The sequence below is a fragment of the Bubalus bubalis genome, chromosome X (assembly GCF_019923935.1).
Source record: "Bubalus bubalis isolate 160015118507 breed Murrah chromosome X, NDDB_SH_1, whole genome shotgun sequence".
Lineage (NCBI taxonomy): Eukaryota > Metazoa > Chordata > Mammalia > Artiodactyla > Bovidae > Bubalus > Bubalus bubalis.
In genome coordinates this window covers 40,248,418-40,516,563 of record NC_059181.1, presented here as the reverse complement: position 1 = coordinate 40,516,563, position 268,146 = coordinate 40,248,418, and the positions used below count along the sequence as shown (strand labels likewise).

General features: G+C 39.5%; 2 protein-coding genes, 2 long non-coding RNA genes and 2 pseudogenes across 7 annotated transcripts; 2 read left to right on the top strand and 4 right to left on the bottom strand.

Moving 5' to 3' along the window:
- Nucleotides 1-22,812: 22,812 nt before the first annotated feature.
- Nucleotides 22,813-24,858, top strand: LOC123331835. Of its 2 annotated transcripts, none has more exons than XR_006640638.1 (3): nt 22,813-23,117; nt 23,762-23,845; nt 24,625-24,858. It is a non-coding gene; the product is annotated as an uncharacterized LOC123331835 (long non-coding RNA). The 2 variants fall into 2 exon arrangements; XR_006548628.2 differs by lacking the exon at nt 22,813-23,117 and adding an exon at nt 23,535-23,631.
- Nucleotides 23,956-28,090, bottom strand: LOC123331834. Its single transcript, XR_006548627.2, has 2 exons — nt 27,180-28,090; nt 23,956-25,487 (listed from the first exon to the last, which is right to left on the bottom strand). It is a non-coding gene; the product is annotated as an uncharacterized LOC123331834 (long non-coding RNA).
- A 16,102-nt stretch (nt 28,091-44,192) lies between these two features.
- LOC102396223 lies at nt 44,193-45,410 on the bottom strand (annotated as a pseudogene).
- Nucleotides 45,411-47,030: 1,620 nt separating this feature from the next.
- Nucleotides 47,031-51,841, bottom strand: LOC112582195 (endogenous retrovirus group K member 7 Gag polyprotein-like). Its single transcript, XM_044936953.2, is given in 2 exon segments — nt 47,031-48,352; nt 48,800-51,841. A coding segment is annotated over 1 exon segment (1,572 nt). The 5' UTR covers nt 51,612-51,841; the 3' UTR covers nt 47,031-48,352; nt 48,800-50,039.
- A 23,467-nt stretch (nt 51,842-75,308) lies between these two features.
- USP9X (ubiquitin specific peptidase 9 X-linked) lies at nt 75,309-189,192 on the bottom strand. 3 transcript variants are annotated; one of them, XM_025277246.3, is made up of 45 exons: nt 188,552-189,192; nt 155,304-155,557; nt 151,312-151,457; nt 149,593-149,672; nt 147,779-147,891; nt 146,398-146,616; nt 143,763-143,878; nt 143,315-143,566; nt 143,104-143,242; nt 141,237-141,389; nt 140,042-140,146; nt 137,467-137,673; nt 135,981-136,117; nt 134,693-134,841; nt 129,662-129,749; nt 124,616-124,958; nt 122,313-122,408; nt 121,345-121,556; nt 119,321-119,561; nt 118,827-118,976; nt 117,888-118,008; nt 112,294-112,424; nt 111,824-112,102; nt 108,506-108,631; nt 107,159-107,284; nt 105,817-105,983; nt 102,400-102,508; nt 102,022-102,168; nt 101,294-101,440; nt 100,169-100,391; nt 97,390-97,610; nt 95,005-95,195; nt 91,893-92,066; nt 89,366-89,507; nt 87,436-88,189; nt 86,939-87,062; nt 86,213-86,438; nt 85,670-85,799; nt 82,839-83,024; nt 82,166-82,386; nt 81,885-81,973; nt 79,195-79,351; nt 78,744-79,004; nt 78,352-78,447; nt 75,309-76,896 (listed from the first exon to the last, which is right to left on the bottom strand). In XM_025277246.3, exons 2-45 carry the CDS (start codon nt 155,397-155,399, stop codon nt 76,759-76,761), a joined length of 7,728 nt encoding a protein of 2,575 aa, XP_025133031.2. In that variant the 5' UTR covers nt 155,400-155,557; nt 188,552-189,192; the 3' UTR covers nt 75,309-76,758. The 3 variants fall into 3 exon arrangements, with proteins under 3 accessions (XP_025133031.2, XP_025133032.2, XP_025133033.2); XM_025277247.3 differs by having other exon boundaries at nt 134,693-134,826; XM_025277248.3 differs by having other exon boundaries at nt 78,792-79,004; nt 134,693-134,826; nt 188,552-189,191.
- LOC102389825 lies at nt 127,129-127,717 on the top strand (annotated as a pseudogene).
- Nucleotides 189,193-268,146: the final 78,954 nt, after the last annotated feature.

The window sequence follows — 268,146 nt, the reverse complement described above, 5'->3', positions numbered from 1 at the left end:
ACTCAGTGTGGCCAAAAATAAATAAATAAAATAACCCTATGGACCATAGTCTGCCAGGCTCCTCTATCCATGGGATTCTCCAGGCAAGAATACCAGGGTGAGTTGCCATGCCCTCCTTCGGGGGATCTTCCCAACCCGGGGATCAAACCCTAGTCTCAGGCATCTCCTGCTTTGGCAGGCGGGCTCTTTACCACTAGCCACACAGTTCTGAGGGATGATAAAAAAGGCTCAGCTATGCGGTGCTTCTTTGAGGTTCTGAGTTTGGTTGAAGTCAAATGGTGCGTAAGGCTGGACTTATCTGAATCCTCTTCACTCTTGTCTGGCCCCTGGGTTGGAGTAGCTGGAAAGCAACTGTGGGCTTCCTTACAGCGTGGCAGTCTCCAAGGACTTGGGTTTCTTGAAGCCAGCATGGCAGCCAAAGCATGTGTTCCAAGAGACCCAGGTGGTAGCTGCAAGACTCCTTAGAACCTAGCCTCAGAAGTCACACAGTGACATTCCACACTCTTCTGTTAGCCAAAAAACAAGTTCCAGAGTCAGTCAGGGTCTAGGAGCATGAATACCAGTCCTTTGTAGAACCATGGAGCAGGCATGAGGAGGTTTCAAACACCAGTATTAAAGCAGGACTTATATGTGAGTATGTGAGTGGTGGGATACACATGGTGCCTTGCATGCCTTTCCCAACACCAGGTACAGAACCCAAGCTCTCAAGCCATTCTGCAGGCCAGGACACTGGCAGACCCAAGCCTTCTTTACCTTCACCATTCTTTTTGCTCACCACTGTCTGTCACCATGCTAAGCAAGGTAATTCCACCTCAGACTATCTTTTTTCACTTTTGTACTCCTTCACCTTTTCCCCAGAGCTTCTTTCCAACTAGTACATAGTTAGTTCAATAATCTCTCTCCCTCTTTTAATTCCGTGTACTAGCCCAAGCCCCGCCTAACCATGGCTGATGTTAAACCAGGGAGCTTTTAGGGCTGTGGTTGTATTGAAAAAAGGCCATACATTGTGAACTAAAATTAGACCAAAAGTACCAGTGACTTCAAGTCCTTAAACTCTTTGAAAGTATTCAAAAGTACCTATTTAAATCTTCCTAAAAGTTAATGGCTTCTTTTCTACTGTCTATTAAGTGTGTTTTGGTTTTTTTTTTTTTTAAGTACTAGTGATTTGGATGAATAAAACCTGTCTTATTTTCTGTTCTGAAATTGTTTTTCCTTTGTTTCTTTAAAAATTATTTTTGTAAAATGACAGTTTGTTTCTTACTAAGTTTTAATTATAAGATACGGGTATTTCAGCCATAATATAACATATATAGAATTTTGAGGTCTAGCCTAGAAATCTGACGACCATTTTAAACATTACTGTTTTCCTCTGGGAAAAAGCATTCCAAGCTTGAAACCACAAACTTCGGCATGGCATTTTGTGGACACGCCCCATTTGTTTCTGACTTCTGCCTATTCATTCTCTTCTTTCCATGGAGATATATCATGAACTTGGATTTGGTTGTATTACATTAAGAAACTGAAAAGCAAAGTCGATGGGGGAAGTTTCAAAATATTCTGTGTCTTCATGCCATGCTGTAACCATCTGTGGAAATCTTTAGCCTTACTGTAAAACCAGAGAAATGTAGGCATTTCCCTTTAGGAACAATTTTCCATTTAAACAAACTGCTGGAATCCAGTGGTTAAGACTCTGCGCTTCCACTGCAGGGAGTGTGGGTTCCATTCCACATCCCACATGCCCCACAACGCGGCCAAAAAACACCACCAAAAAACTGATGGTTGACATTGCTGGCCAGTTTTACAACAGTACTGTCTGAGCTGGTAACTCTGGGGTCACTTTCCACATTTATCTGCTTTCCCTCAGCTGTGCCTTTCAAGCTGCTGGTACCAAAAGATTGAGAAGACTGTGGGAACAGTTGTAACAGCAGAACTAAAAGCAAAATCCTTCCAACGGGTCCTAACACAAAGTTCTTCATACATTAGTATTCTGGTAAACAGACTAATGACTTACAGCCCTCTAGCTAGACAAAAATGTGGATTTTCAACAAATGTTATTATTTCATAAAGAGAATCACCCTGGGCAATCCAAGAGAAATTAGAAATAGGATTTCAGCTAGCCACAATTTTCTGGAATCCCAGCATGTCTGTTCCATAAAATAAGAAATGCCTTTATGCAGATGTTTGTTAATTATGGATGGTTTTTTATTTAGACGTGCTCATTTTTTCCCTTGAATTATTAAATTATCGGGGCATGCCAGAGGGACTTTGGGATAAGCCATAATTTGTTTATAATTTAAGTATTGTTGACTTACAATATTGTATTAGTTTCAGGTATACAGCAAATACACAGAACTATACAAAAAAGACCTTCACGACCCAGATAATCACGATGGTGTGATCACTCACCTAGAGCCAGACATCCTGGAATGTGAAGTCAAGTGGGCCTTAGAAAACATCACCACGAACAAAGCTAGTGGAAGTGATGGAATTCCAGTTGAGCTATTTCAAATCCTGAAAGATGATGCTGTGAAAGTGCTGCACTCAATATGCCAGCAAATTTGGAAAACTCATCAGTGGCCACAGGACTGGAAAAGGTCAGTTTTCATTCCAACCCAAAGAAAGGCAATGCCAAAGAATGCTCAAACTACCGCACAATTGCACTCATCTCACACGCTAGTAATGCTCAAAATTCTCCAAGCCAGGCTTCAGCAATACTTGAACCATGAACTCCCAGATGTTCAAGATGGTTTTAGAACAGGCAGAGGAACCAGATATCAAATTGCCAACATCTGCTGGATCATCGAAAAAGCAAGAGAGTTCCAGAAAAAACATCTATTTCTGCTTTATTGACTATGCCAAAGCCTTTGACTGTGTGGATCACAATAAACTGTGGAAAATTCTGAAAGAAATGGGAATATCAGACCACCTTACCTGCCTCCTGAGAAATCTGTATGCAGGTCAGGAAGCAACAGTTAGAACTGGACATGGAACAACAGACTGGTTCCAAATCGGGAAAGGAATACAGCAAGGCTGTATATTGTCACCCTGCTTATTTTAACTTCTATGCAGAGTACATCATGCAAAATGCTGGGCTGGATGAAGCACAAGCTGGAATTAAGATTGCCAGGAGAAATATCAGTAACCTTAGATATGCAGATGACACCACCCTTATGGCAGAAAGTGAAGAGGAACTACAAAGCCTCTTGATGACAGTGAAAGAGCAGAGTGAAAAAGTTGGCTTAAAGCTCAACATTCAGAAAACTAGGATCATGGCATCTGGTCCCATCACTTCATGGGAAATAGATGGGGAAACAGTGGCTGACTTTATTTTTCTGGGCTCCAAAATCACTACAGATGGTGACTGCAGCCATGAAATTAAAAGACGCTTACTCCTTGGAAGGAAAGTTATGACCAACCTAGATAGCATATTGAAAAGCAGAGACATTACTTTGCCAACAAAGGTCCATCTAGTCAAGGCTATGGTTTTTCCAGTGGTCATATAAGGATGTGAGAGTTGGACTGTGAAGAAAGCTGAGCGCCGAAGAATTGATGCTTTTGAACTGTGGTGTTGGAGAAGACTCTTGAGAGTCCCTTGGACTGCAAGGAGATCCAAACAGTCCATTCTGAAGGAGATCAGCCCTGGGATTTCTTTGGAAGGAGTGATGCTAACGCTGAAACTCCAATACTTTGGCCACCTCATGCGAAGAGTTGACTCACTGGAAAAGACTCTGATGCTGGGAGGGATTGGGGGCAGGAGGAGAAGGGGATGACAGAAGATGAGATGGCTGGATGGCATCACTGACTCGATGGACATGAGTCTGAGTGAACTCCGGGAGTTGGTGATGGACAGGGAGGCCTGGCATGCTGCGATTCATGGGGTCGCAAAGAGTCAGATACGACTGAGCAACTGAACTGAACCTATGTGTACGGGTTTATTTCTGGATAAGCCATAATTCTTAAACTTTAACAAGACATAGAAATTTTGACTTAAGCCAGGGATGAGAGGAGGGAATCTTTTTCTTTTATGGCCACACCAAGTGGCATGCGGGATCTTAGTTCCCCGACCAGGGATCAAACTCGTGCACCGTCCATTGGAAACTGAGTCCTAATCCCTGGAGCACCAGGGAGTAAGAGGAGGGAATCTTTTTAAAGAGACACCAAATATTTATTTGTCACCACTCAATCTCATGAACTCTAATCACTGCCTGAAAATTAATCTGTCACCATGTCAGGCCTTGTAAACAGGTAAAGAAAAGCAAAGTCATCTTCTATTGAATAGCACCTGTCAGAGAGTTGCCAAAACTCTGGAAAGACTTCTCAGGCAATGTTAACTGAGCTAGAGCTAGACCAGCTTCCACAAGAGTTGCCAGTATGACCTGAGATGTAATATTTCAAATTGCAAATATCCTCTTACTGTGGAAGAATAAATTGCAGTCAACCTTTCTGGACAGCAATTTTGTCAATATTAAAGTCCTTAAATAAAAGCATTTATACCCTTTTGTTTAGAAATTCCACTTCTAGAATTGCATTAAAATAAATCAAAGATGTATTTTGAAAATGTATGTAAGAAGATGTTTATTACAATATTATTTATAACAGCAAAGACAAGCAAAAGAAACCAATGTGAAAAAATAGGGCACCCAAAGGACTGAGTACTCTGAAGTCATTTAAGTCATTAAAGTTCTAGAAAAATCTTTAATGTCCATAATACTTTAAGTAGAAAGAAGCAGGTCATAAAGGAGCATCTTGTCCAGATTTTGAGGGATGTGTATACATTTTTTTGGCTGTGCTGAGTGGCTTGTGTGATCTTAGTTCCCTGACCAGGGATCGAACTGGGGCTCTTGGCAGTGAGAGCGTGGAGCTCCAATCACTGGACTGTCAGGGAATTCCCAAAAGTAATTTTAGAGTCTTTGTGCCCATCTTATTTTCCAATTTTACAGTGCACATATCAGTTACATATATAATATAATCAGGAATAAACATATTCTAACAAAATAGTGGTTCTGTAAGGCCCCTTTGTTCTCCTTCCCTGAACTTTTCATTTGTGTAACAAATCCCCTTGCAAATCTGAGGAAAATTGTAAATTTTCTCCCCAGAAGTGTAAATACCCATCATCAGACTTCACCGAACATTTCTGGGGATTTACCACCTACAGGTTGATAGGTCCCAAGTTAAGAACTGTCCACCCAGAGTCTGAGTGGCTTCCACCTTGTGGATTTAGTCACTCCAGTGGTGCCAGGGTCTCTTCTGTCACTCCAAGAGCATGGACATGCCCATCAGCCTCTGTGGATTCATGGACCCAAGCAGATCCTTTGAAGGTGCCCTAGGATAGCCTCTCAGGGCAACATCAACAACGGAGAGGTGTGAGTGCAGATCACAGTGTTCAGGATCTCGCCTGTGAAGCCAGGGTGCTAAGAGTACAGCACGCAGGCCACTCGTGTGGCTTCCTAATGAGCCCTGGTCACTTGATGGTCCTAGGCGACTGGGGACTATGTACTCCGATGACTGCTATTTACATGCAGCCAGCATGATCCTGAGTCTCTGAAAATTAATAGCAAGGTGTCATCGTTGAGAAACCTGACTCCATGAAAGAATAAAATGATGAGAGCAGAAAGTTATGACACTGGAAAAGCACAGTCACCGGGTTTCTGTCAGAAGTGAAGAGGGACATAGAGCTTCAAGCCACAATCTCACTGGACTTCAGAGGAAGATCACACACGTGGGCCTCACACACAGGCATAGGCTGAGGCTGAGGAAGCCTGTTAAGGCTGGTTTCTGCAGACTTGGAGTCAGAGCCCTTCGGAAAGCCTCCGAGGTGGCTAGCCTGCAATGATTCCATCCACCAAGACCACAAATACATGAGGCACAGCTAAGTGGGAGGGCATAACGATGATGATGCCCTGCTGTGGGCTTGTTAATCTGAGGAGCCTGCAGGCATCCGAGTGGAAATGACCAGCGGGCATTAGGAAATAGGGAGCGGGAGCCACTGAGTAGCCAGATGACGTGGCTACTAAAACAAACATAGTATTAGGCTGCATTTATAGCTGTGTAGTATTTAGGCAGAGGCTGTTTGCCAGTCAGATCTTAGGTGGAGTGCGCCTCATTGTATCACTAGCAGTGGGGAGGGAGTGGGCATAGTTTCAGACTGACGTTAGTAACCCAGCTCAGAACAGGTCTGGGTGTGGTGGGGGATGGGGGGTGAGCAGGATGGTAGGAGAACTGGAAGTTGTGGTATACACACTATGAAAAACTAGATGTCATTGTTTTCCGGAAAAGGAACTCTAGGTTGAATGCTTAGTGGGGTAACCGATATGAAAATGGAACCCTCTACAGAGACACCAAGCGACAGTAACTGTGAACTTACAGAGTGAGGTTCCAAATTGGCATATGTCATCATATACAGATTTACAAAAGAAATGGTTCCTGGACTCTGGGGGGTCAAGGATAGGAAAGGTCTGAGAGTGGGAAGTAGAAAATAGATGAAGAGATTTGAGGTAGAGGTAGATAGTAGTTGTCATGTCTGAGACCCCACCCACCCCCTAAAAATGAGAGTTTATATGGGGAAGGATGTATGTGGGAGGTGACGCCTTTTAACCCAAAGCCTAATAAGGTGTCCCTCTGAGCCGGTGTCCTCACTCCCTCTTGAAAGCAGAGCCTGAGAAAAGGGCAAGCAGAGCCTGAGAAAAGGGCTTTGCGTAGTTTTTTTTTGTGTGTGTATGTGGAATTGGCCCAAGGGCTTCCTTTGTAGCTCAGGTGGTAAAGAATCTACCTACAATGTAGGAGACCTGGGTTCGATCCCCGGGTCAAGAAAATCCCCTGGAGAAGGGCATGGCAACCCACTCCAGTGTTCTTGCCTGGAGAATCCCATGGACAGAGGAGCCTGGTGGGCTACAGTCCATGGGGTCACAGAGTCAGACACAACTGAGCCACTGACACTTCCCACTGCCCCAAGGAACAGGAATGAAGGACAGGGAAGAGTGAGACAGGGAAGAAGGGAACGCCAATCCAAGTTCATCATTATTGTAGGGAACTGGGGTCTCATATCACTGGGGACTTCCTGAGGAGCCACGTAAAAAGTGCCTCAGGAACGTCTGTCTGAGTGATGGAAAAAGACAGTATTTCTAAAATTTTTATTCAGGCTCCAAGCCTGAATAGATTGAGGGTTGCACTTAGGGTATTTGCACACATATAGAATGTCACATGTAGAATGTTGGGTTCCCCCAGCCTCCACCCAGCCACAAAGAAGCCCAGGCCCCAGTGAGAGGTGCTAGTTCAGCAGGGGGACATGCTGCTGCCGGGGCCCCAGGAACTGTGTCAGCTCCATACCTGAGAAAGCTAAAGCAGGCTGGAGACTGGGGTCTCTTCCCACCCCGGACATCTAAAGGGCAAATGACAGGCTCACTGCCTCAGTGACTAAGACAGGAGAGCACTGCCATGTTGGATCAGCCTCTACTGTGTTGGGAGAGAGGTTGTCTGGGCATTTCCTTGGCCCTGAAAGGAGACAGCGTCCTTACAGGATGTCTCAGACTACCCAAGAGGACTTCTGGGGTGGGGAGTAAGGAGACCTCTACTTGGAGAGAAGCTGGGAGGTACTGCCATTGCAATGCCCATGAACACTCTTGAGGAAGAGAGAATCAGTTCTAGATACCTGCCAGGCCCAGAGAGAGAACCAGATCAAGAGACACCACTCCTCCCCCTACTCCACCCTCCCCCTGAGGAGCTGGAGGTGCGGAAGGGAAGGGGAAGTGCAAGATGGAGAAACAGAAAGGGAAGTCAGTCACACAGACTTGCTGCTGGATGGTTTCAATTGGAAGCAGGCCTGAGTTGGGGGAGGGGAGAAGTTATGAAGAGTATCTTGGGCTGGATATTCTAATTATGGAAAAAGAGAGGCTGTATTTGTTACTTTGAAGGACTCAAAGGCTCTATGTTACCTGAGACTGAGCTGAAAAGTAATGGGGTCCATTGAAATATTTATCTAGTAATGGCATTTATTTATTCAGTGTGTTTGTCCGGATTCTCCAGAGGAACAGAACTGATAGGATGTGGGTATATATATAGAGAGAAAGGGATTTATTACAAGGAATCAGCTCATGCTATTGTGGAGCCTGACAAGTCCCAAGGTCTTGAGTCGACAAGCTGGAGACCCACTGAGCTGATAATGTAGTCCAGGCCAAGTGACAGCAGTCTCAAGACCAAGGAAGAGCGGATATTTCAGTTCCAGTCTGCAGGCAGGAAAAAAATAATGTACCAGTTCAAAGACAGTCAGGTGGGAGGCATTCAGGCCTTCAACTGATTGGAACAGGCCCACCCACATGCAGGAGGGCAATTTGCTTGGTCTACGGATTCAAATGTTAACCTCATTCCAAAACACCCTCACAGGGGAATTCCCTGGTGGTCCAGTGGTTAGGATTTGGTGCTTTCACTCACAGGGCCCAGGTTCGATCCCTGGTTGGGGAACAAGGATCCTAGAAGCTGTGCAGCATGGCTGAAAAAACAAAAAATCCCAAAGCACCCTCAGACACACTCAGAGTAATGTTTGATCAAATATCTGGTCCCCTGTGGTCCAGTCAAGTTGACATATAAAATAAACCATCACATTCAGGAGATACAGTTTAAAATTGTATTTATTTGGCTCCAATAAGTCTTAGTTGCAGCACTCGGGATCTTCAACCTTCTTTGCAGCATGTAGACTCTTAGTTGCAGCATGTGGGATCTAATTCCCAGACCAGGGATATCAAACCCAGGCCCCCTGCATCGGGAGTTTGGAGTCTTAGCCGCTGTGTCAGCAGGGAAGTCCCCACTGAATGGGTTTTTTTAAGTGACTCAATAAAAGTAATGTTTTCATTATATGCAAGTCAAGCATAGACAGCATGCCAGTTACACCCTAGCTCAGGACTTCCTGTGGGGCCTACTGAACCTGACTCTGATCCTTGGCTACCCTGTCCCCTTCCACCTTCCTCCTCTGTCTTGAGACATTGTTAGTAGCTTCCTGGCTTGCAGTTTTGGGCTCCATCCTCTGAACTGCAGGCAGCACCCCATAGTTATAACCCTAAGGAACTCACTGTTACATGTGGTCTTGTGCGTGAGTGCTCAGTCGTGGTGTGTGCTTAGTTGCTTCAGCCTAACTCTTTGCGACTCCATGGACTGTAACCCACCAGGCTCCTCTGTCCGTGGGGATTCTCCAGGCAAGAATACTGGAGTGGGTTGCCATGCCCTCCTCCAGGGGATCTTCCCAACCCAGGGATCGAACCCAGGTCTCCTGCATTGCAGACGGATTCTTTACCATCTGAGCCACCAGGGAAGCCCAAGAATACTGGAGTGGGTAGCCTATCCCTTCTCCAGGGGATATTCTTGACCCAGGAATTGAACCGGGGTCTCTTGCATTGCAAGCAGATTCTTTACCAGCTGAGCTACCAGGGAAGCCCCTCCATTATGAGAGATGGAAGCAAAGTAGAATGGGTTGAGAGGAGCGTGCCTGGGATGGCCCAGAAATGCACATTGTGTCTTGACTCTATTGCCATGAATTGGATTGAATGCTGATGAGGCCACCCTGGGGGTAAGGGGACAGGGCAATACAGTAAATCCCCTACCTTCGAATGAGTTCTGTTTCAAGAGCCAGCTCGTAAGTCCAATTTGTTCATTAAGTCCAACAAAGTTAGCCTAGGCGCCCAACTAACACAATCAGCTATATATAGGACTGTACTGTAATAGGTTTATAATACTTTTCACACAAGTAATACATAAAAAACAAACACAAAAATAAAACATTTTTTTATTCTTACAGTGCAGTACCTTGAAAAGTACCGTAGTATGGTACAACAGCTGGCATATAGGGGCTGGCATCGAGTGAACAGGCAAGAAGAGTTACTGACTGGAGAAGGGAGAGGAGGTGGGAGATGGTAGAGCTGAAGAATCATCAGCAACAGGAGATGGAGGGCAAGATGCAATTTCACTCATGCCTGACATCATTGGACATGCAAATGCACATTGGCATCTTTGAAAGTTTGCAACTTGAAGGTTCGTATGTAGGGGCTTACTGTACCTCCTGGAAACAGTGGCTCTTCTTCAGCCAAGAGCCAGCCTAACTCCCACCCTTCCTTGTGCCTCTTGCTGGCTCGCTTCTCCCTTCTGGTGTGTGTTAGTTGCTCAGTCATATCCGACTCTTTTTAACCCCATGGACTGTACCCCGCCAGGCTCCTCTGTCCATGGGATTTCCCAGGCAAGAATACCAGAGTGGGTTGCCATTTCCTTCTCTAATCTGCAGAATTTTCTTCCTACAACCTCTCCACTCCTCATCATCCCAGCTTCTCTTTTCTTTCTCTCCTTTGCCAAGTAGCTGATAGCCTACCTGCAGTGAACTTGCTGTGGACCATCCTTGATCCATCTCCTCTTCCTGGTGGGTTCCCTGGATTCAGTTCTATGTTAAATGTGGTGCGACAAGGAAGCCAGCTGGACATATCTATGCATATGTTTTCATTTTATTCATTTATTGTTAATACATTATTAGTTTTTATTGAGGTATAGTTGATTTATAATATATTAATTTCAGGTGTACAGCATAGCGATTCAGCATTTTCACAGATTATACTCCCTTGAAAGTTATTACAAGGTAATATTGAAACTTATCATTCTCTGTGCTATACAACATATCCTTGTTGCTTATCTATTTTATACATAGTAGTTTGTATCTCTCTCTTTTGCTGCACAGGGTTTTAGTCACAGCACGTGGGATCTAGTTCCCTGACCAGGGATCCAATCCAGGCCCCTTGCATTGGGAACTCAGAATCTTAGCCACTGGACCACAGAGAAAATTCCCAGTAGTTTGTATCTCTTAATCCCATATCCCTAATTTGTCCCTCCCACCCTTCCTCTCCTCTTTGATAACCACAAGTTTTTGAGTCTGTTTCTCTTTTGTTTTATGTTCATTTGTATTATTTTTAAAAGCTATGTGTAAGTGATATAATATTTGTGTTTCTCTGTATGACTTATTTCACAAAGCATAATATTCTCTAGGTCCATCCATGTTGGTGCAAATGCAGGATTTTATTTTCATTTTATTTTTATTTATTTATTTTTTCATTTTCATTTTAAAAGGCTGAAAATTTTTTTATGAAAAATGTCAACATATACACAAGCAGAGAAAATACTCTAATAAAATCCTTTGTACTCATTCAGTTTCAAAAATTATCAGTTCACAGCCAATCTTATATCTTCCATAGTTTTGCATACTTCCCCACTCCCAGAACACTTTGAAGCAAATACCAGACATCATATCATTTTATCTACAGATTTCTCAATATGTATCTCTAAGATCTAAGCAGTTTTATTTCCCCCAAGCAGTTTTATAAAAGAATATAATTACAATTCAATGAATACTCCCCATAACAATAATTACTCCATTATTATCAATTATCTTATTCACATTTCCCCAATTGTCTTAATACGATTTTAATAGTTTGTTTGAATCAAGATGCAAATAAATCCATACATTTAATTTGGCTAGTATGTTTCTTTTTTTTTTTTTTTTGGCTAGTATGTTTCTTAAGTCTGTTAATCTATAGGTTTACTCTCCACTCTTTTTTTTTCTCGTAATTTTTTGTCATTGTTAAAAAAAAAATAAGAGTTTCCCATAACCTGAACATTGCTTAGTGCATCCTCATGGTATGATTCCACATGTTCCTATGTCCTCTGTATTCCCTGTAAATTGGTAGTTAGAGCTAGGCCAGTGCTGTCCAATAGAATATTTTGCAGCTACAGAAAATTTCTATATCTGCACTATCCAATATGGTTGCCACTAGCCACATGCAAATTTTGAGTTCCTGAGATGTGGCCAGTGTGACTGAGGAACTGGATTTGTAGTTTTATGTAGTTTTATGTTCATTTAAATATAGATGGGGTTGCAGTGAATTGGAAGATTGAGATTGATACATATACATTACTATATATAAAATAGATAACTAATAAGGACTGTATAGCACAGGGAACTCAGTACTCTGTAATGGCCTACATGGGAAAATAAACTAAAAAAGAGTGGATATATGTATATGTATAACTAATTAACTTTGCTGTACACCTGAAACCAACAAGATTGTAAATCAACTATTGTTTTTCAGTTGCTAAGTCATGTCCAACTCTTTGTAACCTCATGGACTGTAGTATACCAGGCTCCTGTCCTCCACTATCTCCTAGAGTTTGCTCAGATTTATATCTATTGAGTCAGTGATGCTATCTAACCATCTTATCCTCTGCCTCCCCTTTCTCCTTTTGCCTTCAATCTTTTTCAGCATCAGGGTCTTTTCCAGTGAGTCAGCTCTTTGCATCATATGACTAAAATATTGGAGCTTCACTAACAGTCCTTCCAATGAATATTCAGGGTTGATTTCCTTAGGATTGACTGGTTTGATCTCCTTGCTATCCAAGGGACTCTCAAGAGTCTTCTTCAGCACTGCAATTTGAAAGCATCAATTCTTTAGCCCAATTAAAATATAGGTAGCCACATGTGGCTATTGACTATTCTAGTGGACAATGCAGATCTAGAGGCTTGATCAGATTCAGTTTTATTATCAAAATTACTTCAAATACTTCCATCATCCACCACTGTATTTAGAACAAATTTATTTCTTTTTGTAGTCAGTCTACCCTAGCTGTGTCTAAGCCTTTTATGCATGTCCCAACAGTCCACAGTGTGGCACTGTGGGTCTGATCTCTTCTGAGGAGCCCACCAGCACCATGGACACAATTGGCTAGGACCCAGCTACACAGCAGTTTTTCCCTTCCTGTTTTGCTTGACTCTATTATGTTTCTTTTACAAAGCTTATAAAATCATGGAATTAGAATATTTCTTCATTTTACAGGTAAAGAAAATAGAACAGGGAGAGGAATAGGCTGCTTCTCAAAGCTGTGCTCCCCTCCTCAGTGAAGAGCCCTTCCTGAGAACCCCTTTGAAAGTGGGAGGGAGGGATGCAAAAGGTTATACAGCTAGTCAATGGCAGAACAGAGATAGCACTTAATTCTGTCTTCTGATGCCCACCCCAAGAGTTCTTTCAACACCAAATTCCATAATAGATTTGCTGATGCTGAACCATCCTTGCATTCCTGCAATAACTCCGCTTGGCCATGTGTTTTAACATCTTATACACTGCTGATGAAAAAGTTGGGAAGTCATAATAACACAAACAAGAGGTATATTATGTGCTAATCTGTAAAAGTGCTGCTGTGGAGAAGAACAGCAGGTGCCATTGGACATGGGGAGAGTTGGACTAGTTGGGAAAGCCAAGTAGGGACTAGTTAGGCATGGGGAACACAGAGATAGTTTCAGGCAAAAGAACCTGGTAAAAAAGATTAAGGATATAGAAGGAGAGAGGGCACAGTTTCTGTATAAAAACTAGGTTGGGGTGAGAGAGAGAATCAATGGTATTAATGATATTCTTTCATGTAAGAATATATTTATATATAAGAATACATTCTTGTGGAAACAACCCAAATACCATCAATGGATAAATGGATAAACAAAAATGTGATATAGTCATACAAGAGAATATCATTTAGCTTGGAACTTCCCTAATGGTCCAGTGGCTGAGACATCCTGCTCCCAATGCAGGGGGCCTGAGTTACATCCCTGGTCAGGGAAGTAGGTCCCACATGCTGCAACCAAAGAACCCATGTGCCACAACTGAGATCTGGTGCAGCCAAATAAAATAAATAAATAAAAATTCTTAAAAAGAATATCATTCAGCCTTAAAAAGGAAGGACATTCATACAACATGCATGAAACTTGAAGATGTCCTACTAAGTGAAATAAGCCAGGCACAAAAGGACAAGTATTGTATGATTCCAATTATATGAGGTATCTAGAGTAGCCAGACTTATAAGACAGAAATTAGAATGGTGGTTGCTAGGGGCTAAGGGAAGGAGGAAGTGGGGAGTTAGTGTTTTAAATGGTATAAAGTTTCAGCTTGGGAAGATGAAAAAGTTCTGGAAATGGATGGTGATGATGGTTGCACGACAATGTGAATGTACTTAATGCCTCTCAACTTTTAATATTTCATCAGTTCAGTTTAGTTCAGTCACTCAGTCATGTCCAGCTCTTTGCGACCCCATGGACTGCAGCATGCCAGGCCTCCCTGTCCATCACCAACTGCCGGAGTTTACTCAAACTCATGTCCATCGAGTCGGTGATGCCATCCAACCATCTCATCCTCTGTTGTCCCCTTCTCCTCTTGCTATTTCATACTTATATTTTAGCACAATAAAAATTAAATAAAAACAAAATACATACATTCTTATATATGAGAATATATGTATATCTCCCGAGGAATATAAACCAGGGTGAGCAGGTATTGTTTCTGGAGGGTGGCATGTGTTTTCAGTTACTCAGTCATGTCTGACTCTGCAATCCCATGGACTGTAATTCGCCAGGCTGCTCTGTCCATAGAATTCTCCAAGCAAGAATACTTGAATGGGTTGCCATTTCCTCTGCCAAAGGATCTTCCTGACCCAGGGATTGAACACGCATCTCCTGCATCTCCTATGTAGTGAATTCTTTACCACTGCTCCACTTGGGAAGCCATCTGGAAGGTGGAAGCACAGAGAATATTCTATATTATATTGGGTTGGCCACAAAGTTCATTTGGATTTTGTCATGCCATCTTATAGAAAAACCCAAATGAACTTTTTGGCTAACACAATATATTTTCATATTGTTTGAATGTCTTCCAAGGAGCATGTAATTTTTAATCACCAGATAATTAAAGATGAAAAAGCTCTAACAGAGGAGGATGTAATATGATGGATGACCATGAAAAGAGCATGTCACGGGACTCTGGCTGAAAGTCATCTCAGGAGAGGGTTTTCCTTTTTTGGAAGAGGGAGGGGTCCGCTTTTGCTTAAATCCCTGTGAATGACTGGGAAAGAGGCAGGCAGACAAAAGGTTAGGGCTCTGGAGGAAGCTGACCCCCAGGAAGCTGTGATGACCCCCAGGAAGTCCTGCTTGAGCAAAAGGGACTTGTCAGCAGAGCAAATGCATACCCCCAACCTGGGCCCTGGCCAGGGGTCTGAGGTGGTTAAGTATATAGGAGCTGAGAGACCCACAAGCAGAGGCCCCAAGACTTGGGCATCTGGCTAGAGAGCCTAGGCCAGGCCTCAGGGGCTGCATAGCAGCCTCTCCACCCAGCAGAGACAGGCTCATACAGACATTCTCTATGGCCAGCCTGCCCTGTGGGAGAAGCTGGCACGATCCAGGGGGCTGGGAGGGAACTGGCACTTGAAATGTTTGTTCCTCCGCTCTGCTCCCAGGTTGCTAGGGTGAAATTCATAAACACACTGACTGGCTTCGTTGCTGATTAATGAGCTTCAGCTTTATGTCTGACAATCCTTGGACTTGAACCAAGTGGCTCCCAGCTCCTTTTAACAGAAATTCCAAGCCTTGTGCTTCTCCCCCAGCCCCATGCTCCCCCAGCACAGTCAAAAGGGATAACTGGTCCTTCCTTCTCCACCGAGGGCCACCAAACCCTCAACTCCTCTCTCCTTATTTGCCTATTCAGTTCAGTCAGTTCAGTCGCTCAGTCGACTCTTTGCGACCCCATGGATTGCAGCACACCAGGCTTCCCTGTTCATCACCGACTCCCAAAGCTTGCTCAAACTCATGTCCATCGACTTGGTGATGCCATCCAACCATCTCATCATCTGTCATCCCCTTCTCCTCCTGCCTTCAATCTTTCCCAGCATCAGGGTCTTTCCCAGTGAGTCAGCTCTTCATATCAGGCGGCCAAAGTACTGGAGCTTCAGCTTCAGCATCAGTCCTTCCAATGAATATTCAGGGTTGATTTCCTTTAGAATTGACTGGCTTGATCTCCTTGCGGTCCAAGGGACTCTTAAGAGTCTTCTCCAACACCACAGTTCAAAAGCATCAATTTGCCTATTAGGTCCCTCCTAATTCAGAGACTGGCTGAGTGGCCGTGCCCCCTCATGCGGCTGACGGAGCACTTGTGCCCTTGAACTCATCCTTCTCATCCATGTCTGAGACCTTTCATGATTTCCCTACTCTTATGTATTCTCTCTTGAACCAGATTTCATCTTCACAGGCTGTTCATGTGATTCATATTTCCCTTGTCCTTGAAAAAATAAAACCCAATTGTGGCTTTTAGCACAGCCTCTGTCCCAGCCCATACCACATCTCTCTCCTCTCCTTCCAGCCCCCAAACCACTGCAAGCCATTGTCTAGGCCCAGGGCACCTCCTGTGTGTTTTGAATTCTTTTTTAAAAGACAGTTTTATTAAAGTATCCTTTACATATAATCAAAGAACCAATTTTAGTGTATATTTTGATGAGTTTACAAATGTATACACATGTGTAACCACTATTACAATCAAGGTATAAAAGATTTTATTACCCTGAAAAGTTCTATTGTGTCCTTCTCAGGCAACTACTGGTCCTCTTTTCTGTAATTCTAGATTAGATTTGTGTTTCTAAACTTCCACATAATAAAAAAAAATAACAAAAAAAAAGAAAAAAAATTAAACAAAAAATAAAAATAAACCAAAAAAAAGAAAAAAAAAGAAGAAAAAAAAATTTCCACATAAGCGGAATTATACAATATGTACCCTTTTGCATCTTGCTCTGTTTGCTCAGCATGTTTTTTAAGAGTCATCCATGTTGTGGCATGTCAGCAGTTAATTTCTTTTAATTGATGAGTAGTATTCCGTTGCATAGAAGTACCATAATTTGTTTATCCATGTAGATGTACCATAATTTGTTTATCCATTTACCTGTTGAAGGATATTTGTGCTAGCTCCAATCTTTTAAAAGATATTATGAATAGAGCTGCCATGAACTTGTATCCAAATCTTCTTTTTTTCTTTTAGTTGCAGCATGTGAAATGTTAGATCTAGTTCCCTGACCAGGGATGGAACCCAGGCCCCCTGCATTGGGAGCTTGGGACCTTAACCACCGGACCACCAGGGACCTCCCTGTTTTCATTTATTTTGGGTAAATATCAAAGAGTAAAATGGCTGAGTCATATGGTAATTTTATGTTTATGTTGATAGTTGTTGTTTAGTAGCTAAGTTGTATCCGACTCTTTTGGGACCCTGTGGACTGTAGCCTGCCAGGCTCCTCTGTCCATGGGATTTCCCAGGCAAGAATACTGGAGTGGGTTGCCATTTCTTTCTCTAGGGGATCTTCCCCACCCAGGGATAGAACTTGTGTCTCCTGTATTGCAGGTGGATTCTTTACCGCTGAGCCACCAGGGAGGCCCCCTTATGTTGATTAGGAAGTATCAAACATTTTCCAGAGTTTCTGTAGCATTTGACATTCCCACCAGCAGTGTATGAGAATTCTAGTTCCTCTACATCTTGGTCAGCACTTGGTATTGTCAATCTTTAATTTTAGCCATTCTAACCATTGTGTGATAGCACTCTGCTTTCTTTTAGATTTTTATCATGAAATATTTTCAGCATTTGAAACATTAAGAGAGATTAATATAATGAATACCATCAACCCAGCACCTAGCTTTGTCAGACGTTAGCATTTTATCATAATTGCCTCTGATCTAATTTCTTTTTATCCAGAGAATCTACTGAGAATTCCATGTACAGCACAATCATAGGTCTACATTATGTTTGAGGAGCGGAGAAGGCAATGGCACCCCACTCCAGTACTTTTGCTTGGAAAATCCCATGGATGGAGGAGCCTGGTAGGCTGCAGTCCATGGGGTCGCTAAGAGTCGGACACGACTGAGCGACTTCACTTTCCCTTTTCACTTTCATGCACTGGAGAAGGAAATGGCAACCCACTCCAGTGTTCTTGCCTGGAGAATCCCAGGGACGGGGGAGCCTGGTGGGCTGCCGTCTATGGGGTCACACAGAGTCGGACACGACTGAAGCGACTTAGCATAGCATAGCATGTTTGAGGAGAGAATTTAGTTTTGACCTTAGAAATAGTTTTATTAAGCCAACCATTGACAACAAATTGCAGTAAATTTAATTGACTATCAATATCAATATTTGTTTTTAAATAATTATTTAATCTTGATAAAAATTTTTTCAAATGAGCACTTTTTTTTAAAATCAGAAAGTTCAGTGTATAAAGCATGAAGTGGTGAAGTATCTTCTTTTTAAACAGCTTCATTAAGATCTAATTTACATACATACCAGTCACCAATTTTTAAAACCATTTTTAATAATTATATTTATTTATTTGGGGCTGTGCTGGGTCTTCATTGCTGCATGGGCTTTTCTCTGGTTGCAGAGAGCGGGGGCTACTCTCTAGATGTGGTGTGTGGGCTTCTCATTGCGGTGACTGCTCTCGCTGTGGAGCAAAGGCTCTAGGCCATGTGGGCTTCACTAGTTGTGGCACATGGGCTCAGTGTTTGCAGCTCCTGGGCTCTGGAGCACAGGCTCAACAGTGGTGGTACACGCTCTTAGTTGCTCCGAGGCATGTGGGATCTTGCTGCAGCAGGGATCGAACTGTATCTCCTGCATTGGCAGGCAGATTCTTTACCACTGGGCCACCAGGGAAGCCCTCATTTTTATTTTTTAACTTTTTTTTTTTTGGCTGCATCACACAGTTTTCGGGATCTTAGTTCCCCAACCAGGGATTGAACCCAGGCCCCTGGCAGTGGAAGCGTGGAATCCTAACCTCTGGGCCACTAGGGAATCGCCTCACCCATTTAAAGTGTACAATTCAATGCTTTTTAGTATATTTACAGATAGGTGTAACTATGATCCCTCTGAGTTCTGAGTTCTTTCTATTTTCATAAATTTGTTGAAAACTGGACACTTTAAATAAATAATATAATATGACAACTATGGAAATCATAGTCTCCCCCATTCCAATGTTAGTTATTGTTGCTGCTGTTTATTCTTATTGTTTCTGAACTAATTCTGTAAAATGTATTCTTTTTTATGAGTGGCCGCTGAAGTCTGCTCATCAGCTTAGTGGTCAGCTAGTGAATGGCCAGAGATGTCCTTAAGTGTCTGGAACCAATAAGTCTCTCAGTCACTGCTGGAGGGCTTTGTGTATATGTTGTTCAGTGCTCAGTCAGGCAGTTGACAACTCTGCCATAGCCTTCACTTCCTATTGGCACAGAGCCTCAAGCTCAGTCAGAACTGAGAGAAGAGGACTTTCTCAGGTCTCTCCTAGGCACGTGCACATCCCTATGCATGCAGGTGGCCTTCCAGATTCCCAGGTGTATGTTGGAACTTTTCAAAGGCCTCCTCTATGGACATCTCCTTCTCAGCTCCTCCTCCTCTGTCATCCCTCTCTGTTGGCAGTATCTCCAGTTTAATTAGGACTTTTTAGATTATAGAAAACAGGTTTTCCTCAGGGAGGTCAACTGTAGGTCCCATGTGTGGAAATCAGGGATACAGGCCACAGGACCTCTTCAGGCCACCAAAGGCAGAAAGGAGCCAGGGCAGCAGAAGCCTGAGACTCTTCTAGGCCACCCTCTCATCACATATCCCAGGCTCTTGGGCAATCTACTGTCTTCTCTCCCTGATGATCACATTCTCTGCTTACTCATTCATCCTTTCTGTTCCCTCATAACCTCTGCTGACTCAGGGCCTACCCACATCATGACCTTTTAGCTTCTGCTCCCACTATTATCCGATGAGTTCCTCAGCATGTCCTAGTTTTAATCACCAAGTGAGAGGAAATCTTGTCTGGGCTTGTGGATTTATTTGTCTCAGGTTAAGTGCTCACGCTCATCTGATTGGCCTTTGAAAGTGGGTGGAGTCAGGTGTTTCATTGAAAAACACCTTCCAGGGGGCCGTGGAACAGTCTCACTCAGAAGATGGTGAGGACTGGCAGACATCACAAATGACATCCCTAGGACTGTCAAGTGCCATGGCAGAGCGTAATGATTAAGAGCACAGTGTCTGAAGCTAAACTGCCTCAATTTGCATTCCAGCTCCTCCACTTACCAGTTATGTGTCCTTCAGCAAGTTAACTTCTTGGAGCCTCAGTTTTCTTACCTGTAAAACGGGAATGGTGGTAATACTCATACCTAGTACAGGAGGATTAAATGAATTAGTGCGTGTAAAACACTTAGAATAATGTCAGATGTATAATATGTACTCAATTAATGCTAGAAATCATTATCCAGCCACTAAATGAAGAAACTGCAGACTCACTTTTCCCTCTCTATCTCCCACTTCCAACATCACATTCTATCTGTTTTATAACCAAGTTCCCTTAAGGTTCCATCTGGACTGCCTCACTGTTTCTCTTTAAGAACCTGGCAGGCACCTCCCAAGTAGTGTCCTTGCTTTCGAATCTTCCCATTCTAGTCCCATCTTCTCACTGCCTCCAGAATTATTTTCTAAAAGACACAACTGGTCATGATACTTTCCTTCTTGAAAAAACTCCAGTAGCCTCTGATGCCTACAAATTAAAATTTAAGTTCCTTAGCATTCCCAGGTTTGTCCCAACTGATCACTCTCAGCAGGATGAAGTACTGAATTAGTCTTTTATATGCTCTTGGGCATGCCAGCCAGGCCTGTGTAGCTCCTTGCCTTAGGGCCTCTGAAGGGTCAAAACTGAGCTGCTCGCACTGTTTACAACAGCCAAGACATGGAAGTAAACTAAATGTTCATTGACTGATGAATGGATAAATAAGATGTGGTGTATATATATACAGTGGAATATTACTCAGCCATCAAAATACTGAAATAATTCTATTTACAACAACATGGATGGACCTAGAGATTAACTAAGTGAACTAAGTCAGACAAAGACAAATATATGATATAATCCATGTGGAATCTAAAAAAATGCTACAAATGAACTTATTTATAAAACAGAAACAGACTCATAGACATAGAAAACAAACTTACGGTTAACCAGAGGGGAAATGTACAGGGAGGGATAAATTAGGAGATTGGGATTAACATATACACACTGCTATATATAAAATACCGGAGATGGCAATGGCAACCCACTCCAGTACTCTTGCCTGGAAAATCCCATGGACGGAGGCGCCTGGTGGGCTGCAGTCCATGGGGTCGCTAGGAGTCGGACACGACTGAGCGACTTCACTTTCACTTTTCACTTTCATGCATTGGAGAAGGAAATGGCAACCCACTCCAGTGTTCTTGCCTGGAGAGTCCCAGGGACGGGGGAGCCTGGTGGGCTGCCGTCTATGGGGTTGCGCAGAGTCGGACACAACTGAAGCGACTTAGCAGCAGCAGCAGCATATATAAAATACACAACAAGGTCCTACTGCATAATACTATATTCAATATCCTGTGATAAACCATAATGGAAAAGAATATGAAAAAGAATATGTATATATATAACTGAATCACTTTGTTATACACCAGAAACTAACACAACATTGTAAACCAACTATACTTCAATCAAAACAAAATGAAGCAAAACAAAACAAAACTGAGCTGTTCAAGGCAAGTCCTCTTTCCAGTCTTTGGAGAAAACCTGGGTTGATGGAAGAGGTCCTTTGGGCTGACAAGAGAGTAACAGGAGGGAGAAGCATTCATCCCAGTGGGCAGGAAGGGGCACTGGCAGCTAATGCTTAAGGAACTCAAACTCCCACATGGCTTTCAGGGAAGGGTTTTTAAAGTAACATTTGGGGTGAGGGTTGTAGCTTGTGAACTTCCTTCTAATTGGTTGGTGGTGAGGTAACAGGGTGGTGTTTCAGGACACTTTAAAAAAATTTTTATTGGATATCATTGATTTACAATGTTGTATTAGTTTCAGGTGTACAGCAAACTGAATCAGTTATGCATATATCCATTCTTTTTTAGATTCTTTCCCCATGAAATTCCCAGGCAATTACAGAGTATCGAGTAGTGTTCAATAACAAGCATACAGGTCCTCGTTAGTTACCTATTTGACATATGGTAGTATGTATATGTCAATCCCAATCTTCCAATTTATCTCTCCCCCAGGTAACCATAAATTTATTTTCTACATCTGTAACTCTATTCGTTTTGTATATAAGTTCTTTTGCACCCTTTTTTTAGATTCCACATATAAGTGATGCCATATATTTGTCTTTTTCTAACTTACTTCACTCAGTATGACCATCTCTAGGTCCATACATGTTGCCGCAATTGGCATTATTTCATTCTTTTTTATGGCTGAGCAATATTCAATTGTATATATGTACCACATCTTCATCCACTCATCTGTTGATGGACATTTAGTTTGCTTCCATGTCTTGGCTATTGTAAATCGTGCTGCTATGAACATGGGGGTGCATGCACCTTTTTGAGTTAGAGTTTTCATCTTTTCCAGATATATGCCCAGGAGTGAGATTGCTGGATCATATGGTAGCTCTATTTTTAGTTTTTTAAGGAACCTCCATACTGTGTCAGGAGAAGGCAATGGCACCCCACTCCAGTACTCTTGCCTGGAAAATCCCATGGATGGAGGAGCCTGGTGGGCTACAGTCCATGGGGTCGCTGAGAATCGGACACGACTGAGCGACTTCACTTTCACTTTTCACTTTCATGCATTGGAGAAGGAAATGGCAACCCACTCCAGTGTTCTTGGCTGGAGAATCCCAGGGACGGGGGAGCCTGGTGGGCTGCCGTCTATGGGGTCGCAGAGAGTCGGACACGACTGAAGCGACTTAGCAGCAGCAGCATACTGTGTCAGGAAATTTAATCTTCTAGTTCCAACCAGTCTGGGGTCTACCTGCTTATGGTTGGCGTGTGGTTGCCATCCTCTACCTGGGTGGGGGTCTTAGTTTCTATAGAACAACGAAAAGGTATGTGTCAGATTGTTATGTCTATTCTGAGAGGAGGAACCAGGACTCCGTTTCATTGCTCAGTTGTTTAAGCTATCATTACTTTTCTTGCTTAACTGCTTTCCCTTTGTTTCTGAGTTCTCTCAGTTCCCTAATTAGTAAGTGATTGAGTCTGCTCTTTGGAACTCACGGAAGGCCTAGGAGATTAAAGCTTTTTCTCTACAAACAAGAAATGGGAAATACGGAGGGGCTTCTGTACCCGGGAGGACCCTACAGGGTTCTGCTTGGTTTTACACCGATGTTTTCCCTGAGACTACCACTCTAGTGAACATGGCTGTGGCCCAGATTTCTTGGCAGAAAGCTCAGACCATTACCTCTTACTCAGAATGGAGGGTGGGGCTGGCTGCAAAAGGTGAGTGTTGATGTCTCGAAGCCCAGAGATCTCCCCTTCACAAAGCTTCCTCTATTGTCTCTGGGATTAGCTCTGCTTCTCAAGCCACACCACCTCGTTAGGGAGCAGCCAGGGCTGAGGTTTGTTCTAGAACCTGGGATCGCCCTGGGGGTGGAAAACTTGCTATGGCAGTAACCATACTTCTCGTCCTCCTTTGTAGCACCAGTGATTTTCAAGGTGAGCTTCCGGGCCCACCAGCAGCAGCAGGACCTGGGAACTTGTTAGAAATGCAAATTCAGAAACTCCGAGGGAGGGGCCCAGCACTCTGTGCTTTAATGAGCTCTCCAGGGTAATGGGATGCAGCTTGAGTGTGAGAACTTGCTAAACTCTTTTAAGTCTTTCTGGGGATTTGATTAGAGTGCATCTTTCCTGCCCACTAAGTAACTCAGCTGGGGTGGGTGTTGACCTGAGCAGCTTCTGCAGAGGCTGGAGGAGCCTCTGGGATCAACTCTTTTTGATTTGGGAGCATTGATGGGTGAGGGACCTTAGGTAACTGGGTAGATGGAGACAGACTTATAAGCACCATAAAAAAATAAAGCTCTCCTGTGGCCCACCTGAATGTGAGATCACAAACACAGCTTTTTTGTTATCTTTTTTAACCTCAGGTGCAGAGGGTCAAATTAATAACATTCCTCTGTGGTACATCAACAACAACGATCGTATAAGACCTGTCGTGTGTGTGTATGTATGTATGTATTTCCTTCCCCACTTCTATCCCCCATAGAAAATCATTTTAATGTATATCTTTTCCTTTATATAGGCTCTCACAAAATGGGTACTGGTGTTTTCCATGAATGTATTTTTGGTTTTAATGTAAATTGTATAGCCATGTAACAGACATATGGAAAACACGCACATCATAAGTGCACAGCTGGATGAATTCCCATAAAATGAGTAGAGCTGTGTAACTAGCTCCCATCCCAAAAAAGACAACATGATGAGTGTTCCAGAAGCTCCTCTCCAAGGGCAATTTGTCCAGACTTCTAACAGCATCAATTAGGGTTCCTGTTTTTGCAATTGAGATGAATGGCACCTGTATGCATATATTTTGAAATTACATCAATGGTATTGTGTTCTATAATTCACCCTGTTTCTTTTTTCACTAAGTTTTTCAGAAGCGTCCCTGGTACTATGTGTACATATAATCCTTTGCTTCTAATCTCTGCATGCTAGCTCTTTGCCGTCACTTCTAGAGCAGGTTTTAGGTTTTTCTGGGGGCATGGTCCTTTTGTTTAGCTCCTCTTCACACCTGTGGTAGCAGCCTCCAAGATGGCCTCCAGTGATCGCTGCTTCCTGGTGCTTTCTGGTGTTCATGCCTTTGTGTAAGCCCTCCTGTTGAGTGTGGGTTGGACTTAATGAGTAGAATAAGGCAGAAATGATGATGGGTGACCAGGAGAGTAGGTCATAAAAGGCAGGGTGGCTCATCTCTCAATCTCTCTCTCTCTTCCCCTCATCCCTCGGGCTGCAGGAACGCTTGTCCGGAGCAGCCCCATAGAGAGGCCCACGTGTCAAGGCACTGAGGCCTCTTGCCAACAGCCACATGAATGAGGTCAGAAGCAGATCCTGTAGGCCCAGTCAAGTCTTGGGAGACTACAGCCCTGGCTGCCAGCTTGACGGTAGCCTTCCCCATAAGCCCTCCTGAGCATCCAGATTCCTGACCCTCAGAAGACATGTGTGATAATTGTTCATTGTTTTAACCTGCCACGTTTTGGAGTAATTTGTTACACATCAATTTATAACCATTATCTTTCCCATCACAGTGTCGTGGTTCACAGCTGAACTCGGAAACTAGGCTGTCTGGACTTAACTCCTGGTTAGGCTACTTTAAGGCTGTGTGACTTTGAGCACGTGACTTAATCTTTCAGTGCCTCAGCTTCCTCAGTTATAAAAATGGGGGACACTACTGTTACCTGCTTCATTGGGTCATGAGGATTAAATACATACATAAAAAGGGCTTAGCCAGGTGCCTGGCATGTAATTAGCAGTCGGTAAATGTTGATTGCTGCTGCTGTTATGATTCTGGCTGATGGGAGAAGGTTGCAGAGACTGTTTGAAGAAGAGGTGAGGGCAATACTACCACAGCATCACGATCATGACTTCCAGAGAAGTAAGGGTGGGATGAGTCTTTGCCAGTCCTCCTGAAACAGGTCCCTGTGGTTTTGCCTCCAGGCAGAGCATGGCCAAGCTCTGTATATTGCAGGTGGGACCATCCTGCCCAGGTGAGGAGAGGCAGCCCTTAGGATGGCTCCATGGATGCCAGGCCTCAGGTCATGCCCATTCTTGGGTGAAGCGGCCATGATTCTGAGCACGCGTCCTTGGGTTTTAAAATCCCTGCTCCGGAAGATGAAGTCAGAGAATGCTTTAGAAAGGTTGGACTTTGACATATACACAGTATTATATATAAAATGGGCATCCCTCGTGGCTCAGTGGTAAAGAATCTGCCTGCCAATGCAGGAGACTCGAGTTCAATCCCTGGGTCGGGAAGATCCCCTGGAGAAGGGAATGGCAACCCACTCCAGTATTCTTGCCTGGAAATCCCATGGACAGAGGAACCTGGCAGGCTACAGTCCATGGGGTCGCAAAGAATCAGACACAACTGAGCTACTGAGCATGCACACACACACACACACACACACACATATATAAAACAGATAATAAGGACCTACTGTATAGCACAGGGAACTCTCCCCAATACTCTGTAATGACCTACATGGGAAAAGAACCTAAAAAAGAGTGGATATATGTATAACTGATTCACTTTGCTGTATACCTGAAACTAATACAATGTTATAAATATAGTCCAATAAAAAATTTTTTTTAAAGTTTGGACTGTGGCTGAAACTGGAAACACTGGGATTTCTAGTTTCCAGTATGCAGGAAGTATGAGTTTTCCTTTTCCCAAAGGAAAAACATTTGTTTCCATTTTATTTGTAAGCCTGACATAAGCTTTTTTTCCTCAACCGGAAGGTATTATGGACTGTGTACTAAAGGAGAGAAGGGTTAGGAAAATGTAAGCAGCAAACTTTTACCACAAAAGTAAGATGAATTACTAAGTGAGAGAAACCAATCCAAAAAGCCATATATACTGCACAATTCCAACTATATGATATTCTGGAAAACACAAAGCTACGGACACAGTGAGAGGATTAGCAGTTGCTGGAGGTGGGGGAGGGATGAGCAGGAGGAGCACAGAGGATTTTTAGGGCAGTGGCACTATCCTTTAGGGCTTTCCCGATGGCTCAAGCGGTAAAGAACTCGCGTGCCAATGCAGGAGACACAGGAGACTCGGGTTTGATCCCTTGGAGTAGGAATGGCAACCCACTTCAGTGTTCTTGCTTGGGAAATGCCACAGACAAAGGAGCCTGGCCGGCTACAGTCCCTGGGGTTGTAAAGAGTCGGACATGACTGAGCACACACTAGAACCCTAAAATGGTGGATACAGGTTATTATACGTTTATCTGAACCCACACAACACCAAGAGTGAACCATAACGTAAACTCTGGACTTCGGGTGACGATGGTGTGTCAGTGTAGGTTCATCAGCTGGAACAAACAGCACTCTAGGAGAGACGTTGATAATGGAGGAGGCTGTGTGGGGGGGGGAGGGCAGGAGTTATATGAGAAATCGCTGCACCTTCCTCTCAATTTTGCTGAAAACCTAAAACTGCTCTAAAAAAAAAAATTTAAGTAAAATGAGAAAGAAAGCTTCAATTTGAGGGCATATTATTTAGAATTCTGAGTACAAGTACCGGAAGTTTCAAGCTTCCTGAACCTCCGAAGGTGATAGGTCATAGGTGTCTGGTGAAACAGAAGACAAGATATTTTTGTTCTGGAAAATGAGAGAAGGCAGCAGTTGGGGCTCGGAAGGCAGCAGGGAGTTCAAGCAGAATTCCTGTGGCCTGTCCCTCTCTACGCCAGCATGTCTTTATATTCTCTCTCTTTTTCTCTCGCCCCGCCTCAGCCTTTTGTTCTTTCACACAGCTCCCCTCCTCAAGCTCACAGCCTCCCACAATCCCCTACTTACACAGAACGCTTTCTGGCTCTTCATAAACACTGTTTTCTTTTTCTCCATCCCAATCCTAAATTCTTGGGCAAGGGGACGCCGGTGGTCCAGTCCCTTGGGGCGGGTGTTTGCTCCCTGCCCCAGAAGCTCGACCCGCGGGCTGGGGGTGGGGGGCACCTTACAAAGGAAGCTGCCTGGAGCCCATCCCTGCAAAACAACAACGAATAAGGGTTCCCGGAGGTGTGCAGGGGCTGCGGACTTTTAGCTGGGCCGAGTTCTGTGACCTGTGACAGTCCAATCCCCAGAAGCAGATCATGTTTGCTGCTGGCAGAACTCTGCCCCACTTTTTCCCTTTTGATTTAAGGCCGGTGCAGGGGCTTGGATTTGGAGCGACTCTTTACCGCCAGCTCGCCTTAATTCGTCCTTCTTATATAACCAAATGGCAACCGAGAGGGTATTTGGATTCCGCTTGCCTTTTCTGTTGTTGTTGCAGTAGTTTATTTATTAGTGTGCAAAAAAAATTAAAAGGAAGAAATGAAATATCCTTGTTTATGTTCTAGTGTGCGGGTCTGTGTGCTTGTGTGTTTGCAGCCTGGCAGGGGGAAGGGGGACGCAGGGCCCCCGGGGAGGGGGCTGGACGGAGGGTGTCAGCATCTTCCGCTGCGGAGGCGACGGGCCAATGCAATTCATTCCTCTTCCTCCCTCCCTCCCCCCACCGACTCTCCACCTTCCTCCCCCCTCCTCCGCGGGTTCCGGGCGTCTTTGGAAGGAAAGGGCTTGCTGAGAGAGTGGTTTCGAGGCTAGAGAACTCGCCATCAGTCATTCTTTAAGGAAGCAGGGACGGGATCAACAGGGCGGTCGCAAGCCGCCCCACCTCCCGGACTGCTGGGCGCCCAGCTGCGCTCCTTCACTTCGGGGCTGCCCGAAGGCCTTACAGTCTAGAATCTGAGCCCGGGGATGCCGGGGTTCCGGGAGAGCGTGACTCAGAGGGGCAGAATCCTGGAGAGCTCCAAAGCGACCTTTAGCCCCAGGGTGGCTCGCCTGTCCCCTTGCAAGGATGGAGGGCTGAAATTCAGGCTGGTCCTCCTTTTCCAGCCGCTTTCAGCCCCACTCTCACCCTCCCCCGGAGCCCGAGCCTGTGCTGTCGAGCAGGGCAGGCGGGCCTGGGTACAGTCTTGACCTGATGCGACAGGAAGGAGGAAAGGAAGGCAGAGCAGGCTGCGGAAAGCCGAACTTCCTCATCGTCTACTCATACTCCGGGCTGCGGGGTTGGGGGGCTCCTGTCCCTCTGAGTCCTGCCTGCTGGGGCCCCCCCAACTGCCTTAGGAGCTGGTTTCTCATCCTTGTTGATCTCATGACACACCCAGAAATTTTATGTAATATCTCTATGACATTCAGGGGTGAACTGGAGAGTATTTGGAGAGTCAAAATGTGGCCTGCTGGGGGAAAAAATGTATTTCATTCTGTGTATTATGTAATCATATAAAAAAAATTAAGTGTGTTGAATATCAAGTATGCATATACATTTTAAGGGACCTCCCTGGCGATCCAGTGGTTAAGACTCACCTCTTCCAAAGCAGGGGTGCTGGGAACTAAGAACCCACATGCCCAGTAGTATAGCCAAAAAACAAAAATAGACATATACATTTAAAAAATATATTTATTTAGCTGCACTGGGTCTTAGTTGCAACATGTGGGATCTTTAGTTGTGGCTTTGGGGGTCTAGTTCCCCCACCAGGGATGGACCCCCGGCCCCCTGAATTGGTAGCATGGAATCTTAGCCACTGGAACACCAGAGAAGAGCCACATTTTTCCAATGAAATCTTTCCAACCCTCCCTTTTATTTTTTACTTTTTACTATGGAAAATTTCAAATATATACAAAAATAGATGAGTAGATAATGAATCCCCAGCTTCAGTAATTACCAAGGTAAGACCAATTTTGTTTCCTCTCTACCCTCACCCACTTCCTCTGCCTATTACGGTTTTTCATTTTATAATAATAAATTGAACTCCAGTTTTAATTACCTTTTCCTGTGTAACAAGCCACCCCAAGGGATAGTGGCCCAAAACAGTAATAGTTTATGATGTGTTATGATTGTGCTGGTTGGTTGGGTACTTCCTCTTGCCAGTTTTGACTGGACTCACTCAAGAGGGAGAATCAGCTGAGCTGGAAGATTCCGGATAGCCTGACTCACATATCTGGCTATGGATTAGGGCTCCTCGGGTCTCCTCCATGGCTTTTTGTGTTCTAGTCGGCTAAGTGGACTCCTTTATATGGCAGCCAGAACTCTCTGAGAGAATCAAGGCAGAAGCCTCAAGCTTCCTGAACTGACTGTGGGAGTCTCAAGTCACTTCCATCCACTGCTATTGCTATAACAAGCAGGTTATAAGGCCAGTCCAGACTCTGGGGTAGGAGGGTGAAGAAATAGACTCACCCTTGGATGGAAGGAATGAAGGGCAGGGATGCATTGCAAAGTGAATACTAGCATGCAAGGGATTGTAGCCGTTAACCAGTCTAGTACACAGTTTTTATCAACATATGAGGTTTTATGCTTGTACTGCATGCATGCTCAGTCACTAAGTCATGTCCGACTCTTTGTGACCCCATGGACTATACCCACCAGGCTCCTCAGTCCATGGGATTCTCCAGGCAAGAATACTGGGGAGGGTAGCCATTTCCTCCTCTAGAAGGAAATTTTCTTCCCCGACCCAGCAATAGAACCCATGTCTCCTGCATCTCCTGCATTGGCAGGTGGATTCTTTGGATTCTTTACCACTGAGTCACCAGAGAAGCCCATAGATGTATATATATACACGTATATAAGTATACGTGACCTTTTCCATTATGGTTTATTACAGGATATTGAATATAGTTCTTCTCCAATTCACCACTGACACTCTCATTCATCACCTGTGGGAATGCAAAATGATACCGCCACTTTGGAAAATCATTTGGTGGTTTCTTAGAAAACTTAACATATACTTACCATATGATCCACTACTTGTGCTTCTTGATATTTACCCAAAGGAACTGAAAACTTATGTCCATGCAAAAACATGCACACAGATGTTTATAGCTGCTTGATTCATACTTGCCAAAATTTGGAAGCAACCAAGATGTCCTTCAATAGGTGAATGGATAAACTCTGGTATATCCCAACAATGGAACTTGATTCAATACGGGAAAGAAGTGAGCTGTCCAGTCAGAAAAAGACATGGAGGAAGCTTAAATGTATATTAGTAAGTGACCGAAGCCCATCTGAAAAGGGTACATACTGTTTGATTCCAACTATAGGACACTCTGGAAAAGGCACAACCATGGAGACAGTAAAAAGGTCAGTGGTTGCCAGGAACTGGGGGAGAGGGGGATGAATACAAAGAGCACAGAGGATTTTTGAGGCAGTAAAAAGAAATGGTCTTGTAATAACTAAAATCCTAAATGAATAAATGGTAGCATTAAAAAAAAGTCTATTAAGAAACAGTGCTGAAAATGGATGTTGTGATGGTTGTACAACATGAATTTTTTTTTTTTTGCCACACCATTCAGCATGTAAGAGTTTAGTTCTCTGAAAGTGAAAGTGTTAGTTGCTCAGTCGTGTCTGACTCTTTGTGACCCCCATGGACTATACCCACCAGGCTCCTCTGTCCATGGGATTTCCCAGGCAAGAATATTGGAGTGAGCTGCCATTCCCTTTTCCAGGGGGTCTTCCAGACCCAGGGATTGAACCCAGGTCTCCTGCATTGCAGGCAGATTCTTTACTATCTGAATCACCAGGGAAGTTCCACAATATGAATGTATTTAATGTCACTGAACTGTACACCCCAAAAGGGCTCAAATGGTCAATTTTATGCTGTGGATATTTTACCAAAATAAATTTTTTCAGTACATCTTTACCCCAATAATTTGAAATGCCATATACTTTGTCATATACTAAATTGACAAATATATTTGAGTCTCTTTCTAGACTTTCTCTAATCTATTCCACTGGTTTCTTTTCTATTCATGTACCAATATTACATTGTTTTCATTCTAGAGGTTTCATAGTATTTTTAATATATGTTGGGAAAAAATCATGAAATTTATGCCAACAAATTTGACAACTTAGGTGAAATGGAAAAAGTCCTTGAAAGACATAAACTATTGAAGCTCAATAAGAAATAGGTAACCTGTTTAGCCTTATATTGATTAAAGATATTGAATTTATTGAAAATATTTCTACAAAGAAAATTCCAGGCCCAACTGGCTTCATGGGAGTATTCCAATAAATATTTAAAAACAAAATGAGTCAATTCTCCACAAACTCTTCTGGGAAATTAAAGAGGAGAGACTATCTTCCAAATCATTCATGAGGTGGTCAGCATTACTCTATACCAAAATCAAACAAAAATTTTATAAGAAAACTATATACCAATGTATTTCAGAAACACTAATGCAAAAGTTCTTAACAAAATTTGAGCAAATCAAATTCAATAATATATAATAAAAATACATCATATCTGAGTGGGTTTTATCCTAGGAATGCAAGATTAGTTCAATATTCAAAAATTAATCAGTGTAATTCACTATATCAATGATGAGAAAAACCATATGATCATGAATATGAGATATATATCTCTCACATCTTCTTTATATATAATAGATTACATCTCAGCCATAAAAAAGATGAAATCTTGCCATTTACAAAAACATGGATGGATCTTGAGGGTATTATGCTAAATGAAATGTCAGAAGAAAGACAAATATTGTATGATTTCACTCATATGTGGAATATTAAAAATAAATGAACACACCAAATGAAACAAAAAACAAATATGTAGATACAGTGCAGAGTAGTGGCTATCTGTATGGCTGGTAGCATAACTGATGCCATCTTGGGCTCTTGCAATTTCTCCCATCTTTTCACTGACCCTACCCAGTCTGTACTATGTAGTGAATCACTTATCTGTCATCAAGGGTTTTGTAGTTAATAGAGATTGTTTCATAATCATCAGGATCTGGTAGGCTCTATGCTTTCTTAGTCCCCAAACAATGATGAAAACCCTTTGTGACATATTCCCAGTGCCCACATGACTAGCTTGCTGCTGCTGCTGCTAAGTTGCTTCAGTCATGTCCGACTCTGTGTGACCCCATAGACGGCAGCCCACCAGGCTCCCCCTTCCCTGGGATTTTCCAGGCAAGAACACTGGAGTGGGTTGCCATTTCCTTCTCCAGTGCATGAAAGTGAAAAGTGAAAGTGAAGTCGCTCAGTCGTATCCCACTCTTAGTGACTCCATGGACTGCAGCCTACCAGGCTCCTCCGCCCATGGGATTTTCCAGGCAAGAGTGGGGTGCCATTGCCTTCTCTGCATGACTAGCTTACCCATTCATAAATCTTAATTTAGGAATGCACAGCCTGTTTTCAAGTATCTGTACCCCTACCCTAGATTAACTATAAAATTGTCCCAATGCCCCTCACTGGTGCAAGGTGCAGCTGCCAACTTGATTATATGGAGCTGCTTGCCTAACGTTTTGGTCTCAAGATGACTTCTCAGTTTCATGGGCACTTTTTGTTCCCTCAGTCCCCCAATATTACCAGAGGAAGGGGGACAAATTGGGTAAAGGGGATCAACTGTATGTTGATGGATGAAAACTAAATTTTTGGTGGTGAGCATGTTCTAGTGTATAAAGAAGTAGAAATACGGGAATTCCCTGGTGGTCCAGTGATTATGACTCCTCGCTTTCACTGTCAAGGGCCCAGGTTCAATCCCTGATAGGGGAACTAGGATCCTGCAAGCTGAAATAGAAATATAATGTTGTACACATGAAACTTATACAAAAGAATGTTACCTCAATTAAAAACATTTTAGAAAAAGAAAAAAATGGCTGCCCTTATTATCTTCTTTGTACTTGCATCCCTTTTCAATGCAGAGTAGCTGCCCCTATCAAGAACTGCAGCCCTTGAACCTGAGCTGGCCTTGGGACTTGCTCTGACCAACTGAATACAAAGTGTTATTCCTGGTCCAGGCCTATCTCAAAAGGCTGTGAGCATTTTTTTGCTGTTTCAGCTAACTCTTTTGCAACTCAGCTACCTCCCTGTGAACAAACCCAGGCTAGCCTTGGGAGATATGAGACCGCACGGAAGAAATACAATCTAACTAGCTGAGGCTATCTCAGACCAGCCTGTCCCCAGCCAACCTGGCAGTTGATGTCACAGACGTGGGCATGAGCCAAGTGCATCAGTGGGACTTAGCCCAGATTGCCAGTCTGCTAAATCCAGAGTTGGTACTTTAAGGTAGGGGTCCCCAACCTCCGGGATCTCATGCCAGATGATCTGAGGTGGAGCTGATGTAATAATAATAGAAATAAAGTGCACAATAAATGTAATGCACTTGAATCATCCTAAAACCACCTCTCCACCCCCTGGTCCATGAAAAAATTATTTTACATGAAACCCATCCCTCATACCATAAAGGCTGAGGACCACTGCCTTAAGGCACCAAGCTTTGTGGTTGGTTGGTTGGTTTGTAGCAAAAGCTCACTGACTCAGTATGACAATGGACTTTTTTGATGAGGAGCCTAACCCTCTTGGATGCTGGCTTCCTTAAAGTTGGAGAGTTTGAGGGACACTGTTTGGTAAAGTAACCAAGCAGGACCCTATGGGGGCCTTCCCAGGACAGACACCTCCCCCCACCCATGTCCTCCACCTGCCTCTTGTCTGTAGGAAAACTTTAGCCTTCTAGCCCGTACCCGGGTTCCAAAGAATGTAATCAGAGTCCGTGAGAAAATGCAGAAAGACAACAGTCAAGCAGGACAAAATATTGATAGTTTAGCCCTTAAACAAAGTCAGGGACCTTTAGTTCCTCCTCAAAGGCTAGAGATAATATTCTGAGCCAAATCCTTTGAGCTGTTTTGCAGAGACCGAAACCCCCACCAGATGGAAGAAGTTAACTGTCTGCTGGCCACAAGCACATAGGCCCCAGACCTTGAGGAACCAGGTGGTTGATGATGTTGACTTTTGATTACCTCATCACCAATCCATCGGAAGAATGTCCACCAGCTGATCACATACCCAGCAACCCTCTCTCTCATCTTTAAAAACCTTCCCCTGAAAGCCATCAGAGAGTTGGGTCTTTTGACCCTTAAGTACTGCCTAGGCTCCTTGCTGGAAGCCCTGAGACAGATGGTGCGCTTTCTTTCCTTACAACCGGGTGTCAGTAGATGGGCTTTACTGTGCGGGAGAGCGGATCCAAGTTTGGTTCAGTAACCCTAAGGGTTAGCGGAAAACTTTTGGACACGGCTGTTCCCTTCAGTAACGCTGAAGAAGTCTTCCCTGGTGGCTCAGGGGTAAAGAATCCTCCTGCCTAATGCAGGAAGCACTGGTTTGATCCCTGAGCCAGGAAGATCCCACATGCTGCGGAGCAACAAAACCCATGCGCCGCAACTACTGAGCCTGTGCTCTGGAGCACGGGAGCTACAACTATTGAGCCCCAATATGCTAAAGCCCGTGCTCCACATCAGTAGAAGCCACTGCAATGAGAAGCCCGCGCAGCAACAAAGACCCAGCACAGTCAAAAATAAAGAAAGAATTATATAAAATAATGCTGAAGAAACCTAGGCTTTATTGGAGGTCATGTTTCCAGCCGTAATTGTTCTTGGACCTCAGACTCCAGTATGAAGGAGATATGGATGAATCAGCACTAGGCTGAGGATTTCAGTGTACTGATGGTGGGGCATGGGGAAAGGAAGGGGTGGAGAGCCACTGGCTCCCCCATGGGCCTCCAGGATCTTTTGCAGCCAGCCCTGCAAAAACAACTCCCTGCCCGTCCCCCTTCGCCCCTCCGCCCCAGGAAGGCTGGCAGGCCCACCCAGCTTCACCTGGTGGGAGGTTCACACAGGCCAAGATTAATGCTAAATCTGGAGATTGTTATTCAGAGCTGGGTTTCACACCTTCTGGCATTCCATGCTAGCCTAGTTTTTAATAAAAACAACACTATTTTGGTGCCTTAAACCTATTTTTCACCATCTGGCATACCCTTGTGCCTCTTATGTTTCTTCTTCTAGTACAGCCTAAAACCAACGTGGGACTAGAAGCTCTCCACCAAAGAGGATACATTGTTGTACATTCGAATGGATAAGGCACCTTTCTGTAAATTATAGCGGCTTAGTTCTGAGCAACAGACTTTTAAAAAAAAAAAAAAATCATCTTTCTACAGATGTCAATAGGACAAGGTGAAAGAAGTTTACCTCATGAAACATTCAGGTAAAACATGAAATTTGTTTGTTTGTTTTGTTTTGCGTAACAGATGATAATCCTAAATACCCAAAAGACTAAGGAGGAAGAAAACTCACCCCTTCTGTCTGAGGGAATGGTGACAGAATGGCCCCAAGCCGTCCTCTGCGTTTCTTTGGGGGATGACACTAAAGGAATGGAAGGCTCTGGGGGAACCAACAGCTAAAAGTAGCTTAATGAGTGAAAGTCATTCTCACTTGATCAAGCTTTTAGTAAGTCTGTGATTTTGTGATTCTCTGAATTTTCTAGAGTCAAAGTCAGCTGTTGGACTTAATGTTCACCAGCACCTTTTTACTGATAAGAGACCTACTTCAAAGCACACAAATGTCTCTAGAAAACAGCTCATGTGCCTCTTTTTACTTAATGAGCCTATAGTTCTTGATTCTCAAGTATGTGATGAATGGTGTTGTGTGGGTGTTCATTTGAGGCAGCTCCAGGTTTTGTGAGTTACTGAAGATTATATAACTTGGGGGGGTAAAAAAGAACAGAAAATTAGGAATATAGAATTACTTAGGAAAAGAATGTTCTTGAGAATCAGAAAGAATACACAATACATAACATTTTAAAAGCTGAGAAATACTTCAAATCTCACACAATTCAGAAAACTGACATAAAGTTTTGTTAACTGCCTGACAAACTCCTATAACACATTTTTTCCCCCCTACAATTTTTGGCCGTAGATGCTTTGCCTGCCTTTTCATATGACAACAATCTTGTAATATCATTTTCTAGCAAGAGGACAGAAAAATAATTCATGCTGATTTTCTTTTAGTTTGGTAGATGGAAATTTGTTTTTCATTATTGATAGTTTAGAAGTTTCAGCTTTGCAATTTGTTATTAATGCTGTGTACATTTTTAGGACTACTGTCAAATTTCGGGAAACCTCTGTCAAGTTTCTTTCCTATAAAAGCTGTACATTTTCTGGGCAAATCAGGGTTTCATATTCAAAGACCCACCTTAAATACTCTGAAGTGACAATACTCAGTCAACTTGATGTCAATGTCTTGTAAAGATCTATTATGAGATTTGTGTTATTTTTGTCAATGTCAGTAATTTGATCAAGTCGGCAAGAAACTTAATTTTCCTCCAGTGTGTTCATATACTTCACTTCTTCTCATTAAGTATATTATTAATCTCCAAACCTATATATTGCCTCTATTCAAATTTTATCTCTTTCTTTTTTGGTATGATCTGAAAAAAAAATTTGTTACAATTTACTTCTCCATGCCAGAATTGTTTCTGTTGGTTACATATGGACATATTTGAAAAAATTTTATAGAGGGAGTTTGCAATTGTCTTCACTGCATTATTGATGATAACTCTCAACAGGAAAAACTTCCGTTTTGAGCCGCTCATAAATTTAGGCATTTGATGATTGGAAGAATTTTCCAAATACCAGCTTCCGGCTCTGTACATTTCAAACCCTGTTTCTCCTCCTCCTCCTCCCACATCCCAGCTGCTCTAGTGCTCAGTGTCATGATGGCAGGTGGGCAGTGGGATTATTCCTGGAAGTCATTCCTACCCCAGGATGGCCAGTAATAACTATCCATGTAAACAGTTCCCATTAAGGCCACAGTAAAATGTACCCCCAACTCAACTTGCTCTCAGGCAGCTTCTAATGCTTCAGGACCCGAGGGGAAGTGTGACAGAGTCAGGGTGAGGAGAGAGCCATCTTTACCTATTACGATTCAATACAGATCTTAACTAATTTGCAGTTCATTCCTGCAAATGGTACCAACACGTAGGACCAGGTGGATCCATTTCTGGCCGCGCCCCCAACCCCCACCCCTACCCCCCGCCAAGAGTCCTCTGCTAATGAGGGGCTCTGCCGCTTAAGCTCTGTGTAGGTACCAGCCTGTGAGGGGTTTTTGTTGTTGCTTTGAATTGACAAAAGCGGCAGCAGAATACCAAAGGGCCGACTCCGGAAGCCTTGGATTTGTGTCTCTCTGTGACCTTGAACGGGTTGTTCCCCTCTCCGTCCGCCTCGGTTCCCCCATTTCCCAGCCTCCCACGCGCGAAGGACCTCCTAGCGCCCACCCGGTCCCGGTCCCCTGCCGTGTCAGCAGGCGGCCGCTAGAGGGCACCATAGGCCCGTCTCAGAGCTGGGGAGGCCAGGCGACTGGGCCGGGTTGCCAAGGCGACGGCGGCAGCCGTCTAGCCCCTGCTGGCTCAGCTCCGCCTTCTTACATGCTTTACGCAACCAATCACGAATCGTGCTCCATGGGAAACGTCGGCTCCCACAGAAAACTGGTAAAGTGGGCAGGGCCTTGCGCAGACTCCGCTTGGCTTTGAATGGCCGCTCGCGATACGACAGGAGCTTTAGAGAGTAGGCGGGTTCCGTGACGGGCAAAGTGCTGTGATCCCTGCCGTGGCCCTCCCTGCCACCAGGGGGCTTTGTCACCCCTCAGGCTCATTTCACTCACAGGACACTCCTTGATTTGAGATGTCTGGGACGGGGAGGGGCTGATCTGTAAGTGATCTGTGACGGACTGGACCACCAATGAGAGAGCAAGGCTCAGGGCCTCCCAGGCGGCTGCTCTTCCGGCTCCGGTCCTGGAGGGCCTGCCCTGGGCTAGGTGGTAGGGTCTGATGGCGTACGCAGAGCCCCCATTTGGGGGTCAGGTCATGCACCCGCAGAGGAGCCCATCCTGCCGTGTGGCCCTCTTGCAGGGTGATGGGCATCGCTCAACGAAAGTTCGCATTAGATTTTGTCTTTCATCCCTGGGCCTGAGGCATGCGAGGGGGCTCTGAGCCCCCCTCCCATGTCTGGGTAGAATGTTTGGGGTGAGGTAGCAGAAGCAAAGGATGTAGGTGAGAAAATCGATCTGCCTAACACAACAGTTGTTTGTCCCCACGAGTGAACCCTGGGATAGCCCTGGTCCATGGCGATGTGGAATTCCTTTGTGGCTTAGTGCAGGGCTCAATTTAAATCGATACTTATTTATCGATTTAATAAAGGGGAGGGGGAGGATAGATGGCAGAAAGGGTCAGCCGAACAAAGAGGGTACAGGAGGTTGTGCAAGGAACTAGTGCATACCCAGCAATGGGAGTAGGGGTGTGTGCAAGAGCTCCTTGTAACCACAAGGGGGTGGAGTGGAGGAGAAGCCTATGTAGTGTGTGTGTGCTAAAATACACATAACATAAAAGTCACCATTTTAACAATTTGGGTGGTTTTTTTTTTTTTTTTTTTTTTTTTTTTTTGCCCACTCTCTATGGCTGCAGGATCTTAGTTCCCTAACTAGGGATTGAACCCTGGCCCTCAGCAGTGAATGTGCAGAGTCTTAACCACTGGACTGCCAGGGAATTCCCAACAATTTTTAAAGTATACAATTCAGTAGCATTTAATACATTCACAGCGCTGTGCAACTATCAACATTGTCTAGTTCCAAACATTTTCATCACCCCAAAAGGAAACCCTCACCCATTAGCAGTCACTCCCTATCCCTTCCCAGCCCCTGGCAAATACTAATCTAATCTGTGAATTTGCCAATGCTGGGCATTTCATGTAGATGGAATCATACAATGTATGGTCTTAGCGTCTGGCTTCTTTGACTCAGCATATTTCCAAAGTTCATCTACGTTATAGCAGGTATTTAGTACTTAATTCCTTTTTATGGCCAAATAATATTCTATTGTGCAGATAGACCACATTTTGTGAATCCATTTAGCTGTTGATGAGCACTTGCAGTTTTTGCCTTTTGGTGACTGGGAACGGAAGCACATGTACAATTACATCTGCGTCTTCCTGTCCTCTGTGGGCCTCTCTGGGTGCAGCTCTCTCTGAATGTTGGGCTGTGAGCAGGTCTTCTGGCATCTACCCCCGTTCCTCCCTGACCCCAGCCCAGGGAAACTGTGTGTGGTCTGGGGGAGCTTGGACTCTTCAGTCACCACCTCAAACAGAGAGGGTTCACTGGAGTTATTTTGTTTCCTCTCAGGGGCTAGGCCTTGACAACTCAGACACCAGAATCGGCTTCTTTTTCTGTTCTCTGCTAATATCAATACATCCATAAAGCAGAGAATAAGACTGGTCTGGTTGCTGACACAATGAAAGGGTGGAAGAGCTAGGGACAAAGGAAAAACACTAAAAGGTGGGAGGACATGGGGTAACAAAGGTGTCAGTTCGAAAATACAACCCTGCATACTTTCAGTTTTACTTACTCTCTTGATAACATGTGCACATGATTGGAGGGTGGGACATGGGGGCCACAGCTCAGGAAAATGCGGATGGGAAGTCAGGAGGGGCTCTCTTCTGCCGCAGCAGGGCCAGTCTGCCCAGACCCTGATATGAAGCAGGAAGAGGGGAGGCTGCATGTGTATGTGGAGCAGGGGGGGCAACCCCACCTGGACAAGTAGAACCAGGGGGTCCTTCTTTGCCAAGTGAGATGGGTAAATTGTGATCACCGGTCCTGGAAAAGGTTGCCAATGGGCCTCTGTAGGGGGACTCTTTCCCCAAATCTACAAAGTACACACACAGAGAATCCTCCCTAGGCTTGTGAATCAGCAAACAAACCGTGTCAATCTAGGATTTTAATGGCCTAGGATCCTTTGATGCATCAAGTCCTCTTTTTTTTTTTTAAAGTTGCTCAGTCTTATCCAACTCTTTTGCCACCCTATGGACTATAGCCACGAGGCTCCTCTGTCCATGGGATTTCCCAGGCAAGAATACCAGAGTGGGTTGCCATGCCCTCCTCCAGGGGATCTTCCTGTCCCAGGGATTAAACCTTATTTGTCAGGTGGGTTCTTTACCACAAGCACCACCTGGGTTTGCTAGATTCTGAATCAGCTGTTCCACTGAACACAAGCAGCCCCACTAACTCACTGCAGTTGGGATTCAGCGTTTACTGAGATGTCCTGGATGAGCTGCTCTCAGATTCCCAGGTTTCACTTATTTTTATTTTAAAGGAGATCAACATCCCATGGACAGAGGAGCCTGGCAGGCTACGGTCCACAGGATCAAAAAGAATTGGACAGGACTTGGCACACAGCACAACAATGGTTTGCCAACTTTGTTTTTTCTTCTTTAGATCCTTTTTTGTTGTTTAAATGGAAGTAAGCACTTCTATGGTGGTCCAGTGGTTAAGATTCCATGTCTCCAATGCAGGAGGCATGTGTTCGATCCCTGGTTGGGGAACTAAGATCCCACATGCTGTGCAGCATGGTAAAATTTTTTTTCAATTAAAATATTTTTTTTTAAAAATAATACAAATTAAAAAAAAATAATACAAATCGAAGTATAGTTGATTAACAGTGTTGTTAGTTTCTGGTATAGTCTTCCCTGGTGGCTCAGATGGTAAAAACCCTGCCTGCAACGCAGGAGACCCAGGGTTCAATCCCTGGGTTGTGAAGATCCCCTGGAGAAGGAAATGGGAACTCACGCCAGTATTCTCGCTTGGAGAATTCTATGGACAGAGGAGCCTGATGGGCTGTAGTCCATGGGGTCGCAAAGAGACACAACTGAGCAACTAACACTTTTCTTTTTGGTATATAGCAAAGTGATTCTGTTACATATATGTGTATATATATATCTTTTTCAGATTCTTTTCCATTATAATTCATTATAAGACACTGTATATAGGTCCCTGTGCTATATAGTAGGACCTTGTTGTTTATTTTATATATAATAGTATGTATATATTAATCCCAAATTTCTAATGTATCCCTCCTTCCTCATTCCCTCTTTGGTAACCATAAGTTTGTTTTCGATGACTGTGGGTAGGTTTCGTAAAAAAGTTCACGTGTATCATTTTTGAGATTCCACATATAAGTGATATATGGTATTTGTCTTTCTCTAACTTCCTTCACTTAGTTTGATCTCTAGGTCCATGCCTGTTGCTGCAAATGGCTTTATTTCATTCCTTTATATGGCTGAGTAATATTCCATTGTATATATGAACCGTATCTTTATCCGTTCATCTGTTGATGGACATTCTGGTTGTTTTCGTGTCTTGGCTTTTGTAAACAGTGCTGTAATGAACATTGGGGTACATGAATCTTTTCAAAGTAGTTTTCTCCAGATATTTGTGCAGGAGTGGGATTGTTGGATCATATGGTAACTCTATTTCTAGTTTTTTAGGGAACCTCTGTGTTTTCCGTAGTACCTGTACCAATTTATATTCCCACCAACAGTGCAGGAGGATTCCCCTTTCTTCAAACCCTCTCCAGCATTTATTATTTCTAGACTTTTTAATGATGGCCATTCTGACCAGTGTGAGGTGATACCTCGTAGTTTTGATCTGCATTTCTCTAATTTGCACTTCTAATTAGAAGTGTTGATTAGCATCTAATAAAAAAGATGGTGAACATCTTTTCATATGCTTATAGGCCATCTGTATGTATTCTTTGGAGAAAGAACGAGCCTTCTGCCCATTTTTTGTTTGAGATGTTTGTTTTTTTGTTATTAAGTTGTATGAGTTATTTGTATATTTTGAAAATTAAGCCCATGTTGCTCAAATTGTTTGCAAATATTTTCTCCTAGTCTGTCGGTTGCCTTTTTGTTTTTCTTATGGTTTCCTTTGCTGTGCAAAAGCTGATGAGTTTATGTAGGTCCCATTTGTTTATTTTTGCTTTTATTTCTATTATCTTGGGAGGAGACTGACCTAAGAAAACATCATTACAATTTATGTCAGGGAATGTTTTACCCATGTTCTCTTATATGAGTTTTACGGTGTCATGTCTTATGTTTAAATCTTTAAGCCGTAAGCTATCTGCATATAATGACAATTTTACTCTTCCCTTTCAATTTAGACAATTTTTATTTCTTTTTCTTATCTGATACTGTGTCTAGGACTTCCGATACTATGTTGAATAGAAGAGGTGAGAGTGGACATCCTTGCCTTGTTCCAGAATTTAACAGAAAGGCCTTTAGCTTTTTACTGTTGAGTATTATGTTGGCTGTAGGTTTGTCATAAATAGCTTTTATTATGTTGAAATATATTCCCTCTATTCCCACTTTGATAAGACTTTTTCTCATGAATGGATGTTGAATTTTATCAAATGCTTTTTCTGCATCATTGAGATGATCATGAGGTTTTTGTCTTTCCTTCTGTTCATATGGTGTTTGACAAGATTGGGTTACATATGTTGAAACATCCTTTTGACCCTGGGATGAATCCAACTTGATCATGGTGTATGATCTTTTCTGTATATTGTTGGATTTGATTTGCTAATATTTTGCTGAGAATTTTTGCATCTATATTTATCAAAGATATTGCCCTGCAGTTTTCTTTTTTGGTAGGGTCTTTGTCTGGTTTTGGTATCAGGGTGATGGTGGCTTCATGGAATAACTGGGAGTACTCCCTCCTCTTCAGTCTTTTGGAAGAATTTGAGAAGAATCAGTGTAAGTTCCTCCTGTGTTTGGTAGAATTCCCTGATGAAGCCATCTGGTCCTGGACTTTGTTTGCAGGGAGGTTTTTTTTTTTTTTAATTATTATTAATACAAATTCTATTTCACTTCTAGGGATCTGTTCAAATTTATCTAATTCTTCTTGATTCATTTTTGGTGGGCTGCCAGTTTCTAGAAACTTGTCCATTTCTCTAGGTTGTTGAATTTGTTGGCATATAATTGTTCATTGTATTCTATGTTTTTAAAAAATTTCTGCAGTATCTGTTATTATTTTGCCTCTTTTCTTATTTTGTTTATTTGGCTCCTCTTTTCTACTTGGTGAGCCTGGCCAGAGATTTGTCAGTTTTGCTTACCCTTTCAAAAAATAGCTGGTAGTTTTATTGATGATCTTTTTCTATTATTTTTGTAATTTCTATTTTATTTATTTTCTCTCTGCTCTTTATTATTTTCTTCCTTCTGCTGACTTTAGGTTTTGTTTGTTCTTTTTTTCCAATTCTTTTAGGTTGTAAGTAGGGAGTTTATCTGAGATTTTTCTTGTTTTTTGAGGAAGGCCTATATTGCTGTGAACCTCCCTCTTAAGACTGCTTTTGCTACATCCCATAGATTTTGTATGATTCTGTTTTCATTGTCATTTGTTTCGAGATATAATTAAATTTTCTCTATGATTTCATTGTTGGCCCATTGTTTTTTAAGAGCATGTTATTTAGTCTTAATGTAATCATTTTTTCCGTCTTTCTGTGGTTGATTTCTACTTTCATACTGTTGTAGGAAGGGGGAGGCCCCCCTACAGGGCCCCAAGAGCGGGCTCTTGTCTAACACTCAGAAAAGAATTGTCCGAGAAGACATGTGCTGACAAAGCAAGAGATTTTATTGGGAAAGGGCACCCGGGTGGAGAGCAGTAGGGTAAGGGAACCCAGGAGAACTGCTCTGCCACGTGGCTCGCAATGTTGGGTTTTATGGTGATGGGATTAGTTTCCGGGTGGTCTTTAGCTAATCATTCTAATTCAGAGTCTTTCCTGGTGGCTCACGCATCGCTCAGCCAAGATGGATACTAGCAAGAGGGATTCTGGGAAGTAGAGGGTCATGCGGTGTCTCCTTTAGACCTTTCCCGAACTCTTCCAGTTGGTGGTGGCTTATTAGTTCCTGTATTCCTTATCAGGATCTCCTGTCATAAAACAACTCATGCAAGTGGTTACTATGGTGCCTGCCCAGGGTGGGCGGTTTCAATCAGTGTGCCTCCCCTAACAATACCATTGTGATCAGAAAAGATCCCTGAAATAATTTCTATTCTCTTAAATTTGTTGATGCTTGTTTTGTGTCCTACTATGCTAAAGAATGTTCCATGTGTAATTGTAAAGAATGTGTATTCTGGTATTTTTTTTTTTTCTGGCTTCCTTCACTTTATTTTTCTCGTATAAAATTATGTGATGGCTACAGCTGCGGCCTGGGTCCTCTGTATAGAGACTCTGGTGTGGGTCTTTACAAGATGGTCAGTGAATTCCTGATACGGAGACTTGGTGAACACTGTCTCTTTCCAGAGATCACGGGTGAGATAACTGTAGGTCTTGGAAATGGCATCAAAAGTAGCCTTGGCGAAAATTCCAGGGCGGTGGTGCAGCCCCTGGCAGAGGTGTAACAATCATCAGTGCCAGCCATCATCAGGAGCTTCTTGGGCACAGGGGCTGAGATGATGCCAATGCCCCTGGGAGCAGGGATGAGGCACACCAGCACAGAGCCACTCCGTCCAGTCACCTTGCAATGGACGATGTGGGACTTGCCAATCTTATTTTCCTAGTACACTCGTCACATGGGGATGATAGCTGGGCCAGGATGATGGTCCCACGGATGGCAGTGGCTACTGCCTTAGAGCACTTGACATCCAAATGGACATGTCCGTTGTAATCCCTGATGGTGACAAACGCCTTGAACCTGGTCTGCTGACCAGCACAGTCTGTTTTTGCATGGGCATAATCTGGAGAAGGCAATGGCACCCCACTCCAGTACTCTTGCCTGGAAAATCCCATGGACGGAGGAGCCTGGTAGGCTGCAGTCCATGGGGTCGCTAAGAGTTGGACACGACTGAGTGACTCCACTTTCACTTTTCCCTTTCATGCATTGGAGAAGGAAATGGCAACCCACTCCAGTGTTCTTGCCTGGAGAATCCCGGGGACGGGGGAGCCTGGTGGGCTGCTGTCTGTGGGGTCGCACAGAGTTGGACACGACTGAAGCGACTTAGCAGCAGCAGCAATCTTTAAAACCTCGTCCTTGAGGGATGCTCCCAGGAAAAAGTCCATGATGTCAAATTCTTTGATGGGCAGAGAGAAGAGATAGATTTCCTCCAGGGACTTGATCTTCATGTCCTTGACCAGGCAGCCCAGCTTGGTAACCGGGAGCCACACCTTGGCCTTGGCCTTGCCTCCATGAGCTCTGTGGTCTCTGCCCTATCCCTGATCCCGGCTGTGACCCAAGCCCAGGACCCCCCTGCTGAAGCCACCTTGGAAACCACCACGGCCTCCCATTCCAGGGCCCCCAGGGCCTCTAGGCCTTCTCAAAGCACCAGTATCATCCGCCATTTGGTGTTCTTATGAAGAACCGTATTCTGGTATTTTGAGGCTGTAATGTCCTGAAAATATCAATTATGTCTCTCTATTTTATTGTGGAATTTAGGATCTCTGTTGCCCTACCGTTTTGTTTTGGTCTGAAAGATCTGTCAATGATATCAGTGGGGTGTTATTTTCTTAGTATTATTGTATTCCTGTCAATTTCTCCGTTTATGTCTATTAGTATGTTTTATGTATTTAGGTGTTCCTATATTGAGTTCTGGTAAAGACTGAGGGCATGAAGAGAAAGGGGTGACAGAGGATGAGATGGCTGGATGGCATCACCGACTCAATGGACATGAGTTTGAGCAAACTCTGGGAGATAGTGAAGGACAGAGAAGCCTGGCGTGCTGCAGTCCATGGGGTCAAAAAGAGTCGGACACGACTGAGCACACGACTGAGCGACTGAACAGCAGCAACAACAAATACTCAGTGCGTATATGTTAATGAGTGTGGCATTCTCTTCTTGTACTGATCTTTTATCATTGTATAGTGTTCTTCTTTATCCTTCTTTATGGCCTTTTTTTAAAAGTCTGTTTTGTCTGATATGAGTGTTGCTACCCCTACTTGCTTGTCATTTCCATTTTCGTGAGATAGCCTTTTTCATCCCCTCACTTTCAATCTATGTGTGCCCTTTGCCCTAAAATGGGTCTCTTGTAGGCAGAATATTGTAGGCTCTTGTTTTCTTATCCAGTCTGCCACTCTGTCTTTTTTAAAATTATTTTTTATTGGAGTATTGTTTTATAGTCTTGTATTAGCTTCTGCTATGCAGCAAAGTGAATCAGTTACATGTACACAGATGAAAGTTTGCTGCTATGAGCCATGAACGACACCAGGATTCGTGGCCTCTGGAGGAGAGGAATTCAATCCAGGGCCAGTGACAAGGCTTGATTGCTCAGAGCTTTTTGTGTAATAAAGTTTTATTGAAGTATAAAAGAGATAGAGAAAGCTGACATAGACATCAAAAGGGGACAGAAAGAGTGCCTCCTTGCTAGTTTTTAGCAAGGAGTTATATACCCATTCAGTTCAGTGGCTCAGTCGTGTCCGACTCTTTCTGAACCCATGAATCGCAGCACGCCAGGCCTCCCTGTCCGTCACCAACTCCCGGAGTTCACTCAAACTCACGTCCATCGAGTCGGTGATGCCATCCTGCCGGTGCCAGCCGGCAAAGTCGATCAGGTCCCAAGAACGTGCACAGTGGGGCTGAGAAAGGAAACTATAGCAAGAGACTACGACAAAGATGGGGCCGAGAGGTTCAGACATGTCTCCACAAAGGGACGCAGTCTGACACTGACTTTATTCAGCATCTTATATTTATACAGGAGAGCGTGAGAAAGACAAGACAGTTGACATTTTTTCTTGGTTGACCTATACATCTTACAAACAGTCACAAGAAATCTTGAGAGCATGGGAATGGCACCCTGTTGTTATTTCTTACACCAGATAACATTTCTCTGTGCGTGAGAAGTTTGCACAGAACTCCAGGTGTCTGCAGTAAATAAGCGCCTAATCTCTGGGGTGGCGGGACAGAGAGCTATGTTTGCAAGCAAACCCTCAAGGACTGAGGCAGCTCCCAGAGCTGTGTCCTTTGGACAAAGGACCCCGTTCTCACGGGCAGCTCCCTGCATCTCCCCCTTTCTTTTTATATAGACGCACACTTATGTTCCTTTAACCTCAGACCATTTCCATAGATGGAAGCCTTTATCATCCATAGATCATCAATCAGTTTTTTAATTAAACAAGGTGCAAGAAATAAAACAGTTAAAATTATTAAGAATAGTCCTCCTATGGCCACTCCCAAGTACCAAATACTATTGACGGTAGGTACATGTCAAAAAAGTTCTTTAACAAAAGACTCAGCTCTTTTTGCAACATCCAAATCAGGTCTAGGCGCATTTTCAATGTTCATTATTTCCTGATGTAGATGCAGCAAATCTAAGGAAATATTTTCATTATGCCAAATACCTTCTAAATGAGCTTTCACCTTATCCCAAGCAGTTATACTACCATTATATTTTTTTGGGGTAACACAGATCCATCGAAAATCAGCATGACATTGTACCCGTAATCTCAACTTTATACTTTGAACCTCTTCACCTAAAAATTTTACAACATCATAAAGGGCATTCAATCGATCCTCTAGCTTTTTGTCAATATATTCTTGAGTCCCCAGGGTAACGGATACATTTTGTGCCAGATTATTAACAAAAGTTGCAGTTTGCCCTGATTGTGCCAGGGTCAGGGCTGCAGTAATCGAGGCAATAAGGGTTACCAAAGCTACAAATCCCAGAATTATTAACCCTATTCCCCTATGATAACGCATTAAAGCACCCTCTACTTCTCTCCAAAGTTCAAGTCCTCTTTCATCATACCAAGACCCATTAATCTTTACAGGAACCATAACAAAAGCAGGCTGTCTTAAGACTAGAACCCTAGTTTGATTAGTAATTCCCCTAATGCAGCTAGTTAAGGTACAATTGTTACAAGTTACATCATAATTTCGTAACCCAGGTTGTATTTTTACAGATCCTACTAGTAAAGCATAAGGGTGAGGCACACATGCATGAGGGTGCCTCATGGTGAGATTCCATAAATAACCATGTCTCACTTTCGATCCCACCTGAAGGTAGGAACCCTCACATACAAGGGCGGCAGCTAGTTTCCAGATTTCTGTTTGGAACACTTTAGAGCCACCCAAGTTCCAAATACGGGATGCAAAGTTCCTATTATCTTGAGCTCCAGGGTTTCGGGCCATCTGGAGACCAGTCCCACAGTGACTCATTTGTCCCAAATATGTTATAAACTATAGCAGTTCCATCTTGACACAGTTTCCATGGTGCAGCAGTGACTCTTCCCCTTGTTCCAAAGTCGCAGAAAGGGATATCTAAAGGACCAGTCCCATTACGACGTTGAGGAGTTCCAGATTCTTTCGTTACTCCAGGAATGTATAGGCTCCAACCATTGTCATGATCAGCATATCCTGACTCCCCAACAAAAAGACATCCTGTTGAATTAAAATATCTAGACAGACGGATAGGTAAACAATCAAACACTCCATAATAGAAATTAACTTGATTAGGAATAATATGTTTATCTGAAAAACCACCCAAAGCTACAGCATCATTAGTGTATATGGAAATGGACCAACCCTCCCAGCCCACCGGTTGGAGAAGGGGAGGATCGGGAAAATAAGCCCAGTAAGCATTTGAATATTCTTTAGAATGTGCAGTATTAATCTGATTTAAGATAATTAATAAGGTTATCAGGAAGCTTAAAGGCAATATCGGATCGCCCTGTACAGCAACACGATTCTATGTCTCTCGCATCAATGCCTGAAGTTGTTTATGAGATGGTAATTCATCATGCTCTTGAATTGTCAGTCTCCTCATCTGGTTTACTAGAGATCGTCTCCGCCGTGCGTACCAACCTTTCCGGCAGCCAGTGCGGCGCTTCGGCATCCTGTGGGAAAACACAAACATGCCCTCGTCCCCAGATTAGTACAGGATTTGGTCCATACCATTTTCCCACAAGTGGGTCTTTCCAAAAGACTTTAGGTCTTATTGTTTGTGCATCAAAGTTCCAAAATTGCTGTGCTGCTGAACGGCCACATATATCCAATTGTAAAAAATTTAGAACAAATAAAGCATGGTTTAGAGAGTTGGAGAGGGTATTAAGATATAATTCCCCCTTCTTTAGTTTTTGCAATTGATGTTTGAGAGTTTGATGTGCCCGTTCAATAATTCCTTGACCTTGAGGATTATAAGGGATACCCGTTTTATGTGAGATAGACAATTGCGTACAAAAGAGTTGAAAATTTTTTCCAGTGTATCCTGGACCATTGTCTGTTTTTATGGTTTTAGAGGTTCCCATAACAGCAAAACATTTAATGTAATGAGCTATACAATGTTTGCTAGCTTCTCTGGATTGTAGAGAGGTGTGTAAAAAAACCGGAGAAGGTGTCAATAGTAACATGAACAAATTTTTGTTTACCAAATTCAGGAATATGGGTAACATCCATTTGCCATATGTCATTTGGCAACAATCCTCAGGGATTAACTCCATAATGGGGGACGCTAAAAAATTGAGGACATGTTTGATATTGCTTAACAATCTGTCTGGCAGCTTCTCGAGTAATGCCAAATTGAAGTCTTAAGCTATTGCTGTTTTGATGATGTAAGCTGTGAGAAGTTTTTGCCATTTGTTCCAATGAAGGAAATATCATACGTGTAGCTTCGTCAGCCCAAGCATTGCCTCGTGCTAAAGGTCCAGGAAGTCCAGAGTGAGCACGAATATGACCAAAATAGCATTTATTAACTCTGGAGCAAATTAAATGTTGTATATCACGAAAAAGAGTTTGGATAGTAGAATTCAGAGTACCAGTAAATGGAACAGTCTCAATAGTGTTTAAGGCTCTTATGATATATTGACTGTCAGAATATAAATTAAATGGAGCAGAAATTTGTAATAGAGCCTGAAAAACGGCAAATAGTTCTACTTCTTGAGCAGACTTATAATTAGTACGCCAGGCGGCGGTATTGTCCTGTATAATCAAACTAGCTATTCCATTAGAAGAGCCATCAGTAAATACAGTTAGGGTGTCAGCAAGGGGCTGAGAAACAACGATTTTTGGGAAGAGAAATTGGTGATAATGAGCAAATTGCAAAATTTTATCCCTTATCTCGCTTTTGTTGTTGATACAGTACTTCTTTGACTGTCTGTCTTTGTAATGCCGCGGCCAAAGTTATGCCTTGAACGTACGAAGGGCCGATATTGGCACAAATCCGTACATAATCGGATAAGCCTCCCTTTTTTCTGTAAGGTCTCAGGGCGGCTTGACAAGCCGAACTGGCATTTTCATAAGCAAGCTGTTTAGCTAACACCATTCCTGCCTGCTCATCCCCTATCATTTTACTAACTGCCTCAAGCAGGCGGGCAACAAAATCCTGATATGGTTCATCTGGCCCCTGGCGAATTTTAGATAAATCTTCAGTCTTTTTATCAGAATTTGGAAGTTTTTTCCATGCTCGTAGAGCCGCAGCACTAATCTGAGGGTAGGCTCCAGGCAAATAATTAAGTTGATTATTAGTGTCTCGATAATCCCCCTCTCCCACTATCATTTCATAAGTGGTATTCAGTCCCTGTTGCCGATTGATATCGGCTGTGATCCCACACTGCTCAGCAAACTCAGATTTCCATAGTAAATAATCTCCTCCAGATAAGCAAGCTCGAGCGACCTGTTTCCAATCATTAGGTGGCAGATTTTGATTTCCTAAAGCCTCTATAATAGCCTGAGTAAATGGCGCAGTCGGGCCGTATTGTGCACAAGCCATTTTTAACTCTCTTAGTTGCTTAAAGGGCAGCAGTTCATAATACCTCTGCTGTTGAGCATTTTCAAATACTGGATAGATTCCTGAAAACCCGGGAATATGTTCTCCTTCTTCATTAGCTCACTTAATCGCTTGTTGAAGAGGAGATAATAATATCTCACTTCTAATTTTTATGTTTTCACCGGGCAAAGAAGCAGGGATAGATATAAGCTCTCATGGTTCTATGAAAGGCAGAGGTGGATCGAGTCCAGCAAGAACCGAGGGAGGATATGCTGGAGGCACAGGCTGGCTGGAGTGGGAGTCTCCCTGTGCATCCTTCTTTACTGCTATAACAATCTTCTGAATTAAATTCTCCAGCTGTTCTTCAGAAAGCCCTGAATGCTTTAATTCCCCTTTTCTTGTGGGGGGTTGCATGCTAACCATCATCTCCCAAGGCATATCCTCTCTATGGTACTGAGCCGCTTGTTCATTTAACTCTTCCTGTTCATCAGAGCTTAACACATCATCATTCCCTCCAGCCTTACAAGCTGTTCCCTCAGGCACAGCATAAAGCGGCTCAGGCGGAGGGGTGGAAGGCTCTGCAACTTCGGGTTCTGTGGAATCCCTGAGAGCCGCTTGAATTTTATGTCCCTCATGTTCAGGATCCAGACAGTCTCTTATGAGAGTCCACAAAGAAAAAGCATCCACAGGAACACGATTGGGACCATGTAAGGAATAATATGTCTGCAATTGTTTTCCTACTTTCTTCCAAGTTTCCAGACTAACTGTTCCTTCCTCTGGAAACCAGGGACAAACCTCTTCTATAAAAAGTAAAAACTTCTCTAGCTGTAACTTATTTACATGAATTCCCCTACCTTTTAACATAGTTTTCAACATATGTACAAATAACTGGCGGCTATTGCCTTGTCCCATGATTTATTACTCTCGACAATAACACTCCCTGCCCTTTTACTTTAATTAATTAGGGGTTCCTCTTTACTTACCTCAATCTTGGCGGGCAGCGGCCATCGTCGCGTTCCGATTCCCAAGTCCCTGTTCGGGCGCCACCTGCCGGTGCCAGCCGGCAAAGTCGATCAGGTCCCGAGAACGTGCACGGCGGGGCTGAGAAAGGAAACTAAAGCAAGAGAAATCTACAACAAAGATGGGGTCGAGAGGTTCAGACACATCTCCACGAAGGGACGCAGTCTGACATCAACTTTATTCAGCATCTCATATTTATACAGAAGAGCGTGAGAAAGACAAGACAGTTAACATTTTCTTTGTTGACCTATACATCTTACAAACAGTCACAAGAAATCTTGAGAGCATGGGAATGGCACCCTGTTATTATTTCTTACACCAGATAACATTTCTCTGTGCGTGAGAAGTTTGCACAGAACTCCAGGTGTCTGCAGTAAATAAGCGCCTAATCTCTGGGGTGGCGGGACAGAGAGCTATGTTTGCAAGCAAACCCTCAAGGACTGAGGCAGCTCCCAGAGCTGTGTCCTTCGGACAAAGGACCCCGTTCTCATGGGCAGCTCCCCGCACCATCCAGCCATCTCATCCTCTGTCGTCCCCTTCTCCTCCTGCCCCCAATCCCTCCCAGCATCAGAGTCTTTTCCAGTGAGTCAACTCTTCGCATGAGGTAGCCAAAGTACTGGAGCTTCAGCTTTAGCAGCATTCCCTCCAAAGAACACCCAGGGCTGATCTCCTTTGGAATGGACTGGTTGGATCTCCTTGCAGTCCAAGGGACTCTCAAGAGTCTTCTCCAACACCACACTTCAAAAGCATCAATTCTTCGGCGCTCAGCCTTCTTCACAGTCCAACTCTCACATCCATACATGACCACTGGAAAAACCATAGCCTTGACTAGACGGACCTTTGTTGGCAAAGTAATGTCTCTGCTTTTCAATATGCTATCTAGGTTGGTCATAACTTTCCTTCCAAGGAGTAAGTGTCTTTTAATTTCATGGCTGCAGTCACCATCTGCAGTGATTTTGGAGCCCCAAAAAATAAAGTCTGACACTGTTTCCACTGTTTCCCCATCTATTTGCCATGAAGTGATGGGACCAGATGCCATGATCCTAGTTTTCTGAATGTTGAGCTTTAAGCCAACTTTTTCACTCTCCTCTTTCACTTTCATCAAGAGGCTTTTTAGTTCCTCTTCACTTTCTGCCATAAGGATGGTGTCATCTGCATATCTGAGGTTATTGAGATTTCTCCCGGCAATCTTGATTTCCAGCTTGTGCTTCTTCCAGCCCAGCGTTTCTCATGATGTACTCTGCATATAAGTTAAATAAGCAGGGTGACAGTATACAGCCTTGACGTACTCCTTTTCCTATTTGGAACCAGTCTGTTGTTCCATGTCCAGTTCTAACTGTTGCTTCCTGACCTGCATAGAGGTTTCTCAAGAGGCAGGTCAGGTGGTCTGGTATTCCCATCTCTTTCAGAATTTTCCACAGTTTATTGTGATCCACACAGTCAAAGGCTTTGGCATAGTCAATAAAGCAGAAATAGATGTTTTTCTGGAACTCTCTTGCTTTTTCCATGATCCAGCTATTAGCAAGCTGCTAATTAGAGAAAGGAAGGGCCTCAAAACAGAGAGAGTTGCACCAGGCCCCTCACCCACAACATGCATCTTGAGATAGCATTGGCACGAGGTGAGTCATCCTGGCCATAAAACAATTGACATGAATCTTGAAGAAAGGCAGATTTCCAAGCAAATACATAGTTCATTAACATATCTTAAGAAAGATATTTCCATAAGAAAAACACAATGGTTAGTTCAAGGTTTGAGATTAGTTAACCAGGTGTCGCCATGACAACATAGGATGGGAAGTGAAAAGAAAAAAGTCTACCATTTGCTGCTTGGGGACCTCTGGCCTCCCTACCGAGGCTATTAACACTCTCACATATATCCACTCATTTTTAGATTTCCTTCCCATTTGCACTGTATGTCTTTTGATTGGTGCATTTAGTTCATTGACATTTAAGGTAATTATTGATAGATAATGTATTTATTGCCATTAAAACCTTTTTTTCCAGTTGACCTTATATTTCTTCTTCCTTTTTGTTTTTCCTTTTGTGGTTTGATGGTCTTCTTGTATAGTTCTTTTTTGCGAATCTATTATGCTTGAGTCATCTTCTTTTTTGGTTTTTGTGTATCTATCATGTTTTTGATTTGTTGTTGTTCAGTCGCTCAGTTGTGTCTGACTCTTTGTGACCCCATGGACGCCAGGCTTCCCTGTCCTTCACCATCTGCTGCAGCTTGCTCAAACTTTATGTCCATCCAGTCGGTGATGCCATCCAACCATCTCATCCTCTGTCATCCCCTTCTCCTCCTGCCTTCAATTTTTCCCAGCATCAGGGTCTTTTGTAATGAGTCGGCTCTTCATATCAGGTGGCCAAGGTGTTAGAGCTTTACCATCAGTCCTTCCAATGAATATTCAGAATAGATTTCATTTAGGATTGACTGGTTTGATCTCCTTGCAATCCAAGAGACTCTCAAGAGTCTTCTCCAATACCACACTTCAAAATCATCAGTTCTTCAGCACTCAACCTTCTTTATGGTCCAACTCTCATATCCATACATGACTACTAGAAAAACCATTCAGTTCAGTTCAATTCAGTCACTCAGTCGTGTCCGACTCTTTGCGACCCCATGAATCGCAGCACACCAGGCCTCCCTGTCCATCACCAACTCCCGGAGTTCACTCAGACTCACGTCCATCGAGTCGGTGATGCCATCCAGCCATTTCATCCTCTGTTGTCCCCTTCTCCTCCTGCCCCCAATCCCTCCCAGCATCAGAGTCTTTTCCAATGAGTCAACTCTTGGCATGAGGTAGCCAAAGTACTGGAGTTTCAGCTTTAGCATTATTCCTTCCAAAGAAATCCCAGGGCTGATCTCCTTTGGAATGGACTGGTTGGATCTCCTTGCAGTCCAAGGGACTCTCAGGAGTCTTCTCCAACACCACACTTCAAAAGCATCAATTCTTCGGCGCTCAGCCTTCTTCACAGTCCAACTCTCACATCCATACATGACCACAGGAAAAACCATAGCCTTGACTGGACAGACCTTTGTTGGCAAAGTAATGTCTCTGCTTTTCAATATGCTATCTAGGTTGGTCATAGCTTTTCTTTCAAGTGTTAGGTAGGTAGAATAGGGAAAAGGAGTCCAAAATGGCAGTGGCTAAAAGACAAGGAAGGTCAAAGGAAGGTCCGAGGACCAGGGTGAAAACTTTAGGCAGAACAAACAGCACTCCTGGCTAAGCCCAATTTGCATAGGGCAGGTCCAGGTGGAGGAAAAAACATATAAAAGGAGGAGCCAAAGTGCTTTCTTTCGGACTCTGTCCCGCGTGCATGCGCTCTATCTCTCTCTCTCTTTCTCTCTCTCACTCTCTCTCTCTCCCTCCCTCCCTCCCTCCCCACGCACTCCTCCACTCTCTTCTCTTCAAGGCTTGGATTCTCCTGCTGTCTTCTAAATAAAATAGAGCTGTAACACTGATTTGCCTAAGAGCTGTAGCACGGTTTGTCCAAGACCCAAGAGCTGTGACGCGCCGAGGGCTTTAATGTCCGTTGCTCCAAATCTTTGTTGTGACAAGACAAAGAACCGAGGAACATACACTCGCGTGACAAAGTGATGGGACCAGATGCCATGATCTTAGTTTTTTGAATATTGAGTTTTAAGCCAGCTTTTTCACTCTTCTCTTTCACCTTCATCAAGAGGCTCTTTAGTTCCTCTTCGATTTCTGCCATGAGGGTGGTGTCATCTGCATATCTGAGGTTATTGATATTTCTCCTGGCAATCTTGATTCCAGCTTGTGCTTCATCCAGCCCCACATTTCCCATGATGTATTCTGCATATAGGTTAAATAAGCAGGGTGACAATATACAGCCTTGACATACTCCTTTTCCTATTTGGAACCAGTCTGTTGTTCCATGTCCAGTTCTAACTGTTGCTTCTTGAACTGCATACAGTTTTCTCAGGAGGCTGGTAATGTTAGGGGATTGAAACCGCCCACCCTGGCCAGGCACCATAGTAACCATCTGCATGAGTTGTTTTAGCACAGGAGGTCCTGGTAAGGAACAGGGAACTAATAAGTCTCTACCAACTGGAACAGTTTGGGAAAGGTCAAAAGGAGACACCACATGTCCTACCACGTCCCAGAATCCTTCTCTCTGGCATCCATCTTGGCTGAACAAGGCGTGCACCACCATGAAGGACTCTGAGTCAGAATGACTGGCTAAAGACAACCCAGGAACTAATCCCATCACCATAAAACCCGAGACTGTGAGCCACATGGCAGAGCTGTTCTCCTGGGTTCCCTTACCCTACTGGTCTCCACCCGGGTGCCCTTTCCCAATAAAATCTCTTGCTTTGTCAGCACATGTGTCTCCTCGAACAATTCATTTCCAAGTGTTATACAAGAGCCCAGTTTCGGGCCCTGGAAGAGGTCCCCCTTCCTGCAACGGTAAGGTGGTCTGGTATTCCTATCTCTTTAAGAATTTTCCATAGTTTGTTGTGATCCACACAGTCATAGGCTTTAACATAGTCAGTGAAGCAGAAGTAGATGTTTTTTCTGAAATTCTCATATTTTTTCTATGATCCAACGGATGTTGCCAATTTGATTTCTGGTTCCTCTGCCTTTTCTAAACCCACCTTGTACATCTGGGAGTTCTTGGTTCACATACTGTTGAAGCCTAGCCTGGAGAATTTTGAGCCTAGCTTGGAGAATTTTGATTTGTGGTTACCCTGATTTTCAAGTATGTTAACCCAGTACTGTATCTACATGCTTTAGACCGGTAGTCATACAGGCTCAAGCACATTCTTCAGAAAAAACTACAGAAGTTGCCTGGTTAAGAATCTGTCTACCAATGCAGGGAACATGGATTCGATCCCTGGTCTGGGAAGATCCCACATGCGGAGGGGCAACAAAGCCTACATGCCACAACTACTGAAAGCCTGTGCTCTGCAACAAGAGAAGGCACTGAAATGGGGATCCTGAGCAGCATAACTAGAGAAAGCCTGTGAACAGCAGCAAAGACCCAGCGCAGCCAAATGAATTAAGTAAAAAAAATCTACAATTTTTTATTCCCCTTCCCCACATTTTATGATTTTGATGTCCTCTTTTACATCTTCATGTTCATCTTTTTGCTGTTCTTTGGAGTTATAATTAAATTCACAAAAAATGTTTGTATTCTGTAGCTTCCCCCACTACCTGCACCACGTGGCTTTAGGGATCTTGGTTAGTGGAAACACTGAGTCCTAACCACTGGACCACCAGGGAATTCCCTGTACTCGCTTATTTAAGTGATTTACTTTCCAATTGTTATTTTCTCTTACAGATTCTTGCTGCTTTTCTGTTTCGAGAAGACCTTTCAATATTTCTTTTAGGATTGGTTTAGTATTGCTGTAGTCTTTTAGTTTTTATTTCTCTGAGAAATTCTTTATCTCTCCTTCTATTTTAAATGATTATCTTGCTGAGTTGAGTATCCTAGGTTGCAGGTTTTTCCCTTTCAGGATTTTGAATATTTCTTGCCACTCTCTTTTGGCTTGCCACTTTTCTGTAGAGAAATCAGCTGATAGCCTTATGGGGGTTCCCTTATAACTAACTTGGTTTTTTTCTTACTGACTTTAGAATCCTCTCTCTAACTTTTGCCATTTTAATTATGTCTTAGTGTAGGTCTGTTTGGGTTCATCTTGTTTGGGATCCTCTGTACTTCCTGTACCTGGGTGTGTATTTTCTTCTTTAGGAAGTTTTCCACCATAATTTCTTCATATACATTTTTGATCCCCATTTCTCTTTCTTTCTGGGAACCCTGTTATGAGTAGGTAAGCTCACTTTATATAATCTGATAGGTCTCATATATTGTTTTCATTTTTCTGTCCACTATTCTGCTTGGGCAGTTTCTAGTATTCTATCTTCCAGATCATTTATTATTTTTCTGCATTATTAAAGTTGCTATTTATTGCCTTTAGCTCAGCTTTTATCTTAGCATGAGTTTTCTAATTTTAATTGCTCATCTTTATAGTTTCTAATTCCTTGTTATAGTGATCTGCACTTCTATTGGTAACCTTTCCTTCAGTATTTTTGTAACTTCTTTTTTGAACTGAAGATCTAGTAGACTGGAGAGGTTGGTTTCATTGTTTGTTCTTTCAGGGGATTTCTCTTACTCTTTTAATTGGGAGTGCTTCCTCTGCTTCTTGATTTTACTTATATTTGTCTGATTATGAATTTAGGAGAAACAGTTATTTAGTGTCATCTTGGAGGTGTTTGTCAACCTTGTGCTATACCATTTAGAGAATGAAACACACATACACACAAAGCCACCTCATCATATAAGGATGGAGATTTAAATTTCAAAAGATCCATCTATATAAAATAGATAACTGACAAGGACCTACTCTGTAACACAGGGGACTATACTCAATATTTTGTAATAACCTATAATGGAAGAGAATGTAAAATATATATATATATATTTCAATAAAAATTTAAAATAAATAATACTAAGAAAAGATCCAAAGATCCTATAATCTTATAGGGCAGTCTTTTATTTTTCATTTACTTATTTTTATAATTTTATTTATTTATTTTTGGCTGTGCTGGGTCTTTGTTGCTACAGAGGCTCTCCTCTGGTTGCGGTGCACAGCTTCTCTTGTTACAGAGCACAGGCCCTAGAATGCACGGGCTTCCGTACTTGTGGTGCACGGATTTAGTTGCCTCATGGCATGTGGGATCTTCCAGACCAGGGATCGAACCTGAGTCTTCTACATGGACAGGCAGATTCTTTACCACTGAGCCACCAGGGAAGCTTATAAGGCAGTCTTTTAAATGAGACTCCAATGTTATGAAAATCTTACTGTGTTGTCCCTATTTCTCTCATTTTTCCTTAATTTGACCAGACAAATGCTCAGAATATGAGATTTGGGGACCAGTCCAGGGTTTAGGGCTTCCCTGGTAGCTCAGATGGTAAAGAATCCACCTGCAGTGTGGGAGACCTGGGTTCAATCCCTGGGTGGGGAAGATCCCCTGGAGAGGGAAATGACAACCCACTCCAGTATTCTTGTCTGGAGAATTTCATGGACAGAGGAGCCTGGCAGGCTGTAGTCCATGTAGTCGCAAAGAGTTGGACACAATTGAGTGACTAAACATTTTCACTAGGGTTTAGAAACTTATTCACTGATCCCCTACCAGGGCCCCTGGAATCTTCTCATCTGGTTATCTTGTTTCCTTCTTCAATTAGTATTCCCAATTTGGTTTTTAAGCTTATTTATTTATTTATTTTCATTTTATTGCCCTGGAGGAGGGCACGGCAACCCACTCCAATATTCTTGCCTGGGAAATCCCATGGACAGAGAAGCCTGGTGGGTTACAGTCCGTGGGCTTGCAAAGAGCCGGACATGACTGAAGTCCATCAGTCCATGGGGTTGCAAAGAGTCAGACATGACTTAGCGACTGAACAACAACTTCATATATATTTATATGAAGTTCATTTATAAACATTTATATGATTAAAAAATCATATATAAACTTCATTTATATATATGTTTCCCGGGTGGCGCTAGTGGTAAAGAACTCGCCTGCCAATGCAGATGCAGATGAGAGTTTGATTCCTGGGTCAGGAAGATCCCCTGGAGGGAGGGCACGGCAACCCACTCCAGTATTCTTGCTTGGAAAATCTCATGGACAGAGGAGCCTGGTGGGCTACAGTCCATGGGCTTGCAAAGAGCCGGACATGACTGAAGCAACTGAGCACAGCACAGCACACAGCTTTATAATGTTGTGTTAGTTTCAGGTATATAGTGAAATGGTTCAGTTGTACATGTATATAATATATATATGTATTCCTTTTCAGATTCTTTTCCCATATAGGTTATTACAGAATATTGAGTAGAGTTCCTTGTGCTCTGTAGTAGGTCCTTGTTGGTTATCTGTTTTATATATAGTAGTGTGTATATGTTAATCCCAGTCTCCTAATTGATGCCATGTTTCCCCTTTGGTTAACCATAAACTTATTTTTGAAGTCTGTAAGTCTGTTTCTGTTTTGTAAATAAGTTCATTTGTATCTTTTTTCTTAGATTCCATATAAGTGATATTATATTTGTCTTTATCTGACTTAGTATGAGAATCTCTAGGTCCATCCATGTTGCTGCAAATTGGCATTAGTTTGTTCATTTTTTTGTAGCTGAATAATATTCTATTGTATATATGTACTATGTCTTTTTTTGTGGGGAGGGCTGCTCCCTTAGCAGTGAGAATGTGTTGTCCTAACCACTTGACCGCCAGGGAATTCCCTGTACCATGTCTTTTTTTTTTTTTAAATCAATTCCTATGTTGATGGATAGCCAAGTTGCTTCCATATCTTGACATTTATTGTAAATAGTGCTGTTATGAACATTGGGGTGCATGTATCTTTTCAGATTAGTTTTTTCTAGATATTTACCCAGGTGTGTGATTGCTGGATCATATGGTAGTTCTTTTTTTTTTTTTTTTAATTTTATTTATTTATTTTTTTGCTGTGCTTGATCCTCATTGCTGTGCAGGCTTTTCTCTAGTCACGGTGAGCTGGGGTTACTCTCCAGTTGCAGTACACAGCCTTTTCATTGCCGTGGCTTCTCTTGTTGCTGAGCACAGGCACTAGGGTGTGAGGTCTTCAGTACTTGTGGCACGAGGGTTCAGTAATTGTGGGTCTTGGGCTCTAGAGCACAGGCTCCATAGCTGTGGTGCACGGGCTTAGTTGCTTCTTGGAATGTGGTGTCTTCCCAGATCAGGGATCAAACCTATGTCTCCTGCATTGGCAGGACGATGCTTTACCACTGAGCCACCAGGGATGGCGCCGGTAGTTCTATTTTTAGTTTTTAAAGGAACCTCCATAGTGTTCTCTATAGTAGCTTTGCCAATTTACATTCCCACCAACAGTGTTGGAGAGTTCCCTTTTCTCCACACCCTCTCCAGCATTTATTGTTTGTAGATTTTTAAAGGATGGTCATTCTGATTGGTTTGAGGTGATACCCCATTACAGTTTTGATTCACGTTTCTCCAATAATTAGTGATGTTAAGCAACTTTTCATGTGTATATTGGCCATCTATATGTCTTCTTGGGAGAAATGTCTATTTAGATTGCCCACTTTTGGGGGTTTTTTTTATATAGAGTTGCATGTTGCTATTTGTCTATATTGGAGATTAATCCCTTGTCAGTTGCTTCATTTACAAATATTTTCTCTCATTTTGTGGGTTGTGTTTTAATTTTTTAAGATTTTCTTTGTTGTGCAAAAGCTTTTAAGTTCAATTAGGTCCCATTTGTTTATTTTCATTACTGTTAGAGGTGGATTCAAAAAGATATTCCTGTGATTTATGTCACAAAGTGTTGTGCCTGTGTTTGCTTCTAAGAGTTTTATAGTATCTGGTCTTACATTTAGGTCTTTAATCCATTTTGACTTTAGTTTTATATATGGTGTTAGCGAATGTTCTAATTTCATTTTTTTACATGTAACTGTCTAGTTTTTCTAGCACCATTTATTGAAGAGACTGTCTTTCCTCCTTTGTATATTCTTGCCTCCTTTGTCATAGATTGACCATGGGTTCATGGGTGTATTTCTGGGCTTTCTATCCTGCTCTGTTGATCTATATTTCTGCTTTTGTTTCAGTACCATAGTCTTTTGATTACTGTAGCTTTGTAATATAGCCTGAAGTCAAGGAGCCTGATTCCTCCAGCTCCATTTTTCTTTCTTAGGATTTCTTCAGCTATTCAAGGTCTTTTGTGTTTCCATACAAATTAAAAAATGTTTTGTTCTCAGTTCAGTTCAGTCGCTCAGTCGTGTCCGACTCTTTGCGACCTCATGAACCGCAGCATGCCAGGCCTCCCTGTCCATCACCAACTCCTGGAGTCCACCCAAACCCATGTCCATTGAGTCGGTGATGCCATCCTCTGTCATCCCCTTCTCCTCCTGCCCTCAATCTTTCCCAACATCAGTGTCTTTTCAAATGAGTCAGCTCTTTGCATCAGGTGGCCAAAGTATTGGAGTTTCAGCTTCAACATCCGTCCTACCAATGAACACCCAGGACTAATCTCCTTTAGGATGGACTGGCTGGATCTCCTTGCAGTCCAGGGGACTCTCAAGAGTCTTTTCCAACACTACAGTTCAAAAGCATCAATTCTTCAGCGCTCAGCTTTCTTTATAGTTCAACTTTCACATCCATACATGACCACTGGAAAAACCATAGCCTTGACTAGATGGACATTTGTTGACAAGGTAATGTCTGCTTTTTAATATGCTGTCTAGGTTGGTCATAACTGTCCTTCCAAGGAGTAAGCGTCTTTTCATTTCATGGCTGCAGTCACCATCTGCAGTGATTTTGGAGCCCAGAAAAATAAAGTCAGCCACTGTTTCCCCATCTATTTGCCATGAAGTGATGGGACCGGATATCATGATCTTAGTTTTGTTCTAGTTCTGTGAAAAATGCCATTGGTAATTTGATAGAGATTGCATTGAATCTGTACATTGCCTTGGTATTTCCAGTTTACTCTTTTTTTCAAATTGAAGTATGGATGATTTCTAGTTTGCTTAAAAAAACTGTATTGAGGAATAATTGCCAAATATAATTGTATGTATTTAAAGTGTACAACGGAGGACTTTCCTGGCAGTCCAGTGGTTAGACTCTGCACTTCCACTGCAGGAGGCATATGTTCCATTCCTTGGTCTAGGAACTAAGATCCTGCAAGCCATGCGATGCAGCCAAAAGTTAAAAATAAAAATAGAATAAAGTGTACAATGTGATTTATTGACATGCATACACATAGAATGATTACCAAGATCAAGATAATTAACACACCCATCACCTGACATAGTTAACATAGTTAACTCTGTGTGTGTGTGTGTGTGTGTGTGTGTGTGTGGAGAGAATGCTTATGATCTATTCTTGCCAATTTTCAAGTATCAAATACCTTTTTATTAACTACCGTCAGCATGCTATTCATTACAGCCTCAGAACTTATTCTTCTTATAGATGCAAATTTGTACCATTTGACCTACAGCACCCCATGCTAATTAGAAAGCATACTGCTCAAATCAGAACCTCTGATAGCTTCTAGAAGTGTATTAGTGGTGAGCAACCTTTATCCGCTCCCCCCAACCTCCCGCAGCCTTCCTCAAGAGACAATTTCAGGGAAAGAAAATGATGCTTATAGGCTGCCTGTATTTGCATTGCAAATGAAAATAGCTTTGACTCCTGTGGGGGAAATATGTGTTTTCTTCCAGGGGAGCTTGCCTGTGCAATCGAGTAGATTTATTCTAATGAGCAACCGATGCCATTTGCCAGTTACTAAAATGTTAATATCGGCAGAATTGAAAACTAGTCACATAGAGGCAGTTTTCTAATTTTTTATCCTAAAATTAGTTGACAGGCTGAAGGTGGAGATAAATAGAAGAGCATAAAACCATTTATTACAAGCAGTAGGCTTCATCTCGCTCTCTTTGATACATCAGACTTGTTTTGATGCACTACAGGAAACCAGCTTATTAAGAATTCTGCTTGTTGGTAATACATTGCAAACTGTACATTTCAGTCAGAACTCAAATGGTTTCCAAGGTGCAGTCATAAAGGCCAGTGCTCAAAATAGCTGCTGCCCCCAGGGAGTGAGGGCTTCCTAAGAGGCCCTTAAGGGAGCCCAGAGCGAATTTACTGGAATCGCTGGTAAATTGGAGGCTTTAAATCGCTGGTAAATTTGGAGGCTTTAAAAAAATATTACAAATATAAGTCCTTATGTGTTACCAGGCAGATTTTGACACACAGGTCCTAACTCAAAGTACTATGTGATTGACACTTGTATTTACTAAATCATTCGCGTCCTAGTTGATTAAAACTATGATAACAAAGAATTTGATTCCTTTGATGCTGAGGCCGCTGAGTTAACATCTGGAGTCGAAGTGCCCAGATTGGAACCCCTGAGAAAGCACTGTTATCTATTTAGCCATCACTCTGTTCTGGCCACTAGTACAGAGGGACTTACAGAAAGGACCAGGGGAGGGTAAGGTGGTTAGCAAGATGGCACATACGGGAACTTACTAATGATACGCAAAGGAGGACCAGACATAGGGTACAAAACTTGGAGAAATCACACGATCCGGGAGACGCTTCAAAATTCACTTCCTTATGTTCGTTGTTTTAGGCGAGAATGTTCCTTACATTCTTACTAAATATATTGTCTGCCAGGCCTTAATTCTCAAATTGGTTTTCATTGTTAAAAAATGACGTAGAAAATGCTGAGTGGCATTCTCTCCGAAGTCTGCAGCATTGCAGAGCCCGTTTATTAGAAGCCATGAAAGCTACAGAAGTTCTCGTCTTATTTTCTGCATTTCTAGTTTTATGCAATTTCATTCGATTTTTCTGCTTTGGTAATAAATTTAGAAAGGAGAAGGAAAAGAACACAATTACATGTAAAATATCATGTATGAAACGAGTTGCCAGTCCAGGTTCGATGCAGGATACTGGATGCTTGGGACTGGTGCACTGGGACGACCCAGAGGGATGGAATGGGGAGGGGGGAGGGAGGAGGGAGGAGGGTTCAGGATGGGGAACACATGTATACCTGTGGCGGATTCTTTTTGATATTTGGCAAAACTAATACAGTTATGTAAAGTTTAAAAATAAAATAAAATTAAAAAAAAAAAAAAAAAAAGAACACAATTACAAATACAACACTTACGGACTTTCCTGGTGGTCTGCTGGTTAAGAATCTGCCTGCCAATGCAGGGGACACAGGTTCGGTCATTGGTCTGATCCCACATGCCACGGAGCGACTAAGCCCAAGCGCCACAACTACTGAAGCTCAGTGCCCTAGAGGCTGTGTTCCACAGCCGGAGAAGGCTGCATGCTGCAACTAGAGAGTGGTCCCCACTCAGCAACAAAGACCCAGCACAGGCAAAAATGAAAACATTAAAAATAGATATATAACACTTCTTACCATTTGAAAGTGAAAGTCACTCAGTCGTGTCTGATTCTTTGTGACCCCATGGGCTGTACAGTCCATGGAATTCTCCAGGCCAGAATACTGGAGTGGGCAGCTGTTCTCTTCTACAGGGATTTTCCCTGTATTTTCCAGGGATGGAACCCAGGTCTCCCTCATTGCAGGCGGATTCAGTTACAATTTGCTCGCCAATAATTAATGATAGCTTTAGTCCCTGCAGTACAGCTTTTCTAATTGAAACACATTTGATGTGCAACATTGTACAAATTTAAAACTCAATTTTTCCTTTGTTTCCTTTGAAGATAGTGTGACTCCTTTCTGGACAAAAACATCTTCAATATTCTCTCCTCTGGGAATGTAACATTAATCACAGGGTGGGGGGTAGAACTGATCAACAGATAGTATCAGGCACAGTCAGGAAGAGGAGAAGGGGCGACAGCGGATGAGATGGTTGGATGGCATCATTGACTCAATGGACATGAGTTTGAGCGAACTCAGGGAGAGATTGAAGGACAGGAAAGCCTGACGTGCTGCAGTCCATGGGGTCGCAAAGAGTTGGACACGACTTGGTGACTGAACAATAACAACAGGAAATGCTAGCTATCGCTTCAAAGAGATAAAACCATGTATTTTGGTCCCCAGTCCCACAGATGAAACATTTCATTATTAAATGCTGATGGAGTCCAGTCAAGTCACGACGCAGGAGCCCCAGCCATCAGCACCACCCATAACTGTGGGGTAGTTTTACAAAGCTACCTCCTGTTTGCTTTATTCATTTGACCAATAGTTTAATACAAAGAAAACTATTTCTCATTTTTCTCTGAGCAACCCCAGAAAAAGTCATTTAAGCTTTTTGAGCTGAAATTTCTTCCCGTGCATGATAACTCATATGATGCTGAGGATTAAGGCTGTCCTGCTTTCTGAGAATGAAATAATCCAATCTTTTCATGTTGTCCTATTCTGTAGAAAAAAGCCAACAAATATAATGTGATCTCGTGATATCACTTAGCACATCAATAAGGAAAAATCCCCACTGGGTTTTTCCAAAGCGAACACAGAGGAAAGCTAACCGCTATTGGTCATTTATGAATATCATCCCCCAAGCATTACCAGGAATCACTTGAACTACATGGGCCAATGTTCCAGAAGATCCTTTGTGCTAATTTCGGCAACAAAGCCAAATTTAAACAGAAAAGTACCCCCTCAACGTTGCCACACCCCTACATTTTCTTGCTTTTCTTTCAAAAGGAGGGGCACCTGAGCAACACCAGAGCACACTACATTTCTTTCTCTGAAGCAAATCACACGTTTCCAAAACATCTTGGCTAAAAATAAATTAAGTTGTGTTTCTTTCTGAGATGGAAATTGCTTTTGGCTGCTCACCCAGCCATACTTTTCTGCTAAACTCTGGGCTTTGTTTTTGATTTTCATGAAAGCAGGTTTGTAAACACCAGAGGCAAAATGCAGCAACTAGAACAGATGGCTAAATTGCTACTTCATTTGTCATTATCGGTTTGGGGAATACTGCAGAGTCAGGCTGCTGGGCTGACAGGCGTTCAGCTAGAGGAATTGTTTTGGGCAGAATCAAAGCCCCTTGTTGCAAAGCTGGGGCTCAGTATTTTCCTTTCCTGAAAGGAGCAGGTGACAAAGAAACCATTCTCTTCTTGCCCATGGGGCTTTTCCCCCAGGTGAAGAAAAATGAGGTGGCTAGAAATCTTGTCTTTTCAAATGAGGGAAGGCAATGTTGATGAAAATAATCAATAAACAGTCTATAATAGGAATAGGAAAGAGTTTTATTTGAGCCAAACTGAAGATTATAGCGTGAGAGACAGCCTCTCAGATGACTCTGAGAAAGTGCTCTAGAGAAGCTTGGTTTTCAGCGCAGTTATATTAATATAGCTCATCAGAATGAAGAACATTAAACAAGTCAGGGATACATTCCTGCAGGGTCTGAAAAAACAGATCAGCACATACAGAGCGAGTCAGTATGGCCTTGGCATCTGAGAAGGGAGTCTTATCATTGAAGGAGTACCACCATTGGTGTCCCAGGAAGGGGAGCCTTTAATCTTTATATTATTATTATGATTATCTTTCTTAATTTTTACTTTTTGTCTGCCACACAGCATGTGGGATCTTGGTTCCCCTACCAGGGATCGAACCCGGGCCCCCTGCATTGGAAGCATGGAGTCTTAACCATTGGACATCCCAGGAAGTCCATAATCTTTATTTTTTTGGGACCTAGAAATTAGGGTCCTTTAAAAAGCTCCCCAGATGTTTCTCATTCAGCCAGTCCAGTGTTGGCCCTTAGACCAGCTTTGAAGCACCACTACCTTGCAAAGGTCATTCAGTTGATACTTATAAGTATTATAATACTTACATGCGTGTGTTAGGTGTTTTCAGCTGTGTCCAACTCTTTGTGACCCTATGGACTGTAGCCCACCAGGCCCCTCTGTTCATAGGGTTCTCCAGGCAAGAATACTGGAGTGGGTTTGCTTGCCCTCCTCCAGGGGATCTTCTGACCCAGGGATCAAACGTGCATCTCTTAGGTCTCCTGCATTGGCAGGAAGGTTCTTTACCGCTAGCGCCACCTGGGAAACCCACAATATTTATAATCCTATGTATAACCCCAAATCGTGTTAACTTACGCTACGGGGTGGTTGTTTTTTAGTGTGTATCTATCATTGGGTCCTTTTAATCTAACTGTAATAACCTAAATTGTTGGTCTTGCTGGAGTGCACAAAAAGGTCTCTTTTTAGTCTCTTTGTGAAAACTAGGTCAAAACTCATTTGACGACACATAGATAGATCCTTGTGCAGTTTTAAAGCCAAACTTTTAAATTTTAATAGGTTAGATTTTAGATTACAACATGGTCTATAAATGGCCTTTCAATATACATGAAATTTCCTTTTCAATCTGGAACTTTAATTCTGCCAGGTTTAGGGCAGTTCAGCTTGACAATAGCATCTTTTCCCCAGTATGATTGGATATTATAGAATTGTATACAAAATTTCTTTTGCTTGTCCTCGTGTTTAGCTTTCAGTTTCTTTTCCCAGGCTCACTCAGAAATTTTTTAGTTTTATTTTATTAATTAATTTTTATTTATTTATCTTTTGGCTGCAGATAGTGAGACCTTAGTTCCCTGACTAGGGATCGAACCCAGGCCTTCAGCCATGGAAGCATGGAATTCTGACCACTGGACCACTAGGGAATTCTGCCATGTTCACTCAAAATGATTGTTTTAAAGGTAATGAGTTTAAGTCCACATATGTGGACTTACATTTACATGTGCACAAAGTAACTCGTTGACACTTTTGCCCCAGTGGCACACGTGACATCCCTCCCTTTCGCTCAGTCTGTGCTCAGCGGCTCAGTCATGTCTGACTTTTGTGACCCTGTGGACTGTAGCCCGCCAGGCTCCTCTGTCCAGGGGGACTCTCCAGGCAAGAATACTGGAGTGGGTTGCCGTTTTCTCTTCCAGGGGATCTTCCCTAAACAAGGATCGAACCCAAGTCTCTTGCGTCTCCTTCATTGGCAGGCAGATTCTTCACTACGCCACCTTCACCACTACCCCCATTCTCCATGAGCAACAAAACAAGGAAGTGAAATTAAATAGCTCTCTTTGCTATTTGGCAGCAGCTTGGTCAAGGTGGCTAAACCTAATAAATCAAAACCAGGACAATTCTATGTGTGGCTTGCTAGCAAGCATATTTTATGGTTTGTTTTCCTCACAACAGCTAAGACTAGGCTGGGTTTTTCTCTTTTCTTTAAAAAATTTAAGATTGATCCTCTAACAGGTGAGAAGCACTTCCATGTTTGAAGGGCCTCCAGCCTTGGCTGTCCAGAATGTGTTTGGGACTGTGAGTGTGAGGCTGGCCCGCTTTGGGCTGGGCAGGTTCTTAGCCCAACCTTGCAGGGATCATCGTGTATTTCTTCGGCACCTGTCATGATTGTGTCCTACATCCATATTCCTGGGATACCTGTCATGTGTCCAACAACATCTTACATACATTTCAGTAGGTAGCGAAAACTGAGAAGATTCCCTTCTTCTCAGTGTAAAATTCTCCTATTCTCTGACTTGTTTGCAACCTCACTGGTGTGGACAGACTTATTATAAGAGCAGAACTGGAGACCTAGTGACCAGCTGTGCTCATGTGAGGTGTCCCTGCTCATTTTGTCTGGCTCCAGACCTTTCCTAGGGGCCACTGCAGCCCTTGCTGGTTCCTTGATTTCATAACATTGGAAAAAGGAAAGCAAGTTCAAGTCTACAGGAACATTAGAACAGCAGCGAGTTTTTGTTTGTTTGACTGTACCGTGTGGCATGTGGGATCTTAGTTCCCCTGCAGTAGATGTGCAGTCTTAACCATTGGACCATCAGGGAAGTCCCTCGATCATTTTCAGTGCAAACTAATTCAAGCAAATACAAAGAAATAAGGGCTTCCCAGGTGGCGCTAGTGGTAAGGAACCTGCCTGCCAATGCAGGAGATCTAAGAGATGCGGGTTTGATCCCTGGGTTGGGAAGAGCCCCTGGAGGAGGGCATGGCAGCCCACTCCAGTTTTCTTGCCTGGAGAATCACCATGGACGGGGGGCCTGGCGGGCTACAGTCCATGGGGTCACAAAGAGTCAAACAGGACTGAAGTGACTTAGCAGGCAGTCACAAAGAAAGTGGCCAGAGTTGGACAACATAATATTCCTTAAATGTGTATATGTTCAAAATCTGAATATTAAAGGAAAAGTAAATATAAACAAGCAACTCAAAAGCCAACAATGTAAACAAACCACTTTGGGCTGTGTCCACCTATCCAGGTAACCAAGCTCAACATAGGATTTTATTTACAGGAATCCTAAACTTAGTTTTTCGATTTTAATTCAAAACTGAAAGGTTTGACTGGTTGCCTTTCTTTAAACTTGAAGGTTGCAATGACTATAAAGAAAGCTGGCTTTTCTTATAAAAGGCACAAGCAAGTACATCTGAAAACCCCAGCAAGGACATGCTGACCCTAGCATTTCTCTGGAGAGAATGAAAATGACTTTATACTCAGGATTAATGACTGCATTTGATGACCAGAGACCACAGCTTATGAGGGATATAAGGCTTATCAAAGTATAAGGTTTTTCAACACTCACTACATTCTACTCTGGCCTGCACTCCTTCCAAAACAGTATATTGGAAGCTTTTCCCTGTAAGAATGGAGTGTCTGCTAATCTCAGTGTAAGAAGCCTACTTCAAGTGTCTGATGCTGAGTGGATCAGTGCTAAACAAAAACCCAACATCTGATTCATCTACCACTTATATTACTAGTTACAGGTAACTAATCCAAGCTTCAGTAAATTAGAAAGGCCAATCTGTTCATATTTTACTGCAAATTGAAGTTTTTTTTTTTTTTTAATGGATTTGGCTGTGCTGGGTCTCTTGCTCCGCGGGCTTTGTTCTAGTTGCCGCGAGTGGGGGCTACTCTCTATTGCGGTGTGTGGGGCTCTCATCGTGCTGGCTTCTCTTCTCGTTGAGGAGTAGGGGCTCTAGAGCACAGGTTCAGTAGTTGTGCCGCATGGACTTTTTTTGGTCTCCAGGCATGTGGAATCTTCCTGGACCAGGGATCAAACCCATGTCTGCTACACAGGCAGGCAGGTTCTCTTACCAGTGAGCCACCAGGGAAGCCCGCCAATCTCAATTTTTGGTTTTTGGCTTTTAATTAAAAATCTCAACCTTGGGGCAATAGAGAAGGCTAACTACAACCCAAGAGCTTGGGATTTAAATCTGACTCAGTAACTTTAGCTTTTAAATCTCTGTAGTGTAATACATTCATGGTCTTAGCCTCTGACCTAGTCAGACTTCCTAAGGAAGATATGGTTAACAGCCTTGTAGGAATCCACATTAGGCCCATTTTGCTAAGAAAGGATTTATACTAAGTACTTAAGACATTCTGAAAGTAGATGACTGGAAGAACTAGACTACTGATGAATAGTTTCAGTAGTAATAACCTTCTAGATTTTTGACTTTAAACACGCAGCCTGAAAAAGCTGTTTCCCTATTCACCCAACAGAACACACTAATTTACATCAAGAACCCTTCAGGGGCACATCCTATACATAGAGACCTTTAGGAAAAGGATTACAAAGGGTTAACCTATATTTCCTTGGTGCCCTGAGACTCTATTCCTTGCGCATAGTAAGACATTGCCAGCCTTCACAATGTTAACACTTTCTTCTCAGTCCCACTTAAGAGCACCAGATTATCTACTTCTGGATTCCAAAGAAGATGCACCCAGTGTTTTAATGGGTGGGAAAGAACTAGATGGCAACTCAAAGAATACACATCAAATCCTCATGTGAGCCCCCCGCCCCCAGGACTTGCGGAAAAACATTCCAGTGTCCAAAGCATCTGTTTTGAATAGTTTTACATCTATACAATTGAAAAGAAATAGGAAATGAGTAGACTTCAATTTTGTAGGGTGGTCCCCACTGGGCTCCCTCTGGGGCAGGAGGTGGTGAAGGGAAGGTGAGGCTGGGGCAGCTGGTGTTTGAACTGTCATTTACGTGAAAAAAGCCCACCACAATGAAAAACTATTTTTAGATAAATGCTGATGGAGCAAAATGAGACGACCTTCTGTTTTCAGATGACAACTAAAAGCATTCCCATTTTACTCTTGAGCTGTGTACATTTCAGTGGAATGTCTTTAAAAATCAACTGATTTTATGTGGGTCTGTAATTTGTTTTGTGGAGAAAAGTTTTTAGTATAGTTTAAGAACATTTCCCTTGAGAATTTAGGTCCTAAAGCAAATGAATTATTAATAAAGCCTTTGCTATCACCCTAACTTTAAACTTTGAGGTAGAAATACTATCCATTTTCTACCTACCTGTAAATCATCAGATTATAATGAAGCAGTTCAAAATATTGGTGGCCATATACATTTTCATTGTTAGATGTGTTCATGTGTCTAAAAATACTTAAAAGTCAAACGGCTTAATCCAACTAGTTTTCCAAACTGCAGAATACTAGATTTATTCATCTTCTGGTTCTCTTTTTTAAAAAACAAAGTTTGATGAAAATTAGGGCTATGTCTTTCTTTAGCAGTAATGCTTGCAGTAACTCAACTTAAGGGGAAGTACCAACAGGTTTCTATGAAAGTCATATTTCTTTGGAACATGGCAACAAAGAATTGCTTTTCAGATACTAGAAAGCAGAGCAGATGGAATTTGTTAGACAACTGAATTTTAACTTCTATTAACACATCATGAGAAACGCTGGGCTGGAAAAAGCACAAGCTGGAAATCATGATTGACGGGAGAAATATCAATAACCTCAGATATGCAGATGACACCACCCTTATGGCAGAAAGTGAAGAGGAACTAAAATGCCTCCTGATGAAAGTTAAAGAGGAGAGTGAAAAGTTGGCTTAAAGCTCAACATTCAGAAAATTAAGATCATGGCATCTGGTCCCATCACTTCATGGCAAATAGATGGGCAAACAGTGGAAACAGTGTCAGACTTTATTTTTCTGGGCTCCAAAATCACTGCAGATGGTGATTGCAGCCATGAAATAAAAAGACACTCCTTGGAAGGAAAGTTATGACCAATCTACACAGCATATTAAAAAAGCAGAGACATTACTTTGCCAACAAAGGTCCGTCTAGTCAAGGCTATGGTTTTTCCTGTGGTCATGTATGGATGTGAGAATTGGACTGTGAAGAAAGCTGAGCGCCAAAGAATTGATGCTTTTGAACTGTGGCGTTGGAGAAGACTCTTGAGAGAGTCCCTTGGACTGCAAGGAGATCCAAACAGTCCATCCTAAAGGAGATCAGTCCTGGGTGTTCATTGGAAGGACTGATGCTGAAGCTGAAACTCCAATACTTTGGCCACCTCATGCGAAGAGTTGACTCATTGGAAAAGGCTCTGATGCTGGGAGGGATTGGGGGCAGGAGGAGAAGGGGACGACAGAGGATGAAATGGCTGGATGGCATCACCAACTCGATGGACGTGAGTCTGAGTGAACTCCGGGAGTTGGTGATGGACAGGGAGGCCTGGCGTGCTGCGATTCATGGGGTCGCAGAGAGTCGGACACAACTGAACACCCCTCAAATATGTGACCTGCTTTATTGCTGATTTAAATGAACTTTAAAAACCAAGTGTTTGACCAATCTTGCTTTTAGAATGAAGGGTTGTCAACAGACCACAATCTCGTTTGAAAGGCTTAGATGTGAAGATACAAATTAAGGGCTGCATCCCTCTACTTATGAACATTTTCCTTTTAAAGTTCCCTTCAGATCAATTACACCTCTAATTTACCTTCCATTTAGAAAATTTATTTTAATAAATAAAAGGGGAAACCGAAATTTAATTTATAAAGTTTTATTTTTGTATATGTGCTAAATCTTAGGAACTGTGGACAATCTTCAGTCTGTTGGCTTGTAAAAGGCTGAGAAGTATGTGATCTGGGTGGTGAGATTTCCTTTTAGGAATCTGGATTTCAAAATGCAAAAAAATTTTTTCACTCATTTGCAAGTTTAAAACATGGTGCACCTTTCCCCCTTTTTTCTTAGACCTATAAATTCGGAGGAAAAGTGCTACATTTCTGCAGACGTAAAATAATCTAAAATAATCGTAAATACAATCGGCAGCAAGTTAATACATTTAGCACTTCCGTAGTGATTTACCACACCCAAAACCTTATTTTCAAACACTAAACACTCACATAGGCGCAGGCCCTATTTTAGTTGAGCCCCACTAGGAAACCAGTACTGAACGTTTGTTTTAAAATCAGTAACACAAAAACTGGAGGGGAGAGGAGCGGTGTTTACTTTCTCGGCAGTATGTAATACCTTCAAACTAGAGACCAAAACTGGGCACTTACGAAAAGGCAATTTTTAAAAATCCAGTTATAATTCTAAATAAGGCAGGATATATCCACCAAAATTAACCACAAGATTCAGCAAAGTAAGAATTCCAGCTGGAAAAATAAGAAAAAATGGAACTATTTTGGAGTAGTCATCTGAGTATTCACAGACTTGCTTTCATTTATAAATGTAATTCAAATAAAAAAGGCTCCTCATCTTTTTAACCCACTACTAGGGTTAAATACTTAAATTGTTATCATTCACTAATAAAAGTTAATCATGAAAAAAATATAAAACATTTTCATAATTCTAAATTTGTACACATAACAGCTGAAAGACAAGGCTGGGAAATTATCATTGAGAGAAAAATCAATGAAGACAAAAATCCCAAATATGAGGATGTTCTTATTTCTGCCTCGACAATGCTGAACATGAAAATTTGGTTGGTAGAGGGCTTAGAAACAGCAGCAGTATGGTTTTCGCCAAGTTGTGCACTGAAATACTTAGATCCAATAGGGCAAAACCCTTGTTCACAGAGATTAACGATGCAAATAGCTTCAGTCTTTATGTTAACAGATTCTACTGTCTCCTAAAAAGTAACCATGCCATTTAGAATTTTCGGGGGTACTTCTCTGAAAGGAAGACTAGTGATTCTGCAACAAACATTTAAAGTGGGAAATATATATATGGCTCAAGAAATCAGTTGAGGGAGAATTAAATAATCTGTAGGCACTTTGAAGACTTGAAGTTTAAAATGTGCCATTTGTGTTCAGAAAAAGACCTCAAAATCACTGCTATGTTGCTCTTACAATAACATGCATCTTAAAATTTTCAGTTATACATTAATGCTTGCTTAAGAGTTAGAGAAAATAATTTGCACAAACAAACAAAAGTAACTCTTTCCATTCACTTTCCCTAGATCCTGATCACAGCACAGACCACTCTTCCTCAAGTGGAGGGGGAAAGGATTCACAAGCCCTCAAAGCAGCCAAGGTGGGATCTCCCTCCAAGGAGAAAAATTCACAGCCTTTTAAAATGTCAAGTTTTCACATCTAGAAGTCATTCGTTTTTAAATTAAGTATATTACATACTTTTGTTAAGGACCAGAACACACACAAATCAGCTCAGATGGTGTAATTTATGATAGCAAGTTGTTCAAATAAATTTAACCTATTTTTGCTCATTGTTAAGGAGACTTGGAATTGAGGAACTTCTAAATTCAAGTTACCAATTGGAATTGCAAAAGAGTGTGTATGACTTTGGCTCACACTTATACTCATATGTAATATACTTAAGGTAAAAACAGGCTCTATCTGGTGTCAATTTTCCTATGTTACAGAAAAACTAGAAGCACAGATTGACTACAGAGTACTTACTGCAAATAAGATATCCAAAGCTTTATCTTAAATACCTGCCCCCTTTAATCACAAAATAACAAATTCTCAATTTTGTTTCTGCTTTGTTCAATTCCAACTATAGCCTTTTTGACAAAACATTTGCCTATTAACTGAATTGTAAAAAATACAACCAAGCTTGTGCTCATTAAATATACATGTATATAAAAAACATACAAAAAGTACAAGATTGATTATGTTAGGAAACTTTTACAGTGTCAACATCCTGTTTTTGTCTTAAATCTTCAGTCAAGGGCCAAAGGTCAAATCTTTCTGTGCACAAAAACTCAATGTGACTGAACTCCTGAATTCAGGGTCATGTCTAGGTGTGCTATGCACAGAATTAACCTTAATATGCAGTCCTTAAAAAAAAAAAAAAAAAAAAAAGTAACAACAACAAAAAACCCCAAAACACACCACAGGACAAAAAGTTCTTCTTAAATCAAATTCTATTTGTGAATTCAGCAAAATAATTTCTATAAAATAAAACAGCAAAATATTTAAATAGAATAGGGTGGACTGTATCTGTTTGCAGGGGTATTTGGTTTTTAGACAGGTTCCAAAAAATTACACACATTCAAGTTACCAATTCTCTTTTAAATACAGTATTAACTGATGAATTTATCATCTTAAATGTTTATTCTGATATTGATACCTCAATTATATTAACCAGTTTTCTTTTTAATTAGACCCTGCTTTAAACATGAAAATTTTTGGACTAATGGAGAAGGAGCTAGGACAACTCTTGCTTTCAAGTAAAACTGTGACTGAGCGGCAGCTCAGCAAACATCTTGGTGCAATGGTATTCCAAGTACTGTGGGTTTCTGATGACCTCCGCTTCACTGGGATCCAGCAGAAGGCAAGTTTTAGAAGGTTCTCCTAGTAAGCTCTACAAAAGAAACAAAACAAGCACACCAAATACAGTCTTCTATTATGCTCCGAGCATCCTGGCATAGCAAATTTTTGCATATTTGTTTTAATCTTTTAAAATTCCCATTACTGACACTTAAAGTTTCTTTATCCCACCCAGAGATTGAATTGTCAAACATGAAGATGTAAGCAACATATGTGTAACTGAAATCCACCTGTTTACCACACTTCTCCCCTTGTTTTACATTTTATATTCTAGTGTAAGAAGGAAGAGCTCTGAGCAACGCAGCGTCACACTGGACAGCTGCTGTCATTATGGTAAGTTTCTCCTCATTGGCTACACTAACCTGGTGTGAAGCCATGCTAAATGTTACAGCATAACTATAGCTTCAAAGTGATTAACCTAACATCAGAATAAAAAGGCAATGAAAAAGATCTAGAAACAATGTTACATCACCAATTTTCCACATCAACCAAATAATTTAAAGGTTACCAGCCTTACATTGCTCATAATAAAACTGACTCCAGTGGCCAAGAATGAACATGAAACTATTGGTGTGGCTGACATGGACGGGCTCTGGTTTGTTGCTGTTGGTTTATTTTTTGTTTTTGTAAAGGAGTTGATCCAACTGCCGTCAGGCAGGCAACACTGGTTGCAGAGTGCAATGGGTATAACAAGAAAATTAATTTTTGTAGGTTTTGTAGATCTGTGAGTCTCATCAAGAAAAAAGTCTTGCTTAAGAATTAACAGTCAGACATTAATATACTATATACACCTTTGCCATTTACACATTAGCATCAGGCCATTTATTACAAAACACTATACACTTTCCACTGCAGGCGAGTTATATATTGACAGCAAATTTCTGCAGATAAGACAGTGAATAAACTTTCCACTCCATATTGATTAGGAATAGTTTTTTCTAGTTTTAAATATTAGCCAGACACAGAAAAAGGTTGGACTGTAAGGCCTGGGTGCAGTCTTGATGGAACCAGCTAGTCGTGTGCATTTCACTGATCCTTCGTCTGGGGCGGGGACACTTCTTCACTGCCTTCGTAATTTTCTTGTGCTCGCTGGCCAGTTCTCTGAGGGTTGTTCATGTGATGTGCTGCTGGGCCTGTATACGGCTGTCCATGCACATGGTTATTCTGGGCGGGGAGACAAGATCTGCATGTTAAAACTTAATATAGTGAACTTCAACTTTAAAGACCACAGGCTGAAGCTTGTGGAAATGTAAACATTTCTTTTTATTCCTGGGACTTAACAAGTAAATATGCTTGGGCTAATGAAGAAAAACACTGGTTTGAAACAAAAAAAAGATAGCCTCAAAGCCCCAAGTAAGAGCAGCGTAGGTGTAATTCTTTGGCCAAGGCGATTTAAAGTGCCCCAAATTATTCACATTCAAGTCTGACAAATAAGGGATAACACAGCTCATTATTGGTTGTGGTTAAAAAAAAAAAAAAAAAAAAAATCACAAAAGTGCCAGAACACATCCATTCTCACTCTAAGCACCTTGAAACTTCTCTACGAGAAATCTGACTAAATGATCATATGAGATAGCATAAGCAACAATACTCAACACAGAATGATGTTAATGAAAACAAAACAACATTGAAGATAATGGATTAATCAGACATGATTAAGCATGAGCTGTCTCAGGGCTGAGGGAAGCAATTCTTCTCCTGCTGGATTTGGGTCCTTAATGTTTTAAACCCCTGAACTCTCATTTTTGTGTACATTCTCACCACCCAAGCCAAGATTTTAGGCTTTCACTTTCTGTAATTTCTATTAGGAAAATAAATATCTTGAATGTGCATTTTCTAATTAGCCAGCATGCTTCCACCTCTACTATGAACTGTAAGAATGCTTAAACAATGGTTCTGAAAGCATGGTTCCTAGACCAGCAGCAGCATCCCCTGGGAATTCTTAGAAAAGTCGATTTTCCTGCTCCCACCTCCTAGACCTATCGAATCAGAAACTCTGGGGTGCCCCTCCCTCAACAGCCCACCAGGGGATTCCAATGCGTGTTCCAGAATCACTGCCACAAAAGATCGAAATGAGTCACACCTGGGACTTAGACACATTCTCATTTAGAAAGTTTCTTCATCTAAATTTAGTTATTGATCTTCTAAAAAAATTCATGGAAATCTGTCAAATCCCTGACTTTTTTCCAATAAGTTTTTACTGTCATTGAAGTCTTGATTATGCTATGTAAGCAAACAGTTCTTCCTTCATTGCTATATCCAGGGTCTTCCTTCACTGCCATATTTCATGTCTCTACTTGTAGACTTGGCCTATTAGGAAATGTCATCTTAATCCATTATACTAAATATTACCATTTTATACTGATACAAATAATCATAGTTTTTACTAACTTCATCTACTAAGTACAAGAGGGGTGCATATATTTGACTAGGAAACACCACAGGGGAAGCTCAAACACATCACACTGTGACCTCATGCCAACCATTCCTCTTGATCATGCCCCCAAAGCTGGTCTAGATTATCCCCCTGTTACTTTACAGTGGCAACAGAAAACTTAGCCATCCTATAAATAACGCGTAAAAATTCTAGGGGATAAAAACACAAACTAAGCCTGATACCTGCTGATACTGAGATCCAGGTGAGTGGGGGTATAACGGGGCATCTTCAGGTGGAGGTGACTCATGCTCATCTGGGGCATCTTGGTCATCTGGTTCCTGATTTTAAATATTTAAAAATCAAGAATTATGTTAGGCAAATTCAAATTTTTTTGTTTGAAATAAATCTTTAAAAAACCGACCCACTGACAAATTTTATTATAGATAAAATAACTGAAAGAAACCTGATTTGGGTTCTCTCAGAAATACTCGATTCAGGCAATCTCCCCAGAATTTCTTTAAAAGACTCCCTCATTAAGACCACATATAGTATACATATTAATGCAAACAAAATTCCACATAATTCTTCCCCCATTATCATTAATAAACACTGGCCCTATAAAGTAAAAAATTACTTTGCTTTCTTCCATTTCTATCTGCTGCACACTGGTGGCTTTTTTTACCTCCTCTGGACAGAGTTCACAAGCTTTTGCAAGTGTCATCCTAGCACTATGTGATCTCTCCAAGAAATAACCATTTGATGTTTCATTGCTTTGCACTGGAGGAGACCAATTGTTGTAAGTGTATTGAGGATTGCCAGTGTATGGTCGTCTTTCAAGTTCATCCCCAAGCCATTCCACTGCCCAGGTCCACTTCCTTTTAAGATCTCCATTGCCCTTCAAAAGAAAATAAAGCTATGTATGTAAAAAGGTTTTGCCATGTTTTTCAAAGTTAACTTGAAATGACAACTCCAAATTCTTGTAATTCTCATCTTTTAAAACAGAATCCTTAGATTCAGGTTTCTATGCAATTATACGCACACACACACACACACACACACACACACACACACACACAAACCCTCACCTGTAGAATCTGGTAAGCAACAGGACAATTGCTAAAGAGAGCTACCATACATTTTATACACTGGTATGCTCTTTTTTGATAGTGATTCTTAGAGCGCTGGATTGTGTCAAACAGCCCATCTCGGTCATCTGGGATTCCTTTAAGTGCGTTGTGAATTCTGAAAGGGAGTGACATAAATTAAAACTTCTAAAATCAAATAGCAGCTAACATTTACTACGTGCCTACTATGGGCCATTCAATAAAGGTCTTTGATGTAGTCATGTGATCTATTATTTGAACACGTAAGAAAAAGAGGTTAAAAGGCTTGCACCCAAGGTCATATGGCTGCCTAGAACCAACTTATTTCTGATCCAAAACGACAAATATTGTATGATTCCTTATACGAGGAATTATTGTATGATTACTTATACGAGGTATTCAAAATAGGCAAAAGTTTGAGAAAGCAAGAATAATGGGTACAGAGTTTCAGTCTGGGTGATGAAGAAGCTCTGGGGACGGGTAGCAGTGATGGTAGCACAACTTAAAAATGGTTCAGACAGTAAATCTTGTTATGAATACTTCCAATTTTTTAAAAGATATTTTAAAAATTACCTGCCTGCAATTCTGCTCTGAGCTATATATAAAAAGAGAATTGAAAAACAGGTGTTTTTTTGAAAATACAAAATGTGTACATGAATGTTCACAACAGAATTATTCACAACAGCCAAAAGGTGGAAACCCAAATATCCACCAACAAGTGAACAAATATATAAAATGTAATGTATCCATACAACAGAATATTATTCAGTCATGAAGAGGGATGAATTACAGATATGTACTCTAACATGGATGCATTTGAAAACTATGCTAAGTGAAAGAAGCCAGATACAAAAGAACATATTGTATGATTCCTATCATATGAGATGAACGGAATATCCAAGTCCTGGGTATTTGCCCATGGATAGACGAATCCAGAGAGACAGAAGCAGACGAGTGGGTGTCAGGGGGTGGGGGACAGGAGGACTAGGAAGTTACTGCTTAAGTGGGTTTGGCTTTTCCCTCCACAGTGATGAAAATGAACGGAATTAGACAGTGGTAATGGTTGCACAACACGAAATATACTAAAAGTCACTGAATGGCATATTTCAAAATGGTTAAAATAGTGAATTAAAAAACAAATAGTGAATTTTATCTCAATAAAGAAACCTTACCTGTATAGTCAGTAATTTAAAAAAACCTTTTATACACTGTACATTTTACCTAATAGAATGTTTCAAATCAAAAGGCAAGTTTTGTTTTTTTTGTATTACATGCATTCATTAAATTTATTTTGTTTGGAAATAACTTTGTAATTTTGCAAAGTTAAACCATCTCAGGCCACACAATCAACCACGTACAGGCTTCCTGCTATTTAATCTGAAACACTGCAGTGTATTTTCTGTTTTTACCTTCAATTTTTTCAAGTGATAATGAATCAACTGCTTTAAAAATACCATTTTTATCAATATTATCTTTGCCTCCCTTGTTCCTCAATGCCTAACAGTGCCAAGCCCATGGGAGATGCTCCATAAATACACAGTTCACCAAAAGACTAAAAGCCCACTATGAGAAATTTATTTTCAAGCTTGGTGCCAGGGAATCATAACAACAATCTTATTACACAAAAAACAAATTCCCATGTTTAAACCAGCACATGTGCGTTTAGTGTTATAACTTATTCTAATTAGGGCTAAGATATGGCTAACTGGTTTAAAGCTATACATGTTTATAGCATTTTCAAAAGAAAATAGTGAAAATTTAAGATTCCATTTCAACTGACTCATAAGTTTTAAATCCTCTGATCATACTGAGAAGGGTACTGGTAGTGTTCAAAATAAATGGCTACAGTTTTGGAACTATTAAATTTTGTGTTTAATGGAAAACTGATTTCTGGTTTAATTCAATTTTTATAATATTAACTGTCTGAAATCTATGATTGTTAATTTTGGTGAATAATTTGAAAATATTATTTCATGATTTCTGGCATTTGCAATCCGCACTAACACTCAAGACTTTAATTTCTCTTTAAGCATTTTGTTGTTACAGAACTTGTTTTCAGGTTTGTTTTAGTTATAGTGACAGAGAGGAAGCAGTCTACTATACAAAATCTTGTTTCCCAACAAATTCTTCAATATATATTAAACAAGATTTCTTTAAACAGAACACATTTTAAAAAAGGTTATGTATTGATTGGTTGAAAAAAAAAATGTACCCAGAGGCTTGCACGAACCTAACTGTCTATCCCCCGGGAGCAACGACCTAGTGGTACTTGCTCAGTGTTCACAGTGACTTTCAGATCATTAACTACAATGAATATGGGAACCGCCTATACTTATTTACCGAAGGGACTCGCACAGAATTCTAAAACTAATGTAAGCCAATCCTAAAATAACTCTAGAGCATCACTGATGAAATGCAAACATTTACCAAAAAATTCCTCCAAATGTAAAACATAACGCCAACTGAAAGAAAAAGGTTAGTATATTAAGTATGCAACTTGGGCAATGAGAGGAAAAGAAAATGAAGTTGTGAGGGAAGAGGGAACCGTTTTATTCATCTTTAAGTTTTACAATAAAACATTTATTAGACTTCCAAGAGGTTAAAAAAATAAATGTGCTGTTAATTTCACTTACTTTAAGAACTGGGCAAGAAACAAAAAAAAGGGTAGCTACCTGTGAGTCTGCCAGGAGTCCTCAATCAGCAAGATCTGCAGAAGCAGATCCAAGTAGGGCCGGAGTTCATAAGTGTAGGAATATGCCACCTAAAAACAGGTAAAACGTGGTAAAGAACTTCTTTAAAGCAGCAACACTGGTGATCACTTTGTGATGTGTAATGTATAAAAACATCAAGTCACTACGTTGCACACCTAAACTAGTATAATTGTATACTTAAAAATATAATAAAAATAAAAGAACAAGTTATAGAGACATATGAATGTATATTTTTCTTTAACCTGCCAGAGAAGTTCACTGAGGACAGTAGATGAGAACTGAGGATTCTCCCAGCAGCAAAAACGAAGCAATTTGACGGTTTCCTCTGAGTTGCTGCAGTCCTCAATGATTTTCTTCACATAACTTGTCCTCACAAATAAAATGTCTGCCACGTTCTGCTGAATTGGCATTATAGGTTGTGATAAATTAGGATCACCAAAAGGATTGGGAAGAGGAGGGTTACCTAGAACACAGATTTGTCGTCAATGAAAAACTAATCGGCTTCTCCACAAGAATATCCAGCTTTCACTACAGAAAATAGCTTTATCATTTTTTTTTAAAGAAAAAAATAATATAGATCATTTTCCAAGTACAAAGAAAGTAATATGAAGCATTATAATGATCAGATATATCAAGATGATAAAACATAAAAGTTAAATACCAATACTGGCATTTTCTTATTTCAAAGTTCGTTCTTAAACTACTTCTTAAACAAGATGCCAACCTCAGCAGCAAGTAGATAGAAAGATTCCCTTAAGCATGTGAAAACCATGCAAGACTCAAACTGTAAAATATTCCAAAGCATGGACTTTCACAGATTCTTGTTTTATACTGAAACTTCTTCAGAATCACTTTCAATATTTATGGTCAGTAGTACTTTAAAACCAATGTAAAGAAGAGAGCATTTGACTTTACCATTGATTGAAGACTGCATTCTTGATGAGACATTGCAACAGCGGATTAGCTGTGACACTACCGAGTATAATTTGCCTAACTCAGCATACTGATACTTGATGGGAGGACCCGGACCTTCGTCTAAAGACACAAGCATAAAGGTAGCAGGTACACTCAATTTCAGAAGCTGTGTCTTCTCTGCCACACCTACAGTACAGAAGGGAGAAGCAGGAAGAGAGGGGAAGAATTACATGAAAGAACTGGGACGGAAGGGCTTCATAATAAAGGAGTTATTTTTTCTACAACCTTTATGATCAGAAGATGACTTTTACTTGGCATTCAGAGTATTATTAAAAAATAAGAATACAAAAAATGATTATTAAAAAAATTAAAAGAACCAAAAATCTAATTGGAGTTAAATATTAAATGGTTAAACAGTGACTCTGACATTGCAATCCTCAGGACACTTCTATGGCCTGGGGAGTCTCAGGGACCAGCCTAGACGGCAATCCTAAATGAACGCCGAAAATGGAGAAATCAGAATTCTCTTATAAATTGCCTTTCTTCTTTCTTCTAAGCCAAGCTTCTTGAAAGACGCCTAACCTCGTTCCCTCTACTTTCTCGTTTGCCTGCTCTTCAACCCGTGCTTACCTGGCTTCTGCCCCTCTTTCTGGTTTAAAGTTAAGGAATAGTTCTCCAATTGTAACCATTTCACCCTTTCTTGGGTTCCTCTCATTTTCTTTCTACCTCTTCTTGTTCTTATTTGAGTCCTCCTCCTGTCTCTTAAAAAGTGATGGTCCTCCAAGTTCCCATGTCAGGCTATCTCCTTACACTGTATGCCTTCCCTGGATGATCAAACCCATTCTAATGGCTTCAAGTTCCAGCTATTTTTATTCAGCTGATTCAAAAATATTTCCAAATAGATCCTGTTCTACCGGACACCTCTATTTGGGTGTCACAAAGACTCAAATTCCCTGTCCATGTTCTTCCTGTGTCTGCCCTGCTCAGTACATGGCACTACTACCTGGTCAGTTTAGCAAGCTGGAATTCTGGGCATCACTCTTAACATCTCTTCCACATTACCCTTCCCTGAATATCCAATCACCAAATCCTACTGGCCTTACATCTAATGAAAAGCACCAGAATTTGTCTACTTGTATCCCCCTCACTGTCAATTTCTCAGTATAAGCCACATTTCTGTCGACAGGTGGTCTAGGATTAAAAAATCCTCTAGTCTTACTTTCCCTGTAATCCATTTCACACTGCAGCCAGGATGATCTTTCTAGAAGCCACGTCTATTCAAAATTCTATAATGGATCATCAATGCCCTCAGGATCAAGTCCAGAATCTCTCAAGGCTTGACAGAATAGCACGATTAGAGAATTCTGCTCACCGCTCCTGCCATCCCCATATTACATCAATTCTAGTCAGATTTAATAACCTTTCATTTCCTCCAATGAGCCATGCTGAATTTACTTCCAAGTCTCTGCACCTGCTGTTCACTCTGCATGGAAAAATTCAACCAATTCCTACAATCACTTTCTCCATTAAGTCCCACACACTCCCCAAATCTGGTCAGGTACCCCTACTGATGTACTTCTACAGCACGCTGTATTTCCCTCATTATTGTCACATATTTTATGGCAAGTACCCTTTAATTTGCTTCTATACCCCATTAGAAAGTAACAGTCTTATTTACTGCCATGTTCCAAGAAGTATAATAAATACAAGTCCACAATCCCTATTTGAAATCCCTAGATTCAAACAGCTCTTTTCATCAATATAAACAAGTTCACTCATAAAGTTGGTTTGAAAATCTGGCCTGAACTGACAAGAGCTATTACAGTCTCCCATCCAACCCCTCTCAGTGTGAATATTCATATGCATGATTACAAAGTGCTGTTCTGGACACTGCTCCAGGGATGTTACATAATTCATGGTATATGCACTATTTTACCTTTCTTAAACCTGAACACTTCTGAACCCCAAAGCCTATTGGTCCTAAGGATTTTGCATTAAAGTTTATAGACCTGTATTTGCTTTCAGCAGAGAAACTTTAGATTACATTATGGGCAAATGATGAATGCTTTTTTAGACAGGGAATACCTAAAAAAGGGAGTTGAACAGAGTATAATTTTTATAAATACCTAAGATTTGACACATCTAAATGTGAAGTACAGATTCCCCTTATGCTTGTTTGTGTAATATTCTTTTCAACTGCAAATATGCAAGTATCTTTAGTATGGGGAGGTAAGGGAAAAGACGACAAATACAAAGTAGAATGTTGCTGTGTTAAAAGGGTTATGGATCATTGGTAGATTAGTAAGTGACACACACAAAACCTGGAATGACAGTCATGTTTGGGTTTAGAATTTAACATAAATAACAGGCAATTTAAGTGAATATTTATATTATTCTCAACTTTTAATTTCATTTACTTCAACAAAATTTAAGTATAGACTAAATCCTTCACCCAACCATGGTGAATATTACACAATCATCTGGGACCTTTTAAAAATGTGGATTCCTTGTGTTAGTTCTGAGAATTCTTATTCCGTTGGTTTGGGATGGGGCCTAGGAATCAGTATTTTCAAAAAACCAGGTCTAGCACCACTGCTTTAGGAGATAAAAATATGATTAAGATACAGATTCTGACCTGTGTCTGAGCAGAGATAAGACACATGCATAAATAAAGTACAAGGTAAAAAGTGTAGCAAAAAGTTTCAGATAAAATTCATAGTAGGTTTTATGAAACATTTTCTATTTTAGACCAGGTTATATTTCATCACTTGACTTCAATGATTTCATTACTTAATACATTAAAGCAGAATTATGAAAATTTAAATTCTTACCTAAATTGGCATACATTACGAACAGGTTGAAATACTGCTGTAAATGACGCCCATGCTCTGAAACTTCTCTTCTCAGCAGATTTAATACTGCTCTTAGTAAGTGATCACTCAGGCTTAAGTTGTCATAAGCCTGTAAAAGATGAAAACATTGGCTGTTTTCTAGCAACAAGATGCAGGTACGATATAATTCTCTTTGCATAAAAAAGGAAGACGCACACAGACACGTTAAATATAGGCAGAAATTTCTAGAAGGACTGATCACACAAGGAACTATTAAAAAGGGTTGCTTTTTTAGGAAAGGGGATGAATTAAAATCCATGTATAACATATAACAGTAAGTGTATAATAACACTATTCATTGCTGGGAAGTACTTTTTAATGGAACTCATAGACATTGAGGCATCAGATCACATGGTTATTACATGCTCATGCACATTTATTAGGTAAACATCTCAAACAGATGCATATATGTGTGGCTTCAGCTTCCAGGAAACAGAATTCATGTGTAAGCATTTAATCATTAGAAGTAAACTGGGCAATTACCTGACTAGAAGGTCCTGGAGATGCAAAAGGCGATGGACATGGCCCATCTTGCAAGGAAAAATGTGCAATAAAAACTATCAGTTTTGCAAATGCACCTCTCACTTCTGCACTAGGGCACTCCAGAAGGTATTCAGAGAAGCGATTTGAAACATTAAAAAGGACATTATGAGCAAACCAAAAACGTACATTCTTGCTGTGACGAAGGAGAATACATAATGCATCATACCTAAGACAAAACAAACAAAATCCTAGGTTCAATGACAAAAACGATAACCCCCATTCCCTTAACATCTTACTATTAGAATAGTTAAGTAAATATTGTTAAATCAAGGTATGATATAAATGGTCTCCAAACTTCCACAATTAGAAACAAATTCATTTTAAGTTTTTACCTTTTTAACCTATGGCTGAATGTAATCTAGGGAAGCTAAAATGTAATCATTTTGTGATTAGATAACCTTTAAGTATCATCCTGTAATGTTTTGTACACAGAAGTCAAAGATATGATACACTATAACAGAAGCCGGCTCCTGAGTAATAAAGGGCCACATTCAATCTGAGGAATTACTTAAATATGATTTCTTTCACTATTGCTACCAAGATTTTTTAAATTCTGCATTCCAAATCTGAAACAAGATTATTAGGGCTTGGAAAAAATAAAGCAGTATATTAAAGAACCAAACTAAATGCCAGTAATAATAGGAATGAAAATCCAAAACAATGTACCAATCACTGGCGGAGCCACGGACTATTTTCTTGGTGTGAAATCCTGTGGTAAAGAGGAACCTAGCGGCAAGCTGAATACTAATCATTGTGATTTCTTCTGCTTCAGGCAACAGGTGATCTTGCCCTATAAATAAAGTGCAGATTAAAAAATAGTCAAATTTGTATGCCCAAGCCCCGTTTTCATACAAATCTGCATTACCTACAATTTTCCAAGCCCCAACTATGTTAAAACCCCTGAGGCTACTTATGAAATAATTCTGTTCATTAAAGCACACTTCAACTAATGCTTGAGTAAATAAAAACAAACTGTTATAACAAACAAAAGCTCCTCTGTCTCTAAATACCCAGATAATATATAATGCTCAAAGGTAACAGTCATCTGAAACAGGACTTGAAAACAATCAGAAAGAAAGAAAACAAGCATGTTGATGCCTGCTAAGAAATCCTGCAAGAAGAGGTATGCTTTGTTACTAAGAAGCTAAATTCTTGATGCTTACCTGGAGGAGGATTTAAGTAAACACCATTACATGTAAGCAGTTTTTTCATAAACTGAAAATACTCCATACTGTATTGCATTCGGTTATGCATGAATTGCACGTTCTGTTTCCGTACACTTCTCTCAATGGCTGATGGCATAATAATCTGATGGGGTCTTGCGGTGATAGCAAGCTCTGATATGTATCGTATCAATTCATCGCCCTGGTCTATTGTGTCCAATCGTTCATAAAAAAGTATATAAGCATTCCACCACCTTTTCTGGCGCCTGTATGACATGCGCTTCATCATGTGATCGAATACTTCTCCCATGTACTCTCCACCGAAACACTGGTTTTTCATTTCTTCATCGTCATCCATTTTACATTCAGTTACATCTCCATCATCAAATTTATACCAACGGTTTCTCTCACCATCTCCTCCATTCCTTTGAATGATGTAAGAATAGTAATGTCCTCCGCTTGCTTGACCGCTGTGTACAAGCACCCCCACAAGTCTGTATTTCGTGCTTCCTGCTGTCTCACTGTCAGACTGCTCATTCTGTTGTATCAACTGACTCTCTGGGTTTACATTATCTCCTTCCAGCTTTGCAACACCTGCAACTGTGTACGGTTCCATGTCCAGCTCACGAGGAAATTCAAAATAATCATTAAACTTGATTGCACATTCTCTTTCCCAATCATAGTCGAATCGTTTTAGTTGGATAGCAAGAACAGGAGGCAATTTTTTAATAAGCAAGCGCTTTACAGTATCAACCTAAAATGAACAGAACAAATTACTAGATGTTCTTTTATAATCCACTGCAAAAAAACACCAAACTTTAAAACTCTATTATTAAATTCTCAACATTAATCTGAAATTTTAAGTGTTAACATAACGTGATAGTAAACATAATCAGAGCAAAAATTCTGTCAGTTTATAGTTTTAATGTTAACTAAAACAAGTAATACAGAAGTACTCTGATGCCACTTGCTACTAACTGCAAAAATTAGTGATTTACTCGCTGCCTGATTTCTAGGTTGGCAGTATTACCTAACCATTATTATCTGTCTGATATTGTTATTTTAATGAAGGTGTAGTTTGCTGTGAGCCAACTACAGAAATATAATAATAGCAGCCAATATTTATTGGGCAGTTAGGTGCCAAATTATATGCTAAATGCTGCCCCAGTAGTAACGTGTATAATCCTCACAAACCTCTCAAGCAGGTACTACTGAACCTTAAGCATGAGAATGAGGAGCAGTTGAGAGATTTAAGTAACCTGCCTCAAGTCTTAGAGCTTGAGTGGTAGGGGTATGACTTTACAGGTCATCTCAACCTCTAGATTTTAAAACCTCTCCAAGTGGTATGTAAAGTCAAAATAATACAGGTGACTTAGAGGTAAGAGGGCTTGGGAGCCCAGAAAGATACTATTAAATGCCCATAGACAAAAACCAATACCAGGTGAGTCAAAAAAAAAATTGATCCAAGTGGTTTTAAAAAACAGGTGGTAGAAGAAATCTTATGTGGCTAAATAAAGCAATTAACAGTTTGGTTTCAGCGAACTTCTCGGTCTTGGCTAGTAACTCTGGATGTGAGAGGAGCAATGTTTTCCTCTATGAGCTCTGTAGCTTTGCAGAGCTCAAGCAGTCTGGTCAGATATGGATGAAAGGTGCCTGTGTAAGTCAGACAAGAGATTGTGGTATTAAGCTATTGCGACCTCTAAAGTGATTCACTCTTATCTTTACCTGCTTCCCCTAGCCCTTTCTGGCACTAGCTTCTCTTTACCTGACAAACCCTTTAAGTTATCTTAACTACCTCTCTGTTACCACTGTTAACACAGCAGGGCAGGGAATAAAGAGGGCAAATTTTGAGAACAAATGAAAACAATCATTCTTCCAAACCCATTATATGTAACCATCATTATTTTAAACAAAACTGGGCAATCCATACCTTTTTATTGCATTTTTCACAATGATAAGCATTTGCACCTTCTAATAAATCTCCTTTGACATATTGTTCCAAAGAATCAAGAAGATTTTGGTGATTTCTAATGTCTACATTCAAAGTCGTAAAAGATTCTTCACACTCGTATCTAAAGATATTATTTAAGAAATGATCAAAGATAATTTATTCCTTAATTTTCTAAACATCTTACTTAATTATGGGCTCAATGTAAACCACTTTTGCAATATTTATAATAGAATACAAAACCCATTAAGTTAAAAAATGTACTCATAAATGACAGTTACCATTTACGGGCCATTTATCCTCTGCTGGGCACTACATTAGATTGTTTACACACTATACATAACAGGTTCTTTGTCTTCACAACAAATATTTTCCATGACCATCTCCACATCAGAGATGAGGGAAGTGGGGTTCAAAATGTGAAGATTACCAGGAGAAATGGTGTTTTGAAGCTAGATCTGTCTGGCTTCACAGCTCCATCTCTATATGGTCTACCATGCTCCTTCCGCCATCATCTGTTTAGATTATAATGAGCTAAATTTCTAAATGTTTCTCCTCTTCTATAATGGAAACATTACTAAAGCACAAGTTGAACATACAAATGAACATGGGCTAAGCAATCTGAATAGGAGCCAGAATCCCACCTTTTGGCAATATTCTACCAAAGGAATTTCAGATTTGTGAAGAGACATATTTATAAATTTAGAACATAGGATGTGAGAACTTCACTCTCAACCATTAAATTAATTCACTGAACAAATATATGCCGTGCCTACCATGTATAAAACACTGTGGGATAGTCAGTGTTTAAGATGGTCCCTCGAATTAAGGGCTTTTCAATTTAGTTAATGAAATAGGCATTTATAAGTGACATGAATGGAATATGAAGTATTAAGCAAATTGTTATGATAACTAGGGAAGAGCCCATGGATGAGAAAAAAGAAGTCCGATTTTATGATTTCAGGTAAAAAATTGGTCATTCGAAAAATGAGAAGTCAGCAAAGTTTTTCTGTATGTGAAAGGCCAGAGTAAATATTACCAGTTTTTTTGGGCCTTGAGGTCCTTATAGCAACTACTCAACTCTGTTGTTACAGTGAGAGCAGTCAGACAGTTGGTAAAGGAGTGGGTATGTGCCAATAAAACTTGACAAAAACAGATGCAGGGCTGGACTTGACCTATGGTCCATAGTTTGTTAACTGTTATTCTAGATAAATACCCTAAAATAGACTGTCACAGGACTCTCATTTATGTAACCTTCTAGCATGGAACAGGACTAGTTTAGTTCTGGAGTAGGTATTTGAACTTCAGGAATTTTACTTAAGATTATATGCTCTCTGGACATTTTCACTTAGCAAAGAAAACCAGTAATTTCCCAATAATTTTGAAAACTGTCTATAAGAAACCAAGAAAAACTGACCAAAACAGATAGCCAGAAAAATTTTTTTAAATCAGTATAAAATCAAGAGGTTAAAATGACAATTTTCTGGTCTACCTAATAATGCACAAAGTCTTTCAAAAGAAGCAAAAGTTGCCCACTCTGTGTAAACAATTTCATGGCCTCATTCAGAATGAATAGCTTAACATTTGTATATAATATTACCACTCCCTCAATCATTTCCAAAATGAAATGATTCTAAAATGGCTCAAAAATGAAGCACCCCCCACTAACCATCTACACACACAACCTATGACTATACATAATGCTCTTTTGTTCCTGTTGTTCAGTTGCTAAGTTGTGTCCTTGTAGAAAATACTGCCTTACTGTGATATTTTGGTGAGAAGGGACTTCAGTAACATTAATTAATTGATGACATACAAGAGAAGTTCCAAAGTAAAATTTCCATAAAGTTGTCATAAACGTGTATCAGTAGTAAACTTTAATAGTTATTTTAACTATTTTCAATGAGAGTTCTTAATCAACTTCCCTTTTAAGAAAAAAAAAAAAAAAAAAAAAAAAAAAAACACCCAAACAAATGTTTATATTTTTTGCTATAAATGCTTTGTGTGGGAAACATACCTTAAAGACAATGACAGTAATCAACGCTATTTTCAAACAGTCAGCATTTCATTTGTATAGGAAATAGTGCCCCACACTTGTCATCTTCTAAACTTAACATATTTACAATATTATTAACTATTTTAAGATAAAGGAAAAATTCATTAGTAATACCTGTATATGCAAAATGCCATGTATTTTCTTAGGCATGATCATACATAAGGACATATAAGAGTATAAAATAGTAAGAGCTTAGGTGGAGTTAAAGGAACCAAGTATTATTTGACAAAAACAAACAAACAGATCCACAAAGTTCATGTAACTTTTCTGTTGTTAAACTTCATTGTAATAAAATGAGAAGACAAACAACCAACCTCCTCCAATAGTAAGGTACGCACAATATATAATTCATCCCATCTCAGGTATTTAAGTAAGTGGTAGCATACTTCACTTTTTTACGTAATTAATAATAAACAGTACAACATACATATAAAGTATGCAATTAGTACTCACCTATGTGGGCAGCCTTGGCAAATCTTCTGATCCGCAAAGGAACCTCCTAAGACTTTACTTAGCATAGCTGGATGTCCTAAGGCTTTCAAAGCTTCATCTAAACTATCCACCAATGAATTAAAAAATTCTAAAGCATCATGTTGTTCACGAAGATTAACAGGCTCACCCCAAAGCCTAAGAAATGAATGGAGTAAAATATGTAACGGGTGACAGTCCCAGAACAATAAATACAATATATTTTTCAGGGAAAAGGCAATACAACCAAAAAAAACACATATAAACTGAGATTTTACTCCTCAATTACATGAGGAAGTAGGGAAAAAAAGGATGCTCTTTATGTATTGATTGTTGTGTAGGAAAGTAAGATTCACAGCAAAAGTGGTACTTTACTAGGAAAGAAATACCACAAAACTACCAAGAAAAACTACATGGGTGATGATACTATATGCTTCTCATTGCACTGCATTCAGAGGTATCTCTTCTTGCCAACAAAGTTTAACCTGAATCTAATCATGGGGCAATAATTACACAAATCAATAAAGCACCATACATCATGACAAATTAGGGAGATTAATTTAGAGATGACTGAAGAGCTAATAACCAAATTCTTATGATTCTTTCTAGGATACCAGTCTGAAATTGGGGGGGAAAAATTACAAAGACTATTTTGGGGAAATTGGAATATATACTGATGACAGTACTGAATGCTGTATTTCATGCTGTGATAATTGTACTAAATATTATGTAGGAAAATGTCCTTATTCTTAGAGGATACACTTTGAGGCATATGAGGGGGATCAAGAGTAAGATCTCCAACTATCAACTAGTTTAGAAAAAAACAAATAAAAACCAAAACTCAAGTATACCCATAAGCAAATATGGCAAAATGTTAACTGGTAAATCTGGGTGAAGAATATGCATCATAAAGGTGATTCCTATACTACTTTACCTTTTCTGCTGGTGTGAAATTTTTCAACATAAAAAATTAGGGGTGCGAAATGTGGTTAACTCACCCACATGTACTTAAGAGTACATCACAGATCTAAAGTGAAGATAATCCAAAAGTGCTAGTCTAGACAAATTGAGAGCTCCACTAACAGGGAACAATGAACTCAGAAGCCAAAAAAAGCAAATGTATTACAAGAAGAGTGAGAATTATAACTGAATAACAAATTTTAAGACAAAAGTTCAAAAAGTTTAAGAGTAATAATCTGGAAGAGAAAGAACAGAAATGCTAAAAGCCTTATGGCAGAGATGGAACAAGCTAGAGAAAGAAAGAAAACTTGGAATAGTCAGAGGAAGGTGAGAGTTCTGCCAGGTGATGGGACTGCAAGAGTGAAAGCGGAGTTGGGAAAGAGGTGGGGGTGTGTGCAAGCCAGTAAGTGTGGATTAAATAGGGGGCCTAGTTAGAGCAATCGGTGGAATTTATATGGTGAGTCATACGGAGGTCACTGTATTATAAAGTGGTGGTTTCAAAAGAAATCTAAGTAGTATCCTGGTAGGGAAAAGGGCAGCTGCTATGACTGAAGCAGAGAAGGTGGACCAGAGAAGCAGTGTCAGGTGACCCTTGGCTCCCCTGCTCAGCTGTCTGGGAGATACCTTGAAGGGATTCTAAGGAGTAGTATTTAAGGGAATACCTTGCTGGTCCAGTGGTTAGGACCCCATGCTTTCACTGCCAAGGTTCTGGGTTCAATACCTGGTTGGGAAACTAAGATCCTACAAGCTGTCTGGTACAGCCAAAAAAAAAAAAAAAAGAAAGGAGTACTATTTAAAAACAAAAACACTATTACGAAGGATTATGGTGTTTTCATACATAGTACAGATACATAGTTGTATAATACTACAGTATTTTAGTATAGTGCATGACACAGAGGTAATAAAAAAAGAGGTGAAATAAATGAGGCCAGAGAAATAAGATCAAGACATAACTGAACAACAACAAATCCCCACCCCCCCCCCCCCCCCGGTATTTATCACACCTTTCCTATAAAATTGTACATTAGACTAGCCAAAAAGTTGCTATGGGGACGTTTCCTTTACAGATCTACTCTGGCTATTAAATGAAAGAATGATAAAACTAGGATGTGACGATTTTGTAGTACTGATGAAATGTTGCATTTAGGCAATGATAATCAATGGGTGTTATCCTAGGAGGCAGCAGACATTATATACTTCTCCTCACTGAGCTTACTGTTATCACCTACGAGGTAGGCCTTGTCTATCCACTCCAAGAAAAAAATAACAGCGGAACCTGATCGAGCCTCTAGCTCTCTCTACCTATTTATATGACATGTAGGGAACTGAGGAAAACAAAGCACCACAGGGATCTCAATAAAATCCAAATGGGAAAATGTATGGAGTTAACTACTTATTTGTTTTTTATCCCCAACAAATAACTACAAGGGTGAAAAAAGAAGAGACTACAGAGACATATCAACACCTGCAGCATATGGACTTCATTTGGGTCATGATTTCAAAAAATTAAAAAAAAAAAAAAAAAATTATGAGGTCATTGGGTAAAATCAAACATTGACAAGGATATCAAGGAATTTTTAAAGGACACGATAATAGTATCATGGTCATGTTAAAAAAGACATTAGAAATACACATTGAAATATTTATGAGTGAAATTATGCATCTGCTTCTAAAAAGAAGTAGATGGGAATGTAGATTAAATGGCAACGAGTTGACAATTATTGAAGTTGAGTGATGAATACATAAGGGTTCATACTCTTTTCCCTACGTATGTAAATATTATAAACTTTCAAAATAAAAAATCATTAACATCTTAAGAGACTAAAGAATGCTGCCTCTTACTAAGACATTTTCTACCTCCTTTGGGGATAATGAGAAAACAAACCCAACTATGAAATAAAGTTTGACTATTACTACTGCTTAAATGTTAAACATAAAAGTGCTTTCCAGTATAGGTTTTAGAAGTTTAATGTTAGTGTCATGAGACGGTCATAAAGGTTTAAACAATATCCCAATTACTGCTGCTGCTGCTGCTGCTAAGTCGCTTCAGTCGTGTCCGACTCTGTGCGACCCTATAGACGGAAGCCCACCAGGCTCCCCGTCCCTGGGATTCTCCAGGCAGCCACCCATAATTTACCTGAACTGTTTCCAAAATCCTCTGGGCACATAGTACTGTAGTCGAGAAGCAGCTAAATGACCAAAGATGACCTGAAGGTGTCTCAAAACACCAATATTGTACTCTTTTCTGTCTTCTGTTTTACTTAATGCTGGTTTGTCTTCAAATTGTTGAGGGTATCCAAATACATCATCTCTGGGATCAACATTGCTCTGGAAAGCAAAACATATCACTAATGAGCTAATCGAACTTCAAAGTATAGTAAAAATTATGTTGAGACAAATGTTGAATGATCAGTGAACAAATCACTTGTATTTCTATTTATTTCCAAAGCACGTAACGTTCAATTTATAAATTTTAATTTACAGTATCAAAGTTTATCCCCACCCATTTCACATAAGAGTTGTCATAAGGAGTAACTATGTATTTCAGAGGTAGGTGATAGAGCAAAGGACAGTGAGGTAATTAACTCAGGCTGTACTGGACACAAACGCAGGCTTTGCTACTTATAAGGCTAAGTGACTTTGAGCAATTAAGTGCATCGTGTAAATGGGTGAACACACTCTTCATGTAAGTGTTGTGAGGAGGATATGAGATAATGTATGCAAACTGCTTAGACTTGTAAACATTCAACACAATGTACATGTTAAGAGAGTAGTACTCTTAAACAAATGGTGCTGGAAAAACTAGATATCCATATGCAAAGGAATGAAGTTGAACTTTCCCCTAATACTATACACAAAAGGTTACTCAATGTGGATCAAAGATTTGAATGTAAGAGCTAAAACTACAAAACTCTTAAAACATAGAGCAAAACCTTTAAGACATTAGATTTGACACTGATTTACTTGATACAATACCAAAAGCACATGCAACGAAAGAACAGAGACATATAGCACCTCAGAAAAATGAAAGAGCTCTGTGCAGAGAAACTGGAATCCTAGGATGCTATTGGTGGAAAATGTAAAATGGTGTAGCCACTGTAGAAAACAGTTCCTAAAGAAAAATAAAACTATCAAATGATCCAGCAATTCCATGCCTGGGTTCAACAACCAAAGAATTGCAAGAAAGATCTTAAAAGAGATATTTGTATACCCATGTTCTGAGCAGCATTATTTGCCAAAAGGTGGAAGCAGGGACTTCCCTGGTGATCCAGTAGTTAAGATACCAAGCTCCCAATGCAGGGGCACAGATTCCATCCCTGGTTGGAGGACTAAGATCCTACAAGCCAAGTGGCAAAAAAAAAAAGAAAAAAGTAGAAGCAACCCAAGTGCCCACTGATGAATAAATGGATAAACAAAATGTGGTACATACATTCAAAGGAATATTATTCAGCCTTTAAAAGAAAGGAAATTCTGAGACATGCTATGAAATGGATATTACATTAAGTCAAACAAGCCAGTCACAGAAAAATAAACATGGTACGGATCTACCTTGATGAGGTACCTAGAATGGTCAAATTCATAGAGATGCAAAAACAATGCTGGCTGTGGAACTGTGTGTGAGACCTAGATGTAGAAACAGGCAATGGCCAGTCCCTGCTCAAGAGAAACTTAGTTTAGCGAAGGAAAAAGCACACAGGCAAAGAAAGCAAGCCCGGGGAAGAGTTGAGGCAAGTCTATGTTTCAGAAGCCCTCCCTGTAAGTGATTCAACTACTCAGAGCAGAGAGTTTGGTGACTGAAGAGATGGAATGAGAAAAGAACCATTTAAGATATTTGCTACAGACAGAGCATGCTCTGGCTGCTCTCCTCGGCTCTCACCAACACCATGAATGGGAAAAGGTCAAATAAAAACAAAGAGATACAGGGTGAACACAAACATGACCACAGTCTCTTCTTTAAAGAACTATGCCATAGTTAGGTCAACTCTGACCCACCACTATCTAATTTATTCACAGCTTTATTTCTGCATTGGATACTTGGCAGGAGCCTAAATTTTGTCTGAAGTAGAGAGAAGCTTGTTTCCTAAGTAAAACGAGTTATGATCTGGGGGAAAGGCAAAAGCAATCAAAAAGTAAGCATAGGTAATGAAACTGGTATGGTATATAACAGCATAAATGGAGATACATAATTAAAATATCAAACAGGAAAGTAAAAGTGTAACTAAACTATTACTAAAGATGAAGGTTTTTATCATCATACAAACTCTAAATTAAACCAAACCTCCAAAAGTTAGTACATTAACTATTGCTTTAAAAATATTAACTATCATAAAAATCAGCTGTAGTTGAAAGTCTCACAGGCAGTGAACACTATGTCGAGGCAGAAGTCTACACTGGGAGGTTCTAGCTTTATTTTCAAATATATGCCAACAGGTCCAACGAAAGTAGCTCTCTGAGAGAGAACAACAGTTATCTAGAATCAGAACTTCGAACACAGAAGACAAAAATGCTAAATAAAATTTACCTCATTGTCCTGCTTCTCATCCCCAGACAAATCATCGTCTACATCACTACCTGTGCCTTCAATTGCAAGAATACCATTCCTAATGGACGGAATCATGTAGAGCTGCTGAATCACAGAGTTCATGTAACAAGTAGCACCAGCGTTTTTCAGCCCCACGAATCCTTTTGGTGGGCGGGGTCCAACAGGCGGTAGATATTCCCACTCGGTAAGTGCTTCACAAGCTGAGAAGACAAAAGATTCTTGTAGCGTGAATACAAATATTTTGCCCACTTTATACTTTACCAAGTTGATAAGTTAACATCACCAACAATTCCACTACTTTTATGGCGACCTGAAGCAGTGCTCTAAGCACACATTTCAGTCTCAACAAACCTAAGATGTATGGCAACATGCACCTCTGTATACATTCTTACCCAGGGTCTGTGAACTCGAGTTTTAGCTGAGGTTGCTTCTATGGCAGTCTCAGTAGTCTCACAAGATGGTACAAGGCTATTTTCTACATGTTTACTTTTAACTTTATTATAGTTTAGTCATTATGAACTTTAACTTTTTCTACTTTTATATGTTTTTTTAAAGCGCCTTCAAACTCATTCTGGCATGAAGTGTTATATAAAATATATAAATACATTATAGTTTACTCAGTTTTAAATAATCCTAAGATATTACATGTTCATGGGGTTCTCAAGGCAAGAATACTGAAGTGGTTTGCTATTCCCTTCTCCAGTGGACCACATTGTGTCAGACCTCTCCACCATGCCCCGCCTGTCTTGGGTGGCCCCACAGGGCATGGCCTGGTGTGCTGCGATTCATGGGGTCGCAAACAGTCAGACACGACTGAGCGACTGAACTGAACTGAAGATATTACCTGGGTTGATAGCCAGGTTCTGATACCTACCAACTCTTTCATCTTCAGCTAAGCCTCCGTTTCCTTCCTAAGAAGTGTCGTAATAAGAGTAACACTTGCCTTGCCTATAACTACAATGTTATTTTGAGGAGCAAAGGAGACAGTGGGTTCGAGTTCTGTGTGAATTGTAAATCAACGAACATCTCCTTCTACCTAGTATAAACCTGAAAACAATGCAAATATCATCACTGCCTATAAGACCAGTTAAAGAAATTATAGTACACTGAACTGAAAGATATATAGCTAATAAGTGGATTTAGGTAAATATTTATGTGTTGATAGGAAATAGTCAGATATATTAAGGGGAGAACAAAGAACACTGTGCACTACATCACAAGGTGTGGTTAAAAAACTAAACAAACAGAACAACATTTTGTGTGCAGATTCTGCATACAGAGATGCTGGGAGGACAGACAGGGACCGAAGATGGTGGTTACAGCTGGTCAAGGGGACTACGGGACTGGAATGGGCAGGAAACAGTTTGCAAAATATACCGTTCTTTGGTACTTGAAATTTTTACTGTGCAAATGAACTCCTTAAAAACAAGTGGCCTTTCTCTTTCTGCCATGTTGGAGCCTATGGAGGAGTGCTGGGAACAGGACTTCTAGAACAAGTAGATCTGGAAGGCTATGGTCCAAGGCTCCACTTTTGGTGGCTCTAAGCAGGGTACTGTGAAACCAGAGGGAGCACTTGGTTCCTTTTCTGAAAACTGGAGGTGTTTATGCCCAAGATGAAACCGAAATTTGGGCAAGAGATGTGTTCACGTGTACAAAGCAAAGAACAGTGACTCCTGGCGCTAAACTGAACAAAACTGTAAGAATCTGGGGAAAAGATAACTTGTGTCTATGGAAACAGTGGCTTGGTTCCTGTGCAATTCTGCTGTATCTCTCGAGGGTTTAAACTTATTGAAAACTAAAGTGTGGAATTGTTTAAAAAAACGAAAACAAAAACCCCCATCCTATTGTATATAGATTTTGATAGGATAACTATCTAATCTTTTAAGCAGTTTAATCAGAATCTCCTACAATATTATTAAAAACATCCTGAAACTCTAAAATACAACATATCACAAAATAATTTGACATGTTCTTGAAAACTGCCTATCATCAATTATATTCTTAAGCTTTGGTTTTCTTCTAAAATAGAACAGCCTCCATTGTGGTTTGCTTTCTTATGTCTGTTGTGTCAGTCATTTTGTGTGTGTGTGTGTCAGTCATTTTTATATCGTCCTCATCCCCTCTGAGCTTCAGTTCTGTATCAGTGAGATCTGGAGTCTACAGTCTGTTCCATGGGTTTCATGTGAGCATTAACTGAGGATCAAGGGCACTAGAATGTTATCTTCTCACATCCTAGTCTTTAAAACCAGATTTCTCAGAATTCATTTGAAAATAACATTAAAGAGCTTCTAAGTGAGGGCCTGAAAGGTTTTTCGATGCATGTAATTTGAATTTTTACGTTGTTGAACTCTGAAATCTATTGACTATTTATTCCCTCCTGGAAAAGGAAATGGCAACCCACTTCAGTATTCTTGCCTGGAAAATCCCATGGATACAGGAGCCTGGCAGGCTACAGTCCAGGGGGTCGCAAAAGTCAGACACGACTTAGTGACTAAACCACCATTTATTACTCTGGAGTTTGAATTTTAGTCCAGATTTGACTGAAATCAAATTTTGTTGCTAAATACTTGTACCACTCACAGGAAGACATCTTACAAACATCTGAAAACTTTTCTACATTAAGACTCACTTGTAATGGTGTTAAACTAGTTGCTGAAAGAAAGAAAACATTGAGTTGAAGATATTTACTAAAAGGAAAAGAATTTGAACGCATTAGAGAATTATCTGTCATCAGAACTTTGTATTTTAAAATACTTACTAGTTATTGCTGTGCCAATGTAGTACATTTCAGTCAAAGAATCTACTATCTGTTTGAGGTTCCTCACACAGCCAACAGCTAATGCTACAAGTAACTCAAAGCCTGCATTAATGGTAGCCGGTGAACCACAGACTGGAATAGCCTGTTCGGCTGGCAGTTCTCCATTTCTCATATACTGCAGGTAAACATTGGACGCAGGGAAGATGAAATCATCAATTAATTCCTACAAAGTTGAAAAAAGATTATGTATTAGCAATGGTATGTATTTATATTAAAAAATATAGTTATTTATGTGTGCATGTGTTTCTTAAGAAAGAAATCTCTTGGCAGGAAATATTGTTCAATTACTTGTCAGAACACAAGATCTCATTACATTTCCGCTAACTTACTTGGATTTTCTAATAAAAAGATCCCTACTTCAAAACACTTTCCTACAATTAACCAACAAATCTAATTTGTCAGGCTAAAAACTATGTTAAGTATCAAGAACAAGCTGACTGTAGCACTTACAATTCACATTAAGTAAGTTTACTCTCTTAATCACATGTATACCAAAACTCATTTTGAATTAGAAGAAACTGTCCTAAAGTGGTACTTTTTGTTTCCTTGCATTACCACGTACGTGAAAAAACTCATTATAGAAATATGCACAGTCTTGGGACTTTCCTGGTGGTCCAGTGGCTAAGACTCCACACTCCAAATACTGGGGGCCAGGTTTTGATCCTTGGTCAGGGAACTAGATCCCACACACTGCCACTAAATACCCTGCACGCCACAGCTAAGACCCAGTGCAGCCAAATAAATATTAAAAAAAGAAAGAAATATGCACAGCCTTACATAATAGAGGTCTGTCTCATTTTACATAGTCTGATGAAGTGAAAAGTTCAGATTTTCTAAATAGAAAAATTAAATAGTGCTTACTTACACAGTACTGAAATTTTATTTATGTAAAAAATTTAGAAACGGTATTTAAAACATTACTGTAACCTCTATATTCTTTAAAAGTAGAAAAGAGAAAAGGACAAGATAATACACCGAAGACTAATGATACCATAAATTAACCAGAGAGATTTACTAATAAACATTCAGAAGGTTATGATATCCAGCCAAGATGACATAACTTACCTTAATGAGATTAGCACCTCCTTTTTCACAACCAATATGATACTTTTTCTCAGGGGTTTGAAAAGCCAGTAATTCTTTTGTTACCCCAAGATGACCTTCCAAGATCGTCTCTTCAATACCCGTTTCACCTGTTCTCTTAACATCATCCTGCCAAAGAAAAATATCAAATGCCTAAATTATGAAAGGGTGGTAAAGAGGGAAGGAGAAGTCAGAATGAGAGAGAGCTGGACAGAGACAATTCCCTCAAACCTTTCTATTCTAAGCAATTTTTTTCTCTCCAGAACTTTCAGAAGTAGGCTTCCCAAACTAGGAAGAAATGTTAATCTGAAGAAACATTAATCCGAAGGCTATTAGCTACCAATCTCTTTAGAAATAAATTCTTCTACAACTAAGTATCAGATGTTAATAAAGTTAAATTAAGTGCTGGCCTATCACTGATTTTTTGATGAAAACAATTCAAGAATACTTTTCAAAAGATGAAAATCTGCAAATGGGCCTAAGATTCTAAAATGGAAGAAGCTGCATATCAGTGTTTTGAGTCTTATGTGAAACAAAGCATTTGACAAAACTAGTTATGCATTCATTCAGTGAATCCTGAGTTAGGAATATCCAATAACACAGAGTACATTCTTTGGTTCTTTAACCAAAGTGCTCAAAGACTATAAACTATCTAATAATAAAACATTCTATTTATTGATACGATAAACACAGTATTAAATGCAACTTACCCTGATTCTCTTAAGCCAATCAATTTCGTTATTGAGAAGAACTTCTGCATTGGGTATGTTAATATTACTATTGTAGGCATAATTAAGAAGGTGCCTTAGAAGAGTAAAGTAGTCGCCTGAATGTTTAGCTCTCTCTCTGGCTGTGCTCTGAAACAATAAAGTTGAATAATATTAATTTACAAGTCCATCCTCAGAATCCACTTTTTAAAAACCCAGAGTTAACTAGAGTAGATGACTAAGATAGTATGGGCAATTACTAATATTTATTAAATAAATATAGACTGCTCTAACTTTAATATAAGCTAACACCATAAATTCTTGACTGTTCCTTGTGTAAGAATGAATCACAATGATAAGCATATTTTTAAAATGTCTCACCCCCAAAACGGTGAAGAGCAGAGTAATGAAGAAAAGTAGAGGCCTGTGTCCCATGCAACATCTGGTGCACATTAAAAAGAACTGCTCCTGTGCCACCTGGCGAACAGTTCTGAAATAAAAATTTTTCACATTCAACATATTATCTTCATGAAAAAAAGGAAAAAAAAAAAAAAAAAGACTTCCAACACTGTCTCTTGGGACGGGGGACGGTGTTAAGGGGTTGGTAAATTCAAAGTAAAAATACAAGAAAGAATATGTAACACCCCTTTAAGCAGCAACATTTCATAGATGAACTTAGGCTCTGTGTCAAGAACTAAAATGTCAAAATGTCACCAAGGGAGTTTGAGGGATACCCTCTCACACCCTCTTTCTTGGAACAGGCTGGAAATGTTCCTCTAGATACAAGAGTTGTATGGTAAGCCTTATGCATCTTCTGGGCATTCCACAGATTTTTTTATCTCAAAGCATATTACCCAGATCAGCAGCATCTGAGAACTTGCTATGTGGTTTCTCAGGTCCCAGCAACCTGTGTTTTAATAAACCCTTCAGGTGATTCTAACATGTGCTAAAGACTGAGGATAACTGTATTACACAATGTTCTATGATTACTCATGGGAAAAACTTCTCTGGTCCCAGTACTGGGAATTTTACCTAAGCATCATGGATCTCTTAAAAAATATGTATCCTATACAGCTATCACTAGAATAAATGCTTCAAGAGGGCAAAGACATCATCCATTTAGTTTACTTCTGTGCCTCCAGAATGAAGAATCACGTCTGGCATGTAACAAGTGATAAGAACTAGTTACCAGATGTTTAAGTACTGTTGGTTTACAAGATGGAGGTCTGTCTCCATTAGATACTACGCTCTTTCAAGGGCAGGGCTTTGCTTCATTGTTACATGAGTTCCTGGCACCTAAAACAACTTCGGACATATGGAAGATGCTCAAAAAGTATCTCCTGACAAAACACTTGTGCATTTCAGACATTACCAACTACATTTTGTGAATAACTATGTTTCTGTCAATGTGCTAGCTGAAAGACAGCTTAGAACCAGTTTTTTAATTCAATATAAGAAGCTGAAAGTATACATTCTGTGTACTAACCTCCCTCCTGGATATTTTTTAGGTTTCTGAACTCATACATGGTCCTATAAACCAGAGGGACCTTTAGAAGCTTTGTTGGTTGAGTCTGGTGAAACTCAAATAAACCAACACCAAGAGTACTTAGTTTTGGGGGTAGAGGGTCCGTAACTTTTACAAAGTAAGTGTCATTCATACTGTCCCAGTTTATTTATCTTTTTTGAAGTTAGGTATGCAGCCCAAAGAGCATGAGGGTCTATAAAGAGTTGATGCTTGCCAGTTCCTAATGAACCCTCCCTAACACATGTAGACTTCAGTAACTCGTCAAAAGAAACATGTCTTTAATAGGATTTTACAATAAAATCTGGTTGTCTGTATCCTCACAATTTATTCAATCTGATTATTTCTCACTTCTACTATTGCTGTACTTCCAGAGTCTCTCATCTTTTATTTGGACTAATGAAGTAGTCCAAGTGCATTCCCTGCCACTCTGTAACTTATTCTCAACAAAGCAACCAGAATAAACCTAAATGTTAACCCAGGGCACAGCATTCCTCTGCTCAAAACCCTCCAATAGGGGCCTTCCCTCACGGTCCAGGTGTTAAGACTCTGTGCTCCCAATGCAGGGGGCACAGGTTTTAATCTCTAGTCAGGGAACTAAGATCCCACATGCCCAGCAGACTGGCCAAAAACAAAACAAAACAAAAAACCCCAACCAACCCAAATGGAAAACAAACCCTCCAATGGATACCCATTGCACGTAGAAGTTAATGTCTTTACAATGATCTATAAAATCCTCACAGGCTGCTTGTTGCCTCTCTGGCCTCACCTCCTATGACTCCCCTGCCTCTGCTGTTCCAGTAATCCTCGTCTCCTCCATATTGTTCCTGCCTTGGGATATTTGCATCTGTTGTTTCTTTCTGCTTAAAGCACACTTCCCCCAAGGCGGTAGGGGGAGGGATAAACATGGAATTTGGGATTAACAGACTACTAAAAATATATATAAAGGACCTACTATATAGCACAGGAAACTATATCCAGTAGCTTGTAATAACCTATGATGGAAAAGAATCTGAAAAAATATATGTATATAACTCAATCACTTTGCTATACACCTGAAAACACTGTAAAGCAGCTATACCTTAATTAAAAAGCAAACATTAAAAAAATATATATTTGGCCACATAACCAAAATATATTTTTCACATAAAACAAAATTTTAAATAAGATATGATGGAGGTGTTAGCTAACCTAAGGCTATGGTGGTAACCATATTGCAAGATACGAGTGTATCAAACCAATACTTTGTACACCTTAAACTTAAAGTTATGTTGACTACATCTCAATAAAGCCGAAGAAAATAAAAAAATACAATTCAAAATGAAAAACAAAACACACAAAAATCCCACCCAAAAATCCAACACACTTCCTCCATAGATCACTATGTCACTCTTTTCAGAGCTTTGTTTAAAAGGTCTCGTTCTCAGGGAAGCCTTCTCTGACTATCCTACATAAAACTGAACTCCACTGACCACACCCCGCCCTTTATCCCTAATTCCTGCTTTCTCTCAATAGCATTTATTATTATAACATACCATATATTTTCCCATGTCTTCCCTCCACACTCCTCACCTCCCTTTTAGTACAGACTCCAAGAAGGCTGGCATTTTGCCTGTTTTATTTACTGCTATATCCCTAGTAGCTAAGTTACATATGACAGTAATACTGATTAGAGCTCAAGTTTAAAAAGTTACCTTATGAAGGTCAAGATTAGACTGACATAAGAGGATGGAAAACTGACATTTTCTACAAATTTCATTGACTTGCACAAAAAGAAGCCCAAAGCACAGTCAATGTCATTGATTAAATGCTCTTAAAATGAAAAGCTAGGACTTTATAATTGGTCTTTATTCTTGGTGTATAATGTAAAAGTTCTTACATAACCACACCTTGTGAATTTCGTACTGACTTAACAACTTCACTAAAAAAACACTTGCCTTCTAGGTATGCAAGAAAGGAAGCCAATGTCATATTTATTTAAATCCTGTAAACCACATTTTTTAAATGGACTAAAATACATACCTCTTAGGTGAAACTAAATTCTGAAATTATAGAAAAAGTAATTTTACTTTTGAGAATAATGTTGACATTGTGTAGGCAAAACCGAACAAATTCAGGTCTAAGCAAAAACACAGTTTAATAAAAATTTCCTCAATATTAATGTGCTATAGAGACAATAAATATTTGATTTCCAGGATAAATTCTGCCAACATAAATGAATTCATTTCTGCTTTAAAAATTAAGATCAAATCTCTTACAAGTAAAAAGATACTTACTTGCTGTGACAGTGCAATAGTAAATCAATAATGAATGTCTGCCAAGCCTTTTCTTTACTAAGAGTATCTAAGGCTGTTGGAATCAAGGCAAAACATAATGTCATCACTTCCATTGCTTCACAGCAAACCTGTTCATCCTCCAAATCTGGCTCATTGCCTGCATTGGTCTGTAAAATTATAGTCAGGGACAAATTACCTCGAGATGCATTTAAGAAAAATCTCAAACAACTTCAAGTTAATGCTTAATACATACCTACTCACTTAAACCACTTGGCCTCAGCCTCTTTACCTACAACTCCTAAGGCCCTCTTGGAATAGTACAGAAATGGCTATAAATAAGAGGATGAAGTCTAATTCTATTCTTCTGCTACATCCCAAGGAGGGCCGCAGGAGTACACTGAGCATACTACCTGCTTCTTTGCCCCTCAGGCTCCTGGAGACCTTCTGAGTTGTGTACTTCTGCACCAACAACTGTTCCTCAAGAATCATTCTGGCACTGCAACCAGACCACTCAACTGACTAGTTCCATCATGCAGCCTGCCTAAAGTGCTCTTTTATTCAAAAGTAGTGGTCTCAGACCTCTGTTCAGGAAGGATTCGAAGGTTTTCTAAACTAAAATATGCTTCCGTAGGTAGCTAATAAATTCTAACCTGAGTTTATCAATAAGCAGTATTTCTAGTACATGCTGGCAAAAGAATAGGCATTCAAATATTTGCTAAATGAATAAACACCACCACACCAGACATACTATAGGACGTCAAAACATATCCCAGGCAAATTAGGGTTATGTTGACCATAAAAGGGAAGCTCTTACAATTTAATTTCCCCTTCTATATATGTGGCAGTGGTTATCAAGGGCAGGTATATATAACAGAAAGTCAGAGTCAGTCTCTCTTCTTTAAATAACTTGATTAATCTAATGGGAGATCAAGGATGATACCTAACTGGCTGATATTCTTGACTGCTTTAAAAGAATCAAAAATACTTAATGCCATGGTATCCCAACTGACAGTCACCTAAACTAAAATTTACACAAGACATAAAGATAATGAAAGAAGAAAAAAGAGAATAGGAGAAAGCAAATTCAGTATGAAACAATTATATCTGACCATAGTGAGAAGTACAAAAAGATAGTTTAAGAAAAAGCCTTGTGGCACAAATTCGAAGTACTTTATTTTCAAAGTAAAATTTTACTATATCCTCACCTTAACTATAGCTATCAGTTTATTTTCAACCATTAAAATGCAACTGGTTTTACTTTTAAAGATGGCAGATAAAATAATTCAACCTCATGTACAGTTAAACAGCATTTAAAGTATTACATTTCTGTGGTAATTCTTACCTTCTCATAAATTTTAGTGATTTCTTCATTTGGGCTAAATACTAGCTGTAATGCCCCACATCCTGATGCCCAGATGATTTTTTGGATAGCTCTAATTACACAAATATCAGGCATATATCTTGAAGCCTGCAAGACAATGAGTAATTAGAACAGTTGATAAAGCATTGGAACGAAATAATTCCTAGAAAAGCAAAAATGTTTCTCTGTAAAGGAAATAGAAATGGCTATGAAGCAGTACCACTGACTTTAGGTTCCCACATTGCCTTTGTTCCATTATTTCGTTTAACAGCAGTACCATGAAGTCTGCTATTATTATCTGGCTCTACACTACTTTCAGAAGAATCTGAAAAAGACTTACAGACGTGACCTAACCATTCCACTCCTAGTTTTTCACCCAGGAGAAATAAAAACTTAGGTCCACGCAATCACTTGTACAGAATGTTCACAGGAGCTTTATTCAGAGCTAAGAAAGAGACACAATCCAAATGTCCTTCGCCAAGTATGTGGATAAACACCATGTGGAATATTCATAATGGGATATAATACTCAGCAATAAAAAGGAACGGACTAATGGTCCACATCACTCAGATAATGCTCAAAGCCATTATTCTCAGTGAAAGAAGCTAGACATAAAAGAACACAACCTGTAAGATTCCACTTGTGTAAAATTCTAGAAAGTGCAAACTACTATACAGTAAGAAAAGATCAGTGGTTATCTGAGGCCAGAGGAAGAAGTGACTGCAAAGGGGCATACAGAAGAGGGACAGAGATGTTCTGTGTCTTGACTACAGTGGAGGTGAGACACAAACATGTATTTGTTAGATTGTACTTTAAAAGGGTGCTATTCATTGTATATCATGAATTTTTTTTTTTTGTATATCATGAATTATGTGTGTTCAGTTGCTCAGTTGTGGCCAACTCTTTGGGACCCCATGGATTGTAGCCAACCAGGTTCCTCTATCCGTGGGATTTCCCAGACAAGAACACTGGAGTGGGTTGCCATTTCCTCCTCCAGGGGATCTTCCCAGCCTCGGGATCAAACCCACATCTCTTACATCTCTTGCATTTGCAGGTGGATTTCTTTATTATTATTTTTTTTACCACTGAGCCACCTGAGAAGCCCCTATTGTACATAAAGGCGATTAAAACCAAAAAGTACCAATATTAACATTAGACACAATTCATGTTAAGGGAACTTTATCTAGACTAACTTGGTGATTTGAATGGGTGGGTCTAGGAAAAGGAAGCCCCAAAATGTGATAAGGGTTATTTCTACATTAACAGGGGGTCAAAAATGAAAGAAATGAACCTTCCGGAATTTGAGAGCCTTACAAGTTTAACACTAACCTCATCAGATATTTGCTGAGCAAGACGAATTGACACATTTCTAAGCATGCATTCAGACGATGGATTGGGAATGCTCTGAAGGGCACTTTGTAGCACCACTGCTTGATCATGAGTCACTTGGTTGACCTGAAAAAAGTCAAACATTTTAATACTATGTACATACCCAGATTCAATCATTTGCCCCTCATTCATCCCCACTCCCCCAGGATGACATGCCTTCTGTAAATACACTGTAGAACCTATGTGGCTTACACAAGAAGTTCTTTGCATTACCAACAATGTGGGCTTTCTCTTTTCCTTGTGCAGTGGAGGGCCACGTATCCCTCTGCAAATCCCTTTTAGATCAATCTGACTTGTGTCTCTACAACTGCATTCAGCATAACTTGTAGAGGTGAATGAGTGATCAACCCACTGACTCATTCCAATTCTATCGAAACTCAGTAAAGTACTCCACACGCGTGCTCCTACGCAGACCCTGCTCCCCATTCACCTGGTCATCAAATTCTTCTTAGAAAAGAAGAAAAACTAAGGAATATCAGTAATAGAATAGAAGCATTAATGTATAAAAGGCACCAGAGCGTCACACTTAAGTTCATAAAGAAAAAATGTTCAAGTCACTAGCCAGGCAATTCTGACTGTTTTACAAGTTCTACCTCCTCTTTATGCTCCAAGTAGTTCTACAACAGTATTTAAGACAAGTCTGTTTTACTAATTTTGCCTTTAGTGTCCTGATGACTGTGAGCTCCTTGAGATTAGAAGCTATTATGTACCTTTGTATCCACAGTAGCACATTCTCCGAATAAAAGAGAAAAGTGAAAGAGGGAAACGTTTATATTTTGTTTACCTCATTAATAAGCTCCTGTGTCAGGGATTACAATAAAAATGTTTTTATCTTAAGAAGAACACCACTGTTTAAAAATCCTAGTAAGTACGCTACTTTTAATACAGAACAATTTAAGACTTAGGCCACTTTTTTTCATTAGCTTTTTAAATGAAAATTTCTAACATATATGACAATGAAGAGAATAGTATTATCCACTGTGCTGCTTTAACAATTATGAACAAAAGGACCAAAGTTATCTTAGCTAACCACTCTCTCTCACTTTCCATTCTCTTCCTACCCCAGAATTATTTTGAAGCAAATCCTAAATACTATATAATATCATTTGTAAATGGCAATTATTTTTGAGAGGGTTCTTTCTTTTAAACATAATCCTAAGTATCATTATCACACCTATTATGTTATTATCTCAATTACATGTGATTATTATAACATCACATATATAATCAATATTCTAATCTCCCTAAGACCTAAGCCATTCCTAAAACAGAAAATTTGTATTCCTGAACCTTATATCTTCTATTATTAACTTAGAAAACCATCACTTATGAGGCATGTAAAAGAACTCAAATGCATAATTTTAACTTCTCATAAACAGACATTGAATTCTGGCATGTCTTGAGAACCTTTGCTAAAATGGATCGAGAATGCCATCAAGACGAAAATGAGATCAGAATTGGAGGTTAAGCCTGTTAAGGTAGGAAGAGAGGCTGGCAACAAGGTAAATCAGTTACAGGTGACCCCTGAACAGCATGGGTGTTAAGACAGACATTCCATGCAGTTGAAAATCTGCACATAGCTTTACAGTTGGCCCTGGGTATCTGTGGTTCCAATCAATTTAGGATGGTGTAGTACTGCAGTGCTTACTGAACAATCCATGTATAAGTAGACTTGAGCAGTTCAAACCTGTGTTGTACATGGGTCAACTGTACATCTTTTTTATTACCACCTGTGTCTATATGAGGTAGTAAGAGATTCATATGGAGTGTTTCATAGGTTGAAAATAATTGAAAGAGCGACTTCCCTGATGGTCCAGTGGTCAGGACTCTGCCTTTTCACTGCTGAGAGTCCGGGTTCATTCTCTGGTTGGGAAACCAAGATCCCACAAGCTGCACAGCAAGGCCAAAATAAATAAAATAACTGAAAGACTATCTGGGGTTTCTAGTGGTTCCATACCAATTTTAGGATTATTTGTTCTAGTTCTGTGAAGAACGTCACAAGTATTTTGATAGCAATTGCATTAAATCTGTAGATTGCTTTGGGTATGAACATTTTAACAATATTAATTCTTCCAATCCATGAACACAGCATAACTTTCCATTTCTTCATATCGTATTACAACTTCCTTTTATCAATGTCTTATAATCTTCAGAGTATAGGTCTTTCATTTTCTCGGTTAAATTTATTGCTACATATTTTTTTTTTCATGTGATTCCTGTCTTGATTTCTATTAGTTTCTTATTAGCATATAGAAATGCAACAGATTTCTGTATATCAATCTTGTATCTCACAACTTTACTGAATTCACTTATTCTACTATTTTTTTTTTTGGTGGGGCTTTTAAACTTTTCTAAAAATAGTATCATGTCATCTGCAAACAGGGATTCAACAATTCCAGTCCTGGGTATATACCTGAAGAAAATGAAAACCCTAATTTGGACAGACACATGCACCTCAATGTTCTTAATAGCATTATTCACAATTACCAGGATATGGAAGGAAGCAACTTAAGTGTCCATCAACAGATGAATGGATAAAGAAGACGTGGGGTGTGTGCAGTGTATATACAATAGAATATATTACTCAGCCATAAAAAGAATGAATGTTTGCCATTTGTGACTACATGGGACGATCATGAGGGTATTATGCTAATAGAGTAAGTTAGAGAAAGACAAATACCGTATATTTTTATGTATATGTGGAATCTGAAAGATAAAACAAACAAGTATAGCTAAACAGAAATAGAACCACAGATACAGAAAACAAACTAGTGGTTACCAGAGTGGAAAGGGGTTGGTTGGAGAAGGGCAAAAAAGGTGAAGGGGATAAGAGGTACAAACTACTAGGTATAAAGTGAGTGAGTTATAAGGGTGTAAGGTATAGCACAGGGAATATATCCAATATTTTATAACCACATGAAGTATGATCTATAAAAACATCAAATCACTATGCTGCACACCTGAAACTAACATAACAGTGTAAGTCAACTACGTGTCGATAAACATTAACTGAAAGTCAACAGGACTTAAGGGGGCTGGGAAGAACTCTCTGCTCAGAGTATAGTCAGTGAAAAGCATTTGTAATTTTAATACAAATATAATTTAATAGAAGGAAACCAATAAAATGAGGCACTACTGGAAAGGAACTGAAAGCACTTTGAATCAACTCTGAACTCTATACTTAAGAGTTGCTAAGAAGTTTAATTTTAAAAACTGCCACCTATTATTATAAAAAGATTTTTTAAAAGTCTGTATTACCGATGCCATCGGATTCACACCTTCCACACCCGGCTGACAAGCTTCTGCCACGGCTCGAACGTGACCATAGCCAATGGCAGTTAGCAACAGCTTGGCTATTTTAAGAGCATTGAGGTAGGCACCCCTTCGAGTTTCCATATCTGCATTTGGTAAGAAGTTATTTCTGGTTAGCATGCTCAAGACAAGGGGGAGGCCACCACTTTTCAAGAAGTGAAATTGAAAATCAGAGGAATCATCAGCCAGAAGTGCACCAGCAGGCATTAACAAGGCATAGACTACCTGGAAAAAAGAAAAACTGTATTAAAAGATTTTAAAAAGACAACTTATTTGCCTCATCATCATTAGTTTAAAATTTTCCTGTATTTTTAAATTCTTTCAAAAATACTTCACAAGTTTTCCATGTTCTTCACACTATCATATAAAAGGTCAAATTTAAAGAACATGGGATAAATTCAAAAAGTAAAACAAACCTCTGTTAGGTATAGTACTTGTGAGGCTGAAGGACCAAAGAAAAGTGAGTCAAGAGATGGACTAAGGCTGCTGTCTCCAAGTTTGGCATGGTCTAAACAAATAGCTCTTAATTTTTCTATTGTTGTGCTATCTGTAAGAAAAAAAAGAGACATAGTCTAAAATAAAACATAATTCATGCATTCATATTTCATTTTGGATATTCTAAAGACTACTTTAGTATGGAATAGAAATCAATTGAGTTACAGACTCAAACTTCACAAGACATCATGAGATCTGCATTGATTTAAAACAAAGAAAAAGTCACAATCAACCAGGGCTTTTATCACTCAACCCAGGTATGAGGGAAGCAGTCTCCTACTCAGAGATCTGAAATCAACATGTCTTCCTCAGACACTAGAGACTGAAAATGGAGAAGGAAACGGCAACCCTCTCCATTATTTTTGCCTAGGAAATCCTATGGACAGAGCCTGGCAGGCTACAATCCATGGAGTCACAAAGAGTGGGACATGACTGAGTGACTGAGCACACAGCAACGGAGACTAAAAAATACAACAGACTTCAAAAGGAAGTAGCTGAAAATAACAAAATTAAAGTATGACAAGCTCTTCTCTCCAACTTTTCTAATGTTAGCCTCCGTGACACCATGCATTAACTGGTTTGTTAAAATGCAAGAAACTTGGTGGTACCATTAGAAACTGTACCTTAAAAAGTAAACATTAAAAGAAAAAAAAAAGGGGGGGGGAACAGTACCTCAAAGTAAAAATTTTTTTTTGGATAATATTAAAAGATGCACTTCACTTAAATCACAGTGAAAAGATACTGCAGAAAAAAATCCCATTATTAGCTACCAAACACTCAAACTTACTTCAGAAAGTAAAAGTACTTTAATAATGAAATAATTTGCAAGGTAAATGCCCTATGATTTAAATACACTTGGATAAATAAGATTTTCTTTTTTCAGTAAAAGCTTTTTTTTTTGAAAAGTAAAGATAAATGAAAATTACTATAATTTCCATAGGCTAAGCTAATTTTTAGTGGCCCAGAAATATCTTATCAAAAAAATTCAAATTAGTGTCGAAATTGTTGGTTTTCCCTATTCTGAAGAGGGAGTAACATGTAACTAAATGAAATATTGTTTTAATAATATAACATTTGTGAATATCTTCTCCTGTCATTAAATATTCACCCTCTACATCATTTTTAAAGATTAAAATGATACTCTAACAATGGGTATTTTAGGTTTTCTCAAAAAACTTTTTTTAGACAAAAAAGATCCAAATTATTCTCTACAAAGAAACCAATTCATACACTGTATCTGAAAATATCTTGCATAGTTTTATAAGTATTCTGAGTGAAGGGCAAAGGGAATAGGAGAAAAGAAACACGGGCTATAAGAAAAGGATGCACTGAATTTTAAGTAAATCATTTAATGTTGGATTATAGTTTATTCATTTGAGGGATCTGAACCAAATCACTAGTGGCCATTTCACCTTTAGCATCTATGAACCTAAATAACTTTAGGTCTTCGATTATGTACATGCTCATTTAACAAAATATGGAAAATAAGAGAAAAATTTAAACTGCCCATAATCGTGGATTTTAGTTTATTTCTTTCTAGTCCTTTGAAGAGATACCTAAGCCTAATTAATTAAATGATATAGCAGCATGCTATTAAAAAGTCTAGAAAAATGATGAGCAGTAACACATGGGTTAAGAGTACAAACTTTAGAGCCCAACTGCATGCATTATCTTAGAACTTCCTCTAAGCTGTGTGTCTCTGGCTAAAAGCAGCAGCAGCAGCATCAACAACAACAACAACAACAACAACAACAACAAAAAAATCACTCCGTGCCTCAGTTTCCCCAATCCTAAAATACAAATAAAAATACCTGGGAAAAAGAAAGCTCTGAAGAGGAAAAGCAACTCCTCTGCTGGTAAAGCAATATACATTTTAACGTCTCTGTATCAGGCAAGAACCTGGTTTCCTGATGTGCATGGGTCACAAGAACTTCTGAGGAGTTTACCTACAGAGGACTGTGTAAGTTCTAAGGTTTAACAGCAAATTATAACGGAGGCACTTGATTTTAGGCAAAGACTCAGAATAAACAGAAGTCAATTACTAGGAAAAAACTTCTAATTTCACCTTGGTTTTGTTCCTCCTTTTAAAATATGTGCAAGTGTGCACAAACACTAAATGATTCCTCAAATGTTAGAATGTATAACTACTTCCTCTTCTTTGAGCTCCTGCTTCCTTTCTTAAAGAATGTGTTCATGCACGTGCCCATGTGTGTAACAACCACAGTGACAGAGACTAGGTTAACACTTGCTGAATAATGCTTAAATACCAGTCACTAGGCTAGGGTTTTCCATATACGATCTCATTTAATCCATACAATTCTATGAAATCGTTATTATTGGTCCAGTAAAACTAAGAAAACGTATGGCTAAGGCCATGGAGTAGCAACTTGAAGAAGCAGGATCTGAACTCAAGTCCATTTGAGTCCAAAGCCTATGATTTGTCTACTGTCATACAACCATTACTGGCCTTTTCAAAGCTGGCTATTTCAAATTTAGGTACGATACTTGGATTACATGAAATATGACAAAAGCACCCTCCTAAGTTTTCTGCTTGAGCTGCCTGGCAAGAGCTCCCTCTCACCACCTGGTGGCAGTATGCTCCAGCCACAAGTCAGGGATTACGAGATGGCCTTTCAAATGTTAAGGTTGAATTTGCACATATAAAGCAACAACTGTGACTCGAATACTAGGTAAGTAAAATAAATTCTAAGCAACACAACAGATAAAGATCAAATTAAATCAAGTCATTAAGAAAAGCTTTATTTAAGAATCTAATTAACATCTGAACTGATTCTATACCATATGACTCAGGATGGGGTAAGAAAGGTCAACATGGTGTCTACTTTAGAAAAAGGAGACAATGGAAACACAAGACAGTTTTAAAAATTATCTAGGCCAATTACTGAACTGCATTTATCAGCAATAAACTTCACTAAAATGAGAATAAATTAAAATACATGAACTCAGAAAGAATAAAGACACTGAAAGGAGTGGAAAGAATGTTAGAGATGTCGGCAAATTATTGAAGGTGTAGAGGGGATGGAAGATATTAATAGCTGGCTTAGCTGAACCCAAGAAGTGTTTTTTGGGGAGAAAGAAAAAGGGTACCTATAAATCAGCACCCCACCAAATTCTAGGAAAGTTAAGGATATGAAAGCAAAACGTAATTAGCAGATACAGACAGAGTGACTGAAGTCTGCAAAAGAAGCAACTTTCTACTGTATCTCCCTCCCCAACAGACTGATAAAGCTGGGAAGCAGATGTCTCACTAATGCAGAGAATAGAGACAAATATGGAATGCAGAAAAACTAAAAAGCAGGATTAGTCTGTATGAGTCCATGTTTGTTTTCTGATATAAATGTGTGTGTATTTAAGTGTGTATTACTTCCTCAGATCAAAAAGGCCTAGGTGACAAGAACACCCCAGTAGTTACGAGCACAATTTAGCTGTTGCATTCTGGTTTCTAGCAGAGTACCCTCCCCCTTGCTAAAAGGAGAAATGCCTGATTCTAGGGCTGGAATAGAGAAAGCACTACATGAACTTTAAATATCTTGTGCCAGAAAGCAAAAAGTACTTGAAAGATGATAAAACTATATCTAAACTACATCTAAAAAAGCATTGGGTTCATATAAAAAACACAGTGCGTACATCCACTGATCATGACTGGGACAACTGAGTATCAAAATAAATAATGATTGTAATGGCTATTATGGATAAGGTGGTTAGATAGCATCACCGACTCAATGGACATGAACTTGAGCAAACTCTGGGCGACAGTGGAGGACAGGGAAGCCTGGAGCGCCTGCAGTCTATGGGGTCACAGAGAGTCGGATATGACTCAGCAACTGAGCCACAACAACGTAATGGCTATAACCCGATGGATAAAATAAGAATCTATGAGTAAATAGTGATCACACATTAATTTACAGGGGAGAAGGCTCTACTTTATCGTTCTTGGAGTTCTTGAATTGTACTTCCAACTTTTCTGTAAGGTAGTAAATGTTTCCAAAAAGTTTTTTTAAACTTTTTAAAGTTGTATAGAATTGAATGATCTGGTCCAATTCTCTCCACCGACTCTTATTTTCAGCTCATAACTTTGTAGAACATTAGGTTTTAGACGAAAACATCTATTAGCGCACAAACACTGAAATGTGTTCATGAAAAACAAAATCCTATGGAAAGGATTCCTTGGAGGAAGATCTTAAAATTTTAACACTAGAACATCTGGGGTCAAGAAGTTAACAGAAGAGCTAGAAAAAGTTAAGGATGCCACCACAAAGCTGAACTACTAATCAAATGTGAGCTATTATTGAGATTAGTATTGTTTCGGAAACAAACAAACCAAACCACCTCCCATGTACCCCTTCTGAAATAAATGCATGAAGGTGTGCCTCAGAACGATAACAGAGTCCCTCAAGAAAGGCTCAAGACATAGGAGCTGATGAACATGAATCTACCATAGGAAGGCTGAAGAAACAAGTCCCAAAATGGTAACTGCATAACAAACAGCAACCAGATGAGAGGAGGCAGAAGAAAAATTCCAGGACAACAGTGGAGCTGACATATAATACCCATGATAATGGAAAATTATTTTGAAAGATTATTAGAGAATACACAGGAAGAATTACTGATAGGTGTATAGAAAATCAAGAAAATGAAAAGGGAAAATTAAGCCCTGAAAAAAAAAAAGCTGCTATTAATCTAGCCAACTACTTTTCACACACTCTTGAAAACGTAAATGCTGAATATGATTTTAAGAAACTACTGGAGGAGGGACTTCCCTACAGGGCCAGTAGTTAAGACTCTGCCCTTTCACTGCAGGGGGCTCGGGTTAGATCAGGGAACTAAGAATCCTGCATGTCATGTGGCGCAAAAAAAGGAAAAAGGAAAAATGGGAAGAATGTGGAAATAACTTTTCATTTACACAATGGAAAATCAGTAGGTAGGTAGGTAAAACTGACAGTTGCGTGAGGGTATTATTTACAGATAACACACACACAGATAATAAATGCTACAAATTGAAAATGGCTGTTTCCCAGGAATAAAAAAGAAACAATGCTGTAGATGACACATGACCCAGAACACAGTTCAAGGGTCAGAAAATGTTTTCTGTAAAGGGCCAGATAGTAAATATTTAAGGCTTTGCAGGCCATATGGTCTCTCCCATAACTGCTGCTATGCTATGACAAAAGCAGTTACAGACAGCATGTACATGAATGAGCAGAGCTTGTACACCAATAACTTTGTTTATGGATATCAAAATTTAAATGTAATATAATTTTCGTAAGTCACAAAATATTCTTTTTGATTTTTTTCTTTAGCAATTAGAACATGTAAAAACCATCCTTAACTCTTGGACTGTTCAAAAAGCAGGCAGTGGGCTGGATTTAGCCAGTGAGCTGTAGTTTGCCAACTCCCATTATTTTCCATCTAGGAACAGAATTTGTTAACGAACCCATTCCTGTCCAACATGTACTTTATCAACACCATAATTATTTACGAAGGAAATTCTTACCTGGTGGCATAAGTTTCATAAGTACTCTTGCTCCATCTCTAAGAGGTGGCATATTTAAGCTGCTACCCAAGTCTGCAACTTGCCAAAGGAAAGAGATGTATCTGGGATTCAGTGACATGATCTAGAATACAAAATACACGGAATGTTTATCTGTAAATTACACCTCCACAAAGGAAGAGTCCCCAGATAAATGTGTTTGTTAATCTCCATACTGTTGCTTCTGTCATTTCTATCCTGAAATGGTCGGCCTATACATCTTCTCACCTTTAGAAATCCTTAGTAATGCAGACTGAATATATTATCCAAGCCACCTCTAGTACTTTGTGTCTGACAGCTTTTTTACTATTTTGTTAAACTATTCTTATTATTCATACAAGTCAGATTCTGTATCAACAAACGGCTGCCATGCCCCACTAACAGTTAAATTCCTAATCCAACTGATTGAGAGAGCCAACTCTTCCGACACTAGAGCGGCTGGTATTATTAAAATTTTTGTGGGGAGGTAAGGGAGGGAGAAGTTACTTTCTTTAGAAACAAAAATACGTTACTGACGATCTGAGAAAGACTGTGGGTATTTTCCTACAGAAACAGTTCTGAAGAATTCATTTTTTGTGGCACAAATACAAAATACAGTGCTATTTTTCTCAGTGAACTTACAAATTATAATTGAGTTGTATAATAGGCTAGTTTTATATAAATATAATGGCACTCTATCTATATAAAATGTGGTTTTTAAAATTTCAACCAAGTTACAATCACCTTTCCAAGGATCCATTTGAAAGTTGATGGTTAACTATACAGTTATGTACAGTTATTTGATATTTTGCCACAATAAATTGTAAGCTAAAAAAAAAAAAAAAAAAAAGAACTATTCTATACACGTTCTTAAATAATCTAGCATAATGCCTTGCATACAATAGTTCAAAACTATCTACTCACCACCCCAGGCAAACAGCTTTCCACTTCTGGATTGGGACCATCACTGTAATGATTACCATGGTTTCCAGGAGACCCAGTTGAGGAATCAGAAGAGCTATCAGGGCTTGAAGGCATATTGGAACTGATCTGTGTAAGTTTGGCTGTAATTAGCTAAAAATGATATACTAAGTTAGTATCAAAGACAAGGAAAAATACACAAAACAGTAGTGATATATACCAATCAAAACAAAAAACTACATGCTATCTTTTCAGAAATATAATTTATAACTATTGTCTAACCTAATCACTTAAATAGTTTTGTTTTTAGAAATCTTTTCCTCTGCTATATTGTAGGTACCATTATGCCTGTCTCAGTGTTACAGTAATTCAAACACCTAATACAGTCGCACATATAACGGATGCTTCATTAACATTTATTGATTGAAATGCTGACTACTAAATTAAGAGTCCCAGGCTTGATTTTCTTGAAAAATTTGGTAATTATAGATACTTACCGACTTATCTTTTAAGTTTAATTGTCCGATCAATTTTCTATCATCTGCAGGATCTATCAGTTCACCACCCACAAAGAGCTCAATTTTTGTATGAGCTACATTGGCTTTGATACGATTGAGAATACATCGTCGTACTGAACCGATTGTATCATTTGTATGAGACCATACATCCAAGTCATCAACCTGTCTGCCTTGGTTTGGAAATCGAACTATAAAAGAGAGATGTTTACCACGGAAAGCTCTGGGGAAATATAAAAGGGAAAACATCATTGTATTCAGCAGACTTTCAATCTTCTTGCTAAGAAAATAAAGCTAGGAATTTAAAATGGAATATTTTCTTACTAAACAGGAAAAATGAGTTAAAGACATATTATTTTTGTGTGCTATGCTTAGTTGCTCACTCATGTCCGACTCTTTGCAACCCAATGGACTGTAACGTGCCAGGCTCCTCTGTTCGTGGGGATTCTCTAGGAAAGAATACTGGAGTGGGCTGCCATGCTCTCCTCCAGGGGATCTTCCCAACCCAGGGATCGAACCCAGGTCTCCCAGGTTGCAGGAGGATTCTTTACCATCTGAGCCACCAGGGAAGCCCATATTATTTTTAGGATCTTAAAAACAAGTATTTACTGCTCCTTTTAACTCCAAATATTATAAGTAATCTTCAAAACCCAACAATCATAGTCGTTACTCTTGTACTTAGTTTGTAGGTATCTAGTTATAAGACATTATAAGAGACATGAGTAATATATCACTTATTTTTATGCTATAAAAGCCCAACTAATACCAAAACTCATCCCCTCAATGATATTTATGTTGGCATATTATTTTCTGCAGTTAAGAAGCAAAAAAATAGAAAACATACTCAATTTAAGGAGCAATTTAAATAATTTCATGGTTAAAAATAGAACTCTTAAATACTAATGGCTCATATTCAATAAATATTTCTAAATTTTACATATTATTTGAAATTACTAAATGGTAAAACCTTAAGAGAAATATTAATAGACCCAAATATGAGTGAATTAGGTAAGGGAAATTTTAAGAGGCACAAATTTCCAGTTACAAAGTAAGAGTCAGGGGACAGGTGGTAACTAGGCTTATCATGGTGATTGTTCTATAATGAAATATTCAACCACTATGTTGTATACCAGGAATTAGCATAGTATTGTAGGTCAATTATACCTCAAAATCAAACAAACTCATAGAAAAAGAGATCAGACTTATGATCAGCAGGCAGAGGGAAGGACAGGGAGTGAGGAATTGAATAAAGGTGATTAAAAGGTACAAACTTCCAGTTATAACTAAGTAGTAGAGATGTAATGTTCAACATGATTAACAAAATGCTGTTATATATGAAAGCTGTTAAGAGAATAAATCCTGACACTTCTTAGCACAAAGGAAGAGTCATTTCTTTTCTTTTCTATCTATATGAGATGATGAATGTTCACTAAACTTATTGCAATAATTTCATGATGTACTAAATTATTATAAACTTATAAAGGCTGTATATCTATTATATCTCAATAAAACTGGATGAAAAAAGAAATGTTAGTAATCATTTGAAAATATTTCTTACTATATTGGCTATCTGTCAAAGCAGCCTATTTTAAGAGTTCTTTCCAATTCACTCTGCAATCAGACTATACTATTATTTTCAAAAGTGGAAACGAATGGTGTCAAAACACCTCAATGGCAAAATATCCCTGGCAACATTTAATGGGCAATAAAATCAATGGCAGAAACAAAAACAAAACACCAAACAACCCCCCCCAGAATAAAAAGAAACTAGACTTAATTTCAATGCCCTAAACAAAAAGCAACAAAAAACAGATCCAGGAAACAAAACAAAAAAGGTCTACTATTAAAAAAAGATTCTGTAAGATACAAACACTGTTCTTAAGCAAGATGCTAAACATTTTCAAAAATGAAAAACTTCCTTTCCTTCTTCCCGTACATCATCACTTTAAAATCCAATGGCTAGGAGACTGTCAATTAAGTAGCAGCACAGTAGATCAGTTACAAACCTTGACATAGGCAGAATTGTTCTTTCCTCATGATAATCACTGTCACATTCGTTTATATATTCCCTTAATACAGTTAATACTCGAACCATTCGAACAGCTTCCTGTCTCGCACAATTAATACTGTCTTTGTCACCATCCAAAACACATAAAGTGTCATAGGAGGCTTTCAAACGATCAAAGCAAGACTGAATGAAGTCTTCATGGATCACCACCTACAAATAATGGGCCAAATACAGACAGTTCAAGCTTTATATAATTAAAGATGGGAACAATTAAAGGTAGATCTCATTTAACCATAATCATATTTAACAAGAGTTTATACCGATAATAAAACACACTGGAGTTGCCAAAGTGGGGAGAGAGGTTAGGGGAGGGAAGGATTGAGATTAGCAGATATAAACTATTATATCTGGAATAGATAAACAACAAGGCCCTACTGCATAGCACAGTAGCATAGCATATTCAATATCCTGTGATAAACCATAATGGAAAAGAATATGAAAAAGACATATTGTATATATGTATAACTGAGTCACTTTGCTGCACAGCAGAAATTAACAAAACATTGTAAATTAACTACACGTCAATAAAACAAAAACAACAACAACAAACACTCATTATGTTTTGTCAAAGAAAGCTAAGGTTATTTAAAAGTTAACAAGTATAAACTAGACACACAAAAACTGAATTTCAGGATGAGGTGTTAAAATTGAAAGAAATTCAGCTGAAATCTCCTACTATAATTATACTCAAAATAATCACTTCAAGATAATTTCCAAAACGAGACTCATTTAGACAGCATTTTGTATGAGAGAAATGTGGACTAAATATTTTAGGTATATTTTTATAATATGAGTTAAAATAAAAATTTTCTAGTTGATTCTGAATTAAAGAAAAAATTCTCATTAACAAGAGTTCTTCAATCAGAATTCAAACTTGTGAAAATTTTAATACATGTTAATCCTCACCTGATTGACCTGTAGCCTTGGACCAAGGTTTGTGTATATCTCTTTAAGGAGATCTATAGCTCTGCTGGCAATATCATCATGACTCTGAATCACCACCTAGATTAAAAAAGATTCAAGTGTAAATATCTTTCAAGAAATATTTTCGTTGGCCATTTCCATTCAAACCATACCTTCAGGATTTTTAATACAGCATTCAATAATTTAAAAAGCAAACCTCAAGTCTTTGTATAAATCAAGTTAAGAAAGGAAGACACATTTCACTAAGAATAAAATATGCTGTCATTAGTATCATTTACTCCTGCAATTCAACACCTTGGTAACCAAGCAGTGGGCTTCCCTGGTGCTGTGTTTACTTGCCCAGTTGTGTCTGACCCTTTATGAAACCATGGACTGTAGCCCTCCAGGTTCCTCTATCCATAGGGATTCTCCAGGCAAGAATACTGGAGAGGGTTGCCATGCCTTTCTCCAGGGGATCCGCCCAATGCAGGGATCGAACCCAAATCACCCGCATTGCAGGCAGATTCTTTACCATCTGAGCCACCACGGCAGCCCAAGAATACTGGAGTGGGTAGCCTATCCCTTTCTCCAGGGTATCTTCCCAACCCAGGAACTGAACTGGGGTCTCCTGTATTGGCAGGTGAGCCACCAGGGAAGCCCCACCTGCCAATGCAGGAGACGCAAGTTGGATCCCTGAGTCACAAAGATCCTCTGGAGAAGGAAATGCTAATCCACTCCAGTATTCTTACCTGGGAAATCCCATGGACAGAGGAGCCTAGAGGGCTATGGTCCATGGGGTTGCACGAGAGTTGGACACGACTCAGTGACTAAACAACAATAACCAAGTAGTGAGATATTAAAGAAGGAATTTAAATTAGTTAAAGGAAGTCAAGATAACATGAAATACAGCTTAGCATAAAAGGCTACCCACCCCATCTTTATCATCTAATCATATCAGTGGTTTTCAAACTATGTATAGACTCTAAGTGATGAAGAGTTTTAGGGATGAACCCTATAAAAGGCATGGGAGGGGGAAGGAAGTAAAGCACAGGGAGACTGAGTTGCAAGAAAAAAACAACAACCAGGCTTTCTTTTCTCACTTCAACTAGTTTTACATTTTGAAGTGTTATGTAAACTTTGCTTTTAAAAAACAGTTTCTGCTGTTTAAAAATGTTGAAAACCAATAATCAAATACTAAAATAAACTATTCAGTCTGCCTATGGTTTGCAGAAACACATTTCATATCCAGAAAACAATATAAACTGCTGCGAACAGGTCAGATTTTTAAAGATAGGACTAATATATTAATAACTACAACATGGATGGAACCTGAGGGCATATGCTAAGTGAAATAAGTCAGAGAGAGAAGTACTGTATGATCTCACTTATATATGGAATCTAAAAATCAAAGAAACACAAACAAAAAATTGAACTCATAGATAACAAAGAATAGATTGCTGTTTGCCAAATGAGTGAAGGGGCTCAAAGTAACATATAGCATGGTGTTATATTTAATAATACTGTATTGCATATTTGAAAGAGTGAATGCTAAGGCAATACATTTTTCTTTTTGACCATGCCACACAGCTTGTGGGATCTTAATTCCCTGCCCAGGGACTGAATCCAGGCCATGGCAGTGAAAGCAGAGCTCTAGCCACTGGACCACCAGGGAAGTCCTAAGTAAATCTTAAAAGTTCTCACTACAAGAAAAAAAAAAACAAACTGTGACAATAGATTGTGATCATTTGGCAATATGTACACATCAAATCATTATGTTGTACACCTGTAACTAACATGGTGTTGTATGTCAATTATAACACAACTAAAAAATATATATAATATTGTAAGTTAAAACAGTGCTGATAAAGTATACATTCATAAGCCTTTCTAAATAAAGTCTTCTTTTCTCATATATTAGCATTAAGTGTATAATAAGCTAAAATTAATACTGTAAAGAAATAGAGGTCTACATTAAATTAAAAAGGGGAAGAAAATAATTTTCATGGAGAGGCATGAAAGATTTCTATGGTTAGTGCACTTACATTCTCAACACATGGGGGCAGACAGATTCTAAGCCAAGAGAAAAGGAGTATCAGTGGCAGAAGGAGGGGAGGTGGAGGGATAGAGAGATGAAAAAGTCCAATGACAGATGACATAGTAAGATAAAGATGAACTATCTCTAGCTCCTAGGACAAGCATCAGAGCAGCATATATACATATAATTTATATGTAAAATTGTGATTTCTTACCTATTTGAAAAAACTATATCACATACACAGTTTATCAAGTTCCCACTTCTCACTTACCCTCCAAAGGTAGTCTAATCCAATTAGTTCCAAATCATCCATCATATATGCTCTCCTTTTGGCTACCAGTTTTCCTTCCCGACAATTCACAGCTTTGAAGAATCGTTCAAAACATTTCATCCCATTTTCAGTCAACAAGGATGGATCAAGCTGAAGTACATTGCTTTCAAAGAAGTCCTTATTAATATCAGGATCCAAGTCTGGTTCATCCCCCATCAACTTGGAATACCACTTAAAACAGGCTTCACGATCACAAAGGTAAACTGCATTCTCTGCTAAGCATTTCCATATTTGTTTTGCCTGAGGAGCGCATAGCCACAGTTGGCCATCCTTTAATAAAAATCTTGAAAAACATAAAATTAGCAGTTAGATCTATATAATTTTTATCCTGAAAGGCAATCTATCTGTATATATGGGAAATAATCCACTTATCACAACTATATTTTAACTACAGGTAAAAGGATGTTGGTTCTTATCAGCATCTTAAAATAATTTATTTCTTAATTTTTATCTATTACTAAAAAATACTAGGTATTCATTCATTCAGCAAGCACATATTAAGCATCTACAATGTGCCAAGAACTCTGCTACATCACTGGACCTAAACTAGAAAAAAAAAAAAACCTTTGTTCTCTGTACACCTGAAAACACTGTAAATCAACAGTATTTCAATAAAAACAAAAGGATATACAGTGGGAGAAAAAAAAAGATTTGTTCCCTGATTTGATCTCTGAAACCAGACAATTCTGAAAGTATGTTTAATAGGTTATCTGAGTTTTAGCATTCTGCTTATATGGTATCACTGGAGAAAGAGGTATTCTACTTATGTAACTTTCACAGATAAATCATAACACTGAAGAGTTAAAATTCCTTAAATTTTAATATCTGCTGATGATCTGATCTAATAGTCATCACTCAGCACTTGGCCACATTGAACTGAGTAACATACATATGTCTTAAACTTTTTAATGTCAAAATTCAATGGGATGCTTATCAATTATTCAGTGGCATTCTCAGGGGTCTTTCTAGTTTGAGGACTATAGGTTTAGTTTGAGGACTATAGGTTTAGTTAAAGACAATAATGATGAACTCTGTTTCACCTAGTTTCTTCAGTTAGCTTTCTTTTTCTTTTAGCATTTATCCACCCACCCTGTCTGGCACATCTCTGAATGACAGAATGAACATCTTGTTTTATTCTGAAAAACTTAACACAATTTTTAGCTAATCTAAGGGTGCCTCTTTACCCAATTACAGAGTAAGGTGAATGTATTTAAGGTTCCCTTTTCATTTCAAAGCATTTTGAGTTATTAATTCCAGTGTCTTTGACATTTTCATAAGACTGTTAAGCTTAAAGAGGGCTTTCTAGCAGCTGTCCTACCTAACCCTGTCACCCTGTCTAATTTACAGACAGGAAACTGAGGTCCAATGTGATAAAATACAACTGTTTTCATTTTTGGGTTGTGTGTGTGTCTTCTCTCTTTTTTTTTGCTTTCTTTAAGCAAAAATTCCATTTGGAAGGACACTGTATAAAAAATAAGAGCAGAGCTGCTCCAACTGTTGGGAAGAGGAGGAAAGAAGTGAGAAAAGGGGATAAAACTTCCACTGCTCGTCCAGAAATCTTGGAGGAAGCTCCTCAGAAGCCCTAAGGCTCCAAAGTAGGTTTGAAAAAATCACTTGTCTAATAGAAAGAGCAAAGACTGAAGTTGGATACACCTAGTTGAGTAGTGTAACCAACTATATACTGGGGCTGCATGATTTCAAACATAGCTTTAAGCCATGTGAATCTCAGTTTCCTTATTAATCAAATGGGGATAATACCTGTCTCCCTGTGCTGCTATTAGGTTTAAATATAAAGTGAGTAAAGTTCAGTTCCTGTGCCTTCAGAGAAATGATGTTGGTCATATAGATAAGTACTAATAGAGCAGGGACTAAAACAGCTTCTCTGATCCCAAACTTTAATTTAGCAAAAGAGTTTATAACAACTCTTCTGTTCTAGGCAATCTAAAGGATACAACACACACCAATCAATAACAATGTCTTACTATGGCAATGATTCTCAATCTGGGGAGGAAGGTTCTTCCATTCAGATAGTTGAAAAACCACACCCACACCCCCACCCCTCTACAACTCACAGAACCATTTTGCTTTAAACAAAGGCCAAATTTCTTTAACTCTGGTGTCTAGACTTTACCCTCAAGTTAAAATCTGAATGTAACTACTTATGCAAATATTTCCAAGTAAGCACATAATTCAATAAACATAAGCCTATAATTTATGTAGTCCAGGAGAAAATTCCCCAATGTATCAAAATAATACATGTAATAGATTTTCTGAAGCACTGATAATTTGGGCATTTCCCTTAGCATGCTTATGATCTGAAAATATATGATGGGGGTTTCTGAATTGCAAGAAACCTCTCATCATCAAAAATTTTAAACAATTTTAAATCTGTAAGTGTATAATCATTAAAAGCTAATCACTGGAGACGTCGCAGACCCCGGGACCCAGAGCAGCTCAGAGGCGGTGAATAATAGCTCTTCAAGTCTGCAATAAAAAATGGCCTCCAATAAAACTACATTGCAAAAAATGGGAAAGAAGCAAAATGGAAAGAGTAAAAAAGTTGAAGAGGCAGAACCTGAAGAATTTGTAGTAGAAAAAGTGCTGGACTGCCGTGTAGTGAACGGGAAAGTGGGGTATTACCGGAAGTGGAAGGGATTTACAGATGCAGACAATACTTGGGAACCTGAAGAAAATTTAGATTGTTCAGTTAATTGAAGCATTTAATTATCAAAAAGCTGGTAAAGAAAAAGATGGAACAAAAAGAAAATCTTTGTCTGACAGTGAATCTGATGATAGCAAATCAAAGAAGAAAAGAGATGTTGCTGATAACCAAGAGGTTTTGCCAGAGGTCTTGATCCAGAACGAATAATTGGTGCCACAGACGGCAGTGGAGAATTAATGTTCCTCATGAAATGGAAAGATTCCGATGAGGCGGACTTGGTGCTGGCAAAAGAGGCAAATATGAAGTGTCCTCAAATTGTAATTGTTTTTTATGAAGAGAGACTAATTTGGCATTCTTGTCCGGAAGATGAGGCTCAATAATTGTTTGCATTGCCTTTTATATATATTTATATATGCATATAAAATGTGGGTCTTGGTTTTTTATTAGTGTGAAGAAATAACTACATTCTAATGAAAATCAGGTTTGATTTGTTTGTTTTGAAGTAATATTGGGAAAGTTACATTGCGTTTTTTGGGTTTTTTTCCATCTATAGCACTGGTTACTTTGAACAAATAAAAGCTTTCTGTAGTTGCCTCCTTCAGTAGGAAATAATTTGATACCATGGTATATTATTTCCTCAGCATTAGAGAACAGTTTTTCTAAATGTTGGAGGAAATCTCCATAATCATTACTCAATCAGAATTTAGAATTTGCATTTAACTCATATATGCCTGAGGACCATTCTAAGTTTTTTATATGTGTATACATAAAAGACATATGTAAATGGTTTGGGAGTTAATTTTTTTTTTGTGGTTTTTGTTTTGGTAAATATATTTAAACCACGCCTTTCAAAACCATGTATAAGCCCATGTTCTGGAATTACATCATTTTGAGCAATATAAGAAATAACTTCAACTTAGATTAAAAATTTAAGTATTAACCTTTCAAATTAAATAATTTTGTAATTAGACACATTAAGGAACTTAAATTGGGTAATTTTTTAAAGCATCCCTATCAGAATCTGCATATAAATGCAGTTTTATATGCAGAAAACCTGGAAGGAAAATTTTTATCACTATCAACCACCTTCCCAATCAAATGAAAAAAGTAGAAAAATTCTGGTATGTTTTAATATAGCAAAGCAAAACTTAATTAAATGGACACTTGATTCCTTTTGGTGAACCATTGTTTTACAAGAAATTGAAGTCTCTGTGCTATATTTAGGAAAGGTTGTGATACATGGGATGTCTCAGATTTGTTCATGGAAACCTAATCAGATAGTTTTTAAATATTGGCAGTTTACGATCTACAGGAATAAATGAGTGAACAAACTTTTCTAATCTATGTTTGACCTACATGTTTTTTCAGACTTGACTCCAATCCATTCCTTACATGAAGGCTCAATTTTCTCAGTATTTTGGGTTACTAGTTCAGCAGAAGCCAAGAAAAACAATAACTTTGTAGTAATCAGAATGTTATTCAACTGTATATTGTTTACTTTATTGTAAATACTGGTGAACAGTGGTCAATAAATAGTTTTATATTCCTTTAAAAAAAAAAAAAAAAGCTAATCACTGAGTGTATCAAGCCCTGGACTACATTTAGCCTTGGCTTACAGGAATAAGGGGCTTCCCTGGTGGCTCAGGTGGTAAAGCATCTGCCTGCAATGTGGAAGACCTGGATTCAATCCCTGGGTTGGGAAGATCCCCTGGAGAAGGGAGCGGCAACCCACTCCAGCATTATGGCCTGGAGAATTCCATGGACTATTCCATGGAGTTGCAAACAGTGAGACACAACTGAGCGACTTTCACGCCTTCACTCACTCACTATGGGAATAAATCTCCTTTCTCTATCCCCAACAGAATGTTATTAACACATAATTTCAGACTGCCTTTGTCAGCCGCTGTTAGCATAAACAAAGCACCAGAGAACTCAAACCACTCTTTTAGGGTACTAGTCCAACAAGACTTTTGTCCCCATTTCCTTAATATGGTTCTCCAGCTGGCTGTGTCAAATATGGAAATTTGTTCTTTAAAAACTAAATATATTTCTAATATAAACAAATATGAAGACCAGTAGTCTATACAAAAGGTTTAAATATGTTCTTTTCAAATACTGCAAAGAAGAAAAGTTAAAACTCAGTCAATAATTTAATATTTAATCATGAACACACAGGGAAATGTCCTGTGACTTTCATATAAGGATTTCCAGATTGGAAAAATCAAAGGTGACAAGAGCCACCTAACAAAGACCTAGCCATACAGCATATCAACTTGACATTCTTTATCTGTGTCTTAGAGCAACACTAATTGTTTAAAACAAACCTAAGGAAGTTAAGCCGTTCTTGAACTTCTTGAACATGACTGTATCTACTTCCCAGCCTCACAGTTTGTGGGTCATAGTCTTCATGGTCTGCAAATTAAGAAAAATTGTGCATTATACACATGGTTACCCCTATCATTGCTGACTTTAATCGAAGGAAAACAAGTCGTTAAAAGATCGTTAATTCTTTATCATTAAAGGCAACTTGAAATTTACTTATTAGTCAAAATTTCTATCCATCTTTTTACCCAACCAAAATAATCGTCCCTTTTTTCTAACCAAAAGAAAATGGTCTGTTAAATGTGTCATCAAAAATAATTCTTCATACAACCCTCTATCCAATTTTCATACATAATGAAGTAATGTCTGATTACAGCATAAGATTGACCTGAATGGTCTATGAACTGACCACCAAGACAAACTTTTTTCTCTAATTTCCTTTCTGTTACATTGAAATGTCTTCATGGAAAAAAAAAATGTAGTTATAAAAAATTATATTATTAACTTTTATCTTTTATCTGGACATTAGAGTAACACAAGATGCTCCTCTATATAATGAAGTTATCATACTGTAATTATCACCACCATGTTGTTATGAAAGTCTTAGATAAATCTAAGAAAACCTACCCTTCTATCATGAGTATGACTAGGTACTGGTCACAAGGTCTAGCCTAAATTGGAAATTCTTAAAACAAAAAACTTAAAAGCCAGTAAACCCTTTGATTTTACTTTCATTAGAGTATATCATACAACGGGGGAAAAAAAAAAAAGAGCCTCAGTGTTTGCAATGGAAGATCAGAGCAAAAAAAAAAAATCTTTAAAAGCACCTCCAGTCCTAAAAACATCTTGGAGAGTGTTTTCTGTTTTTGTTTTTCTAATTTATTAGAAAAAGTCATATGATCTGGAAATGTTGAGGTTGACTTGTGACTTAGAGCAGAAGAAAGCTGAAGCAAATGTTCTGAACAAGTGCTGTCAACCTCTCAGGAACAGTGGCATTTCTCCCAGAAAGCTGATGAAAGTTATGGAGGAATAAGAAACTGTAATTTCCCCTTAGCATTAATTATTGGTATTTTCATAGCCTGAACCTTAAGGTATATGTGTGCTGGTGCCAAAGAGTTCTAAATGAGTGAGACCCTTAAGAAATAGTAATGGTAATCAATGTCTTCAAAAATAGTGAGGCTTTTTCTCTGAACAAAATCGTGTTCAGAGAAGAAACATTTAAAGATGGAAACATTTACGATGTTTAGAAACATCTTTTGATGCTTTGGTGAAGAAAAGCAGCCCAATGTATTACGACTACCTGCTTTCTACATCTACATATACTGCTATCTACCCAAAGTCCTAAACACATAGTCTACTCCCCCCAAATTCAACTTCATCAGTGCTCAAAGCACTAATTCTCAAGAGGTCTTCTCAAGAAACTGAACAGAATTCTCTTCCACTATGTCCGCAATTTTCTTTTTCAGAGCATCAGAGGATCTGAATAAACAATGGACTACCTCCACCCCCACCAAGGAGTTTACTCACAGCTTTGTTTACTTTGCAGGTTCTTTTTTAGTGGAAATTTTAATAATTTCAAAATTGAACTTAAAAAATAGTATTAGAAACCCTCATCACCTTTACCCATATCACCAGCTGTTTACATTTTGCCCTATTTGCTCGGTTAGTCATTACATACATGCATGCATGTGTATAGTTTTTCTAAACCATTTGAGAGTGAGCTGACAAGTCCCTAAATCCTGCAATGAGTATTTCCGAATAACAAAGACATTATCTTACATAACCACACAATTATCAAATTAACACTGATAAAATAACATTATCTAATCCAAGGCTTCTCAACAGCACATTACTGACATTTGGAGTGGATAATTCTTTGCTGTGGCACTGCCCCGGGCAGTGCAGTGTATCTAGCACTATCCCAGGCCTCTATCTACTAAATTCCAGTGGTGTCCTTGCCCAATCTCCCCCCACCCCAAATTAAGATAACCAAAAAATAACTCCAATTATAATTTTACCAATAATTCCCATTTATGCCTTCTTTTCTCCAAATCCAAGATCGAACACACTGCATTTAGTTGCCGTGACTTTTAACTCTTCTTTAATCTGGAGAATTCAACATCTTTTCTATTTCTTGACCTTTTATAAAACTATGAGCCAATTTTGTTGCGTGTTGCTTAATGTAGGCTTCTCTGATGCTTTTTTATGATCCGATTCAAGCTAGGTATTTGGCAGAGTACCACAGAAATGACCCTCTAGCCGCCTCAAAGAATCATCATCGGGGGAACAGTGTGTGTCACTCTATGGCAGTATTCACATCAACTATGATCACCTGGTGAATGTGGTTTCCACCAGGTTTCTCCACTGTAAGGTTACTATTTTTCTTTTTAATGAATTCGTGGGGAGACACTTTCAGACTATGCAAATAGCTAGTCTATCAAATTTACCCACCAGTTTCAGCCTTCTCTCCCTTCTATTTAGGTGGCAGCACTTGAAGAGCCAGGACCCTGAACACATAGAAGAGCTTTGAAAACACCCAGTGAAAGCCAAACAATAATCACAAAATGTCAAGAAGTAAAAAGATCCCTCTCTGCTAAATAGGAATAGAGAGGCCTTCCACTTTGCTACAGATGAGCTTCTGGGCTTATAAAACATAAACAGGATGTCTGTGATTCTCCCTCTAAACATGTAATACTTAAGTATTGGAGAAGGCAATGGCACCCCACTCCAGTACTCTTTTGCCTGGAAAATCCCATGGGTGGAGGAGCCTGGTAGGCTGCAGTCCATGGGGTCGCTAAGAGTCGGACACAACTGAGCGACTTCACTTTCACTTTCATGCATTGGAGAAGGAAATGGCAACCCACTCCAGTGTTCTTGCCTGGAGAATCCCAGGGACGGGGGAGCCTGGTGGGTTGCCGTCTATGGGGTCGCACAGAGTCAGACATGACTGAAGCGACTTGGCAGCAGCAGGAGCCTGATATTATCCTACTGAATAATATCTCATACCTAATGGGATCCATGCAACACTTTATAGAGGCTAAAAGAAATTTATTTTAGAATTATAGACTTGGAAATTGGTGACTGATGGTATCATCAACCACCAATTTCTAAATGCTGTGAAAAGTCTGTTTTAATAGAATTTTACTAGCTGGAGACTGTTCAGTATTAATCAGAAGTAGTACTATAATAGAGGAAGAAAAGGTATATCAAAGGTTAGGACAAACAGAAGGTATGGTTCCAATAAACTCAGGGGAACATAGCAACAAAAATTCAAGGGCTTACAATGTGCCAGGCATTATTCTAGCATAAATAACTTGTTCAAGGTCATACACCTAATATGTTAGGTCATGTTTCAAATCTAGGCAATCTGTGCAGATTCACAGCTCTTATTTTATGAAGATACAGATAATATAAGAAGGGGAAACTGAAGCCTGAAGATGTTAAGTCCATGCAATTGAGATGAAGCAAAGACTCATGTAGAATTTGACTACAAAGGAGCAGAAAATTCGAGTGAGGCTGAATTGCATGTGTATCATCTCCTGATAGCCTCTACAGCAGGGGTCTCAACCTGTGCCAATGAAATTAAATGAAATACCATATGCAAATAAAGTATGTAAAAATTAGCAATGGAGTCATGTGATTTATATTAAAGCTTCATGGGGGGAGGGGCGGGCAGGAAAGGCCTGCATTAGCTTCTGTTGAGGGCACTGTACCAGAAAGAGGAGGTGACATCATAATGAACCAATTACATTAAACTAAGCTTATACCTCTCTCAGATTTTGTTTGACATATGTAAACATGTCCAAAATGTTGGCTGCATTCATATATTGCCATGATTATTCTAGCATGCTACTTAGAAGGAACTAAGAAATGAAACGATAAAAGATCACTGCCTGATGCTTATCAGTTGCCTGATGCTTAGATTGCTTATGCTCAGAGTGGTAAATGGAAGACAGTCAACAAAATCAGCTCAGGTATCTGAGAGCTGCTTCATTTTTCAATTATGTTTACCTGAATTTTATATGGGAATGTATGTATGTACCTGAAGTGTTAAGGAAAATTAACCTTGCAATGTGTAAGAGCCTTCGTTGGAATTTTATTCAACAATGCCAACAATCTAAATCTTCAAATAATAGAGGTATGAGAAATATCCTCATTTTTAATACATATATTGGCTTCTGCAGAGTCTTAATATGTTAAAGGAGAGGTATGTTCAATATCCATTATGTTAATTCTACCTCTCTGGTAATATAAAGTTTTCTTTCTGTGGCTATGGGGACCAACTTCAACCTACTAGAAAGTTTGGGGGTTTATTTTGGAGCCTATGAATTTGGTGTAAGACAGAGGAATATGTACCAATAACCCATCTGCACTCTAGCACACACATTCAGACACAACTGTCAGAGGGCAAAAGCACATTGAAACAGAGCTCCATATATGGCAGGCGCTTAAAAACTGCCTGTTGACGCCACAGAAATCACCTGAACACGTTAAAACAAATTCACACTTTGAAATCCAATGTAAAATGTGGACTCGAGTAGTCTCGGATCTCATAAACTTTCAATTCATAAAGTCTGAAGAACTTATGAGACACAGACTTAGGATTACAAAAGAACTATGGTATTTGGAAGAATAGACTTTGACAAAAATTTTCTTAAAAAGATAAAGGTGGTGGTAGGAAGGAAACAAAGGATGGAAGCAAGTCAGGTACATACCTAGAAAGGTAACAACCAATTGTAGTAGAGGCAGCAGAGCTCCCAGGCAGGGAAGAAAAAGAAATCAATTTAAGAAGGAGAGTAAGAAAGGCAAGCGCTTACTAAAGAGCCTTGAACTGCTGGCCTGGAGTTTAGGGTGTGTAAGATTCAGAAGTAAAAGAAGGTCACAAGCTCATAAAGGAACACAATTTATAAAACCAACTACCTTGCATCTTTAAAAATATATCTGTTGTCACTTCTACGGTAACTGATTAAAAAAAAGCTGGGAAGGGAAACTGCTGTGATTTCCCATAGCTCATGTTAGCTTACAATACATACCTCTAGCATACAGCCTCATGCTTTCCATGTAAGTTGCAAGGTTTTCTGCTACCAAAGTAACCAGGGCATGATTGTGCTGAAGTTGATTGATTAAGTCATGGCGATAGAACACATGGGGACTTCGCTGAGTTTGACTGAAACGAGAAGAACTTAACAATATAATTAGGCAATTAAATGCTGCTGTAATCAAAAGAGCTTATATTATCTAAATTCTTAGCTCCTAATTTAAAAACTTAAAATGGTTTCCTTCGTAACAGAATTAACTTGGCCACTTACTTTAATAATATTAAGCAATTTAAAAGAAAATAATCAATGCTTCAAAAATAAGACATTAATTCCATTATTCTTACTTTATACAAAAACTATGCATTAATATTTTCCAATTCACACCATGGGAAAAATCAATGACTGATGTCTTCTTCTATACTATATACAGTAGTACCAAGGTGCTTCTAACTTTACATGATTATCAGAGTTATAAGACAGAAACATTTCTTGTAACATTAGCACTACGAAGATTTATGTTGTAATTCTAGTGGAGGATTTAATCAAAGAAAGGGCTTTCATTAAAATTTTATTAGCCAAAGTACAGAATTCTCTCTTATTTCTAGCAAGTATGCCAATGTACTTTCAGTGGCATGTTTTCTATCTATTAATGTCATTCCTCATTTCATTTTGTCCCTCCTGCTTTGCCTTTTCACCAGTATCTACGCAAATCCATTAATTTTTCTTTCTTACAGATGTTATCTTTCCATGATGGGTTCACTCTGAAATAGTTAATGTTTTATTGACTTTGAAATGTCATACTACGTAAGTCTTCACAGTAAAATAAATCTACTGGTTTTTTAAATAGTTAATTTTTAAAGTTAATTTCAAATATTAGATTGCATGTATGTTTAAATGATGAAAGATGACAAGGTATAGTTTGAAAATACTTTTTTTCTGATTTATTTTAGCTAAATTTCTGTTAAAGAGCCAACTTTAAATATCTTACATGCCAAACTTCAGTTACTGAAATAATTTGTTCTTGGACTTTCTGTTTGTATGAGCTGAACAGACAACATGAAGGCGGTATTATCACCTCTATTCTGATACTTATCACTAAATTCTGTCTTCTTCGTCAGTAAAATCAAAGAAGTGGATGTGATAAAGGAATCCTCTTTTGTTTGAATTTAGTGTGTAAGCTTCCTGTCACCCTACTCTAGTTTTCTTAAAACCTGCTTTCACCAATGTTTCTTTTCAGTAAAATATGTAATTAAAAATATTGAAATTTTCTGTTAAGTCTTACCTCAAATTCTGAGGTGCTTCACCAAACAAACTACAAATTTCTCTAATTTGTTTCAGTGCAGGAATCACCCATTTGTCATTTGTACGAAGCTCTTCTATAAAGCGATCTATCCACTGTATCTTCTGTGTGTCACGGTCCTTAAGAAACAATTGCAGTTTTTTATATAGGTCAATACTCAGAAGAATTATACCTCCAAATTAGTTTGAGAATTACCAAATAGAGCTCTTCTTGTAATACCAGCATCGTTGCAGTAAAGAATTTAATAATAAAAAAAGCTGCTTTAAACATGCTTTTATTCCACATGTACTACCAAAACTCCTAAATACTATTATAAAAACTCAACATGACATGGATTCAGATATATCTACTGAAAGGTATTAAGCACCCTGACAGAAAGTTTGATTTTAAAAGTTGCCAGGAGGTAGGCATTTAAGCTTTATCCAATGTTTTAAGAGATTTTACCATATAATAAAAATCCAGCAAACATGTAACTCCGATTGCTACTCTGTATGGATTTGTTTTTACCATTGTTAAGAACACAGAAAATTTGTATTTTACCAAGGAAACAATGGTACAGCAACTGAATGAAAAAAATTCACCAAAAATAAAAATAAGGACATCTCCACATACACACAAGGAGAGAAAGAGATAGAAACAGTGATAAGCAATTAAAAATTAATGTTATAAAATAAAAACTATCTCCAAATATTTTTACTTCTCCTACTTTATTTACTTTACTCCTTCCCTGAGTCCATAGTAATCAGAAATACAGATTTGTGTACCTAAAAATTTAATAAAATGACTTTTATTTTGTGTTTGTGTGTTTAATGAAATAATTTAAACTCGAGGTTCTTATTATTTGATATGCCAAATACTTAATGAACTATCACAAGTATAGTTAAAAAACAACTACACCTGCTTGAACTTTTGGTTTTTCTCTAAATTTCAGTTCATCAGTACAGCAAATAGTTTTAACAAGCAGGAAAATTAGTTTTTCAGGAATATTCATTTTACCATGAATTAAAAGATATACATGCTACAAGTTAAAATGCAGGGAAGTTGTATGACTTACTTATAGGGAAGGCACTAAATGTTTTAGTGTTTAGGAAATTCTATTAATTTTTCTTAACTTCCCTAAGAAGCAAAGAAAACCTAACTTCTCTTACCTCTAAAGGCCATAATTAGCTTTCGTTTCTTATGATCTACTTGAAACTGGTATTTAGCACCATACACCTGACATTACCACGACTTTGTAACTTATTTATACTGTCTTTCTACCAAGAAGACTAAAATGTTTTCAGATGATGCAGAAAATTTAAGACGTAAGAGACAGAGGAAGGCCGCCTTATATGAACCAAGTATGTCAATTCTTAAAGATCACTTCAAAAATAATGTCAGAAAAACCTAGAACTATTCTATATCTATAAGCCATCCTCATCGTGAAAGAGAAAGGTCACAAAAAGTGAGCAAGACCGCACACCCTTACCTGGGAACAACTATAATCTAGTATTTTTATGTGGGCGCTGAGAGCCAGGTCCATGATGTCTACAGGCACATCATCACTATGGGCCAGATTCCAGAGGAGGTTCAACACTTTGTGTGCCATCACACCATCTTTGTCATCTTCTGCAAGACGACGTATCAGCTCAAGTAACTTTTCTCGCTGCTTTTTACTTGCATTTGTCCAACTGGCCTAGAAAATAAATTTTAAACAATATGGCAACACCACCTATTTATTCATCACTGCTTAAAAGTGTCACTAGATAAACAATATTCATCAGAAAAACAACACAGCTGAGCACAGAATTATTCAACTGGTATTTGAGCAATAAGATGACAGATTTAAACTCCAAGAAAAATCAAAAAAATCTCCATTTACAGTTAAATACCATAGATCAGGGTTTCTCAGTCTTGGTATTACCAACATTTTGGACTAGCAAAACTGTTGTGGGGGGCTGTCCTGTGCACTCTAGGAAGTTTAACAGCACCCCTGGCCTCTACCCCACTAGAAGCCAGTAGCAACTCTCCTGCTTTTATCTGTGACAACCAAAAATATCTTCATGTATTGCCAAGTATCTCTGGGAAGCAGAAGAGCCTCTGGCTGAAAACTAATGCCTTAGATTCAGTCTGTCATTTGTACCTTTAAAATTATATTAAAAGATGTTAAAGACAACTTGATATACAAAAATATTCATAATAAATCAAAAAGCAATGTGCACTGCACACATTAAAAAAAAAAGTCTATAACAAAGTCTGTTATTATCTAAGAAGTTTCTAACTTACAGACATGATACAATGCTATTTCAATTTAGTAGAAGACCGGCCACTCATTTAAAAATTCTAATAGAAAAGAAACAAAACAACCAAAAAACCCTCCTTAAAATACTACTTTTTAAACACCCAGTTTATATAATGGTGTGTGTGTGTCTGTGTCTGTGTGTATACTCTAGTGGCACGTAGTGGGTAGAAACCAGGGACGTTGCTAAACAATATGAGGAAAGGTTATGTATAAAGTTGGTAATTGGTGGTTTATTGGAAAATAAACTGAAAGCAACCAAATGGCAAATAGCAGGATAATTAAGTAATTACAGAGGATTCTTTCAAAGGAATTATTACATAGACATTAACAATGTGATAAATACAGGATATCTTGAAGTCAACTGGAATGCATACTTCCAATTCCTCCAAACCCCTTAAAATTATGAAAGGAATATGAGAAAGCTGCTAAGAATATGACTAAAATATTAGATTATATTACAATTAAGAATATTTTAAAGAGACCAGCAAGCATAATGTGTCTCCTAAAGGAAGAGCACACCACCACCTATGATATATACAGACTCCCAGGTCCTAGCAACTCAGAATTAATTGGTCTTGGATGGCAGCTAGTAATTGGTATTATTTTTTCTTCAATTGTGAAATACACATCAAGAAAGGTACAAACATACACACTATAGTACAAATATAAACACCTATGTAACTATTACCCAGGATGAAAATAACAAATGGTAAGCAGCACTCCAGAAGCTAGCTGGGTCTATTTCTGAAGTTTATGTTCTATCAAGGTTTATGAATTCTTGTGTGTCTTCATTCCTTTCTTCAACCTTCTGTTCATTAGACTCATCCTTGTGGTTGACCTGGTCATTCTCATTGTTATGTTTCATTACATGAACATTCCACCATTTATCCAACTTACATAGCAATTTTTTGCTATTACAAATAATTCTGCTGCAAATGTTGAATGTGTATACTGGTGCACACATGCATCAGTTCCTCTAGAGTATATATTCAGAAGTCAAACTGTCATGAAAATCTGAACAGTTTTCCAGAAACACCAAACTATTTTCCTAAGTGGCTGCAGGAACTTATGTTCCTATCAGCAGTCAGTATAACCTATTTTTAACAAGATACCTTCATGATCTTACACCAGTTATTAACAGTACCCCTTTGTGAACACTACCATAGCGTCTTGTCTTCTTAATCCACAAATTCACTCATCACTTGGCTTTTAAAAACCCAATACTAGTAACTGGAGAGACCACTATACAATATGGCCTTAAAAAGTACATGACGGCACTAATGCAGTTATGACATAGGAGCTCTTGGGCTACACCTTATGAATTACAATTCCACAAAGTCCATGAATTACACTTCCAGCTTGCTTGTGCATATCACCCTAGACTACTAGGACTACCCACAGCAGGTAGTCCTTGCTGTTGACGATGTTTCATTGTAACCAATTATCTTTCCCTTCAGTCCTACAGAACCTATAATAAAAACACAAACTGCGAGGGGAAAGGAATCCAAATTGACCACCTGAGTTTAAAAAAACAAGAAAAAACCACCTGAGTTTAAAAAACAAAAAAAAAAGGTTCTTTATTTATAAGGGTTATTATTATAAAAAGTACTCATTGAAAGAGAAAACAATGGTCAATTCTGTTACACCAGAAATCATTTAATGATTTCTATTTAAGTATTTACTGGGTAAGAATCATTCATAGATCTAATGAATTAATTCTATTAAAAATGAAACTGTACTACTAAACTATATTAACTATTACCTTAAAGCAATCAAAAAGATGATCAAGTTGCTCAGGAGAAAAATCCCATGCCAACTTCGCCAGTAGATCATGTACATTCTTCACAATGGCTTCATGCTTCCCTGCCTATGGAACAAACAAACAAAATCAGAGCACACTAAAATCTAAACAGCAATAAGCAGCATATACTGTCTGTGAACACTATTAATTAATAAAGTGTTCCCATCTCCATCTAACTGTGTAACCTAAGAAAATTCCTAACGTTTTAAATGTTTTACAACAGCCATCTAAAACCTGCCAACTTGATTTCTTGATATACATGGTTAATGTAGACTTTGCAAACACATGTTCACTTTTAGTACAGTTTATTGAATTTAACATGCCAATTTTAACAATGCAAATAGGAAAATAGTAAGGCACACCAGCGGTATTGTTTCAAAACTGGAACCAAAGTCAAAATTGAATGTTTTCTCAGCTTCTAAAGACTCAATAAGGGCTTCCCTGGTAGGCTCAGTGGTAAAGAATCAGCCTGAAATGCAGTAGACGTGAGTTCAATCCCTGTGTTGGGAAGATGCCCTGGAGAAGGAACTGGCAACCCACTCAAGTATTCTTGCCTGGGAAATCCCATGCAAAGAGGAGCCTGGTGGGCTACAAGTCCATGGGGTTGCAAAAGAGTCGGACACAACTGAGCGACTAAACAACAACAACAAACTCAATAAACAAAGCTTTGTAGTCTAGAACTCATCAATACTTCTCAAGTGCTCCATAAATAGAAAACTTGTCATTAAGAAGGAATCACACAGTTTCTATTTCTGAAACCAAAGATTACTTACCCTTCTAAAAACTATTAATCCTTTGGATTATTACAGGTTTTTATAAATAGTCTAGTGATTTAACTCTCCTGACACTAGAGTTCTTTAAGTATATGAAGAAATCAATTATAGATGTCTTATACTCTTTCAATAGACATTTCTCATTATTTTACTGTTTGTCTCTTATTTAAAACCTACAAATTGCTGACCTTTATCAAATATATACAGTAGATGATGAACTATTTTTATTTTAAAAATATGACTGGCTATTTCCAAAAGATTCTTGACAGGACTTTCAAACAATGTTAAGTCTTCATTCCATTTCACTACAACTACTTCATTTTCTTTAGTTTTTAGCATGTTTCTTTTTACAAATCAAATAACCACCATCTTAAAGTCCTTACCTGTGCTGCCCAGATATTATCAAGATCTTGTAAGGTCAGGGCTTTTTCTTTGATGACAAAACGAAGAATCTTCTCTAGCTTTTCCACATACTGTGGTTGATGAAGACTATCTCGCAAGACTATGGACAAAATATTGTTCTGCTGTATCCATTCCTAAAAAGAATTCAAAAACTTGTCTCAAAGCTTTCAAAAATATATACATCAAGTATTGCTCACACTTGTAAGCATTAGTAGGAATTTAAAAACTCACAAAATACAATGTACTAATGTTAACACATTTATGTGTTTTGATACAAAATTATGAAAAAAAAAAATCACAATTTCATGGAACTTAATTTTGCACAAACAGAAATATTTCCATGAATTAAAAACAGTGAAATCATTAAAAAAATTTTACTCTAGCATTTACTCAGAAAATTATTACTTAAATGTAGCAATCACCAATGGTTTAAGTATGGTAGGTATAAGACCCATTTTAGGATTTACATTTTTTATACCAGTTTTTATTTGGATAAAAGGTACTTTTTTATTTTGCTCTTATTTATTATCCAACTACAATATTATTGTTTATCTATTAGCTTGTTTAATCTTAACAATCCTAATGAGGGCTATACTGCCCTATTACAGGAAAATAAACAGGCTCAGTAGTGTTGGAACCAGAAACTGAATCAAGGCTATAGGCTTCCTAAGTCTGAACACTATGCTATATTGCTTGACAGGCATTTATTTAATATTTAAGCCAATAAAAGAAAACTAACTCATGATATAATACAAAATAATAGCCCACACTGTATGATTTTATAGTATTCAACTTAATGAGAATAAAAACTATATAGCCCCAAAACATGTTAGAGAAAGAAGTACACTTCTCAGCTAGTAAAGGTCCATTTTTACTTCTAATCTGTTATAGGCATATATTTTTGAAGAACACAATAAAAATGTGGCAATATCAATTTGCTACAGAAGTTCCTAAACACTTAATGCCATTTTCTGTATTCATCTAGGCTTTGTAGCAGCTCAAGGACCAGAATGAGACCTCAGACCACACTGAGTAGCTCTGTGCTAGACCTCCCACAAGGCGATCAGACAAATAACATACCCCAAACCAGAAGGCTACCACCTGACCCCCTAACACAGGGCCAATATCAAGGCATCCTCCACATACCATACCTTTTCTCACATTCTAATCATTATCTTCCCTATTAAACTGAGGCCTCCTTGAGGTCAAGGACAGTTCTTTTACAGATGTCTCCTCAGTACTGTCAGACAGTATGCACTGAGGTTATGCAACCAATATTTAAGTGGCATTCTTATTCATTTTTAAACTATAAGTATGCAAGCATCTATGGTAAGTAAAATTTCCTAAACTTTCAACATCAAAATAATAGAAACAAAAGTGCTTAAGTGAAGTCCTTACAATTATGATAAAACATTAACTCAAGTGTTTCTTATTCCAGTAATTTTATTTCCTATTTTAAAATCTTTAAGTGAAATTCATCAAACGAATAGGTCACTTCATTCAATAGGTACCAGATACTACCCAATCACCTTTCTTTACTCAATTTCAACTCCCACCCAGCTAATAATTACTTCAGAACGCCTACATTCAGCAGTAAGTTTATCAAAGATGTGCTAAGCTACCCATTATCATCAAATAATTATATCATCAAATAATTATATATCACCAAAAATACCAAATAATAAACCGCATTACTTACAAAAAGTTCTCAGGATTAACAGCTACAAATTGATCCAAACATCTCCCAAATGCAAAATTTTCTTTAAAATGCTAATATTACTAACTTTAAGTAGAGCTATGGTTTTTGCCTTAGATTCTTATTCATGAAATTAGGATCAAAGGACTTACTGCCATTCGTTCAGCTGTGAGCCATTCTTCCTCCTCAGGGTTACCATGCCGATGGGTGTAGTATGATACACTAGATATCACCTTATTAACCTCATTAAGTGCATTCATCTTTCCATTGAAAGAAGAAATTTGCAATAACCTATAAGAGAAATTAAGTGTTAAATATGATTCTAAAATTCACATAAATTATTTCAAGAGGTAAATATCTTACCTAAGTATCATTTTTAACCTAAATATTTCTAAGTTTTTTACAGTTTCTTCTTGTCCTGGAACTCTTGAAGCTAAATTTTTCAAAGATTTAATAATCATTGAAAGAGCATCATTTTTGGCTTCATTCTTTGCTTCTTTTTTCAGTTCTTCATCAGTTAAGTTTTCTAAAAACTGTGGAACCATTTCTATTACTGGAAGAAAGTACTTTTTCACCGTATGAAGAGTGAGAAACTCATAGCATTGTCCAAATGGTCTGAAACAAGACACAGAAATTTCTTTCAATATACAATTTCTTACAATCAACTAGGACTGAACTCAGACTATTTGTTTTTTTAATCCAAGTTACCAGCTAAAGAAACCATATTTGAAAAAGGAAACTCAATTTTTACTAAGCAATTAAGTAGCAATTTCTAGAATGCACTGAAGATTCATTTTAAAACATAACTTACTTAATAAGGGCTGCAATTATTTGAACATTTAATGCTGATCCATTAATAAAACGATCATGCAAAATCTGGAATCCATTTAAAGTGCCGAATTTGTTGAGAAGATCCACTAGCCAACCCTGTAATACAGTTAATAAAAAAGTTAACTTCCTACTTTTGGAGAGAAAATGCTATCTGAAGTAATTTCTTAAACACGCTGAAAACAGGAAATGCAATAAAGGAAAATAATTATGTAAAATCATCTTTGAAAAAAAGACACAAAATATTGCATGTTGTTCACAGTAATCCTGTCTATGAGAGAAAAGCATAATTGGTAGTACACATTAGATCATTAGGGCACAGCTGTTTGTTTGTCTCAATATAACTGGTGAACTGGGAATTAGAAGCCATGCTTCTATCTCAAAGATCCCATCATGAGAAAACTGTATTATCTGAAGGTCCATTTTTAAAAATTTAAGAGGGTAAAAAGACTTTAAAAAAAGAAAGATTATTTGGTAAGCTAAGATACTGTTTGAAATTTATTTTTTGTTATAGCTGTGAATAACCATAAATACCCTTGAAACACAATAATCTTAAAGCCCAAGAGTGACCTATCCATTAAAAATGAATTCCTGGTATTCTGTTTGTTGCTCTTAATTAGAACATGCTGGTTGATGCTTTGTTCTGACTTGTGAATATCCCCAGTTCTCATGTTAGAGGTACCACAATGCAATATAGTATCAATTACCTTTCAACCTCTTCCCTAAGAGACAACAAGTACAATGTAGCTGGGATAGGCAACAGTTTGTGTAGTTAAAAGCATGCCTATAGGTAAAATTCGGAGAAGGCAATGGCACCCCACTCCAGTACCCTTGCCTGGAAAATCCATGGATGGAGGAGCCTGGTGGGCTGCACTCCATGGGGTCGCTAAGAGTCGGACACGACTGAGTGACTTCACTTGCACGTTTCACTTTCATGCATTGGAGAAGGAAATGGCAACCCACTCCAGTGTTCTTGCCTGGAGAATCCCAGGGACAGGGGAGCCTGGTGGGCTGCCGTCTATGGGGTCGCACAGAGTCGGACACGACTGAAGTGACTTAGCATAGCATAGCACAGGTAAAATTAAAAACAAGTCAATAGCTTATATAGATAAAAGAATCAAGTGTATTTAAAAACTCATGTACCTAGAACAGCTTTCTATTCCTTGCCTTCCAAAAGGCTACATTTTGGAAGTCCCTAAGGGAAGAAAAACAAAGGGGGGTGGGGGTGGGGAGGAAGGGGCACTTTCTATATTAGGTCTTAAGCAAAAGTCATTTCTACAACTATTTAAAAACAAAAAACAATGTTCAGGACACAGGGAAAATGCCAAGTATTAGATAATGCTTTAAAGAAACACTATGGCAGTTCTGATATGATTTTTATGAGACTCTAAATCAATTAAATTCTCAAATAAATCAACTACCATATTTCTATGTAAGTTCATTATAATATTTTCCTTTTTATTTGGCCTTAAAAGGCTAAATCAAAACAATGAAAAATCTGAGCGTTTAATTCACCAGGTCCCTTCTGGCATTCAGCAATTCAAAGAAAATACATACTTATTATGTAATGTATTTTTATTTCTCCAGTAACCAGAATGGGACTATTAGGCTGATATACTCAACAGTTATTAAATATATATAGCACATTATATATATGTGCACAAAGTAAAAATCAGTCTAAAGTTAATCTCATATGTTTTTAGTTGCAATGTAGATTTAAGCAATTAGAAATACTCAAAAACTAGTAATACTCAAGAAAAGCTAGGCTTCAAAGAAAGATACATAAAAAAATCTTCAACTCGAAGTCATCCTAAATCAAGTTGTCCCCTCTGAGACTCTTGCAGATTATTGTTGACTATAGAGCAAAAAATTAATTAAAAAAAAAAAAATACAGGTATATTTTGGAGATTGTCGTTATTTAAATACTGATTTACTCAAAAACAAGCCTGAAGCAGCAACAATATGAATCTAAGGAAAAACCAGAAAATCTTAGCTCAATATAATCAATATACTTTGATGACTTCCACTTTCAACAGAATAAACCAAACATTTTAAGTTCAAATTTTCCTGTTTAAAAAAAATAATAAGGTCAAATTTAAAAATGTCTTAAATTCTAAAATTTAAAAACTGTATATGGTTAATTAATTATTTAATATTTATTAGAATATAGTTAAGCACTCATTTTTAAATGTACATTATATTTATGCTGGTATAGAAAATTTACACTGGAGGACTTTTACATTTTGTATACTAAATATATTTAATTGATATTTGTCAGCTTTGCTATTTTGCTTTCATTTGTATTTTCTATTGTTTTATGACACATTAGATAGGCCTCAAAGAAATAATCTACTCCACCCTTATTGAAAAGGAAAAACATGTTCTGTTTCATACTAACTCAAATTATGACTATTTCCCAAGAGACTGGGCAAAAGACAATCAGACTAACTACACAGAGAAAGCCAAAAAGATTTTTATATTAAAAAATAATAATAACAATGCAAAAGCTATATGAAATAACTCTACCCCATGCTACCAGGAGGTTAAGATCATTTAAAGTTCTGTAGCAGAACAGAACAACTGTAACATTTAACTTTGAAAACAACAAATCAACACACTTTTGGTGATCGAGGGTCTGGAGAACGAGCAAAGAGTTCATCTTCAGGCAACTGAACATTTGAGGAAACGGATTCACATGGACGTGTACCATTGTAGATATGGAATTTGCAATGAGGATTTAAGGCCATGGAGAGAAGTTCTAGAAGTGGAAACCAATCTTGGGACAACTTGGCCACACATAGCTCCACCAGGCGATGAGTATTGTTGATAATACACCTCTGTTATATAAAAGGAAGGTAATTAATGAGATAAAGAATTCCGAACAGAAATATCTTTCAATCTTAATTAATTATATTTTAATAATTATCCTTCAGTTGTTCGATACTGATCATCTGAGTTATGTTTAACTTGACTAATATTGGGATCAAACTGATATATCAAAAAAGAAATTAGGGAGGTGAGAGAGAGGTTCAAGAGGAAGGGGACATGTGTACCTATGGCAGAAACCAACACAATATTGTAAAGCAATTATCCTTCAATTAAAAATAAATTTAAAAAAGCAATTAGCATTTACTTTATAAATTATATAGTATCTACTTTCAAGAACCATTTGCAATGGCTTACAAAATGAAGTAGGCACTGCTCTGTGTCCCCAGACAAGATGCACATTACCACTGCTTCCTCCCTGCAATTTTTAAACTGGAGGCAACAACTCTAAAATCTAAGCAATGTACAAACATCCAAGATGGAGTAGGTTTGCTATCTAAGCCTCAATGCAAAAGTCTGGTACTACTCCCAAAGCTTCCATTTCATACTCAAAAACTCACAATTTGTGACCATATTTCCCTATAATAAACAAAGAACAGAAACTTGTAGTAATTACGGTACTTCAATCTAAAAATGCACATTTTTTTTCACTTTTTAAGATCTCTGGAATTTGGTTGTATCATATAATCATATATCATATAAACCTGAGACCACTACTGAATATTGGCTTGTGGTTTAAAATTTCAAGAGATTTTCTCCCCCTCCACCAGGCGCCAAAGTTGAAATGCGCAGGTTTCTTTGGTGTCTCTTTTTGTACGTAAAGTTATCGTCTCTGCATTGACCCTTTGTGTGCCAGATAATAGGTTCCCCATCTTGGGCGTTTTCCTTCCTTAGTGGTACATAAAATGAGTAAATGGTGCATTTCACAACATGTCATATTTTCAATGAAATATGGTGGCATCTCAAAAATCACAAGGCACTCGAGAAATAAGGAAACAGATTAAACCAATGTTTTCTAACTTGAAAACTCACATTCTAAATGATCATGCTTCTTCAACAGAAATTATAAAATTTCTCATTTTAAAAAATCCTTTAATGCAAGTAATGATCAAATATGTAACCAAATATATATATATGACTATATAAGTCAGATTTTTAAAATAAAAGACTCACATGAATCTCAAACTTCCAGCCACTCACTGCCTCGTCTGTAAGGATTTTCGTGAAAGATATTGTCAGCCCATCTCGAAAAAATCGCTGACATGCTTCACTTTTAACATCAAGGCCTAAGAGAAGGAGAGAAAAATTAATGTAAACAAATTATTTCTCTGATTGTCTTACAATGTCCAATTACATGATAAAAAGTAGTAACTGTAAAATATTCAGTAACAGCTAACAATTGCAGACTAGTTTCAGAAAAAAATTCATAGCATTATCTAAGAGGTCAAAAAAGTAACAGATTGAAAAATAAAAACCACCATCAGTGAATTTCAAAAATACTTAACTGTATAAAAGTACATTAAGCCAAGTAATACTAAGATGAACTGAAAATATTTCTAATTATGACAGTGGCCCAACATTAAAAACAAAATGGTTTTGAGAACAATGTGATAGGAGATTTAAATACTTTACAGTATTTTATTGACAATAAACTTTAAAACAAAAAAACAAAAAATGATGTTTCTCAACTATTTTTAAAATCTCATTTTGGTTGTAAATTATCCATTTGACAAATACTATTATATTATTCTAAAGAAGAGCTTCATCAATTAAAGATAAATTTTCATCTTCATTATTAGTCTCTTTTACGAGCTCAACATCTGTTTATGTCTTTAATTCCATCTGATTTCAGAAAGGCAATAGTGCTATATGTCCCCAGTCACACACAAAAAATCTTGAACTCTCGATGACAAAATGAAAACCCATTCAATTTGTATATAAAGTATCTGATTTTGGTTGTACAAAAGACATGACATTTAAACCTAGTACTGTACTTTTAAAAAATCTGAACCTTGTCTAAAAATAAAATAAACCATGGGTCTTAAAAAAATATGGGGGGGTGGGAGGGGTAGAGACTGCTTGTCCCATGAATGGCAATGATATTAAATGAAATAACCATTGTGTGTTTTTACCTATCACTGTTCAGTTAGGACTTAAAACATGCCTAGAACAGAAGTCTTCAAAAAATTTGCTGAACGGATGAATAAATGTGTAAATGAACAAAAGAAATTTGAGTAGTAGAAAGCAATGGTAATCTGATAATGCATTTTCATAACTCATTAGATTGGTTTTATAACATTAATAAGGTGTAAAGACACATTCTTTAAATGAAGGCGGGTAATTAAGACAAAGGAAATTTTACCCTTGCTTGGAATGAGACAGACTTAAGCAAAGTACCAAAGACAATTTTTATAATAATTAATTTCAACTGATAATTAGAACATATCCATGGCTACCCAATTTCAGAAACTAAAATGTTACTGCTGTTTACTTTAATCTCTAAGCCTTAAAAATATGTAGATATTACAATAGTAGCCCTTTGCTAAGAAAATTCAGTTGCACCTTAAGAACCAATCATTGAAAAAAATTAATTCCAAAGTTAAGCTTTTACTTCTAGACAAGAATAAAAACATAGTTAAAAAAAAAATGGGTTATTAAGAAAAAAACCAGTATCTCATCTTTCAAGTCTTTTTTTCTTTTAGAGGAAATTCAAACCTTTCTGTGTATTAAAAAATAACACATAAGATGGACAGTTTAAACATGAATATATACAAATTTCATGTATAACTTCCGAGAGTTCACAAACATCCTTGAAGGTTGTCCAAAGGATATGAACCCTTGCTCCAGGTATAAATCTTAAGCCATAGCAAGAAAACTTAGCTAAATGTTCTTGTCTAAGAATATACAGAAAAAGTATTCAGGCATGAAGTGAAACTATTTTCTAGTAGGATACATTATATGGAAAGCCTAATACCATTTAAACTTACCTTTTTTACTAAGGTCAATAGCAGCTTCTAAAAGCACTTCTAATTCCCCTTTTGGCAAAACTGGAACCACCCATCGAGGCCTAAGAGTTTTAATAATATGAAAAGATGTTTACTGGTTGAACACTGAAAGAGGCACTATAAATGAGTTACTAATTACAGTTACTTACCTCACCATGAAAATATTAAAATGACACTAAAATATTAAAACCACAAAGTTGGCAGACTATCTGCTTTGACTAAGTGTCATCTGTTGTCTCTACAAACAAAAAAATTTTTAAGGAACTATCAAGAAAAAAATATAGCAATGAGAGAAGGGGGAATAAATTATTTTAATAACTTAGATATAAAACTACTATAATAATCAAATATCACTTAAATGGATATCTATTGTTAGAGTTCATACGAAAGTGCTCATTTACATAAAAAACAATCATTTTATGTTTCTCTTCCCCACCAGATTTGCTAACATGCAATTTTGTCCTTGAGTGAGCAACCACCAGACAAAAACTGAACAGCAAAATACAACTTTTTGCTATTGTATCTCTGTTACAGAGAATGGTCAGGGACATTACAACTTTATACAATTGTTTGTTTGCTTGACTAATTCATTATATACATTTAATGTGTTCTTTCAAATATATCTCTAAAAACAATGAATTAAATACATATTAATAGGAAAATTAAGATAAATGAAATGAAAACATTTCAGTAATATAGTAAGAATTCCATTATTTCTAGAGAAAGCAGTACTTATGATAATAAACACAAAGATAACCTGGAAAAATGAAAACCTTATTGCTAGTGGTTAAGTTTTGGTTGGGAGGTGTGTACCTAACAAGGAAATTATAGTGAACCTTACTGACATAATATATTTCTATGTTTAACAATGTGTACTTACATTATATTAGTTATGTAATCAGAATGTTTTTAAAAAGTAAATTTAGTAAAGCAAGTAAGTCCCTATAAGTGTGTGTCTTCCTTTTCTTTTGAGGGGATGTGTCAGACCTCCCTAGGACTCACTTGTTGAGCTTACAGCCTGGTGTAAGACCACAGACCAGTGGGGGGGGGTGGTGGGGAGAAGGGTCCCTAACACACTCCTCCCTCATCTTCTTTTTAAATATTTTCCTTCCCGTACACACAAGCTTAAACATTCACTCTCTGAGTCTTATTCCAAATAAAGCGTGGGGGTGGGTGGGTAGGTGGAGGTGAATGTTTGTATTATGAATATGAAAAAATGTATACTCTGAACTACTCCCTAGAAATGAAGATCAGGAGAAACAAATGGGTGAGATGCTTAAATGCCTCCAGCTAACCAGTTGACAAGGGGCAGGCTCTGAGGAATTCAATCTCCTTATGACCTGGTTTACCTTAGGGCCATGCAAAAAGTATTCAAGTCATCCAGTAACCCATTCACCAATAAGAAAAAAAGGGAAATCACACATATGGTTCTACTTCAGTAATACACCAGCTAGAGTGATCATCATTAATCTTAACACTTTATTGACACTGCTACTTCCTTTCATTTTTAAATCCCTTAAGAACCACAGGTTGCAAAGTACTTGGCAATGACTAAGATGTTAAGGGTATTTAAAGAGGCAACATGGTTAACTGTGATATTCCTATCCACTCTTGCTCTTTTCTTAGTACTAATCACTATGCTGAAAATCTTGTTTTCCCTGTGTATGACATACATCAAAAAACAAGACAAAATCAACTCACCTATTGATCATGTCATCCAACTTTGCCAGGTCAGTATGTGGAAACGCAGGCTCCTCATCTTCAAGCTGTGATGGGGCATCACCTTGACCTTGCTCATCTGGAGGAGTTGCCGGGGAATTTTCATTGGAGGAATCAGGCGATGAGGTCTTAAAGATTAGATATTCCAGATTTAAGTTTCTATAACAAACGTACATCTAATAATTCAAACACCGAAACAAATTGGGGGAAATAATTTAAATTTGTAAAGACATGATCACTGTAAGTGTATGATGTATCAGGTGGTCTGTGTGCTACTACACTTTAACATCCTTTCATTTAATCCTCAACAGCCTAAGGAAGTGTTCTTCTACTTAATAGATTAAAAAAACAAAACCTCGGACAATACGTAATTAGCCCAAGGTCACACAGCTCCAATTCTGTGGTCAGGACTCAAATCCAGGTCTAATTCTAAAGTCTGAGTTCTTATCTACCATGTGTACTGCTTCTCCACTTACATTTCCCATATATGAGCCCTTCATGATACAAATTACTGCACACATTTTACAGATTAAAAAGTCTCTGACTTCATCTTCAACTAATAAGGCTAACTTTACTCTTCCCTGTTGGTGCTTCCTTTTTTTCCCCCTCCATACTTTAGCTGTGCACAGTATTTCTACAACTAAGTGAATGAACTTTTATAACCCTTATTAATTTTGAAAGCAGATAGTATTTTTCTCCTAATTGAAACTAATCTAAATTTTGAGCTGATTTTTGTGTGTTTGTGTGGAATTTTCTACCCACTGTAGGTTGATCATTTTATTAGCACTCACTGAACAGATGCGTAAACAAATGCTTGTACTAAAGACAGGTGGGTATATTATATTCTAGTTACAAACTTTATACATGAATTCATAGAGCCAATTTGCAAGAAAACAGCAAATCTTTACTTAAGATGATGAACACTATGTAGGTGCTAAAGGGCTAGTTTCAAGGCAAAAAAACGACACAACAGAATTCAAGTTTTAGAAGCCCAACAGAAATATTTGCATTTTAAGTATGTAACTTAGGAAGTCTGCTTCATTAATTTTTAAAAAGCCTCCCCCATTTCCTCTGGTATATATGTATTATAGATATGCTCACAGAAATTGTAAAGACAAAAATAACAATTAAGATAACCATAATAGTACACCAAAGCACCAGAGACATTTTCAATTATTTCCTGAAATTTTTGTTCTGTGACCCCCACAAATCCTGTCCATATATATGTATAAATTTTCACTAAAATTAGGATAATACTTGCTTAAGTTTGTGTCTTTTTCTATTTAAGTATTTTCCCACATCACTAATCATCTTTTTTAAAGAGCTGAGTAATGGCCATATGGACATTGCATTCAATCAATTAAACAAAATTAAGGGACATTTAGCATTCTGCAATTTTTACTGCTAACATAAAATTATACTTTTATATATAAATCTTTTACATAAAAAATTTCAATTTTTCCTTAGGACAGGACCCTGAGAATATAATTAGTACAACAATGATAAAAATTATTTCTTTTAGGGCTGCTGACATATATATTACCAAATTCCATTCCAGAAAGTCTGCACCCTCCCATAAACATCTCCCAAGAGTGTTCATCTCATAGGGCCTTTCCCAAGGCTGCTTCATTTATCACTGAGCTTTAGTAGAGCTTAAAATTCTCTCCTGTGGGAACCCTTTTAAAAATTACTATATATTAAGTGAAAAATCTGACTGATTTTAGAAATTCCCTTTATGCCATATGAAAAAAATACCTTCAAGGTAAGCCATAAGGTGGGCAGTGATTAGTGCTATGGTTGCTTCTTCCAGGTCCATTAAGTGCTAAACCTTTTGAAATAACTAGAATCCTAACATTAAAAAGCAGAGGATAAGAAAGCGAAAAAGGGATACTACAGACAGTTATGAATATAATTTGTGGGAATTCCCTGGCGATCCAGTGGTCAGGACTCCGTGCTCTCACTGCCAAGGGCCCAGGTTCAATCCCTGGTTGGGGAACTAAGATCCCACAAGCCACGAGGCCAAAAAAAGGGAAGAATGCAATTTGTTTGTTCCTTTTTAAATTATCATCTCCAAAAATGTAAAGAGCTATTTAAAGTAAGAGGACATAAGGCAGATGCATAATATTAAGTTGAAGATCACAAACCCAAGAGCTTAGTATACCTTAAGATAAGAGTAAGATTTAATTTCTACCTAAAGCCATGCAAACCACAAACACTGGTGAATGATTTAGGAGTCTGTGCATGGTGCAGGTATGAAACAGAAAAGAGAGGGCAATAGACACTGGAAATCCAACTAGAAGCTCCTGGTTTAAAAATATAAATCTCTGGCATCTACCACAAACTGACTACATTTAAAGAAATATGAGTACTGGCTAACAAATTTATGACATAGGAAAGACTTAACTGTGTCCAAGACCTGTGACCATATACTTAAGTATTACATGTCCTAAAAGTGGGAACTGGAGAGGAAAAGGAATAAAATTGACATTTATTAAAACCTGACTTGGTCACTTCTCTAAAATGACAGAGGGAGAGGATGAAAGTGGGGGAAGGAGGGAGGGAAAGAGGAGGACGCGAATGGGCGCGCGCACACACGTGCGACTCTTTGCTATCATACTTGTCAATAGAGAGAATAACCTATAATAGCTAGACAATAAAAAGTTATCCTTAAATGACAGATGTAAGTACTCTACAATAACTTTTGCCTAACACTAACCCATACAGAATTCTACAGAAACATGCACCAACTGTAAGCAAGTTTGTGATTCACGTGCATGCCCCATAGTGACAAATTCACCTCTAAGCTCTGTCTGAGCTGCGTTACAAGTTTTAATGTTTGTCTTATTCAACTTAATATTTCCTGGTATAAAAGTATGTACAATAGAAAGCTGAAAATTAATTCTTTAAACTCCCATTTCAAGAAGTGAGAAAAAGAACGGCAATTCAAATGCAAAAGAAGTAAAAGGGAACATGAAATAAGGGTTAAAAGCATACAAGTAGGAAGGGGGGAGATAGTTAAAGCCAAAAATTGGTTTGAGGGAAGGTTTGATGAAATTGGTAAATCCTTTAGGAAAGGGTAATCAGGAGAGAGAACACAAATTAGCAGTAGCAGGCATGAAAAAGGAGATGTTACCACAGATCCTAAGACATTAAAAAGATAAAAAAGGATATTATAAACAGTCTTGCTTCAATAAATTTGACCATCTAGATGCAGTGGACAAATTCCTTGAGAAAATATATTACCAAAAGTCACACACACACACACAAATCAGAAAATCCCCCTATTAAAAAAAAAGTTGGATCTGCAGTTATATCCTTTCCACAAATAAAGCTCCAGGCCAGATTGTTTCGATTTTACTGGTGAAATTATTAATGCAGAAATAACTGAAATCTTACACAAATTCATCCATAGAACAGAAAAAGATTATTACCCTCTGAGTTTTGAGGTCAGCATAAAATCTTGATACCCAAATCTATTTTAAGCTCTTAGAAAATATTATTTCATTTGATCCTCTTAATGATCCCATGAAGTAGTTACAGTATTGTTATCTTTTTACAGCAGAAAAACTGAGGCTTAAAAGGTCATATAATTTACCCAGAGTCATAAAGCTAGCATCGCATGGTGCAAAGCTCAAATGTGAACACAAGCAACATGACTTGACCCCATACGCTCACCACAGGCTACATCAAATGATTTAATGCTTTCTTCTGGAACCGACAAAGGGCTTAACTTTAATGATTACTGATAGAATAAGACACCAGAGGGAAAAAAGGGGCTACATACCCAAGCATCACCACCTATACAGCATTTGAGATTCTTGTTACTGTGTAAGACACACGTTTATTTTTCTTAATAACAGCTTTATGTTACTTCACTAATTATTCAGAACATGGGATATTTAGTTATTTAGAACATGGGCTATCTGTACCCGTAACAGATACACCAACATAGCTTTAACTATTAAACTTCCTACCTGATTCTGTTGGAGGGCGGGCTGAGACTGTCCATCAGGAGCCTGGCCCTGGCTGTCATTCCCTCCTACTGGAGAGCCACGAGTCGTGGCTGTCATACTCGACACAGGGCAGATCTTTGCAATTTTGTCTGCTTATGTAGTTGTCTTGAAAAAAGAAATTATAGTCCACTTATAGAAGATGAAGTACCAGCATTTGTCAGTCTTAAAAAGCTCCAATTCAAGAATAAACCATCTTGCAGAGACCATTGCATAACCTACAAGTAAAAGAAAAAAAAGCACATTTGTTTTAGACATAAAAAACATTAAGGAATTGTTCAAATTCAGTATTACCAGTGAATCTAGTCAGGAGAAGGTGGCTATATAAAAGAGAGGACAAAGTGAAAAGTTAGTTTCATTAATACTATATTTAAATAAACTGATAATAGTACATCAGTAGTTACATCAAGAAAACATACAAGTACAGCCTCATGATATTTCAGTTTCCTCCTGGGATTCCAAAGACATTATCAAGGTTATTTATTTGGCTGTTATTTCAATTCAATTATGGAGTGGCAAAAACTGTCTTCAACTTGCTAATGCCTTGAATATACACAATCTCACAAACATATTTAAGATATAAACCAAGTAATAAAATCTAATTATTAAAAATATTTCAGGAAGAACTGCACAACTAACATTTATCACTGGTATGTGGGTATTAAAATGCTTTCTAAACAAATGTACAAGTGGTTTTAACAGAAACTTTAAAACTTTGGGGGACTTTTTCTTTGGAGAGGGTTCAAACTGTATCCTATTCCTCCAATACAACCTGTTTTGTCAAATGACCTCGACTTTTCCCTTTTGGGAAGGTTTTGGCCACAGGCACCCCCAGAGCCACAGCAGGGCTCCAGACACAAACTGTTTAACAATGGAATTCTTCTTTGCTACCTGAGCAGCAAAGCTGTATAGAGGAAGACCACCAAACCCTCAATTCTGTATTCTTGGCTGCAGAGTAAAATCATCCGAGGTGCTTTTAAAAACACTGATGTCTAAACCCCTCTTCAGAATGAATAAATTACAATACTTTGGAGTTAAGCCTAGGCATCAGTACTTTTAAAAATACCTCCCCCATAACTGATTCTAATATGCCACAAGAATGAGAGCCTCAACTGATTGATTTACAGGTAATTTAGTTTTAAGGAAACCACATTTCCATTTACTCCATGTTTGCCTCAAACTTAAATATAATCACTTAACCCAGAGATGGGGTTCTAAGAAGATTTCCTTTCACTTATCAAACTGGAATAATAAAAAGTTTAAGACTTATAATATCGAGCACTGGTGAGGCTAAAAACGGAAAAATCTTTAATACGTAAAGTGGAAAAACAAAAGGTAACATGGTTGAACAGCCTCTCTCACTTTTGCTTTCCATTTTTATACAACCTACATTACAAAAAAGTTTTATGTGAAGTAGACAATTAAAACGGAGAAGGCAATGGCACCCCACTCCAGTACTCTTGCCTGGAAAATGCCATGGACGGAGGAGCCTGGTGGGCTGCAGTCCATGGGGTTGCTAAGAGTCAGACACGACTGAGCGACTTCACTTTCACTTTTCACTTTCCTGCATTGGAGAAGGAAATGGCAACCCACTCCAGTGTTCTTGCCTGGAGAATCCCAGGGATGGGGGAGCCTGGTGGCTGCCATCTATGGGGTCACACAGAGTCGGACACGACTAAAGTGACTTAGCAGCAGCAGCAGCAGCAGCAGACAATTTAAAAAACCCACCTACCATTTTCTTCAGCCATTTTGGGTTGGCTGGCAAATTAACTATTCTTTTTCTTACCACTCAAAACATCAGCTAACCGATTCAACTTCAATCTTCTCTACTTCAACCCTGCTCCAATCTCTTCCTTTTGATCCCATTACTCATGATCCCCAATGAATAATATCTCAATTGTCACCCCCCTCAATCTTTTCCTGGATGTCTCTTAGCCTATAAATGTGCTTCAATCCTCATTACCAAAATGAAAATTCACCAACTTCCGTCCTTCCCTTTCCCCCCAAATCTTAAAAAGAAGGCCTCTGCTTCCCCCTTCCTTTCTTCCATTGTCTCTCTCATCATCTAGTTGTATCTAAGCTATCAAGACTGTTTTAAGTCTTAGACCTCAGTTGAGGTCTATGGACAGGTTTGAGGATTAACTTCCCCAAAATTACATGCAAATCTTTATAAATACATACTTTGGAGGGGAAAGAAGGTCTGGTTCACTGATCAACGCTCTACTAATTGACAGCTGATAGTCAAATGACTGTGTTGCTGTTCACCCTGTCTGTTCTCTTCTCAGAATTAGCCACAACTGGCTGCCACTACTCCCACGTCCGTTCCTGAACCTGAGGTTCCTTGGCGTTTACAATCCTGAACTTCGATTTCCTTTCCACTTCTTTTCAAAGGGGAGGGGAGACAGTAGTAAGTAGATAGTAGTCACATCAGTGACAAGTACACTTTTTGACGCTGAAACAACAGTGAAAACATCCACTAAACAGTTGACTCTAGGTCAGGAACTGAAGGAAAACTTGGGGGTGGGGGGTCTTGAAGAGAATGTTCACAAAAGAGTGCAAGATGGATTCATTAGCGTCATATGGGTTGTTGTTCAGTCGCTAAGCCATGTCCAACTCTGTGATCCCATGAACTGAAGTGAACCAGGCTTCTTTGTCCTTCACTATCTCCCTGAGTTTGCTCAAAATCATGTCCACTGAGTCGGTGATGCCATCCAACCATCTCATTATGTTGCCCCATTCTCCTCTTGCCCTCAATTTTCCCCAGCATCAGGGTCTTTTCCAATGAGTTGGCTCTTTGCAAAAGACAGCTGATGTACTGGAGCTTCAGCTTCAGCACCAGTCCTTCCAATGAATATTCAGGGTTATTTCCTTTAGGATTGACTGGTTTGATGTCCTTGCAGTTCAAGGGACTCTCTAGAGTCTTCTCCAGCACCACAGTTCCAAAGTGTCAATCCTTCGGTGCTCAGCCTTCTTTATGGTCCAACTCTCACATCCATACATGACTACTGGAAAAACCATAGCTTTGACTATATGGACTTTTGCCAGCAAAGTGATGTCTCTGCTTTTTAATATACTGTCTAGATTTGTCATTGCTATTCTTCCAAAGAGCAAGTGTCTTTTAATTTTGTGGCTGCAGTCACCATCCACATTGATTTTGGAACCCAAGAAAATGAAATCTGACACTGTTTCCCCATTTTTCCCCTTCTAGCATCATATGGTATCCCCCACAAGTAAACACCTCCTTCTGAAAGTGAGGAGTCACAATCTTGGGGGGTGAGAAGAAGTCTATTATTTATTCCCAAATGTAGGGCAAGTTGGAAACAAATCCTGAGGCACAACAAAATTAAAATGGTATTTTTAAGGTACATTCTTACAGTTTACATAGAATGTGGTATTTTCCTGTAAACTAGAAAACCATGGCTCTAAGAAGTGACTTGAACAAAACACAGATAAGTTAATAACTCTAAAGTGAATTTTATTACTTCGTCCATTAAACCAATGCCATCACTCTTCAAAAGGTATTTCCAGGAAGCAAATCCAAGGGTGGATGGATAAACATTTGGTATACACACACAATGGAATAGTACTTAGCGTTAACAAGGAAGAAAATTCTGACTTGGATGTACCTAGAGGACGTAATGCTAAATGAAACAAATCAGTCACAAAGGGGCAAGCGGTCCATGACTCTACTTATATGACGTAACTACACTCAGAGAAGCAAAGTAGAAAGGTGGTTACCAGGGGTTGGAAAAGTGGGGTGACGGGCAATTATTGATCAAGAGGTACAGAGTTGCAGTTTGGGAGAATGAAAAGTTGTGGAGATGGTTGGTGGTGATGGCTGCACAATGTTAATGCACTTAATGCCACTGAACTGTATTCTTAATAATGGTTAAAATCGATTATGTATTTTTCCCACAATAATATATTATATATATATATATTAAACGGCTCTCTTGCTTTGTACTCCTTTAACATTAGGACATTAACTTAAAACATCTTAAAATTATATTCTCATGTTGTTTGTTTCTGCTCAACATCGTTCCATTCATATGCATCTCAGTAACTCTCCATCTATACACAAATCAAAAATATCTAGCAAAAAGTCAGAGGACAAATTATTCTAGATAAAAGCATTCTGTGGATAACTAAGGGACTATCCTTTTCAACAAAATAACACTAAGGTAAATGGAAAAGGCAGCAGTCTGAGACCTCTCCCCACATATAACGCGTTTCTCTGAGACCACAGAACTCAATGCTCTTCTCCACATGTCTGTGCTGGGCAGGCACAGCAGGTGTCAGCACAGCATATACTCTGCTCTATTCTGCTATGTTTAACAGTCATCTCTCTACCACCACATAAGAATTGGATACTTTTCCCTTAGTGTGCTAGGTTGAGAGATTAAGAACAAGACACAGGAATGGAACAATTAAAAGTAATTTCTGGATTCAAACATAAGTCTTGCTCAAAACCCCACCTCTGCCACTTACAAGCTGCCCTATCTTAAAGTCCAGTAACAAGTACTGTCACTAATTTTCCAGGTCTTTAAAGCAGACGGTACTACCCACAAAAATGCCATGAAGGGGCTTTCCTCGTGGTCCTGTGGTTAAGACTGCATGCTCCCAAGGCAGGGGACAGAGGTTCGATGCTCGGTTGGGGAACTAAAATCTCACATGCTATGTAGCACAGCAAAAAGAGAAAAAAGTCATGAGAATTATTTTGATAAAAGTGTTTCATAAATACCAAACACACAGTAATTCTCAAAAATTTTAATTTTCTTTTCCTTTTCTATAGTGTACTGCGTAGAGTTATTGAATATTTGAGCTAAGAATTTGAAAATAATGTATTGAAATATAATGTGGAAAGTCTGAATGGAGGGGAAAAAAAAAATCAAAGATACACTACAACTATGTTACCCAAGAATAACACCACTATTTTTTTCCTCCTTTTTCTTTCCCCTTTTTTTTTTTGGCTACACCACAGGGCTTTCAAGACTTTAGTTTCCCCACAGGGATCGAACCTGGGTCACTGGCAGTGAGAGTGCCGAGTCCTAACCACTGACAGCCAGGGAATTTCCAACAGTGGTAGCTTTCTTAATTTTTTTTTAAGTGAAATGTTAGTTGCTCAGTCATGTCCAATTCTTTGCCACCTCATGGACTATAGCCCACCAGGCTCCTCTGTCCATGGGATTTCCCAGGCAAGAATACTGGAGTGGCTAGGGGATCTTCCTGACACATGGATCGAACCAGGGTCTCCTGCACTACAGACAGATTCTTTACCATTCGAACCATCAGGGAATCCCCTGGAACACTGGTACCTTTCTTAATAAATCCCATTTAATTCAAGTGGATGGGATTTGAATTGCTATCACACTCCTTTACTTGATTACAAGAAGTACTCTCAAGGTTCTAAAGAAGCTTATCTTCCAAGTCACAGATATTTAGGCATTCATAGCTGAGTTAGACAGAGAAGGCAATGGCACCCCACTCCAGTACTCTTGCCTGGAAAATCCCATGGGTGGAGGAGCCTGGTAGGCTGCATCCATGGAGTCGCTAGAGTTGGACACGACTGAGCGATTTCACTTTCACTTTTCACTTTCATGCATTGGAGAAGGAAATGGCAACCCACTCCAGTACTCTTGCCTGGAAAATCCCATGGATGGAGGAGCCTGGTAGGCTGCAGTTCATGGGATCGCTAAGAGTCAGACATGACTGAGCAACTTCACTTTCACTTTTCACTTTCATGCATTGGAGAAGGAAATGGCAACCCACTCCAGTGTTCTTGCCTGGAGAATCCCAGGGACAGGGGAGCCTGGTGGGCTGCCGTCTATGGGGTCGCACAGAGTTGGACATGTCTGAAGCGACTTAGCAGCAGCAGCTGAGTTAGAACAAACTTTCTACCAAGTCAAAGTAAAAGTATCCTACACAGAACTGAGCAACTCAATAATCATTCAAATTATTTAAAATCTGACACAATAGCCACCACTTCTTGTAGGAACACTAAAAGTCAACAAATCACAATGTGAAAATTTACTGTACAAAGTAAAGTTTGAAGCTTAACATTTTATTTTAGAAAAACAAGAGTACTGCAAGGGTCATTGTTCTCCCTCCCTTTCACACGAATTTTACCAGAATGCATCTTGGATTTTCAGCAATACAAAATGACAATATTAGGTGTTTTATCTGGGGAGAGGTCTCAGACTGCTGCCTTTTCCATTTACCTTAGTGTTATTTTGCTGAAAAGGATAGTCCCTTTAGAACCTATAGTATTTTTATATTCAAACTTAGCATGTTCCAAGATGGGAATAGCATCACGTTTACCTGGATAAAGCTTGGTTACCCATTATACTAAATAACCTAGTATTCCATAAACATCAACCATTTGTATTTATTTTAAACTTTGTAGGACTGAATTTCTATAGCAGCTTTCAAATGGAAGGGCCTTAATACCACAGAAACCCTCAAGACAAAGAATGGTCCTTCTCTACAGGACCTTCTCTACATTCTTCCATCTCTGCTCAAACTTTCCCTACATTCCAGTATCTCTTTTATACAGCACACTGAAAGTCTCTACAATTCCACATATATGATCCTACTATACTTAAAAAGTCTCTTCTCTTTCTAAATTTTTCTCTTTTCAACCAAAATATAAAGGACGTTAAAATAAAAACTCAAAGCTTAGTCATTTAAGAAATATATGCTGAGTGTCTACAGTGGGCCACACAGTGTTTTAAGCATAAAGGAATAAATACATGGCACTACACAGCTGGCAAATCTCTCTGCTCTTGTGGAACTAACATTACACAATGTATTGAGAGACAAACAAGCAACAATGGCAAGTCCAACAAATTATTTACTGATCACCAAAATGAGTTCATTAGAAACTAATTTGATAAATCATCCTTATATACATCCATGAAATTATCTTGAGAACTTAACCTATTCTGGTTTTATGTATCAAAACCAAAGGGGAAAATTATTCAATTATCTTTCTTCATCTAGTGACTTTCCATGTTTAATTGGCATCTATTACCCTTGTTTTCCTCTTAAAATACTTGACTCAAGCGGTGAGAGACATACCTGTGAAACACAAGCTATACCTACCTAGCACTAGACCTTACTCCTCTGACTGATCACTACAAAATGAAAACCGTAATTACAACTAACTAGACAAACTATTATTTTGCAATTAATACTCTAGCACATAACAGAAAGAAAGAACTTACATGTTGGTTTAAAATTTTACTGCAAAATGTGTAAGTCGTCTCATCTTTATTATAAGTCAATATGAAACATCTTTTAAGTACTAAGCTTTATTTCAAAATAACCACTATTTTAGTGTATTGGCTTATTTTAAGCCAAGAGTACTTAGATATTTTTGAATCTTAAACTGGAATTTCTATTGCTATGATAGAGTCAACATGTTTAAAAACAAACTTTTTATGCATTGTAGTCTGGAAGAAAAAATATCCTTCCCTACATAGCAGTTCTTCTACAACATAAGAAATGACACACATGGGGTATTTCAGGTTTGACACACGTCCATGGACAGAGATAAACTGCCAAAATCCTCAAAGTATATGAAACAGAACACAAAATTAAAACAAACAACGATCAAAAACAAGTATGTACTTTTAATTATCTGTGCAATACCTGGACTTCTGCTTTTTAAAAAATCCCTTCTAAGATAACATTGAAATGTTAAGTGAAAATTATTGGGGGATAATCCCGACTAATTTTTAGATAAACTCATTTGCAAACATTGTCACTGTATTTGTTTTAACTAATTATTTAACTACCTATTATTATTATTTGTGACACACCTCACAATCAATTATATCAATACACCATGATCCATAGCCACTCTAAGTGGGTAAGGCAAAACACGTTTCAGTATTTATACTATCCAAGGATTTTTTATTTTGTGGAGTTGTTGGTTCTATTCCACTCAAAATTTCTCTGTGGCTCTACAATTCTGTATCCCATTATTTACAATGGGTGTTTTTTTGCCCTACACCAAGTAATTATCGATACCAGCTGGATGTCCTACAATTCAACTCAATTCTGACACTATCTCCCAAAAGACAGCTCAAGATTTACCCTCCTCCCACTTCACATATCAGCCATAAATCCAAGTTGTCACCTGTGCTTTTGACCGACAGGCTATAGAATGGAGGCTCCAAAGACTCCCTCCTTGGGTTAATTTGCTAGAGCAGCTCACAGAAATCAAAGAAACATTTTACTTACTACATTATTGGTTTATTTATTGTAAAAGGATATAAGTTAAGAACAGCCAGATGGTATAGGGCAAGGTATGGAGAAAAGGCATGGAATTTCCACGTCCTCTTTGGGCTCACCACTCGGCCCATATTTCCACGGGTTCACCAAACTGGAAGCTCTCTGAAACCCATCCTTTTGGGGTTTTAGGAAGGCTTTATTACCTAGGCACAACTGATTAAATCACTGGCCGTTAAGGACCTCTAAGCCTTTCTCCCCTTCCTTCAGGAAGGGAGGGAGAACACTATTCATAGGGTTGGCTTCCCTGGCAACCAGCCCCCATCCCTGGCGATCTAGGGGCTTTTCAAGTCACTTCATTAACCTAACAACAAACACCTTCCAGATCCTCACCACTTAGAAAATGCCAAGTTTTAAAAGCTCAGTTGCCAGTAACTGGGATAAAGACCATTTCTTATTATAAATCACAATATCACAGGTCCCCTTCGAGTTCCATCTTAATTTGTACATTACTCTAGACAAGTTATGAGCACTTATGTACGGGGCACAATAGTAGGTCCTTTATTTATATAACCTCACTTAATCCCAGGATCCCTATTCCATGATTATCAGTCCAATTTAACAAACAGAAGCAGAAGCTAAGCGATTAAGTAACTTCAGTTTGTCCAAGATGGCATTATATATATATAATGCTTGTGGAGCTTTTCTCTTCTGGTAGGGAGAGAGATCATACACAGGTGCTATGAAAGAAAAATGCAGTTGCCTCTGAGAGTACTTGATGGATTCTGAGTAAGGAGAGTTGAGGATTGGTGAATCAGTATGGGCCAGACTAAGACCACTTTTGCAAAGGCTCCACAGTCAGCATGAGAAAGTACATTTTGAAGGAACAACAAGAAGGCGAATTGGAGTTAGAACCAGCTTTGGGTAGAGTAGTTGCAAGATGAGCCCAAAGAGAAGTATTTTGGTCTTCATTGGGTCTTTGAGGATTTTTTAAGCAGGGCCATGATATTTTAGGGTTTGCATTTTAATAAAATTCAATAGTGATCATTTTTTGGTCTTCATTGGGTCTTTGAGGATTTTTTAGCAGGGCCATGATATTTTCTTTCATAGCACCTGTGTATGATCTCTCTCCCTACCAGAACAGAAAAGCTCCACAAGCGGCAATTCCCTGGCAGTGCAGTGGTTAGGACTCTGAAAGTCCACGGTAGGGAGCACGGGGAACGAAGATCCCACATGCCTCAAGGAACAGTTAAAAAAAAAAAAAAAACTCTAAGGGCAGAAGCTGTATGCGCTTTGCTCATCACTGAATTCCAAGAATTCATTGGCACACAATAGGTAAACACTCAAAACAAAAAAAAGAGGGGGTGGTGGTGGTGAACTACAAGTCAAACCCTCTCCCTTTTCAGTTCTAGTAATTCCTTTTATGACATGTCCAACATTATTTTTTCCACTCCCACTCACACCACTCTAGGCTAGACTCCAATTTTAACATCCTGGATGGTCTCCACACTACCAATCTTTTTAGTATATTATTGCTAAATTAATGTCAACATTTTCAGTCTCTGAAACCTTTAGTGGCTTCCTCCTCTCTACTTTTTACATAATACTGTTCAAGATCAATCACAATCAGCCCTAACTTATTTTTCCAAGTCCATCTCTCATTCCCCAATTTCAACATCATCACAGTCAGGTTGACATGCCTCAGAAAGTGAGGCAGAGTGAAGAGGCAGTCAAGTGGAAGAGCCAGAATTCTAACTGAGGGAGTACAAGTTCCAGGGTGACAGCCTTAACTTCCAGGCCACGCATGAATAATGCTTGAAAATAGGGAGAAAACTACCATTAATCTCACCATATCCACACCTCCAAGATACAGTATCAAAATATTTATGATGCAGAAGCACATTTTGATAAAACCGGATTTTTCACCTAATTTATAATTTCCTCATGCTAAGTATTCTTCTATATTCACCTTTAATGGCAGCTGCTGCTAAGTCGCTTCAGTCGTGTCCGACTCTGTGCGACCCCAGAGACGGCAGCCCACCAGGCTCCCCCGCCCCTGGGATTCTCCAGGCAAGAACACTGGAGTGGGTTGCCATTTCCTTCTCCAATGCATAAAAGTGAAAAGTGAAAGCTAAGTCGCTCAGTCGTGTCCGACTCTTAGCGACCCCATGGACTGCAGCCCAGCAGGCTCCTCCGCCCATGGGACTTTCCAGGCAAGAGTACTGGAGTGGGGTGCCATTGCCTTCTCCGCTTTAATGGCTACATATCACAAAATATTTTATTCTAAATCACAACAGCTGTACTCCTAAGAAACATGGCATAATCAAAAATGATGTTATAAAAACAATAGTTCAATGGGAAGATGCCATTTCATGTCCATAACTATAAACCTAAATATCCCTTGGCAATTTTAAAATGCAGCCTTCACTCAAGACTCAAGGCCTTTCTTTCTGTAGTTCCACCAGCACTGCCATTATCATTATAACAGGACTCATCATTCTTATCACACATTACGATAAAATTATACACAAAACCAGTCAAGGCAGCTATATTAAACAGAGTCCCCACCCCTCCAGTGTGATGCTAGTTTTAGATAGCTTCAAATTCGATCAATAACTCAAGCTAATGCAAATGAAGATGTCTAATTATCTCTGTTAAATCTAAAAACATTACTTAAGCTAAATGTCCATATTCTATTATCATCACTATTAAACACACACACCATTAATTTTTGTCACTAAATCACTATGTACATCCACTCGTACTTCCTAGAAGTCATCACAACAGAACTGCATCCTTCATTCTAAACTCTGTGGCAACAGAAATTTATTCATTTAGAAGTGCTCAGTAAATGGTCCTTTTTATTCAAAACTTCTCCATACTGTGTCTGTCAAGCCCTATGTACACAATTAGGGTACCAGAGGTTTTTATATGTACATAAAAGCTTCAATAAATTCTAGCATCCTTCCGAAAGCATTCTCAAATGTGAATTTTTTAGTGGCTGTAGGCAATGAGTAATATATTAAAAATGACTTATGGGGGACTTCCCTGGCAGTTCAGTGGTTAAACACCCCCCATCCCCCTCAACACAGGGGAGACTGACTGGATCCCTGGTTGGGGACTAAGATCCTTGTATGCTGTACAGTGTGGCAAAAAAAAAAAAGACTTGTGGAATGATGGCATCAGAAGTTCTGTGGACGCTCTCGCCAGTGAAACAACTGTAACTGGTAAAAACCATTAAAAAACTTTTGTAGTCTCTAGAAATCATCCTAAGGGTATACAGCAAATGAATACTAAAGAAAATCTACTCAGTAAAAACAGAGTCTGGCATTTTGAGCCAGCTCAGCAGGACAGAAGCCCCATTCCAGGTGGGTACAGAGAGGAACACAGGCTCTCACCCCCAAACTCCCAGTCAACTCCTGCCCCCGCCCACCCCTCCCTCCCCTTAGGAGGAAGATAGCAAGCATTTCTCATCATCCTCAACTCTCAGCTGCAGAGGCTCCCACTGCAGGGAAGAGCTGGGTAGGGAGCCTTCCTTCCATCCAGGTCCCACTTGCAGAGCAGAAGCTTTGACCCCAGGTTCAGCAGGCCAAGAATAACGCGGTCCTAACGACCCTCACTCCATCTCACTCACATGACTGAGGTTCCACACCAGGAGCCTAGAGGCTGCTGCTGCCGCTCAACACTACTCATGAAGCAGGGGCACCACTGGCAAGCACCCCGTGAAGCAGGGCCACTACTCCACCCCGATTCTGAAGCAATGGTGTAAAGGTTTTGTTCAAGGGGAGGAGGAGGCCATAAGGGAGCTCTGAAGTTCTTGCCAAGTGAGCTGACTTTACTTGGAACAGAGTAAAGGCAAGTTCGTGCCCGAAGCACTTGAACACAATGGAGGCTGAGATAATAAGCAATTAAGGGGCTGTCTGTCTGATGAGGGCAACAAGCTCAACTTTACCAGAGAGAACAAAGGGAAAAAAACAGCTAAGAAGAGCCTCCCTGAGGTCAGAAATAAAAGCATTACGACTACTCACAATCACTGATTTTTAAAACTGTCCAGCCCTACAAACAACAGGTATTCAAACATATACACCCAAAACATTAATGAAAACTTAGGAAGTATTGGAAACATTAATAGTCATAAGTACAATCTATATTTAACTATTTCAAATCAATGATACGAAGAGATGGGGAGGAAAGCGAGAAATTAGGAAAACAGTATGGAATTAGCGTAGAAAAAGAATGAACCAAAAAGGAAATAAGGGAAGCAATGGGGCAGGAGTGACAGTTAACATCTACTGAGCAGATACTGTGCGTCAGGTATCATTGAAAAGTTTTAACCTATTAACCCATTTAATACTCAATCTCAAGAATTAAGTACTCATTATTATCATTTTACAGATGGAAAAAAATGAGGCACATAAAGGTAATCTGACTAAAATGAAATAACTAACGGGGGACAAAGCTAGCAAATTAAATTTCAAATCTAGATACCCTGGTACCAACAGTTTTGCTCATCTCCCTCCTATGCTACAATTGCTATTTCAATTTCAGTGCTGGAGGAGAAAAGACCATAGAGGGGATAAATAGAAGGACTTCACCAATTCTTCCCTGGTGGCTCAGGTGGTAAAGCATCTGCCTGCAATGCAGGAGACCCGGGTTTGATCCCTGGGTGGGGAAGATCCCCTGGAGGAGATGGCAACCCACTCCAGTACTCTTGCTTGGAAAATTCCATGGACAGAGGAGCTTTGTAGGATACAGTCCATGGTCGCAAAGAGTCGGACACGACTGAGCGACTTCACCAATTCTAACAAGTGTGTTAGTCAACCACTTTTGTTAAAGATCTCAAACTTATTTTGCCAGAAGCAGTGTGGTATACAAAAGCAATTCTCTGGCCAGAAATATATGAACTTAAATTTCTACTCTGGTCCTTAACTGTGTGATCTTGGGCAAAATTCCCAAACCTCTTTGGGATTTAGTCTCCTCACCTGAGGAGGACACAAGGCTATGGTTGTGATGATTAAATGAGGTAATGATTACCTTTAAATGTCAGAGCTGTCCAGTTAAGCATTAGTTCCCTTTCCTCTCAAGTAACATTTCATTGGAGGGGGGACACTTCAAAGACAACTATTTTGTTAACTAAGTACTGCGGATGGAACATGTCTGAGGGTTTGGGAGTGAAAAACACTTGGTAAATATGAAGTCTGGGAAAAAAAAAAATGATGTGTTCTGTTACAAAACAAGTACAGGCATACCTTGGAGATACAGTGGGTTCAGTTCCAGATCACCACATTAAAACAAATATCACAAAGCGAGTCACATGAATTTTTTGGTTTCCCAGTACACATAAAAATTGTGTTTACAGTATATTGTAGAGCAAATGCTGTTGGAAAAATGGCACCAACAGACTTGCTCGATGGCAGGGTTGCCACAAACCTTCAATTTGCAAAAAAACACATCTGTCAAGAGCATTAAGCAAAACACAATGTAAGGTAGTTTTTTGTAGTGAGATTTACCTCACTAGCAAATACCAGTAAACACACCTGAAAATCATATTAGCTCATAAGCAACTTCCCCCTCAATATGCTAATATTTTGTACTAAGTAACGGCAGCTGAATGCAGCCTGAAGGTGGGATAAAGGTCTGGACTGGAAAGCCGTCACCCTACATTTTTCTTGGCTCAGTCTGGCCATATGCTGCTCTGTCCTGGAAGTACACATACTGTTCCCTCTAGTCTCTGTGCATTTTAATCTTATTTCAGTCTTGTCCCTAACTCAGTAACCTCTGCATTCCCTATATGGAAGGGTTACCTTAAAAAAAAACAAAACAAAACTATATTTACTATACTTTGTCAGGAATTTAGAATCTTTTAAACTGTGCTGTTTATTTTATTGAAATTTTTATAGTTTTTGTTCTAACTACAAAATTATATAGCTTCTGAGTGATCAGTTTGCTCTCAATCCTGCTTTCCCCGGAAATCGTGTTACTTTGTAGTGCCTGATTTTGCAGACCATGAGGTTTTTCAGCAATTTCAACATAATAGATACACATGGAACAGATCATATTTAACCTCCAAGCATCTTTTTCTCTCTCAAGGTGGCCAAGACCTTTAGAGATTCCTGAAAAACTTTAATGGAAGAATGAATTTGAAGTGCCATGCAAAGAAGGCACCCAATAAATAGTAATGTTTTAACAAACACTGGTTATTTCTCCCTTGAAATGCTAGTTCGATTATTACGCACACTTGACAATTAATTCTGAACCTTCCTGGGCTCCCTATGAATATGATCTCTAGATCAGTCCATAGGAAAAGTATTCTCCCAACTGTTAATTACCAGGATTCTGTGTTCCTGACATACATATCATAACTGTGCAGGTTGCACTTAATAAAATGAACAGCGTCAAAAATGCTAAAGTAGTTGCTTTTATTATTCTGTTAACATTAACACAGAAATCCCATATTTCAAAAATTTGCCCTACTTTTTTGAAATGTCTCAAATCAAATCTTACCATCTGTAAGACAATTCACAGCACAGCATTCCTATGAGAACTTGTGCTGGCTCTAAAGACAATGTTACAATAGGAAAACTAGAGAAACCAGTAACAAGACATCGAAATTATTCAGTGTTACACAGTAAGTAACCTATCTTTTGAATAAAATAATGAACAAATGAACTGCCCTTTTAGGTATAAATATATTTTTCACTTATTCAATAGGGAAATAACCTGGTAAATATGGAATTGGAGCCCCAGTTCCAGTCATGTGACGCCAAGCATCAGATTTCCATCAACAATATACTAAGCTGCCTCAAGTTTGCCAAATTTGGTTCTACCTTAACAGTATTTTAAAAAACTAAGTTACTTTCTACTTTAATGCTGCTTAAGTATGTGCATAAATGAAATTAGAATTCAACTCCTTATGCTTACTGCTCTGCTACAAAACAAGATCACAAACTAAATACAAACAAAACTATTACTGTTACTAATACGTGGCAGATGGCAGCACACCGCTGGCTGTTAGGGCAGAGGCTCCTTTGGGTTTTGCATGCCATCCTACCACCATCGCGCACCATGTGCGAGATACAGCTTTCCCACTGAAATGACTCCATCATTCTGTCTGTATACATGATTTGCAATGACATCATTCTTCCTTCACATCAACACATCATTTGCGTGTTAGGTCTGCTTCTGTTGCTCTCATCTGACAAACCCTACAGTTGAACATTAATACATTAAAAACACAAAGCTAACTCAAGTGCTGAAATGGTGTGGCAGTTCTGGACTATCCATCCAGGTACCCAAAAATACATACACTAATATTTAATATCATAAAAATGAAAAAGACTTGTTTTAAAAAGAAAATAATTGTTCTAAATTGAGCACAAAAAGGGCACCAAGAGATACATGTTTTTAAGGTTAGAACCTTGCAGGCCATCAGGGAGAAGTGCTCAAAGACTACTAAGATTTGGAAACTGCTCCAATTGTAGGAAATTCTACATTTACATTTTCCCTTTAAAGTTTTCAGTTATAACACTGTAAAACTCACTGCTCTCAGCAAGGTTTCTTTTTTACTGAGTCTAAAGTCTATTTCCCTTGTCACTGACACCTATTGCTTACAGTTATGCCCACTGAAACAAAAGTTAATAATATTCACCACTTTCTAAATTATAATCCTTCAAAATACTGAGATTTATACTGTACATAAACTCAAATCACTTCTCAAAAAGATACACTTTTCCTTAAATATTCCTTTATTAAATCCTTAAAAAGAGTGCGAGGTCTCAATAAATTTTAGTCCCTAAACAAATCAATCTACTCATAAAAAGCAAGTGAACATCACTGACTTAAAATATTAGACACGGTAACATATCAGATATCACAGAACATATGCCTACTTATCAGTCCACTCTTTGTTAAAAGACAGGTTAAGATAAACAACTCAGAGTTATTCATTAACAGCTCTTACCAATCTTTATCAAAATTAGTTAACACTTTCTTCCCTAGCGGCTCAGACGGTCAAGAATTTGCCTGCAATGCCGGAGACCCAGGTTTGATCCGAGTCCGAAAGGTCCCCTGGGGAAGGAAATGGCTACCTACTCCAGTACTCTTGCATAGGAAATTGCAGGGACAAAGGAGACTTGTGGGATCTCAACGAGTCGCCACAACTTGAGGGAGTGACACTTTCACTTAGAAGTTACTAATCCAAGCATGAATATGCTGATCCAACAAATTGAAGAGAGACTTCATTTCATTTAGTCATTTTATACACGGCAGATAAGATTGCCCAAAATTAGCATTTTCAATGTGCATCCAGTAGGTAAGTACGTTTTGCCTGAACCTTCACAAGACTAAATCACAAATGTAAAGAATTTGAAAAACCAAGAATTTGAAATTCCTTGTAGTCAATGAGATTATCTTCACTATGTCTGAAGTTATATATAATAAATTTAAAATGTCTTAAGATATAATTCAACTGTATTTATTCAGAGTTGTACAGCTATCACCAAAATCAGTTTTAGAATATTTATCACCCCAAAAAGAAACCCCATACTATTAGTGGCAATCACCCCCATTCCCTCCTGCTTCACCCCTAGCCCCAAGTTAATTGCCCCAAGTTAATTGATACTTTTTGTCTTTATAGATGTGCTGGTTCTGAATACCTCTTATAAATGGTGCCATACAACATGGAGTCTTGTGACTGGCTTCCTTCACTCACCATGACTGTTTTCAGGCTCATCCAAGTTTTACCACGTATCATTTCTCTTTGCTGTTGAAAAATATTCCATTGTATGGTACACATTTTATTGATGTATTCATTAGTTGGACACTGCATTATTCTGTAATATGGTTTTATACATGTCGACTCCACTGAGAGATAGAAGAAAAATGCTATCCTTTCAAGTCTGCATAACTGTGTACAATTAATCCTAAAGGTTCAAAATAACATCCTGCAGTATACCATGAAGGCTAATATTCAAATCAAAAGAGGAACTTATATAAAGTCACTGAACACGAAAACAACATTAAAAACTTTAAAACATTCTAATTCAATTATGGCACCTCCCCCACTTAGTGTACTGAGACCTTTAAAACAAAAAAAAGAGAGGCCAGAGGTTAGCAATATTTTTGACAGATCGCAAATGAAATAAGAAGCAGAAGTGCTAAAAGCAAGGGAACCTCATGTTTAAAATGAGAGGCTGCATGCTAAGGGCCCTTTAGCTACATTTTATGCCTCCGTGCTGTGGCAAAAGAAGGCCAAATTAATAACAAGGGGAATGCTAATGGAATTCATTTAGTCAGACATTATACAGTGCAGTGGTTAAAAATATAGAATGAAGACAAACTGCCTCAGTTACTTACTCGGTGTCCAAACTGGACAAGTTCCTTCACATCTGTATCTTGTTTTCCTTATATATAAAATGAGGACAATAGTAGCTATCTTTTCAAGTTGCTGTAAGAATATATAGAAATTTTATGCACATATATAGGTGCTATGCGTGTGTGTGCTCAGTCGTGTTCGACTCTGTGTGACCCCATGGACTGTAGCCCGCCAGGATTCTCTGTCCACGGAATTTTCCAGGCAAGAATACTGGAGTGGGTTGCCATCTCCTCCTCCAGGGGATCTTCCCAATCCAGGGATCGAACCCTCATCTCCTGTATTGGCAGAAACTGGCAGGCGGACTCTTTACCGCTGAGCCACCAGGGAAGCCCAAGGATAAGTAGCAGGCCAACCCAATAAACGTGTGCGGGACAGAGGAACCTAAGGCAGTCAATGTGACAGCAGCTCAGAGTCACAGAAGACCAGCACCAATTACCAACTAAGGCTGATGGCATGCATAACTGGGCAGCGTCCACAACCTTGGTTCTGCCCCCGTCATCAGATGTAATACAGGTATATTTTTTGGCCATGCCACAGCATGCAGGATTTTAGTTTCCCTGACCAGGGATCAAATCTGTGCCCTGTGCAGTTGGAAGCACAGAGTCTTAACCACCAGACCTCCAGGAAAGTCCCTAGATGCAAAATTATAACAAAGAAAATTTGGCCTATACAAAAAGTTCACCGGTGGAAAAACATGCAGTCTTATTAAAACAAATCAGTAGTTTTAAGAGTATGCAAGAGTTATCTCTATCCTTGCCTATTCCTTAATGTATGTTTATATAGGTGAAATCTGGTTAAATAAAGGCAGGGTGAAATAAAATATCTATGAAAAAGATAATTTGTTTTATCTTGGTGACATTACTGAATGTCATTACTCTGTGCCAGACCCTGAAAAGCTAGCCTAATAAACACACAGTTTCTGCCCTTAAGGAATTCAGTAGTCTAGCTCCCTCCCCGCTAAAGTAACAGACAACAAGCAAATTCTTTAAAATGTATTTCATAACTGAATTTCACACACACACACACACACACACACACAAAAACAATAGCCAACCTGGGCTTCCCTGGTGGCTCAGTGGTAAAGAACCCACCTGCAATGCAGGAGGCTCAGGAGATGCAGGTTCGATCCCTGGGTCCAGAAGATCCCCTGGAGAAGAGTATGGCAACCCCACTCCAGTATTGTTGCCTGGGAAATCCCATGGACAGAGGAGCCTGGCGGGCTACAGCCCATGGGGTGGCAAAGAGTCGGCCATGACTGAAGCAACTGAGCACGCACACAAGCTTAGAGACATTTATTGGGATGCACTAAAAATAAAAGTCCTGGACAGTCCTGAACAAACGGAGAATGGAATAAGCTTCCTGGTTTATATCTTTTATGATAACAAACACACTATTTTTTTTGTTTTGTTTTTACATTTTGCCCCCTCTTCGCCCATTTCTCCCATCCTACTCCCTATCTCTGGTAGTCACCAATCTGTTCCCAATACCAGTGAGCTTCAATTCGTTTAAGATTCCACATACAAGATATAAGGTTTTCGCCTTTCTGACTTATTTCACTTATCATGTTGCCCACAAAGTCCATCTGTGTTGTCACAAATGACAAAATTCCATTCTTCTTTATGGCCAAGTAGAATCCCATGGCCGGAGAAGCCTGGTAGGCTGCAGTCCATGGGGTCGCTAAGAGTCAGACACGACTGAGTGACTTCACTTTCACCTTTCACTTTCATGCGTTGGAGAAGGAAATGGCAACCCACTCCAGTGTTCTTGCCTGGAGAATCCCAGGGATGGGGGAGTCTGGTGGGCTGCCGTCTCTGGGGTCGCAGAGGTGGACACGACTGAAGCAACTTAACAGCAGCAGCAGTATATACAAACATACCACAATTTCTTTATCCATTTATCTATCAATGGACACTTAAGTTGCTTCCATATTTTGGCTATTGGAAATAATGCTGCAATAAACATGGGGGTGGATACGTCTTTTCAAGCTAGTGTTTTCGTTTTCTTAGGAAAAATACCAGAAGTAGAACTGATGCATCATGTTGTAGTTCCTATTTGTAATCTGAGGAACCTCCATACCATTTTCCACAGCGGCTGCACCAATGTACACCCCACCAACACTGCACGAACGCTCCCTTTTCTCCACAGCCTCACTAACACTTGTTATTTGTCTTCTCAGTTTATTTCTAAAGTTTATTTTAATTGAAAATATTCAATCTCTCAAGTGCAAACATATTTCCAGACATATTCTAAAGCCATAAAATGCACAATTATTTTTTAAATTATCACAGGAATGTTAATCCTCTTTGTCACTACCAGATCAATTACTAGTTTATCTTAAAGAATCTCTTATTTCAGGGAATTCACTGAACTAGTGACTTTGAGCAGCAAGACACTTGGCTGTGCTGTATCTTCATTGCTGTGGAGGCTTTCTCTAGTTGCGGGGCATGGGCTTCTCATTGTTGTGGCTTCTCTTGTCGCGGAGTATGGGCTCTAGCGGGTGTGGACCTCAGGAGTTGTGGCTCCTGGGCTCGAGAGCACAAGCTCAATAGTTGTGGTGCACGGGGCTTAGTTACTCCATGGCATGTGAGATCTTCCCAGACCAGGGATCGAAGGCATGTCACCTGCATTAGCAGGCAGACTACTTTACTACTGAGCCATCAGGGAAGCCCTTGCAAGAGACTTAAGTCATTTACTGGCCAAACTTCAATTTTATAGGTAAGAAAGAGTTAAATGGACCAATAAATAGAGTTTAAAAGACCAATAAGCATATGGAAAAAGTTCTAACATCATTAAACACAGGCAAATAGATACTGAAGCCCCAATTAGATATTCCTAAATCTCCACCCAAATGGCCAAACTTAAAGGACCAACAATACTAAGTGCTACGGAAGAACATCAACTACACTGATGGTAGGGTTCGAAACTAGTACAAATACTTGAGAAATCTGTTTGGCAGTATTTACTAAAGTTAAACACACATATACCCTACAAGCCAGCAATTTCACTTCTGGGTGTATACCAAAGAGACCATCAAAAGACACATACTGGACTTCCCAGGCGGTCTAATGGTTATTAACAGACCCTGTGCTGCTAATGCAGAGGACACAGGTTTGATCCCTGATGAGGGAACTAAGATTCCAGATGCTGCACCACAAGGCCATAAAATAAAAAGTAAACCTATATAGCAGGTAAGCCACTCAAAAGATATCAAACTTCCCTTGGGAGTCTAAGGCACTGGTTTTCAAAGTGTGGTCCACTAAGAGCCTTTCAGTAGATTGAATAGATCAAAATTGTTTTCACAAATAATATGACATTATTTGCCATTTTCACTGTCATTCTCTCTGGAGTATACAGTAGAGTTCTTCCAGTCTATATAATGTACAAATTGAAGAGAGTAGTGGACAGAGACTCCATCTTTTTTCTTTTATTAAGTCAGATATGAAATTTTGCAAAAACATTTTTAAAATGTCACTTTTAACTTGTTTTGGAAGTTATTTTACATAGAAGTATTATTTATATTAACATGCAATGAGTTTTATTTTCAAACACACAAAAAGTTTTTAAATGTCTCTGTTTTAGTTTCTAATATAGTAAGTATCAATGGACAGAACCCCACATAAATAAAAGCTCCTTGGGGTCCTCAATAATTATAAATGGGTCCTGAGACCAGTAAGTTTAAGAATGACTGGCCTACTGATAAACAATAAAAACGATAAGCTTCTTCTGCTACTTAAAGTCATGAAAAAAACACCAAGGTTTTCAACATTTTCTCTGAAACCATCTGTGCCAGACAAAAATCATTGCTACTATATTTATCTGCATACTTTCTTAAAGCTTAATCTGGACTTCAGATGCAGAGAAGGCAATGGCACCCCACTCCAGTACTCTTGCCTGGAAAATCCCATGGATGGAGGGAGCCTGGTGGGCTGCAGTCCATGGGGTCGCTAAGAGTCGGACACGACTGAGCGACTTCACTTTCACTTTTCCTTTTCATGCGCTGGAGAAGGAAATGGCAACCCACTCCAGTGTTCTTGCCTGGAGAATCGCAGGGACAGGGGAGCCTGGTGGGCTGCCGTCTATGGGGTCGCAGAGTTGGACACGACTGAAGCGACTTAGCAGCAAGTCTGTAATCCCTAAATTTACAGTACAAGCTGTTGGGCAAGCACAATTAACCCACAGGATACTAAATAAAATAAACCCCTCCACACACACACACATGCACAACCAAAAACAAGGAGAGGAAAAATTCAAATTACATTATCTCTCCCTACTTGAGCTTAGGACTATTAACTTTAAAAAAAAAACAAACAAAAAAAACACAACCTTTTCCAATGTTCCTTTACTTGAAAATGTCTCTTCTTTAAGACTCCAGTTTTTTCCACATCTCTAGGCATACAGATAAAATTTACTAACTTAAAAAATAAAGTTCCTTAAGTCATCTCTTATCCAACACCTTGGTTTTACAGATAAGTGTAGTGAGGACTCAGAAGGTTAAGTGATTTAACATATGGAGGGGGATACTGGAACTACAACAGCCCTTCTGACTCCAAATCCAGTACACTTTCACTGACTACATCATTTTCATTTCAAATAGGAAAAGTTTTTTTAAAACAAAAAACTCTCCAAAATAGGAGTCAGTGGGGTTACTGCAACTATTTAAACAATGACATTATTCATCCATTTTGTGTATCAATCTATTTAAAAAGCTGTAAAATATCACCAATACAAACCATGGAGAGCCTATAGTTAACACTTAACTGGATGCCAGCCAGATTCTAGTCCCCTACATGTTGAGAGAAAGGGTTGGTTTTTTATACATATGCATATATGTGTATATATAAAATACATACATAATTTATACATATGTATATATAAATACATATACATATATGTATATAAAATATACATATATATGTGTATACATATATATACATATATAGAGAGGCATGTGCTTTGAGAATCCACTGTTTAAGTAGTGGAGCCACATTGAGAAATAGTCATTCTATAACACAGATTCCTTTCTCCTGATGACCATTCAATAGATCTGAACAGAAAGAATCTCTCAGTGGAGAGTGGGGGGAAAGAGTTTAAAGGGAAAATAATAAAGGTTTTTAGCTAAGTACTGTTTTTTAAAGGCTTTCCAGGTGGCGCTAGTGGTAAAGAACCTGTCTCCCAATGCAGGAGAAATCAGAGACAGGGGATCAATCCCTGGGTTGGGAAGATCCCCCTGGTGGAGGAAATGGCAACCCACTCCAGTATTCCTGCCTGGAAAATTCCACGGACAGATGAGCCTGGCAGGCTACAGTCCATAGAGCAGCAGAGTCAGACATGACTGAAGCGACTTATCACGCACTCCATTCAGTGATACGGAAGCCAAAGCATCATCTTCATATAAGTGAAGTCTCAGGTACCTCCTTCCTTTACTCCACTCCCCCCAAACCATGCGTGTGTACATGCATGCTCAGTCACTCAGTTGTGTCTGACTGTCTGTGACTCCATGGATTGTAGCCCGCCAGGCTCCTCGGTCCATGGGATTCTCCAGGCAAAAATACTAGAGTGGGTTGCCATTTCCTTCTCCAGGGGATCTTCCCGACCCAGGGATCGAACCCAGGTCTCCTGCATTGCAGGCAAATTCTTTACCGACTGAGCTACGAGGGAGAAAATAAAGACCACTTCCTACTATAGAGAATCAGAAAATAGTTCATGAAGATGGCTTGTGAGCTAGGTGGCAGGCTAGCCACAAAGGGGAGATAGAGTTCCAAAAGTAAAGCCATGGGTAAAAAGCAAAGACTAGCGCATCCACATCAACTATGGATAGTTTGATTCGGTGGGAGAACAAGAAGTAACCTCTGAAAAGTAGATGGCAATTACATCCAAATGACCTATTTGGGTAAAGCTGACATGGTAAGAGTTTTGAGCTGTATTTAGGAAGAGAGAAGGAAGAGAAATGGAGGTACTTGGAGAACCTCATTTTTGTGGCTGTGTAGATGAACAGAGGGCTCCCCAGGTGGCGCAGTGGTAAAGAATCTGCCTGCCAATGACACAAGAGAAGATCCCTAGATTGGGAAGCTCCCCTGGAGTAGGAAATGGTAACCCACTCCAGTATTCTTGCCTGGAGAATCCCATGGACAGAGGAGCCTGGCGGGCTACAGTCCCTAGGGTTGCAAAAGAGTCGGTCATGACTGAGTGACTAAACAGCAACGAGAGATGAACAGAAGCCAAAGAATCTTTCCATTAGTCTCCTTTCACTGACATGATTCTTCTTCCCACGATGCACTAAGGTAATCCTCGTGTACTGTGCGTGTGTGTTCAGTTGTGTCTGACTCTCTGCGATCCTGCCAAGCTCCTCTGTCCATACGATTTTCCAGTAGAAACAATTCAAGATAGCTGACAGGGAGCTCTGATAATGACATTCATTATGAGACAGAGACTCCACTGGGCTTCTCCAAACCTCAGCCCAGACTCACAGTCTCTCTCAGCCCAGTTCAGCATACTTCAAGTTAAAAATTCTCAAGAATTTTGGATAACTATATTGTACACTTGATACTAATACTGTATGTCAATTATATTCAACAACAACAACAAAAAGAATTTTGGTAACTGATTGATATCTACATACAGAGAACACAGTAAACATATATTCATAGGCAGGTTAAATATAAGAAAATGAGACTTTCTGTAGTCATTTCGACAAGAGTCTGGGCAAACGCCGTATATAGTCAGTACCCTTTCATACATAATGCATTCCTGAAAATGTGACAGAAGTCAAATATTTCAAAGCCAAACAACAGATTCACATGTTTATAGGGGTTTTTCCAACTCTCAGAGTAAAGGAAAGTATTATAAAATCCCTAATTACACTTCACCTTTCACATATAAGCTTTATTACATACTTGCCGTACTTAATTTCCTATTTTGTTCTAATTATTTCACTCACCACTGAACAAAGTCAACCAACATAACCAATGAGCAGAACCTAATCCAGTAAAGTTAAAGATTCATATCCCCAATCAGTTCCTTGCCTCAAAGACATTAGGTTTGAGCCCTCAAGCTGATGCACTTTTGTTTTCCTGCTCATTTGTCAAAAGGACAAAATACAGTTGAACTTGCAAATTAACACACAAGACAGTGCTGTACAAATATAGCATAACTGCCGAAACAGAACTGTTCTCAGACAGGCAATACCACCATGCAATAAAAAGACATTTGCTTCATTTCAGCTAATGGATAGAAGTCTGACTTAAAGAAGAGAGGTTACTTCCCTGGTGGTCCAGTGGTTAAGAATCTATCTTCCAATGCAGGGGATGCGGGTTCAACCCCTGATCAGGTAATTAAGATTTCACATAACTCAGGGCAACTAAGCCCACGCACCACAACCAGAGACGCCCTTGTACCACTAGAAGAGTCCACGTACCACAACAAAGACCCGGTGCAGCCCCCCCCCCAAAAAAGAGAAAAAAGAAGGGAGGTTAATACATAGTGTATTAAAGTACTGAGTATACAAAAATCTTATGCATCACAGTTAAAGACTAACATGTTTCAATGGGAAAAAGTACAGGAACAGGAAGCAGAGCTCAAAGTTCTTGTACGAAATCCACCCTCTATATACATATATACACAATTAGACTACTAACTCTTACCTCCTTTCCCACTCCACAGCAGTTTAAAAGGTGGAGGGGGGGCGGATAAGATTGGAACCAGGACTGACAACAGTGAAAATAAACATTGAGAAAGTGAGATAGCTTAAGAAAAAAAAACAAAAACTTAAAACAGTCTGGCACCTTTTTAGTGTACATGCGAACCATCCTTAAACTTCAATAGCCACCAAAGAAGAAAAGCAAGAAATACATAAAATGAAACAGGCCAAAAATAGTTAAATTATACTCCTGATGTTACTCCCACTAGCAAAGAACAGAAAGCCCCTAAAAGGGGGATTGAAGAAAAGGCAAGAGAAGTGGGGACGCACACAAAGTGTACCAAGAATCTGGAGTCAGATGAACAGAGGACAGGGGAAAAAAAAGTTTTAAACAGCAGGAAAATTGGAAAATCATATTAAAATCAATTTCATGATTTTTGAGCAATATTTACCAAAGCAATATCTAAAAAGGAGCAGCAGAGTGAAGAGGGACCCAAAACAGCGTCTTCTAGGATGAACAAACAGCACACTCTGAAGTCTGAGGCAGAAGTGGAGGCAGAGGACAGGAGGAAACACGACTTAGTCAGCTGATCATCTGATGAGAACCTTTAAACACACAGCTAATAATAAGGTTGCTTCCACATGATGGAATTATCAGGGGGTGGAGTCTGGGTGTTTTGCAGCTTGCTTTCATTCTCTTATGCTACCCAAACTTTTTAACAGAATAGATAACGGTAGTTTCATAATTAGAAAATTTTAAAAAAGCATATAACATCTTTAGAAAGCTTTCCATCAAATAATAAATTGGTTTTAAGTATTTAAAAGCAAGTTTTGGTGTTCTGAAAAATTCATTTAAACAGAATATTATCCCCTAAGAAATCAAATTAACGAATATTTTGATAACGAACCTTTCCAATTTAGCTTTCCTTTAACATGAGTATCAAACACCACTGCACTGCTTTTAAAATGGTGCTCTTTGTCCCCAGACTCCAGTTCTAAAGGGTTTGTGGAAATTAATTTTTAAACTCCCTCCAACCAGTATGTATAATGGGGACAACTCTGTCTTGTTCACCTTGTGCATCCCGTTACCTGGTATAATATTACGCAACAGGCATTTAACGTGTAATCATTGAATTTAAAGTACAAAGTAAAACAAAATTAAAAATATTCAAAAAGATTAGATAAAGTGATTAACGTGAAGAAAAGTAGGATATGCTCGATTTCACCTCTAAACCAGTTAATTCTCCAAGAGTAGTTCCATGCTTGGGAGTTGTTCGAGAATGCATGTTCTCGGGCCCCATTCCATACTTACTGAATTAAACTCTGGAGGCAGGACCCAGCATTCTGTTTTAACAAGCCCTCCAGGTTTGAGAACCAATGCTCCATACCAGGGCTGCCAAACTACTATCACAGATCAAATCTAGCCGCCTGTTTTTGTACAGCCCACAAACTTGAGAATGGATTTCACACAGGGTCATTGTAATTACAGTCAACCTGATGGCAGAGCATTCGAACTTTAAACTCCCAATAGGCAAAATACTGTATTGTTAGTACCCCCCCCCATTCTATGACTCTTATTAGACCAGAATTACAATCAATTGTACTCAATTATCATTATAGTTTAAATTTTATCAACAAAATATTTACCTAATAGCTTTAATTTTGCCTCTTAGAATGCAAAGACTACCATCTATAATATTTACAATCTGGCCCTTTACAAGAAACAGCTTGCTGATCCCTGCTCTAACTCAGGCAGTGTTATCAAGGAGAGGCCAAATCTTTCTACACTACCTAGGCAGAACATGGGTCTAATACCATATAATTTCCTTATCCAAGTTAAACAGGGTAGACTTACTTAGAAGTTCTAAGTACCCAGTTGAAAGAAAAGACCAGAACAGAGAGGAAACCAACTACCTAAACTAACAATTCTTAATAATCACCAGTCAGTAGGAATGAAATGGACTTTAATAAACTGACAGGAAAAAGAGGTTTCCCCTGCTCCTTTTCTTTCTAAATTTTCTTCTCTTCCCACTTCATAGGCTCTGTAGCAGAGGATCAGATCCAAGACAACCAGCTCAAAACTGTCCCAAGGAAAACAAGTCTTCGGTAACGGTTGGCCAATTAGTCTAAAGTGTTCAAAGCGTACATGACTGATCAGTTACAGAAAAGATAACCAGAAAGGGGCCATAATATGATGATACATCAATTTTGTACAGGCCATTCTAGACATCAGGAGTCAAACATTCCCCCAAATGTTGCCATTCAGGCAGTCAAAGTTGTTGTTTACAATTTTGGGGAGAGGTTTCTTTTTGTTTTGGGGGGTTTGTTTGCTCTTGGCCACAAGGTGAGCCATGTGGGATCTTATAGTTTCCCAACCGGATGGAACCCATGCCCCCTGTAGTGGAAGCAGAGTTTTAACCACAGGACCACCAGGGAAGTCCCAGTAAATAATGCTACTCTATGTGTTCTGTAATACACAAAGGTAAAGGACAGAATCTCTGACCTTTTTTATCCATTATTAAGAAAAGATTTTAAGTGTGAATTTTGAATCACTGCAAAGGTCATGGAATCCAAAGAATTCAGTAATTAACGTGACTTGTTAGATATGGAAATAGCTTCACATATAAGCTAGTCTATGCACACTATCTTAGTGAAGTTACTTAGTTTGTTGAGCCATGTTTCACACCTGAAAAACAAGGAGTTTGACTAGATTGTTTCAGGACTTCCAGGACTGCTCATCATAAAAGGATTATCTGGTCAAGTTAAGCGACTCCAAGTAATAAAGGGGGGGGGGGGGGGGGGGCGCGGCAAAGAAATAGAGGAATCATATTAAGAAAATGAACTAAACGTCCAACAAATAATTATTGAAAGTCTATGTGCCAGGCATATGTCAATGACTTAGGCTCTTGAATCTGATCAGATAGATGCCACCAACCTAAAAAGAATTTGAACTAATAAAATTAATCAAAGCATCTGAACAAAATAAGTAAGACAAACAAAAAACATACAAGCAGTGCAGAGGTAACTGACAGAATATCAATACAGAAAAGGAATGGTAAAACAACGGTTGACACCAGAGTTACGTAGTAGTTACTGGCCCAAAATTAAAAGCATCCTAAGTACGGCTATTTCTAAAACCAATACTAAAAGAATACATGTCTGCTGTACTTGACATCTGGGCTCACTGGAGAAGGCTGGCATTCATAGGGAAATTCTATTTAATTTACTTAAAGAGGATAAAAGGTAAAAGGCAAGTTCCACTGGCTTAAACCATAACTAAGCATATTTCTCGCATGCGTGCATGCTCAGTTGCTTCAGTTGTGTCTGACTCGATGTGAACCCGTGGACTGTAGCCCGCCAGGCTCCTCTGTTCACGGGATTTCCCATGCAAGAATATGGAGTGGCTTACCATGCCCTCCTCCAGGGGATCTGACCCAGGGATCGAACTCATTCATGTCTCCTGCACTGCAGGCGAATTCTTGACCGCTGAGCCACCAGAGAAGCCCCAGCATATTTTTTATAACAACTTAATTAAGGCCCCTTCTATAAAGCACAATAAGGAATAACAAAATTAGAGCTAGGAAGGACCTTAGAGACCAGCTAGTCCAATAGCCCTCACTTCATATAACAAAAGCTTCCAGACAACAGTAATCTCTAGAACAGTGCCTGGCACATGGTAGATGCCAAATAAATATTTGATGAAAAGAAAACTAATGCCTTAACAGGTATTAATAATGTTAGTATTAAAGCTGAAACTCTAAGAAGATGCTCAGTAAGAGATAATGAATAAATATGTGTGTTAACTCAGAATCTCATCTTCCCTTTTTCTAAAATACATTGCCAAAAAATAACCTAGCTGCTCATCAGAATCATATTCTTAGTTTTTAAATGCCATTTGCTACCTCAAATCTACTCAATTATAATCTCTAGAGAGTAAGACCCAAGCAAATACATTTTGAAAAAGCTGCACAGGTGATTCTGATACACAGCTCAACTAGAAAACTGTTAAGACAGTGACTGTAGAACTGGAAACCCACTAGCTATGAAATGCATGTAGAGAGAGTGTGCGTGTGCTGAGGCCCAAAAGACTAGCATAGGCACATTTGAAGAAAAAAATTTAGGTAACATATCTCATCTTAACAGTACGCCTTTTCACACCATAGTCCTTAAAAGCATATTACATTGATCATTACTTTATATCCAATAGTAATAACTGAACGGTAAATTCAAACTCCAATATCAGACCTTTCATGATATCTTTTTTCCTTATGATGGACCCTACAGCATAGAAAATAGGAAGACAGTGATCATTAATAACAGATCTGTGACAAATCATGTGACACCTTAAGGATGCTCAGACTCTGTATTAGCAGCCTTCTCATACAGAATTTAGCACAATGGACCAAGGGAATTAACAGAAACACCAAATAAAGGTATTATTGCTATTTCATTCATCCCATAAAATTATCAACCAATACTGCAAAAAAAAAGCAAAATAAAACCCTTCATTTTGAAATTTTTTTGTGAAAATTACACTGATTTTAAACTAAGCTAAATAAAACTCAAGAGTTCTCAAATTGAGATAACAGAAATTCACATGATACTAAATGTTCACTTATGGGATGATTTAAATAAATTGCTGAGAGAGAAATGTCTGATGTTGCATCTTTTAGGAATCTTAAGTTGCCTTACGTTATTTTAGTCATAAACAGATCCACCAACTAAACTATCAACCTGAACGTGTTGGGAAACATACGGAAGGGGAAGGAAGAACCTATTTGCAGCAGGAAGAACCTATTTGCAGCAGAGTTTTAGCATTTCCCTTAGTCAATCAAGATATTTCCCAAATTGCAGACTATTATATTTTTATTAAAATTTTAATCTAAAGCCTCTCTGGTACAGGAAACAAAAGTCCCATTTAAAAAAAATAATTGGTGTCATTTTACTAACAAGGCAGAGTAGTCGAAGCACCACTACTTGAACCGGACAGACCTTAGTCCTTTGTTTAATGGAAATAATATTTAAGATCCACATATGATGTCAAACAGAGTGTTTAACATAGCGCTGTCACATAATTCAACAAATGACAATTGTTGTGATAACGGGAAACAGTTAAGGAAGAAAAAACTATCTTATTTATCCACTAGAAAGTTCAGTAGGAACATGCTACCAGCAATAACTGGTTTTTCAACCCTGACAGTGTGACAATCACCCACAGTCCTTTTAAAAGACACTTCTGCCCAGGGCCCATATCAGACCGATTAGTAAGTCTTTGGGAGCGGGACCCAGGCATTAGTTTTTGCTTTCTTTTTAAAAACAGAAAACTTACCTAAGTGATTCTAATGTACAGTCAGGGTTGAGGTCCAACGCATTAAACTGTTGCTAAACATTGTTAGATTCCATGTTAAAATTAGAAGAGAATTTAGCAATAAATACAATACCTTTCAAAGATGCAGCTCCTCAAAGAACTACATAGAAACTAAAACCCCATTTTCCAAATTTTTGGGGAAAATATTTCAGGATTCAGAAAACATACCACCACTAAGAAAAATATAATGCAGGCTATAATAAAAGCATTACACTGTTTAAAATTAAAAAAAAAAAAAAAAAACACAAAAACACCAACTAGCTCCACAACCACAGAATAAAATTCCCCTATCCCTTTGTAATTGTCCAAAACATTTATAAGAGAACTAATCTTGAAAACAATTTTTTAACCTGATATAAAAATTCTGAAAGTACAAAAATTGTTACTTTTAAAACTCTTATGAAACAAACAATGAGCTAAAAGAAAAAATGCTTGCTGTGCCCAAATAATCAAGAACTTGAGGACCAGGAAATTCATGAGAAAAATCCATTTTCAAAAACGAAGCAGCATTATTAACATCATATCAGAAGAATTATCTTTAAGGAGGTACTCATAAAATATCTCGTTTTCTTGAGATGTCAGAAAATTTATTTCAAAAGCCTGGGTAAAAAAAAAGATCCAAAGTAAATCCTCCTGAAGCATTTTCATTGATAAAACAAGAAAACTATGTAACACCAAGGGATTCCAGTAATTTGATGAAAGGTAACATCTGCCCTTCAAAGCTACTTTCTGATAAATTTAGATTCTCAGATTCTAGATTCATAGATTCTTGTACGGTTTTTGCTGTTATTTAATCCCTCCAAAAATTTTCTCTCAGAAACTACCAGGGTCAGCAAACAAAAGAAACGGCAAGAGAACATTAAGATAACAGGTTAAGAGTTACAAACTGTGTTCTTGCAAAAAATACAGGGAACAGGGTAGAGGAAAAAAAACACGTATAGTTCAAAAGGATCATTTTTAAATGAGAGAAAACATAATAGGCTATCAGAAACATTATGAGTTCGCCCTTGGTGTATTAATTCCAAATGTTTCTTTCTCACTCTAATCCAAGCGCTGTTACAAGTATGACAAAGCACATGGGTTATCAAATTGAGAATGTTGACATCTTTGTACATTTAATGCATAAATCTTTCAGAACTATGAAGGCATTTGCTAAAACCAAAATGGCAGCCCACCGAATCAGTACACCAGTAAGATCTAAAGAAGAGTTCGTAGTCTCTATTTTTAAGTTCAAGTGTACGGATTAACAAAGCCAAGCGAGTCACGGTTAAGGAGTCCTTACCATATAATCACTAAGAATGGATAATGCGCTCCAAAAGAGGTTAAGTAACTGCTGAAAAGTTTCTTTTAATCAAAGACTCCCGAATTCTTCCTCAAAAGTTACGGTTTACCAATGTTATGCAGATTCAGGGGGACTCGAGGGTTTCCAGGTCAGAGAACGCTGCAAGTCTTTCCCTCTCCTCGAAATGAAGCGTGACTATTTAACCAAGAACACGCTCAGTTGCATTCAAAGACAATCTGAAGAAATTAAACACACCTGTAAACTGCACGACGGAAAACCCAATTAACATTTTAAGTATGGAACTTCCAAATAATTACAAGTTTAATTTAAACAGATTCTGTTGAAGAGTTTAAAAATCCCCGGGTAAGTTCCAGTCGCCCCAGAAATCCATACAAATACTGCAAAACACGTATACACATGTTCCGTAACTCTTGAATATTTCACAATGAATGAAAAATATACCATTTCTCAAATCCGAAGCCTCACGGTCACAAGAATCCGAAGGTTTTATCATTATCCAACTTACACATGCTAGTACTTTTTTTTTTTTTTGCACAAACCATTAAAAATATAAAGGTGGTGGGTCCAAGCTCGCTGGGAAGCGACTTCTGCATCAAAACATCTTCCGCAGCTTTGGCCCTCCGTAAATGAAGGGGGGCGAGGGAGATGGAGGAGGCCGATAACCCGGCTCCGGCTCCCAGACCCCAGGGCCCAGGAGAAGCTGCGGGTTATCGTGGGAGGGTGGGGGAGAGGTGGACAAGTCGGCGGGCCCGATAGCCAGGCGTAGCCGAGGCCTAGCTCTACGGCTCCAAATCACTCCACCTCAGTAATGGCGTTTGGTGTCAAGTGGAACGAGACCGGGAAGGAGAACGATTTCGAGCCCGCCGAGGGCCGGGCTGCAAGCCCCGAGGTCAGGGGGCGACGAGCCCCCGGCGCCGACCCGGCCGTGGGCTGCGGATGCGGGGGTTGCACGCCGCGCCCGGAGACTCCATCCTCCGACTCGGCCCCAGACAGGACGGGAAGGGGAGGAGGGGGGAGGGACGGAGCCGTCAGCCATTTTCCCTTACAGTCCAAAACACACAGACACGCTCCCGGGACGCCGGCTCGGCGTGGAACAGAGCCCCGCGCCCCTACCCGAGCCGCGCGCGCCCGCCCCGCCCGAGGCCCAGGGCCGAGAGCCGGGAAGCCCCCGGCCCGGCCTCCGGCCGCGGCGAGAGGAACCGCGCACACGCACACCCCCTCGCCCTCCTCCCCTCCCCTCCCCTCGATCCAGCTGTTGGCCCCGGAAAAGCGCGTCGTCCCGGCGCTGCTAGCTACTCACCGCACGACACAGGCGTCTTCTCTTAAGAAGCAAGACACGCGGAGGCGACAACCAAGGCTCAGTCCCGGGACAAGGCCGACCCTGGGTGCATCCCAGGCCCAAGGGTGACGGGCGACAAAGTGTGTCGAGAGATCGTAGGCGTAGGAACCGGGGAGCTGCACAGGGACACCGAAATTCGCTGCTCGCCGCGCCCGCCTTGCAGCAGAGGTGGCCGCGGCCGCCTCCTCCCCCCCCCCTCAGCCGGCCGCCTCCCTCTTCCCCCTTCTCGCCTCGGGCTGAGGCTCTTTATGAGCGCAGACGGGCTCCGGGCGGTGCGTTTCTCCTGCGTCACCTCCTCCTGCTCCTCCTCCCGCAGTGGCGGCTTCACCTTCCACTGGTCGCCGCCTCTGTCCCCGCTCCGGGCCTGCTCGCTCTGCTGCGGCTTGCTCCTAGCACCCGGCGCCCAGCGAAGCACCGGGCGCAGAAGCAGCCGCCTCCCGCGAGGCCTGTGAGCTGAGCGATACGGGGAGGGGCTCCGCGCGGCAGAGGCCCGAACGGGCCGGGTGCAGGGAGGTTGCGGCTCCGGCGGCGGCGGAGACTAGCTTCCGCAGCCGCGGATGCCCGTCCTCTTCAATATGGCGGATCCGGCAAACCAAAAAAAAAAAAAAAAAAAAAAAAAAACCGCTCGGCCAGTGGCGGCGGCGGTAGCGGTGGCAGCAGCAGTGGCGGCGGCGGAGGCAGCAGCGCGACGGCGCAGACTCCTACAAGCCCCAGCACCGCCCAGACCCGAGGTTCCCCGCCCCCGCCAAGCCCCGCCCCTCACGGGGCCAGCCCCAGAGCCCTCCTCCCCTTTCTGGCTCAGCTGCTCCTTCTGCTCTCCCTTTTCTCCCCCGTCCAGCCGGGGCGGTCTTCCGCCGGGGAAGAATGGCTCCTGCCTCTGGGAAAGCCGGGCCAGGCGAGAGACGCTTGGAATTCGGGGAGCCGGGGTGGGGGATGGGAGGAAAATGCGGTCAAGATTTTTCAAACAGTACTGTTCCTCCAGGGTTGCACTACGGCCAGGAACTGTTCCATGCCCCTCGCCTCCGGGGCTGTGTGAGGGCAGAAGTGGCAGGACAGGCAGAAGCGGGGGCGGGGCGGCCCGAAAGGATCTGGCGTGCCGGAGAAGGAACTGGGATGTCGGGATTGGCAGGGTGCGTGGCCAGGACAGAGTTAACCGTGCAAGCCACAGTCGCGTCGCTCAGAGTTCGACTTGGGCCGCTTGTTTTTGTTCCATTGTGAACCGAGGCCCCGCCGCCGAGTGCCCGGATGATGACGTCACCACCCCCTTTTCCGTGATTGTGGGGGGAGGGTAGCGGACCCAGAGACCGCGCGCTGGGCGGTCGCCCTCGCAGTGGTTGTGGGGGGTGGATCCCAGTGGCACAGCTGACCCTCGTCACGTGTTTCGTGAGCCGGCCAAGCCCACGGGGCGGGTACCTTGCGGGGGCCGTGGTGCGAGGTGCCAAGGGCCAGCCACCTGCTCCTTGCCGATAGGGAGAAGGTGTGGCTATCTCCTGCGGCGGCAGGGGGGAGTTGGGAGTGGGGGCCCTTTCCCCAATCTTGGAAGCAGGTGCTCTGAGAAGTTCATTCAGGTGATCGTGCAGCACCTGTGCCAGAAAGCATTTGGGCTCCTTCACAGCCTGACCGTGACCTGCCACCCTTTGGAGCCTTAAAACATCAAAGAGAACAGTTAGGTGCCACTGATGGCATAGCGAATGTACCAAGATTAGCCTCATACCAAATCATCAGCACAATTCAGTGTTAGAACCCGAAGGGCCTTGCGAACCTAAGACATCCATGTCATGGGTTATTTTCTACGTGTTTATATTCCGACGTGAAGCCTATCAGGCTAATCTCAAATAAATGTAGTGCAAGGAAAATACAGCCTGTCTTGAATGCCCAGATGAAGAGAAAAGAAATGCAGCTCCTAATTTAAGCAGATACTCTGGACGTAAAAAAATGCTGTGGACACCAAATTGTATGCGAAATTATAGCAAAACCCTAAAAAATAAAATTATATTTTGTGTAGAACAGGGTTGGATTTAGTGGCTACAATTAAGTTGCTTTTTAATAAACGGTTGTTAAAATGGAGTCCAAACTAGGATGACGCCAGGAGAGCATAATGTTATTAGTACGTTAAATTTTGAGGGCTTCCCTGGTGGTCCGGTGGTTAAGAATCCGTCTCCCAATGCAGTGGACACGGGTCCAAGCCCTGATCCGAGAAGATGCCACATGCTAGGAGGCAACTAAGCCGTAGCCACAACTACTGAGCCTGAGTGCCCTAGAGCCTGTGCTCACCCCAATGAGAAGCCCAGGCAGGGCAACTAGAGAGTAGTCCCCGTTTTCTGCTAGTAGAGAAAACCCATCCCCAGCAATGAAGACCTAGTGCAGCAAAAAATAAATATTAAAAATAATTTTAAACCATTTCCGTATACAGTAGTAAACTATAAGTTTTCACTATGAAAATCATCCAATACAGTGTCCAAGATACAAAATTCATAGGCCTAATAATTGAAACCACATTTAATCTTATTTTTATAATTATTTCCATGAATGGATTGTCTTCCACTAGTGTATGAGCTCCTAAAGAGTAGACTACCATCCACATACACTCCAAAGTGAATGGTTTTTTTATTTAATCCTCAGAACCCCATGAGATAGCCAGAAAATTTATTACTATTGATGTTAGATAACAGAAAGGATAAGTGATTTTCACAAGGTCACCAGACAGGATTGGTAAATGTTGAACATAGGTCTTTTACCCCTATCAAAACTGCACCTTTAGGGACTTCCCTGATGACTAAGACTCTGAGCTCACAATGCATGGGGTCTGAGTTTGATCCCTGGTCAGGGAACTAGATCCCACATGTTGCAACTAAGAGTTCAAAAGTTACCACTAAGACCCAGCACAGCCAACTAAATAATTACTTAAAATAAAAAAATTTTAAAATGCACCTTTAAAAGGATGTCACTGATTCTATTCAACATTGTACATGTGGCTCAAACCAGGGAAAGAAAAAGAACTACAAGGCATTCAGGTAAGAAAGGAACAATGAAACTACAATTTGCAGATGACATAATCTTGTATGTAGAAAATCCTGGTGAATCCACTATAAAAAATTATTAAAGGGACTTCCCTGGTGGTCCAGAGGTTAAGAATCATCTTGCCAATGCAGGGGACATGGGTTCAATCCCTGGTCCAGGGAAGATCTCACATGCCCTGGAGCAACTAAGTCCATGCGCCATAGCTACTGAGCAAACACTCTAGTGCCTACGAGCTGTAACTGAAGCCCATGCATCCTAGAGCCCATGCGCCACAACAACAAAGTCACTGCAATGAGAAACCCATACACCACGACTAGAGCAGCCCCCGTTTGCCAAAATCAGAGAGAGCTTGGGTGCAGCAATGAAGACCCGGTGCGGCAAAAAATAAAAGAGCTAATAAATGAGTTTAGGAAGATTGCAGTATATAAGGTCAATATTTTAAAACTCAATTATATTTTTATATGCCAACAATCAACAGTCTGAAAATGAAATTAAGAAAATTCTACTTCCAATAGTATCAAAAAGAATAAAATACTAATGAATGAATTTAAGTAAAGGACAAGATTGGTATACTGAAAACTACAAAACATCATTGAAAAATTAAAGACCAAAAGAAATGGAAAAACAGCCAGTGTTCAACAATTAGAAGATTTAATTGTTAAGATAGGAGTACTCCCCAAATATATCTACAGAGTCAACCCACTCCTTACCAAAATCCCAGCTGGCTTTTTTGCAATATGCACAATGAAAAGATGCTTAACATCAACTAGACATTAGGGAAATGCAAATCAAAACCATGAGAAGAAGCCATTTCACACCCATTAGGATGACTGTTATCAAAAAGTGGAAAATAACAAGTGTTGGCAAGGATGTGGAGAACTTGAACTCTTGTACACTGCTGGTGGACAATGTAAAATGACATAGCCAACATTTGGCAGTTTGGAAAAACAGTTTGGCAGTTCCTCAAAGAGCTAAACTTAAATCATACGATCCCGCAATTCCACTCCGAAGTATATGCCCACAAGAATTGAAAGCAGGGACTCAAACAAATACCTGTTCACCCATATTCACATCAGTATTGTTCACAATAGCCAAAATGTGGACACGATTCAGATGTTCATCAACAGATGAGTGGAAAAACAAAATGTGGTATAAACATACAATGGACTATTAGTCAGACTTAAAAAGGAATGACATTTCAATATATGCTACAAATGGATGGACCTTGAAAACATTGTGCTCAGTGAAAGAAGTCAGACATAAAAGATCACATATCATATGATTCCACTTAATGAGGTACCTATAATAAACAAATTCAGAGACAACAGGGCTTCCCTGGTGGCTCAGAAGGTAAAGAATCCATCTACAATGCAGGTTTGCTGCCTGGGTTGGGAAGATCCCCTCGAGAAGGGAATGGCAACCCACTCCAGTATTCTTGCCGGGAGAACTCCCGTGAACAAGAGGAGCCTGGCAAGCTACAGTCCATGGGGTGGCAAAAAGTTGGACACAACTGAGCAACTAAGCACACACATAGAGACAACAAGTAGGATAGAGGTTACCTGGGTTGGGGGAAGGAGAGAATGAACAGTAATTGTTTAACAGGTACAGTGTTTGTTTGCAGTGATAAAAAACGTTCTGGAAATGGAAAGTGGTGGAAGTTGCACAGCATTGTGAATGCACATTAAGCCAATGAATGGTACACATTTAAAAATTTTATGTTATATACATTTTACCAATTTTTTCGTACTTGCAGTGTTGTGCAAGTAGGAAAAAAATCAGTGTCATATGCTTTAGCCTGAACTACATCCCCATCAGTAGTTCTAGGGGGACTTAGTCCACCAAGTCAGCAGCAACTCATTCCTTTCTCTGCTCTTTGGAGCTACCCAGTGTGCACCATGGCTCCCAGGGTGAGTGTGGCCTGTAAGACTGCCCCCTTTTGACACCTTCCACTTGCTTCCCTCGAAGCTCAGTTGGTAAAGAATCTACCTGCAATTCAGGAGACCCAGGTTCGATCCCTGGATTGGGAAGATGCCCTGCAGGGAGAAATGGCAACCCACTCCAGTATTCTTGCCTGGAGAATCCCATGGACAGAGGAGCCTGGCAGGCTACAGTCCATGGGGTCACAAAGAGTCCAATAGGACTGAATGACTGAGCACAGCACAAGTTTAAAGAATAGGTTCAGTGTCACAGTGCAGCTCCTTAAAGTCCATATAGTCCAGGGCTTCCTTCTTAGGTCTTTTATTTTGGTTTCTCTTTTCTAACACCTGTCCTTTAGGTTTAAAACTAATTTTTTACTTCCTAGTTCTGCCTTTGTAGAGCAAAGCCTTATTATATCACATTTCCTCATAAAATTTCCCAATATACTCTTATTTCCATGATCCCCCAGAAAAGCTTGATAAGTTTACTCATTACTTCCTAGTACATTTTACTTAAAGAACAGACAGAATTTCCTGAACAAATTATTATTTAATACTTTCAGAGCTACACATTTCAAAGTTCTATAGGCAAAGTGTTAAATGCTTCATTCCTGCAGAAGTGTCTTCTAGGTTAATGGCCAAGCTAATATAAAAAAGGAGGGATCTTTGATAATACGTCCCCTGGAGAAGGCTTTGTGATTTGAATGGAAAGAAGAAAATCCACAGTGACTGAGTATTTTAACATAAAAATATGAGAACTAAGAATCTGAGGACATGGCCCCATTTCATTTTCCTTCATGACATCAAGCAGAGAATGAAGCCAGAGAGAAAAGGTACAACACCAAAGATCACAGACGATAATATGCTAGTGCTCAAGGATATTCAGTTGAATTTTAGACACCAGTGCCTAGAACAGACATGCTTAAAAATAGTCCGTCCATCCTGCTCTGAGAGGATCTCTCAGAAATGGACTTATTCCCAGTCAAGCACTTGGTTACAGTCCAGGTTATTATTTGACTCATTTTACTCTAGAATTTTTGGTTCTCTTGGGTTTTACTTAAGTTTTGCAGGGTTCTATTTCATATATTTCATGTAAACCACAATGCAAAATAATCTGATCCTTTAAATGTGTTTTTACTAGCACAGTCTTGCTATTTCATCTAAGCAAGAGAAGTACATATTTTCCCACTTGGAGAGTAACAACTGCACAAGTACATATTTTCCCACTTGGAGAGGAACAACTGCACATTTAGAGAAGCCTGAGTCTTCCTTTCACCAGTTTGTGGCATGGGTGAGCTGCTTGAGCATGACTTCCGGCTGCTAATTAGGCCTCCCTCCTGCCCTTATGCTAGCTCTAATAAACTCAGAGCACCCCAACAGTGGTATAGCAAGGCCCTGTCCACATATCTGTTCAGAAGATTCCAAGTCTTACTTAGCCAAAGTATATGCCTCATGATTTAAATGTGGACGTGCAAAGTCGACCTGATCTTCTCAACCATTTTCACAATCAAAATGGCACTGCGGTTACCCTGCCCCCAAGATGCTACCATTTAGTGGCTGTGTGTGCATGCGTGCTAAGTCACTTCAGTCGTGTCTGACTCTTTGCAACCCTATAGACTGTAGCCCACCAGGCTCCTCTGTCCATGGGATTCTCTAGGCAAGAATACTGTAGTAGGTTGCATGCCCTATTCCAGGGGATCATCCCAACCCAGGGATTGAACCCATTTCTCTTATGTCACCTGCATTGGCAGGCTGGTTCTGAGGGCCCTGAGAAACCCTCATTTAGCTACTGCTGCTGCTGCTAAGTCACTTCGGTCGTGTCCGACTCTGTGCAACCCCATAGACGGCAGCCCACCAGGCTCCCCCGTCCCTGGGATTCTCCAGGCAAGAACACTGGAGTGGGTTGCCATTTCCCTCTCCAATGCATGAAAGTGAAAAAGTGAAAGTGAAGTCGCTCAGTCGTGTACGACTCTTAGCGACCCCATGGACTGCAGCCTACCAGGCTCCTCCATCCATGGGATTTTCCAGGCAAGAGTACTGGAGTGGGGTGCCATTGCCTTCTCCGCATTTAGCTGCTACAGGATGCCAAATCATAGTGGAAAGTTCCAAGGCAGGAGAAGCTATTTGCACTCTGCATAGGGGTCAGGCTGAAACCAAGAAGCTGTAGATTGGCAGTCTGGGCCTTAAAACACATTTTTCTGGATAAATGTTATTGATTTTATAATTAGAGCCAAAGGCCAATCCGCAGTCATCTGTTAAACCTTTGAGATGCCCAAAGGTTAACCAGGTACCCAGAGTATTATGGCCTGCAGGAGTATTTGAGGCCAAGTACCTCCTTGTAGCTCAGTTCGTAAAGAATCTGCCTGCAATGCAGGAGACCTGGGTTCGATTTCTGGGTCGGGAAGATCCCATGGAGAAGGAAATGGCAACCCATTTCAGTATTCTTGCCTAGAGAATCCCATAGACAGAGGAGCCTGGCAGGCTACAGTCCATGGGGTCGCAAGAATCAGACACGACTTAGCGACTCAACTACCACAGTCTCAAAAACAACAAAATGATCTCTGTTCATTTCCAAGGCAAACCATTCAATATCAAGGTAATCCAAATCTATGCCCCGACCAGTAATGCTGAGGAAGCTGAAGTTGAAGAGTTCTATGAAGACCTACAAGACCTTCTAGAACTACCACCCCAAAAAGATGCCCTTCTCATTATAGGGGGCTAGAATGCACAAGTAGGAAGTCAAAAAACACCTGAGTAACAGACAAATTTGGCCTTGGAGTACAGAATGAAGCAGGGCAAAGGCTAATAGAGTTTTGCCAAGAGAATGCACTGGTCATAGCAAACACCCTCTTCCAACAACACAAGAGAAGACTCTACACATGGATATCACCAGATGGTCAACAGATTGATTATATTCTCTGCAGCCAAAGATGGCGAAGCTCTATACAGTCAGCAAAAACAAGACCGGGAGCTGACTGTGGCTCAGATCATGAACTCCTTATTGCCAAATTCAGACTTAAATTGTAGAAAGTAGGGAAAGCCACTAGACCATTCAGGTATGACCTAAATCAAATCCCTTGTGACTAGCAGTGGAAGTGACAAATAAATTCAAGGGATTAGATCTGATAGAGTGCCTGAAGAACTATGGACGGAGGTTTGTGACATTGTACAGGAGGCAGTGATCAAGAGCATCCCCAAGAAAATGAAATGCAAAAAGGCAAAATGGTTGTCTGAGGAGGCCTTGCAAATAGCTGAGAAAAGAAGAGAAGTGAAAGGCAATGGAGAAAAGGAAAAATATACCCATTTGAATGCAGAGTTCCAAAAAACAGCAAGGAGAGATAAGAAAGCCTTCCTCAGTGATCAATGCAAAGAAATAGAGGAAAACAATAGAATGGGAGAGACTAGAGATCTCTTCAAGAAAATTAGAGATACCAAGGGAACTTTTCATGCAAAAATGGGCACAATAAAGGACAGAAATGGTATGGACCTAACAGAAGCAGAAGATATTAAGAAGAGGTGGCAAGAATACACAGAAGAACCGTACAAAAAAGAGCTTCACGACCCAGATAATCATGATAGTGTGATCACTGACCTAGAGCCAGACATCCTGGAATGTGAAGTCAAGTGGGCCTTAAGAAGCATCACTCCGAACAAAGCTAGTGGAGGTGATGGAATTCCAGTTGAGCTATTTCAAATCCTAAAAGATGATGCTGTGAAAGTGCTGCACTCAATATGCCAGGAAATTTGGAAAACTCAGCAGTGGCCACAGGACTGGAAAAGGTCAGTTTTCATTCCTATCCCAAAGAGAGGCAATGCCAAAGAATGCTCAAACTACCACACAATCGCACTCATCTCACAGGCTACCAACGTAATGCTCAAAATTCTCCAAGCCAGGCTTCAATAGTACATGAACCATGAGCTTACAGATGTTCAAGCTGGATTTAGAAGAGGCAGAGGAACCAGAGATCAAATTGCCAACATCCGTTGGATCATAGAAAAAGCAACAGAGTTCCAGAAAAACATCTATTTCTGCTTTATTGACTATGCCAAAGCCTTTGACTGTGTGGATCACAATAAACTGTGGAAAATTCTTAAAGAAATGAGAATACCAGACCTGAGAAATACCTGAGTGATACCAGACCTGAGAAATACCAGACCTGCTGCTAAGTCACTTCAGTCATGTCTGACTCTGTGCAACCCCATAGATGGCAGCCCACCAGGCTCCCCCATCCCTGGGATTCTCCAGGCAAGAACACTGGAGTGGGTTGCCATTTCCCTCCCTGGCCCACCTTCTAAATATGATTGCTATAATTTTGGTGCATTTTCCACTAATCTCTTAAAATTATATTTTCTGTATTAATTAGTAGTTGTATACACATACCCCCTTTTTTAAAAAAAATAACACTCACTTCAAAGAACAGTCAGCAAATATTATTATTCTATTTATTTTCTGCACTATGCATTTTTCACTTCAAATGTCTGGTAGATCTTTCCATATCAAGACTTCTAGAGCTGACTCTGTTTTTTGACTGTATAGTATTCCATTAGGTGGATGCAGCATAATTTGGATGAAAGTGAAAGTCACTCAGTCATGTCTGACTCTTTGCGACCCCATGAACTATACAGTTCATGGAATTCTCCAGGCCAGAATACTGGAGTGGGTAGCCTTTCCCTTGTCCAGGGGCTCTTCCCCACCCAGGAATCGAACCAGGTTCTCCTGCATTGCAGGCGAATTCTTTACCAGCTGAGCTACCAAGGAAGGATAGCCAGTCATTTATCGATGCATCCTTTTGGTATGTTTTTAATCTTTTGCTATTATAAGAAAATGCTGAGTTCCAGTTTCCCATCCAGCATGTAAGGACCTTGGAATTCATCACTCCTATCCTCACAAGAAGAAAGGTAAATAGATTGAAAATCAACAACTCCTTTTAAATCTTTACATCAGAAAATTGAGATCTCACAGTTAACTGCCCCTCAAACGGGAGAGACAGGCAATTACAGAAAATTACAGTTTACTAGAACAGAAGCATTGGAACAGAAGCCTGCAGCTGGAGCCAGTACCTGGGTAGGAAAACTTAAATTGTAATCGATAAATCACTGGAGATTCAGTGTGCAAAAACTAGAGAGCTAAAAACGCAAGGTTGGGGGTGGGGGTGTCCCGTCTTAGGAAAGCCCCCATAATTTTCTATGTTTTACCTCTAGGAGTTCCACCATATTTTGTGCAGACTGAAGAAAAATCCCCTCCTACTTCTCAGCAGGTAGAGGGAAAAATAACCTTTGCAAAATATGCCCAGAGTATTCTGTTCTCCTTGATAAAGACCTGCCTTCAAGGGAAACTTTTTTTTTTGGGTTGTGCTGGGTCTTCTTTGCTGCGTGAACTTTCTCCAGTTGCAGAGTAAGGTTACTGTCTAATTGTGGTACTTGGGTTTCTCACTGTGGTGACTTTTGTGGTGACTTCTGTTGTGCAGCACAGGCTCTAGGTGGGTGAGCTCACTAGTTGTGGCATGCAAGCTTAGTTGCCTCACAGCATGTGGAAACTTTCTGGACCAGGAATTGAACCCATGTCCCCTGCATTGGCAGGCAGATTCTTATCCAAGAAGTCCCAAGGGAAACTTTGTAACATTGCTGAACTATTTTGGGTATCACTAGAGCCTAAAAGATGTGGGCTGAGATGTTGGTCCCTGTAGCCTTTTACAAACAGGAAGAGAAATACTCAACTCCAGTCCCCACTAGCCTTCCTGTTTTACCTACCATGAGAAAGGGGGAAAGGATGAGAAGTACCTGTGAAGGTCATGGTTCAAGGACCCAGGCCCGCAAAAAGACTAAGACCTAATCATAAACTATAGAATGCTTCCCCTCCCCCCCACATTACCACCACATCACTAAATGGCCATTTACTAGTTTCCTTTTCCCAGTACATCATGTCCGACTTTTGACCAAAAATTACAAGGCATACCAAAAGACAAAAAGTTTCAAGAGACAGCAAGTATCAGAACTAAACTCAGATACAGAAAAGATGTTAGAATTATCATACAAGGAATTTTTTAAAAATCTGTGATTAATATCCTAAAACTTCTGGTGGGAACAATGGACAACATGTAAGAACAGACAAAGAACGTAAGCAAAGAGTTGGAAACTCTAAGAAAGATTTTAAAAGAATTTCTAGAAATAAAAAACACTAAAACAGAAATGAGTGCCTTTGGTGGCTTCATCAGTAGACTGGACATGCCCAAGAAAAGAATAAGTGAGTTGGAATATATGTTAATGGGAACTTCTAAAATTGAAATGTAAAGAGGAAAAAAAGAATGAAAAAGACAGGATAGAATATCCAAGAACTGGAAGAGGAGGCACAATTATAAATGGTATAATGTATACATAATGGGAATAATAAAAAGTGAAGAAAGAGAAAAAGGAAATGAATAAATATTTGAACTAACAATTGCTGAGTATTTTCCAATATTAATGACATCAAACATAAGACATCAAACCACAGATACAGGGAGCTTAGAGAATACCAACCAAGATAAATACCAAAAAATCTATACCTAGGCATAGCATACTGAAACTGTAGAAAGCCAAGGACAAAGAGAAAATCTTAAAAGAAGCTGGAGGAGATAAAGAAACCTTACCTATAGAGGAGCAAAAATAATAATTACATGGGAATTTCCTTCAGAAACCAAGCAAACAAGAAGAGAGAAGGTTTGAGTGAAACATTTCAAGTGTTGAAAGAAAAAAACACCAACCTAGAACTCGGTATCTAGTGAATTATCTTTCAAATGTGAAGGAGAAATGAACACGTTCTCACACAAAGAAAAATTAAGAGGATTTGTTGCCAGTAGATCTGCTTTTCAAGAAATGTTAAAATAAGTTCTTCAGAAAGAAGAAAAACAATAATACAGTTTAGAAACTTGGATCAAAAGAAAGAAAGAAAGGACATTAGAAAAGGAATAAGTGGGGGCTTTCCTGGCAGTCCAGTGGTTAGGACTCCAAGCTCTCACTGACATGGGCCTCAGGTTGATCCCTGGTCAGGGAACTAAGATCCCACAAGCCATATGGTATGGCCAAAAAAAAAAAAAGAGAAAAGGAATAAATGAAGATAAAATAAGGTATTTATTTTTCTTATTCTTAATTGATTTAACAGATAAGTTTGTTCAAAATAATAATAGCAACAATGTCAGCAATAATAGCAATACTTAATAAGTGCAATAGCTAATACATAACTGAAATGAATGACAGGAGGTTATAAGGAACAGGAGGGAGGAATCGAAAATAATCCATTATAAGGTATTAGCACTACTCATGAAGTGGTAAAGTGTTATTTGAAAGTGAACTGAACTAGTTGTAAATATATATGGCAAACTCCAGGGGAACCACTAAAAATATATATAACCAATATGCTAAGATAGGAGAGAAAATGGAGTCATATACAAAATGTTCAGTTAAAACCAGAGAAGGCAGCAACCCCCATGTTCATTGCAGCATGATTTACAATAGCCAAGATATGGAGACAACCTAAGCGTCCATCAACAGATGAATAAAGAAAATGTGAGATATATACAATGGATAATTCAGCCATAAAAAAAGGATGATATCTTGGCATCTGCAAAAACATGGATGCCCTTGAGGGCATTATGCTAAGTGAAATAAGTCAGACAGACACAGACAAATACTGTATGCCCTCACTTCTATGTGAAATCTTTAAAAAATAAAATGAAAGCATGCTCATAGATACAGGAACAGATTGGTGGTTGCTAGAGATGGAGGGGGCAGGTGGGCAAAACTGGCGAAGTGCATCAAAAGGTACAAACTTCCAGTTATAAAATAAATAAGCCACGGGGATGAAATGTACAGTATGGTGACTATAGTTTATAATACTGTATTGTAATATTTGAAGATTGCTGGGAGGGTAGATAGGAAAAGTCCTTATCACAAGAAAAAGAATTTTGCTGTAACCATGTCTGGTGACAGGTGTTAACTAGACTTATTGCAGTGATCATTTTGCAATACATACACATAACAAATCATGTTGAACACCTGAAGCTAATATAATGTGATATACAGTTATATCTCATAAAAAGACAAAAGGCAGAAAAAGAGAAGGCAAACACATACACACAAAACACACACACACAAAGACAATGATTAGAAAACAGGAATATTAATCCAACTATATCAGTAATCACTTTAAACATCCGTGTTCTAAGTACATCAAATACAATACAAAAACTGTCAGAGTAGATTACAAAAAACAAGCCCCAATCATTGTTGTCTACAAGAAACCCACTTTAAATATAGAGACAAATAAATTGAAACGATAAATTAAAAGTAAAGGGCTAGAGGACTTTCAGTGATTAAGACTCTGCCTTCCAATGCAGGGGACATGGGTTTGATTCCTGGTTCAGAAATGGAGATCCTACTTGCTGTGTGGTGCGCCAAAAAAAAACAAAAAAACAAAAAAAGGAAGGGATAGAGAAAGATACACCAAGGTAACTCTAGTAAAAAGAAAGCTGGAATAACTATATTAATTTCCAACAAAAATACTTCAGTGAATATCATTGTACACATATTTTTTTCTTATTTAGAAAACAGATTATGTCTTTCTCTAAACTTTTTTGTTTGGTTTGTTTTCCTCTTTTACTTAGACATAAAACTTATACGGTAACTTGGATAAAAGGCACTAAAGCGTATAGCTTGATGAATTTTGTGCATACATGTATTTTTCATAGGTTCAACAATAATATTATCAAATAGTAATGAACTTCAGCACTGTTCTAAGTGCTTTACATGTATCGATTCCTTTAATTCTCTTACTAAACCTACAACTTAGGTACTGTGCATGCTAAGTCACTTCAGTTGTGTCCAACTCTTTGTGACCCTACAGAACGTAGCCCACCATGCTCCTCTGTCCAAGGGATTCCCTAGGCATAAATACTGGAGTGGGCTGCCTTGCCCACTTTACCACTAGCGCCATCTGGGAAGCCCAACTTAGGTACTATTATCATCCTATTTTAGAGATGAGGAAACCATGGCACAGGTAGATTAAGCATTTGGCCTCCCACACAGTCAGGCCACAATGTCTGTGCTCTGAATATTTCCATACTGTAAAGATAATCATGGAAGTGGCTTAGCACACTGTGTGATGCACAATATTCAGTGCTCTAAATATTATCATCAGGGCTTCCCTGGTGGAAAGTGAAAGGGTTAGTCGCTCAGTTGTGTCTGATGCTTTGCAACTCCAGGGACTGTAGCCCGCCCAGGCTCCTCTGTCCATGGAATTCTCCAGGCAAGAATACAGGAGTGGGTTGCCATTCCCTTCTCCAGGAGATCTTCCCGACCCAGGGATCAAACCCAAATCTCCCACATTGCAGGCAGATTCTTTACCATCTGAGCCACCAGTGGTTTAGAATCCGTGTTGCAATGCAGGGGACACCAGTTCGATCCCTGGTCCAGGAAGATCGTACAAGCCTCAGGGCAACTAACCCTGTGTACCACGACTACTGAGCCCACGCTTTAGAGCCTGTGATCTGCAACAAGAGAAGCCTCCACTAGAGTAGCCCCCTTTCACCTAACCAGAGAAAGCCTGTGAGCATCAACGAAGACCCAGTGCAGCCAAAAAAAAAATTTTTTTTTAATATTATCATTGTTTTTACAACCATTAATAAATACAGTTTCACTGAATCTGAGGTGCTATCAATTGTAAGATACATCATTATTTTAAGTACTACCACCAAGGAAAGATAACACCATCAGTCATAATCATTGAAGACTGGACTGAGTGTTTTGACATACATTCCAATCTCAAAAAGGTGAAAAAATGGACTTTATGGAATGAATGAAATTTGTGCAGTATTATTTGTACATACAGTGCTGCCATTAGTGTTGTCCAATGGCTTTAGATACCATCTAGGGCCTGAGGGCCCTCCTTTGAACTGTAAAACCTGCATATCCAACTGCCTTTTTAATGTCTCCACATGGAAGCTTCACAGGCACCCGAAAGATCACATTGGTCAAAACTGAGTTCTCAATAGTCTTTTACAGTCAATCTATTCTTCCAAATTATTCAAGCCCCAAACCTTGGCATCAACAATTCTGATGTCTCTGCTGCTGCTGCTGCTGCTAAGTCGCTTCAGTCGCGTCTGACTCTGTGCAACCCCATAGACGGCAGCCCACCAGGCTCCCCCATCCCTGGGATTTTCCAGGCAAGAACACTGGAGTGGGTTGCCATTTCCTTCTCCAATGCATGAAAGTGAAGTCGCTCAGTCGTGTCCGACTCTTAGCGACCCCATGGACTGCAGCCTACAAGGCTCCTCCGTCCATGGGATTTTCCAGGCAAGAATACTGGAGTGGGGTGCCATTGCCTTCTCCTCTGATGTCTCTACCTTCAATATAAACCCAGAATTCAGCCACTTCTCACAACCCTCACACTGCGAATGCACTGTTCCACAGCACCCCTTGACAGAGATGGATAGCTGCTTACCTAATCCAGGTTTTCTGTGTCTTCTTGGGGACACATTTCCCAAGCCTCTTTTGCAGTTAGGTATGGCCAGGCAATGAAACGATAGCAAAGGAATGTGCGAACAAACTGCATGTGCCACTTTCAGCCTGCCCTTATAAAGAACCTCCCAAGCATACTCCTACATGTTTTTGCCTTGCTACAAGGCAAGCTTGTAGCTTTCCAGCTTGCTACAACGTTTCCAGCTTGCTACAATGTTTCAGGCTTCCTACAACAGAGAAGGCTCTGTACCTTACCCTATGGATGACCTTGGTTGCAGCTGCTGCTGCTAAGTTGCTTCTGCTGCTACTACTGCTAAGTTGCTTCAGGTGTGTCCGACTCTGTGCAACCCCAGAGACGGTAGCCCACCAGACTCCCCCTTCCCTGGGATTCTCCAGGCAAGAACACTGGAATGGGTTGCCATTTCCTTCTCCAAAGCATGAAACTGAAAAGTCAAAGTGAAGTCGCTCAGTCGTGTCCGACTCTTAGCGACCCCATGGACTGCAGCCTACCAGGCTCCTCCATCCATGGGATTTTCCAGGCAAGACCTACAAGACCTTTTAGAACTAACACCCCAAAAAGATGTCCTTTTCATTATAGGGGGCTGGAATGCAAAAGTAGGAAGTCAAGAAACACCTGGAGTAACAGGCAAATTTGGCCTTGGAGTACGGAATGAAGCAGGGCAAAGGCTAATAGAGTTTTGCCAAGAGAACGCACTGGTCATAGCAAACACCCTCTTCCAACAACACAAGAGAAGACTCTACACATGGACATCACCAGATGGTCAACAGATTGATTATATTCTCTGCAGCCAAAGATGGCGAAGCTCTATACAGTCAGCAAAAACAAGACCGGGAGCTGACTGTGGCTCAGATCATGAACTCCTTATTGCCAAATTCAGACTTAAATTGAAGAAAGTGGGGGAAACCACTAGACTGTTCACGTATGACCTAAATTAAATCCCTTATGACTATACAGTGGAAGTGAGAAATAGATTTAAGGGTCTAGATCTGATAGATAGAGTGCCTGAGGAACTATGGACGGAGGTTCGTGACATTGTACAGGAGACAGGGATCAAGACCATCCCCAAGGAAAAGAAACGCAAAAAAGCAAAATGGCTATCTGAGGAGGCCTTACAAATAGCTGTGAAAAGAAGAGAAGTGAAAAGCAAAAGAGAAAAAGAAAGATATAAGCCTCTGAATGCAGAGTTCCAAAGAATAGCAAGGAGAGATAAGAAAGCTTTCCTCAGCAATCAATGCAAAGAAATAGAGGAAAACAACAGAATGGGAAAGACTAGAGATCTTTTCAAGAAAATTAGAGATACCAAGGGAACTTTTCATGCAAAGATGGGCTCGATAAAGGACAGAAATGGTATGGACCTAACAGAAGCAGAAGATATTAAGAAGAGGTGGCAAGAATACACAGAAGAACTGTACAAAAAAGAGCTTCACAGCCCAGATAATCACGATGGTGTGATCACTCACCTAGAGCCAGACATCCTGGAATGTGAAGTCAAGTGGGCCTTAGAAAGCATCACTACGAACAAAGCTAGTGGAGGTGATGGAATTCCAGTTGAGCTATTTCAAATCCTAAAAGATGATGCTGTGAAAGTGCTGCACTCAATATGCCAGGAAATTTGGAAAACTCAGCAGTGGCCACAGGACTGGAAAAGGTCAGTTTTCATTCTTATCCCAAAGAGAGGCAATGCCAAAGAATGCTCAAACTACCTCACAATTGCACTCATCTCACAGGCTACCAATGTAATGCTCAAAATTCTCCAAGCCAGGCTTCAACAGTACATGAACCATAAACTTACAGATGTTCAAGCTGGATTTAGAAGAGGCAGAGGAACCAGAGATCAAATTGCCAACATCCACTGGATCATCGAAAAGGCAAGAGAGTTCCAGAAAAACATCTATTTCTGCTTTATTGACTATGCCAAAGCCTTTGATTGTGTGGATCACAATAAACTGTGGAAAATTCTTCAAGAGATGGGAATATCAGACCACCTGACCTGCCTCTTGAGAAACCTATATGCAGGTCAGGAAGCAACAGTTAGAACTGGACATGGAACAACAGACTGGTTCCAAATAGGAAAAGGAGTACGTCAAGGCTGTATATTGTCACCCTGCTTATTTAACTTCTATGCAGAGTACACCATGAGAAACGCTGGGCTGGAAGAAGCAAAAGCTGGAATCAAGATTGCCGGGAGAAATATCAATAACCTCAGATATGCAGATGACACCACCCTTATGGCAGAAAGTGAAGAGGAACTAAAAAGCCTCTTGATGAAAGTGAAAGAGGAGAGTGAAAAAGTTGGCTTAAAGCTCAACATTCAGAAAACTGAGATCATGGCATCTGGACCCATCACTTCATGGCAGATAGATGGGGAAACAGTGGAAAGTGGCAGACTTTATTTTTGGGGGCTCCAAAATCACTGCAGATGGTGACTGCAGCCATGAAATTAAAAGACGCTTACTCCTTGGAAGGAAAGTTATGACCAACCTAGACAGCATATTGAAAAATAGAGATATTACTTTGCCAACAAAGGTCCATCTAGTCAAGGCTATGGTTTTTCTAGTGATCATATATGGATCTGAGAGTTGGACTGTGAAGAAAGCTGAGTGCCGAAGAATTGATGCTTTTGAACTGTGGTGTTGGAGAAGACTCTTGAGAGTCCCTTGGACTGCAAGGAGATCCAACCGGTCCATCCTAAAGGAGATCAGTCCTGGGCGTTCATTGGAAGGGCTGATGCTGAAGCTGAAACTCCAATACTTTGGCCACCTCATGCAGAGTTGACTCATTGGAAAAGACCCTGATGCTGGGAGGGATTGGGGGCAGGAGAAGGGGATGACAGAGGGCTGGATGGCATCACTGACTCGATGGACATGAGTTTGAGTGAACTCGGGGAGTTGGTGATGGACAGGGAGGCCTGGCGTGCTGTGATTCATGGGGTCACAAAGAGTGATTCATGGGGTCGCAAAGAGTCGGACATGACAGAGCCAGTGAACTGAATGGAACTGAACTATACTCCTACATGTTTTTGCCTTGCTACAAGGCAAGCTTGTAGCTTTCCAGCTTGCTACAACGTTTCCAGCTTGCTACAACAGAGATGGCTCTGTACCTTACTCTATGGATGACCTTGGTTGCAGCTGCTGCTGCTAAGTGGTTTTAGTCGTGTCCAACTCTGTGCGACCCCATAGATAGCAGCCCACCAGGCTCCCCCGACCCTGGGATTCTCCAGGCAAGAACACTGGAGTGGGTTGCCATTTCCTTCTCCAAAGCATGAAAGTGAAAAGTGAAGATGAAGTCGCTGAGCCATGTCTGACTCATAGCGACCCTGTGGACTGCAGCCTACCAGGCTCCTCCGTCATGGGATTTTCCAGGCAAGAGTACTGGAGTGGGGTGCCATTGCCTTCTGCAATGGAAAGATGGAGAGTTTTACTAAATGGTGTGAAAGGCTTGATTAAGGTAACACCTGTATTAAAAAGACATCAGGGGATATCTCTGGTGGTCCAGTGGTTAAGATTCCAAGCTCCCAATGCAGGAAGCCCAGGTTCAATCTCTGGTCAGGGAAGTAGATTCTGCGTGCCACCTAAAGATCCCACGTGCTGCAACTAAGAGCTGACATGCCACGATGATGATTCTACACGTGACTGAGCCAATGGCTTTAGGGAAAGAGGATAGAAGGAAGTGTTCATAGTGTGTATTGATGGTTACTTGGTGTGTTTAACAAGGTATTTTTCCAAGAAAATGAAAAGCTCAGGCCAGAATTGGCAGATTCAATGACAAAAAGGAAAAGAGGGAAAAAATTGGGGAACACAGGGTTAGAAAAGCTGCCTGCTTTTGAATCCCCAACGACAAGAGAGAAGACTGAAAGAGGCTTTGTGCAACAGAGTGTAAGGGACAAGCTGTATCAGGACATGCTGGTGGCCTTGCACATGTCCATATAGGTCACAGAAGCAGGGCTTGTCGGTAGTCTGACCAGACTTGGCAGAAGGCTCCGTGATTCCTCCTGGAACAAAGGGAGATAAGGACAGGGAGCTGCTGCAAGGCAGTTTCCCCTCACTATCTTGTGGCAGACTGCCACAAGGCCATTTCTCACCCATCTCCCTGGTTCTGGGGAGGGCAACCCTTTCTACCCACCCCACTACCCGCCAGGCTACAGCTGCCAACTTCCATGGCTATCTAGAAAACTGCTTGACTGTAGTTTAGAATTGGCCTCCCCCTAGCAAAACGACTTAGCACACTGGTGTTCAGTCATTTGGCTCCTCTTGTTCAGTATGATGCTGTGGGACGAGGGACGTGGGGAGCGGAGACCATGCTGATCTTGCCTATGTGGTGTCTGTAATATATAATCTAAATGCATTTGGCCTCATTATCTCTCCCCAGCCTAACAGCTGCAATCGTGTCAGCCACCAGGCCCCAGCTTAGGGACTGCTTAAGCACTTGACACAAGACACATTAAGACTCCTCAGGTTAAAAAAAAAAAGAAAAAGAAAAGACTCCTCAGTTAAACAGAGGGACTCTGCCCTGAAGCAAAAATCACTGTATTGCACTGGGAACTGTAGTCAATGTTTTATAATAACCTATAGGGGAAAAGAGCTTCCCTGGTGGTTCAGTGGTAAAGAATCCACCTGTCAATGTAGGAGATGAGGGTTCATTCCCCAGGTTGGGAAGATCCCCTGGGGGAGGAAATGGCAACCCACTCCAGTATTCTTAATTGGAAAATCCCCTGGACAGAGGAGCCTGGAGGGCTACAGTCCATGGGGTAGCAAAGAGTCAGACATGACTGAGCACATTTGCATAAGGGAAAAGAATCTGAATATATATATATATATATATGTTTAATTGAATCACTTTGCTGTATACCTGAAACTAACACAACATTGTAAATCAACCATACTTCAATAAAAAAAAAAAGAAAAAAAATCAGATTGAGGGTCGTGGTTGGTGTCCATCCTTCTTATCTGAGCCTGTTTTCTGTGACAGCATCAAGGTAGCCACCATTCACTTAAAAAAGGAAAAGCATGGGAAGAAGGAGGTAAAAACACAAAGCAGACTTAACAACTATATCTAGGAAAGAACTTTGAATATGGTTACAAAACTCAAAACTGCCTAGAAGCAAAAAGATCAGAGGCCTATTCAGGTTTGAGGGAATTGAATCGCCAAAGAAACCAAGAGCCCAGTCTGGAAAAGCCTGGAGGTTTAAAACAACCCTTGGGCAGGAGTGAGCTGGAAAGTTGATGTAGTCGCCAATCCCCATCATTGCCTCTGACTCCATATCCTACTTGTCCTCCTCACTCTGTATTCCAACCAGCCTCTGGACCATTCCTTCAACACGATAAGCATGTCCTCACTTCAGATCCTAGGACTTTGTGTTTCCTCTGCCTGAAAAATATTTTTACAAATATTGACATGGCCAAGTACACTGTGGATCCCAATCCCAGGTATGCTTAGGGGTAACTGAAAGAAACCAACTAGCCTTTCTCATGCAGATGCCACTAACATTGAACCCGGTGCCCATGGACCTGATGCCACTCCCACGGGCACTGGGTCCAGTGTTAGTGGCATAAAAGAAAGGCTATGGTAAGCTACTCACTCTGCCCCAGGGTCAGGCAAGGACTTCAGTTCAGTTCAGTTCAGTCGCTCAGTCGTGTCCGACTCTTTGCGACCCCATGAATCGCAGCACGCCAGGCCTCCCTGTCCATCACCAACTCCTGGAGTTCACTCAGACTCACGTCCATCAAGTCAGTGATGCCATCCAGCCATCTCATCCTCTGTCATCCCCTTCTCCTCCTGCCCCCAATCCCTCCCAGCATCAGAGTCTTTTCCAATGAGTCAACTCTTCGCATGAGGTGGCCAAAGTACAACTACCGTAAGTCTCCTACATATGAAACTTTAAGTTTCAAATTTTCACAGATACGAACATTTGTTTGCATGTCAGGGGCTTCGCTGGTAGCTCAAACAGTAAAGAATCTGCCCGCAATGCGGGAGACCTGGGTTCAGTTCCTGGGTCAGGAAGATCCCCTTGAGAAGGGCATGGCAACCTACTCCAGTATTTTTGCCTGGAGAAGCCCATGGACAGAGGTGCCTGGCAGACTCTAGTCCATGGTGTTACAAACAGTCAGACACTACTGAGCAACTAACACTTCTTCGAATGTCAATCACGTAAGTTAGTTCAAGTGTCTGGTGTACATTGTCATATATGTGCATCCTGTACAAGTAGTTGTACTTTTGTGCACTTTATTGCACAGTACTGTAGCCTGGTGGGCTGCCGTTTATAGGGTCGCACAGAGTCGGACACGACTGAAGCGACTTAGCAGCAGCAGCAGCAGCATAGAGTACAGTAGTGTGTGCCTTGCTCAGTCACTCGGTCATGTCCAACTCTTTGCAATCCCATGGACTGTAGCCCACCAGGCTCCTCTGTCCATGGGATCCTCCAGGCAAGAAGACTGGAGTGGGTTGCCATTCCCTTCTCCAGGGGATCTTTCTGACCCACGGATTAAACCCGCATCTTCGGCATCTCCTGCATTGGCAGGCAGGTTCTTTACTTGCTGAGCCACCAATACTGTACTGTAAGATTAAAAATGTTGTATTTTTTGTGTTTGTTTATATATTACTTCATGCAATTATAAGACACTTCCTCCTTGGAAGAAAAGCTATGACCAACCTAGATACCATATTAAAAAGCAGAGACATAAGTTTGCCAACAAAGGTCTGTCTAGTCAAAGCTATGGTTTTTCCAGTAGTCATGTATGGATGTGAGCGTTGGACTATAAAGAAAGCTGAGCACCGAAGAACTGATGCTTTTGAACTGTGGTGTTGGAGAAGACTATTGCGAGTCTCTTGGACTGCAAGGAGATCCAACCAGTCCATCCTAAAGGAAATCAGTCCTGAATATTCATTGGAAGGACTGATGCTGAAGCTGAAACTCCAATATTTGGCCATCTGATGTGAAGAAGTGTGTCACTGGAAAAGACCCTGATGCTGGGAAAGATTGAAGGCAGAAGGAGAAGGGGACAACAGAGGATGAGATGGTTGGAGGGCATCATTGACTCAATGGACATGAGTTTGAGTAAGCTCTGGGAGTTGGTGGTGGACAGGGAAGCCTGGCATGCTGCAGTCCATGGGGTGGCAGAGTCAGACACGACTGAGCGACTGAACTGAAGTGATATATCATTTGTGTGAAAAGTATTATAAATCTATTACAGTACAGTACTATATAGCCAATTGTGTTAGTTGAGTACCTAGGCAAAGTTTGTTGGACTTCCCAAACAAATTGGACCTAATGAACGCACTCTCTGAATGGAACTCATTCATATGTAATTACTGTAATTATTTCCAGGAGTTGCTAAGGACTGTCACAGAGGCCCAGGAACAAGCCCATTCCAACAATCTCTATGAGACTCTGTTCTCAGGGGACACCACAGACATTGCTGCCAGCCTGAAGACTCCCCTTTGGTGTCTCTGTGACATTCAAGTTAGTCCTGCCCTGGTGGCCCCGTGGACAGTAGAATGCAGACGATGCAGGGTGGCTTGTGGATGGTTGGGGTGAACAGCTAGCTCTCTCTCCCCACTGGGTTATCCTCTACTAAGGGGGCCCAGAGCAGTGCCAGATGGGAAATGAAGGCTAAGACAGCTATAGTGAGTCCTATAGTAAGAAGAACATTGGCACCTTCCTAGTACCCTGTCTTTTAGGTGTTCTGAGATCCAATTTCCAATGTATGTTGGGGGCAGGGAGGTTTCCCCAAACAAGCAATTCTCAGACACCAGCAGGGTGTCCAAGAATTCAACTCAGGTCATATCAATTCTGATACTGTCTACCCAGAGACAGCATCAGATTCCATAGGTTGAAAGTTCAGCCTACAAGACTGCCCTCTACCTCACCCCCACTTCAGATGCCAGTCACAAGTCCAGGCTGTGACCCATTCTTCTGACAAACTGGCTATAGATCAGAGATTCCTACCATGTCTTCCCTGGTAACTCAATTCAGACACCAGTCCCAAGTCCAGGTTGTGACCTGTACTTTGGAGCAGTTGGCTTTGTTCTAACAACCCACTCCTTAGGTTCGATTAATTTGCTAGAGCAGCTCAAAGGACTCAAACATTTTACTCACTAGATCACTGGTTCATTATAAAAGGCTACAACTCAGGAAGCCAGAGGGAAGAGATTCATAGAGCAAGGTCGGGGGACAGGACTCCCCTGGGCTCATGCTTCCATGCCCTCCCTGGGCTCACCACTCTCCCCACATCTCCACGTGTTCACCAGCCTGGAAGCTCTCTGAACTCTGTACTTTTAGGTGTTTATGTAGGCTTTGTTACACAGGCACGATTGACTAAGTCATTGGCCACGGGTGATAGATTCAACTTACATACAGCTCCCCTCTACTCCTCCGATATGAAGAGGTAGGACTAAAAGTTCCAACCTTCTAATCAACATGTTGGTTCCCCTGGCAACCAACCCCATTCTTAGGTACATTCCAAAAGCCACTTCATTAGCATAACAAAAGACACCTTTGTTGCTCTCTTCACTTCGGAAGTTCCAAGGATTATCCTTTAGTAACTGCCACAATCGGGGACCAAAGATATATATTTCTTATTATAAGTCAAAATATCCCAGTTCACTCCCTGATCTTCAAATATGGATCCCTTACAGCAAAATAGTCCTAGAAGTCAAAAGATACCGGCCCATGACTAGAATCCCACTCAGTCATTAATAAGTTTCCAACCCAGCATCAGATCCTATGAAAATGTCTCCCAGGGCCAGGTCCACTCAGGTTGTAAGCTTCAATTTGCTCTTTTCAGGTTCTAAAAGCAGGAGTGGGGTCAGCAACATGTGGCTTCACCCTTTCAGGTATCTTGCTTTGAGCCTCTTGGGAGATGTTAACATAATATTGGATGGCCCTCATTACCCAACCAATTTATTTATTCATTCCTATTTACCCTCGGCTACCATTTTCCCTTTTCTCTGTCTATATCCAAATTTTCCTACCTTTGGGAGGGACTTTAGGTTCGGCCTTGGAGCTGGTCTAGATGGCAGGCAGCAAAACTAGTTATGCAAGCGCCTCCCCCTGAGTGCTCATCTAGTCAGATAAGGTTACAGACTCAGAACTAGCAGGCTATCTTTACCTCCAGGCAATATCGCTGCTTTTGCTGTTGATCCCAATTTTGTTACATGCGTGAAGGCACATCCTGCCCCATCAGGCTCTTAGGAATTCTGACACAAAGGCTAAAAACAGTTACAGTTACTTGCTCAGGAACCATCCCTGTTTCCAGCCCTGGTCTTGTGACCCCTGTATCAAGTAGGAAGGAAAAAAAAGCCGAAGTGATGTGGGGAAGAAAAAAATACCAATGCCTTTCACTCCCCCTTTCCCTCAGATCCACCAGAGAAACAGAGAAATCTACCCAGCAAGGAAACCCTTTAGCCCCACTCATGTGAGTGTTGAAGGCATGGAAGCTGGCCCTTCATGCTTCTATCCCCTGTTACAGACAACCATTGTTCTAACTGCCCCTTCAGATTCCATCACACTCTGAAGAGGATATATTGCTGTCCATCCTTGGAGATTCCCATGGACAGAGGAGCCTGGCAGGCTACAGTCCATGGGGTTGCAAAGAGTTGGACATGACTGAGTGACTTAGCACAAACATACATCCTTCGACATTATGAGCTGGTGAAATGTGTTCCTTAGTCTGAAGAAATGATGATCAGATGTTCAAATTGTTGCCCTCTCCTGTGTTCAGGTCCTTTCCTAACACCCTGAGAACTGCCATCGAGCACCGGGCAAGTAAAGCCCAAGCTGGGCTCAACATTGCTCCTGTCAGGACCCAGGATCCATTTGGAGCCCTGAGCCTCCAGCCTTGGCCTCACTTGGCAGCTATAGTCAAGGTCTTCCCACCAGAATCTGCCACACAGCCCACCGCACCCCCGTCTGTCTCGCTGACAGAACAGCTCTTATTTGGCATCTTGCGTCTCAGAGGGAACAAGAGGACCATGTCTGGATCAGTCCCGTCTCTGCAATGCTGCAGCACCCCCATATCCACTCACTTCATGGGCCCAGGTGGCCACCTCCAGCAAGCGTGGGGATGGATATCTGCTTGTTGATTCCAGTCACCTCCCAAAGCCGGAAGGGGGTTCTCCCAAAGAGCATTGACACATCCTACCTTCATGCCCCCTCCTCAAATTCCCATAGTGATTTCCATACGGGCATCCCTTTAATAAGCCAGGTTTCCCTTGCCCTCTGCCTGACCATGTGGCCAATGGCCGCTGCCCATGAGTCAGTAAAAACTCAGACACAGGGGCTTTACCACTGATCAATTCTTTCATCACTGCTAGGCAAACACCATGCAACTCAGCCCACTGAGCTAATTTGTTTTCACCTTCTTCGATCGGGGGTGTTCATTTACTGTGAAACTGCTGTCCACAAACCAAGCGGCCCTTTCTCTGTCGGTAGAGAGCTGTTTACAGGGCACTGTTCAAATGACGGTAGAATCCAGCCGCTACTAACACAGTTCTGGAGTCAGTCCTAGGAGAAAAGAGGCTCCCTGCTCCTGACTGTCTCCTTGCTTTCTTCCTCCCAATAACAAAATCCTGTATAACCCATTCCCATATTGTTATGGAACTGTTCTGGGCCCTGCCATTCCCATTAGGGCATTTCTCCAACGTTGTCCTTGACATTATAACCATTTCAGATTTAAGAGCACTTTAAGTCCTTCAGTCATAAGGGTAGCTTCAATTAATAACGTACAATAACAAGGTAGCAAATAACCCTCAAATGGGAATTCTCTAGTTACAAGTCCCAGTTGTCACGGGGAGTGCTAACAGGCTCCTGCCCTAAGTCCAAGCTACATTCTATGTCCCTACTGGTACTCCAGCTTCTATTCCACTGTGTGGGCTTAGGCGGTCTTATTGGTTCCCATTTAGCAATTCCCATTAATATTGCTTGAGGGGTGGAGTCACATGTCCTCTGTTTTACAATCCTCAGTGGGAGAAACATTCCCCAGTCAGATAGTATGTCCGTCCCCATGACAGTCAGGTAAGAGAGACACCACCGCTTCACAGAAAGCCTATTCCAACGTACGGCTTCTCCCACAAAACTTTACCTTAGTACCATCCATTACAGTCCTAACTGTAGCCTCCCTTAGGATTTCATCCACAGGTTTGGATTTTACAGCACTAGGTAGGGGAGGTGTTCCCCAGCCAAACATAACAGCCATTCCCACAAAACATTCCGGTAACACCAACACAACTTTTTTACAAAATCCCTGCCTAGACATTTCAACTTTCATGATTCTATCAACCATTCCATTTTTACTTTCTCTCGATTTAGTTGTAACCTAAGTAAGGGCTTCACCAATGGGTTCATGTGATTCTCCTATCAGTGAGTACTGGCAACTTCTCTTCTTCACCCCCTACGCATTTTATCCACTCTAGTGTAAAAGGCTTTAGGTCTCCAGCGAAGGGTCAAGCCTAGGGACCCCAACCCTTTTATCAATCTGTTTTGATTAACAGGCCTAAGCATGACCCCAAGCAATTACTATACTGGTCATGTTTCTCATCGCAAAGTTTGCTTTCCAGCTTTTAATTTCTCCACTAGGGTAAATAGAGCGGACTTGTTTGGGGTCCTTTAATATTGGGAGTCAACCAGGGGTCCTTGTGTCCACCCATCCTTAGGACCCCTTTGTTTTGGTGAGTTGCCTGGCGTTCTATTGGATAGCACTTTTTCACTGCCGTAGCCCAGGCTGAATCCCTGGTCAGAGAATTCCCCCAAACCGCACAGCGTGGCCAAAAGAAATTATTTTAAAAAAGAAACCTTTGTTTTAACCCCACCAATGTCCCATTCTTATTTCATCCGATTTCTTAACAACCATCTAAAGATTTCCACCCTACTGGTACAAGTCCCCAGGGCTCTCTCCAGATTCTTCTTTGTTTCATTCCAGTCAATATTCATGTTATCTACCTTATGCCTTAAAAACAGTTTAAAAAGTTCCACCTAGTGGGGAAGAAGAGTTGCTTCTCAGGGTCTTCTCATTGTCTTGTTAATTAACCTAATGTTTTTAATTAGCATCTGTAAGACCCTTGAGGGGAAGCAGAATAGCAAATTATGTTAAGACTTCCTAAACTAGTTTAAAATTTTGTAATAAGGTTATATATACCTTCCCATCCCCATTCATCCTTTCCCTTCCTAAACTACAAGTTTCTTTGAGCCTGGGCCGTTCTAGCAAATCCCATTTCACTGACACCAACTCTTGAGTTCCCAAACCCAATCTGAATGTGTAGGGTTTTTTTGGTGGGAGCGGAGGTGCTTCCCATACAACACCAATTTTCAGACACCAGTTGGGTGTCCAAGAATTCAACTCAATCCTGACATTATACTTCTGACCAACTGGCTAAGTTCCAAAGATCCCCTCCTGGGGTTCAGTTAGTTTGCTAAAACGGCTCAAAGAACTCAGAGAAACGATTTACTTACTAGATCATCAGTTTCAGGAACAGGCAGACCGAAAGGATTCTTAGGACAAGGTGTGGGGAAAGGATGAGGCACGCCCATGTCCTCTCCAGTAGTCCCATTCCCCCCAGATAAGCAAGAGTTCACCAATCCAGAAGCTCTCTGAATCCTATAGGTTTGGGTTTTTAAGGAGGCTTCATTACTTAGTCAAGATTGATTCAATCATTGGCCATTGGTGACTCTGGTGACAACCTCCAGCTCTCCTCCCATCCCCTCCCCCGAGGTTAGAAGGTGAGACCGGAAGTTGCAACCCTCTAATCACAACGTTGATTCCCCTGGCAACCAGCCCCCATCCTTAGGTGCAGCTGGGGAATCACCTTATTCACATCACAAAGACACCTTTGTTGCTCTCTTCGCTTAGGAAATTCCAAGGGTTTTAGGAACTCTGCCAGAAATGAGGATGAAGACCAACTACAGTATGTCTCCTACATGGGAACGTTCAAGTTGTGAACTATCAAAGATGCAAACGTGTGTTTGCACATCCCATCACATAATTGTCATGCGCGTGCATCCTCTACAAGTGGTTGTGCTTTTGTGTACCTTACTGTACAGTACTGTATAGAGTCCAGTAGTACAGTATTTTTATTTCAAGCTCAGGATGCCCGGAAGCAAGCGTGAAAGCTGTACTTTGTACTGCTATCAGCCCCTGTATGCCAGGCTACTGTACTATAGTACTGTACTTTTCAAGGCACTATACTGTAAGATTAAAAATGTTTTCCTTATTTTTGTGTTTGTTTTTTATGTATTATTTGTGTAAAAAGTATTACAAACCTATTACTGTACAGTAGTATATAGCTTATTGTGTTAGTTGGGTACCTAGGCTAACTTTGTTGGACTTACAAACGAATTGGACTTACAAATGCACTCTTGGAATGGAACTCATTTGTAGGTAGGGGATTTACTATATATATTTCTTATTATAAGCTGCAATATCACAGCTTGTACATTAGAACCACATTTTAGAAGACATATTTTTAACATCTAATGCACATTTAAAACTGACCCAGCATTTCTATTGCTCTGTATCTAACCTGGAAAAACACTCCTAAACTGGTACAAAGACACACAGACATGGATATTAATCATAGAATTTTGTTAATTGTGAACATAGATCACAAGCAAAATAAACAATGGCATATGGACATTAGGGAATATTATGCAGCAGTTAAAAAGAAATAGGTGGATCTATGTGTCATAATATGGAATGAATTCCTAGACAAATTGTTTTGTAAATAAAGCAAATTGCAAGAAGACATGTATACTCTGAAATAAAAACCAAAACCTACAAAATAATGCCGTGTATGTTTTATATACATATATATGTAGAAAAACACATGTAAATGATAACTGATAACAGTGATTACCTCTAGGGAAGAAGGAAGCAAAGGGAATCTAGATGGGGAATGGTGATTGAGAGGACTTTTGCCTTATGCTTAATGACTAAGAGTCTTTCAAAGATAATGAATGCTTGTGTAATGAGAAATTAATTTTTCATAAAGAGCATTAGGCTGTGTAGCAAACATTGTCACACCCCGCCCCCTTCCCGCCCTTGTTCCCTCTCCCTTATCACTTTAGTACACACTGGCCCAAAGCTAGCTCCTACAGTACTTTGCCTGAGTGTTGTCTCTTGCCACTGGAGCCTGCCCTGCTGCAGGTGTCGACTTTACCTCCCCTGTGACTGATCGTAAATGCTGGGTAACGAACCTCCCTGGAAGCAGCCTTCAACCAATGACTGATGGGTGTACCTTTCAGTCAGGGCCCAGTCAGGAGGCAGAAGCCACATTACTTATTTGAACGGGCAGAATTTCATGTAAAAAGCATGAAGTAGTCATAAAGTTGTTAAGTATCAATAGATTAACTCAAATGGTGCAGATAACTGTAAGATATCTTGGAGTAGGAGACAGAAAACTGCTACCACCCCCGCCCCAGGGCTTGAGTACCAGGGAAAGAGAATGCAATTATTACAACTTAGAAGCTTAGAGGAAGGGCTCCGTGGGCTGGGACCCAGACCTCTGAGGAGGGGCTGCTGCTCACCTCATGCTGGTGTTTCTGATGTGGGTTTGACGAGGCTCATTCTCTGAATGTTGGAAAACTGCAAACTGCAATCAGCTGTTGACATGAATGGCGCTGCTGATTCAGGGGTGAAGAAATGCTCCTGGCTGGGGAGATGCTGAGGGAGGCAGGAAGCTGGCAGGAAGCAACAGGAAGAACAGAAAGGAGTTTAAATTCCTTTATTCTCCTCCAGCCCAGCAGTCTCCCTCTATCAACCCGCTATGGTCAGAATCTGATGGGGAACAGTTGGCAAAGCAGAAATGTGGATGGTCAAATTCCATCCCCAGAATCACAAGGTATAGAAGGGTGAATTGACGCTCAGTAACTGAAGAGCTTCTTAACACACACAAAAATAAAGAAACAAGTTTAACGAGCCCCAGTTTATCTATCATTCAGCTTCAACAGTTATTACCCTTGTGGCTTTCTTGAGTCATTTATTCCTCTCCGTATTTCTCCCCAACAATATTTTAAAGCAAATCGTATAATTTCACCCATAAATACTTAACTATCTACTAGGATACAGACTTTAAGAACACAATGCTACCATCACATCTAATAAAATGAACACTAATTCCTTAATATCATCTGTGTTCAAATGATTCTGATAGTCTCAAAAATGGCTTTTTATAGTTGGTTCGTTTCAATCAAGACCCAAACAATGTCCAGATACTGTTTTGAGTAATATGTCTCTTAAGTCTGTTTTGGGCTTCCCTTGTAGCTCAGTCAGTAAAGAATCTGCCTGCAGTGCAGGAGACCCGGGTTCGATCCCTGGGTTGGGAATATCCCCTGGAGAAGGAAATGGTGACCCACTCCAGTATCCTTGCCTGGAGAATCTCATGGATACAGGAGCCTGGTGGGCTGCAGTCCATGACTAACATTTAAGTCTCTTTCAATCTATGACTCATCCTTTCCCCTTCCCTTTCCTTTTTATATCATGAATTCACTGAAGAAGTCACATCATTTGTCCTGTGCACAGATGCATATTCAGTCACTCAGTCATGTCTAACTCTTGGCTACTCCATGGACATTTATTCTATGAAAGTGAAAAGTGAAAAGTGAAAGTCGCTCAGTCATGTCCGACTCTTTGCGACCCCATGGACTATATAGTCCATGGAATTCTCCAGGCCAGAATCCTGGAGTGGGTAGCCTTTCCCTTCTCCAGGGGATCTTCCCAACCCAGGTCTCCCGCATTGCAGGCAGATTCTTTACCAGCTGAGCCACCAGGGAAGCCCCATTTGTTCTATAGAACGTCCCATATTCTCCATTTGTCTGGTTGTACCCTATTGGTATCATTTAACATGTTCCTCTGTTCTCTTTATTTTTTGTGAGCTGGTAGTTATTTTTTGTGAGCTGGCGGAGAAGGCAATGGCACCCCACTCCAGTACTCTTGCATGGAAAGTCCCATGGACGGAGGAGCCTGATGGGCTGCAGTCCATCGGGTTGCTGGGAGTCGGACACGACTGAGCGACTTCACTTTCAATTTTCACTTTCACGCATTGGAGAGGGAAATGGCAACCCACTCCAGTGTTCTTGCCTGGAGAATCCCAGGGACGGAGGAACCTGGTGGGCTGCTATCTATGGGGTCACACAGAGTCGGACACGACTTAGCAGCAGCAGCAGCAGCAGTTATACATGGAGCCGTGTTTAGATTCAAGTTCAATTTCTTGGCAAGGATATTTCATAGGGTGCTGTGTACTTCCTATTACACTACATGGGAAGACATAATGGGAACTTTTTAAAAATTGAGGTAAAATTATTAAATTGAAGTATACTTGCAATAAAATGCATAAAAATTAAATGGATAGCTGGAAAAATATTTATATTTTTATATAATCCAGTCATGTAGCTACCACTTAGATCAAGATATTAAAGCATTTTCATAACCGAAACCATTCCTTCATGAAATGGTGATTTTCCAATTCTGACATTCTTTCAGAGCTTGAATTATAAGCTGAAGAACTTTCCCATTAATTCTGGATGCTCTGAAACACAGCCGGGCAGAAAAAAAATGTTTAAATTTTTTCCTTTGTCAATTTTATGATTAATAAGTTGGTTTCCAAGCAACCTCCAAAAAGTGAACATTGAGGTTTTACTTATATTTTAGTATCATTGGTGCCTCAGATGGTAAAGAATCTGCCTGCAGTGCAGGAAACCTAGATTCAATCCCTGGGTGGGGAAGACCCTCTGGAGAAGGAAGGGCATGGCAACCCACTCCAGTATTCTTACCTGGAGAATTCCATGGACAGAGGTGCCTGGTGGGCTACAGTCCATGGGGTCACATAGAGTTGGACACAATTGAGCCACTAACACACACATCATTATGAACTCAGGGAGTTTTAAAGTATTTGGTGTATAAAAACATATACTACTTTGTAGTCATTACACTTTTTGGATGCTCAAAGTATCCTATCTTGGGCCAGTGAGAGCCCCTCAAAAAGCTGGCTCCTTAGTCCTTTAATTTGACTCTGATAGCTCTTAATTTCTAGTAACACAGAACATTCGAGGTTCATCTTTTCTATTTCCAGTCTCAGAATTGAAATTAGCCATTTCCCTAAGGAATTCTGCATGTTTGTTTTAACTTATATTTAGTCATTACAATCTGGGTGGGTATTTATTGCTATTATGTTGTTATTTCTTTTAGGTCTTTCAGTGCACAGAGCTAGAAAGACATATTTTTGGAGAAAGAAAAATAATGAATCTATACTGCTATTTCCAATCCAAATTAAAGAGCAAAGAATTTTTACTTCTTTGATTTTGTGTTTGTGTCTCTTTTCTGACTCATATAAAATCTTGGTTCTTAGTGATGTTAACATAATGACTTCTTTGCTTTACTTCTATATAGATAGAATAGTATCAGGGCAGCAATACCAATGTCATTGCTTACAATTAAACAACTGAATGTCATTTAAGATTTATTTGCAGTTCTTTTTGTTCTTAGGATCTAGCACATTAGGGATGTACAGTAAAAAGTACCGTTTGCAAGTCACTTGAAGTAATTATTGTCTGTGTAGTTTTGCCACTGGCTTGATAGTTCATAGTTGATATTTGTTTCCCTTTGTCTTGAATTTTTAAGGACTGCTTTTTTTTCTTTTTATTTATATTCAGGTTTTTAATTTAATAAATCAATTTTATGGCGCCAACGTGTATTCATGATCTACTGCTGCCTAACAAATTAGACCAAACTTAACAATTCAAAATAACAAATGTTCATTATCTCACAGTTTCGGAAGGTCAGAAATCTAGGGTGGCTTAGCTGGATGGTTCTAGCTCAGGGTCTCTCATGAAATACAGTCTAGATGTCAGCCAGGGCTGCAGTCACTTCAAGGCTAAACTGGGGTAAATGATCTGCTTCCAAGATGGTTGGTTCACCCATGTGACTGTTGGCAGACCTCAGACCCCTCACCCTGTGGGAGTGACCGCTCAACAGGGCAACTGCCTTCCCCCAAAACAAGTGATGCAAAAGAAAAGAAAGAATAAAACGGAAGCTACATTGTCTTTTAGGAACCTAATCTTGGAAGTCACATCATCATTTCTGCCAAATTCTTTTGGCCACACAGACCAATCCTGGCACAATATTAAGGGAACTTTACAAGGATGTGAATACCAGCAGGTGGGGATTTTTGGAGGCCATCTTTTACAAGCTTCCATCTTTGTGCTTTCCACATTCCTTTCCTTCTACTTTAGAGAACCACTTTAATTATATCAGTTTTTGCTTTATCTTTCTATTGCTCTGTTTTGAAAAATATCAGGAACTATGTACCTATATTCATACTCTCAAAACATATTCCCTACTATTCAGCTTTTTTGCATCTTGCTTATATTCAGTTAGTGTCATCTCCTACTGAATCAGCTAATAGCAACACACAGGGATCTTCATTACTCCATTTTATAGTTTCATTAAACTCCATTACAGGAACTTCACTGGTGGTGCAGGGCTAAAGACTCCATCCACACTCCCAATGCAGGGTGTACAGATTTGATCCCTGGTTGGGAAACTAAGATTCAGGATGTTGCTTTGTGTGGCCTAAAAACAACATCAATAACAACAAAAACTCCATTATATAGATATCTTACTGGTTTCATCATTTATTAATTCTTCTCCAACTTTTGGACATCTAAATTGCTTATAATTTTCATCACTACAGACAATGCTGGAATGGATATCTTTGTGTATACAGGTTTTTCCATATGTAGGATTATTATATTCAGTTCAGTTCAGTCACTCAGTCGTGTCCGACTCTTTGCGACCCCATGAATCCCAGCACACCAGGCCTCCCTGTCCATCACCAACTCCCGGAGTTCACTCAGACTCACGTCCATCGAGTCAGTGATGCCATCCAGCCATCTCATCCTCTGTCATCCCCTTCTCCTCCTGCCCCCGATCCCTCCCAGCATCAGAGTCTTTTCCAATGAGCCAACTCTCTTCCAAAGAATAACAAGAAGGATTATTATATTAGACTACTACAGATACATATTTATTAAATCAAAAGTATGAACAGTTCTTATGCTCTATTTATGTATTACTAAATTGGTTCAGAAAAGAACTACACTATATTACATTTTCTCTATATTCTAATTTGAATTGAGTAGTCTAATTGTTTTTAATCTATACTATTTTGACAATTGTATCTAGGTATAAATTGCCAGCATCCGCTGGATCATGGAAAAAGCATCTATTTCTGCTTTATTGACTATGCCAAAGCCTTTGACTATGTGGATCACAATAAACTGTGGAAAATTCTGAAAGAGATGGAAATACCAGACCATCTGATCTGCCTCTTGAGAAATTTGTATGCAGGTCAGGAAGCAACAGTTAGAACTGGACATGGAACAACAGACTGGTTCCAAATAGGAAAAGGAGTTCGTCAAGGCTGTATATTGTCACCCTGCTTATTTAACTTATATGCAGAGTACATCATGAGAAACACTGGACTGGAAGAAACACAAGCTGGAATCAAGATTGCTGGGAGAAATATCAATAACCTCAGATATGCAGATGACACCACCCTTATGGCAGGAAGTGAAGAGGAACTCAAAAACCTCTTGATGAAAGTGAAAGTAGAGAGTGAAAAAGTTGGCTTAAAGCTCAACATTCAGAAAACGAAGATCATGGCATCCGGTCCCATCACTTCATGGGAAATAGATGGGGAAACAGTGGAAACAGTGTCAGACTTTATTTTTCTGGGCTCCAAAATCACTACAGATGGTGACTGCAGCCATGAAATTAAAAGACGCTTACTCCTTGGAAGGAAAGTTATGACCAGCCTAGATAGCATATTCAAAAGCAGAGACATTACTTTGCCAACAAGGGTTCATCTAGTCAAGGCTATGGTTTTTCCAGTGGTCATGTATGGATGTGAGAGTTGGACTGCGAAGAAGGCTGAGTGCCAAAGAATTGATGCCTTTGAACTGTGGTGTTGGAGAAAACTCTAAGGAAATCCAACCAGTCCATTCTGAAGGAGATCAGCCCTGGGATTTCTTTGCAAGGAATGATGCTAAAGCTGAAACTCCAGTACTTTGGCCACCTCATGCGAAGAGTTGACTCATTGGAAAAGACTCTGATGCTGGGAGGGATCGGGGGCAGGAGGAGAAGGGGACGACAGAGGATGAGATGGCTGGATGGCATCACTGACTCGATGGACGTGAGTCTGAGTGAACTCCGGGAGTTGGTGATGGACAGGGAGGCCTGGCGTGCTGGGATTCATGGGGCCGCAAAGAGTCGGACACAACTGAGGGACTGATCCAATCCGATATTCTTGTAGTGGCCATGTAATTTCACATCATGCTTTAGTACTGTTAGTTTATTACTCTATATTTCAGGCATAACTCTTATTAATTTACAAACTATAAATATATAAAGTATCTTTTTGACCGCTTAAATTTACATTTCTATATCTTTTAAGTGCATGTGGACTTAATATTTTTCTGAGCCAGTAAATACTTAGTACTTACATGCAAGACTATAATGTGTGCAAAAATTATAAAATGCAGCAATGATTATACAAAAGTCATATAAAATGCAATAAAAATTATTCTAGCAATTTTAGTACGATATTCATATATTTAGAGATATTAAAATATTCATGTGATTTTTTTCAGATTTATAGCACTATGGTTTTATTTTTGCTCTAATAATAACTGTTAACCCTTTTTCACTAAGAAAATACAATCTGGAGTTAGAGATCTATTATTCATGAACTAAAAATTCAGTAAATGTTTTCAAAACAGCACTGCCATGTTTCCCAATAAGATAGCTATGGCGTATGTTTCTAAATTCACAAGTCAATCCTCACTGGAGGAATTAGCAAAATTATTTTTTTCTCCTTTTACCTTGCTGAGTGATATCTTAAAAATCAATTTATAGGTTATACAAATATTCATATGTGTAGTTCTACTGCTGCCACTGTGAATACTATGAATAATTATGAACATATATTTAGGTATTTGTAACACCTAGCCATTTTCCAGAAATGTAACCAGACAATAAGCCCTCTGGGGGTGGAGGCGGGGATGGGTAACATCAAGACCACCTGCAAATCATCAGCCTCGCTGTTATTGATAAACAATGTTAACAAACTGGGTCAAAATGCCCTGAAATTCCTTGGGCCCCAGGTTAAAAGGAAACTGTTAATCACTATGTTTCATGTCTTGACCAGTAAAACAACTCAGTCCAGCTGGAATTAACCCCTAGAGCAGGACAATGAAACCCTGATTATATCTCATTATTTTCCAGAAGGCTACAGTCCAAAGCATATTTTTGTTTTTTACACCACAGTGAAAACATTAGCAGAAATGGTTAATAAAAATCAAAGCAAAATGCAAATCAAAACTGGGTACTTTAAAAATTCATTTATTTATTTATTTTTCATTGTGCTGGGTCTTCGTTGCTGGGAGGGCTTTTCTCTAGTTGCAGAATCCGGGGCTACTCTCTAGTTGCAATGCGTGGGCTTCTTATTGCAGTGGCTTCTTTTGTTGTGGAGCATGGACTCCAGTTGCATGGATTTCAGTAGTTGCAGCACATGGGCTCAGTAGTTGTGGTTCCCAGGCTCTAGAGAGTGGGCTTGACAGTTGTGGCCCAAGGGTTTAGGTGCTCTGTGGCTGTAGGATATTCCAGGGCCAGGAATCGAACCCATGTCTCCTCCATTGGCAGGTGGATTCTTTGCCACTGAGCCACTGGGAAAGCCCAAACTGGGTACTTTCTAAAGAGTATAAAACTGGGAAAATTAGTGAGGATGTTAATATCCAGGGTCAGTAAGGACAGGCTTCTTCATTCACTGCTCAAGTACAATATAAATTTGTTGAGCCTTTCTAGGGTACATCTTGGCAATCTGCATCAAACATTTTTTGAAGGTACATTCCCTCTGCCTAGCAATTACATATACAGCATTTCGTCCTGAAGAAATAAATGAGGATATGGGCAGGGAAAAATTACAAAGACATTTATTATACTACAGTAAAGTGTTAGTTGCTCAGTCATGTCCAACTCTGCAACCCCATGGACTGTAGCCTGCCAGGCTCCTCTGTCCAAGGGATTCTCCAGGCAAGAAGACTGGAGTGGGTAGCCATTCCCTTTACCAGGGGTATCTTCCTGACCCAGGAATCGAAACTAGGTCTCCTGCATTACAGGTGAATTCTTTACTGTCTGAGCCACCAAGGGAGCCCTATACCACCGTGGATAATTGCAAAAAGCTGGAAACAACCAAATGTCCAGGGAGATCATTTCAATAAGTTATATCTATATGCAATTATTCCAAAATAATTTTGTAGGGGTCTATTTGTGGCAGGCCTTGTTCCTTTTGGGTCTAATATCCTTTCCCCTTCTCTTTTCTCCTAACAGAACCCAGAGATTGGTCAGTTAGCAATGAATGTTCACTGCTCCAGGCACAGAATCCTGACAATCCTGTTCCCACTTTTCCATCTTCCCCTGCCCCTAGGGATGGACCTGTGATCCAGTTATGGCCAATTGAATAGAAGGGGAAGTCTTCTGGGGACTTCTGAGAAAAAATGTTGCTTTCCTGATAAAAAGGGCAGATACTATTGATGCCAGCGCTCACCTGCTGCAGACATTCTGTTAAGTCAGACAGACTCCTGTTTATTTAGCAAGGGTCGGTCAGGTTTTCTGCTATTCAGAGTCAAAAGTGTCCCTAACCGTGGTGGACCCTGTGATGTGCTGCACAGATACCTCTTCAGGAAGCCCAACTATTGGAAGTACTACAGGCTGACGGCCTTCATCTGTCATCTATCTTGAGGAAGTCAGCTACCTTGCCCAGTGTCACGCCCTCTTCCCAGGGTGGGGGCAGCCCACACCTAACAGCCCAGGAATATCAAGTCCTAGCCTTCTTTCTTCTGGAGAAGGCAATGGCGCCCCACTCCAGTACTCTTGCCTGGCAAATCCCATGGACGGAGGAGCCTGGAAGGCTGCAGTCCATGGGGTCACTGAGGGTTGGACATGACTGAGCGACTTCATTTTCACTTTTCACTTTCACGCATTGGAGAAGGAAATGGCAACCCACTCCAGTGTTCTTGCCTGGAGAATCCCAGGGACGGGGGAGCCTGGTGGGCTGCTGTCTATGGGGTCACACAGAGTTGGACACGACTGAAGTGACTTAGTAGTAGTAGTAGTAGCCTTCTTTCTTCAATTAGAGACAGCTTTACGGGCCTTTTAAGCTCCAAAGTTGGAGCCCTTGTTACTCCTGGACCATTACCTAGCTTGCCCTCCTGTCTGATCCTATGTCACTCCCTTCCCCCATACATATTGAACCTGAAAGCCCTGCCTAATAAACTTCGTGCACACAAATCTCTGTCTCTGGGTCTGTTTCCTGGGAAACCTCACCCACAACATTATGGACACATTTATTCATATGAAAAGATGTTCAAAATCTATTGCTAAATGACAAAACCACAGGCTGTAGAACACTATGCATGATGTCATCTTGTTTTCTTATTATCCAGACTATAAATATGCAGAGAAAAAAAATCTGGAAAACTTTTTAGGAGATCATATAAGAGAATATCTTGATGATCTTGTGATAGCAGAAAATTTCTCAAGACAAACCATGAAGAAAGGCTTATACATTTGAATGGGCTTCCCTGGTGGCTCAGGTGGTAAAGAATCTGCTTGTAGCGTATAAGACCGGGGCTCGATCCCTGGATTGGGAAGATCCCTAGAAGAAGGGAATGGCTATCCATTCCGGTACTCTTGCCTGGAGAATTCCATGGACGGAGGAGCCTGGTGGGCTCTAGTCCATGGATCGAAAAGAGTCGGACACGACTGAGCGACTAATACACTTAAAACTTGTTCATCGAAGGACACTATAAAGAAAGTGAAACCATGATCCACACACTAGGAGATTTATATTTTCAGCATGATAACTGACAAAGGAATAGATCCAGAATATATAAAGAATCAATTAGAAGGAGTGAAACCTAATAGAGAAGAGGACAAAGAATATGAAAAGGCAAGTCACAAAAGAAAAACCATACATGGCCAATAAAAGACTGACTCAGAAACTCACCAACTCTCAGGAAAATGCAAAACATTTTTCACCCATTCGACAGACAAAAGTGAAAAAGACTGATAATGTTCAGTGTTGACAACAGTGTGGGGAATCAGGTGTTGATACAAATATTAAAAAAAAAACCCAGCCCTATTATACTTGATTTGGCCCAGCTGCTTTGGAGAGGTTTATTTTTTTCAACAGCAAAACAAGTCAGTAACATTTGTGCTGATGTAGAATGATCTCCAAGACAAAGTATCAAGTGAATAAAGCAGATTACTCAATGTGTGACTAGTACAATCAATCCCCTTTGTGTTTTAAAAAGATCACTATATATTTCAACCTTTACATTTATGCAAATTCAAAGAAAAAGGATTCACAATAATATCTACCAAACTGTTAATAATAGTGGTTACTTCTGGAAAAGGGCAAAGGTTGAGGTGGAGAAAGGGGGATTTTTACTTTTTACAACATGCTTTTCTGTGTTATTTTAATTATTTTCTCAGCATTTTAATACTAAAATTTCAAACATACAGCAAAATTGAATTTTATAGTGAACACTGATATACCCCATCTTGATTTTACCATCAACCTTTTACTAAATTGTTTTATCATACATTTCTTGATCCATCCCTCCATCCATTAATCTATCTCATTTTTAATGTACTTTAAATTGTGGACATCGGTACATGTCCCTCCAAATACTTCAGCAGGCAGATAATTAATTAGAATAGAACATTTGTTTATAGTTTTTTTATATAAAATCTACGTATAATGAGACACAAATTTTAAGAATACATTGACCGTATTTTGCCAAATGACTAGTGACCTAAACCCCAACCTACCAAGATATAGAGCACTTACATCACTCATGAAAGTGGAACAGAGAGGAACAAACTGGACTTCATATTGGATCTATTCCTTTAGCTCTAATCCTTATGCTCTGTTGCCATTGCTTAGTCACGTTGGCTCTGCACCTTTGCAAAAGAATGAGAGCCCAATCTCATACCTTTAAAGGTATAATACTTCCCCTTTCATGTAACAACAAAAAGTTGCAGAACCAAAATAACCTCCTGAGGGGAGTTTATAGCAACATTGTGACCAGATCTACATGGACAGCTGCTAGAACAAAAGATTCCAACACCAAGAAGTTTTCAAAAACAACCATATCCCTTCCCCTTTTAATATAAAAGAAGCCTGAGTTCTAATTTTGATAAGATAGTTGTTTGGGACAGTTGAGTATCTACTCAGGCTGCTAGCTTTCCAAACAAAGTTGCTATTTTTTGTCCCAACAACTAATCTCTAAATTTATTGGCCTGTGTACTGCAAGGAGTACAGCACTATGAACTTGGATTCAGTAACAAAAGTTTCCTTATGCTCTTTCCTATCATTCCCCAACCCTATCTGCCAGAGGCAAACAATGTTTTGACTTTTTCCACTACAGATGAGTTTTGCTCATTCTAAAATTTCATATAAATGAAATCATACAGTATGCATTCTTTTTGTAAGGCTTCTTTCACTCCATATCATGCTTTTGAGATTCTTCATGTTGTTGCATGTTCATTTCTTCTGAGTAGTATTCCAGTATAAGACTATAGGAAAGCTTGTTTATCCATTCTTCCAGAATCATTGACTGTCCTATTGATATTTCCTCATCTTGGTTGGAGAAGGCAATGGTACCCCACTCCAGTGTTCTTGCCTGGAGAATCCCAGGGACGGGGGAGCCTGGTGGGCTGCCGTCTATGGGGTCGCACAGAGTCGGACACGACTGAAGTGACTTAGCAGCAGCAGCATCTTGGTTATTATGAATAAAGCTGCTATTAACATTCATATACAAATCTTTGTGTAGGCATATGTTTTCATTTCTTTTGTGTAACTAGCAATGTAATCACTGGTTTTCAGGGTACTAAACATTTGGTTTTATAAGAAACTGCCAGATCTTTTTTTGAAATCATTACACAGTTTTGCATTCTCACCAACAGAGCTTGAGAGTTGGAGTTTCTCTACATCCTCATCAACCTTTGGGGTTGTCAGTCATTTTAATTTAACTGCTATAATAGGTGTATAGTGGTATTTCATTGTGACTCTAATTTATATTTAATTATTAGTGATCTTGATCACTTTTTAGTGTGATAATTGGCCATTTGTTTATTTTCTTTTGAGAAGTAAGTGTTCAAATTTTTTGTCCATTTTAAGTCTAGTTGTTTGTCTTTTTATTACTGAAGTTACAGAGTTCTTTTCATTTTTTGCATAACAATCCTTTGCCAGATGTATGTTCTCTCCATATTTCTTTCCCCAGTCTGTGGATTGCATTTCAATATTCTTAATGGTGTCTTTTTAATTTTTTTTTTCCTGGCCACGCTGCACAGCTTGAGGGATCTTAGTTCCCTGACTAGGGCTTGAATCCAGGCCCTTGGCAGTGAGCGCGTGGAATACTAACCACTGGTCTGTGAGGGAATTCTCTTTAATAGTGTCTTTTGATAAGCAGAGTTTTTGTTTTTTCATTCAATACAAATTTATTTATTCAGTGCTTATTTTACAACAGGAACTGTCTAGTATAGGGATAGAGTTTTTTATTTTGATGAAATCTAACTTACCAGTGTTTTCTTTTATGGTATTGATATCTGTGATCTGCTCGCCAACTTAACCTATCCCAAATCATCAAGATATTCTTCTAAGGTTTTCTTTTTAAAATATATGTTTTATATTTTTTAAACACTTCTTGACCTTTTCGTTAAGATCAAGTGTAAAATATTTGTTTTTTGTTTGTTTTTTGGGGGGCCATGTCATGTGGCATGCGGGATTGTAGTTCTCTGACAAGGGATATAACCCAAGCCCCCTGCAGTGGGAGTGGGAGTCTTAACCACTGCACCACCAGGGAAGTCCTCCTAAAATATACAGTTTTACTACTTACATTTAGGTGTGTGACCCATTTCAAATTAATTTTTGCATATGGTGTGACATTCATACCTTTGCATATGGATAGCCAGTTATTATAGCATCATCTGTGACATAAACTTTCCTTTCCCTATTGGATTGCCTTAGTGTTTTTGTAAAAAAATCAAACAACCATGTAAGTGTGGGTCTATTTCTAGCTCTCTATTCTATTTGTTAATTTATGAGCTATACTGTCTTGATTAGTGTAGGTTTACAATAAGGCTTAAAAGTTGTGTGATGTAAGTTCTCAAACTTTGTTCTTCTTTTTCAAATTCTTTGCATGTTCTTGGTCCTTTATATTTCCATATGAAGTTTAGAACTAAGATTTTCAGTATCTACAAAAATAACTGCTAGTATTTGGATACAGATTGCATTGACTCTTTTGACCAATTCAGGGAGAATTGACAGATTAACAATATTGTCTTCCAATTAATGAACATAATCTATCTCCCCATTTACTTAGTTTTTCTTTAATTTCTCTCAAAATTATTACATAGTGTAGAGACTTTGATATATTAAATTTATTCCTAAGAATTTTGTTTATGATGTTATTATACATGAAATTGGAGAAGGAAATGGCAACCCACTCCAGTATTCTTGCCTAGAGAATTCCGTGGACAGAGGAGCATGGTGGGCTGCTGTCCATGGGGTCGCACAGTGTCGGACACGACTGAAACTGCTTAGCATGCATACATGTATTGGAGAAAGAAATGGCAACCCACTCCAGTGTTCTTGCCTGGAGAATCCCAGGGATTCCCAGAGACTTAGCAGCAGCAGCAACAACATACATGAAATTCATTTTAGTTTTAGTTTACAATTGTTTGTTGCTGCTGCTGCTGCTAAGTCGCTTCAGTCGTGTCCGACTCTGTGCGACCCGATAGATGGCAGCCCACCAGGCTCCCCCGTCCCTGCAATTCTCCAGGCAAGAACACTGGAGTGGGTTGCCATTTCCTTCTCCAATGCATGAAAGTGAAAAGTGAAAGTGAAGTCGCTCAGTCGTGTCCGACTCTTAGCGACCCCATGGACTGCAGCCTACCAGGCTCCTCCGTCCATGGGATTTTCCAGGCAAGAGTACTGGAGTGGGGTGCCATTGCCTTCTCCGAATTGTTTGTTACTAGCATATGAAAATACAATTGAGTTTTAAAAAATTAATGTTGTCATCTGTGAATTTAAAAATTAGGTAGTAGTTGTGTATATTCCTTAAGGTTTTTTAAATAAACAATTCTGTCAATTGCAAACAGACGTCTCTATGCCTTTTATTTTTCTTCCCTGTTGCACTGGTTGACGCTTCTAGTATCATGTTGAATAGAAGTGATGAGAATGGAGGAGGAGCTAAGATGGCAGAGGAGTAGGACGGGGAGAACGCTTTCTCCCCCACAAATTCATCAGAAGAACATTTAAACGCCGAGTAAATTCCACAAAACAACTTCTGAATGCCGGCAGAGGACATCAGGTACCCAGAAAAGCAACCCAAGTCTTCGAAAGGAGCGTCCCTCCCTCCCCACAGCGCAACTGAACAAGTGAGCCTAAAAAAAAAAAAAAAAGTGTCCTCCACCGTCCCCTTTGTGTCAGGGCGGAAACCAGACACTGAAGAGACCAGCAAACAGAAGAAGCTATAACAGAGGGAACCGCCTTGGAAGCTACAGGCAATAGATTAAAACCCTGTGGTGGAGGATGGAAGAAGCCCAGTGGAGAGATGCATCATTCATTTCAGCAGGAAACTTGAATATCTAAGTGGACTCCCTTGAGCCTGCAGAGATTGGCCAGGTAGCCATGTACAGGAGTGAGAGCCACAGAACAGGCCTCCCGATTAACAAAAAAAACACCACTGAAGGATCCTTTTGATGGGGAAAAGAAAAGCAAACGGACTGAGGCCCGTGTTCTGCAGCCCGCCCAGAGCCCTCCACGGCATCTCCAAGGACTGCTGTCCTCTGGAAGGAGTCCAGGCCTGACCTACCTCCTTCCAGCCCAGGTTGGCCCTGGTGTGTGGGTGCCTTGAAGGCTTCTGTGACTCTCCGGGGAGCTTTGGCAGCCAGCAGGGCCATGTCTGCTGTGGAGCTCTCACTCTTGACTTTGATGACCTAGCGATGTGAAGACTTCGTGTTTGGAGAGAAGACCTAAGAGCCGAGGATGTTTCTCTGAAATTGATACCTCTGTTTATCTGCCTGGCTGTCAAAATACTGGGAGTGCCTGCTGCCAACGTCCTTCTGGGGGGCTCTGGAGCCCTGAGGACCCGGGGCATGGGCTGTAGGTCGGGGTCCCCCCAACCCCCCTTTCCCAGACGACTGCTGTTTGAGCCCTGCTTGAGTCTGTCAGTGATCTCAGCAAATGGGTAAATTGCTCTCTATTAGCAAAAAAAAAAAAAAGAAGTGATGAGAATGGAATTCTTACTTTGCCCCTGCTTTTCAGGACAAAATGTTCAATATTTTACTATAAACTCTAATGTTAGCTATAGGTTTTTTGGTAGGTGCCCTTTATAATTTTGGAGGAGAAAAAAAGTAGTGAATTTGTAGACATAGTAATTGAAACTATTCAAATTTTTTAAAAATTAAAAAAGCATAAGTGAGATATTTGATAACTTTAAGAGGTCTAGTATGTGATAATGGTGCCCCTGAAAAGGGAGAAGGACAGAAAAAAGTATTTGAAGAAATATTGGACAAAACATTCTAGACTTCATGGAAATTATAAACCCACAGATCCTAGAAATTCAACAAACACAAGAAATGAGAAAAAAACTAGTATTCTATACCTGGGGAAAATATCCTTCATAATGTAAAGCAATAAAAAGTCATTTTCAGTCACTTGAAAGCTGAAAGAATTCATCACCAGCACACAAGCAGTACAAGAAATGTTAAAGGACATCCGTCAGGCAGAAGGAAAGTGATACCAGATGGAAATCTGGATCTACACAAAGGAATGAAGAGCACCACAGAAAGTTAACTACATAGATAAATATATAAGACTTTTTCTTATTATGTAAATCTCTTTAAAGGACAATTGACTAAACAAAAATAATCAGACTGTATTATGGGATTTGTGACGGATGTGAAAGTTAAGGTTAAGCAACAATTGCTATGGAATATGGAAGAAAAGCTATGACCAACTTAGATAGCATATTAAAAAGCAGAGACAAAAAAAAAAAAGCAGAGACATTACTTTGCCAACAAAGGTCCGTCTAGTCAAATGGACTAGTCCGTCTAGCTATGGTTTTTCCAGTAGTCATGTATGGATGTGACAGTTGGACTATAAAGAAAGCTGAGCACGAAGAATTGATGCTTTTGAACTGTGGTGTTGGAGAAGACTCTTGAGAATCCCTTGGACTGCAAGGAGCTCCAACCAGTCCATCCTAAAGGAAATCAACCCTGAATATTCATTGGAAGGACTGATGCTGAAGCTGAAGCTCCAATACTTTGACCACCTGATGTGAAGAGACTCATTAGAGATAAGACCCTGATGCTAGGAAAGATTGAAGGCAGGAGAAGGGGATGACAGAGAATGAGATGTTTGGATGGCATCACCGACTTGATGGACATGAGTTTGAGCAAGCTCTGGGAGTTGGTGATGGACAGGGAAGCCTGGCGTGCTGCAGTCCATGGGGTGACAAAGAGTCAGACACGACTGAACTGAACTGAACGACAGCTTAAAGGCCAAGAGAGGGAAATGGAAGGATCCTATTGTAAGGTTTCTTATACTATAAATGAAGTGTTAAAATGTCACTTAGATGTAGACTGATAAGTTAGATATGTGCACTATAAACCCTAAGACAGCTACTAAAATTTAAAAATATCTGTGATTTATTATCTATTGCTGTATAACAAAGTATTACAAATTTGGCAGCTTAAGATAACATCTGTTTATTAGCTCATAGTTATATAGGTCAGAAGCCAGGCACAGCGTGGCTTAGTTCTCTGATGAGGGTGTCAGAGGCTGAAATCAAATTGTTGGCCAGGTAGAGTTCTTGTCTGTCAGTTCTATGGGGAAAAATGCACTTCCAGGTTGTTGTTACACTTCAGTTCCCTGTTCGTGTTGAACTGAGGTCTATGTTTCCTTGCCACTTGTCTGCTAGCTGTCCCAGCTCCTGGAGGTTGCCCACCATCTTTGACACATCGTCCCCTCCATCTTGAAGGCAGCAACAACACAATTAAATCTTGGTGGGTTTTGATTCTTTGACTTCCTCTTCTGCTATTAGCTAACAGAGGTGATAAAACTTTATTATACAAAATACTCAATTAAGAAAAAAAAAAGTTAGTGAAAGAGAAAAAAGGGAACAAAGAGCATGTGGGGCAGACAGAAAACAAATAGCAAGATGTTAGACTCAAACCTAACCATCTAAAAAATTACATTACATGTAAATGGTTAAACACCTCAATTAACAGGCAAAACTAGAAGTACTCAGGAAGCTCTTGCCTCAGTAACGGGGAATAATTAGTCCTAGACTGCTCCAGATCCACCTAACAAATATCAGGAAAGCAAGAGTCAAAAGGATAAATCTATATCCACATAGTTGAACTGCATCCCAGACAAAGGTTAAAAATATTTATAGATATACAGAAATATCTGGCACCTTACAAGGTAAGATTTACAATGTTTAGCATTGAATCAAAGATGACCGGGCTGGGGGGTGGTGTGTAAAAGAAAAAAAAAAAAAAGATTGCCAGGCATGTAAAGAGGCAGGAAAATGTGCCCTGGGATTAGGTAAAGGCTTTTTAAATACAACACCAAAAGTGCCATCGCTCCCTAAGTGATAAATTGAACTTTATTGAAATGAAAAACTTTCGTCCTTTGAATGACACAAGAGAATGAAAAGACAAGCCACAAACTGGGAAACATATTTATAAAACATATTTAAGATTTTTTAGTTGTGGCAATTTTTATATATAAAAATTCACCGTCTTAACCATTTTAAGTGTACCGTTTAATCAGTGTTAAGTATATTCATGAAATCGTACAACCAATCTCCAGAACTCTATCTTGTAAAACTAAACCTCTATACCCATTAAACTCCCATTCTTCCCTCCTCCAGTCCCTAGTGATCACCATCCTACTTTCTGTCTCTGTGGGTTTGACTACTCTAGGCACTTAATCATATAAGTAGAATCATACAGTACTCATCATTTTGTGACTGGCTTATTCTATGTAGTATAATGTCTTTAAGATTCATCTATGTTGTAGCAACTGTCAGAATTCCCTTCCTTTCTAAAGTTGAATATGTTCCTTTGTATGGATATACCAAATTTTACTTATCTGTTATCTATTGAAGGACACTTGAGTTGCTTTCATCTTTCAGCTATTGTGAATAATGCTGCTATGAACATAGGTGCACAAATGATCTCTTTAAGTCCCTGTTTTCAATTCTGGAGAGTCTAGACCTAGAAATGGAATTGCTGGGTTATACGGTAATTCTATTTTTAAGTACAAAGCATATATTTTATAAGGGATTTGTGTTTAAGAGGTATAAATAACTCTCAAAACTCAATAGTAAGGAAACAAACAACACAATACAATTTTAGTAAGTGATTTGAATAGATACTTCACTAAAAAAGATATATGGATGGGAAAAGAGCACTTGAAAAGATGCTCAATGTCAGTATTCCCTTTAGGGAAATGTAAATTAGAACCACAAGAAAACACCACATACTTATTAGAATGGCAAAAGTTAAAAAGACTGACTATACCATGTATTGGCAAGGATGCAGAGGAACTGGGAGTTTCTTAAACTGCTGGTAGAAATGTAAAATGGTACAATCACTTTGTAAAATGCCTGGCAGTTTCTTAAGAGTTAAACATAACTATTTTATGATCCAGCTATTCTATCCCTATGTATTTACCTAAGAGAAAAGAAAGAAAAGAAAGCATATATCTATACAAAGACTTGTACACAAATGTTCATAGCAGCTTTATTTGTAATAGCTCCAAACTGGAAACAAACCAGATGTCTATCAACAGGTGTATGGATAAACAAATTGTGATGCAGCTGTAGAATGGAATACTACTCAATAAAACTAAGCAAGGTGAAAAGACAACCCTCAGAATGGGAGAAAATAATAGCAAATGAAACAACTGACAAAGGATTAATTCCAAAATATACAAGCAGCTCATACAACTCAATACCAGAAAAACAAACAACCCAATCAAAAAGTGTGGAAAAGACCTAAACAGACATTTCTCCAAAGAAGACACACAGATGGCTAACAAACACATGAAAAGATGTTCAATATCATTCATTGTTAAAGAAATGAAAATCAAAACTGCAATGAGATATCACCTCACATGGGTTAGAATGGCCGTCATCAAAAGGTCTGCAAACAATAAATGCTGGAGAGGGTATGGAGAAAAGGGAACCCTTTTACACTGTTGGTGGGAATGTAACTTGATACAGCCACTATGGAAGACAGTATGGAGATTCCGCAAAAAACTAGGAATAAAACCACCATATGACCCAGCAATCCCACTCCTAGGCATGTACCCTGAGGAAACCAAAATTGAAAAAGACCCATGTACCCCAGTGTTCATTTCAGCACTACTTACAATAGCTAGAACATGGAAGCAACCTAGATGTCCATCGACAGAAAAATGGATAAAGAGGTTGTGGTACATATATACAATGGAATATTACTCAGCCATTAAAAGGAACACATTTGAGTCAGTTCTAATGAGGTGGATGAACCTAGAGCCTATTATACAGAGTGAAGTAAGTCAGAAAGAGAAAGGTAAATATTGTATACTAATGCATATATATGGAATCTAGAAAGATGGTACCAAAGAATTTATTTGCAGGGCAGCAATGGAGAAACAGACATAGAGAACAGACTTATGGACAAGGGGAGAGGGGAGGAGAGGGTGAGATGTATGGAGAGAGTAACATGGAAACTTACATTAACGTATGTAAAATAGACAGCCAATGGGAATTTCCTGTATGTCTCAGGGAACTCAAACAGGAGCTCTGTATCAACCTAGAGGGGTGGGATGGGGAGGAAGATGGGAGGGAGGTTCAAGAGGGAGGGGACATATGTATAGCTATGGCTGATTCATGTTGAGGTTTGACAGAAAACAACAAAATTCTGTAAAGCAATTATCCTTCAGTTAAAAAATAAATAAATTTTTAAAAAAGGGACAAGTTACTGATACATGCAACAACATGGGTGAATTGCAACATAATTATGTTGTGTGAAAGAAACCAGACAATAATGAGACTATACTGTATATATTCCATTTATATAAAATTCTAAAAAAATGCAAAATAACCTATAGTGACTTAAAGCAGATCAGTGGTTGCTTAGAGCAGCAGTGGATTGGGGAGGGGCTGGAAGGAAGAATTACAAGGGAGCACCAGGAAAATTCTGAGAGTGATAGGTATGTTCACTATATTGCGGTGATCATTTCATGGAGATATAAACACACAAACATATATATACATATATATATATAAAACTATATATATTTATATTATATATAAAACTATATATATAGTTTTCAAATTGTATAGTTTAAATGTGTATAGGTACAGATTTTTGTGTATCAATTATACCTCAATAAAGACTTGCAAAGAAACTCCCAGACTTGGGTTCACCACTCCCCCAACAACGGATCATTGTTATCTTACATAATCTTGACAGCAGGGAGACAGAAAAATTTTGGCAAGTGCTTACTTTTTCAAGTTTTTTTTTAATCCAATAATTCATTTTTTAAGACTGTTCCCCATTCACACATGGATTCTCACACAGTAGAAAGGACCCACCAAATCCACACACAGAGCAGTGGTACAATCATATACTGGCTGTGGCTTAACACCAAAAGGCAACCTTTGAGGCTTCTACTTCTGGGAATATGGAGTAAATGTACTTTTCTCTAGACTTTATATGTACAATAAGCATTGTTGGTGTTGTTGTTTAGTCGCTAAGTCATATTAGACTCTTTGTGACCCCACGGACTGTAGCCCACCAGCTCCTATGTCTGTGGAATTTTCCAGGCAAGACTACCGGAGTGGGTTGCCATTTCCTACTCCATGGGATCTTTCTGACCCAGGGCTTAAGACCCGTGTCTCCTGCTTTGGCAGGACACATTCTTTACCACTGAGCCGCCAGGGAAGCCCGAGAGCATGGGAAGACTCTAAGAGGTGGAGAGAAAAAGGCAGACTGGTTAGGAACCTCAGAACCCAAGCAACAGCATGGTGGTAAATTCCTAGAGTTTTCTTTTTGTCTCGTATCTCCTTGACTGGGTGCTGGAGAAGCCCACAGATCAAAAAAAGAAAAAGAAGGATTCTAAGAAAAGCCTACCCTTTTTAGCCAAAAGACCAGGAAAAGGACAACCTAGCGAAACTTTTAGACATTAAGCTCTCTACCTCAGGCAAACCCCACAGAACAAAAACTGGGGTCCTACTCTGCCAGCAAAGACCAAGTGGGGACCTCCATCTTTGCCGTACTGTGAGGAAGTGCCCTCAAACCATCCCTTCCCCCCAACCCAAGTGGTATCAGGGAAGGCTGAATGGGAAGGTGGGACTTCTATCCCTTGTTGGGTAGTAAGGAGCCCTGTACCCCTTGACGCCAATGGAAGCCACCAGGAAGCCTGAGCTTTCACAGCTCAGTCACCCTGCAGTAACAAGGTACCCCTCCCCTTCTCTTGGGGGTGGTTTCAAAGGAGATCCAATGCAGGATCAAGACTTTCACCAAGGTTCAGAGGTTATGAGGCCACCCCCCTACCACAGCGTCAGTGACGGCAATCATGAAGCACCTTTAACCTTCCCAGGAAGGGTGGGATCAGTAGAGGCCTATGGAGAGCCTGAACTCCCGTCTCTGTCCAGCAGTAACAAGGAGCACACCCCCACACTTGTCAACAAAGGAGCAACTGGACTTTCACCCTCATCTGGCTGGGCAGTGTCCTCACTTCCTCTGCCTGAGCAGCTTCAGAAAAGGTCAGCTAACATACAAGATTTAGATAATATTTGAGCTCTTGTAACACTGTGCTGCCCTAGATGTGCCGGTTCCAATCAAAAATCGCTGATCATACCAAGAACCAGGAAGGTCTCAATCTGCATGAGAAAAGATAACCAAGATGACAGAATTGTTAGAATGATCTGACAAGGGTTTTAAAGCAGCTGCCAGAAAAATGTTTCAATGAACAATTGCAAAGAGGCTTGAAAGAATTTTTTAAAAAATCTCAGGGAAGAAATTCAAGATATAAGGAAGAACCAAATGGAAATTTTAGATCTAAGAATTGCAATAACTGAAATTAAAAAATCAATGCATAGACTCAATAGCAGAATATAAAGAACAGAGGAAAGAGAGAATTTGAGGATAGAATAGAAATTACCCAATCTGAACAAAAGAGAGAAAACAGACTAAAAAATAAAAGAAAGAAAAGAAAAGAAAAAACAAAAACAACACTTCAGGAACATATAAGACTATAAGAAAAAACTAATATTCAGATCATGGGTGTCTCAGAAGGAGAGGAGTAAGAAGGTGGAGCTGAAATAGCATTTGAAGAAATAATGGAAAATTCCCCCAAATTTGGCAAAAGATATAAACCTACAGGGGGGCTTTCCAATTGGCACTAGTGGTAAAGAACCTGCCTCCCAATGCAGGAGACATAAGGGACACAGGTTTGATCCCTGGGTTGGGATGATCTCCTGGAGGATGTCATGGCAACGTACTCCAGTATTTTTGCCTGGAGAACCCCATAGAACCCTGGCAGGCTACGGTCCATAGGCTCCCACAGAGTTGGACACGACTGAAGTGACTTAGCACTCATGCATGCATAAACCTACAGATTCAAGATACTGAAGCAAACCTCAAACAGGATAAAACTCAAGAAATGCACGCTGCTGCTGAGTCACTTCAGTCGTGTCCGACTCTGTGTGACCCCATAGACGGCAGCCCACCAGGCTCCCCCGTCCCTGGGATTCTCCAGGCAAGAACACTGGAGTGGGTTGCCATTTTCTTCTCCAATGCGTGAAAGTGAAAAGTGAAAGAGAAGTCGCTCAGTCGTGTCCGACCCTTAGCGACCCCATGGACTGCAGCCCACCAGGCTCCTCCATCCATGGGATTTTCCAGGCAAGAGTCCTGGAGTGGGGTGCCATTGCCTTCTCCAGAAATGCACGCTAAGGCTCACCATAGTCAAACTTCTGAAAACTAAGACAAAGAGAAGATCTTGAAAGTAGCCAGGAGAAAGGACACTACCTACAGGGGAAAACAGTTTGAGTGATGGATTTCTTCTCATCCAAAACCATGAAGGATGGAAGAAAATGGCACATTTTTCAAGTGCTGAAAGAAGAGAATTTCAATGCAGAATTGTATAGCTAGCAAATATATTCTTAGAGAGTGAAGGGGAAATCAAGACATTCTCCAATGACAAAAAAACTAAGAGAATTTGTGCTCTTGTGAGCGGCTAACAGAAATTCTCTAAATCAAAAGAAAATGATAAAAGAGGAAATCTTGGCCCATCAGAAAGAAAGAAGAACAGCAGAGCAAAAGTATGGGTAAATACAATAGACTTTCATTCTCTTTATTGAGTTTTTTAAATTATGTTTCATGGTTGAAACAAAAATTATAACACTGGCTTATGTAGTTCTCAGTGTATGTGCGTGCATGTGTGCTAGGTCGCTTCAGTTGTGTCCAACTCCGTGCGGCCCTATGGACGACAGCCTGCAAGCCTCCTCTCTCCATGGGATTCTCCAAGCAAGAGTACTGGAGTGGGTTGCTGTGCCCTGCTCCTCAATGTATGTAGAGGAAAATAATTAAGACAATTATATTATGAATGGGGGAGGGTAAAGAGTCTTAAAAGGAAGTAAAATTTCTGCACTTTTACTCCAACTGGTAAAATGCTGACATCAGTAGACTGGTAAATTATGTATGTATAAAACAGCACAGCCACTAAAAATGCTGTACAAGAGATACACCCAGGACATTCCTGGTAGTCCAATGGTTAAGAATCCTCCAGCCGATGCAGGTGACACAGGTTCAATCCCTGCTCCGGGAAGATCTCACAAGCTGTGGAGCAACTAAACCCGTGAAGGTTATGAGGCTCACAACTCCCGAGCCATGCTCTGCAACCAGAAAAGCCACCACAATGAGAAGCCCATGAACTGCAACTAGAGAGTAGCCCCTGCTTGCTGCAACTGGAGAAAACCCTTGAGCAACAATGACTCAGCACAGCCAAAAAAAAAAAGATACAGCCAAAGAACACTAGAGGTAAATCAAAACGGAATTATAAAAAATGATCAAGCAGCCCACAGGAAGGCAGGAGCAAGGTCATTCTGGTGGCACATGAGAGGCTTCGAGGGTGAGGAGGCTGGGTGCAGAAGTGGTGGTATCTCTGCCTCTACTGTCAGGGTTATTCCAGAACTAACCCAGATTCTTTTGCACAAAGATTGCTAGTCCATCCTACTGCTTTGCCGTGCACTGGAGGTGGGGGCAGGGAAAAGAACCTGCCAAGTTCTTCCATGGAGCTTTGCCTTGGGCGTTCCAATTGGTTAGTAAACTGTTTATAGTGGTACTTAAGGAAGGTTCTTTTCCAGGCCAGCCCGCCAAGCTGCCATCACACAAGAAGGGGCTCCTTGCCAAGGCTTGGGCTCAGCTAACCTTCATCACCATAGCAGTTCCCTCCTGGAGCAGGATGATACCTTTGTGTACTGATAGCAAAAGCCAAAAGCATCACTTTGTGGGTGACCTATGCTGCTGGAAAAATGAAATTAAGATATCTTTGAAAAGGGCCTGATGCAACTTTGGCAAGGAGGAGAAACAAACTCTATACATTTGGAGCTCTGCCCTAAATGCTTAAGCAATATTTGGGTTCAAAATCAGCCAACCTTGGCAAACTTTCCCTGGCAGAATATAAAGGCCTATTTGAACAGGCATTTTTAGTCTTTGAACAATTAGAAAGAAAATGAAGACTGAGTTCCAAAGCAGTTCAACTTGCCTTTCATTTTACTGAGGATGTTCTGTATCCTTCCAGGTAGGTGGTAAGGCTCCAAGTCTTGAGGTAGATCATGTCTTAGGACCCTCTGGCCTTGTGTTTCTGGTCTCCCAACTCTGAGTCTTCCAGAAGAATGCCTCTGCAGACTTTCCATTATATAATATATAAATATATTTCCAGATATACCTATAAATATATATTTTATATATAAATATATATATAGTTGTTTATACTTTTTATACTTAAAAAAAAGTGTTGAGGGCTATTTGTACATTACTCATCATTCATTATTCCAAATGTCATTTTAATCATTTCAACATGAAACCATCTTAATATTCTCAATAACAGAAATGGTAACTTTACTTAAAAAATTTTTTAAATTGAAGTATAGTTGATTTACAATAATATATTAGTGTCAGCTGTACAACATAGTGATTCAGTCTTTTTATAGCAAGAAAATTTCAGAAAAACAGCTACCTCTGCTTCACTGACTACACTAAAGCCTTTGACTGTGTAAATCACAACAAACTGTGGAAAATTCTTAAAGAGATGGGAATACCAGACTACCTGACCTGCCTCCTAAGAAACCTGGAATGCAGGTCAGGAAGGTCAGGAAGGAACAGTTAGAACCGGACATGGAACGAAGACTGGTTCCAAGTTGGGAAAAGAGTACATCAAGGCTGTATATTGTCACCCTGATTATTTAACTTACATGCGGAGTACATCATGCGAAATGCTGGGCTGGATGAAGCACAAGTTGGAATCAAGATTGCCAGGAGAAACATCAATAACCTCAGATATGTAGATGGCACCACCCTTATGGTGGAAAGCAAAGAGGAACTAAAGCGACTGAACTGAACTGGCTAGCTTATTCTTTTTTCCTAACGTTAGTTTTAATATTTAAAGTTAACAGTGCTGATAAGAAACAAGGATATAATGCATTGCATAGGGAAATATAGCCATTGTTTTGTAATAACTTTAAGTTGTTGTTGTTCAGTCACTCAGTCGTGTCTAACTCTCTGCCACCCCATGGACTGCAGTATACCAGGCTTCCCTGTCCATCACCAACTCCTGGAGCTTGCTCAAACTCATGTCCTTTGAGTCGGTGATGCCATCTGCCTTGAATCCAGTCCCATCACTTCGTGGCAAATAGATGGGGAAATAATGGAAACATTGACAGACGTTATTTTCTTGGGCTCCAAAATCGCTGCAGATGATGACTGCAGCCATGAAATTAAAAGATGCTTGCTCCTTGGAAGAAAAGCTATGATCCACCTAGACAGCATATTAAAAATCAGAGACATCACTTTGCTGACAAAGGTCCATCTAGTCAAAGCTGTGGTTTTTCCAGTAGTCATGTATGGATTTGAGAGTTGGACCATAAAAAAGGCTGAGTGCTAAAGAATTGATGCTTTTGAACTGTGGTGTTGGAGAAGACTCTTGAGAGTCCCTTGGACTGCAAGGAGATCCAACCAGTCCATTCTAAAGAAAACCAGTCCTGAATATTCATTGGAAGGACTGATGCTGAAGCTGAAACTCCAATACTTTGGCCACCTGATGTGAAGAGCTGACTCATTTGAAAAGACCCTGATGCTGGGAAAGATTGAAGGCAGGAGGAGAAGGGGACGACAGAGGATGAAATGGTTGAATGGCATCACCGACTCAAAGGACATGAGTTTGAGCAAGCTCCAGGAGTTGGTGATGGACAGGGAAGCCTGGTATACTGCAGTCCATGGGGTGGCAGAGAGTTAGACACGACTGAGTGACTGAACAACAACAACTTAAAGTTATTACAAAACAATGGCTGTATTTCCTTATGTTATGCATTATATCCTTGTTTCTTATCAGCACTGTTAACTTTAAATATTAAAACTAACATTAGGAAAAAAGAATAAGCTAGCCAGTTCAGTTCAGTCGCTTTAGTTCCTCTGCTTTCCACCATAAGGGTGGTGTCATCTACATATCTGAGGTTATTTATACTTCTCCTGGCAATCTTGATTCCAACTTGTGCTTCATCCAGCCCAGCATTTTGCATGATGTACTCCGCGTGTAAGTTAAATAAGCAGGGTGACAATATACAGCCTTGATGTACTCTTTTCCCAATTTTGAACCAGTCTATTGTTTCATGTCCAGTTCTAACTGTTGCTTCTTGACCTGCATACAGATTTCTCAGGAGGCAGTGAGGTGGGTCTGTTATTCCCATCTCTTTAAGAATTTTGCACAGTTTGTTGTGATCCACACAGACAGAGGCTTTAGCGTAGTCAATAAAGCTAGCCAATGTGCCCTTATGAACAATACATAGGTGCTTAAGTTTAGCTGATTTGTGGAAAATTGCTATCTTCACAATATTAAGTCTTCCAATCTAGGTTTCCATGCATTTCTGTTAACAATATTGGTGGTTTAGTCACTAAGTCATGTTCGACTCTTGAGATCCCATGGACTGTAGCCTGCCAGGCTCCTCTGTCCATGGAATTCTCCAAGCAAGAATACTGGAGTGGGTTGCCATTTCCTTCTCCAGGGGATCTTCCCAATCCAGAAATTGAACCCGGGTTTCCTGCATTGCAGGCAGATTTTTTACCGACTGAGCTATGAGGGAAGTCCGTCAACAATATTAATAGTATTTTATAACTTTCTCTATAGAGTTCTTGCACAACTCTGATAGATTTACATGTTTAGTGTTTTTGATGCTAATATAAATTATTCCTCTTAAGGTGTCATTTCCTAATTACACTTTTTTAAAAGATTTTTTTGATGTGGAGTATTTTTTTAAAAGTCTTTATTGAATTTGTTTCAATATTGCTTCTGTTTTATGTTTTGGTTTCTTGGCCTCGCGGCATGTGGGATCTTAGCTCCCTGACCAGGGATCAAAGCTGCACCCTCTGTACTAGAAGGCGAATCTTAACCACTGGACCGCCAGGGATGTCCCCTAATTATGCTTTTAATGTCATGTAAAAACTTGATTGTGTGTTTTGACAATTTCTGCTGCACCTTGCTGACCTTCCAACACACACAACTTTCCATGTACACAATCATGCTGCTAACAAATAAGATTGTTTATTTCTATTTGCTAGACACAATGTGCTGTTGGTATAAAGAACCTGTCTGCCAGTGCAGGAGACGTAAGAGATGTGGGTTAGATCCTTGGGTCAGGAAGATCCCCTGGAGGAGGGCATGGCACGACACTCAAGTATTCTTGCCTGGAGAATCCCATGGGCAGAGGAGCCTGATGGGCTATAGCCCATTGGGTCGCAAAAAGTCGGACTCGACTGAAGCAACTTAAGCACACAGACATGATGCATTCTTATTTATTCTTTTTTGCCTTATTGTCCTAGCTACATTACGATGGCTGTTAAATAGAGTGGACATCCTTGTCTTGTTCCAATTTCAAAGCCTTCAATATTTCATCACTGTATGATGCTTGCTGTAGGGTTTTAGGAGGTGTCACTTTAAGGAAGCCCATTTCTATTTGGAGTTTTCGAAGAATTTTTTTTTATCACGAATGAATGTTATATTAAATGCTTCTAATGTATTTTGAAATACTCATGATTTTGCTCCTTTATTCTGTTAATACAGTGAGTAGCATTTACTTTCAAATTGCACACCAATCCTGCATTTCTGAAATAAACATATCCCTTTTCATAAAAATAAAAGGCAACCTTGCCAGCTCTACCCAGACTGCGTCATGATGACTCATAGTGGCAGCCCTCTGGAGCTTTGAATATTTTTGATGTTATGTGCTGGAATTTTGTGGAAAATTCATTCTCTAAGAGGTAATAACCAAATGGGGAAAATCTTTAAAAATATTTACTGGTTGGTTTCTTGTATGTGCGTGTTTGTCTCTCTTTCTTTCTGTGTTTGCTTTAAAACCAGATTCCTAAATATCCATCCCTTTCTTACTAAGGTAAGTTTACCTATTTTGGTAATGCATTGCTGATTAACAAAGTGCTCCAAACTTACTGGCAAAAAAACAACTAGTATTTTATTATAGATGGATCAGGAATTCACAAAGGAAGTGGTGGGGTCCGTTTGTCTCTGTTGTATGAAGTCTGGGGCCTCAGCTGGGAGACTGAAATGTCTGGGGATGAGCTGAACAGCTGGGTCAAAGCATGACCGGGAGACTTCCTTTATGGTGTCTGGTGCCTGGGATAAGCTACTCTGGCGTCTGGGCTCAGCTCGGATTGTCTGCCAGAGTGCTTACGTTTGGTTCTCCTTATGGCCTGGGTGCCCACTGCATGGTAGCTCCAGGTGGCTGGACTGATGACATGGCAGCTCAGGGCTCAGAGAGTATTGTAGTGAGCAAGGTGGAAACTGCATGGCATTGGATGGCTTAGCTCAGGGGTTAGCAAAATTTTCTGTAAAGGGTCGGATAGTAAATAGTTTAGGTGTGTAGGTCATAAATTCTCTCTTGCCCCTGCTGTTGTAGCGTGAAATTAGCGACAGACGGTACATAAACAAATAGGCATGATTGTATTAGAATAGAGAATCAACTGCATTTATTTCAACCAGTAGCAGTGAAGTTGCTCAGTTGTGTCCAACTCTTTGCGATCCCATGGACTGTAGCCTACTAGGCTCCTCCATCCATGGAATTTTCCAGGCAAGAGTACTGGAGTGGGTTGCCATTTCCTTCTCCAGGGGATCTTCCTGACCCTGGGATCGAACCCAGGTCTCCCACATTGCAGGTAGACGCTTTACCGTCTGAGCAACCAGGGAAGCCCTAATTTATTTAGGGACACTGAAATTTATTTAGGGACACTGAAATTTGAACTCCATATAATGTTCACATGCTTCTTTTGAGTTTTCTCAACGCTCTAAGAAAAATGTACATTTGTCACTTACTGACTGTACAAAAATTGACAGTGGACCAGATTTGACCCATGGCGGTAAAGTTTGTCAACCTTTAACATAGAGTATTTGTAGCCTTTCATAAAGTTCCCCTGGTCGTCTTTTCAGTCAATGTTAACCTACACTCATAGTTCCAGGCAACCATCAGCCTGTTCTCTATCAGTATAGATTAGTTTTGCTCATTCTAGAATTTCATGTGAATGGAATCATATAGTATGTCTGGCTTATATGTTTTGAGATTTATTGGTGTTGTGTGTATAAATTGTTTGTTTGTTTTTTAAATTGCTGAATAATATTCCTTCATATGGATATACCATAATATGTCTAACCATTTTTCTATGGATTTTCATATTGTTCCCAATTTTTGGCTACTATGAACAAAGTTGCTATGCACATTTGTGCACAAATCTTTGCATGTTTTCATTTCTTTTGGATTGTATAGTAAGTATATGTTTAACTTTGAATCTTCAAAATTGTTCCCCAAAGCAGCTGTAGCGTTTTTATTCCCAATAACAACGTATGGGAATTATAGTTGCTTCACATTCTTGTCAACTCTTAGCAGTGTTAACCTTTTTAATTTTACCAATCTAGTTGGTGGTATTTTTTTTTAAGTGGGTGGTTTTAAATTACGTTTTTTCATTAACTAATGATCTTGAACATCTTTTCATGTATTTATTGGCCATGTCTTCTTTCCTAAAGTATCTGTTTAAATTTTTTCCTATATATTGGGGATTTTCTTATTGTTTTTTTTTAATTTATTTGTTTATGGCTGGGTCTTTGCTGCTCTGTGTGGGCTTTCTCTAGTTGTGATGAGCAGGGGCTACTTTTTGCAGTGGCATCTCTTGTTGTAGAGCACAGGCTCTAAGCTTGGGCTCAGTATTTGTAGCCATGGGCTTAGTTGCCCCAAGGCATGTGGGATCTTCCCACACCAGGAATGGAACCCTTGTCACTTGCATCGGCAGGCGAATTCCTTACCTCTGGACCACGAGGGAAGTCCCTGTCTTATTGTTTTAAGAGTTTTTTATGCATACGAATCTTTTATCAGATATATATATATGGAATATTTTCTCTCAGCCTGTCGACTTGTTTTTTAATTTTCATATTATTGATTATCAGTGAACAGTAGTTTTAAATTTTGATTAGGTTCAATGTATTAATTTCTTCTTATCTAGTTCACATTTCTTGGGTCCTATCTAAGAAAATTCTTCTTACACCAAGACCACAAAAATTTTCTCTTATGTTTTCTTATAAAAGTTTTTTATTTGGGGTTTTATATTTAGAACTAAGATCCATTTTGAGCTTATATTTGTGTATGGTGTACGGCAAGGTAAAGCTACATTTTTTTTTTCCAATGTGGATATCCTTTACTAAGTCTTGAAATCAGGTTATATAAATCCTCCAACATTGTTCTTCTTTTTCAAAATTGTTTAGTCTAATCTAGTTATTTTGCATTTCCACATAAATTTAGAAGTAGCTTGTCAATTTCTTAAAAAAAAAAAAAACAACACTGGTAGGATTTTTATTTGGATTGCACTGAGTCTATTAAATTTGGGGAGAACAGATATCTTAATAATATTGAATCTTCCAATCCATGAATATGCTATATCTCTCCATTTATTTAGTCTTCTTTAATTTCCTTATGTAGTATTTTGAAGTTTTCAATGTCTAAGTCTTGGATAAATTTTTTTTTAATTTATTTCATGTATTTGGATGGTATCATTGATGATATTTTTAAAATTTCAATTTCCCACTCTTCTTTACTTGTAGATAGACATATAGTTAATTTTTGTATTTTTGTCTCATATGTCTTGAAGACTTGCTAATCTCACCTATTAGTTCTAGGGCTTTTTTTAGATTCCTTAGAATGTTTTATGTACATGATCATGTCATATAAGTTCAGTTTTACCTTTTAATTTCCAATCTGTATGCCATTTATTTCTTTTCCCTGATTTATTGCACTGGCTAGTACAATATTAAGTGTGAATAGTGAAGATCAGTGTTTTGGCCCCATTCCTTGTCTTACTGGGAAAACATTTATTCTTTAACATTAAATATGATGTTAGCTGTAGGTTTCGCATAGACATTCTTTATGAGATTAAGAAAACTGTCTTTTATTCCTAATGTTCTGAATGATTTTATTATGAATGAGTATTGGATACTGTCAAATGTGGGGGGGTTGTATTGATATGATCATATAATTTTCGGGGGGCTGGACTATGCAGCTTGCTGTATCTTAGTTGCCGCCTCAGGGATCCAATCCAGGCCCTGGCAGTGAAAGCACTGAATCCTAACCATTGGACTGGCTGGAAATTCCTATTCAGTTTTTTTTTTAGCCTGTTAATATGGTCATTTTATTGGTTGATTTGCAAATGATAAACCAACCTATATTCCTTAGATAAATACCACTTGGTCAAGTGTAGTATCTTTTATATGTTGCTGGATTTGAGTTGCTATTTTATTCAGAATTTTTGTGTCTATGTTTATGAGGAATACTGGTCTGTAGTTTTATTTTCTTTGTTTTGTTTTTTGGGGGTGCACGTGGGACTTTTGAACTTCGCTGCAGCATGTGGAATCTTTAGTTGTGGCCTGTGAACTGCTAGGTGTGGTATGTGGGATCTCGTTCCCGGACCAAGGATGGAACCCAGGGCCCTGCACTGGGAGTGAGGAGCCTTAGCTGTTGGACCACCAGGGAAGTTCCTGTAGTTTTATTTTCTTATATCAGGATAATGTTAGTCTCATACAATGAGTTGTAAAGTGTTCCTTTCTCTTCTATTTTCTGAAAAGAGTATAGTTGAATTAGTATTATATCTTTCTTATGTGTTTGGTTGAATTCAGTAAAGCCATTGGGGCCTAGAATATTCTTTCTGGAATGGTTATTTGTGAATTCAGTTTTTGTAATTGACATAGGATTTTTCTTCTTTTCTATTTCTTGTTGACTCCATTTTGGTAAGTTTTTGTCTTTCAAGGAATTTGTTCATTTCATGTAGTTGTTAAACTTATGGTGTTAAGTCATTATATAAATATATAGTCTCCATGATCCATATGATATGTCCTCTTTTATCTCTGATTTTGATAATTTGTGTCTTCTTTCTCTCCTTGATCAGTCTAGCTAGAGGTTTATCAACTTCATTGACATTTTCAAAAAACCAACTTTTTGTTCCATTGATTTTCTTTATTGTTTGTCCATTTTCTAGTTTATTGATTTCTGTTCCTATCTTTACTTTTCCATTTCTTGCAATCTCTTCAGGTCTAATAAGTTCTTTTTCTAGCTTCCTTTTTAAAAATTGATTATAGTTGATTTTTTTGTTCTAGCTTCTTAAGGTGGAAGCTTAGATCATTAGTTTTAGACATTTCTTCTTTTATAATATAAATATTTAAAGTTATAAAAATTTCCTTGTGATTTCTTTCACTTATGTGTTTTATAGAAGTGTGTGGTTTAATTTCCAAATATTTCCAGATCTTATTGGTTTAATTTAATTCTGTTGTGGTTAAACAGCATGCTCTGTATGATTATAATCTTAAATTTATTGATTTATGGCTCCCCATATAGTCTATTTTGGTGAATGAATCATACGCACTTGAACATATATTCTGTAGCTGTATGAAGTATTTTAATTTTAATTTAAATATTTAATCTAAATTTAATTAGGTCACGTTGAATGATTATGTTGTGTTCCTTACTCCTATCAATTTCTTATCTGCTTTTCTATCTATTTTTATGGGAATTGTTTCCAATAATAATTTTGGCTTTCTCTCCTGTTTTTGCTTCTTGTAGACAGCATACCAGTAGGTCTCACATTTTTATTTTTTCAAACCCTGCCTGCTAATTTTTCCTTTGAATTGAAGCATTTGGACCATTTACATTTAATGTATCAGTATGATTATATCTAACATTTGCTCTTTGTTTCATATCTTATTCATCTGTTCTTCACTTTCTTTCCCCTCTTTTCCTGTCTTCTTTTGGATTTGTTGAGCACTTTTGTATTCCTTTTCATCTCCGCTGTTGGCTTACTTTCCATACTTCTTTGTTTTGAGGTATTTGCTCTAGAGTTTACAAAATGCTTGTTTATCCTATCACAATTTGTTTTCAGATACTATATCATTTCACATATGGTATAAGAACCCTACAACAGTGTTTCCTTTCTCCTCTCCTGGCCTTTGTGTTAATTTCTACATATGTTATAAACCCCACAGTACATCATAATTATTTTTGCTTTATTTATCACTTTTTTTTGTACTTAAATGTTTGTGGGCAAGAATTCCTTAGAAGAAATGGCATAGCCCTCATAGTCAAAAAAGAGTCCAAAATGCAGTACTTGGATGCAACCTCAAAAACAACAGAATGATCTCTGTTCATTTCCAAGGCAAACCATTCAATATCAAGGTAATCCAAGTGTATGCCCCAACCAGTAACACTGAAGAAGCTGAATTTGAATGGTTCTATGAAGACCTGCAATACCTTTTAGAACTAACACCAACAAAAAATGTCCTTTTCATTGCAGGGAACTGGAATGCAAAAGTAGGAAGTCAAGAGATATTTGGAGTAACAGGCAAATTTGGCCTTGGAGTACAAAATGAAGCAGGGCAAAGGCTAATAGAGCTTTGCCAAGAGAATGCACTGGTCATGGCAAACACCCTTTTTCAATAACACAAGAGAAGACTCTACAATGGACATCACCAGATGGTCAACACCGAAATCAGATTGATTATATTCTTTGCAGCCAAAGATGGAGAAGCTTTATACAGTCAGCAAAAACAAGACCGGGGGCTGACTGTGGCTCAGATCATGAAGTCCTTATTGCAAAATTCAGACTTAAATTGAAGAAAGTAGGGTAAAGCAATAGACTATTCAGGTATGACCTAAATAAAATCCCTTACGATTACGCAGTGGAAGTGACAAACAGATTCAAGGGATTAGATCTGATAGACAGAGTGCCCGAAGAACTATGGACAGAGGTTTGTGATATTGTACAGGAGGCAGTGATCAGACTATCCCCTAGAAAAAGAAACTCAAAAAGGTAAAATGGTTGTCTGAGGAGGCCTTACAAATAACTGAGAAAAGAAGAGAAGTGAAAGGCAAAGGAGAAAAGGAAAGATATACTCTTTTGAATGCAGAGTTCCAAAGAATAGCAAGGAAAGATAAGAAAGCCTTCCTCAGTGATCAATGTAAAGAAATCGAGGAAAACAACAGAATGGGAAAGACTAGAGATCTCTTCAAGAAAATTAGAGATACCAAGGGAACACTTCATGCAAAGATGGGCTCAATAAAGGACAGAAATGGTACGGACCTAACAGAAGCTGAAGATATTAAGAAGAGGTGGCAAAAATACACAGAAGAACTATACAAAAAAGACCCAGATAACCATGATGGTGTGATCACTCACCTAGAGCCAGACATCCTGGAATGCGAAGTCAAGTAGGCCTTAGGAAGCATCACTATGAAGAAAGCTAGTGAAGGTGATGGAATTCCAGTTGAGCTATTTCAGACCCTAAAAGCTGATGCTGTGCAAGTGCTGCACTCAATATGCCAGCAAATTTGGAAAACTCAGCAGTGGCCACAGGACTGAAAAAAGGGCAGTTTTCATTCCAATCCCAAAGAAAGGCAATGCCAAAGAATGTTCAAACTACCGCACAATCTCATCTCACATACTAGCAAAGTAATGTTCAAAATTCTCCAAGCCAGGCTTCAACAATACATGAACCATGAACTTCCAGATGTTCAAGCTGGATTTAGAAAAGGCAGAGGAACCAGAGATCAAATTGCCAACATCTGTTGGATCATCGAAAAAGCAAGAGAGTTCTAGAAAAACATCTATTTCTGCTTTATTGATTATGCCAAAGCCTTTGACTGTGTGGATCACAATAAACTGTGGAAAATTCTTCAAGACATGGGAATACCAGACCACCTGACCTGCCTTCTGAGAAATCTGTATGCAGGTCAAGAAGCAACAGTTAGAACTGGACATGGAACAACAGACTGGTTCCAAATTAGGAAAGGAGTACGTCAAGGCTACATACTGTTACCCTGGTTATATAACTTATATGCAGAGTACATCATGCAAAATGCTGGGCTGGATGAAGCACAAGCTAGAATTAAGATTGCCAGGAGAAATATCAGTAACCTCAGATATGCAGATGACAGCACCCTTATGGCAGAAAGTGAAGAGGAACTAAAGAGCCTCATAATGAAAGTGAAAGAGGAGAGTGAAAAAGTGGGCTTTAAGTTCAGCATTCAGAAAACTAAGATCATGGCACCTGGTCGCATCACTTCATGGGAAATAGATGGGGAAACAGTGGAAACATTAAGAGACTTTATTTTATTGGGCTCCAAAATCACTGCAGATGGTGACTGCAGCCATGAAAGTAAAAGATGCTTGCTCCTTGGAAGAAAAGCTATGACCAACCTAGACACCATATTGAAATGCAGAGACGTTACTTTTCCAACAAAGGTCCCTTTAGTCAAAGCTATGGCTTTTCCGGTAGTCATGTATGGATGTGAAAATTGGACCATAAAGAAGGCTGAGTGCTGAAGAATTGATGCTTTTGAACTGTGGTGTTGGAGAAGACTCTTGAGAGTCGCTTTTACTGCAAGGAGATCCCACCAGTCCATCCTAAAGGAAATCAGTCCTGAATATTCATTGGAAGGACTGATGCTGAAGCTGAAACTCCAGTACTTTGGCCACCTGATGTGAAGAGCCAACTCATTAGAAAAGACCCTGATGCTGGGAAAGATTGAAGGCAGGAGGAGAAGGGGATTACAGAGGATGAGATGGTTGAAATGCATCACCGACTTGATGGGCATGAGTTTGAGTAAGCTCTGGGAGTTCATGTTGGACAGGGAAGCCTGGCATGCTGCAATCCAAGTGGTCCCAAAGAGTTGGACATGACTGAGCGACTGAACTCAACTGAAATGTTTAATTTTTTAAAAAACTTTTTATTTTCTTTTGGGGTATAGCCAGTTAATAATATTGTGATAGTTTCAAGTGAACAGTGAAGGGACTCAGCCATATATATATATATATATATATATATATATATATATATATATGTATTCATTCTCCGACAAACCCCCTTCCCATCTAGGCTGCCACATAAAATTGAGCCAAGTTCCATGTGCTATGCAGTAGGTTCTGGCTGGTCATCCATTTTAAATATAGTGGTGTGTACATGTCCATCCCCACCTCTTTAACTATCCCTTCCCCTTTTCCTTCCCCCTGGCAATTGTGCTTGTCCTCTGTGAGTCTCTTATTGTTTTGTAAGTAAGTTCATTTATATCATTCCTTTTTTAGATTCCACATGTAAGAGATGTCATACAGTATTTCTCCTTCTCTGTCTGACTTACTTCAGTCAGTATGACAATCTCTAGACCCATTCATGTTGTATTTTTGCTTTAAATGGTTATTAAGATACTTGGAAAATTAAGAAAAGAACTTGTAAGATATTTAACCCCATATATACCATTTCAGCACTCTTCATTCCTTTGTGTAGATCTAAGTTTCTTTCTGGTGTTATGTGCTTGGAAGAACTTTTAACATTTCTTGTATGCATGTGTGCTGGTGCTAAATCCTCTCCGATTTTGTTTGTCTGAAAACTCTTTCATTCACTTTCTTTTTTTTTTTTCACTTTCATTTTTGAAGGAGATATATTTTCTGAGTAGAGAATTCTAAGTCAACATATCTTTTTTATTTTTTAGCTCTGTAAAGATCTTCTATGCCTTTCATAGTTTCCAAAGAAAGGTCTCCAGTGATTTTTACATTTGTACATCTGTACATAATGTGCCTTTCTTCTCTGGCTGCTTTTTTTTTAATATAAATGTATTTTAATTGGAGGCTAATTACTTTGATGTCTGGCTGCTTTTAAGATTCTCTCTCTCTCTAATTTTGAATGATATAAACAACTTGATTTAACACTTTATGACGTTTCCCTGGTGGTTCAGTGGTTAAGAACCTGCCTTGCAATGTAAGGGATGTGAGTTCAATCCCTGACTGGGGAACTAAGATCCCACATGCCAAGGAGCAACTGAGCCCGCATGCTACTTCTAGAGAATTAGTGTGCCCCAAGGGAAGATTTCGTGTGCCACCACTAAGACCTGATGCGGCCAAAAGAAAAGTTCTTCAAGTGGAGAGCTGCCAAGATTTTCTCTTGATCTTTGTTTTCTAAGTTTGATTTGGATGTGTCTTCATGTAGTTTTCTTTGTGTTTATCATGTTTGGGGCTCCTTAAGTATATAGATATGTTTGTTTATAGGATTTTTTTAAGAAAAGAATATTACTTTTAAAAAGATCTTTTTAAGAGCAGTTTTAGGTTAACACTAAAATTGAGAAGATACAGAGATTTCCCATATGCCCTTTGTTCCCATGTATGCATAGCCTCTCCCATTATCAACATCATTCATGGGAATGGTACACCTTTTTTTTTTTTTTAATGAAGATGATGATACACTGATTCATTACAATCATCCAAAGTCCATAGTTTACATTAGAGTTCACTCCTGGTGGTGTATATTCAGTGGCTTTGGATACATGTATAATGACATATATCCACCATTATAATAAATACAAAATATTTTCACTGTCCTAAAAATCTTCTGTGCTCTGTGCTATTCATCCCCATCTCCACTCCGACCCCAGCCCCTGCCTGACAACCGTTGATCTTTTCACTATCTCCATGGTATTACCTTTTCCAGAATGTCATATAGTTGTTGTTGCTGTTGTTTAGTCACTAAGTCGTGTCTGTCTCTTTTGCAACCCCATGGACTGTAGCCTGCCAGTCTCCTCTGTCCATGGGATTTCACAGGCAAGAATACTGGACTGGGTTGCCATTTCCTTCTTTAGGGGATCTTCCTGACCCAGGGATCGAACCAGTGTCTCCTGCTTGGCATGCGGATTGCTTACAACTGGGCCACCAGGGAAGCCCTGCCATATAGTTAGAATCAGGCAATATGTAGCATTCTCAGATTTAACTTAGTAATGCACACTTAAGATTCCTCCATATCTTCTCATGGGTCGATAACTCATTTCTTCTTAGCATTGAATAATACTGTAGTCCTTTGTCTGGATGTACCACAATTTATTTATTCATTCACCTACTAAAGTTTATCAGATTTTAAAAATCAATTTTGGAAAAAGTTTGGCCCTTACTTCTTCAAATATTTTCATGTTCTTTTTCTTTCTCTTCTCCTGGGATTTCAGTTGTGTATGTGTTAAACTGCTTGATATTTTCCTATAGATCATTGAGGTTCTGTGGGTTGTTTCTTAGCCATTTTCTCTTTATCTGCATTTTGATAGTTTCTATTGCTACGTCTTTAAGTCCTCCGGTCTTCTGTGTTGTCTAATCTGCTGTTAATCTCATCTAGTGGAATTGTAAATTTAAGTATTGTGTTTTTCGTATCTAGAGTTTCCATTTACCTTCCATTTCTATTTTCATTCTGTTTATATTTTCTTTTACTATACCTCCTATTTTTACTTTACTATATTTGGAGAAGGCAATGGCACCCCACTCCAGTACTCTTGCCTGGAAAATCCCATGGGCAGAGGAGCCTGGTGGGCTGCAGTCCATGGGGTCGCTAAGAGTCGGACGCAACTGAGCGACTTCACTTTCACTTTTCATTTTCTTGCATTGGAGAAGGAAATGGCAACCCACTCCAGTGTTCTTGCCTGGAGAATCCCAGGGACGGCGGAGCCTGGGGGGCTGCCGTCTATGGGGTCACACAGAGTCGGACATGACTGAAGTGACTTAGCATAGCATAGCACAGCATAGCATATGGGGAATACTTACAATAGCTGTTTTATCACTGTTGTCCATTAGCCCTATCATTCTGTAATTCCTCTTTCTGTTTCTATTGACTAATTTTTCTCCTTATGGGTCATGTTTTCTATTTCTTTGCATGCTAAGTAATTTCTCATTGGATTTTAGGCATTATAAATTTTACATTTTTGAGTCTTAGAATTTGCCATATTACTTTAAATACTATTGGACTTGTTTTGGCAGATAGTTATTTTATTTGTAGATCAGCTTGATCCCTTCAAGACTTTCTTTTAAGAATTTTTAAGGTTGGTCTAGAATAGCCTTTTCTTTAGGTCTAGATTAGCTATACTCCTAAGGTATGATATTTCTGGGATCAAAGTTTCTCTACTCAGACTGTTAAGAACTTGAAGATCCCTGATCCTGTGTAAACTCTAGAAATTGATTGAATACAACTTTTGGAAGTTCCTTCATCCGAAGTTGTTCTTTGCCTAGCCATATATTGAATAGCATTTCATTCTATATGCTTGGGATATCAATTCAGATTTCTGCAACTCTTAGAAGAATTCTGTCTACTGTATCATGGTACATAGCCACAAATCTTATTTTGCAGCTTGGTGTCCTGAACAACATTGAGAATGAAATTGCATATATGTTCTAAATTATTAAGCTCTATTCCAATGGTTTATCCAGTAATAAAGCATTCTGTTTGTTTTGCAGTTTCATTGAAGTCTAATATTCTAAGTATTACTAGATCTAGTTACATAGTATGATGAATATATGAACACACACATGTAATTGGTATCACAATAGATCACTTTATCGGGAAAACTGCCTTGAATAATTCAGAATCTCCATTTCACCAATGAGGACACTTGTTAAATTTGTTACTGATGCCCCTTGTTGGAATGGAACAAAGTTTGCAAGTACCTAGAGAGCCTGCCTATCTATAGTTCACTGGTGTGTCAAGAGCATTTCTCTTTGTCTTCTAAGCTAACTAGCTTTTCAGTCTAAATGATTATGATGCTTTTATTGTAAAGTAAAGAAAAAACGCTGTGGCAGAGGCAGAACCATTTCTTAGCGGCAAGGATGAGGAAGCCAGTTGAAATGACACATTATAAGATATATGGTATATCAGTAGATAAGAGATTATCTTAAAGCAAGTGATAATTATATTTTTTTCACATTATCTGTGTGGATGACTCTTTTGGTCACATGTCAGTAAAATTTAGTGATACGTTAAAGATTTTTGCTCTGCTTTATGATAATGCCATACCTCTGGCACTTTTTTAGGGGAAGGAATTGTAGTTGACTATTTCTAGTCTTGTAATTGATAGAGTAAGTACCTGGCTAGACTCATGATTATAAGTGTAAGGACAGTTGCTGACTTGTTTGCATGTCTTACTTCAAATTTTACAAATGCATATAGATTCCACTGTGAGGAATGTAGAAAAGATCCCATGAAACGTTTTCGGTTCAACAGAATCATTGCTAATGAAATTATAGCTTTGCATTAAACTGTTAAAAATTCAACTAGAAACAATTTAAATTACTTGCTATTTTGCTGAGTGGAGTAGAGGCTTCTCTGAAGTGCATTGTTGATGATTACTATCCCTGGATACTATACCAGATGGTCAATAAATACTTTTCTTCTAAGTTGAAAATAATTAAAACTCTTGAGGAAACACGTTTAATGGTTAATAGCGTTAGAGAATATCAGGCTGCTGAAAAAATAGATGTTGCCAAAAAATCAGTATATTTAATAGCATGAAACCACAATGATCCTTCTGAAATTATGATGTTTTGCTTTAGATTTGAAGTTTGTTTGTGTTGTATTTTTTGTTTGTTTTCACCAAAAAGACTGCAGTGATGTAGTGATGATTCTGGAGTAAAAATACCTGGGTTCAAAATTCTGATTCCACTACGTGTTAGCTATGGGACCTTGAGCAAGCCACATAATCCCTCTATATTTCAGTTTTCTCATCTTAACCTCTATACCTGAACCAGCAGCGTTAACCATCACTTGGGAACTTTTAAAAAGTGCAAATTCTTGGCCCCAGCCTAGGCATACTGCATACCAATTCAGAACATCAGGAAGTGGGGCCCAGCACTCCGCTTTAATGAGCTCTCCCTTCTGATAAACACTAAAGTTTGAGAAGCAGTGTTCTAAGCCCTGTAATACCTTCCGTGGTTTCTACTAATCTCTTGTGATGGTGAGTGATTATAGTTAATCTGTTTCTTGGCATTGTCCTTAAAAGTTGAAATCTTAAGCCTCCATTAAATGTGTCTATTGCCAATGAAAAACTGAGGGATTAGAGATATTTAAACAAAACTTCAATCAGACTAAATTTCAGAGGAAGCACAGAAGACCCTCCAGTAAGGGTCACTTTTTTAACAGTGTAGTTGCTTCAGTGTCCAGCTTGTCTGGTGTTGAGCAATGAGATGAGACAGACCGGGAGGGGACAGGCTGAACCTTGGCCCTTGTATCCTAGTTCCAGGCGCAAAGATAAAATTCGTTCCAGCAGGTCTACCACAGCACGGAAGTCATAATGGTACATTTTATTTGTTTTTCCCTGTCAGTCTCTTTAGTATTATTACCATTCTTGAGTCTGACAGGGAAAAACAAATAAAATGGTAAGCATGGGAGGACCAAACATGGGAACAGAGGAATGAGGTTTCTCAACCAGAGGGCAGAACTTGGTGACCAAGGCTCTAGAGGAAGGCAGTGTTCTGAGACTGAGGCAGGCAGGCCAACAGGGAGTCTATTTAAGGGACATCTGCTAGCAGATGCAAAGGCTTCAGTTCCTGGAACTGGTACTGACAAAAGCCTGGCAGGATGCAGTCCTATGGAGAACATATTATCAACAGTGAGGGTTGGATATCCAGGATAAGGAAGGTGACCACATGTCAGGAACAACGTGTGCATTCCCTTACTGGTCCTCATGTAAGAGTCAAATAACAGTTGGGTCAACTTGGTGCTGGGGTCTTTTGCCACTTTTTTTTTGCCACGTTGTGCGGCCTGCGGAACTTCCCTGACCAGGGATCCAACCTGTGGTACCTTGCGGTGGAGCCCCGAGCCTTTTAGACCACCAGGGGCGTCCTTCTATCACCTCCTTATCCAAGGGGGATGTTTGGTCCTAGGGCTGCAGTCAGTCTGAGCCTGTGTATGGGTCAAAGTGGATGGAGCTGTGGGAAGAGGTGGGCTATCAGCCGGGTCACACATAACAGAGAAGTGACTCTGGTGAAGAAATTTTCCAGCCATCAAGAAGCAAAAGGGTGGCAACATGGCCAAATGGTCAGACTCCACTATCTATAGGCAACTGTGTTTTAAAAGGAAATAGACAAGTACAGATGTATATATTGTCTTTTTAAACATTTTGAATAAGTAATAGATTCACATGGTTCTGCATTCAAAGTGTAAAAGAGTCCGTAATGAAAAGTCTCCTTCACATCTCTGCACTCCCCAGACATCTAGCTTTCCTCTATACAACAATATTATTTGCTTTTTGTGTGTATATACATCTCTATATATAATATAGATATATATTTCTTTATGTTTACATATTTTCTTTTTGGTGTTTGAACTTGTATATATAATGTTACCCTTTTCCCTAAGTGGTAGCATACTATATTCTTCTGTTCCTTACTTTTTCCCATTAACAATATATCTTGAATATATTTCCAAATCACTACAAAGAAGGCTTCCTCATTTGTTTTCACAGATGCATGGTATTCCATAGATGTACTGTAATTTATGTAACTTAGCCTCCCACTGATGGGTATTTAGGTTGTTTTTAAGCCTTGCTCTTCGAAATAATCTTGTACATACATTGTTTTGCATGTGTAAATATTTCTGTAGGATGAATCTCTAGAACTAGAATTGATGGATCAAAAGATGTATGCATTTGTAATTTTGATAAATTTTACAAAATTAACCTCTAGGGTTATACCAGTTTACATTACCATTACCAATTTAAGAGAATAACTAGCAATTACTGGCACTGTGGAAAAAGTTGATGCTATGACTACACAAAAATATGTCATGGAAATAGTTCCTACAAGCATAGGTCACCAGGTATGGCAGAGTCAAGCTGATTATTCCTTCCATGAAACTGTGGAAAGCTGCCACTTTATTTAGGGAGATTCATTAAGCAAGTAACGTTCATTATTCAAAATGTTAGGCTTCCTGTCTTTTATAAAGCTGAAATGTGAAACATAATCCCACTACAATAACCAAAATAAAGATGATGCTTTATAGTTTATGAAGCGTTTTTCCACAGTTTTTAAAATGTTCTCTGAACCTAAAATCTAGATTTAAAGTGATATACTAAATTTTAAGAATTTTGCCTCAGAAATACTACAAAAGTCAAAAGAGAACTAGAGCAAGAAGTCACTTGTCAAATTGATACATGCTCCTCATGTCCACAGGCCCAGTTCTGGACTTTAAAATGGTTAGTTTTCTCTCTAGCAGTGTTTGGAACTCTGGGTGGCTCTTGAGTACAAGCCCGTGTATTAAAAATGAATGACAACACAATATTATCATGGCTGATTCCTGCTTTAATCATTCCTGTAAAACCTTTTTGCATTCCAAGACAATGAAAAATGCAAAAAGCTGTTATAAACAGCTGAGTCAAGATCTAATTCTCCAGTGTGTTTATTTTTATTGAGTAAATTCTACATAACCCATTGGCAAAGGAGATGGGATAACACATTCTGGCAGAAATGAAAATTACTGACAAACAGCTACATGGTGCTAGTTACAGAGGCACGACAAGAATCTTTCTGGGGAATCTTTTATCCGCCCAGATAGTGAGCGTAGGTCACATGACCATCTTTGCAGCTTGTGGGAGAGGGACAGAATTTGCTTGTGCACTGCAGCAAGGCTTGAAGAGGTTTATTTTATCCTCTGCAAAGTCCATGGTCATGAGAATTGTGAAAAGCTTAACAGCGGGAGACAGTGCTATTCATTTGGAAAATAACCAAAGCCCTCTTTTCACTGGTATATTGTCCACAGATATTTCAGAAAATGAGAGATTGATAAGTCAATCAAATAATCGTAGCACTACAAAAGGTATGTTTTTAAAGACCATTTTAATAGAAGATTCTCTTCTCTGAATTTATAATATTGGTTATCAAGACAGCCTTCCATTTATACCCTTTGCTGGTGTTGGCCTCTTTCTTCATTGTTTTTCCTCAGCAGCTGTGGATAAGAGCTCACCAATGATTTCCAATTAAGAACTAGTCATCCCCCTCACTAGTTCTAGAAGATGAAACGAGTGAAATTCTCTAGAATCGGGCTTCTCAAATTTGAATGTGCAAATTAACTACCTAGGGAGATCTTGTTAAAATGCAGAGTTTGATTCAATAGATCTGTTAGAAATGCAGACTTTGTTGCTGATCTGAGGATCACACTTAAAAGTAGCACTGCTGCCTTATAAAAATCTTTGACAACTATGACTCAAAATACAATTGCCACGAGGAAAAAAACAGACAAACGTGGCGACATTAATAAAACTGTTGTTGACATAGAAAACAAACTTATAGTCACCAAAGGGGACGGAGGGGACGGAGGGGACGGGGCGGGGGGGAGGGGAGAGGGGATGCGGGGAGGGGACGGATTGGGGAGGGGAGCTACATTAGGAGTTTGGGATTAACACATACACATTACTATATATGGGCTTCCCTGGTAGCCGAAGAACCCACCTCCCAATGCAGGAGCCTCAGAAGACACGGGTTCGATCCCCGGGTTGGGAAGATTCCCTGGAGAAGGAAATGGCAATCCACTTCAGTATTCCTGCTGGGATAAACCCATGGACAGGGGAGCCCAGCGGGTGACAGCCCATGAGGTCGCAAAGAGTCGGACACGATTGAGCACACAGGCAGATAGAGACTACTATATATAAAGTAGGTTAGCAATAGGGATCTACTGTATAGCACAGGGAACTCTACTCCATATCTTGTAATAACCTATGATGGAAAAGAATATGAAAAAGAATGCATATATATGCATATACGTGTATAACTGAATCACTTTGTTGTACACTTAAAACTAACACATTATAAGTTAACTACACTTCAATAAAAATATAACTGTTGCATGCAAAACCAACAACCAACCCCCAAACAGCTTAGATAGAATAAAAACATAAATGACAAAATGGGAAAAAATATTTGCAACTTGGAGCACAGATAAAGGGGGACTATTCCTAATGTATGATAAACTTTTAAAAATAGGGAAGAAAAAGACAATTCTAGAAAGCAGGCTAAAGATAAAAATGATCAATTTAAGAAAAACAAGTGCAAATATCTCTTTACCATATGGAAAGAGCTTGGTCTTGCTCATAATAGAAATGCAAATTAAAACTACATTGAGGTATCTTTTCTCTACCAGGTTAGCAAAAATCCAAAAGTTTGACATTTTCTTTTGATATTCTCTCTTATATGAATCTATCCCAAGGGTACACTATAAAAAAATGAAAGCACAAATATTTATTGCAACATTAATTATAATAGCAAGAAACTAGAAACAATGCAAATGACTTTTGGGAGCCTCGATGAATAAATTCTGATACATCTACACAATGAATACTAATTTTTTTTGGCTGCACTGCCTGGCATGCAGGATCAGTTCCATGACCAAGGATGGGATGAAACCATGCCCCCTGCAGTGGAAGCTCGGAGTCTTAACCACCAAACCGCCAGGGAAGTCCCCAACTATGAATACTATTTAAATATAGGAGAAAACAAAGAATATCTTTATGCATTGCTATAACGTATTCTCCCGGGATTTAATGTTAAGTAAAAAGAAAGTAAAGTGGAAAAATAAAAGAACATAGTTTATCATAGAAAGGGGGAAGAATGCAAATATGTATGTACCTATATTTTTCTTTCCCTCCACCCCACACTCCTCCCCAAACAGGACCTATATTTTTAGGAGACAATGTAAAGGATAGATCATAAAATAAATAAACTGTTACCTATGGAAGGAAGAAGGAAATAGTGGAGAGATAGAACCTAGATTTTTTTCTGAAGATACTTTGAATTAGAGATGTAACCTTAGAACCATGTCAATACTTTACATAATTATAAAGCAAAATTAAATTTAAAAATTTTAAAAAGCGATATCTAAAAATCCAAAGCAACATGAAATAAATGGATCTATGTACTCAGTTAATGGCTTAATCATGTGGAGACAAATGATTTCAAGTGAAGTTCAAAAGATGGTAAATTTGACTCTAAGTTTCTACTGGGCTATACCCTAATAAAAAGGAAATACAATAAAAAAATCTTAAACTGAATATTATATATATATATTATAGTAAGTATATATATTTAAAATAATATATGTTTTTTTCTGGTAATACTATACATTTGTTCAGTTCAGTTCAGTTCAGTTCAGTCGCTCAGTCGTGTCCGACTCTTTGCGACCCCATGAATCGCAGCACACCAGGCCTCCCTGTCCATCACCAACTCCCGGAGTTCACTCAGACTCATGTCCATCGAGTCAGTGATGCCATCCAGCCATCTCATCCTTCTCCTCCTGCCCCCAATCCCTCCCAGCATCAGGGTCTTTTCCAATGAGTCAACTCTTCACATGAGGTGGCCAAAGTATTGGAGTTTCAGCTTTAGCATCAGTCCTTCCAATGAACACCCAGGACTGATCTCCTTTAGGATGGACTGGTTGGATCTCCTTGCAGTCCAAGGGACTCTCAAGAGTCTTCTCCAACACCACAGTTCAAAGGCATCAATTCTTCGGCGCTCAGCTTTCTTCACAGTCCAACTCTCAGATCCATACATGACCACTGGAAAAACCATAGCCTTGACTAGAAAGACCTTTGTTGACAAAGTAATGTCTCTGCTTTTCAATATGCTATCTAGGTTGGTCATAACTTTCCTTCCAAGGAGTAAGAGTCTTTTAATTTCATGGCTGCAGTCACCATCTGCAGTGATTTTGGAGCCCCTCAAAAACAAAGTCTGACACAGTTTCCACTGTTTCCCCATCTATTTCCCATGAAGTGATGGGACCAGATGCCATGATCTTAATTTTCTGAATGTTGAGCTTTAAGCCAACTTTTTCACTCTCCTCTTTCACTTTCATCAAGAGGCTTTTGAGTTCCTCTTCACTTTCTGCCATAAGGGTGGTGTCATCTGCATATCTGAGGTTATTGCTATTTCTCCCGGCAATCTTGATTCCAGCTTGTGCTTCTTCCAGCCCAGCGTTTCAAATGATGTACTCTGCATATAAGTTAAATAAACAGGGTGACAATATACAGCCTTGACGTACTCCTTTCCTATTTGGAACCAGTCTGTTGTTCCATGTCCAGTTCTAACTGTTGCTTCCTGACCTGCATATAGGTTTCTCAAGAGGCAGATCAGGTGTTCTGGTATTCCCATCTCTTTCAGAATTTTCCACAGTTTATTGTGATCCATGTATATTATAGTTATTAAATTATATTTAATTTAAAATTTTTATTATATTTACTTATAACTATTTATTAAATTTAAATATATGTTAAATATATTTAGTAGTATAAGACTTACAATTAACTGTTGTAATATCATTAGGAACCAAGATTTTCAGCATAGAAGAGAAAAAGTATATTTAACGAAATCAAGGTCTTTATTTTTTAAAAGATATTACATAGTTACTGAGTATATTTCCCACACTGTATATTTCATACCTGTGACTCATTTATTTTGCAACTGGAAATTTGTACCTCTTAGTGTCCCTCACCTATTTCTTTTTTTTCCTCACCACCTCTGGCAACCACCTCTTCTCTGTATCCATAACTCTGCTTCTGTTTTGCTCTATTTGTTCATTTGTTTTGTTTTTTAGATTCCCCCTACAAGTGAAACCATCAAGTGTTTGTCTTTCTCCGTCTGACTTATTTCACTTAGCATAATACTCTCTAGGTCTATCCATGTTGTCACAAATAGCAAGATTTTGTTCTTTTTTATGGTGGAGTAATATTCAATTGTGTACATAAACCACATCTTCTTTCTTTTTTTTCTTTATTTTTTATACCACATCTTCTTTATCCATTCATCTGTTGCTTTGTATCTTGGCTGTTGTCAACAGTACTGCAATGAACCTAGCGATGCGGCATTTCTAGTTAGTGTTTTTGTTTTCTTTGGGTAAATACCCAGGAGTGGAATTGCTGGATCATATGGTAGTTCTATTTTTAATATTTTGAAAAATCGCCATATTGTTTACTATAGTGGCTGCACCAATGTACATTTCCAGCAACAGTACCGAGGGGTTCCCTTTTTTCCACATCTTCACCAACACTTATTTGTTGCATTTTTAATAACAGCCATTCACACAGGTGTGAGGCGATATCTCGTTCTGGTTTTGACTTGCATTTCCCTGGTTATTAGTGATGTTGAGCATCTTTTTATGTATCTGTTAGCAGTTTGTATGTTCTTTGGGAAAATGTCTATTCAGTTCTTCTGCTCATTTACTCATTGGGCTGTTTGTTCTTTTGATGTTGAGTTGCATGAATTGTTTGTGTATTTTGGATACTAGCCCTTTATCGGTCATATCATTTGCACATGTTGCTCCCACTCAGTAAGCGGTCTTTTCATTTTATTGACAGTTTCTTTTGCTGTGCAAAAGCTTTTACATTTAATTAGATTCCACTTGTTTATTTTTGCTTTTGTTACCTTTGCCTTAGGAGACAGATCCCCAAAAAAATGCTATTATTTGTGTCCAAGAGTGTTCTGCCTATGTTTTCTTCTAGGAGTTTTATTTCCAGTCTTACATTTAGGTCTTTAATCCATTTTTAGTTTATTTTTGCATATGGTGAGAAAATGTTCTAATTTCATTATTTTACCTGTAGTTGACCCGTTTTCCAAGCACCACTTATTGAAGAGACCCTCTTTTCTCCATTGTTTATTCTTGCCTCCCTTGTCGTCAATTGGCCATGACTGTGTGGGTTTATTTCCAGGCTCTCTATTCTGTTGTACTAGTCTGTCTGCTTTTGTGTCAGTACCATACTGTCTTGATTACTGTAGCTTTGTAGAAGTCAAGGAATGTGATATATCCAGCTTTGTTCTTCTTTCTCAAGATGGTTTTGACTATTTGGGGTCTTTTGTGTTTCCATTTCTTTAGAATGATTCATTCTTGTTCTGTGAAAATTGCCATTGGTAATTTTATAAGGATTTCAATGAATCTCTAGCTTTGGGTAGTAGGGTTATTTAAACAATATTAGTTCTTCTAATCCATGAACACAGTATATCTTTCCAACTGTTTGTGTCTTCTTCACTTTCTTTCATCAGTGTCTTACGGTTTTCTGATTACAGATCTTTTACCAACTTAGATTTATTCTTAGGTATTTTTGATGCAATGTACATGGGATTATTTTCCTAATTTCTCTTTCTGATAGTTCATTGTTAGTGTATAGAAATGATATAGATTTCTATATATCAATTTTGCAACCTGCAACTTTACCAAATTCATTGACAAACTCTAGAAATTTTTTGGTGGTGTCTTTAGAATTTTCTATGCAGAAATCACTGATGTGGAAAATTAAAAAAGAAGAAAGAATAAAAAGAAATGAGGACAGTTTAAGAGACTTTTAAGACAACGTCAAATACAGTAACATTACCATTAATGCAATGTTAGTAGGGTCTCAGAAGAAA

Coding starts and splice junctions, on each gene's coding strand:
- USP9X (XM_025277246.3), bottom strand. CDS start 155,399: ATGACAGCCACGACTCGTGGCTCTCCAGTAGGAGGGAATGACAGCCAG. Junction 119,562..121,344: donor ACAATTCTGCCTATGTCAAG/GTTTGTAACTGA, acceptor ATATTTCCCCAG/AGCTTTCCGTGGTAAACATC. Junction 112,425..117,887: donor TATGAAACTTATGCCACCAG/GTAAGAATTTCC, acceptor TTTTTCTTACAG/ATAGCACAACAATAGAAAAA.